General features: G+C 41.4%; 3 protein-coding genes across 4 annotated transcripts; 1 reads left to right on the top strand and 2 right to left on the bottom strand.

The window, feature by feature from the left end:
- Positions 1-2,647: 2,647 nt before the first annotated feature.
- Positions 2,648-45,601, bottom strand: GAS6 (growth arrest specific 6). The gene is made up of 15 exons (XM_074816921.1): positions 45,268-45,601; positions 44,669-44,835; positions 30,410-30,434; positions 29,543-29,605; positions 23,156-23,278; positions 21,511-21,630; positions 19,372-19,497; positions 18,134-18,255; positions 17,277-17,395; positions 16,690-16,879; positions 11,101-11,265; positions 9,401-9,569; positions 7,641-7,813; positions 6,627-6,855; positions 2,648-3,238 (listed from the first exon to the last, which is right to left on the bottom strand). Exons 1-15 carry the CDS (start codon positions 45,335-45,337, stop codon positions 3,087-3,089), a joined length of 2,013 nt encoding a protein of 670 aa, XP_074673022.1. The 5' UTR covers positions 45,338-45,601; the 3' UTR covers positions 2,648-3,086.
- A 57,245-nt stretch (positions 45,602-102,846) lies between these two features.
- Positions 102,847-237,959, bottom strand: RASA3 (RAS p21 protein activator 3). 2 transcript variants are annotated; one of them, XM_074815213.1, is made up of 24 exons: positions 237,687-237,959; positions 197,389-197,506; positions 185,817-185,920; positions 174,534-174,628; positions 161,611-161,687; positions 137,042-137,122; positions 134,236-134,308; positions 129,823-129,902; positions 125,774-125,878; positions 125,113-125,269; positions 124,139-124,287; positions 122,035-122,149; positions 121,059-121,133; positions 120,412-120,535; positions 119,139-119,245; positions 118,416-118,493; positions 117,415-117,492; positions 116,781-116,854; positions 112,894-113,000; positions 111,854-111,936; positions 108,174-108,385; positions 107,296-107,399; positions 105,296-105,479; positions 102,847-104,689 (listed from the first exon to the last, which is right to left on the bottom strand). In XM_074815213.1, exons 1-24 carry the CDS (start codon positions 237,739-237,741, stop codon positions 104,614-104,616), a joined length of 2,511 nt encoding a protein of 836 aa, XP_074671314.1. In that variant the 5' UTR covers positions 237,742-237,959; the 3' UTR covers positions 102,847-104,613. The 2 variants fall into 2 exon arrangements, with proteins under 2 accessions (XP_074671314.1, XP_074671315.1); XM_074815214.1 differs by lacking the exon at positions 237,687-237,959 and adding an exon at positions 237,101-237,330.
- Positions 237,960-254,119: 16,160 nt separating this feature from the next.
- On the top strand, positions 254,120-259,669 carry CFAP97D2 (CFAP97 domain containing 2). The gene is given in 5 exon segments (XM_074816685.1): positions 254,120-254,140; positions 254,939-255,019; positions 257,475-257,593; positions 259,473-259,515; positions 259,517-259,669. Coding segments are annotated over 5 exon segments (417 nt in total).
- The last annotated feature ends 20,541 nt before the right edge of the window (positions 259,670-280,210 follow it).

Here is a 280,210-nt window from a genome sequence, read left to right as displayed (position 1 = left end):
GTAAATCCATGTTTCTCTTCAGTTGAAGCACAGTGACTGAGGAAGAATGAAGGAAAGCTTCTCCCTTCTTTCCTCTTTTCAATTGTATATAGAAGCAGCTACCTCTTCCTCCAAGGTGGTACTGCTGTAGGATTAAAAACAATCCAGCTTGAGACAAAAGAACCCCGCTTTTCTGTCATTCTCCAGACTTACAAATTCTGGTTTTCTCTTCTAAACCACATTTTGGGTCAGGGTGCATTGTGGTCTAAGCAAAATATCTTCACATACATGCACACATATCCAAAGCCCTGGAGAAATTTTTCCTCTGAATTGGATTGGTTTAGAAAATGGAATTATAGTCTTGTTCACATAATATTAAGCTGAAACTGCAGAGTACCATACTGTACCACAGGATTCACGTTTCCAGGATCCAAAATAATTCTGGCCTCATAAATAGTACCACTTACATTAACACAAAGGTCAGACATGTTTGTGAGTCATTTATGCCACATGGTAGGTTTTTTTGGGAACTACCACAGAAATTATACAAAACGCCAGACACAAGACTATTTTGCTAATATGTTTCCATTGAAAAGAACAAAGTAAAACAGGGTTTGTTTCATCCACTTGGTTTAAAAAATAGTGTCTTCCAAGTCTGAGCTATTTTCATTAGAACTACTCCAACTTAAAAGGATGGGAGATGGTAAAGGTTTGGTAAAGGACTAAAGTAACCATGAAAAACACACAGGAAACAAAAACTACAGTGTGGAAGTGCCATTAACCACAGTATCCTCAGGATTCCCAGCTCTAACTGGAGATACTGAAGTTTCTTGAGTTTTCCATTATATCATAAGTTGATCCAGAGTCACCAACTCTAAGAGAAGGTACTCTCAGGAATAACATGGTTTCCCTTGCTCAATAAAAAAAGCAAAAATGTAGAGCTACTTCTGGGTTTTCCTATCCATGCACACCCTGCCAATAAGTTATTACTGTCTAGTGAGCAACTATCCTTTCAAACTTGCATCTGGTCACACCTGAGTGTAAAGTCTTTTAACAGGTCCTTCTGTAAGTGTAAATGAGTGTGTTAGTTGAAAATGATAAAGGTGTGGCCTTTTCTGCCCTACTGTGTTACTGCTGACTGATTTGGTCATGATACAGAGCTATGATGTCGTGCTGTCTAATAGATAATAGACTAACTTCCTCTTCTCTGCTAAAGAAAGCAGGGATCCTTACCAGGAAATATGTTTGGGATAGCCTTCCCCATCTTCCATCTTTTCCCCTTGTGGCAGGTGCATCTGCCTAATGAAAATGGAGCTTCTTGGCTGCTGAAGTGCAGCAGCTCCTGACTGTCTTTGTTCTCAGGGCTTCGCGGTAACTGGGGCCTTCGGCCAATGGGAGCCGCTATTGCCTACAGGTCAGATTCGGCCTGGGTATAAATGGAGTCCCCTGGGGGAGCCATTCTGAGCTTGTTCCCTGGAGCAGCACGTTGAGGTCGAGGACTCTCCCCTTGGGTTGGGAAGCTGCCCAAGGAAACTCCTCGAGGTGCCTTGGGTCAGGAAGCTGCCCTGAGCAGGTCCTCGAGGTTGAGAGCCCTCATTTCTTAGCTGAGTGATAGAGTGTTTTGGGTTGTTGTTAAACCCTAGGAAGTTGTTCTGTTCTCCTCTCACAGACATTTGAACCTGTAATTTATAGAGAGCTAGTTAATTGTGTTAATAATAAATTTTTAATTTTTGGTGGTTGGTTGTTTATTTGAAAGCCTCTGTAACACCTCTTGAACAGTTATATCTCCATAACTTGGTCGCAGATGTTGTCACATGTGTGGATTATTAGGCTAATCTTTCATCTCTGTATTTGATTAGGCAAAACATGATGTAGAATGACCAGGAACAATTCATAAAAGACCTTGTAGAATTGAACCTTTTCCACGTTAATCCTCTGAAGCACGGGGTAACCTTAGACACCCAGTATTTGGATTTCCACCACAGCATATACCTATCTTTCTCAGTTCATTAATCTGATGCAAGACAAGGATCAAATAAAGCAAGATTTAAGTGACTCAAAACAGGTTATGCAAAGCCCACCCCAACTTCACAAGGATAGCTTTAAAGTTGAATGCACTTTATGGCTCTACAACCTCTTCTGAGTAACCCCCCCACATATATTTTCACCACACTGCAATTCAGCCTGGCTAACTCTCACAGTTCCAAGCCTCTCTGCTCCCACTAGGATCACAGTGAATGAGCCAACCTGAAAATTAAGCAACAAAAATATGTCATTGCCAGATAATATTCCCCAATTCTTGACACCTCATCATTTGCTTCAGCAGTTATTGACACAAAAGCCATGTGGCTTTTAACTTATTGAGTCTTTTCTTCTGTTTCCTGCTGACCCGACTTTGTTTTCCATTTTTTGTTGACCAAGAGTTTTTCTAAAGGTCACAGCTGAGTCCTTCTATCTGTGGTACCAGAAAGAGAAACTCTAGCAATAAGAACAGCAGCAACCATTTGCTCTCCATCCCAGAAGATATAGAATACTGACATAAGCACATAAAACCCCCCACCTCCAAACAAAAAAAACAAACCAACAAAACTCACCCCTGTAGTGTAATCTTCACATCAGGCATAGCCTGAGTCATTATCTCCAAATAACAGAATACAGCATAATCTCATTACAGGTAAATTAAAAACTTGTATGTAAATATTTTATTCTCTCATATTTTGCAAATCAGAAAGCAGTGTTTGGTAATAAAAAATAATACAGAATTATTTTTCTTCCAGTCCACACATATATTACCAGATTTTCCACATTACAGATAAAACTGTCTCTTACAGTCTAAACATAACATTCACTTTCGGTATATTCCGTACTTTTGGCTTATTTAATATTAGTCTTCTGAACTATTTACAAATATATTACAACCTTTAAACCTCAAAGCAAAGGAGTATTTCAATAATCAATCTGACATAAGGATCAGTAGCTCCTACATAACTTCAGTGTTTAAGAGAAACTATACACGCAGTGCGGTAGGTCTGAATAATTTATATCTTTAAAAAAAAAGAAAAGCATTGAAAGTTTCTGAGTATAAAACTTTCGCATTGCAGTGGTACCTACTGACCCGCCTCAACTGGAGGACAGGAGTGTGAGGTGATGTCACTGTGCTTGTAGAGAGCCTCATCTAAGTCCAGTGGCTTGTTGCTCAGCTTGATGGTCATGCAGCCATGGTAGGACGCGGTGACTGGAGTGGAAGTGACAGGAATGTCTGTGTGAAAGAGGAGACAAACATCTCTGATTTCTGGTTTTGAATAAATACCTGCCCTACCTATGCTCAGATGACTATCACTTCAATGAATTAAAACTCTTCTCCACTCCTGGATTTCTATCTTCCCCCCTCTGCCTTACCAGAAGGCAAGAGCATAATCCCAGACATAGGGAAAATGCCATCTGCTCTTGTGCACAAAAGCCCTTCTCCCAGGCTGAACCCTTCCTCAGAAGCTCTGTGTCTCTTCAAGGCCTCCAGTCCTGATGAAACTATGTGCTGCACAGCAGCAAGGCTTCACTCCAGTTGCACACTGTGTTCATGCTGCTTTCTGTCTCAATGTTTCCCCCCTCCTCCACCTCTGGACCCTCTACTTTGTCATTAGTGGAGCTGTTATACCTTCCTCTAATGGTCTCTCTCTCTCTTCAAAATATCTGACAAAAGATTATAGGAAGAACTTAATGACAGGAAGGTTCCTTCTATACACAGCGTCTACCACTTGCTGGACTCATCTTTACCGTGATTATGCTATGTATCAGCACAAGGAGGTTGCTGGCATTCATCAGAAAGGTGCTGAAATACATCAGTTGAGTCAGTAAGACTAATGAAACTGTTTTCTGTGGAGATCCACTAGTGACATAGTTTTGTTAATCAGTCTACCAGAGGAGCAAACAAATAGCAAGGAAGTAGACACTAAATACAATCCAACAAACTAGAGGAAATAAGTCAATCTGATTACTAACTTCTGTAACATCATATAAACCCTGACCTTAAATAAACAAAAAACCCCACATAGTAACATGAAATTTACATGAACTGTGTCCTCAACCCTTCCCCAAAGGTTATTAGTTTATTTACAACCCAAAGCCAACCCAATCAAGCTGGTTGTGCAATGGAAAGCAATGAACATCTCAAAGACTATTTAACTTCACAGTGATGCAGGTAGCTAAGTAAACACCTTATCTTTACACTGAAGCAAGGATAATTTGAACAATAGGTTGTCCTGTTGACCTGAGATTATATGTAATTTAAAGGGTTCTGCCTGGAGACACACAGGGCCAAATTTGAAGCTGATGGGATCTGTAAGCCACAGAGAGATATTATAAATTTTTCAGCTTCCTGGCTGAAAAGTACCATTGCTTGGTAGTTGCTTAAACTAATCATTTTAGCTATTTTGTGTTTCTTCCCATTTACCAAATTTTATCTGAGAAGTCTGCTTAAGAGAAGGGGAATTCTGTGTTGTAGTACCTCACATGAATGTAAACTAAATTTTGACTTAGAAGAAGTTAAAACGTTGGTTTAATGGCTTGAACGCTTGTCTAAGGAATCATGCAGATTCCTGTTACATGTGCCACAGGACTGACTGAAAGACGGCATGGGCTTTCAGCTGGATTTGACACTACCAAAAATATTTTTTTTTAAAAAAAGATTGCGTTATAATTGCAAATCAGGTCAAATATTTAATTTTCTGCTATGACTAGAAATGGATCTGTCTGAAGTGTGGTCCTGTAAAGACTCAGAAGCCTTGTTTAAAGGCTCCTTCACCTGGTGGTATACATGTTGCCTGGAAAACCACCTATGCATCACATAAATTACATAATTTAGGATTTACCAGAACTGAAAATACCAAAGAAAAGGTAGTAAATACCTATATGTTCCCTCTTATCTCTTGAAACTCTAAATAATATTATTAGCTGTACTTAGGATAGGACATACTACATATTTTGACCCAGAATTCTTTCTTTATTTGTGGCAAATGGAATAAAGACATTACGTGTGACTGCTACATTTTATTTTTTCCACAGGGTATGGGAGCAGGGAAAAACCAAAAATGACGTAATGTTTTCAAAATTTGAATGAGCCAAACTAACTTAGATCTGAGCATTTGGTATAGTTATTTAACCCAGAGCGATGAATCCAACCAAAGTGCCAAATTCTTTATTCATTTGGCAAATGACAAGGTTTCTCAATGCAAGTGCTGGGTTCCTCTCAACGGCAAAAGCAGAAATTCCTGTTGCTGAGCAGAACAGATCAAAGGAGGAAAGTAGCTAAACCTACAAAAGCCAGCTGAGTCTAAATAGCCATAGCTATGACATCTCACACTTAGTTCTGGCTAATTAAAAACTGTGCTTCACCCAGTAAGGTTAGTCTAAGCAAACCACAGAGAACTCAGGACAGCGACAGAATGGGATTGTTTTCTGAGCTGTGAAAGTCTCTGCTGCGCATTTGAGGGCTACTTGAAAGAAAGCAGGTGACCTCTCTTGCTTGTGCAATGGCCAGCCTGGACAATTCAATCTGACACTGGAAAATGCCACATTTGAGGATTTGCCCTTGTTCCTGTCAGTGTGTGAACGTCCCAGAGTGTGTGGCCTCCCCATTTTAGGTGTGACCAGGAGCCATTTACATCACTGGCATAAATACTCTGTAAACTCTTGATCATGGTGGGAACAGTCATGCCATGTGTCCTAGCACAAATGGCACCTCATCCACCCTGTTTCAGCCTGACTGCTTCAGCGCCTACCAAAAGGCCAATACTGCTGCCTCTCCCTTGCTTGGGCAAGTAAGGGCAAGATTTTGCTTAGCTGCTGGCAACAAAATAAGATGTACTGCTGTGCATCAGAGACATAAGTGCTTCCTTAATTGCATTCCTCAGCAATAGGGACTGATAAACCAGTTCAGCCAGAACAAGAAAAAAAAAACCCAAACTTGGCCAAAATTCATGATTCAGATGAAAGTTTGATCAGATGAAAGTTTGATCGTCCAGGTTCAGAACAGAGGAGCAAACTGACCTCCCACAAGAAGCCCTGTTGTTGCTGAAAAGCCAGCAAAACTGTAATGGTGGTAGCCCCTTGGTTGTGCCCTACGTACCCTCTGAAGGGAGGAAATCTGTTAATTGTGGAGTGCTGTGATGAGTTCAAAGAGAACATCAGCCAGGGAGAATCACCACTCTGGGCTTCCCAAGCTTCAGTCAAAACAATGTGAGACCCTGGTACTCCCCTCAAGGAGTGCTCACACATGTTCATTACATTAATGATGCACTGCAGGAGGCTGTGGTCCAGCTCCTATGGATTTTACCAGGTTTAAGATTATGACCCTGCTTACATCTATCCCTCAGATTATTCATTCCTATTGCTGACCAAGCAAAACCTCCTCTTTCTGTTTTTGCCTGCAGCTGTCCTCAGAAGGACACAATCATTCAAGAAAAAAAATAATTGTCAAGCTCACCCTCACATCTGTTAAGATCACACGCCTGCACTGCAGACAAAGCCTGCTCAAGCAGAAACAGAGAAGGAGGCTCCCAGCTTGAATGAACGGAGGCAGTTTTCCTGACTGACAGCTCAGCAAGGTATGTTGGAAGTCTGTAGGCCAAGCTACAAAACTGGATGCTCACCTGGCAATCCTCCCATGTATGTCTTCACTGTTGACTGCAAAGAGCTCTCCAAGATGGACAGACTGTCCTCTAACTCAGAGATGCTTAGTTCACTCTCTCCCGTTATCCCATCTACTCTCAGGGATAAGTGATCTTCCTTGAGGAGGATGTCCACAGAGTGTTCCTTCTTATCACAGAGATTTATTGCCAGTCGGGACACAACTGTGTTCTCCAAGGCCACAATGACAAACTGGACAGCAGGGGAAAGAAGAAAAAATAGGCTGTGAGCAGAAATATACCTATCCACACTTATCAAAGACCAGGATGACCCCACTGTGGCCTTGTTTACAAAGATTTTGCAGAGCCACCAGAGAATTAGCCTTATTACTATTGCTGATTGTGTTCTGAGCTCATCTGCACAGATGAAAACCCAATAAACCAGTGGGACCAATTGTTAGTCTTAACCACGAGAGAATTCTTAGTGGGTCTTACAGAGATTGTTATATTACACTGGAACCAAATAGATGAGAGCTGCTGTACTAGAAATAAAAAGTTGGTTCATGGGTTTTAGTGAAATCATTCCAGATTTACATTCGTGTAATGCCAGAATCTAGCCCTTTATTATGAATACCATTAAATCAGTCAGCATTCCATCATAACTGGCCTTTCACAGCACCTGGAGAAACATCTAAACCCTGTCTCTTGACTACTTTGGGGCTGTTAGTGATGAGCTCTGGAGAATGGAAATTCTTTACTTATGGCATTAAACAGCTTCTGTGCCAGAAAAACATCACAAAATATGCCTGCATTCAAGAGACCAGCTCCATCTTTTACCTAGACCACATTTGCAAAGAGCTTCTTAGTGGCATCTGACATACACCCATAAGAGGCAGAACTTCGGTGTCAGCCAAGCACCTCAGTTCAGACCAAATAAAGCAGGCAGGCAGCAAAACTGACAACTGTTTTTTGAAAATGACTTTCAGTTCCCAGGAAATAGCAAGGAACCCTCTCTAGAAAAAATGCTTAAGTCTGTACCTGTTGTTTCAGTTTCTTTGTGGAGTGATAGTCAATTAGAGATAGTGATAAAGGCACAGATGCTTCTTCTGTAACTAGAGCGAACAGCACGCCAGTATCTGTTGCTGGTTGAATTGCAGCATTTACTTCTATTTCCCAGCTTGTCTTGGTTTCATTTCCAGAATAAGGTTGCACTGCAGAAAAAGAAATGCATAGCACGACAAACATAGGACTAACAGGTGGAACGGGTGGGTAGGCTGTGCAATTTCTGCCTGGAGAAGAGGATAGATGGAGGGACTACCACATTTCTATCACTAAAAAAAAAAAATTCCAAAGCACCTGAACATAGAGAAGAAAATGGCATCAGTTTTGTCTTGTTACCTTCTGCATTCTGCTGTCTTTGAGAATGTCAAAGGACAAGGTTAAGCTTTTTTATCACAAAGAAAGATTCAAATTCCCATGACTATCAATCTAACACATTCAAAGAACTGCTGCAAGATAGGGCACCCAATTTTAGAATGGCTCTTGACTGTCCAAAGATCACTGAGGAATCTAAGTCCAAATCTGACATACAGGAAACATTTCTATGAAAGCTTGTGTTAAACTGAAAAAGGATATAAGCATACTACACTGATCACTACCTAATCACTTCCTGATCACCAACCTCTCAGAAGTGTGGGATGTTTTATCTCACCTCCTAAACTCTGAATTAAACTCTCTGGAATCCTTCTTACTGCCTCAGTGCCCTTGTAATTTAAAAGGTGATACTGGCTACAAAGAAAGATTTCAATACTGCTTCTGCAACCTCCCTTCACAGAGGTATTAGCTTTGTTGGTTCACCACATCTTGAAATACAGTAAGTTCTTTATAAAGCTTTCCATTACAATGCTGGAAAAAAAAGGATGATTATTATTTGTAGAAAAAAAATAAAAATGCAGATGCTGAGGCCTAATGTCTGCTGAGTGCTGTCATCTGCACCTCAGATGCTGCCTTGTCTCCACTTTGCAGCTTTTGAATCCATGTGGTAAACAAGACGACAGACACCTGATACGCCCTAATTTACAATGGCACAGCAGAAAAATCCACATAATGATGCACAGAAGGCTTCTGCAGAGAAGCACTTACACACCAAACTAAAATAGATGGTTGGCATTTGTATGGGTTTAAAAATACTGACAGTTGATCACACATATAAACAAACAGAATAATCTAGAACAAAGAAAAGGTGCCTTTCTGAGTGTTACATTAGTATGGCCAAGTGTGGTTTGAAACTTGTTATTACTGTATCTAGGCCAATTTCATTCAGCTTGGATCAGGAATATGCTTAGTGTGTTTGTCCCAAGTGTAACTAATACCACTCAATAATTAAAAGTGAATCCAATCTTGGACATTTTGCTACAGACAATATTGATTTTCTGTCCATCATAAACTCAAGATATAGCAGTATGGCTTGCAGCTTTATTTAGCAGAAAACACTGGATAGGGCTGGAACCACCTACACTGCTGGAACCAGCCTGTATGTGAAATATATTACTGGAGCTACACAGAGAGAACCTAATCCGTGCTGGGCATATTCATAGTGGCTCTAACCATCACACATAGGCCTTCCTTCACTATGTACCACAAGTTTATTTATTCCCTCTCCATCCACAGCTGCCAGTCTTTTCTGCATTGATCAACACTGAGTCCAGCATACATGTAAGTTTTAAACTGTTTATTAACTGAGTATAGTTAATGGCAGGACAACAGGTCAGAAATAAAAAAAAAAATGAAGTACTTACCATAAGTAAGATTAAACACAGCAAAACCTCGGCCAGGATAGAAAGACCCTCGTCCTGCTACAGAAAAGCACTGCATCTTTTCATTCATCTTTATGGTTTCTTGGATAGAGGTGTCCTCCCCATTCAGCCAGTTCCATCCCCGCATGCAACCATCCAGCCGAGGGTTTATCTAGGAGGATAAAGCAGTATCTCATGCCTCAAACTACTTACTATTCCGTGAAGAATAACTGATTTTGGGTGCAGAGGAATACTGAGTTATATTATGATACTGAATAAGAGAAATCATTTTGATGTGTTATGCACACGCAAATCAATTGGCAGCAACCCCAATCCTGCAACCCCAAGCAAGTGGTCAGTATTCCCCAGGAAACACCCAAGTCAGCTTGTCTCCACAGGACAGAAGGGCACTAGGTAATGCAGGTGCTGTTTTGGCGGTATTGATTCTGTTAGCTCCTCTACATGCTGCACATCATTAGTGTGATTTACTTCTAAAGCTCTGTAGCCAAAGTTATGCAACTCCTGTAATTCTGCATTGCGAATGCTGGAGGCTAACCTGAAGTTAAAAAAACAATCCTTTGTGACATTGCAAACAGCCTTCATGACACACAAGATGTTGGACCAGATCATGGTATAAGCTGTTGGGTTCTGGTTTAAGGGAGGGGTGCCTGAGCCACAGGCACACCACTCTCTCCACACCTTGTTCCTTCCAGCTTCTAGTTATGTTAACCTGTACCAAATGTCAGCATTAAAATGTGAGACAGTATGTAAAGAGAAGGCTCCTTGCAAAGCATCTATATTTGCACCATCACTCCCAGTTAATTGAAGCAGTGAGAGAATTAAGTGCCTGAGCTAGGATAAAAACCTCAGGAGTTTTTGGCTCTCAGTCCTATATTCAGACCACACCCTGAGCTTAACGTTTCAGACAAGCAGTGGCCCTGAATGACTTCTTGTGAGGAACAGGAGCCTTCCTCAGCTGCTGCACTCCCAGTCACAGAGCCGTGAGCTTGTCACCTCATTTAGAAATAACGAGATGCCAATTTGGGTTTCAAGGTGCCAACTCTGCGTGTGCTGGACATCCAAAACAACCTGAGCAGCAGCTATTTCAGAAACACAGCAATCATCCAATTTCATCCAAGGAGTGCCTTAACTTTTATTCCGATGCCCTATCTACCTGAATTAGGAAGAAATAAAGAAAAATAAGCTTCTGTTTTTCCTTGGGTCTTAATAAACTGAAACAGCAAACGCAATCAGCAAAAACATGCTAGAATATATGTGAAGCACAAACTTCAGTCACAACACAAAAAGTTCCCCCAGTGTTGTTTCCAGACCTAGGGGGCACAGTGGTACCATCACACAGTGATGTGTCCACTGATGCCCAGGGCCACTCCTGGTCTCCAAGCCAGCATGACCACCATTAATTTTGTCATGTGCTCCAATTTTGCTGTGTCCTATTCTGTAGGCCAAGGGTGGGATACATCTCACCCAAACTTACCAATCAAAAAATCAGGAGTCTCACCTTTGCTACTGGCTTAGGCTCCCTCTATAGTCAATGGAGAGAAAGCTGTATCCAGAAAGTGATAGTTCCACCTGTTTCAGGGGAGGCTGAACTGCTCTCAGGAAGGACCTACATTACCCCAAAAGAAGATGAAAACAAGCCCTTCAGGCATGCAAAATAACACCAGCAAGCATGCTATACTTACGGGTAGAATAAGGTCCTTCGTTTTGAAAGGAATGCCTCCTACTGTCAAATTCAGCTGATACAGTCCTTTGTCTAGAGTAAACAGATCCCCTGAGACAGCTATTTTCATAACTGCATCCCTGTTGACCTTTATAATCAAACTTCTTTCGAGTTCTTCAACAGAGATCTGAAAAAGTAAAATTGCAAATAGAATAATTCAGTATAAAAATAACTCAATCTGCAGCCTCAACTAAAGGACAGATACCACCAGTGAAATCCCCAAGATGGAGAAATATTTCTGTCCCCAAGTCTCTTTGTCTATCTTTTAAGTTACATTCCACCTTGATATGTAAATCTTTACTTTAGAAAACAATCTGGGGTTGCCCTAATGGTGAAGACAGCCCAGCTACTTCAAAACAGCCACACAAAAATACAAGTGGATTAACAGGACATTTGTAGGTTGCTCTATGCAAAAGGTAAATGCAATAACTAGTTATTAATGAGAAACTTCCTATTGCAACTGCATGTGAAAGGAAAAGCTGGAAAGACAGATAAGATGTCCTTTGTTGGACCAGTGCAATATAATGCAGAAGCCTTCCAGCTGTAGTCTTTGAATACTGACCCCTGAAAAAAGAACAGAAGATGTCATTTTTGAGTACGTAATAAAAATGTGTAATAGGCAATAATTTTTCTCTCAAAAGGCCTCTGCAAGTTTTACCTCCATGTCTCCAAAGAGCTACTTCTAAGAAGATTCTATCACCACTGAAATTTAAAAAAAAAATTAATGATTTTAGTTATGACTAGGCTGCACAGAGAAGCACAATAAAGCAGCCAGCTCTACAGAGGGAGAGGAGAGGGCAAAGCACAAAGCTGACGTGCAGCAAGCTGCTGATCAGCAGCATGGATTCTGCTGCCTTGGGACCTGAGTCCTGCTACTGATGGGGCATTCTGTGGCTGCAGCAGAAGACAACCCCTTTCTTCCTGTAGAGGAGAAGAAAGGAGTGCACCTCCACTATTTAACAATCTTCAACACAGCACTCATTCTTCCCACTCTACAACAGATATCCCACCAACCCACCCTTCATACAGCTCTGTTCCCTGGGACACCCAGATGCTGCCTCCATCAGTGAGCCGCTCTATAGAACCAAATATCTATTTCAGTGACTGCTTAGACTTGCCCTCTCCCTGCTAGTAGGCCAGGTCATGAGCATCTTTCTCTTTGAACTTCAAGAGTAGCTGCCCCAAAATTGCTTCCATCAGCCATGCTGAGCTCTCACTCTGTGGCTGTAACATAAAGGACGACAGGGTTGAGCAGGTTTATACCTGGACACTCCCTTTGGATTGCAGTCTTCAGTAATGAAGACTGAGTGAATTTGATAGTTGAAAAGATTATTCACAGACTATCAAACTTTTTTTCTTCTCCTGTGGATTCCAGTACAGTCTGGTTTATATTGCTAAAACACTGTTTACACCCAGTGTGTTGCTCTGTGCAGTATTCTACAGGACATGAATTTACTTGTCTGAAGCTTGCTTGTTTAAAGTGGCATCTACACCTCCTGACTGCATTCCATGGAGACACACAAGCCAGTCTCCAACAGGCTTTTTTGGGCACTGGCAGGCTGTAAAGTCCACTCAGTTGGTGGCAACATAAGCCCACAGGTCCTGACAGCCACAGCCCAACTGGCTTGGCTACACTGGCTGTCTAGCTAAAAACTCACTCGGACGCCTCTGCTCTGCTCTGCCTCTGTTGCGGTCACCGCTGCCCTAATGCACGGGGGTATGGAGTACCACAGAGAGCTGGCACAGACCATCTCCCTGCTCCTAGCACAGATCGCAGGCAGCCATGGGGCAAACAGGAATGGGGGAAAGCAGCAATCCCCATATTGTGCTTCCTCTATGAAGAAATCCTGCAACTTGCAGGGCCACCAAAATTTGGGGCCTTCTAAAATTGTATTAGATTGTACAGAAAGTAACAACATAGAAATTTAAAAAAATTAGTCTGAGTTCTTAGCTGCTTCTGACCATTAATATAAACAAACCCAAATCAGTGGAAACTTCCATAGGAGAAGGGGTTAATCGCCGTGGAAGCTCTTAAATTCCAGTTTAGGAAATTACACTCTGCCTACTTCACGCAGCCCTCTGGCAGTTTCAGCTTCAGTTCCTTATATTCAAAGCTTAATTGCTGGTGCACCACAATCACCTACAAACCAAAAGGGGAAGCATTTCGGTAGTGACCAGACTGCCCTAATTCACTCCTCTTCTTGCAAGGAGAAGGTAGCTGCTGCCTGCCGCAGTGTGCTCAGGGACATTCAGGCAGGTAGCTCTCTAAGGATTCCCACACAGTTAGCCATAAGGGCAGTCAGCTTTGTGTTTTGGATTCATGCCCTGGATAACTCATAGCACACAGCCAGCCTGTCCACTCTTTGCTGAAAAGCAAGTGGACAGCACTGGAAAGGGACGGGACTACAGGCAGCTGCAGGGCTAAAGCCAAATACAAATCTGCTTTTGATTGCTTAACCTTCAGTTCTAACATTTAACAGTGCAGGTAAGTTACTATTTTTGCTAACCATACTGTCCTCAGAGCGGTACTAAACTGAACATTGAAAATAGAACGAAATGATGACTTTTTTTGGAAATGCAAAACAAACAGAAGGTGAGTGCGTTCTCTACTATCATCAGTTCATACATAGCACTTCATCCGGCTGGAATACACACACATAACTACATTAGAAGTTTTTCCTGAGGCTTTCTTGTTTGTGTTTTCAATGCTGGAAATGATAATTTAAAAACAGATTAGGAGGTATCAACACTAGAGAAAATACCTAGGTAGAAATATTGGCCTGAAGTTTTGAAAATGCCCTCATATTTCCATAAAGTATGCAACTTTTGCTCAAGAAACCAAAAGACATACACTGCTGGTGCTTTTTCTCATGTTTTGCTTTTAAATAGCCATCGTTTTTTCATCTGCCGAAAGTTAAATAGTAAAATTACTATTTTCTCACAACCCCTATAATGTTCTCCCAAGTATCCAAACTCCACTGTTCTAGGTCTAAGCAAAACTAAGAGCTTGATCCTGTGCATACTGAAGTCCAGACTAAAGCTCCCAAACTGCATTTGAGTCTGGACTGTGACCTCTGAAGGCTGTTGGGTTGTGCTTCACAGAAGGTGAGGTTGAAAAGTACACACAAGTCCATACTTGAAATGAAATGTGTGGCTACATGTTTTATAAAAGGAGACAGACAAAAAGGTATAACCCCTGCTTAACAGAACTTCCCAAATTAAAAACCATGCTGGACAGAGGAAAAAGGGGAAATGAAGGAGGGGATAAAACAAAGAGATTTATAGTTGTATTGCTCAGCCATATAGATTAAATGACATTTAGAGACAGGGGTGACACTGGACATTAAGCAGAAGAGAACAAAGTACCTGAGGGTAGAGACAAGGGATAAGAAAACAGAGCAGAGAAAAGAGAAATCAACAGAACCCCAGCAACACAAGCAGCACCCCAAGTCTCAGAGGTGAGTCAACCATGAAGTCAAGAGACTAAATGACCCTTCCTTCTGCTACTGTTCATCTATGGTTAAATCCTTCTGCCTTTGGCCAGTATCAGGTACTGCATTAACAGTTTTGCCTTGGGAGACAGTCACCAGAGTCACGGCCATCAATTTGCTCCAGAGCAGCACTCCTGTGCCAGCACTGCATGACGCTGTCTCCTCCACTCATGCCAGTTTATGTCTCTGGCAGCTGCCAGGCCCTGCTCAGCCCAGGCGTGGGGTGGCACTGTTGGCTGCAGGGGAACCTCTGCCCCCATTTTGGCGTGGGTCTTGTCCACCTGCACTGCACAGCACCCATGGCTCGGTCTGCACTGTCCCAAAAAGTCCTGGGGAAGGGTTTGCAGGGGATTTATACAATCTCTCAGAAAACACGCAAAGATTGCATTGCAACTCAGCCAGGCAGTTTCTTGGTTATGATGGTACCTGGGCATAAGAGCCCTGACACTGACGGTTGGCAGGAAGCCAATAATTCTTGCCTAAAAATTATACTTACTTTCATTATACTGCCTTCTCTTCCTGCAGAAAGCAAGCACAGCCGTTGTTTACCCTGTAACTCCTATGTGTTTGAGCATTTTTGTATTAATTGAAGAAAGAAAATACATTTCAGATGTCTCCCCCAAAACTAACATGGGAAAGTCTGTAATTACTTCATAATGAGGTCTGGCACTTAACAAGTATGTTGCACTCCCGTGTTAAATGATTTAGCCTGGTAATGACTGCTTTTTGTGACTCCCAAGTCACCGCAGTGGCATCAACTCCGCTTTTCACATCTTTCATCACCATCCTCTCTGTGCAGGCAATTACAGTTGCTGTATTTCAAATTAGCAGAACAAAATTTACAACAAATTTAGTAAGAACTGGCTTGAGGCTATTCCCACCTGTAAAGATTCAGCATGTCATACATTTTACCTCCAGCTTTGCTGAACCTCTACAGGTCTCCATTTGGAATCTAAAATTGTTTCACTGACAGTAAAGGAACTGAATTAAACATCACCTCATCTGCTGGAAACATTACCAGATATCAGTAGTTGACAGTGAATGAACTCAATGACTTCTTTATTTATTCATTAGAAACAAATTTTTTTCTTTAATTTATAATTCTGAATTTTTTATACTAAAAAATTTTAAACAGAGAATTATTCACAGTTACCAGTATCTGTATTTATTTCATATGCAAGTTAGCTGAGAACTTCCCACCCACTCCCCAAGAGATACATCACTTGAAAGTCAAAAGATCTAATTAAGTAAGAAAAAATAAAAGGACAGGAAAAGGCAGAAGTGAGAAGGCATATATAAACTGCTAATCTACTGTAGATCATACTACAGGATGCTTTTCATGATCCTGTCACAAAAGGTAACACCCATGATGATTCCAGGATCACCAGATGTTCTGCAAAAGCGTCAAGAACACGAAACCTTACAAGGTCCAAGATGCAGTGCATCATCTGGTGAGATTGCTGGGACTATGTGATTAGTAAACAGAGAGGTTCTAATAGACCCCAATATCTTTACAAGGGAAATAGTCTATTTTGTATATAAACAAGACTGAAGACTTTACAAAAAGGATACTGTAGCATAAGAGATCTGTCAAGAGCTCAGACAATCTGAGCCCTGTGACTAAACAAATAGACAAACAGATGAATAAACAAAAGCAACCCCCCCCACACCCCATATACCCAACACCCTTGGAAACTTCCTTAAAAGAAGAGCTACCGAGTTCCTTCCCTCTTACTCCCTTCCAACCCTCACCCAGAGGGCATCTTCTTGAACTAATGTGAAGTCAGCTTAGCACTGTTGCATCTCAAAGGCACTGTGTCTGCTCTGGTTGGGCAAATTAGTGATGCAGCTAGTTTACGATAGATATAAAGTATAATTCAATTTGTTAGGAAAAATACCCCATTCTCACCTGAGAATGTATAATGCACTAGGATGCACTGAATGGATAGATAGGTTGGAAAAGCATTTTCTCAAGAATACACAAAGTCTAGCTGCACTTGACAGAGCCCATCAGGAGCAAGCCAAGAAAGGGTAAGATCTCAGCAGTGGTCTGGACTCACCGTTTGCCACATGCCATGGTTGATAAGCGGTCCACTGCTGGTCACGCGGCCTATTCCGTTGTATTTCAGCTGCAGCTCTAGCCGTCCTTTGCGCAAAGCCAAGACTACCCATGTGCTGTCTTGATGGCCTCCAGCAAAGAAAAGGATACCTTCAGGATCAAAGGTTCTAAAGTCGAACTCAGCCACAAGTCTGACCGCACAGGTGCCAAGAAATAAATTAGTTATGCAGAGTTCAAAAACCACAGAGTACTTTCCATACAGATAGCATCAATTCTAGCAGTTATAAAGCTCTGCTAAAACATACTAGCTTTTAATGCATTCCTGAAAGACTTAAGCTCTGAAGATGGGTTTTTAAATTGCATCAAGAATAAAGAATACATTATTGTACATCAGTAATTATCCTAGGAGCTCTGCGGTCAAGGCTGCCTTTCTCAATTACTGGTTTGGATAATGTTTCGCCTTACAGGACTCCATAATCCAAACAAATAATGGTGATCACAAGACTAATTGTTATTGCAATGACTTAACTCCATTGAATGCATTAAAGCCAGACAGCGCATTCAACTGTCATTCTAAATTGTCCTCACCTTGTCAGTTGTCTCCTTTTGAAGCGCAGCCTGATAACAGGAGTGCCACTGAACATCCTCCCCAGGTACAAGGATTTAATACTTTTTCCAACAGCAAAAGGCACACATGGTATTATGTTCTATAATCAAAACACATTTTTGAGTGCTTATTCTCCTCACACAGTAGAAAGACAATCAGAGAGTATGCCTTCTCTTCTTTTCTCAAGTAGTTGCTATACATAAAGTAAGTTAGGGCACTTTAATGTTTATACTCTCAAATACAGTTGTTCTGGTACTGAGAACATTTCCTCTTTCCTCCCCTCCTCCCTCCTATCTGCCTTGGAGGAATTTTTCCTGTTGCAAGATGAAATCATAGTCACAAGGTACAGCATAACGTTTTCTACTGCAGCATCATGTCTGCAACAAAAAATGTGCTATGAATTTGCTGTTGGTTGGTTTCCGCACAGACAGACTGTGCCACTGAAGTCCATCCACCTCATATGCCTTGAGGACAAAAGTTTCAAGTGCAAGTGCTGGTCCATAACTTACACCATACGCCCTGAGACCTTTGCACCATCCTATGGGTCTAACTCAGAAAAGCTTGTGCAGTCAGATGTAACTTCTAGCCAAACAGGGGGCTGGCAGGGCTATCACTGGCATGGTCTTTTTTGGAATGGGGTCAGGAGAAGAGAGACTTTCAGGTGAAAGTTTCTTTCCAAGAGAGCTACTGTCCCCACCTCACAAGACTTTGCCAATATGATTCCCTCCTGCTGGTCGCTCAGCTCAAATGGCTTTGGTCCAGAGCTGTATCAGTTATTCTTAATTTCAACGTAAAATAAAGGTCTGTTCTGTAGTTACGGAAATGAAGACTAACATACCTCACATGTATTCATGTCCCGGGAAAGTTTTACTCCCCCTCTGCCATCACAATGACAGGTATAACTCCCCGGTGAGTTGACACAGGTCTGTTCACAGAGCTTTTCCTCACATTCATTTATATCTGCACAAAACCAGCAAAGAAGAGAGGAGAAAACAGCAACTGAGTTTGTTTAAACATGAATCATCTGGGGGAAAAAAGGTGTTTTCAGTGTTGCTTTGTAGCACCTTTCATTTGAGCATGCCCAAGTGCTCTGTAGCCAGTACTTACCCTATGACACATCTTTACAGGAGGGAAAAGTTAGAATTAGCATCTGCACAAATCTATTTTCACAGACAGATTCCAGCTGCCCAAAGAAACACAGCAAGTCAGTGATAAGGCTGGAAGCAGAGCTCAACTCCTTGTCTGCTGGTGCAGAGCCCTGGGCTTTAACTGCCTCCCTTCAGTCCCTTTCTGCTACGCCTGCGCTGACTGGCTCCTGCTCCCTCAACTCAGGGTCAACTCAGGACTGCTTGCTTCATTGCTACTCAGCAGCTGGATCCTCAACAGACAAGTAAAAGCTGAGTTTCTCATTCATTATTTTCTTTTTTTGACTTAGGCTTGTTTTTATCCACTTCGCAAACAAATGCAGGAAAACAAATTGCGGCGGCCCGCAGGGATCTCTTCAGGCAGAGATAAACACTTATTGCCCGGTAGGGCTGGTTGGCGTGTGATTCAAGTTATTATGTTAACTTAGACAAAAGGCAGGGAACAATGCTAGTTTTGGAATACTTTCAAAACTTACTCCATTGAGAAAGCTTGCAGGCGGTGTAGCCAGCAGAACTGTGCATGGTTCCAATGCACATTAAGATCCTAGTTCAGAGTAATACCACAAGACAGGTTTTGAAAGAACAACAGCTACTGCTCTGTAACTTTTCTTGTCCTACAGTGAGAGACAGCAACATGCACAGATGCTTCTGAGCTTCCACCAGATCTTGCACTTGTCATAAAGTCAAGAAATCTCAGTACTCTGGCTTGTACAGCTTGATTCAAGTAATCAAAGGTGACTGCAAACTCGAACTCAAAGATTACCACAAACTGCAAGCTCACAATTCAGGAAAGAGAACAGAAGTCCAGTGTGCAAGCAAGATTTAAGGACAAAAAAAAAGCTTTTACTGAAGCCTGAAATGAAATTTCTGGGGTTTTATAGCTTTTAAATCATGTAATAAATGCTAACATGATGTTATTTCATGAGCTTACCCTGACAAGTCTTTCTCATGTCATCATACTTGTAGCCTGCATCACAAAGACATTCATATGAGCTTATTAAATTTTTACAGTGAGCTTCTCCACAGATGTCTGCTGATGCTGTGCATTCATCTATGTCTGCAAAACAAGAAATTAAACAACACAACTTCAGACGAGCATAATAATTTCACTGTTTGCACACTGGAGTGGGCTCAGGGTCAAGAGATCCCTATATAATTTTGGTAACTGAAAAAACAGTATCTTTAAGAATCTGCCTTTAGGGTTAGCTAGCTATAAGAAGTGACTTCAGGCTTTCAAAACCAGCTGTTTTTTCTTTCTTTAAGACATTAACCAATGCAAAGTGAGCCAGGAGAAATACTGTAAAGCAAAACAACTCCCACAAAACCAAAAAGTTCCACTCAATTCCAGGGGCTGAAACTGCAGGTTAAAAAAGCACAAGCAGGAACTGAGGAACAGCAGTATGAATTTTACCAAAACATAGAAGAAACAGGCAGCCTGTGGAGCATCACAGATATCTCTTCTCCTTCCTCAGACGGGCAAACAATAATTTTTCATGCATTCACAAAATTAAGATCTAAATCTACTGCTCTGTAGCGGCAAAGGGGAATTGAAGCAGCCCAATCTGTCACAGAGAACAAGTCGTGTCTGAGGGATGGTGTGGGGTTTCACCTTGAAGGCAGGCAATGGACAGGAACTGGAGGTCCATAAAAACAAACACGTGTTTTTCTAACATGTTAACTAATACCCAGAAAAATCTTGGTGTTGACAAAACATTTGCAGCATACTGAGACTTTAATGTTTACTTTTGCTTTCTAGTACATGTTAAAACTGCAATTACATGTTACGCTTCGTGATTTTCCCACGTATGAGTGAACTGGCTGATGGTAGTCTATCTAGTATGCTATGTACACCTAGTCTACATATCAACAGACAAAACCTAACTTTTTAGTGTGTGCACATAATGTCAGGAATAAACGTGAAAGAAAACTGAAATGCAATGATAAATCTCAGCTAGCATTAGCCACAGCTGACAGTAACCTCAGCAACCAGAGGGTCACACATTGAAGCTACAGAATGCTTATACACTATGCTCTAATAGACAGTACTAGAGTATTATACAAATATACATACATACAAAAACAAACGTAATTGTGAGCCCACTCGCCATCCACCCGTCCATGCCAACTGGCACCAGAGGACAATTCAGCAGTGAAGCTGGCTCTTCTAAGCGGCTGCTCCCATTAGAAAGGGATACCATGTAATCTATAGAGTCATCACTTTTTGTAGTGGAAGTGACACAGAAATAAAATCCTGCTCTTTGTCTTTTTGCTGGTAGCATTTATATGTTGTTCAGATCCGGTATGCAAACTGTTTAGAAATATGTCATCACATCCATCTGTAAGATGTATATACACAGACTTGCCTGTTTTCTCATGAGATATACATAACTTTAACAGCCACCTGTGATCATTAATGAGTCTGTGTCTCAGCATGCAATCTCTTAACACTTTAAAAATCTCAGTTGCTTAAGTTTTGGTTATGTAAATTCATTCTGCAGTTTCAATCAGATACTTCAGATCCTCACTTTCTGTTCTTGGCTGCTATGTAGAAGAGCTGCCAACCTTCACTAGGGCCTTTCTACAGCTATTAATATTCAGTTGCAGTGAACTTATCCATCTGTATCTATCTGATTTCATGAGCTGCTGCACATATCCAAATTTAGAAAAATAAAATAAGAAACACACAAAAGAAAAACAAATGTCTCATATACTACACCATGAGACTGGACAGAATCACAGCTACGCATCTGGCCAGACCTTCCTCCTCTCAATGTCAGGATATGAAGGCTGATCAGCTAAAACAATTTAGCACAATCCAAGCCACAAATCCTCTGTGAATCACGCCTGTGTTATGATACTGGGAGAGTGTGACCGCTGACAAGCCCAGGCATGCAGTGCTGGCTGGAGCATCCAGTACGAGCCCAGCAGAGTGCAGCTAACAGGAGCTACCAGCACGCCTCTGCTGGGCCAGGGACTAGACTAGGGCTGCTCAGTGCAACCCAGTTCTCTGATACACTCTCAAGTCACTAAGCATCTGCTGAAGCAAACTGAGAGGCCCAGCAAAGCTTACCTTCACATGTTTTGCTGTCTTTAAGAGCGTAACCGCTGTAGCATGAGCAACGGTAGCTGCCTAGCTGGTTGAGGCACAGCTGGTTACAGCCACCATTCTGCACTCTGCATTCATCAATATCTACATCAAAAGAAAGTGTTATAGTCAGCTTTTCACCTCTGCAAATAATCTGGAGGGTGAGAGTGGGGTAGGTGTTGGGAAGGAGAAAGACAAAACAAGAAACACTGTTACAGCTGCAACACGATAACAAAAAGCACAAAGATTTCATTCAAACACTTCAAGTACATTAGCTCAAGTTCATTTAATAAAAAAAAAGACAGAGAAGGAACTGTAACTGAGTATCTCCTTCACAGCTCTGAGAATGCAGAAGAGTATCTTAGTCACTGTCGAGCTGAAGTTTGTTTGCAGAAGCAAACTAATTATAACTAATGTATTTTATATCATAACTAACTTTTAAAATTACACTATGGCTAGTAATTCAGGATGAAAGCTATAAATAAAACAAGACCAATATATCCTTACTACTACAGAACCCATGAGAATGCAAAAAGTTGTAAGTTCACAGCTATTGAGCATTGTGAGCTAAACTGAAGTTAGCAGTAAAAGCCTATTTAATCCAGCAAAACCTGGATTTTACCCTTGATCTGCCCTACCTGCTCATTATGTCCTGCTTGTATATAGGACTCTAGAGTTAGCTGATGGGTACAACAGCACATTTCATGGAATTTTATAAGAAAAAGAGGGGATACACTTCAGACTGATCAGTTGCTGAGCTCTCAAAGCTGATGGCATACTGATCAGGCAACTGTCTCAAATGCTTAAATAAGACGCTTGTGAGTGATCCTATAATCTCCCCACAATATTTACATCAGAAGGAAAGGCTCTGGATCTCCTGCTGGCTTGGTTGCCACAATTCTGGACTGGCTGAATGCAATTTCTGTCAATTACTGAATATTGGCAGGCAGAAAAGCAGTGGCCAACAGAAGGCCTTGCAGGCAGAAGAGAAACAAGAAACCAGAAAGCAAGAGGAGAGAAGATAACTTCAGTATTTCAAAAAGCAATAGAGAAAGCCCCCTGGGGGCCTGGAAATTCTTCTACAAATATTTTTTGCCTGAATATTCTCTTTGGAGGTGATGGAAACACATGGTGGAATTAAGCAGATGTGGAATAAGGTCCTACTGACAAGGAGGCTTTAACAGACTAATTTAATCAGTTTGTGCATTATCAGACACATACCCCAACCTGCCTGTCAAAAGTCCTGTTGCAGGGATGCTAGAAAGGAAAATGGGCCAGCTCCTCTGGCTCTGCAGTCTGTGATCTGTTACATCAGGATTCACAGTTCTGCTTGAAAAGCCACTACAACTCTATTTCTGCTACCCCTTTCAGAGGGGTGGGACAGAAAGTTGGAGTGTAACTTCTTAGATTACCTTGCCAAGACCAAGCTGAGATCCATTAAAGTCATATAAAAATGTTGATGTGAAAGAGTTACCTGATTCACAGAAGGGTGAAAACATGAGTGGTGTGTAATCCAGGTTCAGTTCTGTGACTTTTGAATTGTGCAGCACAGTATCAGTGACCATTCAGGAATATAGCAAAACCCAATACATCTTTGTTACAAGTATAAAAGATAATGAAACCCAATTACCTTTTTCACATGTTTTTCCCTGCCAGCCATGCTTGCATTGACAATAGAAGTCCCCTTTCAGATCTTCACATTTGATGGTCCCCTCTTTGTGACAAGGATCAGGAGAACACTGGTTTGGCAAATCTGATTTATATAAGGAATAAAAAAACCAAAACAAAACAGAACAATACATTGAAGTCACTGCAACCAGATGTTTCACTCTCATTAAAAATCAGGAAGCTTAAAAAGTAATGGGGAGTCACTATCAGAAATACTCACACCTGGCAAAACTGGAAGCTAGTTCTTAGTGCTCACATGCTGAACAAGCTGTGCCAGGAATTTTGCAGAGCACATGCAGTGGAATTAATTTCATTGCAAAAGGGAGTGAGCTACCACCCCCGTATCTGAAGGGCACATCCTGAAACAAACAACTCGAAGTAGCTTATTTTTAAGAAAGTTAATTCTACTGTCCCTGGTTTTGGAGAAAATGGAAAGCAAGTAGCAACTAAAGCACCCAAGGTGTGTGCTCTTCAATTACTTTTGGTAGTTCAACTGAGGATTTTATGAGGGCTGATAGATTTGTGGCTAGCAAAGGTTTATATCTGAAATTTTTGTCAGAGCTGTCCAACTTAGGATTTTCTATTATGTAGAATGAGAATAAAAAAGAAATACCAATCTGTTAACAGCATTAAGAACAGCAAACCACTAATCCAGTTTACAGACAGCACAATGTTCCTATGGGGCCAACACAGAGTAAAGTCTGCCACTGATTTTTAAGTTAAGTTCCAATAGCTGGCAATGGATTTTCTCCATAGAAAAGCAGCAAGAGAATAGTCACATTACTTTGGGGAGGATTGGAGGAACAAATATCAAACTATCATGTAACTGTTCAACAGATGGAAGTCACCTGTCCCAATTCACCTACACAGGGACAGTGCTTTGCAGCAATAACTAAAGGAAGGATGAGAGAATACCGCTGTCCCCACAAAAAATGAGTCCATAGCTGTCATGTGGTAGTAACCTGTTATACCAGTGTTCTAGATCAGTGATCTTCAAAAAACATAAATGTGTTAACTGTTTCCACAACCTTAGCCAGAAGGAGCAGTGCAGAAGCTCATTCAGGAGACTGCAAAGCCCACCTCGTCAAAGGGCCTTCTGTTTACACATCCCCTCCCAGCAGTGGGGTTCAGGAGAGACAGGGCACTTCTGCAGACCTTCTACACTTGGGTAAACTTTAGTCACAGTCCAGTCTGCCATGGATGAGACCTTCTGCAAAGAACATCTGAACCTGACCAGAGTCTTAGCAAACCTGAATGAATGTATATTCACAATGGGACTGACCACCTACACTGGAGCAGTTAAATGGTCAGTCCCACTGTCCTCTGGGCCCTCCAGCACATAGAATATATTGGAAAAGGAAGTTCTGTGACACAAATGCATGCCGTCCAGGCTTCTCTTCTAATGAACGTACATGGCAACTTCCTGGGCTTGACCACCTGTGCTCCCAGAGTTGGGGTGGCACAGCTACAGAGCAATGATTCTGCCCAATTCTTTTGGTGCATCATAGAGGAACTGCAGCTAGCAGTCTTTAAAGGAAGAACTACTGTCATTAACAATGCCTTCTGCTATCCTACAATCTTGGCAGCACATCCTTACAACTCAGCAGAAATCCCATTCAGTCCAGACAAAAGGAAGAATTTACAAAAAGTGGACCAGACATGTACATTTAAAGCACCTGATCAGCAACAGCCCTCTGCAGACCAAGTTTGGTATGTGATACTAGATTTGCAGTGCAAAAGGTGCTCAGTGGGTACACGTTAAGCGAGCAGCAGCAGCAAAGACCCCTTTTCATACACTGGTTCTGCTGAGACCAACATTGAGTAGACCAATGTTCAGTTCAGGCTCTTCCTGATATTCTGAAACAAACTCTTCATGATATTCTGGCAGGGGATAGCAGCCCCATCAGACTTCTCAAATTGAGAGAAGAACTGGATTAATTCCTACTTTTGACAGGATTATACTGCTTCTACACATCTCTTCTTAACTTCCTCTGTGTGACCCTGAAAGTCACCTTCACGACAGGCTGCTCTGAAAAAACATTAACATTTCTGTGAGTGCAGGCAGAAGCAACTCCCTCTGATGCTTACAAAGCACTGAACAGCATTTTTGTTTGCACAGACTGCCTTAGATTTGAATCTCAGTAATCACACACTGGTTGAGGTTGGCAGGCACCTCTGGAGTCCAACCCCACCCCCTGCTCAAGCAGGGCCACCAAAAGCCAGTTGCCCAGGACCATATCCAGACAGCCTTTGAATAGCTTCAAGGACAGAGACTCCACAGCCTCTCTGGGCAACCTGTGCCAGTGCTGGGTCACCCTCACAGTGAAAAAATGTTTCCTGATGTTCAGGTGGAACCTCCTGTGTTTGCCCCGCTGCCTTTTGGACTTGCCTTTTGGACAGCCATTAAGATTGGTGCTATGTTAGAGATAAAAATAAGGCAAAAGCATATGCTCAAATGTTGGATAGTATTTGTGTTTGCTATAGTTATCAAGAAAAAAGGTCAGATTCCTGGGCTGCACTGCACACTGAATTACCTGAAGACTGAAGTTAGATGTACACAGTGTTGCAGGTTATTCAGGTTACCATGGAGTAATAATTTCATATTTCTTTACATTTATCACATGGTACAATATAAAATTTTTTGCCACTCCTTTCTCTGTAGGGTATTTAATTGAGCTTTGGACATAAGACCTGCATAGTGCAAGTTCAAAAACTATGACAAGCATAACGGTCCACTATGCATATGTGTGTAATAAAGATTCCACTGTTCTTCTGAAGAGGGCTAATGGATGCCAGAAATCAGCAGATGATTGGCAATGGCTGTCATTAAATATAGTGGGCTGAATCAAGCAGGACAAAAAAATGAAGCAAAGAAAGGAGCTCTATAAAAGGTCATAACGGATCACAAATCTCCACAACTGAAAGAAATTCCATTTCAAGTTGTGATTTCATCCACCTCTACCAAAACATAGCCAAAACAGTGGTTCCATCCACTCTCTCACTTCAGGTTCTCCTTTGTAACGAGCATGGCTTCAACCTCTAGCTAGGGCTATGCCATTGAGAAGATAAGCAAGGTGTTCCATCATGAACAAGGGAGGAGGGAGCCAGAGGGCTGATTAGGAACAGAGTGTCACTTGGCCAAAGAAATTATGATTTTCAGTATTTCATATCATGCTCAGAAGCTAGTGCCTGAGAAAACTCTACAGGAAAAGCATGGGTACACAATCCTAAGAGCCTCACAGAAATAAACATCCACATGCTGCAAACAAGGCCTAATTATGTTTCCTCCTCGCCACTCCAGCTGTGCAGAGCTGGGGCAAAGCCAGGTAGAGGCCAGGTCACACAAAAGAAAATACAGCTACATGGGCTGTCTGAACACCTCCCGATAAGTCACTGCCCAGTCAACACACTGTTGGAGGTGGAAGAGTCAGGGAAAGAGTTGCCAGGTTAAGGTGGAGATAAGCCACGATGGAGCAGCTCTGATCAGCATGTTTCTTTTCCTAGATAGACCAGAATTAGTATACAGTAAACAGAATGGTTTAGTAAGCCAAGTCTGTTTTTCCGAAGCAGCACAATCTAAGCCTCCCAGACATGGCAGTGTTTTCAAAGCCACTTGATAAGCCAAATAAATCAACAAGGTTATGCGTGACTTCTCTGGTGTATCCTCAAGCTTCTGATTCTTTCTCTCAAACTGGATTCTGATGTGCCTTGAAGAGCCAGATGGAAATAACACTGCCCAGCAGAATATCACCATATCACAACCCTTGGTAAATGGCAGGAATAACCACGGACATTTCTATCACATCAACACTGTGTCAATAGTTTGCTCCTCTTATGAGAGTCTGAGAACATGAGACATAGTCTTATACTCTCCCGGTGGCTTCACAGCTGTGTAATTCTGCCAACTTTGTAGAAGGTTCTCCTGATTTAAATCACTGCAAGAGAACGTGGAGATTTTGTTTCCATTCATTTACATGACAGATTTTAGTAAAGCTTTTAAAAGAAGTGAAGAGCATGACCTTTCTGTGTGCTTTGAACTATGTCTGATAGCACACATATAGCTTCTAAGTGCAGAGAACAGAATTACCAGTTCCATTTTTGAAGTCTGTATGGAAACAAGACTTTACCTAACTACACTGACTGCTGCTTCCAGTTCATTACTCTGTACTGCGAATTTATTTTTTGATATTCACAAAATGGTGCAAATTAAAACTTCATTGGGAAAATGTTAGGTTGCGAAGATTATGACACTCACTATTAAAAAGGAGACACACACGACCTAACAAAAATCCCATTCTGTTTTTTAAGGCCACATGCAGCTTCACTTCCAAAAAATTCTGTAGAGTTTTCCAAACTCTTGCATAACCAAATCCCTAATTCCTATCTGACCTACAGGATCTCTTTCAGAAAAAGATACATATCTGCAGACCAAAGTAAAGGTATCTGTGTATAAGCTAAGCATCTATCTGCAAAGGAGTTTTCTTAAATTCTCATTGCAGTCAGTGGAGATCTGGTCAGTACAATAAACTGAGTCTGTAGAATGATTCAGCTCTCCCCAGAGCACACAGTTTGGTCAGTGGAACCCCTCTAGAACCACTGACTGCAGATTAACTCTCCACTGACTGGGAACACCGCTCATGTAGGCACCTCTGCTGGAAACACCTGCATTTACTTCTCTGAATCCGGAGCTGAATCCTGCCTATAACCCTGATCCAAAGATCTTACAAAACTGAGAATCCTCAAATACACTGCTAACCTGTCTAATCACTGTCACAGTTAAAATTTATACCTTATTTCTAGTTAAACTAGTCTAGTTAATCACCCTCCAGCCCTTAGATTGTGCAATGTCTTTGTATGTCAGATTAAAAGGGCCTTGCACTACCTTGTTTTGAGAGGAGAAAGACGGTTAAGAAACAAAATTTAAATGCATCTTACAGGCACAACGCCACAGAGCTACACAGCCTTTTGGCAGCATCTGTGAAAAATTAAGAGGCACACTGGAATTGGCCAAGTACAAAGCCTGTCATTCTTCCAAGTGCGTTTCAGGCTCCTTCTCTGTTACTTCTCCTGTGAATTGACAATAGCTAGCCAAAACTCAGCCATTTAAAAATATTTTAATATTTTAATGGGGGAAAATATTATAATTTTATTTCCAAACCACTCCATCTGCAATGGGCAAAAGTCCCTGAAACCAATCATCCAGCTTTTATTTTTTTCAGATTTTTTCATCACTACCCTTTAGACTTGCATTTCTAAAACACTGATTAGTTGTTTGGAACAAGGTTCCCAGTTGGTACCACCATTTTCAGCAGAAGCTCCTGCTTCTTTACTGTGCCACACATGTGAGCAAAAGGAAACATTCAGGCTCACGTCCCACTTTGAACCAGCTGGCATACCGCAGCCGACATGGGTACCACAGGTCCAAGAATTCCCAGTTCAGAGGACTCCAACATCCTTAAGTGATACTGCTGCATTACATGATGGCAAGTCTTCACATTCACTTATTAGCCTTGGAATTCACTCTTCAAAAAAGGTTGCTGTAATGCAGTTTATAGACATGAAAGGTCAACTAAATCCTGATCCTGCTTTGGTAGCACTGGTATGAACACATGACTTATCAAAACTTGATCACAATAAGAGACATACATGTGTTTTTCTCCCCATTTGAACTCATCTGCTCCCAGAACATATTTAGAATATTTCTGCAGCTTTATACCTTTAGCACTGCTAAGCTTCAAGAGGGAACTGGAAAGGTATAAGAAGAGTTCATTAAATTCTGACCTTGAGTGTTAGTGATGAACAAATGCCCCTTCTCCCTCTACACAGATATCAATCTGACTTCCAAACTGATTTGAATTTTTGAAGGTTGAAATATTTAAAGCACAGTCATGCAATGTGTGAAACTGATCCCCTTAATGTAAAGAAGTCTGACACAAGCCTGGGTTTGACTTTAAGCTTTTTTAAAGTTTTCTTAACAGGGGTGAGCCAAAGTTAGTGTTCAAGAGAAAAGAAGTGAAAGGCCAAGCATATGTACAACCTTATGGTAAATCCTACTTCTTGTCCCTCTTGCTTCTCAGATTATTCAGACCCTAGGAAACTGGTGGAAAAGAAACATCTTGCATCATAAAATACCAAAGCACTGAAATGTGACAGCCAGGTGGCAATAGGTTATAAAAGGGAAAAGGTCTTGTTTTGCTGCTCAGATGGGACAAGCAATAGGGACTCTCAAGCCTAGAGAATAAGACCAGTATTAAAATACTATCAAAAATGGAGATGGCTGAGCTGGTCCCACTCCTTTAGATAGAATGAGAGAACATTTAACTACAATATACGAAACAAAAATGCTTACTATGAACGCATGTAAGGAAATCTGGACTTCTTGTATACGGCGACCCATATTTCTGAATACAAGCTGAAGAACAGAAAATGAAATTGTTATTATTATAATGATGACACGGCAGCTGTTCAAAGTATGTAAAATGATACCTGGCCTACTTATTCATTAAGTAAGGCTTTGGAGGGTGGATGCAAAATCTATGTAATATTATAATCTCCCAGATGCCTTAAAATTCTTGAGTTCATTAACATTTTTTAGCTCTGATGTACAGTAGAGTTATAAGCCATCTGAAGAGGCTGATCACTTAACCAGATGCTACTATGATTCTAAAAGGATGTTAGTAGCTACTCAAATTTGACCTACTAAATCTCTTTTAAGAAATCTAAAAAGCACATGGAGTTTTCGCAAACTGTTGGCATTTGTGATCTTAAGTCCTACACATTAAACACAAATAGAAAACAATATGTCATGACTATGATACAGTCAATAGAATAAGCCAGTGGTTCAACTGGTAAAAGAAGTTATTTTTTTAAAAAAAATAAGGAGATTAGTTAATAGCGAACTTAATTAAAAAGGGAAAAGGTAGAAGACTTCAAATTATTTCCTAATGCTGCAAGCTACAGACATAAATTCAACATCAACATTTTAACATGCAGAAAACACATAAAGGATCTCTGTATGCAAATCTATACATAAGTAAAAAACACACCTCAAAATCACATAAGGAATGTACAGTTTGTCTTAAAAGTTAGCAATGCATATTTATTGCAATCAGATTTCCATCACTTTCCTTAGCAGAGACTTCAGCTGTGACAAGCTCCAGTGTTAGGCACCACATACCAGCACTGCCACAAAGTGAAAGTAAAAGCTGCAACTCACCCAAGTATTTCGGGTAAAAATATTCCTGTAGGAGGGAAAAAAAAAAAAAAAGCAAAGATTTATTGAATAATATTTGCTTCTATTGTCATAGTATTTAAGAGTTATTGTTAGTTTGGTGGTCTTGCATGGCTGTTGTTTAACATGATCCAAACACCAACATCCTAATTTCTTCTTATTCAGAGCCAGAAGAAGCACAGTATCATACATGCATTTTGTCTTTTGAAAAGGAAAGAAACATTAGTTCCAGTCTCAGGGTATTTTTTGACAACAGCTGACCTAGTGAGAGTGACTGAGCACGAAGCCACTTACCCAGTATCCAAGAGGAAAAGGTGCTGATGATGGCCTGAGGTAGGGGAAGAAAGAGGAATCTAGAGACAAAGCCCCAGCAGGAAGGTACAGAATCATTTAGTCACCCACCTTGAAGGCTCTTGGCTGATGCAGAACACGGGCGGTACCCTAACACCACAACCACTAAAATAAAGTGTATCTTTTGCTCTTACAATGAGCACCCCACCACTGTAACAGCACCCATTGCCATACCACTCACTCCATCACATCGTGGAGATGGTCTGCTCAAGGAAGGGAATAATGAAAAATTGCAAGTGAGGGGAAAGTGGACATTCATTAATCTAAAACCAGACCACAAAAGGCATTCCCACTCCTCTGGTGGTACACAGCCATGCGTTACTGTTCCCTACCTCATGTCAACAGTGTTGCCATACATTGAGAGGAGCAGATTGCTGATGTGATGTGGCTCTAACCTTGCAGGTTAAAAAAATATTCAGCCTGGTGAGGTCTTGCCAGTCACATGATTGCTTGCACCAACACAGAGGAACAGCAGGAAAGTGCAGCTGTGTGCAGGGAAGGGTGGGAGATTGGCCTAAGCTGATCATTAAACCACATTCTTAAAAAAATACCAGAATTCCTGGCCAGGAAAAAGCATTTCTTTCCAACTTCATACTGGATTTCATAACATATAAGTCACTAGTTCAAGTGCTGTTAAAATTGTAATTGGGGTGTGCAATGAGGGAAAACTTGTGGATTGAATCAGTGCTTAATTTTTTTTGTTAAAATAAAGCATTTCTCAGCTAATTATGAAAGCATATGCATAGTATAATTCTCTTTCATACAACATGAGCAATTTTCATATAACACTATCTGCCATGAGATCGGGACAGTAAATATCTTGTATTCTACAAAATTAATTTGGTCTATGCAATGTGGAAGATAAGAAACTTTTTTATTTTCTCCTCTTATTACAGATGTTTGGATAAGCTCATGCATATATACAGGCATGTACAAACAACAGAGACAGGCACACACAGTGATTCAATCTGACCTGGACAGTCTAATGCAATCAATTTCATTGTTGTCATTCACCACCAAAATCAATTGTTTTCTGGCAAATATGCTTCAGTTACTGAAATACACCATATAACTATTCAGCCTAAATCATGGGAGCATCAATAAAGAAGTAGAAGTAGTTTACACTGATTCTAGTTTTCAATTCTGACATGAGGGTAATAGGCTTGGCATCTTTTGGGGTTCAGCTTTGTAGTATCTCTTCGGGTTAATGAACCGAGTGAGGAGCTCAGAACTTACCATGGTCCCCTCTCCCTCTTATTTTTTATTAAGGTTTAGTTTTGGAAAAGAGAAGTGAGAAAAATACAGTCAAAATAAAAGTAAATCTAAGCAGTCTAAGTATTCAGATAAGTGCCCAGCTGTGCTATAACCACAAACTGAACTTCAGCCAGCACTCGAGGAGAAGATGATAGTGGCATGTGATGAAATATTCCAAACATGTTTTTCATTATTTCCCCTTTATTCAAAATACGTCACAAGAATGCGCAGATGTGTTTAACCACCAACAGGATAATCCAGACACTGGCAAGAACAACTTTTTCTGCACTCACAGGACAAGAAATAGGAGCTTTCACATTCATGGCCACCAGCCTAATTGCTCCAAGTCAGTGACGGCAAAGGCATAAAACTTCATTTTCTCCTTGACATCTGATGAATGAGTTGAGTGCTAGAAAAGTTGTATAAAGTTTACTTTTGAATGAAGAATTAAGGTAAGTTATTTTCATTGCACAAATAACCTTCCAAATGCAAACTGACTGTATATTGATTCAATGCCAGTTGAACAGTGGAAGAGTGAAACTCCAAGACACTGTACTACCACCAGCTTCATTTTACAAGGTATGTAACAGAGGTAAGTGATTTAAACAGGAGGCTATTAATAGAAATTTAATCCTTCTTTCCCTATCTTCTTCATTCGCTTATGTTATACAAAACTACTTGCCAATCAGTAGCACTTCACCAATTCTACAGGACCTGCAGATAATACCACTATAAAATAAAGCAATGTGATCACAGGTTCTAACATTACTCATTCTTGCATGATTAACTTTTCATTTTTCTCTGTAATCAATTTTCCTTACAACAGGCTTTCCATTTCCATTCAGCCAAATGATTATTCAAGAATGAAGGACAAATGATCTTCCACCTTGAGAAAAGGAACTTGCTTAAACTGAAAGTAGCAGTCCCTTTTTAAAAAACACTGAGGAGAAGTTTTCCCAGTTAAAAATTCAGGTTGTGCCTAACCTGCACAGAAAGTCAGCCAGACATGCATTATTCCTCGTGTGAGCGCTCAACTCCACAATGCCTTTTCAGTCTTTTGTGCTATATTAAGTCTTAATGACCCACAGATGTCAGGGTAGATGAAAACCCTATACAGGGTCAGGTCCCTGTTAAAAGTCTGAGACTCATCTTTCCTCCACCAGAAGTCTTCAAATGTATTTTCAGGATCCAACAAAAATGCCAAGAGAAATGCTTTGAGGTTTGATAAGAAGGAGTTAGCAAAGACTTTCTGTTACTACTTTGCTGATTTCTCGACTAGTCATCTTCAGTTTCAGGCTCAACAAACATCTCACCATCCAGAAAGCCACCCAGTATTCACCAGATCAAAATGCAGGAGGTGATTTAACTGTAACCACTGTGGTAGCAAAAGTCACCATAGAATTACAGCAAGTGTTAAATTTTCATTTTGAACTCTGCTAAAAGAAGTCGACATTTAAATGTTGTCAGCCCTTCTGCTTTGGAGTTGCTTTCCTAATTAGTGATGAAAATAAAAGCAGGAGCAATGGGCTTTTTTAATAAAAAGCTATAAACAGATACCTGTTGGACATAAACATCCTCTGGACAGGCTGTTGTGCCAATGCTGACCTCACCAAGCTTTCTGACCAATCTGTCCAGTAGGAAGGTCCCAGTGCATGCAGGAGGAAGACAATACCTTGCAGAGGCACCAACCTCCACAAGAGACCAACCTTCACAAATGTAGTTTCAACAGTTCCAACCTCTGTGCCTGCTCCTACCAAGAAAACCTTAATGTATTTCCACTCCTCCTTTCTGTGACCCCATACACCTTCTGTCTGTCTGCTTCCCACTATCAACCAGTATGACTGGGATGCCAGAAGCTTCAAGGGCCTGGCACCAGGACACCTGCAGCCTCAGACCAGCACGTAGGATGAGTTACACACCATGTGTCATGTGCCACCAGAAGTACAGCTCAGCAGACACCTCATGTAAAGAGGGAGAAATAGGAGAGACTGGGAAGTGCCTCACATCTACAATGAAGTGGAAAGTACGGCATGAGGCTGGTCCCTCTGGGTAGGTCCTAGCTTGCTTATTTCAGCTCAGTTCAAAAGACCTTTCCCTTGCTGTCCAAGAGACAGAGCTGTGCTTTAACAGAAAAGATTTAAGCTCTACAGCCCCCACCCCTTTCACATGAACACATGTACACGCTAGAAACAAATCTTTCAATGCATTAAACACAACTGTTGGTTTCCACAACAGTAGTGCAAGACCTAAGAGTGCATGTTTTTATTTCAGGGTAGAGTGACTCAAACACTTTTTCATGGGGTTAAGAAGTTCCTCTCCCACCTACATCCAGAGCTTATTCCTACCCTTATAACACAGCCACTATAACACTTAGTCTGGATATCTAAAATGAAAGGAGAGCATAAGTTTAAAAGTGTCCTCAAAAGAAAATCAACTCAAACACCCCCTTCAAAACTCAAGGTTGCTAATTTTTATATTTGTTTGTTCTTCCAAATGTTAATGGTTGCAGTGAAATAGTTAAGAATAGTTTCTGCGGAGCCACCCCTATAATACCTTGCATTGAAACAACGGAGGAGAACAGCAACGTGGAGGTAATAATGCATAGCAGGGCTGTGGAGTCAAAGGGGCAGAAGTACCTATGTCAGCTTCCCTGCCAAAGGAAACCCACAGTGTGACTGGGGTCACCATCTATTTTCAACTCTATGGCCAAACTCTCACATAGTGACAAAATCCAAAAGTTAGTGAAATTATACTGGGTATGCAGTAGTCCTGCTGCATTTTTAGAGAAGATGGAAGAACACCAAATCAGAACAGGCGTTAACATGAGTCACTGTATAAAAATAGCCCTTCTGAAAACATAACAATGACCCTGTCTACACCAGGAAAATGTTCTCACTGTTGCTTAAAGTAACTGGCAACACTGGAAATCTCAGCCAAAAGGGCCTGCCAGCTGCTTCTGTTTCTTTTGCTGGAGTACTAGGTCAGGTAAGCCTGATCAGCACTGAATCTAATCATGTTTGAGCTGCAGTGACAGCAGATAGAAGATGCAGTTTACAGAAGAACCATTCATGTTCCTGGCTAACTGGCTCTCGATGGCCCTGCTTGAGCAGAGGGGCTGGACCAGATGACCTCCAGAGGTGCCCTCCAACCTCAACCACCCTGTGATTCTGTGGTTGTGTGACTGCAGCACTGCTAACACTGGAGGATCTCACAGACTTGTGTTAGGAATGGTAATTTCTAAAAAGCATTTTCTTAGTTACCTAGCTACCCCTTACAGAGCAGCAACAACTCCCACATTATACCCTTTTCTCATTTCCATATAATGGTTCTCCCTTTTCCTCTTGTCTTCAGAACTGAATGTTTGTCTTGGGCATGGTCTGACCTCCTCATTTATAAATGCACTTCATGTTTCCACACAGCAGGCCTGCACTATCCTTGCAAAGAAATGGCTGCTACCAACCATAACTGGCTATAACTTAGTGTTTGACAGTTGTTTCACTGTTACAAGCTGAGAATGCAAATCTCATTAATGCTCAAGAGCTCTCTACATTTTTTAAAACTCAGCCCTAGGCTTTTGATGCATAGCAAATCTCAAGCCGAAGGATTAGGCCTCCCCCTTTCCAATGTAATTAAACAGTCCTGCAATTCAGAATTTTAAATATGTAGAACTTACAGAAGTTATCAAATTGTTGAGTGTTGCTTTCACAAGCTTTCCTTCTCATTGTGAAGAACCCTACACTCAGCCAGGTTAGTTTGCTTCCTATTTTGCTTTGGGGCGATCTACATTCTCCATGCAAGGGACAAAGAGAATTTCTCTCAATTTGGCAAGTGAGACTTTATAGAAGCAAGGAGGTCATGCTACAGTCCAAAAGCAGCCCCCACATCTCATGTCCTACCACCAAAGTTACAGCTGCTTAGGGTAGCTTTTACATCTCATGTCCATTTGCAAAGTATCCACTTCACATTGTCCAGCTATTCTGTTGCACAAAGACTGTGATTGCCCCTTCCACTGAGTTGTTGATCTTCCCGAACAAGAAACATTCAAGACCACCCCCGCCAGCATCACCCATTTGGTAGAGACTAGGCATCTTTGCAGAATCCCGAAGGCTGGAAACAAAAAACTTCTATTGTCATAGATGGGTTCTATGGTTTCTCTTCTGAGGGGCAGGACTATTTCCCAACAGCTTACTGAGGTGCCACTTCAGCAAAAAATGTTTTTCTGCAATGAGTAAAAACCCATCAATGATGAGAATACACGAGTATAGGAAAAAAAAGTAATGAAAGGAAAGAAAAGAAGAAAAAAAAAGTTCCTGTATGTCACAGCCAAGCAAAACACAGATATTTTACATTTGTGAAGATGTAAGGGGCACAGAGAGATGATTTCTATATGCAGTCTGAGACAGGGTTTGACTGGACAGTAACAGTGTGAAACGGATGTCACTAGTGCCAAGGGCCAAGTATTCCAAGAAAACTAAGTCATAGAGCGATTCCAATGAGTTTGTGCTTTTAAGTTACTCTTAATGCAATCCAGTCACAAATACCTTGAGGTTTCCTCCTCTGCTTCGGGACTGAAAGGCTACTTTCCCTCCAGCTGTATTGATATGCACTTTGAAAAGAGGATCTCAATTTGACAACAGATCTTCACTTGGTGTTGCTTGTTTGAATCCTTACTTGTTGCAACAGTTACAATATTTGTATGTGTGTATGTATTTGTAACGCTCACTTAGAAACTTCAGACAAACTAAGCAACCTGGGATCTAACAAAACACCTAGCATAAGTAAAAGGCTGTCTCCCCTCAACATCTTGTATTGTGTCATTACTCTGCAATTATTTAAGCCATATAGAACAGATTATATATGCCATCCAACATGATTTAAAAGTTTGTGATCTCTCTTATAGTCTCTGTAACATTTTATCCACTCAAGAAAAGAAATACTGTATTCTCCCCCTTCCTGTAATCTAATGATATTTTTTCTGAGGATTTTGCTTACCTGCAGAGGCTGCAACTCAGTGTTCAGCCACTTTAAAGCATCGCTGGATTTGGCCTCAGAGGGGACAGGCAAGCAAGGAATAGGGAAGTGACATCTGAGACAACACTAGGCCCTTGTGACAGAATCTGGTCTCATACTTCCCTGTTCATTATTTTAATAACTAAGTAACTTTTGATTTTCTGTTCCTGTCCTAAGTGTTTTCTGGACTTGAGCTACAACTTCCTGCTCCAGGAATTGGCCACATGTCTTAGCTCTCCAGATGCACATGATATGGTACAGTGCAAGAATGACCCATTCTCCTTTGACCTCCTCATTTATGCACCCTTCTGTTCTGGCAGGTGTGCAGAGTGAAGACAACACTTGTCCCCCTCCCTGGGTATCCTCCTTACTTTCCAACTGTGCTCTTCCTCTGGGTCCCACTGCTGATGCTCAAAGCAACAGGAAGAAAACCCAAAACAATAAATAAGGAAACTTCCTCACAGTCATGTGCATGTGTGAGCAGCCTCTAGAAAAGCCAGTCATAACAAAACAGTGATGAAGGTCCAGATACGGAAGGGAGACCTGCTGAAAAACTTCAGATTCTCCAAGTCTTGGTTGTTCATTCACTTCTTTGACAGCATGAGCTGTGACAACTCTTTCTGCTTCTCCTCTGGCACCTGGCCTTCCCATCCTAAACCACTGCTGTCCCTTCCACTGTGTTGGTGCAACCCTTTGTGAAGCTGTGTGGTAAACTGGACTGGGGAACTGATCCACCTGCAAAAATGATCATTTTTCTCTCCAGACTAATTTTCTTTATATCGGTTACTTAAATCGGTCCATGCAGTTGCACAAATTGCTGTGCAGGAAGGGTGAACAGAATAGGCATGGGGGTTGCTTACTCCAATTAGATCAGCTGAGCTTCCAGATATGAAACCAAAGCCTGAAAAGTGATGTGAGTGGAGGAGAATTAAACCTCCCTGCTATGTTCCTTCTCAGTTTCTTCTAAATCTCCAATGACGGTTGCATCCTTGTTCTTCATACTTATTGGAAAGTAATTGCTTGTAATTCACTAAACTCACTTAGAGTTTGGAGCACACATGAACCATAACTGCCAATTTATACAGATTCAGTGTTTCTTTTACCTGATTCTTATGCAGCTGCACTAACAAACTGTATTAATTCCTAATAAGCTGCTCCTTTTTTTTTTTTTTTTCAGTTTAAAAAGAAAATTAAATCAGCCCATGGCCACAAAATTGTTTTCTTCATTTTTTAATTGCCTTTTCCCCTTCTCACATTTTTATTAAAAGCTATTATATTCCTCTAAAAAACTGACTTACCCTAACTTTATCTGATTTTTCCATTATCTTCCTTCTTGACCCAAACCTTTATAATCCCCCTGCTTCAATTTACCGTTCTTAACATCCTTTTCCATCCTGTCTTCAAACAGCCCCTCAGTGTAATATTAGCCACTTTTGTCTTCTCTTGTTCCTTCCCTCCTGCTGCACAGGAGGTTTAGCGTGTAGTACTTTTGTGATGTAGTGTTTCAGTATTTACTATTCTGAACTTCTGGGCTAAACTCACACGAGTGGAAACAGATAAAGATCAGGTAGGCATGAGTCCAGCAGAGTTGACGGAGCTGTGTCTGCTTCCACCAACAGCAAACTTTGCTCACCCTTCTCAATAACTTTTGATAAAGCAGCATTTAGCTAAAAAGTGTATGACCTGCCTTCTAAGGCAGGCAGGAGTAGTTTTGTCACCCTCCTGCTACTGAACTCCACCACCACAAACAAATGGTGTGTCTGTACCTCCAAGTAGATAGATGCATCCTGCTCCACAGTCCCAACTTGTTTGCCTTGCAGATCACTTAGACCCACTGGATTTTGGTACAATGCTCTCCCCTCCTGTGTTTCCTTTACAAGAAGCTACAGGGAGAAGGAAGAAAGGGAAGGGAGAACACCTGGTGGACACCTAGATCTCATCCCAGCAGAGAGCTGGGATGCCACTGTGGCATATACCTGGGCACCCAAACTTTTCTACTTCCTTCTTCTCTCCTTCAATCCATTCCTGGACAAAATTCTAAATGTCCCCATATTTTCTTTCTCAAAATCTATTAAGCAGGTACTACTGTGCCTGGGAATCCATTCTTCCATATACTGAGTCCAAGTAGGTTAAACCATCAACACAGAGTTTTCCGGTAACTCTTTCCCTTGCTCATATGAATTCTGCACCAACAAGAAGAGATATGGAAGCTATAAATCTAGCCCTTCCTCCACACTCTGCCAAAATGCCATAATAAATCAGTATATTGAGAAGAATTTTCACAGCAAATAAAACCAGATTTTTGCCTGGATCTAGAAAGGAATATTCTATACAGGGCTGATGACATCTGTACTTAAAGATGGTATCAGTATTTTTCATGTCTAGACTACTCAACATTCACTAAATTACTCAAAGAAATTTAACACTGCTTAACTCCCCCAGTAACTCCTTTCTTCCCCCTACATGCCTTCATACTTTCCTGATTAGTATTTACAAATGTGTATCTACCTTGCTATTCTTAGGAATAAGACCTAATATTGTCTGTGAAGCACCCCTCCTAAAAGATCAGAGTAAAGTTGGGATGACTCTAGTCCATGCATGCAGCTCATCTGTGTTATCATGACCATGTCACGTAATGGAACAAATAAAGAAATAAAACCAATGAGCCAATAACACCTCGAAAACCAACCAAACTGACCATTATCACATCCTCCACATTGCTTCATCTGTATTTCAGCTTCTTGAGAATCCCAGCATAGCAGAAAGAATGCTGACATTGCTGGATGTTTTGTTAGGATCAGTAATTTTCAAGACATGACTGTAAAAAGTCCCGAAAAGCCTGTGATGGTCTCACTGCTGCCCTTGCCATGAGTGGGAGACTGGACTAGATGAGTGAGCCATAGACCTCTTCAGTCCCTGTCAGCCCAAGTTACCTTGATTCGCTGCCAGTCATTTGTGTATCTGACAAGCCATAGATTTTAATAGCAGTTTGGATACAAGTCCCTCAAAAAGTGGGAGAACTTTTCATGTGCCTGCCTGTGAATCAGCTGTTCATTCTGCACACATATGAGAACCAGCTGGCTTTCCAAGGTACTCTATTGAGGGACAAATCCATAAACAGTAAACACAGATGGCCAGGCTGACCTACATCAGCGTTTCTGGTGGGCCTAACACCTTTCAAAGTCTTCAGCACAGCGATTTCAATGGTGACCTGCAGGAAGACCAGTGGTTCTTCAACAGTAACAACAGCAAGCAAGATGTGCAGTGACAGATGCTGTACTGATAAACTATGGTACCAAATGATAAGAGGTTGCATTTGGACACCTTCCCTAAGCTGAGCCATTCAAAACAGAAAAACTCCTTGCCCAAGGATACTTTTTTGCTGTGTTTATTCTTTAACGAAATCCAACATTTCCAAGAACACCAGCAACTACACTCCCTTCTGCCCTTTGTTTTACATGCTTGGACGACCACATTTTTAGAGCAGATCAACCAAATTCCAGAGCAGTTTATCAGTCAGTTAACAAGCTGTAATACCTTGACTGCATACCAAGGTCAAATATTTCTGCAGTACTGCTTTTTATAAGGCCTCATCAACATTTTAAATAAGATAACATCCTTATCTCTATATCCAAGATATTTTGCAACTTCATTCCATCTATCAAACTTAGCACATCTTTTTAATGTTTTAATGTTTCATTTAGAAACAGTCCTCACACCTCCCATGAACATGTTTTCCATCCTTATTTTTTCCCACCATGTTATCTTTTCATTTTTCTGTTTGGTACCTCTAGCATAAATGAAATTATAAAACAGGAACCATCCCAGAATTCTGCAATAACATCTAAGGATGTTATGATCAGCTTCATGAAAAAGGTAGGCTGCAAGACTCCTTAATCCAGACTCACACTTGTTTTTACCATGTATAGTCATACAAATGGCACAGACTGAGTTTTGTTCTGCCTCCTAAAAAAAAACCCTAATCTAAAAATGTTTCAGTTGATCTTCCTTCCTCCAGTCTGGGTGAGCTGATATTTATATTTATATTTTCCGTAACATAAAAGACAAAAGCTGCACTGGCCTGCAAATGAATGGCTATTTAGCCCTGCCTAATACACTATTCTTAGCAGCTGATGTAAGTAATCACACATGTGGCAACACCCACATTCAGGTTTCAGAGAATGTGTATCTTCTGCTGACTGCCTGCAGATGTTGCTTTGGAAAGCTGATCACTGAAACAATGGAAGGCATGGAAAAAGGGTCCTCTGATACAGGTACACGAGGTTTCATTTCTGTTTACTGGTCTGTCCAGTAAATAGGTATCTTTCGGTGAAATGTTATTCTTGGCTAGATGTTGTAATTGGCTGGATCGAGTTATGGTTTTGCCTGGGAACCATCACGCAAGCTACGCTACAGCCTTGCTTCATCATACCTGAACCTCTGGAGCTGTCTGACTGAATCAGTTAATGCAATTTCCTATCACATCTTTAAGTCATAGGTCTTGAAATTAGGCCTTGAGATTCTCTTCACACAAGCATAGGAGAGTTAAAAGAATGCAAGGTCTGTAAGGAAGACTCAAACATTTCATTAGCTCGACTGATGGGCGGGACAGGGAAGAGAGACAACAGTTTTGTGCTCACATTGCAAGCCTTTCTTGAGGTTGAATGGGGAAGCTGCAAGCTATTAACTGATCTCAAACTAACCTTCAGTTGTCAAGGCTGTAAGACCATTGCTCCCATGGGACAGTAAACAGCCAAATGCCTACATTCATCCTCATCTGGTGCTTTGAAGCATAAAACCTGGGAGATGCAACAGCACAGATCAGCAGTGCATTGATGCATTCCTCATGGCTTGCCTACTACAAGGCTAGCTGTAGGGCTCAGCGCGGGGCAAAAAGCGCTGTAGCTGTTTCTTTCTGCTACGACCTGAGTAGTTAGTCCCTGTGACCAGGTTCAGTAGGCAGAGACAAAAATTTCAGCCTTCCTAAACTACAAGGAATCATCAGCTGCCAACACCAATCTGCATGTTTCCCTGGTCAATAAAAAGTCCTCACTTTGCCAGCGTGGATCAGCTGCAGCTTGCCAATACACTGAAGCGTGACTGCAGTTACTGCAATTCCTCAAACTGCTAGGCGTTGTTTATAAACAGTTTTCATCTTTCCTGAGTCAACTCTGTCTCAGTTAGCTTCCTTCTTCTGTCAGTCACCAGGACAGGATGTACAACGCAGCATCAGTGAAATGACAGCATGATAACTTCCTAGTGTTTAAGAAACACTTCCATTACCTCAGGTGCATATTAATACTCCGTCCATCAAATCCACAGATATTGCCGGAGGAGTAGTCACCTATGCCTTACAGAGCACTGAAGGCTTCCAGTGTGTAGAGTAATAACAGCCTGCATACATGACCTCTCCCACCATGCATTAGAAAACTGCTACTGAACAGCAGCTGCTGCCTTCACGTCACACGCTAATTGCAAAATGGATAGGAAGGGACATAAATCCCCCTGACAGGCAGTGACACACTTGCTTCACAGTCAAATTGAAACAAAGTAACAGCAAGGAGTAGGACATACAGCACCATAACAAGCAAGTTCACAGCTCTTGGGAGGTTTGTGTCTCAGAAAAGGTAGGACCTTATGTCACTGCAGACCTAAAAGTATTATAAAATACACTACTTTGCTGTAGAAGTGCATGCAAAATAAGCAAGGGGGCACAGACACTAGAAGCTCATCTAGCCTTAGTGCTATTTCTTCAGAGGTTTCAGAACTAGAGAGAGACCTAGCAGCGGTAACGAAGGAAATGCACCAAAAAGACCAAAATCATTTGCAGTGACAGAAAGTTTGCGTTGTCCTGCACAACACGCTTAAATGGCATGACTGGATCTTAGAGAATTTATATTACACATTGAGAAGATTTTAAACCAAAATGATTTCACTGTTTTCATTATAGTAGGAGAACTACGTATTTTTTCCAATAAACAAAGTAAGTACCGAATATTGTTAAAAACTGATACATCTACACAGTCGACCACCCTCTAAACTAATCTATCAATGCATAGCTTTTGGCTACCTTCTTGGAGAAGCCAGTCAGCAAAACTGGTGACCTCAGATCACCTTTTTTCCAGAACATTACAAAATCACATTTGGGATAATTTTCCTGCATTTGCTGCTATATGGTGAATATTTATACTGACCTTAAAGTCACGTTATTCAACTTGAATATGGAAATAGTTGTGCCAGCCACTCTCACCACATTACAGTTATCCATATTGTGTATTAGCTCAGTTTTCCAGGACAGAAGCAAACACTGCTGCATGCAGATGTGCCTACACGTGCACACAAAATGTGTACCGTTAAATGCTGCCTGGGCAAGTGCTCCATATTAAGCTCTAAATTAAACACTGTCAAAAAGAAAAGCCAGCATCACAATGTTTTTGCTGTGCTTACTACTGCCTTGTGTCAACAAGCTACTGCACTGTATATCCAGTGCTGAGCCTGCTAATGAAGCACACATGTCAAGACTTGCCTGACTGAAGCATAAAACATCTCCTCAGATGAGTCCCTCCCTTGCCTGTGGTGTGTCTGTGTACTCACACACACACACACACACACACACACACACACTCTCTCTCTCTCTCTCTCTCTCTCTCTCTCTCTCTCGCTCTCGCTCTCTCGCTCTCTCGCTCTCTCGCTCTCTCCCTCCCCTATCTTCTCCCTAGAGCATCATACCATTAACAGGAACACGCTGTGCAGTATCAAGCTTCAGTTTGAAGAAAATCCACTTCTCACTGCTAAATCAATGCCAGCTAATCTCTGAAATGAGAACAGCCTATCCAAAACAGCATAGAGAGGAGGTGTCAAGTAATTGGAAGAGTAAGCCAAGCTTAGTAAAGCAACGCAACCGCAGCCACATGCTGTCCAAAGTGAGAAGGCTGAAGTGACAGTCAGCCTTGAGAAGGCTGGAGAAGTCAGCCCCGCATGCGGTGTGCAGGCTGTAACTGTGTGAATCCACACTTCGCGTTGGAAGTACCACATTCCCATACACGTGCTCTCCTGCTGTTGTCATGACAGGTCCCAAACCTACCGATTCCAAAATGCTGACTAAGCTGAATATGGCCCAAAAGGATTCAAGGTGTTTATGACATACTTCTTCTGAGAAACCCCTATTCTGACATATGCCGCAACATTTTAAATACAGCTGGGATGGGAGGCTGAAGGGAAGAGGGATGCTAAGGTGTCCCGACGGGGGAGCCATAGCATTATGTCGCACTGGTCTTGCCTCATGGGTTCCCACCACCGGTGACCAGGGCCCTGCCGCTCTCTGGAGACGGCAGCCATGCCAGCAGGCGCCAGGACGGGCTGCTCACCCGGCCATCTTCACCGGGGCATTTCTAACGGGACAGCACGGCCACCGTGCATCCCGGCACCGGCATGGCCCCTGCGCAGGCTGCGCCGTAATTACGCCGTGTGGCTTCCAGTCGTTCACCTAATGGCTCTGGTTCCCCTTCCTCCTCTTCCTCCTCCCAGCGGCTTCCCCGGCTGTGCAGGGGTGGGTGGATGGTGGAGGGAGGGAGGGAGGGCAGAGCCTCACAACCCACCCAAATCTCCGCGGCGGCTCGGCGCCCTTACCGTCTCGGGGTCGTTCTCAAACACCTCCCGGGCCTCCTCCTTGCTGCAGTGCTCCTCCACGCACTCCCTCTCCAGGTGCCCTTGCTTGGTCTCCTCGAAGATCTGGTAGGCTCGCCGGTGCCGCTGCCGCAGGAACTGGGCAGCCTCCGGGGCGCGGAGCAGCACGGCTGGGCCGCCGGGCGCCGGGACGGCGGCGGGGGGCGAGGAGGAGGAGGAGGAGAGGAGCAGGAGGAAGGAGAGGCAGCCGTGAACAGCTGAGCCCGCCTGGCCGCCCACAACACACACACACACCCCCACCCCACGCACACCAAACCGCCCCGCCGTGGGGCATTAAGCCCCCCGCTCCCTGCCCGACGTCCCGCCCGTGGGTACCGCGGCCCCTCACGCCGGCGACCCAGCGGCCGCCGCACCGGCATCCCCCGCCGCAACCGCCGCCGTGAAGCCGCGCATCCCCCCCGCCCCCCGCCCCGAAACACCCCAGGGCCAGCACCTCCCGCACCCCCGCGCACATACGGGGCGGGGGGGGCGGGGGGGGATGCTGGGCGGCGTGTGCGGAGGGACGGACCCCCCCAAACATCCCCCCTTGCCGCAATACTCACTCTGCGAGGAGTCCGCCGCCAGCAGGACGAGCAGCAGGACGGCCCCGAGGGGCGCCGCGGGATGCGGCATGATGCGGCGGCGGCGGCTGGGGCCGGGCCGGGCGAGGAGCGGGCGCGGAGCGGAGCGGAGCGGAGCGGGGCGGGAGGCGGCGCGGAGCGGGGAGCGAGCGCGCTGCTGCTGCGGGAGCGCGGCGCCGGGGAGCCCAGCAGGGGAGCCGGGGAGCCGCTCGCCCGCCCTACCCAATCGCTCGCCAAGTCGCCGCCGAGCCGCGGCGCAGGGACACACCTCGCGGCGGGGCCAGCGGCCCGGCCCCGCGTTACCTGCCCGGGCGCTGGGGAACGGCCCTGCCCGGCCGCGGGGGGGATCTGGGGGCAGGCGGGCGGGGCCCGGGCGGCCGGCGGGGAGGCGGTGCGGTGCCGCGGGGGCTCGGCGCTACCGAGGGAGAAGCGGGCACCAAACCCAGCCCAGTCCTGCCTCAAATGAGAAACCTGCGTTCTCCCCATACCCCGGGACGTATTTTCTTCGCAACTAAATTTTCAGGTTATTCCAGTATTTTAGGATAAACTCCTCAGGAAACGGGATGGATGTGGCTTACAGCAATATGTTGCAAGCCGTCCTTTACTGCCCCTTGTCCGTCCGTAGTTACACAGGACACGTCCGACGTGGGAAACCCTGTTAGCCATAACGCAGAGCTGTGGGCTCAGAGCTCAGGGCTGCGCTTAGGCTGCCTATTGCCACCGCTTTAAAGCTACCCCTGTTACCTGTACGGCCCTGCAGACGGGTAAATGTGACAGCTAACTTGAGTCACACCAACTCTATACATTCTTCAAGACCACTTTAATGGCATAAGTCGTGTGAAAAAAAACACTTGTCTAGTGTAATTTTAATATTCAGGTATATCTAATACAGACTTCGTGTCTCCACAATAAATTACTGCAAATATAATGTAACAAATGTAAACAATGTACTTCTACTACATATAGTTGAAGTAAAGTACATGAAAACATAAGAGCCAGCCTATTTGTTCAAAGCAACCATCCCTAGGTTGGTATCTTCTGCCTGACAATGGCCAATAGTAGACATATAGGTAAGAGATATAAAAACATATAAACCACCATGGAGTGGTCTTTTCTTTCTGTTTTCAGCTTCTGAAGTACAGAGGAAGAGTTCTCTTAGGTAACAACTGTGTCCACTGTCATGCTAACAGCCACAAATGTACCTCTTCTTCATGAATTTGTCAAAAAGCTTTTTGATCCGTTGGTACTTCTGGCCTCCACAAGTGGCAGCAAGGCCCCAAATGTGCACAAAGGCTAGACAGGAACTTTTCCCCACCAGTTTTGAATCCAGCGCTTAATAATTTTATAGGGTACTTGAATTTTTGTCATCTAAGACACAGTGAATCATCATGCCCTATTTGTTTTCGCCATGCCATTTTATAGACCTCTCTCATATGCTTTTGAAACCATCCCTTTCCCTAAACTATGGAGCTTTGGTCTATTATTTGTTTCCAAACCCCTTTGAGCTGGCATCGCTCAAAGGAGCAGTCCCACCAGTCCCCATTGCTTGTTCCTGTCCTTTGGTCACATCTGCTTTTTGTGCTGGCATGCAGCAAACCCAATCAGAGTAACCCAACAAAAATGATTTATTTTAATTCAGATCGGTTCCCCCACTGAGTTGCTGCGCAGCAGCACAAACACCAAAAGGGAAAGGCTTTCATGAGTGGCAGGAAGTAGCCGCAAGCGAAGGGAGCATGGGCCTACTAATTTCAGCAGCAGAGCTGGCCAAAATGGCTTGTGAAGCTACAGCTGCAGGCAGAGGTTTCCTAGGACTGGTTGCCACTTTCCTCCCTATGTCGTGTGTCCCCCTGCCCGCGTCTGGAGATGTGGCTGTGCCGTTTCAGCTCGCTCACCTGGCAGGAAACTGTCACCCTTTTTTAGTTTTCTACCAGGTATGTTTTCTACCAGGTTACTGTGCTGAACCAGCTCAGTGACAGGGCGAAGAAGCGTGGAGTGGGATTGCAGCAGTAAGGCCACAGGCTTCTGTGGGATTGCGGCCTGTGGCCCTCATACAGAAGCCATTCCCCATCTTTGCTTTCATCCTTCTCTTTATCTTTTCTATTTATACTTCTTTTCAAATGAAGTGGACAAAACTACATGCAATAGTCAAGATGTGAGTTTACAGTGGCCCTGTCCTGCTTCTGTCTTACTTTTGTTTTTTCTTACTCTTTCTGATTATTACGTGGGTTCCTTTTTACTTCCTGACCTCTTCTGTTCAAAGAGCTATGAACAAAAGGTCTGAGATGTCTTTCCTGAATGGAGCTGCTATATTATCAGTGGATACATATCGTGAGGGTTGTCTTCCATGGGTGCATCACTTTGCATGTCCATGTATTAAATTTCAGTTGTCATTTATCACCTTGTCACATTAAAAGTGTTATCAAGCTGTATGGCCGAGCTAATCTATCAGCTTCTGGCTACCAAAACAGGCTGTCCCACTCTTCCTTCCCTCCATACTTCCACCCTATCCTTGGATGAACATTTCTCCCTCCCCAGTCCTTGTGTGATTTTGTCACTGATGTGACCACTCGGCAAATCAATTCAGCTCACTAAGCCAACAGAAAAGTATTTATTTTTTCTAAAAGTCTTCTGAAATTCTTGATTGCCAGTTTAAGATTTGATTGTTCAAACAAATTTTGTATTATCTACCAACTGTCCTCATGGCATTAAACTTCTCCATAAAATTTGTGAAGATGTTGAACAACAGAGATTTTTGTGGGTTCTGGAAACTGCTTTATATTGTGTAATCTAATGACGTTTCCTTTCTTTTAGAGGGTTTTTTTATCCTTTTCCTTTTATTCATACACTCTGAGATCCTATGGTGAAAGACCAGGTCACAAGCCTTTTGCAAATACAGGTATGTAATATTATTGGAACCATCCTTATCTACATAAAAATCACTCCTTGAATCTCTAACAGGTTTGGAAAACATGACATTCTACTTAATATGCAATGTTGATTCTTCTCCAACATGTCAGTCAGTTTACTAATTCTATTCTTTATTATAGTTTCCAGTAAATTGCCTGGCACAGACATCAAACACTGATTTGGGTGAGCCCAGGAGTCCTTTTAACAGTCACACTCTCCACCTTCCATTCTTCTAGCACTGTAGCACGTAAGGCAGATTTAAGCAACGAGTTGCATGAAGTAACAATTTTGTTTTCTTCAGAACTCATGGTTTATACCATCTGATCTCAGCTATCCCAATGAGGTCTTAGGGAACATAAAAAACATTAAAAAATGCAGAAAATATTAAAACAAAAATATACAAACTGCTTGTACTCTCAGCATGTCCCATTTTAGCTCCCTTTTGACATTAGAGTAATCCACGCACAGACATTTCCAAATGTAAATCAAAAAAGACCCGCAATATCGAAAATTGATTTGGTAACAGAACTTGAGTCAGTTATTCTGAATTCTTATGAGTATCACTTGGTTCATCTTCCTTACATAATCCCCAAACAAATGCTACCAAGGTATCATTTGCCTTTCAGTGCAAACCAGTGCACAGTATGTAGTCAAGCTGAAGAAGTGTGGTGGAAGAAGGTGTAGCTGAGCAAAGTTCCTTTAGGTTCTTGCAGCTAATTACATTTGTAGGTACCAAACCATAGAATGAAACTAAAATGTCCTAAAAAGAGTGAATAGGCCTCACAATTTCAGAGTCAAAGATACTGAGTTACGGAGAAGAGGAAGGGATTCCCCTCCCTCCCTTCCTCCCTCCCTCCCTTCCTTCCTTCTTTCCTCCCTTCCTTCCTTCCTTCCTTCCTTCCTTCCTTCCTTCCTTCCTTCCTTCCTTCCTTCCTTCCTTCCTTCCTTCCTTCCTTCCTTCCTTCCTTCCTTCCTTCCTTCCTTCCTTCCTCCCTTCCTTCCTTCCTCCCTTCCTTCCTCATTCCTCCAGCCAGGGGCATTATGGGGGGATGATTCTTGTTGACTTCTGAAGGACCAGCTTTTTCATGTGATGTACTTATTTGACCTTAAGAAAAAATTGATTAGACTTATGTCCTGTTGTCTGACACTGCCGGAGTATCTCAGATTTTAGGGACAAGTGACTGTTTCACATACTCATTCTATGTTAATTTCTTGTTCTTTCTCTGTCAAAAGTGCTCCAAAGATGACATTCCTATTTTTTTTCCTATTCTACAAGGAGGGAGGAGTAAAAGGATGAGAGATTACATCAGAATATTTAAAAAATTACATGATTGTGGAAGGCAGCATACTTAACCGGCAAATCCCTGTGAGAGTAAGCAAGCTGATTCCATGATCCTTGACCTGAATGCACTACAGGCTGGGCACATGCCAAATATGCTCAGCACATTAAGATCTGGAACTTGCTGCTTAGTTGTGTGAACTACAATTCTCAGCCTGATGCCAGGAAATAAACTGGAGGTTTCAAGGACAGGGAGCTCTGAACTGTCGTCATCCTCTCCACGCCTGTCTTGGTTCCAGGTCAATGGGATTTCCTTTCATTAGAGGTCAAAATTGTGACTGAAAATGGCTTTAGGCATCAGGAAAACCAAATTGCTCATCTGTGCAGTGGCAATCCCTCTGCGGCGAGCAAGGCAATGTGCAAACTCCTGGACAGAACATGCCATCGTCCTCCACGGGTGATCTCTCAGACTAAATGGCACTGAGCAAAAGCACCAGAACTCCTGCCTCAGCCAACAGTACATTGCAGCTCCCTGTTCATTAAATACCGCTGCAGGCCATAGAAGGGATGCAGTGGAGATGGGAGACCAGAGGGTCTGTTTTCTGTGCAGCCTGAGTCACCATGATGCAGTTAGCACTGAGTACCTGGGAGGTGGGAAGTCCAACAGGGCTGTTGTATTTGTCATGACAAGAAGAGGTTGCAGAGAAGAACCCGAAAGAGATCCTTACATAACTGACTCTGTTTGGTACTTCTTACTCCCTTTGAGAAGTATGGCTTTGAAAACAGTAGCTTTGCTTTCCTCCATTTTGGAAAAACCTCTGGATCCCTGGGATCCAAAGATTAGGTTGGGGAGGTAACTGCTTTGTTGAGGAAGCCCAGTTCCTCTACCACATGCCTGCCTTTGCATGTCTGTTATCCAGTTAAGGATATTATGTTAAGGTGTAATAGATGTCTTGTCTGAGGATAAAGCGCCCATCATACCATCACTAAATGCTTCTATCATATCTCCTTATGCTGTTATTTGTCATTAAAATGCCGTACAGGTTGAAAAGCATCTTGATTTTCACCCACATGTGAGAAGTTAGAAAAGGGAGCTCGCAAACTGTAACCAGTGTAGGCAGACAGACTATAAATAGCTCTAGGACATCCCTGACAGGTAGTTTACATTAAAAAAAGCATCACCCCGAATATCCTACTGTCTTCACACACACAGATTTTGATTGTATGTAAAAATCACACACAAAATCCTTACTGAAACGGTGTCATTTTGAAGACCTGAGGATTTGCATTTCTGCTTCACCCAAAGATGAAAGAGCTCCTGTAGCATTGTGTGGAGCTTCCCTAGATGGACCTCGGGTAATAAGAAAAAGTATGGGTTCCCAGTCTAAAAGTTTATGATTTCTTCTCATCAGCAGGAATTGAACCCAGAGTGCAAGACAGGAACCTTTCATGGTACCAGCACAACCGCTGCTGCTTGGGAAACCCAGGTGGTGGATCAGGCTGGACCTTCTCCTAAAGTGCCGCTGACGCAGATGAGCTGGGCCTTTTTGCACAGCCTGCACTTTCCTTTTTAAAAACAACAGAGTTTGAAACATGGCAGTTTCACTTAATGTCTGACTGTAAAATGAATCTAAACAAATCAAAACTGTAAAGTGTTTGTATTAATGAGAAGAGAAACCTGGAAGGGTAAAAAAAAAAAAAAAAAAAAGGATGCAAGCCTCCTAAGATTATTTCAAGGCACTCAGCGTAACGATGGATGGTCATGCTACTCTGCTGAAAGAGGTTACTAATGCATATGTGAAACCTTATTCAAAGATACAGATTGATGTAGGATGAGAATGGTGATGAAAAGTATCTGTCAGAAAGATGAGAAACTGCAACTAAAAACAAATAGAAGCCATGCTTTGAATCAGGCTATTTTCAGATCCCTGGATAAATATGAAAAATTACTGTCCCGTCCCCTCTTCCAAATATAAATCCTTCCTGGAGACACACAAACATGTGCCTTTGTTTAGATCAAGCCAATGTTTTGTGGGAGGATGTGAAATTTCATCAAGAGGTCTCAAATAATGTTAATGGCATAAAATTCCTCTTATCTAGTCTCTTCAATTTAAACATTTTCTAATAAAAACAAACACAGAAAAGATCCCATTATACTGTTTAACTCTTTTGAGCGATTAGCATATATTGACTCAAGAAGAAAAGGGTTAGCTTTCAAAATATGCTTAATTTTAGTGGAGGAAGAAATGGATGAGAAGAATAAGCAAATGTGGATTAGAGAGAGAAAAAGCAGCTTGGATCAAGAAATGGAGCTAGATGCATGGAGAGAGATGTAGAAGAAAGGTTATTTGTTTTTCACACATGATTTATTCAAAAAGAAATTTTGTAAAAGACTCCCTAAGTAGTATCTCTCTTCAATAAGGGATGCAAAACCCGTTTTCTGACAGTGGTGCATTATGCTGGAGGGAGAAAAAGAGAAAGGGTCCCTTTCCTGCAGGTGCTAGTCATGCCCATGTCCATATGCTGGACTGAATGACCAGAGGAATAACCTTTGCAAGGGATCAATTTCTTTTCAGGGCCAACAGTTTGCCTGCTGAATGCTCCTCTGCAGCCAAGACAACTGAATCTTGCTCTGATGCATTGCACCAACACGGAAGGGTCTGTTTCTTCTTTGCTGTCCTCATCCCACTGGAAGTGTGCTGAGTTAAAACACGGGGCATCCTGGTGATGAAGAAACTACGGCAACCTGTCCAATTGCTGGGAAAGACTCAAGAGAAAAGGTGGTGTCAACATATGGAGCCCATTTCCAACTTAGGCCGAGGACAAGAGTTCAATAAGCCTAAATCCCAAACCAGACTCTCTGAATATGAATGAACTTTTGAGTGATGTAAGGTATTTCATAAATATTGTTAGTGGATGTGATTTGTGTTTTATTAGGCCAGCTGCATATTAATATACTATGTATGAGGTAATCACGGTTTCTATTCCTATGCATTCCACATGTGCTTCTTTTCTAGGGGATTTTTAGTTGCTTGAATAAAGCCTAAAATAAATATAAATAAACTCAAGAGTGACATGAGGAGTAAAAGAACAGTGCAGAAAAACAGTAAGAACAGTTATAAGCCCATACAGTGTGTTATGCCCTACAAAACTGCACCAGGGATAACAAAAACACTGAGTTGGCAAGTGGACTTGCTGAGATATTACATGAGTGTAAGCCATCTCTCAGAGGCAGGAGGGAGTGTACTGGCACTCATGACTGCCTCTGAAATGGGCTTCTTAGTGGAAGAGCATGATGTATTCTTTATTGTGCTCGTTAAAGCAATAAACACATAACTTAAAGATTACTCGTATATAGAAAAAAAGATGGCTTATTGGAAGTCAGTGGCTAAACTCCCAGCTATATAACACAATATAACGGGACAGTGAGAGATGAAACCATAGTTTTCTTGAGTTGTAGCTCTTGCAAATGCTCTGAGCTCTTAGAGGGGACCCCACACTGAAACAGCCTCCACGCATCGATCTGGGTTTGGAAGAAGGGAGAAGAGCTCTCATTGCAGAGCAGCTCCCAAACCCTGGTCCCCGGGGCAGCTGCTGGTGGTTGGGGAAAGTTGCCTGGTAACAAGGAGCTGACTTCTTCTCATTTCCAGCTGTTAAACTGCATTGAAAGGAGCTGAATAATACCAGAATAGAAACCTAGCTTATCATTTGTCAAGTTTAATGTAACAAAATAGGAGCCATTTAATGGCATCTCTAAATTCTTTACCAGGATAGCACAGTTCCTCACTGGCAAAGTAAGCAAAACGGTTTCAAGGTTTTGCCACAAGGACCATTTCTACTGTGGATGCATTTTATTTTAAGCAGGTGGAAAAGCTGATAAGTCATCAGTAAGCGCTTGTGCTGATCAGCGCAGCAACACTTTGGTTTTGTCACTCACCTTTTTCCTATTAGCAGCAGGAAACACTGACCTCCTTGCTGAAGCCAAATGCAACTGCTCTTTTATTGTCCCTAATCAAAAGGCAAACAAAAGGGGTAGCATACATAAACATTCCACAAGTGTGAAGAGCCTTAAACAGAAGCCAGTCACTATTTCCATATGATGTGCACACACACCCCTGGCCTCCTGTTTGTGTGTATATATAGACATATCTATTCAGTGGCTGAAAATACTTTTACTAAATATGGTGAAGACGACATTTTGCCCTCTGAACTACATCTTCATTATTTTGTATTCAAAGGAGATGTGTCTTTGCAACAGAGTTCTAGCAGGTACATGTTGCAAAATGAAAACATAGCTTTCTGTAATTTTTTATTGATTAGCTCCTTGTTCCAGCAAGGTTTGTCAGTGGGATGTTGTAACCTCTGGCATGTGTGAAGGATGGGGAAAGGTAATAGCAGAGAGGATTGTATCAGAGCAAGACAAGAAATAGACATAACTGAGAAACTAAAAAGCCACTTTTGGAAAGTGCATGCGAAGCTATGTATTAAAATATCAAAGTTTAGATTTACTTTTTGAATGGAAAATAGAATATCTGATGTGCTGCTTTCTCCATCCAAATGGAAATGTGCATATTTATATTTTGTTAATAATAATATTAAAAGCAAGAGTTCTGAGTTTAATTCTAAAACAGGTGTTCTGTTTTCATATTGGGTTTGGGGGTTTTTTGTGTTGTTTTTTTTTTTTCCTGGAAGGGAGATTCTAGCCATACAGTTTGGGAGGGAGTGAGAAGTGAATGAGGGCTGTTAACATCTTTGTGGGAGACAAAGAAAAATGGAAGTGGTGTTCAGGCCAGAGCAGATGGTCATAAGCCTGCCATCATTAAAGGAAGGAGTTGCCAGATGTCATGTTGAGCAGCCTGTGATTGACTGCCATGAAATTTCTATCTCCCAAAGCTGGAGGAAAGGAAAATGTCTGCAAAAACCCAAAGCAACAAACCAAAAGGAGGTGTGAGGTATGGAGGACGGCTCACAAGTCCTGAGAACAAAAAGGTGGCATTGATGTGGGTTTCGGTGGAGGAGGCAGCCCAACAAAGAGCTGCTCATGGATCCTGTGTCCGCTCTTTCAGAAGGTGCTGGCAATGGAAAGAAGATCCATTTTGGTTTAAATTTAAAAAATCATAGTTCAGCAACTTGCTATTTTAACCACAAAAATGAGGGAGGGAGAAGAATATATAGGTGAAGTATTGCTTCCCTTTTTCAATTATAGATTGCTCTGAAAGATATGGTAATGTGACAGTGCATTGCTAGTGAGAGCTAGTTGTGAGCCTGTGTTGTGCTACTTTTATCAAATACCAAAACTTTCTAACATTGGTACTTAAAACGGGCAAGAAGCATATGTCAGGAACACACGTTTCATTCATGTACAAACTGGTCTTCAGGTAAATGTACTGATCCTCTCTTCTTTGTAATAAACCTTTGTGTTTTAGGAAGTTAGTGATACTGTGAAAATTAAAAACAGGAGGCATACAAAAATAAAAACGGTCTGTACCTCCATCTGTAGATGCATACAAATATGCACATATATGTATCTCCATATCCACATACATATTGCCACGTCCCAGCATTCTACAAACACGAATCCATTAAGCTTCTTACAACACTGCTCTGAGACAGGAAGGTATTATTCCTGTTTACAGACTAGAAAGCTGAAGTTTCAAGGTGAGGAAGTTCAAATGTAAAACCCAGGAAGTGCTGGAATTGACTTGATTTTTTTAAGCCCAAGGGGGTTTTTTTATGTCCAAGGTTTACAGTCCATCTTTTCTTTCCAATGTTTGACTTGATTTCAAAATTTCTATGGCAAAGAGAGAAAAATCATGCAATAGAATAGCATTCCAATGAAAGGAAAGAATTATTGTTTCTTTTTAAGTTGAGAGAGAGAAAATCTTTTCCCCATCTTAGCTTGTATCAGAACAGTAATATAAAAATGAAGGTCTGATTCTTCAAAAGCAATTGATGCCAACTTGGTCTGCAAGGTCTACCACAGGAAGAGGTGAATAAGCAGTTGAGAAAACCTCTGAATGAATTACACTCAAACCACAATAATTAAAGTCCTTCTTGGATCTTAAGGACTAGAACTAGAAAAACGCTGGTCCAAAAGACCCAATTCACCACCACTGCATTTTGGCATGGGCAGACCAGTGTGCCATAAAAAACACAGCAGCAACACCCCTTTAAAAGAAAGAAACAGGTCAAAGCAAGTTTGGAGGGGCAGCAACCCTTTTTACGGATTGATGCAAGGGGCGGATTAATCCATCCCCACCGCAGGACACGGACTGAAGCTTTCTTCAGCCTGTGGTGCCGACCCCTTGTCTCTGAGGAGCATGCCCTCACTTCCTGTAAGCAACACTATGAAGCAGTGGAGGTGATGGAGAAGGGAACTGTGATACTGCAGCGCATGGGAAGGACACTCAGCAGGGAATAGGGTATCTCCTAAGTTAGCCTCTTTCAGTATTTTGTCCAGTGACTGTATATTGTATACAGTACCCAGCCTAACACTGGGTACTGGGGTCTGCTGAAGATTCTTTGCTAGATTTACTCATAAATGACTTGTACTGACTCTCTCCAAAGGAAACCTGGTCACCCAGTAGTTGCCCTTTGTCTACAATCACTTTGCTTTCCTCTATGGTTTGGCAGCAGCTGCACCAGGAAAAGGCACATAATTACAGTTTGCTTCTAAGTTATTTAACCAGAAATTCAAATTGTAAGTCCCAGAAATTACACATTGGTTATAACTAAGGAAAAAATTCAAGTATCCCTTTAAGGAGCCAGTGTTAAGCAGGATACTCCTGAGTAAGTCAAACCTATCACAAGAAAAACACCTTAATATCTCAAAAAACCCCATTCAGTCGTTATCTGGCTAGAAAATTAAGTTCAGCTGTTCTCTTACTAAAGTTTTCCAGTTCTTATTTTTATTAAGTGTGCATTGTTTATACATTGTGCTCTAGAAATATTTTATTACATAAATGTTTGTATTGAGGGAGGGAGGAAAGGGTGGGAAAAAAAACAACAAATAAATCCAGCCTATTTAAGGCTTTTAGTCTGTACATATGCTGCAATGAAGATCCTCACAGCATGGCTCACTATATGCCAGATGCATTTGCTGCCTGGCAGTGTAGCTCAGCTTTCCATAGCACTGTCAACTCTGTCAAAACTGTAAATCTTGGATATGTCCATCGCTTGCACAGACACCAGCTCTTAGGGCAGGTGCAGTAAATGCATAGCCAATGTATGTTTTGGGGGTGAAGCCCACTAAATCCCACATGCAGTATCCTGAGAGCAGGGGACTCGCTGTGTGAAGGCTGTACAAGCTTCACATTGTCAGCAGAGGAGCTGCCCTTGCTGTGCAGTGTGGTGGGGTTGTAGCAAGGCCAGCCAGAGCTTTTCAAGGTGTGTGGTGGGAGATGAAGGGGAAAGATGCTGTACCTGTTGCACTGCTGCTGCTCCTCATCTCCCATGGGCAGTGCCACACTCTCATCTTCAGACAGAAAAGGGCTCATGAGGTCAAAGCTTTGTGTTAGGTCAAAACGTAAAGTTAAGAGGCTGTGGCAATGCCACTGGTGTGACTCCTGCACATCAGTTAACCCATAACACACATGAGTTCATGTATGGTCCCATGTGCATACACACTGCATAGCTATATATGTTCATTGCACATGGTGAAGATAACTGCCCTCTGTGATGCTTCAGGTTTCTCGACTCAAGTGCTCAGCTGCAGCCACATTCAGAGCACCATGAAGGGAGTGATAAAACCTGACACCAGAACCACCCCAAGCACCGACACACGCTTACCTGGGGCGGGCAGAGGCATCCAAAGTCCAGCAGCCCTCTCCTTGCCTCTCTCCCCGTGTGCAGAGGTATATCCTGAGTCACCCCCGCAGCCTGATACCTACCAACAGGAGCCACAGAGAAGCTGCAGCACAAGCTGATCCCTGCACACCGATCCTCTCTCCCCGTCCCTTGTGCCAGGAGAGCAGTGCCTCCGTCCCACTCCCGGGGAGGGCATGGGGGGCTCCCATGATGCCCACCACTTGTCAGGGGGGATGCTCAGCTCCTTCTGCTGCGCCTGGGAATGCTGCCACCACCACAAAAGATCTCCCTCCAGGCGCACTCCCTTTCTTCTCCCCTGTGCTCAACTTTAAATATATAATGCTATAGCATTGTGCAGCTTCCAATAGGGGCTGATAAGCAGATTGTAAAGGCTCATTTTTTCTGAAAAGGCAGAAAACTAATGCAAATTACATTCACTGTGGTTTTTGATATGTGCAGCTTGATGCTTATCAGCCCAATTGTACACCAGGGAAAGAAATGTCAGGATTGTTCTCCTTGTCCTACATGAAGTTTAACAAGAAAAACTGTGAAACTCTTTGTGTTACAGTCAAGCGTAACTGGGGCCTTCACATTTCCAGAAGTAAAGCGTGTTCTCTGGCCAAATTAACGAAAGTGGAGAATTGCCAAAGAAAACATTTTTGTCCAGCTTAGCTTATCTGATGTTACCAGCATGTAGTGATACTTTATCATAGAGAGTTATTTCCTCTGTTAAACATAGAAGCAAGAGCAAGTACGTATAAACAATGCATGCGACCAAACCCCAAACGTTTAACTGTTTTAGCTTACTGTAATGGGAAGCAGGGACAGAGGGGGAAGAGATAAAATTAAGCATTCTTCAAAGAGCTCAACTACTACTTTCTGTGCTGGAATTGTCTCAATGAGAAGAAAGCCTGAAACACAGAGCGAGTGGCTGCCTGGCAGCCAAAAGCTCTTTCAGAGCCCAGGTCTGTTGTGAAAGATGGGCACTCTGCGTGGGGTTGGTATGGGTGACTTGGGGAAGACACATCTCAGATCTCGTGGCTTGGCAAATGCACAGGAGGTAGCAAATGTATCACCTGCCTTTAGAAATGTCTGGAGCAGATGTTTGTGCCTGATCCACTCACCCCAGACTTTCCTCATGGCAAACAGAGGGATGTAGACACCTTTAAGGGCACAGTTCATCTGAGCTATTTCAAGTGTCTGCTTTGGGATTAAGTGATTCACACCCTGAATACATACTTATTGGTTAAAAAGAGATTACTCTATAGTGGATGTCTATGTTATAAATATCAATATTTCATCAAAAGAGCCCATAAGTCAGCACAAGAATTCATCATGGCAGTTGCCATCACCATCATATTTGGCCACTGGGAGCTGTACAGCTTTGCCCACCCAAGTGGCAAAGAGAAGAATGGGAAACCAGAAACCTTCCTTCCTGTGAATGAGATCCTAACCCTCCAAAGCAAATGTGTAAAGCTGCACTGTGCCAAGGAGGAATGGCAAGGATTATCTCCCCAGATGATGCAGTTTCAGTTAGTTATCCCTCCATCCTTGAATCCTACAGTTGAAGTATTTAGAAAATTCCTGTGCATCCCAGGCCAGGAGCCTCTGAGCAATATAGCAGTTACAGAAAAATTTAGAAAAGAAAGTATATAGTACAGTAAGTGTTACTTATTACCACTATAAACCAGTCTCTAACGCAGCAGTTTTGCTGCAGAGCTGTTTGTTAGGAGCATAAAATGAAGGGCTGAAATAGGTTTGTGTGGCTGAGACAGGGTTTTTGTGCAGTAGAGCCCCAGTATCTCTATGGCTGGAAGCTGTGGAGCAGATCCAAGTGCCCTTAACACGTAAGGATATCCGGAGGTGATGAACACTGAGGGGCAAGGAGGTAGGGCAGAGTGTGATTCTCCCTACCAGGGATTTACAATTGTTTGAAACTCTTGTTGGTTAATTATGATTTAGTGTGATAGTTCATGGTGAATTATGTGGGGTTATGGAAGGAAAGCTTTGGTTGAATGTCTGGAACAAGGACTGGGTTGTGAGACCTCTGTGTGGTGGAGCAATGAGGGCTCAGCTGGCCTTCAGGGCTGGCTCAGGTAAGGCTGTGTCAGCACCCTTACCACCCATCCCATTGCCTGGAGAGTAAGTCGTGACCTGGGACATAATTTCTTTACTGATAACCCCTATGCCCATGGGCATTTTTTGCACGTAAAAATGTACTTTGACATGTTAAGTTCCAGCTTCTGCCTGTGCCTTTTCAGTTAAGTTGGGCAGGGTGAGACACAGCCTCTTCCAATAGCATATACTGATTCATAAGCTAGGATGTTCGTTGGCAGAACAGCAAAAAATGTGTTTGCTAACCCTTATGCACATCAAACAGGTGCTGATGGCAAAAACATGTTCTGCAGGAGGTCCCAAGGAATGTCAAGGCTAAACAGAGTGCTGTAGAGTCATCTTATTCCCTGCCAGCAATCCTTGGACATCATCCAAAATTACCTGTGGCTTCTTCAGTTTAGTTCAGTTGGAACTGAGAATTAGCGAGAGAAGCATGTGTAAACATCTACGTATGTAGAGGAAGAAAAAACAACATATAGAAGACTATCTTGGTAGCCTACATATAAGTCTAAGGGGACACTATAAAGAATATATGTATTTAAGCATTTATATGTTTTCCAGTAGATACTTAAGAGCCACAGTTTAAATTCATGATGCTGAAAGTCTTGACTGAGAATGAGATCAATCACAGCTGAGTCTCTGGCAGGTGCCGGTGCTTTGCATTTCATTACATTGTCACACAGTGGTGTTGAGCTATATCGTATCAGGCTTTCTGAACTAGGCCCAGTCCAGAGAAGCTCCCTAGTGTGTGTTACTTCAGGTGTACAAAAAGTCCTTTGAATGTCTGTGATTTGAGCTGTGCTTATTATGTTCTTCCTTGGTGTGGAGTTGTACTTCTAGATTCATGAGTAGGATCCAGATCCTAAGCAAGAATTGAGAACATCAATGCCTTTGTGAAATTAAACGTCTCTGACAAGTCCTGGGTATTTTCCTCCAGACAATCCTCAAAACTTAATATTAAAAAGAAAGAAACCAAACAAATCATGAATCTAGATGCAGTCTAATGAGATTTGAGTCTACAACAAACACTCTTCTTTGATCAAGAAATGTAGAGTAGGGTGAAATCTTCAGAAAGTACCTATAATCCTAAATTTCTTAAAACTCATTCATAAATAAACTCAGCAACATAAAAGTCTAGTCTAAACCATCTCTGGTTCACTTTTGGGGAATTTCTTTAACTACTTTATAGAAATTAAGTTCGAATAAGCCCCTGCAGTATAAAAGGCTCCAAATCTCACCAGAATTTGTTAGTGGTTTGCAGTAGGCTGTGATGGGACTTGTCAGAATAGGACAAAGTAGGATAACCAGTACACAGATATACAACTGCATAATCATTTTCCTAGTGTTCTTGCAGGCGTGTCCATATAACATCTAAAACTGAGTCTTGTGAACACCAGCAATTCTGTGGGTGTGAGCAGAAGAGAAATAAAACTAAACCAAACAATCCAACAGACAGATTGCATTGTACAGGAGAGGCAATCCACCGTTTCTGTGGGAACACAGCAGTTGCACCCACACTGAAACAGCTCATACCCATGTACCACACTCCACCTGCCAGGTACGGTGTCCTGAGTGGCACATCAGTTCAGAACATCAGTTCAGAGCTCATGTGGAGTTAGGAGAGGGGCATGGAAAATCCTCTGCTTTAAATGTATTTTGACATTGGCACAACCAAATTTAATAGGTTATTTTATGGATCCAGTTGCAATACGTGCAGGAAATCCCAGGACCAGGGCACCTGGGCTTGGTCAGCCAGCATTGCTGTACCCAGCAGCTTGACTGTTCTGATCCCTTGGCCTAACAGTGACACAGGCAGTGACAGTAGAAAAACCAAATTAGGGAAGTCTTTGCTTTTGGTTCTTCATCTGTGGGAAGTGTACAGAGAACTGTGATTGGATTCAAATAGTTTACAGTAAGGAAAATAAAAAAGCCCATGGGACGCTGACTGGTTTGAAAGACTTGAAGCTTGTTTACATCCACTTCTTTTTCCTTTTTCCTCATTATCTGGGACTTTGGGAGTACTGTAGCATAGAAACATCTTAAAGTGGAAAGGCTAAGACACTCATGGAAACATATATGCTGAACAAGGTTCCAGCATCAAATAACGGTCTTGTTACAACCAACAATAGTAGCATGCTCAGGGTTACTTTCATGTGTGGGCTTCAGACTTATACAGCCTATCTTGATTCAAAGGACCTTATGGCTCCCTGCAATTACATGTGGGACCAGCTGAACTTTTAGGCAGCCCTGTTTATATTTACACATTTTTGTCTGGTTAGAAATATTTGTTTCTTTGTTTTTGTGGGTCCTTTGTGTTTTGTCTCTCTGACTGCATCATATTTGAAAAAAACCCTGAAATGTCAACTATATCAAGAGGAAACAACAGTGACTGTCTGGGATTACTCTAAGCACTTTCTTTCCTACAAAAGAAGAATGATAAATTTATATCTTCTTTTATATATGTGTAGGGGAATTTCTTAAGTCTTCCAGGAATTCTCTACTGTTTAGACAATTTTTGTTGTCATTGGGGGAAACAGCAAAATTTGGTACATTGCTATGTATTTGCTAAGAGGTGCTTGTGTCTTCAGAGTCTTCTGAAGACTCATATACAGTAACTGATCTCTCAGGTCCTCATTCCATCACAGCCATGTGCACCTTCACTACAAGGCTTTAATTTGGTATGGAAGTCACATGTCAGTGCAATGGTCATGCAGTGAATGTTTGAGGGCACTCTATTTTTCAGAGAGGATATCACAACTCACCCTCTTCTATTGCCTCTGTGGCAGAGACCAGAGATATCTGGCACATCTTAGAGCAGTCACAAAGTTTAGATCTACCTCTTCATTTTGAATAGGTGGGCTTCTTATTTTTTTAGTCTACTTGCTTTGAAGTTGATTTACTTTAAAAAAAAGTGTGACAGAAATGTGTACTTCTCCCATTATAAAAGCATGGTCTCCCATAATAAAAAACATGTCTTAAAGAGATGAATGTGTTTCTGCTAAATCTATGTTAATTAGTGGCACCAGCAAAATTGAAATAACTTCTTCAAGCATTGGGGTTTCCTCTCTCTGACAGCCTTTCCACTGTTATTCCACCAAAGTCCATAGAAATAATCTGGCACAGAGCACACTACTTGAGAGTTTTCTGACATCTCCACAATGCAAGTGAAGATTTAAAAGTGAAACATTTTTCGATCCTTTGTTGAAAAACCTATGTTACCACAAATCTTTCTGCTTCTGTCTTTTTTATGGGAACACTATTTCCATCCTTGCTTAATTCTCTCTTGAAACTTGTTTTACTGTGTTCTCTTCCCTCTTCCCCCCCCACATCTACAATATACAAAAAGCACTTTCACTTACCCTTCTGCCTCTATTTTATTTTATCTTCTCTCACAATGGGTCTCCAGTGACTCAAGAAAAAAGGAGTCTCATCTGTTGTGCAGAAGAGATATGCGTAGCCCAGCATACTCTGCTGTTTTTTATAGCAGCTTGACAATATTGAGTCATTGCATCCTATAAGCCACTGAAAGTTGCAAACCTAACTGTGATACTTCACATTCCTCTTACTGAATTATTTTTTCAAATTATAATGCTCATTTATCAAGATCTTTTGAATTTCAATTCTGTTCACCAAAGTGATTGCTACCCTTCCCAATGTAGGGGTCTATAAAATGAGAAGTACTAAGCATACTCTTTAATGCATTATTGAAGTTATTAATGAAAGTATTGAATAGCAAAAGACTTAGGCCCTTGTAAATGTCCATTGCACACATCCTTCTATTCTGATCACACATCACCAATAATAACTTTCTGAATACAGTTTTCCAACCACTTTTTTAGTTCTCTTGATTTACTGTATAGATGTAACGTGCATGAGGATATCATGTGAGCTCATTGCAAGACCTTGCTAAAATGAAGAGATACTGCACCTCCCCTATCTACAAATAATATATTGGAATGAATAAATAAATCCATTTCCTTCTCTTGGAAGGACATTGCCTTATTTTGACATGACCTGTCCTTGAAAAATTTGTACTAACTTATACTTTTGATCTTGTTTTTTTCCTGAGACTTAGAAATTGCTGGTTTGTGTCTGGCTGTAAAGCCTTTCATGAGTAAACAAAATGGCCAATTCAAAGTCAGTCAGAAATAAATAGAAAGTTTTTCAACAGTTGAATTGAGCAAATTGTACAAAATAAGCAAGAAGGTCTCAATCCACTTTCCAGTAGGCAGGTGTACAACGATGTACAATGGGGATGAAGAAGCAGAGGAAGTGCTGATGCCAGTAGGCATCCCTTCATCCGTACGTTCTCACTGTGTATAATTATTTAGTATTTACCAAAACACCTAAATTCCTAACGGTTAGATGTTATTTGATTATATTTGGCTTTCAAATTGCAGCCTGTGGTAGGAAGACTTAGAGGGTACACCATATGGGAAGGATTTCAAAGTCCTGCAGTATTTGCATTCCTCTGCTCTGGTAAAATCAGTGGCAAAACTCTTGCTGACTTTGGTCAAAGCAGTGATGATCTTTCAGTGTGCTTGAAAGCTGTTTTCTATTTGATCCACTCAGTTAATTGGCTGAAAAATGCATACATTAAATACATACATTAAGTAAGAACCTACTACTGGACAGCTCTTCCCTCTCACACACCAAAGCTTGTCTGCTGCTGCTCGTCTTGCACCCTCCTGTGCAAAGGATGGCAGCAGATGTGGGAAGTGCTGTGGTCCCTGTCCCAGCTCACCCTGCCCCTCCTGCCCGCCGTTCCATTCCCACCAGGGCCCTGGGGTCTGCAGGGCTGCTCCCGGAGGGAGCGCTGGAAAATACAGAGCACTCTCATCCCAAGTTGAGGTTAACTTTTAGAGAAGAAAGGTTTAAAAATGCAAAGAGTGTGGCTGCTTGTCCTTAAACCACCCCGTCAACTGCAACTTCATGATTTACTGTCCTCTCCAAACCACGCCTGTCACAGCTACTGTCTCAGCAGGCGATACTCAGGGGCACTGTGGCAAGTTGTAGCCAGTATAATATGTATTTTGTACCCCTGAAAAGGGACATAGCCTGCTCATGTGCATCAGAGTTGGCAGAATTATGGCACTTTATTGCACATCAAAGTGCTCTGTTCTGCAGGTCACTTCAAGCTTATTTCTGCTTTTAATGGGACTAATGGTAGTACTAAATACTCCCTGTGGTAGCAAGTGAGTGTAGCCCATTCATTTGACTTAACGAAAGTAAAATAAACATAATATTTTCCTTCTGAAAATTAATGGAAATAATACCTTAAAAAATGAACCTAAAATAGATATTTAAGTCATGAAAAAGACCTTTCCTTTTTGTTATTTCAAACCATAATAATTTGTATTCATTTTGACTCCTTCAACAGCAGCTAGTGGCTGAAAAAGAGCATAAATCACTGAATCAGAGCTTAGTAAGTCATGTAGTATTGTGACCTACATATTCCTATTAGGTGACTTATTACACTTGCATGGTTCCAAGTTGAAAAGAATGTGCATTTCTTTAGGAACATATAGCTGGGTGGTTGGAAAAAAAGCGTATAGAGGATAATAACAAAAAAGTGTGCAGCTGAACACAGAAAGACAAGGCTGTGAGTTACTGCTGTTTTATTTTTCCTTAAAATCCAGCTGTTTATCATAAATTTTCGTGTCTGTGCAAGCATGTTAAGAGATATTCAGTGATGCGGTAGTTATTGGAATCATTACAAAAACAACAAACCTGAGGAGAAAGACAGTTTTTCAGCATTTTATTTGCTATACAGGACAAGCAATGAAACACACTTGTAAAAATTTGAAACTTCACAATTACACTGAGCAAGCACTCAGTAAGAAAAGCCCAGTTTTGCAGCAGGTTTCAATTACATCTATAGTGGATTTCAGGGCAGTTACATCAGCTCCTATATGATGGGCAAATTGGGAAGGCTGATTAGTGAGGATGAATTATGTAAATAGACAGCTTGTGGTTCTTTCGGTTATTTCACCTCCATTTTCTTCTGCTAACACACAGGTTTCTTGAGAAGCAGTCAGTGTTTTCAAAATAGCCCTGTAATGAACTGTAGTCAGGATTTTGCCTGTTCAGAGATCAGGCTGATGATGAAATTGCCTTTCCTGAGAACCCAGGAGTCTATGAACATGGCTGTATATTTGGGTTGTCTGTTCAGATTTATTTTAAAATCTTACTTTACGCAGGCACAATTTCTATTTGACTATTCAACAGAAAAAGTAAAATATTAGCAACATGAACATTTTCCCAGTTTTATCATTAGGAAGCAGATTGTGGTGTCTGGAGAATAGGTTTTAAATGGAAGGAGGGGGAGACTTCACAAAAGATTAAATAATTTGTTAATTGGTGATGTTTTAAAAGCAAACTGAGTGTTGGAAAAAAACAGCTGTAGGCTAATTATGGCCTCTGTGAGCTTCTTAAAAACTCCAGTACAGAGTCCTGCCAGGTCTTTAGGAAGACAACTGTAAGATCAGCAAGACAAACACCATAATCAATTACTTGTCTAGACATAGTCCTCCCACCTCCTTTCCAGTCCTTGTCTCTCTCCACAGCCATTCCTGAAATACCACGGCAGCGACTGCTTGTGCATCCTTGCAGACAAACAAGGAATCCCCCTGTGGTGGTCCAAACATCCCAGCGATTTTTTTCTTCCTGTCATTTGACTCAAGGGATGAGTCTCTGAAGAGAGACAAGGGGAAAGTGAGGAGGAAGCATATAGGTCTGAAATGATGTGCTGCTGGTAGGAAAAGGCGATTGCAGGGCAGGAGATGTTTTATGCAGACCCAAGGGGCTGGTGTGCATGTGGCTGTAGTGGGGGGTGCCTGTGAAGATGGTGAGCTTGCCAAGCTGTCCAAGGAGGGAATCACTGCTGCCTCCACCAGTGCTTCCAGGTGCAGCAATGGGGCCTCATGTGGGTGCAGGAGCTGCGAAATGCCTGCTAGGAGAAGATGCAAGCACCCATAGGAGGACTCATTGGCTCTACCCCCTTTTTCTGGCCTTCCCTTTCTGCTCTCAGCAAACTTGGAGGTGAGGAAAAGACTGCAGAAGTTGTAACCCAGTGGTATAGCTGAGATGGGGACAGATGGGGTGGCTCGTCCCACACACAGGAGTGTCTGACTATGGCCATGGGCCACATAGGCTCTGGTGTTCACAGTGGCAGCAGCAGATCCCAGCTGTTAGAAAGGGTGGGTGGGAGGAGGGCTGGTTCCCCAAAGGGTCCCAGGAGCTGGTGGAGGTACAGGGCTCTTGGTGGTCCAGGAGGCTGTGAAAAGAGGTTTGCTGGGAGCTGGGGTGGAGGGCCAGCTTTGCTGGAGTGCAGGAATAGGGATGTTTAACCCACAGAGCCATCAAAGGGGAATGTGCTGAAAGCATTTCAGTCAGTTGAGGCCTGCAGAAAAGCAGGACAAATTCCCATCCTGTCCTTGCATGGTTGGCCAATGACTTAAGAAGACATTCAGTGCAATTGCTTTTCAAAAGAAGATATTGTTTTGAAGTAGGCCTGTACCTTTCACAAACGTGCCAATATACTGGCTGACACAGCTCCTATTCCAGAAAAATATATTATTTCTTCTTGATAGGAGGTCAAATAAAGAAGAGAATGGACTGAAATCACATTCCAGTGTATTTGTTATTTCCAAACTCCTAATTGAGAAGAACAGAATTGCACAACGTTTTTTGCGATTTCATCCATGATTGTTCTCTGAGGATCAAACATTGCAAGAGCCACTCATGTGGACAGCCTGGGCAAATATCTCCTTAAAAATTCCAGCAGTATGAAGAACAAGGTTTTCTGGAAGTCACTCTGTACAAAACGCTATCCAAATTCCATTTGAATGAAAAGGCGTGTCCACAAATGAAACACACGGGGAGCTTTCAGGCTTCAGTGGCAAGTCCTGTTTAGCTCAACTTCTGCTGTCAGGTAGGATGACTCCCATATTCTTAAAAACACTGTAAGTACCAACACCTCTTTTTCTTTTTTTCCTGACAAGATCTTGTGGGTTTAGCTTCTCACCTTTGGAGTCTCCACCATGAGATGTTATGGGAATAACATCTATTCTGATCAAGAGAAAAGGGTTGGGAAGTCAGCTAGAGCCCTGGACATCTGCCTGCATGCATGCTTCATGTTTAGCTGTGTTTTGGACTGCTCTGGACAGCTCTCTGCAGCATAAGCCTGACCTAGAAGAGCCCTAAGCAGCGCAAATGTGACATGAGCCCTTCAGTGCTCCTTGGCCTTGGTACATGATCCTTGTTAGTTTAGCTGTGAAGGACTATCCTCCAAGTCCTGCTTCTCTGGAAGAGCTGAGCATCCACACACTCCACAGCAATTGTTTTCATGGCATATTCATGGCATTTAGGGATCCAAATCACTTAATTTCCTTTTATCTGGCTTTTGAAAGAAAACGGTGAGCTCTGCCATGTGTGTGGAGAATGTTGGATTAATGGCTGTGTTTTCTTCTCATCCTGCAGTTCAGCACCCTGCTGAAACATACAGTATTTAAGTTTTGGGAATCCAAGATAGTTCACTACTCTATATTTCAGTATTTGGCAATACAGTGTTTTGCCTGTGATGCCTGTGTGCCATGCATGTGTCTGAAGGACTGGGTGGCTAATTTCATGATTGTCTGCTGTATAAGGCACAGGAAGAGGAGCACACACATGCCTAGCCAGAGGGAAAGAAGTTAAACCACTGATCCCAGACAAACAGGCTTCAGGATGACTTAACTGGTTATGTCAGCAGAAATCACCTTCAGTCCTGGCTACAATGCTACAATAGCAGAGGAATTTATAAAAGGAAGCTGTTTCATGCCTCCAAAAGAGTGGGATCTGCAACACATATTTTGGCTGAAACTAGCACCATAAAATTAATATTGTGAGACTATCCTTCAACATAATGTTAGGACAGCAATACAGATTAGAAAGACCAGCCAGGCTCTCCTTCTGCCCATCTTCCAGGCTATCACAGGGTATTGTTCTACTTTCAATTTCTTCAGCTGTAGGGTTGTTGCGACAGTATCCCACCACCTGAAGGACTGTGCTGGGAGGAGTTTCACCCAACCCCTCTGGATCTACGTGTCAGACTCCATTTCAGAGGCACAGTTGTATCTCATTATCAGTCAGGAAACATAAAAAGTCATTGCTTTTCTTCATGAGCATTTGCAGTGTCTAAACAGCAGGTGTTCCTCCCTCTGTTGCCATTTAACCATGCTGCTTATTATGATAATGATCTTGCACCAAAAGTCATGCTGGTGATCCCTACCACCACAGGGAGTGACTCGTCTTAGCCACTTTCTCAGTCAGCCCAGTCTAATCATGAAATGCCTTAACTGGGCCTGTTGCTGCAGAGTCATTCCACAGAGGAGGGGAGCTACATCCCAATTCTTGGATGAGTATGTTCGAGGAACACCAGTGCCTGGCTTGCATTTCTGCTCCTGCAGCACTTTAAAATCTTGTATCCAAGTCACTTGTTTCTGCACTGTGTCTAGGTGCCCCTTGGCTTTGCTGCTTTCCAAGACCTCATTGCCCTCTACAGCTCCCTGAGGAGGCAAAGTGGAGAGGGAGGTGCTGAGCTCTTCTCCCTGGGATTCAGTGACAGGAAGCGTGGAAACGGTTCACAGCTGCACCGGGGGAGGTTCAGACTGGACATGAGGAAGCATTTCTTCCTAAGGAAGATGGTGGTCAAACCCTGGAACAGGCTTCCTAGAGAGGTGATCGATGCCCCAAGCCTGTCAGTGCTTAAGATGCATCTGGACAATGCCCTTAACAACATGCTTTCACTTGGTCAGCCCTGAATTGGTCAGGCTGTTGGACTAGATGATTGTTGTAGGTCCCTTCCAACTGAAATATTCTATTCTATTCTATTCTATTCTATTCTATTCTATTCTATTCTATTCTATTCTATTCTATTCTATTCTATTCTATTCTATTCTATTCTATTATTTCTTTCAGGGCTCATGCTTCTGGGATTTCTCTTTGTGTTAACTTTCAGTTTATAGGCTGAGTGTTTTTTCATCTCACAACCTGATCCTGTTGCACAGATTTCATGGCAGCTAAAGGGGAGATCTTTTCTCTCAGTCTGAATCTGTCTTGGCAGTGTATCCACAGCACAGAGTCTGATACTTTCACTCTTTACTTCTCTGTAAAGAAAATAAATAGGTCATGGCCTCTCACCAGTCACTATTCTCCAGCTCAGATTGGACCACATTCACTCTGCAGGGACCACACAATTTAGATGGAAGTAGACGTGGTTTGAATTGGCTTGTTGCATTTTCTGCTTGTGGTGTCAGATGTATAACCCTGTACCAAAGAGTTCTAAGGAGAAATCTGCCTTCTTTGAGTAAACCTGCAGCAGTCCAACTCTGCATGTATCCTATAGTTCAGACCTTAATGATGAGAAGTTTACAGATGAAGGATCATTGCTCATTCAATACACAGTCATTCTGCAGCTAACACACTCCTGCATGCTTGAGGAAATCCAGAAAAGTATAGTAAGTGGAGGAGTCAAACAAGGGGAAGAAAAATCTGCAATGCTATAATTAAAGCAGCCAAAGAAAACAGAGTTCTGGAACAGCAGTTATTTCAAGAAAAAAGCTCTTATACACACAAAAAATAAACTACATATTAGCCTGATTTTCAAATGCAATGTGACCTGTGCAGTCATAGTGCCTATCTCTGTCTTTAACCTCCTTTCAAACAAATTTTGACACACATGTCCCCCTGCCATTTTGGGTAGGCAAGACTGCAGGTAGCAATTTCAAAGATACCATTTGTTTACAAAATCAGCAGCCATGTAGGGGAGGAAAATTAAAATAAAAGGTATTGTGAAAGGGAAACCAGAGAGAGCTCCATCCTTACCAGACCCATGTTAAGGCAGCCAGGGTGTGCATGGTGTCAGGCAGCACAGCTGTCAGGGTGACACGAGCAGATACAGACGATATGGGAAGGAACTGGGAAGACGTTGGCAGTATTGGGAAAGACACAGAGATATTCCTTTGGCTATTTTAATTTTAGAGTTACAGTTCTCTTTCCTCTTCTCGGGCTTTGTGATTTTCTTTTTTGGAAATAATGCCATATTAATTAAATTGTATATGGGATAGGCAATGAGCATAGCCATAAAATTAAAATAAAATCAAAGAAAAGTGAGTGCAGAGGCCAGGACAGTGGCTGGGGTTATTTCAGCAGGATGCAGAAGGTCACCAAACAGAAAAAAAAAACTACAAGAAGCCAGACTTTGTTGGTTCTTCTGCTCCCAGAACCATCTTGGGTTCTTTCTGGGACTTTTTTCCCTCTTATTGCTTTCCAGGCTGGCTAAATTTCTCAGTAACTCCTCAAATTCAAAAGCAAACTGTGACTACAGGAGCATGTCTGTCTCAGCAATCACAGAATCGCATTCTTGTTTTCCCTTCCACAGCCACCATCACAAAGTTTAGGTCACTGTTTGAATTTTTTGCACAGTTCAGCCTATGCAAGCCTGGGGCTTTGTGACATGAGGATATCAGCTGCAGAAAAGTACCAAAACCAGAACAGCTTGAGGCATCATTGTTTTGCATTGTGGGTAGTCATGTGCATCCCACAAAGCGAGGGTAAAAATGTTACCAAACCAGAATATCACCCCTATGCCCCAGGTGATGGGGAAGCTGGCAGCCCCCCAGGATGTGAGGCAGCAGAGAAGCAACCTCCAGAGAGGCTGGGGCAGAACCTACACCTCTTTTGAGCAGCAGTCTTCTACTGTTGCCATCAGCTGTCCTGAACGCACCTACTTTTAAAACTACTGTAAAAATTACCCTTAACTGACAGCCTTCATGGGGCAGTGTTTATAGGGACCATTCACAAAAGTTTTAGAGAAGCACTACACAAAGGAAGATTTAGGTTTGCTCATCCTCCTGGGTGGTAGCTGCCAGCTATGCACAGCTGAACGTGCGAGTTCAGCTCCACTCTACTTTCTCCTGAGATTCTCAACCCTTACCTTTTAGCGACCCAGTAAAAAGCATGCTTAGCTTTACCTCAGGCAACCTCATTGCATAATCTCAAACATCTTTATTCCCTTAGGCACAGACCATTGCAGCAGACCCACTTTACAGGAACTTATGTGCTGGAGACTGCATCATGCTGGATGTCTGGTCCCCAAGTTTCTGCCCTTGCTAACTGATATTTCTGTTTATGCAGTGCTGCTGGTGGGGGGAAGCCTATCCCAGGTGTGCCCCTGTTGATCTGTAGCTACAGCAGCTGGGCTCCCACTCCCCATTTCTCTGTGTCACACCAGCATCAAGTTTGTCTCATCTAAGCAAGCAGGAGGAACAGTTATTTTTCTCCAGGACATACACTGAATGACTCTTCCTAATTCACAGTTTGCCTCAATAAAGGGAAAAGATTGAAAAATTACAATATTATGCATTTCATCTCAGGGCAACTTCATCCTTGCCTTCTCCTGGGAGAGGGCAGGCCTGCATGAGAGAGACACGGCATGCCTGAAGAAGCATCAGAGGAGGTGAGGGCCCATCCTGACCAATTGCTGCTTCAGTAGCTGTCTCTCCCTGTAGATGTAGATGTAGCCTCATTTACCAGAACAAGAATCAACACTGTAAATGTTTACTGTGCAATAAAGCCTAATGAGCCCTTCTGTTCTCAGCATTTTCACGTTTTCAGGGTGATCAGTAGGCAAAAGGCAATGCTGCCCAGCCACTCCTATCTGTCAGACTGCTCTCAGATATGCAAAAGTCAGTGATTTCTGCTTCTTTGCAGCAAAAAGAATGATTATTGTTTCTGACTCAGCTCAGAAGATTTTGTCATGTCTGATTTTGCTGGAGGCTCCAGCCCTTCATGCCAAATCATGGTATCACACAGCAAGAACAGCTAAACAGCCCCAGATGGCCTGGTTGGTTTGCGTTAGCCTCCTAGGTTTTTAGCAGTACTGTCATATACCCTGTTACTCTTGGACAGTGTAGAGGTTGCTTTTCTGAGCCAGGTTTGTCAACAGTCTAGGTGGATTCTCCAGGGCTCCGTTCTGGGACTCGACGCGCTTTGGCTTGGCATGTGTTTAAAGTACACTCCAGTTTTGAATAAATCATATCCCCACGTACTACCATAAAGGAATGTGGATGATACTCTTGCGGTTATCCACAACATCTTTGTGGAGATTTTGGGAAGAAAAACAAATAGCACCCTTCCAGATATTTTGAAATGCTACCTCTGACTGTGAGGGAGAAAAAGTTTAAAGAGAAATTAAGCTGTCATGAGTTGTTTGGACTAATAACCACCGGTAGTAGAATAAGTTACTTCTAAAAATACTGTTCAGCTGAAACCTCTGTGGCTGATTTTGTTTTTACTGACCCATGCAGTAGTGCACACACTATAAAGAAAGGCTAAATATTCAGTGACTTGATAGGTAGCTAGTGAACAATAAAATACGGTTTCATTGCACAGATGTTGGCCTGCATAAACTGAAGGACATGGCAAAGCTTGTACTGAGTGTTGTGGATAAGCATCATCATCCATCATCTTTTAAGGTGGCTCATTTTATTGGTAGCAAACCCAGCTGTGGTCTCAGCCAAGATATTCTACCTGCAAAGTCTGAACTAAAAGGATCTGCAGAAACTTCTCAGTGAGGTATAGTATAACAAATATGCTGGATTTATTGAAGTGTTAGGTTTGGGATTTGCTATTCAAGCATTCCTTCATTAGGGTGCAACAGATACTTTGACAACTTTGTTCAAAAAAAAATCTGGTCTCCATTAGGTGCAAGTGCTATGTCATACTAGGCTGAAATAGGAAGACATTCTTTCAGCTCAGCTTGGGTCATTATGACTGTATCCTGCCATTGATCTATATCTGGGTCTCCAAGCTATGTCCGTTAAGGGGCCTGAAAAAGCATCAATGGCAGGATATAGCCCTTTGTTCTTTCACCTTACAATCACAAGGAATTAGAGCAGGATCTGGCTCCCAGGACTCTGAGCTGGCCTGCAGCTATTAGCTTTATGAGAATGGCTTGCATCCCTCAATGAGAAAAGCCTTTGGAAAAACAGGCTGTCATCCAATAGCTTCCAAGCTCTGATATTGCCAAGTAGCAACTACTTTCTCATCATACGAGCATACCAGCCATTGCAGAGCTTTGGTGGTGGTTTGTATTTAATAACAATGTGTTCTCAGGTCCTTCTGGCAACATTTCTTGACATACCTCTGTTTATTATGTTTTGATCCCTCGTCAAACAGACGTTTGATTTCCCCAAATGCTCTTGCACACTGCATTAGCTCTGTACATGTACGTTTGGCTGGAGAGCAGCAGAGAGGAGGGAAGAGAGAGCTCAGACCATGTCCCTCTTTGAGTGTCCAAAGCTGCCTGGCTGCTAAGGGCTCCTCAGCATCCTTAAATCCCCAATATCCTTGCCACAGACCCCATAACCTTGCATCTTCTGTGGTTATGCACTGTGCAAAGAACAGTCATGGACATGCTCTTGGTGGTCCCAAGGAAAGCTCTTTCTCTCCAATGTCCAGACTCTTACAATGCCAGGACAGGGTAGGGCTAGAAACACTTCAAACCCCAAATGTGAAATATGTTTGTTATAGCTAGATGGCATAGTGTCAGCCCAGTAAAGCAAGATTTGATCTGCTGTCATAAATGTCTCTGTAGAAGTAAATCTTGCCAATAATGAGCCAAAGAAAGGCAGTAACTTTGCAGTCAATGATCAAAACCCGTTTCACTCACTTTGATTCAAATCCCACTTGATGTTTCGCATTTAATGCCAACCAGAAACCCATCAAAGCTCTTAAAGTACTTGAATAGGATTACTATTTTGGCATTTAAGCCAAGTAGCTCAGACCAATTAATTGTCTAAATATTTTCCTTGCAGAAATTTTTTTTCATCAACAACACTCTTGTGAAAATTATTTAGACATTGTATCTGTTCTGAAAAAAAATCTCCTCTACAATTTTGCAGTGTTGGGGTGTAATTTAATATTGAATACTATTAATAGACTAGGGTAAAAAAAATGCCCTTTTAAAAACTAACTCTTGCCACTAATGGAAGGAATTTAAATGAAATGTTTTATTCATACAGGATACATGCAGAAACTCAAAACTGTATGTTTATGAATATTATTTTATTAAATGGCTCCTTCTGAGCCATTCCAGAGGTCAGTTTTAAAATGAGATACTTGTTAGTGAAAGGAGGATAATTCTGATGATGAGTTTATGGACAAATATTTTCTGATCACAGAAAAATGGCAGCTTACTTATTTCTGAATTGTAAATTGAAAAGTCTTTTTTCCATATATGTATGACATTAACAGCTGTGACGAACAATGCAGTAAAGAAGTATCCAGAGGAAAAGGTCTTTAAGCATAACATTATGGGATGCTCCAATTGATTTATAGGAGAAGACTATCATTGTACTGCTCTACTGATTTCTCACATGGACTTGGATTCCAGAGGATGTACAACTGACCAGCCTACCAACTCCCAATTAACCAACACTAATGTATAGGTCACGTCCAACTGCTAATGTACGTATTTTTAAACATTTTGTAGTTTAAAACAACATTAAAGGGGAAAGATCTTGGTGTAACCCTTTAAAAATAAAGTCTGTTTCACTATCAGTCACAACACTTGCATATTACAGTCACCTTCACTGTCAGGGTGACAGCAGTGCTGTGCTGTCTAGAACACGTAGGAAGACATTTCAAAGCTGTCTGCTTTGTCAGGTGCGAGGCCCAAAATCACTGGGAAAGGCAATGAGAAGGGCACACCTGGAGCTCAGGTGGGTTCACCACGTGCCCTGTCTCTCGACTCTTTTACATTCGTTTCTGCCAGCCCCAGATCTCTGGTTACTGTACAGTTCATGGGATTTCCTGTTGCTCTTTCTTTCAATCAGTTTGGAAGGAAGAACATGCTGTCCCCAAGAGCTGAAGGCAGTGAGGCCTGAGCAGCACAGGCGCAGGGCTGTAGGTTGGCTGGGAGCTTTGCAAGCTGTAAGGCTCATCAGAGAGCCCATGGCACGTCCTTCACCTCGCACCCCTTTCAAACCTTTCCCTTCTGGCTCATTGAAGCCAGAAGGCTCTGAGGAAGAGCAGGAACACTTTGAAATTTGAACGCGAAGAGGCAATTGAGGGGTTCAGGAGAGGACATGAGCTTGATCAGTAAAACACCATCACACTGAGCTTCTTCCCCTTGCAAATCCCCTCAAGTAAGTGAAGATGCAAAACAATGTCTCCTGCTGGCTCCAGCCGTCCCTGTGTAGGAGCACAGCTCTGAATTCAGTTTCCACAAGGGAGATTTCTTTTTCTTTTACTTGGATAGTGGTTAAACACAATATTTGGATTTTATGTTTCTGTCCTGCCTGAAGCAACACCTCCCCTGCATGTCTCAGACTGCTGCTGCTGTATGACGGAGAGGCAGAACACAGGCTTTTGTTTTGGAATACTTATGGGTTTGGAGGCATTTCATGCCTCATCATAGCTGATGCTGGGACTCAAAGCTCTCCTATGTTGTGCACGCTGTTAACCAGCCAGCAATTTTGAAAATATTTTTATTGCTGCTAATTACCCTTCAGAGAGACTGTAAAACAGAGTCTTTATGGGAATCTCTGGGCTGTCTATGCCTGGAGGAAAAATATCAGAGCGATTAGCCATGTTTGCTAACCAGAGCATCACAGCAATTTCTTCTGTGTCCCTGTGCCCAGACTGTGCCAGGCTGCTTGGGGGATGTTTACAGCTTGTCTTCTTACAGCTATTCCAAACACTGATACTTGCCCGGCAGGGAAAAGAGTTATAATTTGTTAAATATCTTCCTGTTTCTGAAATTAGCACTTCATCCAACCTTCCACCAGTGGATTGCAGATGTCCCAGTTTAAAGTAGCTACACTTCAATGGCTTGGTCTAAGGCAGGAGAGGGTACCACCATCTCATCCATGACATCCATGGGAGTGGGGTGCTAGGGAAGGAGCTCCTGTGGCTATCTGGGACACTGCAGAGCTGTACCTCTCTCCTGACCTGTGCTGCCCTGCCAGGGCTGCCTCAGGCCAGCCTAAGTCCACACGCAGCCTGAAAACAGCCCCCTACATGCTCCTTTACCTCTGGCCATATGGGATTTTTCACTTTCTTTAGTGCCAGCACCAATGCTTCTAACACTACAGCTGGCATGTGGCAGGAGATGAGTAAAAGAAGGGTATTCAAATGGCTGGGGACTAGAGAGGGCATTAAAGTGCCTCCTTTGGTCACCATATAGATTCTGCACATATATATATATGCACAGAGAGAGAGGTTATAGCTTATGTGCATCATGAAGCCACACCAGGGTGTCCTTGAGCTACACACCTGGCTCTACATCTGCAGAATAGATGCTGTCACCTGCCCCTTGGGGTTTGTGTGACACCACACTGAAGTGTAGCAAAAAGCCAGCCCTGAATGCTGCTGCAGCAAAGAGGGGGTTTATTTGTGTTTGAGAGGAGAGGAAAGGAGGATAAAAGAAAGAATTTACACTCAAAAAGAAAAAAAAAAAAAGGAAAGAGAAGTTGATAAAGACATTAGCACAATTCCTCCTAAGGTACTGAGAAAAGAAGAGGTGAAAAGTAAAGCTAATGGGAGAAAGTAATCTTCTCCCAACAGCCATGCAAATCCATGGAGAGCCTCGCAGGGGCAGGGCTGCCCAATATTGCTGAAAAGAAGTTGGTGAGCAGCACAAGGCTGGGGAACACGCCACGCTGCCATCCCTGCCACTCTGAGTAGGCTGCCCAGTTCCGCGCTGCCCACAGCGTCTCTCAAACGGAGATGCAACCGCAGATGGCTCCCTTCATGCTCCACCTTGGCCTCTGCACAAAGGCTGAAGACACAAAATGCTGGTCTCTGCCTCCACCCATGGAAACCTGGATCTGCTTCTGGCTCTGGCCCAGAAGAGTCACACCGAGCTGGTGGTGTGAATAGCACCTCATTTTGTGGATTTGAACATTGCAGGGCAAATTAAGGATAAAACATTTTCTTTAAGCTTAAAATGACATGATTTTGCTGGATTTGAGTCACACTTGAGCTATTTTAAAACTCTCTTAGAATGCTTTATTTTATTTTTCAAGAGCAATAAGTAAAGAAGGGCCAGATTAAAATCTGTGGCCCAGTGTTGAGCTTGGGTGGGGGTCAATAGAAACTACATCACAATTTTCCAGTTTGGCTCATCCTGTTGTAGGAGACTTTTGGAAACTATCTTGTACTCGAATGCTCTTTGTGCTCGAGGTTTTCCTTCCACAAGTTCACTTCTTTTGCAACTCATCAAAGTGCAGTTTGAATGAGTATTATTTGCTTGACTGTGGAGAGCTCAGTTTTTAAAGGAACAAGGCTCAAAAGGATGAAGATCTGGCAGATGTCTGCCAGGCTGAAGTGAAGTGAAAAACAACAGTTTTGATTTGAAGTCCCATGTTCAAAAACCTTTCTATCCTAGGGGGAGCTTGAACCCAACCAGCTTTCTCTTTGAAGGAGCCAAAAATTTCAGTATGAAACCCCTCCTGGAAAGACTTGCACGCTTGAACTGCTGTGATCATGTGAAGAAACTTTGTCCGTAACCACAGAAACTGAAAATCAGAATACATTTGCTGAGCCTGAGGTTTTTTTCTGTCAGGAAACATCCTCTTCTGCTAGGTCTGGATGCCTGCTCCTTCTCAACCTGTGCCGTGCTTGATCTGTCTGGCAAGTGCCTGGTATTGTCCACGTCAATTAGGGACCGATGCCCACCTGGTTTTTACATTACCCTCTCCCCTTGATGTCTGGTGCTTATTGGGATCAGGGGCAGCAGTCTCTGAGGTCCCAAGCAGTGAGCAGCAGTGTTTCCAAATTAAAAAGTCAAACTACTTACATCCCTAAAGTGCACCCGGTCATGGGGGTGAGCGGCAATGTCTCCCACGTGTCCTGACACTGCTGCCAGTTAGAAGCGGGTGAGAGGCGTTGGGTTGGTGGCGTGCCTCCAAGGTGTGCGCGCTCCTGGGCTGGCCACTGAAACCAGCTGCCAGGAGGCAGGGCAGCGGGGTGTGCAAGTGGGGCTGGTGCAGTTGCAGTGCTGGAGGCAGGGCTGGCCACGCAGAGACAAAAAGAGTGCAAACTAAAGGTCTTGCTGAGGTTGGAAGGACACCTGCACACAAACAAACACACACACACATCTCCTGCTGCCCACACCACACTGAAAGGCACTGAACCATCAGAGGTGCAGTAGCTCCAGGAGACTTTGTGGGCCAGAGACAGAAGAGCTGGGGCTCAACACAGCCTGATGTCCTTGGCATAGTCACTTCAACCCATGTTCCTAAGTGCCCTTCTCACAGAGTAGGAGTCTCATAAATAACCCATTCAGAGGGTTTTCTTTCTCTTGGTAGCCTCCCTGGACTTAGCTTTGAAACCACAAAATGCTTCTAAGCAGTGTCAAACACAAGGGAAGCAGGTATCTGTTGCTGGCACTTGCCTTTTCGTGACAAGCTTTCCTGACACACAGAGGTAATGTCGGGTGTGAAGTTGCTGAAGGCGGCACCTTCTTCTGTTCACATGCCTTTTTCTGGACTCTGTAAAGAGCAATGACAGAAGTGTTAAAAGAAATTAATGTAAATGGTTGCCAGGAGGCAATTGCAGGCAAGCCTCGTTCATGACGAGTCTCAACTTAGATTATTGATTTATTGTTTGCGCAGTACACACCTTCACATTTCAAAGGCCAGGAAAGTTTTTGCAGCAATGCCAAAATATGAGCAAATAACACAAAAATTAAATATCCACAAGCAGAAGTACTGTATGGGAGATTCACAGGCTCAGGAGGTGCTCTGCTTTTGGGTCGTGCCCAGCACAGGCCACTAGCCAAGGGTGCCCTGTGGGATAACCTCATTCAGATAAAATGATGGATTGCTACACAGTCTTTCCAAGGAGGTTACACACTTGCTAGGAGCCTTTTTCAAAGTGAAATTCCCCTGAATTGTCCCACTGAGGTTTTTGGATCAGGCTCTTCAATGTCAGAGGTTGAAGGAGCATGGATGAGATAATTTTCCGCAAGAGCACAAGAGAGAAGTAAATGTCTGCATCTCGTTTTCCATGTGTTGTGGTTTAAACCCAGCCGGCAGCCAAACACCACGCACCCACTCGCTCACCCTCCCCCACCCCCAAGGAATGGGGGAAAAAATTGGAGGGCTAAGGGTAAGGAGACTCATAGGTTGAGATAAAAACAATTTAATAATTGAAATAAAATACAATTCAAATAATAATGATAATAATAATAGTAATAATAGAAAATAGAGATGCGTAATGCACAATGTGATTGCTCACCACCTGCTGATCATTGCCCAGCCCATTCCTGGCTAGTGATCCCAGAGAAGATAGAATCCAAACCCACAATCCCGGAAGCCAGAGTGAGCTTCCCGATCAACCCTTATCTATATACTGAGCATGAGGTTATGTGATATGGAATATTCCATTGGCCAGTTTGGGTCCATTGCTTTGGCTGAGCTCCCTCCCAGCTTCTTGTATACCTGCTCACTAGCAGGACATGGGAAGTTGAAAAGTCCTTGATTTCTAGCAACAACTAAAAACATCAGTACATTATCAACATTCTTCTCATATTAAATCCCATACTGAATCCAAAACACAGCACTATTCTAACTACTAAGAAGGAAAAAAAAAAAAAGCTCTATGCCAGGCAAAACCAGGACAATATCCACCCCCTATTCCATACCATTTACATTATGCTCAGGTTCTATGTTTTCCAACATATTCTAACTAATCAAGATCTTTTTTCCTGTTTTTTGATATATACACATATAGATATATATGTTTATGGGCCATCCCTCCAAAATGTGTAGTGAGTTCATTTAGTCCATAACTTTGTCATGACAGTCTTTTAAGGCAGGAGGAGTGATGCGGACTTGGCTCAGTCAGTGGACTGGATGACCTTGGTCGCAGCAGGGAAATGGCATGTAGTCTCTGCTACATTTGAAGCTCATAGCTGATGTATCTGGCGTGGTCCATGCTCACAGTCTGCGAGCTGAAGATGTCAATCTTGAGGAAGTTGCTGGTCACCAGTTGCTGAAACTAGCCCTGACTTCATCAAAGTTCCTTTTTCATTAACCGGGGTGATTCTTAATATGGTGCCATCGGTATAATATGTATCAACCATAGTGACAATGATACACAATAACAGGGTTATTTAGCAATTACCATCATACAATTCAATTCATCGGCTATTTTCACCCAAAATCAAATTCCCTTGAGGCATACATCGGACTTCCCCATCCTTCTACATTACCCACCAAGTGCACCCAGGTCCTTGGGAAAAAGTAATCCCACAAATGGGTTTACCTTGACTCGAGGCAGGAATAACCCAGACTGTCTTCCTCAGCATATATTTAATGTGCACTACAGGGACTTTAACCCCATCTACAGTACATAGAAGGTTTGACTGGGCAGGGACAGCTTGATTGGCAGATCCCCTAATGTTGACTAACCAGGTGACTTTTGCTAAATGCGTATCCCAAGGTTTGAAAGTTCCACCACCCATTGCTCTCAGTGTAGTTTTCAGCAACCCATTGTACTGCTCGATTTTCCCCGAGGCTAGTGCATGATCAGGGGTGTGATATAACCACTCAATGCCATGGTCTTTGGTCTAAGTGTCTGTGAGATTATTTCGGAAATGAGTCCCATTATCTGGCTCAATTCTTTCTGGGGTGACATGCTGCCACAAGACTTGCTTTTCAAGACCAAGAAGCGTTCCAGGTGGTGGCATGGGGCACGGCATATGTTTCCAGCCATCTGGTGGTTTCTTCCACCATTGTGAGTATGTAGTTTTTGCCATGCTTGGTTTGTGGGAGCACAATATAATCAATCTGCCGGGTCTCCCCATATTTATATTTTAACCATCATCCTCCATAACAAAGAGGTTTTAACTGTTTGGCTTGCTTCATTGCAGCACATTTCACATTCATGGATAACCTGTGCAATAGACTCCACTGTTAAGCCCACCCCTTGATCATGAGCTCATCTATGTGTTGCATCCCTTCCTTGATGGCCTGAGGAGCCATAGGCGCAGTGAGCCATAAATTTTTCATCCTTATGTTGCCAGTACAGATCCACTTAAGCCATGTTAATCTTAGCAGTTTGATCCACCTGTTGACTGTTTTGATGTTCTTCAGTGGCCCAACTCTTGGGTACACAAGCATCTTTCACAACCAGTTTCTCTACCCGAGCAGCAATATCTTGCCATAATTCAGCAGCCCAGATGCGTTTGCCTCCGCACTGCCAGTTGCTCTGTTTCCACTGCTGTCACTACCCCCACAATGCATTTGCCACCATTCATGAATCGGTATAGAGATAGAGCACTGGTCACCTTTCTCACTCAGTGATATTCAAGGCCAGCTGGAGGGCTTTCACCTCTGCAAACTGACTCAATTCACCTTCTTCTTCAGCAGCTTCTGTGACTCATTGTGTGGGACTCCACACAGCAGCCTTCCACCTTCGATGTTTTCCTATAATATGACAGAATCCATCAATAAACAGTGTGTATTGCTTCTCATTATCTGATAGTTTATTATATGGTGGGGCCTCTTCAGCAAGCATCACCTCTTCCTCTGGTGCCATTCTGGAATCTTTGCCTTCTGGCCGATTTGTGATCACTTCCAGTATTCCTGGGTGACCAGGGTGTCCTGTGTGACCCCATTGTGTGGTCAGTGTGACCCACTTACGCCATGTGGCATCAGTTGGATGGTGTGTAGAGGGGACTCTGCCTTTGAACATCCAGCCCAGCACTGCCAGGCAAGGTGCCAAGAAGAGCTGTGCTTCAGTACCAACCACTTCCAAAGCAGCTCAAACTCCTTCATACGCTGCCAATATCTCTTTTCCAGTTGGAGTATAGCAGGCCTCAGATCCTCTATATCCCCAATTCCAAAACCCCCAGGGTTGAGCTTGGGTCCCCCCTGGTACTTTTTGCCAAAGACTCCAGGTAGGGCCATCCTCCCCGGCTGCAGTGTAGAGCACTTTCTAACATCTTGTCCTGCCCAGACTGGCCGAAGGGTTACTGCCTGAACAATTTCCCCTTTAATTCTAAATCTATCCCAGCTGAAACCAGGACACCATGATATTTTTCTCTATAGGAATTAGAAGTCCTGGGCATGAGCCCTCCCAAGTCATTATGTTTAATTTCTGAAAAACAGCGAAGACGAGAAAAATGCCAAACTTCAAAGTCAGATCACAAACCAGTGGGGTACCTTCCCCATGAGCAGCATCTTGCCCATGTGGTTCCCACTTTGATATCAGCCAGTGGGGTGAGCTGGTTATGCACAAATCTCTGCTTTCCATGTTATTTGAGTAGACAAGGTCCAGGCTGGTAGAATCTTTAACAGTAAGACTTGAACTGTGATTTGTGATCGTTCTTCCCATCCTCAGTGCTAAAAACATGGCTGAAATCCTGACTTTACAGTAATGGATGGCAAGAAGTCCCTGTATGCAAGAGATGCCAGGTTGTAATTTTAAAAGCCTAGCAGTGCAGTAATAAACAGAATAGGAGATACGATTGCTGACATTCCGGCACAGAGTAATAAACTATTTATGGACATGGTAAATTCAATCCCAGAATGATGCAATAATTTAGACAATAATTCACAACAGCCAGCTAAATCAGACAAAGTTCCCATTGACTTCAGCGAGGGAAGGATCAGTCCCGGAGGACACTGGCTTGCTTTGGCCAAGAGCTTACAGTATTTAACCTCATGTTTTCCAGTGAAGTGAGCCATGCAAGCCATCTCTTACCTCACTGTGTCTCAGCGCTCTGAGGCTGCTGTAAGAAAACATCTGCTGAAGAAAGCACAGGAGGAAAGGATGGGACCCAGTGAGCCTGATTTAGGTACTGAGCCTGCACATGTGCTTCAGGTGCCAACTAAAGCCATTCTCTAGCAGTAAGGGCCAGAAGTGCCCTGTATGGCTAAAGGTGACTTTGCAGGTGGGTCCACACAGAGGATCAGCCAGCCGAGAAGTATGGGTGTATGAAGTGAAGCCACGGGTGTTGACCTTAACCTGCAGCTGCAGTGATGGCTGGGCATCACCTGGTCTTGGGCATGGACAGTCCCCCATTCCTAAATAATCTCTTTTGCATGCTGCAGCCCCTCTGCACCAGCCCTGAAGCAGGTACATGCACCCTCCTTCCATCCAGATGGTAGCAAGCTGAGCTTCATTAACATAACTGTCAGTATAATGAATTAGGGGACAAAGAGAAACAAAAGCAATAGCTGAGGGTTTAAACAGGGGAGCAGTCTGGCCCCAGAGCAGCCACCAGACCTCTTTTTCTTTTTCCTTTCTTCTGGGGCTGTGTGGAGGCAGCAGCTGACAGGCATCTCTGTGGGCCCCTGGTTCAGCATTGAGGCCGGCAGTTAGAGGAGAGGGTGAAGATATGCAGTTCCCCAGGCACTCCTGGGGTGAAATTCTGGCCATAGCGAAGCCGGCAGGAACGCTGCCATTGCCTTCCACCGAGCCATGATTTCACCCCATAGGTATTAGTTTTTCTTCCCCTCCCAAGACCAGTACAGATATTAGAAAACCACAGCTATTGGGGTTCTGCAAATAAATACTTCATGCCACAAACCTGGTTTCTTTGTCAAGAGGGACAAAATGAACCTAAGAGGACAGGCCAGAGAGCAGCGAGGATGCAACACAACAAAGCACGATTAACACAAGGTGGAAGAGACAAAAAAAAAAAAAGCAGATTCTGTCCTTAGTAGGAATAATATTGTGTTCTGCAAAAATAATCAGCTGACACATGCAGCTTAAAGCAGGCTATGAACTTTGTTTTCCTATGGTTATAAACAGCATCTTTCAGCATTACACTGCGCACAGCCTTCGGTTGCCTTTCTGCCCAAAAAGCACACAAATCAGATGAGATGATTTATGAGCAGCATGACAAGCAGAAAGGCCTTTCCTGACAAAAGATCATTTTTTTGCTGAACTAAGTCTAAACTCAAACCAAGAACTCCTTTTATCACTGCAGAGTGATCAAAGGAGTGAGATGCCGGTGTGTGGCATGGTACTGGGGAGACGGAGATGCTCCTCTTACCTTTGGGCTTTCTCCAGCCTAGACCAGAAGATGCACCAGGTCCAGTTTTCATATAGAGAGAAGGAGAACAACTACATTGATTAAAACTTCTTTTTTCTGTTTTTTACATCCATGCAGCACCAATTCATCTGGTCACCAAGAGGGACTGAGTGATGGTGCCACATACATGACACACATGGTCATGAAGGCTCTTTCCATGGGTGGTCTTTGCAGGCTGCTCCCTTGGGTTTTATCTGAGAATTAACCAAGTGTTTTAAGGTGGGTTAATTACCAATGTCTGGTGCTGAGGAAGTGCTCTGTAGTTAACATGGCTGCTTTCTAAAAGCACCTCATCGTAATCTGGACTGCTGCCTGTTTTTGTTGAACGTGATAAGAAGAAAAGCTGCTATAATGTAAAAATGAGACTAAATAGGACAGCAAAACTGATGGTAACATCAGAAATATGGATTTGGAAGGATGGGTTTTTTTAGACACTTCTCTTATTGTAGCCTGCAGGAAATCAGCTGTGTTACTTTTTTTTTTTTTTTTTAAAAAGGGTTCAGATTTGAAACCTGCTAAATGACCCAAAAGCCATGCAGATGAGGGGAACACAGTCCACCTCAGCTGCCAACCCACAGATATGGAGGGAATTTTGCTCAGTATTGCATCTGGTGACTGAACTGGGGAAAGAAAAACAAAATTTTTCACAGAAGACAGCTTGCTCCTGATAAAATCTGCTGAAGATTAATGACCTTTCTCAAGACAATTGCTGAAGATATACATTCATTTACATGCTGCAGTCAAACATGTCCTTATTTTCAGAGTTTCTTTCATAGTTGATGCGTATATGAAAACACGCAGCTACATGGAGGGCTCCAGTCCAACCAAGCTTCAGGAGCTCGCACAGACAAAAGCCCAGCATTGAGCCACTGACAGGGCTGCAGCTTCCTTCACTGACCCTGAAGGAGACCAGCCAAGCCAGTCAGTGGGATGTGGACAGTGTGGAGTCCTTGCTCCTGTGACCACTGTCTTGCTAATACAGAGGGGAGTTCCTCTACATGGAAACTATTAGGATCTTTGAACTGGTTTGAATCTGCATTTTCCACTGAGGTATTATCTCTGCTGGGCACAAGGTGATCTGATGGAAAGCCCTAGGAAGCCTTGCTTCTCTCCCTCTGTAGAACAGGGAGCTTGAAAAGGAGGAAGAATCATCTCAGCTTTGATCAAGTGGCTTAAATTTCAGTGGCCACCAGCACTGAAGCCAGGGCAGCAGCCTGCACCCAATGGAGGGAAACCATTTTCCCAGCTGCTTTCACAAAAGCGGCTGGAGTTGAGAAATCAGCTCTGCTAGGAGGGTGTCCAGAGGTGTCCAGAAGATTTCCAAAAGAAATCAGGAAAAGTACTTAAAAGCTATTTTCTTTCTTCTCTGGAGGTTTTTGGTACATATTAAAGCTGGAACATTCTTGAAAGTTGGGATTTCCAGCTGCCACGGGTGAGACCTTTATTCTGCAGCATTGCAGCCTGGGTCGCACTGCGCCGTGGCTCTTGTCACAACAGGTCCCTTCTGGAGGGTGATGGTTTTCAGAAGATGAAAGGGTTTAAAGGGTCTTTAAAGGGTCACTGAAAGACAGCTAAGAAAAGGCAGATAACTGTTCATGGAAGTAAATAAATGCAGGGAACCCACACTGCCACAGGGAAATATGCTTAGAAGTCAGAGACATGAAACACTGGCAAGCAGTGCCAGAGAACATGCGGTTTGTATTTCTGGCTGCTTATGCTGTGTGGTTTATCCTGTGGGCTTTTTTCTTTTTTTTTTTTTTTTTTTTGCATGCAATACCACACCTAGTTTGTTTTGACTTTCACTTTGTGTAGATATGCAACTGGCAGACAGTGGGATACTGTCTCACAGTTTGACACTGTCCCATGTGACATCCTTGTCTCTAAATTGGAGAGACATAGATTTGGCAGATGGACCACTTGGTGGATAAGGAATTGTCTGGATGGTCACAGTCAAAGAGGTGCGGTCAATGGCTCAATGTTCGAGTGGAGAGCAGTGATGAGAGGTGTTCCTTAGGGGTCAGTGTTGGGACTGGTGCTGTTTAACAGCTTTGTTGATGACACGGACAGTGGCACTGAGTGCACCCTCAGCAAGTTCGCTGATGACACCAAGCTGTGTGGTGCGGTCGACACACTGAAGGGAAGGGATGCCATCCAGAGGGACCTGGACAGGCTTGAGAGGTGGGACTGTGCAAACCTCATGAAGTTCAACAAGGCCAAGTGCAAGGTCCTGCACATAGCTCGAAGCAATCCCATGCACAAATACAGGCTGGGTGATGGGTGGATTGAGAGAAGCCCTGAGGAGAAGGATTTGGGAATAGTAGTGGATGGACAACTGACTATGACCCAGCAGTGTGTGCTCAGATCCCAGAAAGCCAACCATATGCTGGACTTCATGAAGAAAAGTATGGTCAGCAGGTCAAGGGAGGTGATTCTCCCCCTCTACTCCACTCTCGTGAGACCCACCTGGAGTACAGTGTCCAGCTCTGGGGCCCCCAACATAAGAAAGACATGGACCTGCTCAAGTGGGTCCAGAGGAGGGCCACAAAGATGATCAGGGGGTTGGAGCACCTCCATTATGAGGACAGGCTGAGAGAGTTGGGGCTGTTCAGCCTGGAGAAGAGAAGGCTTCAGGGAAACCCTATAGCGGCCTTTCAGTACTTAAAGGGGGCCTACAGGAAAGATGGGGAGGGACTCTTTATCGGGGTAGTGACAAGATGAGGGTAAGAGTTTTAAACTGAAGGAGGATAGATTGAGATTAGATATAGGAAGAAATTCTTCACTGTGAGGGTGGTGAGACACTGGCACAGGTTGCCCAGAGAAGCCGTGGCTGTCCCCTCCCTGGAAGTGTTCAAGGCCAGGTTGGACGGGGCTTTGAGCAACCTGGTCTAGTGGAAGGTGTCCCTGCCCATGGCAGGGGGGTTGGAACTAGATGATTTTAAGGTCCTTTCCAACACAAACAGTTCTATGATTCTTTGATTCTATGATACAGAGTGATTTTTGCACATCCAAACAACTTGCTTTCACATGGAGTCATGGTAAATGCTCTCTGTGTGCATTCTTCAGTCATGGGGTCCTTGGAGACCCAGATTTATTACAAAGTGCAGTGATAATGGAGAAATGTCATAACTGCCAGTTGATCTACACTCGCTTCTACAGTTAATCAGTTTTATTGTTCCCTGTTCTCCCCATTGTTTCAGTAGCTATGAGCACATAAAAGCAGATAAATGGGAGAAAACAGGAAAGCCCTGTTCTCAGCTTTAATATCTTGAGTATTTTTTTTATACCAAGAGCAACTGGATCATATTTTGCAGTCTAAACTTTAATGGTTTATTTTCTTAATCTGAGGCTGCCAGAATGTTGCACTTGTGCAAAAGCAGTACAATTACCACATCTCTCTGCATCAACACCACAAGAAAAGATGTCAAGCTAACATTAAACTCATCCTCTCATAAGACTGAAACTTTCTACACCACATGTCAACTGAGAGCTCCCACATGAGCAATACCAACCCTCTTCCATGGGGCTTTCTAGTGACTTAAACTTGTCAGTTTAAATTTATATTTCTGAATGCTTTTTGAGAGAACAACATGCCAAAAAAGTACTTTGGCTGAGCTCCTCCATCCCACTGGCTGTGTGGATATGCAGAGCCAGCACCTCTCCTGCCAGGCGGCTTGGTGCCTCTCACACGAGCTCGCAGGATTCTTGGAAACCCTGTGTCTCCATAGCCAGGAAGCAAGCAGTGCTGGGACATTGTGTAAATCTTCCTGTCAGTCACTGAATGCTTCTTCGAGGTCCCAAAACAGGGAGGGAAGGAGCCTTCCTCAGCCAAATAAACCTTCATTCACGTTCAGCTGAGAGGCGACCCTTCCTTAGTCTTCACAGATCCTCCCTTCCAATGACACTGCTCCAGCAACCCCTTGCTTGGGGAAAACATCTCCAGGGCTGTCTGCTGCTTCTGGGATAACACCATGAAGCTCTTGTCAAACAGAAGCGCTCGCTTACCAATTGCCAAAAGCGACAAATTTCAAAGAGTTGGCACCTTGTCCCCAGGCCTGTTTTCATTCATAACATCTCCTTCTCCGTGCTTCTGCAGGGAGGCATGCTCAGGAAGGCAGAGTGCTCTGAGCGCTGGTGACAGCCCCAAACTACCTCATATTTTAACACAGTTAGAAGACTGATCGATAGAAAAATCAGAGTCCATCAGAGGAGGACGGTTCTCCAGCTCCGCGCTGAGGATGGTGGTAGTGCCAACACACAGTTGTGGCTCCCCCATGCTGGTAAATGAAACCTTATGAAAAATAAAGTTTCAAACACTTTGTTATAGATACTCAGCTCTGGCCCTCAGTAGGATTACACTCTAGGTCAGCTCAGCTAATGGGGGTGTGTTTCCAGAGGAAAGCAGCAGAAAGACACCAGTTACAGAGGATTGGTCTCAACACAACCTTCCCCCAAACGGTGACTATTTTTCTCTCATAAATACCTGATGTGTCTCTGTCACTGAGACCCTAAAATCCTGCTGCATCTTACCAGGTCCACTATGGTGTATATGGGACTCATTTTGCAATATGCTGCTCTACTTTTTTACAGAACTGCTGGAGAAGCTCCTGGCAAACAAAAGTTATCTCTTGTGCACGAACTGGACAACTATCACCCTGTCTGCCACCCTCCAGAGAAGCTTCCTTGACAGGGGTCTCACAACAGTTAATTTGATGAAGGAGAGATGACTGCCATTCCCAGAGGAGCTGCAGCAAGCCTCAGTTGGTGGGGAACCACATCAGGCTTTGCTCTGCAGACTTTGACTCTCCAGCTGTCACAGGCTTTGCATCTCTTTGTAGCAACTGCAGTTAGCTCTCAAAAGCATTGAATGGGGGAACACGCTCCCACCTTCAGTGTCTGTCTATAAAGCGTGCAGGTGGGGGGCTGCACTGCAGGGCCTCATGTTATTTCTGACCCTTTGCACCAAAAGAAGACAGCAAACCACAAATATGTCATTGGGTCAAATAGGTACCACCTGTGGTTCAGAGGAGACCCAGGGTGGGTGTGATACAGTGTGAAAGCAACTGTTGTGGCTTCAATCTGCCTAACCTGGGGCAGGTAAGAGGCAGTGGCCTCACGATGGGTGCCCAGTCCTCTTTTATTTAGCAGCATAGAAATACTCTGCAGAGGGGCTGGAAACAAGCTGGTGAATGGGAATGAGAGGTTTCCAGGCCAGGTCAATTTTCCAAATCACGAGTCTCTTCTAGTGTGTTTTGATGCTTGATCTTTTTCCAGGTAGTATTGAAGGGAAGAGAAGACAGCTGACATCCAATAGGGGAAGAACAAAATAATCAGGCATCTACTGGCAACTTATTGAGAGGCCCTGAGGAGTTTCTTTATGACTTGTCCTTTAGCTTTGTCTTCCCTAAGATACGGCACGGTGTTTGTAGGGGCCAGCTGCAATGCCAGCCAGCTGTGGTGGCTGCACCACTGTGGCCTTTCCTGCAGGGAGCTGGGCAACAGAGTTCAGAAGTGGTCCCTGTCCCAAGGAGCTCCTTGTCTGAGACAGGTAGGACACTGTGCCAGGTAACAGGAGTAGGACAAACAGAGACTTTATATTCAACAAAAGTACTTCACGAACCTTGCACCTTTTAAGTCTCCCCTCTCCCCTCTCAAAAAAAAGTCCCAGTGTATACAGCTGGATACCTTGGATGTACTTGGAATATTTGTCTAGCAGTAAGAGACTCCCATAGCATGAGTCTCACATCAGTGGTAAAAGAAAACCTGTCCGTCACTTGCAGGACAAATAAAAAATTAAAAAAAGAAATAGGAGGGCAAAGTAGTCTTCTCTGGCCTTGAGGTAGCAACACCGAGCTATTCACAGCAAAACTCAAAGCTAATCTGCCTCAATTTTAGAAGTAGCACTTCTGGAGGCACAAGCCGCCTGTCATTTTACAAGAGATTAGGTTAACCACTGTGCTAATTTAGTTTAGGTGATGTGTCAGGCCATGCCTACCTCTCTTGGCCATCTTTCCTCCCCTACGATCTTTCCAATTTCTTACATGAAAATCAGCATTTTATTGACTGTGTTCATGTCATGCCCTTTACCAGGGTGTCTTTGGGCCCCTGGTGAGTGCTGGTGAATGCTGACTCTACCATGCCCTGAGCAGACCAGTGCTACCTACAGCCAGGCTCACCACACTGCTCCTCGAGGGACAGGGGTGAATAGAGGAAGCTGGAGAGGCTCAGAGGGTGACAAAGTGGAAAGCAAGGGCTCTAAAAAAATATTTACAGGTTTGAGTGGGGAACTGAATTTGAGATCCTAGTTTCAGGCTGTAGCCAAAAGGGTTAATTTTTTTTCATTCAGTTCAGGAAGAAATAGAACAGGGAAAAACTGGCAAATCTGTTCTTGGACAACCAGGTCTGATTATATTATTCACCTCTTGAAGATGCTGAGGAATTAAAGAAGAGTGCAGTTTGCTGCCAGACAGAGACATTGTCTGGAAAACATCAGATCATGGCCTACAGGACATCCACTTTCCTCCACAGCAGCTCTCCGTGTTGTTTTTGCATGCTGTTGCCAAGCAAATCAGTTGATCAGAACGGGGGGAGTAAATCCAGCTTGCAGAGACGCCTTGCTGGCCCCCTGCAAACCCATTGCTGTAAATGACATGTTTCCTCCAGTAAAAATTATCTCAGGGAAAAGAGTAGAAAAAGAAAGACTGTCTGATGAAAAGCTATTTCCATCTGCAGCTGCAAGGTTGATGAGACCTACTCAAAGGCCATTAAAGCGACACTACCCTTAGTGTTTCAAGAAGGCTGCATGAACATCAGATGAAGTTCTTCAGCCCTGGAAGACATTTACGTCAGGAGAAGGAAACACTCTCCAGAGCTTCTAGGGACACAGGGTGTTCTGAAATCTGATGAGATTTACTTCCCTGTGCAACACTGCCAGGGGCACTATAAGCATTACACAATATTTGCTGATGACATATCTGACATAAATTATTTTTTTTGCAGTGACTGATTTGGTTGCAGCAAGAGATAGTGTTGTGCTTTTGAGGAATACAGCAGGACTTTCCATGAGCATGGGAAGCTGGTGGTGGATGTACGCTGATAACTTGGAAGAAAACCTGTCAGTCCCATTGATGGAGGCAGGGCAGAGAGGGGAAAATGTTACTAGAGAACCATGTGGGAAACAGGGGATTTTACAAAGCCTACCTACTATTCAGCAGCAAGCTCCATACTTTATAAGATGGAAAATGACCTGTAGCTCCAACAAACATCATAGGGCTGCTGATGTGGAGGCAAGCCCTATGGGAAGGAAAGCTATGGTGACCTTGGAATATTTTTTGGATGCCTCAGTCTGAGCTGGAGCAGCTGTGCTGCAGACAGCCCTACACCACTGAGGGCTAAGTGGCAGACCTCAGGGGTCAGCACTGCTCAGGCTCTTCAGCCCTCTGGCAGCCCGTCTGCGTGAAGGTTTGCTGGGACGTTTTGGAGAAAGGCAGCTTTCTTATTTCTTTCATAAACCTTATACTCAACAGATATAGTGTCTTCAGACCCCCCTCACTGAAGGGCCACCTGACAGACAAAAATCTCACACTCTAGTTCCTTCTAATCCTCTGAATATCTCAGTGAAAAACAGTCCTCTAGTTAAAATACTGCAATAACTCCATTCAGTGCTGTTGATAGCTACCAAGTGCAGACAGTGGTGGCAGTGAGCTAGCATTACTAAATGCACACGTGTGATAATACATGTCCCGCATCATGCAATTCTCCTGCATCTGTCTCTACTGAATTTAGGCTAACAGTGGCAGCAATGGAGTCTGTGGCTATTTTTTCACCTTCCGAATCAGAGGTTTACAGATACAAGCTCATATTGCCCAGAGGGTTTGTAGGACCAGTGGCCCTCAACAAGAAATGGAGTAGGCAACAGAAGTTTGGGAACTCCCGTCCCATGCTGAGCAGGGTTTTGGGGTGTTATTTTTCAGACTAAGACGCCAACTCTTAGTTTTGGTAGGATTTGAAAGGGTCTAAGACCATACAGGCCTTCCTCTCATCAGGGAAAGCTGAGGCAGAATGCTCAGCTCCCTCTCCGGTTCAAGGGAACTGAATGATGAGCAGCTCCAGTGACCTACCTCGCCTGACTCTTTGGGTCATTGGGACAGCTGAAGTCATACCCCTTGGACTTGCTCCAGAAGCAGCTCCTTGAGGTCAGGAGCTGTACAGGCAATGACAGATCACCTCTGCTTCTCCACTTCCACAGGAGAAATGCCCCATGCTCAGAAGAGAGTGCTTGGGGTTTGCTCAGTGCTCAACCAGGGAGTCACAACCAGCAGCCCTCAAGGATGGTGTGAGGTGGGATCTTTTGTATCTGGTGGAGAGGGTGTAGGTACACTCCCCTCATGCCTCCCAAAGCCTTCAGGCAGGAGAGTGGATTAGTGGAGACAAGGAGATGGGATGCTAGAGGGATTACTTGGGGCGAAGCATAATCCACCAAGCCCTCACAACTGAATCTGGGTCTCATTTTGTTTGTGGATGGTTCAAAGCCCTGAGGGTAAAGCTTTTAAAACTCATTTAAAAAGAGAAAGTGTGTGTGACTCTTGGGCTGATGTAGGTGTTTCATACATTCATTGTATCAAAGACCTTCCAGATCCCTACTCCTGAGTGAGGTGGAAAAAGTCCTCTGTAAGTGAGTCCTAGACTACCAGACACCTTAGCTATTGTAGAGCGGTCTAAAGTATACCTGGATGGTGAGTGTTTGGGTGTGGGGCTCTCACTGCCTGAGGAAGAGGTGGTTTACCTAGTGTGTTATGCTGAGTGTTTAAAGCAAAAATTGATCCTCTCCTAGAGCACACAACTCCACTCTCACTCACCCACGAAGGCAGCACACTCTGGAGAGTGGCAAAGGTGAAGATTAAACCTCCAGCAGGTTTCTCAGAGCTGGATTTGCTCCCATCCTTTTCACCTTTTTCGGTTGCCAATCTCAGAAAACTTCTCATTCATGGAAAATTTTTCTGCAAAGTTTTAGTCCAGTGGTGCCTTCCCCAGTCTGAAAACATTCATGGAAACAGACAGCTCTCATTAGTGGGAAATGGCCTCTTTACCTTCCGTGGAGTGGAAATCTTCCAGCGTCATCTCACCTGTCAGGTGACAGAAGAAAGGATATTGTATTTAACACTGGTTTCTTCTTCTCTCATAGGCCTTTGCATTTGAAACAGAGGTATTTTGAGAAGAGCCGTCTGAGCACACACCTACTTCACTGGTGCAAGATGAACTTACTTTCTGCATTGACCCCAGTCTTTCCCACCAACACTGTTGCTTTGTATTATAAAAACAATGACCCTGATGAAAGACCAAGGTAAAATTTAGGCCACAGAAAATGGGTGAGCCAGACCAGCAGCAGGAACAGTAGTAGATAGGGGTGAGAGCAGATTATCTACCTAAACACAAAGTTATACAATGAAGGAGAAGGAGAGTGGCTTCAGTGTAGTCTGTTAGAAATAAGCATTACAGACACCAACCACAGCATCATATAATGATAATGACAAGGCAACCAGAACATTATGAACAAATGAGGCTGAGGTGACCTGGACATGTGAACAAACCAGGCTGAAGCTCTGCTTTTCTGGTTTAATAAGCATCTGCTACTCAGCTGGTCCTTGTCAGCCCTCACAAACAAGGGAGAGATGCTCCAGCATCTGGAGACAAACATCTCAGCTAGCCAGTGCATAAAACATTCAGTCACCGGCAATGTAGCTGAAAGCAGCCAGTGCCACAAACATGCAGCTCCTGCCAGCCCTGTCCCTGCGTCTGCCCAGGCGAAAGGCACAAAGTGCTGCGATTTAGCGGTGTTGCAGAGGAGGAGCTGGCTGAGAAGTGCTCTACTCCCAGATCCCAGCGTTGGCTTGAAACTCAAGCAAACATTTCTTAAGAAAGAATATCTGCAGATCAAGCATCACGTGTCTTCCAGGGAAAAACACACAGTACAAACAAAAAGAAATCAGCTGATCTGCGCAGTGTAGGGGGGAAAAGCCACACAGCCAGCGTGATTTATGCTGCCTCTTCCAGGATAAGCCCTGGAGAGGTGCTCCATGGCCGCACGTTACAGCCTTGCCGGGGGCAGCCGGGCACATCTTTCTTTGGCTAACTCCCTGGGCTCTCAAAGTCCTGCCAGAGGTGACTGGTAGCCTGTGGGGAGCAGGATCTGCTCCCAGGAGAGCTGCCATCAGCCACTGCAATGCCACGGGAGGATGGTGACAGCAGAAGGGGCTGGGGGAGGTCAGGTTTGGGTTAACGTGTGCCAGGGAAGAGGTCTGAACACGTGGGGCCAGGGAGGGGACATGAAGGCTGGTGAAGAAAGTTTCTCCCCCATCCAGCTGAGGTCCAGATCCCTCCCCACACCAGGTCTGGGCAGCTCCTGAGACATGGTTGCCTGTTCAGCACAGCTCCTCTCTCTCCTGCTTCTCCTGCCTCACCCAGCCTGGGAGGCAGCCCAGCTCCTCTGGGGTCTGGACGCCAGGAAAGAGGCAGAGATGGTTTGGCAGCAGCTCTCTGCTAAAGACTCTGCACCCCTGATAACCCCATCTGACCCCTGGAAACGAAACAGTAGTGCGCAAAGGATGCTTACTCTGTCTTAAGGAGGTGTTGGAGCATTGTTCTTGGTCAGACAGCTGAGGGGCTCTAAAGAAGTCTTCACCTGACTATATTTCACAAGACTGATCAAATACAGTATTATTCTTGTTTTGCTAGTGCTTGCAAAAACAACAGAAGGCTATCCCCATTCCTAAATTTAAGAATGCCAATATCCTTCACATTCTTTTAGAAATATTTTTTTCAGACCTATTTTCAGAATATAAATGCTTTGGGCCAGCTCTAACATGGGTGCAATGGTTACTGTACCAATGCAGTAAGGCCCTGTGGCCTTGGACTTCCTTCCCAGCCATCCCAGAAATGACCAGGGGGCCAGCTCTAGGTCTGTGGTTTGCAAGTGTGATCCACACCACAGGAATCACTCGTGGCACAGGAGAGTTGAAGATACAGTTGTTTTCCAGTGTGAGTTTAACAATAAGGATGTGCAGCTCACCGGGTTGGAAAAGAGGACGGAACAGGCAAATCAGGGGAGCAGAGATTCTTAAATTAAGATCAGTATCACATCTATGCAATACAACAGTAAGTATAAAGTAAACTGAAAGCAATCACCAGGAAATTAGTTGCTGCTCGGGAGCCCTAGATCTAAGTGATAGTAGCATGAAAATTGCCACCCTCTGCGTTTTGATCCGTTTGACAGTGCTGAGGCAACGAGGGATGTACCTTTCTCATCTCTGGCTGTCCTCTGCCAAACAGCAATATCCTTTTTTTTTTTTCTGGTATCAAGTACCCAGTTAAAACCACTGCGGACACACCACGCAAGGCTCAAACTTATCTGTTCAGACCGACTCTGCCAGTTCCAGCTTGACTGGGAGGGGGCACTTGGTCCTGGCAGCTCTCACGGTGCATCGAGGTGTTTTCAGAGCAGCCCCAGTTTTGTACCTGACCAGGCGTGGCCCCAGGCAGAAGAAAACAGCCAGTTCAGGCCTGCGGAGCATGTCCTGGCGAGCTGAGGGGGAACCCCCCGTGGTCAGTGGCGTGGCCCCGGCTGGGTCAGCAACGCGCGGAGCCAGCGCTGGTGCGCAGGGAAAAACTCGCGTGGGCTCCTGCGCGTTGGGAGGAGCGTTGCAAAAAGAGCCGAGCGGGGCTGCGGGAGGGATCCCGCGGGAGAGCACCCCCATCTAGCGGCCTGCGCCCTCCCTGCGGCACCGGGGGGCGGAGGGGGGCACACTCGGGGACCCTGCGAGAGGAGAGCCAGGGCTGACCAGGAAAGGACGGCGGCACAACGAGGGTGAGTCGAGGAGACACCCTAGGCAAGCTTCACCCCACCGGCTCGAGGTGGCTTTACTGGAAGTGATCATGCCAGGTACCTTGCGGTCCATGGAAGGGAACTGGAAATGTTTAGGGTTTGATTAATTTCATCCTAAGGTAGACATCTAAAATTGTGAGTCACACGCTGGAGGGGTCTCTCTCTTTCCCCTGACTATTAGTGGTTGAGTGACTAACTGAAATGTCATCATCTACGCGGTGGACATCTACATTTGGAGAGACAGATCGCCTCTTCTTTGTCTGATGGCTGTTCTTGAATTAATTTGGAATACAGATCTTGTTTCCCAGGGCTGTCAACAAGGCATCAAAAATTGTCTGGTTAAGTAACACTCTAACAGTGCTGTCAGAGTTGTATATGAACATATTCAGCGGAACATCATTCCCCATCTCCTGCAAAAGAAAACCCACTTCTGATTAACGCAGCTTCAAAGCCTCTTAGTCTCCAGCTTTGAACACTCAGCCCCTGCTACATACAAATATTCAGATGAGTGAGATTTTACAACAAGGATGCTGACATGGTTGCCGATGGCATGGAAATACTTCTCTTTGCACCCCATCAGCTCCAAGCAGCACTGAGGTTACTATATTTGTAAGGGAAGAAAAAAATAAAAGTACTCCACAGGGAGCTCACTAGCTCCCCTCCTCCTCCACTGCAACGCGGTATCACTGCCCAAGTGGCCTCCTTGATGGAGCGAAGACAGCAGTGCTGCCTCACAGGCAGAGGGACTGTCAGGAGCAGTCGAAAGATTCGTCTGATCTGAGAGGGAGGTGAGATGAGGTGCACCCCAGAGGTCCCTTCTACACTGAGTCTTTTGGTGATTCTCTAATTAGTGGTGGCAACCAGGATCAGGGAAGTGGTGAACGAGAGGTCTGAGCCATGGGAAGGAGCAACAGGCTTGGCCTGGCAAGAGGACAAGAGGAAGGCACTGGGAAGCAAGGGCTGTCCCCATCTCTTCTCCCCAGGAATGAGGTAGGAAGAAGAGATGGGGATAGTTTTGGAAGGGCAGGGTCAACCCTGTATATTTAGAAGAAGGCAGGAAGGCAGGATGGGCAGAAGTTGTGCCAGGCAGAGCAACCTTTTCTGCAGAGCCTGGAGGGACTCCCAGCAGCCCGGTCCTGCAGCACCCACCTGCAGGGAGCCGGGGACAGGTGTCCCACTCTCCTCCTTGCTGGCCCCAGGCAGGCAGACAGCCACTGCAGCTGCAGGTGGTCTGTGCACACACAGCTGCGGGGTGACTCGTAGGGTTTTCACTCAGGTGTGGCTCTGAGGAACACAAAAGAAACCAGCAGCTCTCCCTCACAGCATGAAATGCTTAAGCAGGAGAAACAGGCAGAGAAAACAAATTACTGAACAGCTTGACTAAGGGAGCATCGTTCAACTTCGGCTTTGAGAGCCTGGTGGGCAAAACCATCTCCAATTCTTCTGCTTGAGCAGAAACTTGCTCAAGGCCTCTTGGCTCTTACTTTACGTTGACAGATCCCACCCTAAGAGCTGAGCAGGCTAGCAAACACCAGGGCACTTGGCCCCTTCCAGCCCAGGAAGATGGGTCCTGCCTTTCCCCAGCCCCCATGAGGATTTCCATGCCTTCCTCCTCTTAATGCGACTGGCTGATACTTACTACCTGCCCGGGCCTGCCAGTTTCTTCATCCCCTCTCTTCTGCACTCGCAACTTCTAAATAAAATGAAAGCATCGGCCCTCTGTTTCTGACATCAGAATAACTTGAGTACCAGCTCTGCTGAGAACCAGTGCCAAGTCCCATCAAAGGGTTCTCCAAACTGCTCTGTACAAGGGCTTTTTGCTTACCATTCCCCCCTCCTGGTACCTTTGAGAGAAATTATGCCAAGGGGACTTCTCTGGAGTGAAAAAGGATGACATTTTTTTGGACAAATGAGGTTCAGGCCCAGGTCTCCAGTGGGAAACCTGCCTTGGAGCTTGTGCTGGTTTTCACTGGGCAAATTCAAGGCAGCAAAGGGCTGGTGGGGAGGTTCTGAAGCACCTACCTCAGGTCCAGCTCCTTGGTAAACCCTGAGGGAACATGGTACTGTGCCAGCAGGAAGAGCCACATCTCAGAGCTGAATTTCTCCCTGGTTTTGCCTGCTTCTCATGCCAGAACAGCAGGACCCTTGGGCAGCCACCAGGCTGCACACATAGGCAATGCAAAAGACAAAGATGGAGATGGGCGTCACCTAAACAACAGTGCATTTTGAGGGGGGAGGGGACATATATGCAGGCAATACTGGCTTCAGAAGAAGGTCGTATCACAGACAACGCTGTGAATTGGTGATTCTAATAGGGAGCATGAGGTGGGATGGTGCTAGAATCAAAGGGATATGGAGCATAGCTGGGAGATGCATTTGCTCTGGTGACAAAGCTCTCTGGGGTGGCTTGTCCCCACCTCACCAGGTGTGCTGATGCAAGTGTTTGAGAAACTGCTGTAAACCTAGTCAGGTAGGTGATCCAGCTTTTTCCAAAATCTCCTCTTTTAACAAGTCCCAATTATTTCACTGATTCAATTGCATCAGTGCTATCAATGGGATGCTGAACCACAGCCAGGGCAGGGGAGCAGGAATCTCTTTAAGGGAGCTTTACTGCAAGAGAAAACATACCATGAAGCTGTCCTCACAACACCGTGGCTCAGCAGGAGGCGAAGCATTTGCATCTCCAGACATCACAGATGAGCCTTTCTATTTTTAAAGTTGCTTTTCTCAGCTGTGAGCCTCTCCAATCATTTCCATCACAGACATAGGATGTCATGGCTGCCAGAGGATGGCTTCTGGAGAGGATGAGAAGTAGGAATTATAGCTGAGCTGTAGCACAGAAAAACTCGCTAAAGAAAGCAAAACACAAGGTGTTTCAGGGTGGCCTTTTTTTGTGCACAGTTTCTGTTCTCATCAAGTATTTCCCTTTTTCTTCCCCTATAATTCATAAAATTCACTTCCTTTATTCCTGTCAGCAGATTTCTCTACACAGTTTCCACCCCCAGAGAAATACATGGCTACACTTATCCAAAGTGCCTTTCTTAATCACATAAACTTATTTATTCACGCCTCTGGTACTTGATGGCAACTCTGTGCACCACTGTCACCTCTATCAAGACTTACTTGTTTTCATATAAGAGTCCATATCTAGGCAGTACATTTGTTGTGGACTCAAGTGAATAATAAAAAACGTATTTCCTTTTGACAGTTTTAGGGCAGAACAGTGGAACTGCAACAGAGGTTAAAGATGTCAAGTGAATTTAGTAAAGTTAGTCAGACATCATACAGGCCCCACACCTGTGGAGAGAATTTGCCCTCAACATTAACCAGAAATGTGTACAACTGGGGTATGTTTTTGGTAAGATTTGGCATAGCAATGCTTTCAAACTAGTAAAAAGCCAATTTCCCTTTTTATCATTTAAACATTCTTTACATTTAGCCCAGGCTGCTGATAAGCCTTTTGTTTAATCCACTTTTACTTTGCAGGCAAACCTGCTAACACCAGGCAACTTTGTGGTTAAAAGTAATAGCTCTGCACAAACTTGATAAACCCAAGGAATTGAACCTTTCAGGTAAATCAGAGTGACTCAAATGAAGTAGCAGATAAAAAATGGGAATTGAAACAGAAAGGTATGTGTGATTTGTTTAGAAGTTAGGAGGGCTGGTTTCTATCCTCAGGATGAATCTCCTAGGATCCTATTTTATTTTAGGTTATTTTAGGAACCCAGAACAATTATTTGCTCCGTGGAGGCTCCTTCCAGCCCTTTCTTACACAGCGCAGACCTAGAATCTTACACACATAGGAATACAGCGCTTCTGTCTTAAAACCTTGTCTTTTCCTCGATACCCACTTGAGTCTTGGAAAATTTATTTACTGTTTAATGACAGTAGCTCCGAGCCAGAAAGAAATGTCTTCTCCAGTCAGCCCACTAGCCTTTGTCTCTGGCTGTAATGAATACAGAAGGTGGCTTGTGGGAAGATGCTGCTCTTCATCTTCAAGCACCACCCAGCATCAGTCCCAGCCTCCAGGAGTGCCCTAGGCCACAGTCCTCCTGCAGTGTCCATTTCCTGGAGCTACTAAGGGGGAATGGCAGGGTTCACATGTTCTCCTGCTATCCAGGTCAGCTTCTCACACAGCCCTTTATAAGCATGCTTACAGGATTACAAGTTGAAACGACCTCCCTGAAACTGCGTGGAGTATTGCAGAGAAAGGGTGGAGACAGGAATCACATCAGCGTTCAAGTGCGTTGCACAGCCAGCCACCTCAACCTCCAAATCAGCTTCTCTTGTAGACAGAAGCTCTCGCTGATTTCTCACAGCTGCTCAGACAGCAGTCGCTGACTCCCACGAGCCTTGTAAGGGTGTGGTGGGCCCTGGGTGCCCTTTGCACTAACTGCACACCATGCCCATGGCACATCATGCTTTCCTCTTTTTTCCATTTGGCGATTTTTACATGGAAACATTTCCAGACAAGAACTATGTTCTTCAAACCCTCTCATCCATACACAGACCTCATCAAAATCTTACTGGGTGAAGAACCAAGTGCTACTGGTGCCAACAGAGCTTTGAGACATCATTGGCACGTGCAAGGCTCGTCACTCCTGCTGCCCAACCGATTGCACCCCAGCACAGCTTCAGACACAACAGCCACAGCATGAAAAGGTCTTAATAGTGATTTGTCATCACTGCAGCAGCTGCGCTCCATCTCTACTCCATCCACCTAGAAAACATGCACACACAAGTGACAAGATTTTATCTGTCAACTAAACTCTCATCCATTGCCTTAGAAAACTCTAAGGGGAATCTTGACTTCGGGTGTGCAGTTTCACAGTCGAATCTCACAGTCTGCATTCTCTACTTCTGAAATGCACAAAGACATTTGCCTGGCCAAAGACACGACCTCCTTTTGAACTGGAATGGACACAGACCGCGGCCACTTGGGTCCTGTCGCCAGGTCAGCCCTGCTCCAGTGTGCTGGTTCAGCAAGGGAAAATACAGGCATGAGGATCATCTTTGGCGTCAGGAGTCTCAGGAGAGAACAGCTTGGCTTCTAAATTTTTTTCTGTCAAAAATAATTTTTTTTGCCTTTCAGGTTGGGGTAGAGGAGAGAAGGAAAGAAAACTGACCTGACATGCTTACTTATGGCTATGCTTTTTTTTTTTAATGCTATTTTCTTCATTCCAGATATAAGGGATGCTGTCCCAAGTGTCCCTGTCAAGTCATCTGTCTTGTGGGCAGGATTTGCTGAGTATTTCAGAAGACATCATCAGAAACATGCTGCAGACAGACAGGAGACAGAGGCTAAGCAAGCATTGGAAGCCTGGTTTTAACACAACCCGCACACCAACCCTGTTAATGAAATTATACTGTAAGAAAAAGCAGTTTTCAATGATTTCCTATCGACTTAAGCTAAGACATGTTAGCAGGAGAACAAAATGATTGTATACACTGGAGGAGACTGAGTAGAAAAGAGACAGACCGGGGAATGGCATTACATTTAACTCTACTCTTTTCTTACAAATCATATGTCAGTTTACTACCTTAAAACCTTGTTTGTTTCTAAAACAAGTTTTACAATTCCTCAACAAAAATACACACTTGCGTAATTGTAGTCGAGTTCCCCTTCACCAAGACACAGGAGATGTGTCTGCCACCATCGGTTTGGTTTTCTTTCCTGACTGTGGTCTACCTGTTAAACCACTACTGTCGCTCAGCTAGAGTGTGCCTGCAGAAGCTCTTCTCCAGAAGTTTCTCAGAAACGCACACCTGTGCTTTGGCGACAGAGATGCGCAATACAGCAGTGGGAGTTACCCCGAACACAAGCTAGACTAACACACCTGAATGAACTGGTCAAGAGCTTTCTATCCCAGAGGGGCTGCTGCCCGGCTTTCCTGCAAACACTCCCCAACAGAACCAGTGAGTGCAGCTCGTCACACAACATCTTGGAGCCAAAGCTTAATCCACACGAGTATCCAGAGGGGACTGGTAAGCTCCAGAAGACTGACTTGCACAAACCTCAGCATGCCCAAGGTTTTGCCACAGAACAGGTCCTATTCAGAAGGTGGTAGTTCCGTAGGTCCCTGAGCCCATATGCATGCATGGTACTGTGCTCTCAACTCTTTCCTCCTGTCCTTTCAGCATGGTCTCACCCCTCCCTTGCAGCAGCAGCAGCTGTGTAATAACACAGGGAACCAGTTCAAGATGCTGATCTAGCTGAGCGATAACTGCTTTCTTTGAGAGTAGCTTACGGCTGGCTCAGGTGCCCGATCTGGTTCACTGCAGAGTCCCACGGGTGCAATGCTGACCCAAGGCAAGCGGTGGGGATGGGCAGAGGAGTGAGGATGAGAGTCAGCAGCCCCAGCAAGGGTTGGTTTACACTCACAAGGATCTCCATCCACGGTCCAACTCTGAACAGCAGATGCTGTGCCAACAAGCACACCCATGGCCACAGTGAATCTAAACAGACTCCAAATGTGCACACAATTTTCAGAAATAAAACATTCCTTTTAATTGGCAAGTACAACACACATTACAGATCATTAGTATTTTATAAACCATATTAAGTTACAAATACATGTTAAAAATTGCAGTTCATGGCAGCTAAAAGCTTGGAGTCCAAAATGCATCTCTGCAATGCTTCGTTACTTCCCTTTCCCCAGGCTGCTGGGTGAAGATGAATAAAAGACCATTTATCATCTACTAGGAGGTGGTCTACTACATACTCAAACAAAAAGAAAACCTCATTCCTAAGAGCATCACTAACAAACAGAGGCATTCAAAGTACTTCAGCCATCTTAAATCATGTCAGATGCAATGAGGACACAGTTAAGAATTACTCTGTAACACTTTAAGCAAAGATATAGATATCTTTACATTAAACTGATAGTTCAATGCTTTCTGTTCCAATTCAGCTTAAAACAAGAACACTAGCTTCTACCCCACAGAAGCTTAAGGTCCATCATGCAGGCTTTCATGACATCAAAGCTAGATGTTTGTAAATCAGACCCTTATACAGAGGAAAGTTATGGTGTACAACTAAACAGCATACATAAATATGTATCTTATATTTATCAGATCTTTATTCCCCTCCTTAATGACTTTTGTTGGTATTAGTGAGATACACAGCTCATTCCATTTTCACTACACTCAGAATATTAACAAGTTATGTGTGTTAATACATTAAATATCCTTTAAAAAGTCTCTTTAAAAAAGTATTTAAAAATATTTTTGGAAAAGTAGAAATCTATTTTCCAGAAAAGCAAGTGGTACTAGGATAGCATGGACTCCAGTGCTTAAACATCCTTTCAGAGAAAACCCATCTTGACGGCTTTTGTGCCTGGGATTCAGTGTGTGTCAGCTGCCAGACTCACAGTCTATTCGTCCTTCTCGCTGTGGTGGTAAAAGGTCATCAAAAATCAGCTTACCTTGCCTTTCAGTTGGCAGACTTTCAAAGATTACTATTCACTGGACTGTATAAGAGAGACATGTAGCTTTGACATAAGTTCATTTCTTTCTTACTCATGAGAGTCAGTTTTATTATACCGCTGAGATTGCATCTTCAAAACTAAAGTCTGCTGAATGTGTCTGGAGAAATGACTTTGTATCTCAAAAATATCAAGAGTACCATTCGAATCTGAATTCCTATTAAAAACTGTGCACATTTAGCAAAAATTATGCTGCTGTAAAAACAAAAGGCCTGCTCCTTGGCCTGCTCAGAATACAAGCTACAATGCAAGAGATTACACCAGAGGGTTCTTCTCTGCTTCTTTTCTAAATGCAGGCATTAAAAGTAAAGTGTTACTAAGCTTTTCCTAAGAGAGCACGCAGGGGTGTGGCAATATACGTTTAACAAGAACAAAAAACAGTAACAGCCTTCTAGAAAATGCTGCATATTAGCAGCATGCTTGGTTTCCAAAACATAAGGAATTGCATGGGAGTTGTCAAGATGTAGTCCACACACCTCGATCATTGAACTGATCACTAGATTCCAAGAAACCAAAGCAAGTTTAAAAATACATGACAACAACTGCCTAGAAGGCAGAGTTTTATCATCTGTCAATAACCAGATGAATAAAGTGCATAGCAACTATTATAACAGTTTCTTGAAAAGAGAATATGTTTAGCAAGTCTCAAAGTTTGTACGCTTGACGCTTATCCATACATTTTGCTACATGTGTGGCTTCCCTTTTGTTTTGCTGTTTAGCTTCACTGATCGACCCTTCAGCACTGTCCTGTGATTTCCTTTACACTTCATATGGAATGTGCTGAGATCTCCGACTGCTGCCTGATGTACGTCTGGAAGCTCTTGTCACCAATGGGATGTTCTCTAAAAGAAAAGAAAAAAAGGAAAAAGTACTATACATAGAATTTTCTGTCAGGACATCAAAATGGCAGAACAGGAAGTGAAAAAACAAAACCTTTTCCCTAAGTTTGATTTTCAAAGTTGCAATTGTAATGCTCATACTGCGTCTTACTTGAACTAGAAGAACCGACTGACTGAATGTATCCTCTTTTTTGTCAGTCATGTGCAGAATGCTCCTTTATTTATGTGTACACAAAATACAGTCATGTGGCTGTATGAGCCACTCTTCCCATTTTTAAACCAACTCTCTAAAATAAGCTGGTAAGTACATGTATCTTCTGGTACTTACTGCTCATTCCACAAGCACAGGTTCAAAATTTAAAAAAACCCCAAACCAACAAAACAAACCCCACGCTTATTTTTATGAATGAAACTGCATTAAAAAATAAGCATTTAAATATTCCTTACAGTTCTTTAAAATATTGTGGTATCAGTCCTACATCACAATCCTACTTTGTATGTATTTGCAGGATCTTTTTTGAATATGACTACGGTGAAAGCCAGAACATAAGCAGGGGAAACACTATTTCTCAGGACTGTTCCCCTGTTTGGACAACCCATTATACTCACTGGCTTCCATATTTTGTCTTCTTAAATTTATCCCTCTTATACTGAGCATGCTCCTGCTCTAAAGTTCCAACACCTTCAATAATCAGCTTTAGTGTTTTATATGTTTCCTTAGGGTCATCAATGATGAATGTAGAATATTCTTCCTCTTCAGGTCCATCATACACAGATTTGCTGCCACAGGCCTCTGGGGAAAAAAAAACAAAGTATGAGAATAGTGCCAGATAGGCAGGGGAAAAAAAAGTGAGACAAGCAGACTAAAAATACTCAGTCTAGGGTTCATACAGTTCCTTGGTTTGCTTCCGTATGACCACCACAGAACTGTGGCTGACAGCAACAGCAACAGCAGAAGGAGCAGTTCCCTGTCCTTTTGCTGGGCTGTGGTAGGAACAGAGGCTGTCCCGTGACCGCTCCCTCCTCCTCGTCTTGTAAGGAAACAGCAGCCAGCCTGGCAGCTGCTCCTGGCTTAGTGTGAAGCTGTCCTTTGCTGCACAGGCAATGCTTTCATCTCAGCTACCACTAGCACGGTGCCCATGCACACACTTTGGGAACTCTGACACAAGCCTAACTGCCACTGTGCTGAAGGGTTGGCCCACATGAAGTCAAGAGTTATTTTGTCAGAAGGACAGGGCCCATCCCTAAGCAGCAGCTAAGCAGCACATATGGCACTGCAAAACAGACTGAATTCAAAACAATTACAGGTTGAAGTAGTCACAGAAGCTGTTTTACCACATTACCCCTAAAAGATTCATACAACAAGCATAAGCAGAATAGGTCATGACTACTGCCTGGCTGCCTGCTTAAGGACATGTCCTAAGGAGGGGCAAGTCATACTACCTTCTTATCCTACCAGGGAGCCTTCCTGGCTAAGAGATCAGGACACTGATTACACATGAACATTTGCAACACATTCACCATCTGATCTCCTTCCGCATCATAGCCGAGCGTATTAGAAGGGGAGAGAGAATATTTTACTCTGTCTCTATTTTTCCCTAGCTGTCTAGCTTTACTGCTGCCTCAGTCTCTGCTTTTGAGTTACCTTCCTCTTGCTGCACTGTCTGCACCAGACCTGTGTCCTTTTCCCGGACACTGAAACTTGATGCTGGCTCTGGCAGTGAGGAATCGGAACAGGGGAAAGCTGGGCATTGGTTCAGACAGCTCGGAAGTGGTGGGTATCTTAAGTTTGCAACTGCATGGCGGCCAGCAATGGATTAAAGTGCTTTCCAATCTGTGTGTTTGACACCACTGGCTTATCTCATATTAAAAAATAAAGTCCTATTTAAAGATCAGTGCCACAGTGAAGGCTTCCCTGCCACTCCCTGCGCTAAGTTGGGATTTCAAGTCTGGCACTGTGTATACCGGATACTTTTCTTGGCACGCCTACCAGTACCAACTTCCTCTGCTGTCTCTTCTTTCTTTTATTCTTCATGTCGCATCTCTGCTTCCCTCAGCTCCTGAGGATTCCCTAGTGCAAACTTCACTTTTCAACATTTCATAGATATCCACAGATCATCTTTCGCTGATAATTCTGAAAAAACCTTCCTGAGGAAAGCAGTTGCATCCAGCCTGTTCTTGGGATCTGAATCAGGGAATGTGCACATGACTTCTGGTAACACAAAACCATGTTCCACTGAAACCTCAACTTTGCTGGTGCTTCTTTTCAGGATCAGTAAACTTCTGGTTTACTGCACATTCTGATTCGTCAATTCGGAGCATTCAAGCAATGCTCTGTGCTTACGCTATTTTAGGATGCTGTGGTTAAGACTGTATTTCAAACAACTGTTTATTATGCAAAGAACTTTGTACAGACTGTGAGGCTGCACACTGCACCAAAAATAATTCACACAACTGGCTCAAGACAGCAGAAGGGGAAACAAGTTAAAAAATGACCACTGTGTTCTAGGATGTGATTCGCAAGGCTGGTCTAGCTAGAACATACAATTTTTCACAAGTATTTCTGCCTTGCTAAGTGTATTAAAGATGGAACGATCTTTCATCCTCACCTTGCATTTTCTCCAATTTTGGCATATACAAGTTGAAAAGAGAGTAGATGCGCTCAGTTTCTCTATCTCCATCTATATCCAGTTGTATATTTGCTGGAAGGCCTCTGTAAGCCATCAGGAAGAGAGGAAGAAGTTATATGCTAAACAGTATGTTATGGCACAAAAAGCACTTAACGAGGATGAAAGTAAAATCGAGTACTCATGAAAGCCAACAGATTGTATGTAAAAGAGCTCAAAACTTCCTATTTTTTCCCAAAAGAAAAGGCAGACAAGTTCAAACTTCTTTATGCCTAGATTTATCCAGCATGCTTTCACTCTGACTTGAAAGAGAGGGCTGTATCAGTATCCAGACATTTCGGTGAATTAGTCTTCTATAACCAGATGGAGGAGCCAAAGCACTGAAGTCCCAACCATCCAGGTCTTATATTCTGAGACTATCTACCACTACAGACCTGTTGCTGCTCTCATTTTAGATGAAAATAGTTTCCTACGAACCAGACAGTACCTTTTCATTTAACAGAGAGCATGAGTGGGCCCCTTAGAAACACATCAGTTTAGAATTAAATCTAGAAGCAGGAATTTACAAACAGGATGTTGAAGGGATTTGTGACATTTTTACTAATGACAGATGATCGGAACCAAAGAATCTTATCCCACAGTCAGCTACTGATGTCTTGAACTCTAAAAATTTCATCATTTTGACCAAGATATAAAGATACTGACAGTATCAGAAATGACAATAAAGATGGCCTCTGAAAACACCACAACGGCTGTGCACCTGGCAGATCTTCTTAGTAACTGCATACCTGCAAGTCACACTGCAGAGACGCACCTATCCCTGGCAACAGCTAGACCAACACCATGTTACCAGTCCTTACCCTGTGCAGGGCGTGCAGCCAGGAGTATTATCTGCAGTAGCTTTACAGCAAAGCCAGTGGCCATTAAGATAGGCAGAGGGATGGTAGACTGTGAGACGCTTCTTGTTGCATTGGCTAACTTTGGTGAGGATATCAATCCAGTCCTTGGCCTCTACACAATTATTTGCTTGGATATAGAGGACTCTTCTTTCAGGCTGGATCACCTGGAACATCTGCAAATAAGGAAATAAGCCACAGAATAAACCACCAGAATGAGATGGTGAACATAAGACTGGGCTCAGACTGATGATTTATTCAAGGAAAAACACAGCATACTAAAAGAATGCACCAATAAATACCTTTCAACACAAAACCAAGCAGCAAATGTGCCCTTAAAACAACAAAGACCTTGCACCTGGTACAAGGAGTAAGATACTGTTCCTGTAGGAGATGATTTACAAACAGCTAATATCAACTCGCTGGTTGGGCCTCAACAAGATTTGTTGTCAGCCTCAGGGATGCAACTTCAGCAATGCTGCAGCTCCAAGTTTTGGAAGGCTGACAGAGGGACCCAACGTAGGGCTGAAAGGAAATGTTAGTCAGCAGGGGGCAGAAAAGAGAAAAACCAAAGTTTGGATCCAGCCTTAGTGACAGCTTTGCTTTGATACTGCTTTATCTCCAGTCTTTTTAACATGTATTTCAGCATGATTCTTTGCTTTTAGTAACTTCCACGCTTCTGCACCCAACAATAGCTGCTATTAGAAAATCACAGCAATACATTTTCTCTTTAATCGCCATCAGGTGGTTCAAATAATTACACATTAATTCTGCATTATGGCTTGGGCACTGAAAATCTAAACTAGAGCTCTCCTGGCTGTTCAAAACAGCTTGCAACCTGCACAAATGCAAATGCACAATTGCATTTATTTTGTCCTCTTGAAGGAGCAAGTTTCTGATGCATAGGCTTATTGCTTGATTATACTGATCAAACACCGAAGATCACTAACCTGAGCTTAGTTAACTGCAAATTTTGAAAAGCCAAGTGTCAACCATCTTCATTTCCTCTAGCTTCTGCAAATACTTAATTTTAATAGGGTTTTTTCTCTCTCTCAGGTATTCCTTGCCCCCTCTACTTCATTTGATTATTCAGATCATGAGACATTACACTGCCCTTATGTGGAATATTATTTTCCAAACAGCTGGTTTCTCCGTGCTACTTTAAAAAAAAAAAAACACAAAGAGGCACACCTTAAAAAAACCCACACCAAAAAAAACCCTCAAAACCCCACCAAAATTGAAATTAATTTTTGTCTATTACAAAGACCTGAAGCCTTGGCCTGAATTCTGCACCTAGCTGGTCAGGAGAATGTTGCAGACTGGCACCAGGCAATCTTTTCTTCCCTTGGGACACTTTTAAGTGCACATCCTTCAATGTAGCTTGCAAATATACTTGTTAATTTGTGAATGAACAGGTTTTTTAACTACAATGCCTCTTCTAACAGGAAGGGAAAAGCTCTAACAGTCATTTCCCTGGATTTAGTATCGTTATAGATGTAAGACAATAATTAGACAAGCGCAACACAAAACAGCAGTGTAGGAGCTGCTAGTGTGATCCGTCCAGCACTGCCAAAATACACACCAAAGCGAGAGTCCTCTTAATGATAAAACTTTCCAGGATATAACTGGCAATTTGAGTCTGAGGAATAGGGAAGGAAGGAACAAGGAAGACAGGAGCCTGCAGCTCAACCCTCTGTTAAGACAGAACTACAGGGAAAAGAATTTTAATGTCCTCTGGGATAAATGGAGCCTTCTGCATTACAACAAAGGAACAGATTTAAGGAGTATGGCTTTGTGTAAGGGGATACCAACCTAAGTGAACTAACATATGGCAACTGTTACTGAGAAGCCTGCAACTAGGCCAAGAATTCCAAGTGGCTGCAAGACCTTTACACTACCAAAACCACCAGTTGCTTCTCAAACAACACAGAAGACCTGAACAGTACTTAAAGCCACCCACACACCCCCCAAACTGTGCTTAAGGAAGATGAAGGCTACTGGCTTTACTGCCAGAAAGGCAGATTTATCAGGACTGAGGAAGACATACATGATGCAATTCAGAGTACAGATACGTAGAGAATATTTATAGAAAATGTGGATCTTTAATCACACTTAGCACCCATGATGGAATATCCATTGCAAATACATCTGCTGTGGTGTTTTGAGAATTATGTTCTTGCTGCAGTATTCTACTGATGTATAGCAAGATAAATGGGAATATATTAGCATGGGAAGCTGATAATGGTATTTTCTACTGCTTATGGAAAGACTCTGAACCTTACTTTCCAGAATAGATGTAGTCACCTTCATTTCCTAGGTTAATACTGAATTTAAGCAACCAAAATAGTGCACAGTTTCTGATGTTAAGAATAAAGGGGTATTTTTCCTATAATAAATCTTCACAATAAAGGGATATTTTGGATACATTCTAGCCCAGAAGACTCAGCATAAGTTAAGACTGCTGTCACTGAAGAGTTGATCAGAATTATAGCTCAGTTCCTCTCCACACACAGTAAATTTTACCTCAACTGTGTGGTTACTTTTAGTTCAATCAAGTTATTTTGTGAAGTACAGTTGGCAACAGTTCATCACATTACAGCTGCCTTCTGATAGCTTGAGAATTATTTTGCAGCTTGGTTGCTTTTGCCTATGTAATTAACATGAGTTATGAACACCAGAGCCAGCTACAGTACAATGAAGATGTGCTCTAAAAGTAAGTGAATTGAAACTTATGCCATCTTTTAACAGAGAGATATGCTACCAAAATAATACCTGAAACAGAGAAAATACTGAGTAGTCAAGCATTGTACTTCACTTCAGGTTTGAGCACTGCCCTGCATGGTGTCCACAAGCAGTGTAGATGGCAGGAAAGGCTTCAAGGCAGAAAATCTAAAAGTCACAACCATTTATGTGTATAAAGAAGTCTGTAGTAGATGCACGTCTAGAACTGGAAAACACTGAGCTATTTTTTTGTTTATTTTAAAATAAAACTTTGTAAGGACTGTACTCAGCTTTAGAGGCAGAGGAGTATGAAGAAGGCTCCCAACATCACCTAAACTGATCATGTCTAAGAACTGTTCTTACACAATGGATGGTATGTCTTGCATACAGAAGTTGGCAGTAGTGTTCCATGCATGAGAAATACAGCTGTATTTTATTCCCTAATGTGGCAATCAAAATGCTAAACCATGCTAGCACAGCACAGATGTTGTTTTGGCACATGACCTAACCCAAATATATATGGACTTTCATTAACCAGTAAAGAAACCCTGATAGTCAAGAAAGAAGATGTGATCCTTCACAATTGTAAGCAGCCAGTTTCTTCCCAACAGAGAGGTCTGACAGAAAGGGCAGGGACTTGATCATCTTACCTGTGTCTGACATTATGGAGCCCAGACAGCTGATCAGCAGTGGTCAGTACTGAGTGTGCTGCAGATCACGAAATCCAAAGACTGCTGACTGGGCTGTTAAGAATCTGAATGGGCTGTACTTTTGGAAACTCCTGCTACTATATACAGAACAAGCAGCTGTGGTTGTACGTCTTTCAATAGAAACCCAATCCAGGTTACAAAAGGGAAAAAGGTGATTAGGCTGGTGGATCTAGACCAGCCTAACAAGTGCATTAATGAAGATGACCTACTTACATTTTTCATTTTAAAGGATTCCTCCTCCAGTCTTTCCACTGCCAGAATGTTTTCAATTGGAATGCTACAGAGAGGGTGATCACCTGCGGAACACACACACACACAGATACTGAGCAACTTATTCACAACTCAACTTCACCCTCTGCCCTTAATTTAAGGGGTGATTCAGTTCCTTTGAAAATCCTTTTGACTGCACAAGAAAAAAAAAAAATCTTCCACTCAGCAGGGATTTACTAGCATGGTCCTTAGTGTTACCATAAGTTCATTTCTGTTTTCAGCTGCATTATGTTATGCTAGCAAACCTCTCAGAAACTGACTACTGCAGCAGGATGCAGTATATTTCCTGAGAAGGTAAAAATGAAAGAAATCATTCCTGTCAGCTCAACTGAACTAGGTTGATTGGTGGTGATGTAAGATCTCAAAGTTGAGTGTGAGATGATGACTGCCATGACCTGAACATGTTTCTTTATCTTTCTCACCCCCTATGTATTTATATGATGCAAGGAACTGGTATTTGTTGGGTACTACTGAACAGACAGGAACAATTTGCGAAAAGCAAAATCCCTGATATAAGGCAATATTAGGTGAACGCATTTCTGCAAGTTCAAAGCTTGCAGGCGAATCCCTGCCTACTGCAGCCAGTTGTGTCAATGCTACCAAATTTCTGAGAACAAGCTGAGATGCATCTGAGAATGTTCAATACAAACCCAAATCCTGGTGTAATGTATTTGTATCCTGAGATTTGTTTCCTTGGACAATCTACTAGGTAACTGTGAGACCTAGAGATGATATTGGTAACTGACACTAGACAAATACTATCAAATATTCTGCTAATTTATAGGGTACTGTGCTATCCAAGAACCTTCTCTAACAGTACAGACATACTAAAAAAAGGGGCAAGTACATACAGGCTGACCGACCTGCCAGCACTGTGCAGTTACAGTTACAAGATCTAGATCTCAGTCTTCTGTTCTTACCCAATCCTTATGTTTAATCTTTGCTTTAATGTATCAAAAAAACCACTGGCAAACCTTTGTTACCTTTGCTTTTCTGATAGGTAAACTCATGGTTTGTCAGGCGAAACCATCTCTTCTTGAAGTTTTTCATACCAAATCGTTTTCTTCCTTGTGCTCTCTTGATCATGAACCTAGTAAACAGGACAAGAGTTGTTACAATACACCAGATTTTATATATACATGCATATATATATATATGCATACATATAAAATATGTATTTATGTATATAGATTTATACATATATACATATATACACACATATGTGATGGCACTTGTGAAGCTTTAGGAGGGGACACATAGTGGTTTTTAATTATTGAGGTCTCGTCTTGACAAGGAAAGTCACATTTTGATAGGTTTAATGCATCTGTTAGTTAGGCCTGTCCTTTTTTTCCAGATCTAGATAAGGGGCAAGACAGGCAGCTTGACTTGTAGTCTATATAGGGGCTCTAGTTAGTTAGCTGAACTGTAGTTTGTGCCCTTTCCTGTTACAAATCCAGCTAAATGGTTTCCTACTACAGCAGAAAAAGGGCAGAACACGGTTAGTACTGCTCTGCTAAGCTCGACCTGTTAACTCTACAAGCTTTTTTAATTATATTTTTTTAAAGCTATGAGAAAGCTCAAAAGGTTTAGAGTATGTTTAATAATTAAAAGGCAGGTGTAAGGCCTATGGGACTGTACCCTTACATGCTTTAGTCACTCTCAAGCTCTAGAAACAAAATCAGAATGTTCCACAGCTCCACTTGCAATTGCATATTGATGGTGCAAGTTGGAAACGCTTTTCAATAACATACAAAGAAATCTGACAGCTGAAAGCTAGAACTCCCCCATTCCCCTTTTTTTTTGGCAGAGGAGGGGCATTCATTTAGTGAGTTGTCAGTTTTAATTAATTTCAAACTTGAATTAGCTTACAAGAAACTGTGATGCATCCACCACCTTCCTAACCACCAAATCATCCAAAAGCTTCAAGGTGACTTTGGAAAGCCTAATGACTTCATACTGCTCAGCATCACTTTTGGTGGACAAAAAACATGTATGCGTATGCAGTAGAGAGTTGATAACAGCTACTCTACGCATTACATTAACTATTGTGCCAAATACAGAATTGTATAATGGAATGAGTAAAAACTACTTACAGAGTAGTTTTTATCAAGTAGGAAGGCACTATACAGCACAAAGAGCACACGGAGAGAATAGTGAATGATTTCGTTGAAGATTTTCAACAGTAGAGCTAAAATGCTTAGAACAGCTAACATGTTTCTTGCTTCTGGTATCTTCAGTCAGAAACAACTACATTGCATGCTACTGAACCGCAGGTCTGTTTAAAGCTCAAGCAGAAACCTAAGTCCCTTCAGACTTTAACTGTTTGTAACCAGCTGGGCTGGTTCTTGCTGCCCATTCCAAGTTGTCTGGGTAAAAGCTGACAAGGACTGGATACAGCAACAGATTTTTTTTAAACCAGTTCTAGTTACACACCTCTCATTCTTAAAATGGTCAGACAGTTACTGTCTCGGTCCTTATTCTTGGATTTCTTAAGAAATATTTAATAAAACCATATGATTCAGGTCATCACCAAGCCCACTGGTGGTAGTCTTCATATTTCAAGGTTAAGACAAATTTCAAAGGAAGAGCAGATAACCTTGGGCTGGACAATATGCTCTTCAACTTAGTTTCTCTTCCTTCTCATGCCAACACTTAAAAGGTGACTTAAAACTGCAAACTCCTACAGAGCCTCCCTCTTCGAAAAATGCAAACTCCATACTGCAGAGCTAAGAGCACATTTTTATTAAATTCTTCATAGCTGACATAGCCAAGAGAAGAATGTGCTTTTATTTTCCAGATAGGTGACAAGCATTCAAAGCCACAGAAGTTATAAGGTCAATTTAAAGGATTTCTTTGTTTCTAACATTCACAGAATGTGTGAGAAGTCAGAGCAAATAGTCAGAAGCACAAAGGGGAAAAAAAGTCTAAGATGAATCCCATTTCAGTGCTGGGTGGCTGGAGATACCGTTTCTTCTAATGTTTATGGTAGACCTGAGTTTGGATCTGCCTTAGCCTTTCTTGGAAGCATCAGCATGCGCCTTTCACCTACAAGAGTGGCAGGACTAGTTCTCCTTTTAATTCTCTTCCTTTTGCAAAGAACTATACAGACAGCTGTTAAGCAGCGATGGCATGATCAATGCCAAAAACCCCAAGTGACAGCGACTAATCTTTGGTACTGTACGTTCATTCAAAAGTACATACGCTATAGCTTTCCATCTAGATATTCTTAATAGAAGCAAAGATAGGTTAAAAAAACAAAAGCAAACAAAAACATTGCAAAGGCAAACAGAAACCCCACTAACCAGCCAATCAATCTGGAGAAGAATCAAATCAAAGGCTGTGAAAATTCCCACCCACTCTCCATGATATAACATGGCAATAATGCAAAATGTCAGGAAAAATAGACAGCTGAAGGCCATTCCTTAACCTTGAGTACAATTTACATGAATGCTACTTAAGAAGTGCCTAGAAAGTGTATGGCCACTTCTTAATCACTTTCAGTGAGTTCATTTCGATCTATATACTGAATATTAAGCAAATCTCAGTGCTTCTTGGAGCCTCTGCCTACAGATAAACGTCCTTTATTCTCTATTTACAGCAGGTTTTTGTTTTAAGGAAGGAGAAAGAAGGAAAAAAGAAAAAGAGTTGGTCAACATCAAGAAATAGATAACAAAATGTTCTCTGCTGGGTTTACACAGGCATTTCAGGATTGTTAAAGAGAGTACTTCCTCCCCGAAGTTAAGTCAGACAAGTCTATTTCTGTGAAGCAAGGGCACACTGTCAGCCGGTAGCTACAGCTAAGCACCAACTGCCTCTACCATCTTACCTGCATGAACTATTACCATCAACTTTCTTTACTGTTAGTTTAAGAGTCCTTACAACAGCAGCCACAGGCCAAGCAAGAAAAGACAGAAAAAAATCAGACAGAAGCAAAAGAAAGACAGAGGCAGAAAAAATAACGTTTTAGAGTTAGAGGGAAAATGTTACAAACTATACATTTACTTTCAAAAACAAAAGAATGATAAATGTACAGAATTAAAATAGACAAACTTGCTTCTAGGGACAGACACTCATCAGAGAAGTGAAGTGAACTGCAGAGGTTAACTGGAAAGGGTAGTTAGTCACTGAAAACCTGATTTCTAAGCATGACTTTGAGCTACCATGAAGGCTTAATTTCAAGCAGCAGTTCAGCTTACTGAGCTCTGACAGGAAGAATTTGGATTTTTTACTTTTTTCTTCCCAGCTCAAAGAAGCTGTTTTCACAGTGTACTTAGATGATCTTAACAACTCAGGCTTTTTTAACACAGAAAATGTCAATAATTAGTATCTAAAACTAATAGGGCATATGAAACATGCTTGCAAAAAAAGGAAAGGTACTAAAACTAGAAACTGTTCCAAGTGCATCACAAATTTTCCTCGAAATGGCCATGATAATGATTAGCATATGGATCTTACAGGGCAGCAAAAGCAAGCTCCATTTGCAGGCTTTGCCCTCACCAAGATACTCCATATCTGCCTTCACAGTGGAATTTTACAGCTTTTGTTCACTGGAGTTCAGAAAAAAAAATCAACTTGATTTTAACACAATGCTGATTTAAGTTTATTTTGCCTTAGCTGTGCTAATTAAGTTCTATAGGCTTCTTTTCCCTCTACTTATTTCAAAACATACTTAAATTAAGACATTTAAATCAAATGAGAGGATGTTAAAATCAGCTATAGCAGTCACAGAGAGCAGAAATAGCAACACGAGACTCTTCCTACATTCTTCTCTGAATGCATAGATGGAATAGGGGTGGCGGGAAAAGAGATAGCTGCCTTAGAATGGTAGCAAGCACACAAGTATAGGGTTTTGTTGCACGTGCATGCTTACCCTTCTTTAAGCAATATAGGTTGCTCTATGCTCTTGTGATCTCTCCTTCCCGAAGATGAAATTAAATCTAGAAACTAAAAGGTGAACAAAAAGCAGAGATAAAAATGACAGGACTGCACTACCCAAAGTAAAATCTTTAACATTTGTATAGCACAGAGCTACAAAAAAATATTGTAAAAGTTGTTAAACAGAAGCTAATGGCAGAGGTTTGAGGAATTTGGGAGGTTTCCTGGGTTGTAAACTAAAAATAGCACAAATGCTCATAAGCAGAAAAACTGCAATGACCAACACTTCTTGTGCTTCTCCTTTGTTATATGTATCTTTCACTTCCTTTTGGACTAGGCAATTTTCATTACAGATCTGCAGCACCCTATGAAGCATGCACATGTCTCAAGCTCTAAGCAGCAGCTTGTTAATCTAACCTAGTTATTAAGCAGAAGTAGATCCAAAGAGGTTCTATTATTGACATGCAGATAATTTGATAAAAGTTTCTTGAATATTACAGTTATCAAGAGTTTGCTTCTTCCAGCACACGCTTCCTGGTTTACAAAGAGCATGTACTACATTCTAGGATTTTGAGCATCAGCTTCAACAACACAGCAGGGTTTTCAGAACATTCACATGCATTACTTACATTTTTTACTGCATCTGCATATTTCTGCTCATTAAAATAATCATAAAAAGTAGCCATGTAGGATTCCTTGAAATTGGCCTGAAATACAAAGCCATGCATATCATAATACAGTTTATACAGAAAATATTATTGTTAACAGCAGTAGACCATGAGGCAAGCCATTGCAGATACGAAGGTTTTTTTCTGGCCAGAGGTAAAATAAGCAAAGCACTACTTTCATGTTGTACAGCACACAATCAGTAGTACCAACTTTTTGTTTCAAAAAGGTAGCAGAATGCATTTCAAATGCTCAGTTACTACAGTTAATAATGCATTCTTCAAAAGCTTCAAACTTCTGTTTTGGCTTTTATCTTGGTTCTAAGAGCAGCTGACAAAAAGTATGACAGAAGGAATTCTATTGTCTCAAAGGATTTGTAGTTGAGGTACAGATTCATCTACAGTTGCCTAACTAGAATCCTAACTAGACCACCTGCAACCACAAATTATCACCAGATACAGCAGTGTGGTGCCTTAGGTACACAAATATTATTCCAGTCAAACATCCAGAGCATGGGCATCTAGATCTCATCTCACCACTGACTGGCAGAAAATTGAACTGGTATGAAAAGAAAAGCATAGCCCTTCTCCTTACTGGGCGATTTAAAATGCTGAAATAATCTGTAAAGCCCTGTAGAGCTGCTGTCATGTACCGGACGCAAGTAGAGAACTTCACGGGTTTTCTTGATCACAGTCTTTCTTCCAGAAGGAAGGAATGGAAAGCCCTGGAACAGACTTCTAGGTTGGTCACACAATTTTGCTTTACTGAAATCTAGTTCAGATTAAGACAGATTTAGTTTTTCTGTGAGCATGAGAAGCTTATAATTAGAGCAAACATAGCCAGTTTTGCATAAGCCTAGTGCAACTCAAGCATTTTAAAGGCTTAATTACAATGAATGATAAAAGATTAAAAAAAGAAAATCACTTTCTCAAATTAAGCCTTTAAATGAAAAAGGCATACTTACAGATTTAGATTTTGATAGGCTGCCTAGCGTTTGAATTGTTTTAGAGATAAGTGTCAAAGTTCGAGAAGTCTGAGGATCCTAGGAAAGAGAACAATATTATATGGACTAGCTATTTAAAATATGGAATAGAGGAACATAAACTGTATCTTTTTTATTTCACTTGTAGAAAAGTAACATAAAATTAGAAAAGACCCAATATAGCACTATAGGAAAAAAGTTGCTTTTTGAAAAGGCTTTTGACTCAAGCCACCGTGCTTCATAGCTACCCTATTGCTCTTCAGAGAACCAAAGGCAATCACTTGCAAAACAAAACTAGAGATTTATGTCTTGAAGAGTGTCCAAGTACTCCCCACTCCCAATAAGAACAACTACTAGAAGTCTTGGGTAAGTTGCTTAACGTCCAAAGCATTTCCAACATTGCTGACAACCAATCCAGCTTTAATGTAATGCAGCAAGAATGAAGCAGTGACCATCTTTTCCACAGCAGCTTAGACCATCTACCTTGTTTGTCCTTAAATTTCACTGTGCCTCCCATACCTCCCAAGTTCTTTACACACACTCATCCAATATATGCTTCATATCCAAGACAGACATAGCAGATCTTTGAATTAACAAAGGTACTTCTCCTAAAGGCTATTAAAAGAACTGAAGAAAGAATCTTGATAGACAGACTATAGTGACAGAACCATATACATAGCTAGAAAAAATTGATACCGTACTTACTGGATGGTGTGGTGTAAGCTGAAAAAGGTTTGGAGAAAGAATGGCAGGAGCAAAGAATCTCAGGAAAATAAAGCTGCTGACAGCTGTATACCTCACATCTGGGTCACCTATTAAAAAAAACAACAAAAAAAACCTCTACTCAGCATTTCAATAATTCTTCCTTAAAAACGTTCTGAAATGATCAGAATGCCTTCAGAGATCTAACTCAAACATGTGCTGGAAATGTACATATTCGTGAGTTACAAGATTAACTGATGATGGAGGATTTGGAGCCAGAGATTGGGTAGCATAAACCAAGGAAATGTCAATGTCAGCCTTTTGAAAAGAAGTGAGTTCATGACACAGACTACAAGGAGAACACCATTCCCTTTTCCACCACACAGGGAAATTTCATACAAACATCTGCTATTCCATCTATGCAACTGAAGTATGACGAATAATTTACATAGTTTATGAAACATTCAGCGCAGAGGCCAACTCTCAGTTACCTAGTTATAGCCCTGAGCACAAGCGCTGTACAGACTCCTAATGCATCTATTCCAGTTGGTAGTTACAGAAAAGACTATTTATTTATTTATTTTTACATAAAATAAATAGCACAACAGCACAGTCAATGGCTTTCTGCTTTGCCTCTGTCTCTACTATGAAGTGACTGTTTAAAAGCAGAACTCATTATTCTCTCTAAAATTTCCTTATTGTAATCTGTTTCCCTTCATGAAAATACATAGGTTGGTTGTTTTGCTCAATTCCGGTTTTATATTGTCCGCTCATTCTCACAGACCCAAAACAACTAGAAGAGAGTGGAAAGAATTCTGACAGCCAGAAAACTTCTGCAGCACATGGGCATCCTAGGGCAATGAGCTTGCAATACCTCCAACAATTTATAGATAGGCCTTTATTACAGATTGGGGTATGAGTGGAAAATAATTCAGCTGGATGGAGTTTGTGGTATAAGCCAGTACAAAAACCTGCACATTTGAAAACTGAGCATAATTTGCAAATATTGAAACCATAAATACATATCATCATAATGCTCTTTTTAAATGCTGTTTTCCTTTGAAAGGTGTTTAAGGTAAACTCATACAATCATTAAAAGTCACATTCTTTGTGGAATGAATAATCAAGGAAAAAACAGCATTAATGCACACTCCAAATGGGATTTTGTATAAGCTGGTGTTCAATTACTAAATCTATCATGGATCACGCAGACTGCTAGACTACACCTACATGTAAAAGCTATCAGTGATGTAAAAATAAACCAATATAAACTCACCTTGAAAACGTTTGGCAGCTGATTCTCTCAGTGAAAAGAAAATATCGCACATCACTGTAGGGCAGCTTACACCAGATTTTGTAATTACAGTAAAAATGCGATCAACATATTGCCTCAGATTTTCCTGAAAAATGCAATTATTATGACAAAATTGGTATCATTTTCTGCTGTGGAAAGTAGTACTATTCCTGGTTTTATTCATAATGGTATCATTAAAAGATTCTCACTTTCAACATTATGTACTTGCAAAACAATCTCACACTCAATGATTGTCTCTTCGGTAAATGCACATATTCAAGTACAAGAGTAAAAATATTATTCCTATCAAAACCAAACATCAAGTGATATGGCTGTATAGCACATCATTCCTTTTCATAGCACCATTTTATACATCATCAGTAGAGTCAGAGGCTAAAAGCTATCCTTGTCCTCAAGGGCAGGGGGAGAAGTTATTAACATTTTACAGATATTGTATTTATAGCATAATGTAAAGCCACTGTGAAATAATTATAACTGTTTGTGGTGTTAAGAAAGCTTCCAGCGTATTCTAAGGAATGACAAAATTATTTGCAACATCAAATGTCTGAGGACCTCAGTTAAACCTGATAACGTAAACAGAGATTGTATCTTCAAAATCTAATGCATACCCTGTTATTTTCCAGGTTTTCACCATCTTTTAATTTCACAGGATCAATTTCACAAGGTTTATGGACCTGGCAGATCTAGGAAAAAAATATAGTGAACAATTACTATATTAGTTTACCTTCAAGTAGAAAAAGTTTTATAAAAAGCATAATCTGTTAGTTTTTTGAGGAAAAAGCCAAAAGCCAATTGTATACATTGTATTTTTTTTCTTTTGAGAAAACATCAAAGATAAATTAAATGTGATCTTTATTTTTTTCCGAAAAGTAACATTAATTTGTTCTACCCTTTCCTTCAACTGAAATGAAGAATTGTTCTTTAGACTCTCTCAAGCAAGGTTGTTAAAAAAAAGTCCTATTTTGCCAAAACAGTCAGCTTTGAAAGTATATTTATATTCTTCAAAAACTTGACATCTTCTGATGAAACACTGAAACAGCAGCTGAAGAAATTGTCAAATCATTTAAAGGAAGTCTGTGGTCTGAAAGGGTGGCCCAATTACTGCACCAAAATACCCATACCCACCATTCTGGACTGGATAGATAATAAACCATTGTTATAATAAATGCTTCACATACACAGTTATCTAAGAATAATTTTATTCCTTTATACCCACTGGATGAAATATATTACTTATAGCTTCCCAGCAGCTTTCTGCTGTATATATTCTTTATTCATCTAAGTTATTACTTTATTAATTTCTCAGAAACCATGAATGTTAGATTTTATATAACAGAGTAATTTAGTTAAATAAATGGAAACTTTCCTCTTCCTTTAATACAATCCAACTGTTTCTGAATTGGATGACTCAGCTGTTGCTAAACTAACACACAGGATTTTACTGTAGAAACCTCTTTAACATAGAAAGCTCTTGAGCATTATTCCTACAAAGTCATCTTAAAACGGGAAGGAATAACAGTAGCTGCTCCCTGGAGGCCTTTTACAGTGACATTTTATCAAATAAACAGTCTAAACTGCTCTTACCTCATCTATAATTGGCTTTAGTGTAACTTGCAGATAATGCATCCCTGCCAGTTTCATTGTCTCGTCAATGCACTTGGAAGTTAATGAGTTTCCTCTGAAAATGGTGTTTGGATCTCTGGAAGTGAACAATTTTCTGTAATTTAGTCTCTTTGTAACAAACTGCTAATATATGGAAATAAAAGAAGCGGTGAAAGGTGATGGAAATTTGGGTTTGAATGCACATGCAAAAACTCCCTTTGACACCAGCCCGCCATTAAACGCAGTCACATAGCATTTAGTGCACTTCCAGGTTATGACAGAAAAGCAGTAGTCACAGCAGGTCCAGAGGGACTACAGATTTCCTTCTTTGTATTAGCGCAGTGTGCTCAGTGCACCATCCAAACACATAGTAACACGCGGGCTCAAATGAAAGGGGTTTACAATAAAAACGGGGAAAATGCACCTGTTTTCACGTGCCACTGAACAGTATTAATTTGCGTAAGAGAAGGAGGCAGTGATTTCAGTCTCACAACAACACTGGACATTACACATGACCTACTACCTTCTCCTACAAAATAAGTACTTGTAAGCTGTGAGGGAGATGAAAACTCCAGCTCCAATGAATTAACCATCTTTTCTAAGTCACTTACAGCACTGTCCTGTAATAACATTACTAAACACAGTGCAGATCCCAATTCTGCCCTGAGAACTGTGTAGGTAACTGTTGCCATGCAGACTCTCATGTTTTTCTGAAGAGCCACTTGCACAGAATTCTTCTTGTACTAGATATACGGCCACTGTGATTTATTAAGCTTTAGCTAGCTGCACTATCACGTGTACTTTTTAAAAAATATTACTTGTATTTTGAGAATGCAAGTAATTTCATATTAATTTTGTACTTGCAATTCCTTGTATAGAAATTTACGTTATGTGGATAGGTACATAATCAATGATCTCGTCTACAACCCATATGATCAAAACCTGCATCTGCTGACAGCATATCAGATTTGGATATGAAGTTATTTGCTTGTTCTTGTACACACGCTGATGTCTTTTCTGTAGTTTATAGCTTACTACAGTTGTACCCATTTGCAAGCAGTGAGTAACAGGATGAATTTGCTGGATTCATCATTTTGTTTCATAAAAAAGTAAGCTCACTGTCTGTTACAAATGTCAGAAAGCCCTGAAAACAAACACCATCTTTGCTGTTTTATCACAGGAACATGACTGCCTAGGGAGCAGCAAATTTCCTCATACTGCAGCAACCAAGCTGTTTCAGCCAACCTGCTGCACAGAAAAAATACACCTACCTACGGGAAGGAAAACACTCTATCCCTCAGACACGCTGAAATAAGCCAACCCACACAAAGACTTTATTTCGTACTGAGGAAGCTGTTACTTTAGAGTCAGTATCTGTCATTCCCCTTGACTCCCAATTGTCTCTTCTACTGTCAGTCAAGAGCATGACTACACAGGTATGAAGCTGGTGGCAACAAATGGTCTTCAGGACCTGCCTGGTGTGAATACTGGACTTTACACTACTAAACTGTCAGCCCACCAGTAAGTCAAACAAGGGACTTATAAGAAGTGACCAGAAAAAATGTTTTGTTTTCTGCTATCCACTGCCAGATCCAATGCCATCTTTGCTCCTCAGCCCTCTAATTGGAAAGATTAGACACACAGCTTGCCTTAAATATTCATGATTAGGAAGAAACTTGCTTTTTGTTTTGAACAAATTCAACAAATGCTTTTACTCAGTACTAGAAGATGATTTATTAGCACACTATAAAGCTGAAACTATTTCATATGAACAGCTGAAGGTAATGTGGGATTTCACAGTTATCATCAAATAAACTAAGACTGAGAAGAACGCAAATTCCTGCTCTCAGACCTTACAATAGTCTTGCAAGTAGATTTTGCAAAACACGATGGGAATTCCTCCTAAAATCAAACTCACCAGATCTTCAGTGCAGTGAATACATTTATAAAGAACTCTGCCACTCAGCTGGGAGGAACATGAACAACTCCAACATTTTCTTTTGAAATTACTTGTAATTCTAGAAACTGAGTGGATGATCCTATCACTAGTAAATGCAGAGTAGGCAATTTGGTTTTAGATACTTACTGAGTTCTTTTCACTTCAGCATTTGCAATGGCACTTATGAAAGGCACAATTCTGCCATAGTGTAAGAAAAGCCTGACAAGAGGTATGGCTGCTTCCTGTTTTTCTCTGCAAACTTCACCCAAGATGTGTGCAGCTGATGCTGAAACAGGCTGAACAGTGGAAAGAAATAAAAACTTTGAGAGATCTTTCCAAAACAAGCATCCTTTCTTTCTTTTCCCATTAGCTCCTCAATGCAGAACACCACACAACAGTTGCAATGGCCAGTTACCCAAACGTGCCTGTATATAACATGGGTGGGTGTTACATTCCAGCTTTTGTTGGCTGTAAGTTCTGATCGCAAGAGGGCAGCAATTAAAAAACTATCACAGTACAGTCTCTTCCCCCCCCCCATTTTTAATAGCCTTCTTTTCACTGAACGTCACTGCTGCCTGGGAACCAAGTGAAGAAGAACAACTCGAATCCTTCACAATTTCAAGCCACAGATAGTACACAACCCCGTTCTTGTCCTAAAAAAATAAAAGCACTGTTACAACTGCCAGAAGTATACATAAGGGGACACATGGTTCAACCCTCTGACATGTCAGGATTAGTTCTTGGTTTGGGTTTGGTTTTTTTTCATTATGCAAGTAAACCTGTTCCTCTCTGAAAAAGGAAAACGAATTGATCAAACTGAAGTTTACTTTGCATTTTCACATGTAAAGTTAGAAAGCCACGGAGAATATGCTGCTGCTAAAACCACTGCTGTTCCTGGGTGTGCCATCACCCACCATACTGCATGCAGATAAAGATCTTCTCTGCAAGGAGTGAAAACAAAGGGATATGCAGAGCTTAACAAGGCCCTCAGGTATGAAAAGGAAGAAGCTGAAGTCTCTGGTAATTACACAACTATGGTTCCAGCAAGATAGTGACAAACAGTCAAGAGACCCCTGTCAGGATGATCTGCAGGTAAACAACAAGCAGTGCAAGCAAATTACCTCGACATCTGCAGATTTTAGCAGGAGGTCTCTAAGTGGACTGTAATAGTCTGAGGAAAAAACATGGTCCTCAGTGTAAACGACATTTAACCTTAAGGAACCGAGGTCATCAGGTTTCAATGACTTGTTACCATTATCTCTGGGCTGCAGGAAATACCTGATATGCAAACAATAAGACAGAAAGTTTGTGCTGAAACACAAGATTATCTCAGGCTATACATGAACATATATAAAATGTACAGATACACAGAATATTTATATATGTATGAAATTCTTGAGAGTTCTGAATCAGACTTTTTAATTAAGTTTGTGAGTCTAATTTGCACCAACTGCAACATGGAAAGTTCTGATCACAAAGATTTATGCAGATATGATTAAAAACCCACACACTAAAACTATGGCACTACTGATGAACTGCAGTAAATAATATCATAAAGCCAAAGTATCAGAACTCCCACATGCAATACAGAGGCAGACTGAAATCTCTAATCACATTATCAAAACTTCGTGTTCTTACATTTGCTAAGATTACTTTGGCTTGCTTACAAAAAAAGATACAAATTAAATCTGTTTAAACTTTATCACATAGCAGTAATTACTCTTAAGTCTTCATAGCAGACATATGTTTCTACTTATTCTCCAAAAGAAAAATGTCAAATACCATGCTTCGTAAGAACTAGACTGTCGGAGAAATTTCAAAGGGAGTCTCAGTTCTCCTAGAAACTCGTCTCCAAACTTCAAGTTACTGGCATTCCAAAGATCAACCCTGTAATAAAAACAAATTAATGAATAAAAAAATTAAAAACAAATAATCCCAATCTTGTTTTCAATTTTGTTTTTTTTCCCCTCGAGCCTATGAGTTAGAAAGTCTCAAAACTGCATAACAAGGGTTTCCAAACAGTAAAGAGACAACCTTACCTTAGATTTCTGGAGCCCTGCAATTCACCTCCATGAAACATCAGTGAAAAAATATCATCTAGTCTACCTTTCCCTCATCTGTACTGTTTCCATTATCTATATTGATAAAGATTCAGGGGGCTGTTTGGCTATCCCAGATAATGGAAAAATACAGGTAAAAGGGACACCAGGGGAAAAAAGTACAGAGATATTTAAGGACTCTATAATGTCAGCCCCAGTCTAATTCAGGATTACTAGCAGCTAAGTGACAGCTTTACAGAGTTAGGCTGAATGTCTGCACACTCCTTCCCAGTGCTCTAGCTCCTGGGGAGATTCACTGTGTGAAGCTTACAAATTTGTTGCACCTAAACTAGTTCTGTACAGATACTCAAAACCTTAGGAGAGTTCTACCACTCTACATAATCTGTGTATTGACTGAAGCCTACACAATCTTTGGCACTCAGTTCCTCACATTTGGGAAGTTCTGGTATGTATCTCTAGATGATACTTTTTTCCCTTTCACATGCTCTTTAACATTAGGATGTAAAACAACTGCACGGAGATTCAAAGCAGATGTACTGGTGTGTAACCTGGCATTTGTAAATAAATGCTACAATACCCATCTTGAAGCAAGGGTTTCAAACTCCAGTGTAGCTGTTTCTGTATATATTTTAAGGTTTCCTCCAAGAGGCATTTTTATTTTAAAACAAGTTCAGATGAGAATTTTGCAGCTAAGTGACAGTCTGAATGTGCCTTAAACTTTGGGGGAGAAAAGATACATGGCAAAAAATACAGGTTTTCAAATAATGAAAATTTTTAGAAAAGCAACTTTAATTTGGATAAGGTGCAAAGTCATCCAGTTATGGACCTATTTACACAACCTTCCTTGTCTCAAGGAAGTCACAGTAGGCTTGTCAAAGAATGGATGTTGATAGTCCTGCCAAAGGTTTATGCTACCTTATGCAAGTGAAGAGGCAGTCACTTTTAAATCCTCTGAGCCTCATGTCTCTCAACAGTGTCTTGTGCATCAAGTTTCACATACACTAGACATACCATCAGCTCACACTGCATGACTGCTGGGTAAAGTTCTTCAAATTGATATTTTGACAGTATTTCTGCAGGGCAAGAATTCCCCGAGAGGAAAAAACTTCTTTGAAAATTCAACCTCCTCTCCCCTTTCTCCACATCTGGTTGGTTACTATCTTGCTAATTCAGACAGCTAAAAGCAACTTCAGGAAGAAAGGAATCTTTTGAGTTTATTTACACATAGTCAGACGTAACACTTTACCAAGTATTTACAGGCTACCGGTTTCTAGTTTATCCAAATTCTTTCAAGATGCCCACTAGGAATAACACTTTCAAACATACACAGCCAAAGGGTATTCCCCCACAGCAACTTAAGTTATAGAAAAAAATCAGTGCAAAGGATCTGTAGGAGAGGAACTAACAGCTCAACGTAGATCCCACACTACACAGTAAACAAAGCAGGCATGCAAATTCTGAAATTGTTTTGTGCACTTGGAGTACAAAGCACAAGCAGCATTTCAAAAATCATAATACAAAGATGTCAGAGTCTAAAAGACTAATGTTTCTCAAGGTTTTTAAGAGGCAAAATTATGGCAAGCGTTATTCTGAAACTGGTCAGACTGTAGTCACAGAAAGAAAGAAACAGCAGAGAGGGGGAGGAGAAACAATGAATACACCAGAACATCTGGTCCCTAAGTGTTGATATGGCCTTCCTGCAACTTCCTACACCCACTCAAAAAAAGAAACTTTCATAGCTTTAGAGAGAAACCATGAGAGACTAAGTCTCCTCTTTACCCTGTGGAATGGTATTTTTCTCAGAAGAGAAAAAGAAAATAAACCCCCAAACCCATAAATTGTCTGATCCATCCAGAGGGCATGGGGGCAATCTCACTCTGACTAAACAGACTGGAGGAAGTGAGCGGGGGTGGAAGGGGAACCTGAGATGGAAACAAAAACACTCTGTCCTATAGGGGACAAAACCTCCAAGCAAAGAGTTTGCCCAACCAAGACTAACACTTTATCTGCTTTTGTCTATTATTTAAGTGCTTAATCTTTTCCCAAATATTTTGTAAGCCTCCTCATAAACTATTCATCTTTACCACACTGTGATATGTTGGTTTTAAGGAATGAAAGACTTTTCTGAAGCTCAGCTCCACATACATTATCATTGCAGACAGTCATTTGTCCAGAAAATATATTTAGTAAGTAAAACAACTGTATAATTCTGTTTAGTCCAATAGTACAAAATAAGAACCAACTGAAATATTAAGCAATGTGTAATCACTGTCCACCAATGTCTAGGGTTGCCTTCCAGAGTCACAGAGCTATCAGAAAAACCTAGCTTTCATTTAAAATCAGTGCATGACTAGCTGTCATGGTTACAAAGACTAGACTGGGACTCCCAAGACACCGTTCAGTTGCCCATTCCATCACATTCCCATGGAATATGGAACATGTTACTTCATATCTGCCTACACCATGCAAAGCTTTGCAGAAAAATAGTCTGGTGCAAGGACTAGGTCATCTGCTGTGCTGCAACATGGACACCACCAAAGCAGCATGGCACCAAACCCAGGCCTTTGCTTTCTCTCCTATGAATTAGCTGTAGATGTTTTCAGAGGAACAGAGTACAGATCTTGTCTCTCTCACATATGAGCAGTTTCTCTTTCCTGTCTTACAGAGCCATGGCAAACACAAATCCATTAATGGTCTTGTAGTGCACTAACAGGCTACATGAACCAGCAGCTGACCATCAAATTAGAACAGCCATCATCCATTCACTGATGAATATAAATGCATCTTACTTGCTGGGAGTAAGTATTGTTCCCCCTTCCTGGTCTCCCCTCCTTTCCTTACAGTTGTGCTTCTGAAGGGACTAGGGAATGTTTTGGGAGACATGCACTCACTGCCTCTCTAGTGGGAAAACCTGGGGAGGAAGGGGGTGCCACCATTTTCCCTCAACCTTTGTTCCTCCAAATCCTAGCATAAAGGAGAGGAGAATTTCTCACCACCTGATGCAGATACAGCAGCTTCCAGATCACAAGATGGTCTAGTCTCCAAGTTTCGATGTATGTGATGGCATGACGCATATGATACCTTTAGGTTTTGCACCTCGTATTGTTTCCTTTCCACTCTTTCTATTCACCTAACCCCACAGACACTGTCAACAGGCCTCAGCAGGTTTTAAAATAGTACCAAGTGGGTGGCAGGGGGTGGGGTGGGGTTGTTTTGTTTTTGAAATCAGAGTTGCTTCTTTCCTGTGCAATGGATTTCACATGTATCATATCCAGCCTTGCAAGAGGGGGTTAAAGTCTGGCAGGCAAAAGAGAAGAGAAACTGCCTCTGCTGCAGAGAAACTCTGAGTTCAGGAGTTTCCCCTCAGGGAAGAAGGACCTTATATGGGTTGCTAAAATTAAGTGATATAGGAAAACACACTCTTTGAGAGCATCGAAGAGCTGCTGAGCTCTCTTGGGAAACGGATGGAGGGAGGAAAGGGGAGCCCAGACATAAAAGGCTGCACTTAATGACAACCGCACATTAGTATACACACAGTGTATATAGGATACCAAAGAAAATAACTAGGAGCTCTCCCACTGCAGAACCATCACACATATTCTGATACGATCTGCAGGATGGGGGAGATAAATGAACATACACATACAGTGACAAAGACTCATCTTGATCTATCAACAGCAAAACCATGCTTGTCACTTTGAAAACTGAGTCTACTACAAAGTTACACAAATCTGGAAGACAACTTTATTAGTATAAAGTGCTTTATATTACCTAATCTCCATTTTGTCAACTTCATCAACATCTTCAATATCAAAATGGGATTTCTTGTTGTAGCTACTGGGTCTTGTAACCTAATAAAAAGGAGGAAACTTTAAAAACTTTATCTGATACAAAAGCATTCCAATGTTACTTGTACAAAGCTCTGGAAGATCACAGCCTTTTACTATCAGCAGTGACTTCAGTCCTGATTCTGAAAACATTCATGCATGTGAATAAATATGTTGACTAAACAGATTCTTGACTATCTAAAAGTGGTAATTACACAATCATATCCAAGAGTAACTAGATACTCCGTATTTTCCTTACAGAGAAAGCACATCTTTAATAGTACTACAGTACTTAGAGTTTACATTGACAAAAGAAAAAAAAAATCATGGAAAGGAGTACCACTTTTGTAATCCAACTACGGAAATAAAAAGGCAATCAATAATTGGGTTTTAAATACAGCTGTTCAACAGATGCCCTGAGGCACTCTTCAGAGGGGGAAAAAAACCCCAAAACCACCCTTAAAAACATTTTACAGTGGATCCAATTAAAACAGGGAAGTTCTGCCTGTCCTGATATTCTGGAATTCAATTTATCATGCCCATACAAAAAATACCAAGCAGATCAATTGTCCAAGAGATGCTAGCCTGTGTTATGCATATGAGAATATAGAACCAGGTGCACAGTTCACCAACCATATTTGCAAGACTGATAAACAGCAAAGCACAGGCAGAAAGTAACAGCAAGATAGCTGTAAGTGTAGAGCATTAGCAAAAAAAAGGTTTTGTACAAACATTTCTTAAAATTTATTTTCTAGCATGATTATAAAAAGACTTTGATGGGTGTACTTTGGTACAGTGTGTCAGAAACTTGAAAAAAAGGCTACCCCACCCAGTTGAAACCACAGCAGGAACTGATCAAATGCAAGTGTGTATGATGTGTGGGTTCAGCTCTTGGTTGCACACAGAAGGTTGTTGTAGGTTTGAATACGCTTGTGGCTTAATACTTCCCACTAACAAAAACTGGCTTTTATTGTAAACTCAACTTCTTGGGTTTTATATCGTACATCAGATGCAGATGGTACAAACAAGGGAGGCAAAGATATAGCTGCGCAAGTGGAGAGGAATCAGAAAATAATCTTTAGCATGGGACACTCAACAGAGTCTTTTTTGTGTGTGTATGTGTGGGACAGGCACCATTTTCAAGGTGATACATAAAAACTAAAAGGTACTAGTAGCACTAGAGACCAAACCCTCTAGACTAATTGAATGAAATGCACCTGTAAGCCAAAGAGCACAGAGGATTTAAATACACCCTACGAGTTCAGCAGCTCAGCACAAATTTTCTCACCCTACCCTTGCAACTGTCTTCACTGTGGCTTCAAGAAATTATCCTACATAGCTGCAAATGGTATTTTCCACTACCATTGTGAAGCTAATGGTGTAATTTTTAATAAGGAAGTGAACTTTTAAGTCTTTCAATCTGTAACCATGAATTGTGAAAAAAAGTTATAGCATAGGTGTGACTTACGGCACGTCCCTCTTAAGTAGACACTTTTCTGAGAAGTTTTGCTGGAGTCTGCAAGTACGAGGTCTCTCTGTTGTTCACCTGTATGACTGCTTAGTGTGCAGATTAATACAGCTCAAGAATGGCATTCCTAAAAAGATAGTTGTATGAAGTCCACCCATTCGAAGAACTGAACTGGAGATGAGGGAACTCCCAGTCCACAGTGCTGAACTAGCTGCCATGTACCATTTTACAAAAAAGGGGGCACGGCTCTGCTGCGCCAGTCCCTTTCTTTAGGCAAAGCTGGCAAGCCATTTATCAGTTGCTCATCTTTTTTCAGCACATGCAGGTTTGCAAACAAGTCCCCAGCACCACCTTCCTCAGTTCCTGTAAGAGGGCCATTTTCCTGTAGCTGCATATAGAACTCTGAGGCCCCCACACCGCACTGCAGCTGGAGCAGTGGTGAAAATGGCTCCTAACCATCAGGTGCAAGTTTCGCTCATAGCACCCCTTAATAAGCCCTTCGATTTCCCAAACCAGTTATAAGCTATTTTCCATTTAGAAAATTCAATCTGTGAGACTTTTTAGTTGTAGAAAGGGAAGCACCTTTTCACTGCCTTTTACAGAACAGTTTCTTCCTTGGAGGCATGGCCAATCACAGTGCTAGCAGACTGCAGGAAAGCTGATGAAGCTGTTTGGAAGCACTAAGTGACACTGCTGCCAACAGCGTGAATCCGTGCAGCTCCACAGGAATCAGAGCACTCCGTTAGCATGCACCAGCCACAGGTCTGCCCATGCCTCATTAGTGAATGTATTTCCCACTCATAGCAGTTCTACTGAACCTTGTTCCTTGGAGACATTTAGCCTGATATGTACTAACTACTCACAAAATGACATAAATCTATGATGGCTCTGTCTGCACTAAGGGTATGTTTATGTTTCAGAGTTCTGGCTGATTCAGACATTTCCCAAGCTCTGCTCTTACCCACACAAAAAACATTTTGCTCTGAGTTGCAGAACAACTGGGGCATGGGCTTTTTGCTTCTGTCGATACTTGCACGTAACCCAGCTCTCAGCAGAAAAGCAAGCTAAGCAAGCCTGCAGCCCCCTCCACAATTCCAACTGGAAGATGTTTTCTGTTTCTTTCCTTTCTCTCTCAATATGGCACCACCTGCCTAGGTCAGTGTTTAAATATCAAACGTTTGCTGTTTGTGCAGTGCACAGAAGGCTGAGGAATCAGACAGGTGAAGTTTCATGGTTTACAGTCTGAATTCCTGGATTACATTCTCATTAAAAAACTCTTGCTGACAGACTCCTCTGGAATGGCCTATGTTAAGAATAAGGAAGCCCATTTTAGTTTTACATATAGCATCACCCTTGTGTCACTGACAAAGGCCACAGTTCGAGGCCGGGTGACAGACTGAAATCCTGGGCAGTCCTGAGTAAACACAGAGACATCTCAGTGAAATTTCAGTGCTGAGTACCATGGGTTCTCTCCCTCACCAACCCTACCCATGCAGCACCTCCACAGAGTCTCATGGAGTCAGGCAAGCAGGCACAATGGTCACTGCTAGTTAAAGCTAAGTTTGTAGGGAAGTTATATCCTAGGAACAGATGTGCTGGGTTAGCAGAGGAAAAATTACCTTAGATAGTTATCCTGGCCAACCCTCAGGGCTTCTACCCCTTTGGACAGTGAGAAAGTGCTCCTGTCAATAAAGAACTTGCTGTATCTTTTCCTCAAATCCAAATACATTACATTAACAAGAGCACATTTCTGCTGCTATGACAGACTTCAGATTAGTCAGTATAACTGTCAGCTACTGGTTTGTAGAAGGAGAGGGAAGACAGCAATAAGCCCCTCACACTGGCACTGCCAAGAATGATACACGCACTTCAGATCTGCACAGTTCAACAGCACTTGCAGGGCTCCTCTCTCCCCAGCTCTCCTTCCTGATGTGGCTGTCTGTGCTGCTGAACCGATTCAAGAAACCACATCCCTAGGTGTCACCCATATGCCAGCAACAATTTCTAATGCAAATGTGACCTGAATGATGCAAGCCATATGGGCAGAAAGGGCTTTTCAATGATATGCCAACTGTATTATACTACTCCGGTTTTTCATCAACTCTGTTATGCCAGATATGTTCTTGAGGTGTCTACTGAAATAGAACAGTTAAGTGTAGACCGGGACTAAGATGCCCAAGAGCAAAAGAAAAGAGAAAGATAACACATACTTTAGAAGACAGAATGAAAAGTTTCAAAAGGTATCCAAATCATAAACACATGCACATATATGTATGGGCACACCATAATTACAGCTACTCATGCCAGAAAGAACCAAAATGAGCACTTTCATAAAAGTTATACTTTGTCTTAACTGGACTTGTTGAAAATGCTCTGTATTAAATAAAGCTGTAGAGGTTTCACCCACTTGGAGGAAAGGCACTGGTATTGCAGCAGACTGGTAGACAGCCAGAACATCTAGTTTAAGTGTATTTTTCCTCTAGAGTTTTCAGTATTCCTAGGCGATAACCTTCCCATTGACTAGGAAGGACAGGGTGGAGGGAGAAGCTATAAAAACACAGGCTAAAAAAACTTTTTTTTTTTTTTTTTGTTTAAATCCCATTTGTAACTGTCCCTTTCCAAAACTCTTCTGGGGTGAGTCGTGATGGAGTGTGAAGCCTGCTACTCAGAAGTGCCCACCTTGAAGCTTTTCCTACAGAGCACCTGCGCTGAAGCAATATACTGCTCCCTCAGCAGATGGCTGGTCTCATCCCGGGTACTTCTTTCCCCTGCACCATGCTTTGAAACAGTCTTCAAAGAAGACAGCTGGCACAACATGGAGCAGGATGCTGTGCCAACTATCTACAGTATAGTATTTCAGCTTATCACCCGTTCCTTTGAAATACCAACCTCAAAATAAAACACTTCATCAAAATGTGGATTGTTGGTCTTCTTTTTAACTTTAGTCTTTTTGGCTTCTGATCTGAATTAAGGAAAGAAAAAAAAAAGGGTAAGAAACAACATTAGCAGAAGTGTGATCCTAGAACAGAGCCACTGAGGAACAGACAGTCATCCACTTGATTTATCTGATAAAACTGGAATGCCATGCGGCTCCAGCACAGCAAGGCATATACACTTGCACACATTTAAGAGAGGGATTCACTACATGCCTATTTCTCTAAAGTGGCAGTAATCACAGTTATCCTCTCAAACACGAGTCCTTGAACCCTCATTCTGTAACTCGCTTGATCCAGTGGAATCTTTTATCTGTACAAAGCAACTGGCAAGAATGGGGCTCTGAGCAGCAACATTTGGGGGACGGTCTCAGTCTTGACATGACTCAAAAATTCCTCATATCCTAAAAGCATAGGAGACAGGAAGACTGACATAGCTATTTCTGTGGTTTTTATTTTATAATCCTGGGCTGAGGAATCAATGAATGCTTTTCAGTGGTGTTAAATAATCAAGAAAACCAGAATGATTTCCTCAGTAAGAATATTTTTATTGCTGTATTACTACCCTGCAGCCCCAACAGCACTTAGTTAATGTTATGTTGTTGAATTCTTATGAGCAGCGCTGAGCAGAAGTCTCTTAATTTCTGCCGCTCTGTAGGAACAAGACATGGCAGACCTCCTTCAAACCACTCACCGGGCAACAGGCCTGACCAAGCTCAGCACTGCCCATTCATCCCCTATGGGCAGTGCCATCCGCCTGCGCCTGCCTTTTAGAATGCAGACATCTAACTGCTTGGTATTGGACTAGAGCCAGCCAACACATTTCTCACAGGCCAGCCAACAGCTGTTTGATGATTGCCAAATGTTATGAACCTATGCTTGATTTGTTCTCGTTACCTACAAGTGAAAAGCTCTCTGTTGTCCTGTGTCACCAATCTTCCCCTACAGCTCTGCAGGCATAGATAAAACACAGATGGAGAGGCACATCAGCCACGTGGAAAACTGACCTACTAATCATTTCATCCCAGAATCTATCCCTCATTTCTCATGCGGCAAAGCTGCTTACATTGCTTGCAACTGCTTATATTAACCGAACAACTCTATGTATTCTTTTACAGAGGTCAAGTAAAGCTGGGTCTAATTCCCAGTGCTGCTACAGGCTTCCTGTGTGAGTTGAATGGGCCAGTCCACCAGCACACAATATTTTCCCATCTATAATACAGGCATCTAAACAGTTTTGGTCAGGAAGTCTGATGGCTCTGTAAGTACAAATCACACAATAAACAGCAGCACATGTTGACATTTTTATGTTTGGCATTGCATAAATGCAGCAAAATAAAGCAGCTTTCCTACTCTAAAAGGAGAAGCATTGCAAAATTCAGAGGGGAGAATGATATACAGATTAAGAATATCCCACTATTCCTAGGAGGAGCTGAGAGATAAAAGAGACTAATCGCCTCCAGGACGAAGGACAGATTGCCTATCCCATCTCATCAGTCACACTTGCCAATCAACCTCTTTACTGATAAACCCATCTGGGAGGGGACTGGGAAGCAGGATGTAGAGCGGAAGGTGATTAAGGCAAGCACATTTATTGGGCAATTACAAAGCAGTGGATGGGAGTAAGCTGCATGCCGCTTGCTGGAGATAGGAGGCAAGCCTTCTCCCCCCACCAAAAAACAGATAGGAATACGATGAGGCTATGCTCCTTATTCTGAAGGGAAATACGTTATCAGTTGTCATATATTATCCAGACTGGGGGACTGAGGGAAGCAGATAAAGGTAAGTTTGGACATTCAAGGATACAAGGGTTAGTAAAAAAAAAATCTTATAGTTTCAGTAATAGCCACCCACTACCATCTGAAACAAGTTACAGGCCTAAAATACCAAAGCGTACAATTCAAATACATAGCTCATTAATGGAGATAGGGCATAACACACTTAGACCAGTCTTAAAGACTCCTCCTACATGCAAGGTAAGTATTTGTCAAAAATACCTCTTATTTATAGTATTTTCAATAAATTGTTGTAAAACATTATGAATAACCCATGCTACCAAATCTGATTCTTGGAGGTCACAGCAGGACTGTTTTGTTTCTAACATGGCACAGACATAAAGAGCATTCTAGATAATCAGAAACAAAACAGTGACATCCACCTGCACGGGAAATTTTTATAACAGAGCAGGAAAAATTAATTCCAAATTTAAACTAAAGAGTATTATGCAGAATCTCATTACTAAAACCTCATTCCAAATTTTATCCATGCTATTATGTCCACATACATCAAATGATAGGGCTGAGCCACCTAGGGTTTTTGACATACACATTAATTTGCCACACCTTGAAAGCAAAAAGACTCTAAATATTCACACAGAAACGTGCATACTCTGCAAGATGTTGATGTATTCAGCTTTCTCTTCTGCCCCTGCCCAAAATTAGGCAATAAATTTGCTCAAAAACTGGCCTCCAACTGTGAGGTGAGAAGATGCACAAATTAAGCCTAACCACAAATTACATACTCTAGGATATTCAAATTATTCAGGGATTGTTCAGACTTTACATAAAATCAAAACTGAAACAAGACTCCAATTATTTACTCTAGTATAATTAGTAGTTCATACATGCACACACCAACACCTAACATATTCTAGTGGTGTCTAAATACTCCCATCTGTCCATCTGAGAATGCAGATTTCTAATAGACAAAGGAAACATAAACCACCCTTATAAAATGCGAGCTCGTGTATGTGCAATACTTGCCTGGAAGGTCCTGCTAAGGTAACAGTGGCGTAGGGATCACATTGCCCATTCACAATGGGCAGCCCTTGGCACTCTAAAACTCTAGAAAAGAAGAAAATGCAGACAAACAAATCAATGAAATGGGAAGAGACTGGAGTGAAAATAAAAGCAATGCATTTTCATCCTGATTTCTTTTCATAATACTTTACACTTGGGAATTGAAATGTCACTAAGCACAAGCCTTTAATTTATAACTAAACTTGAGAACACATTTTGGTCTTAAATACTAACTTTAACAGGGTCAAAAATACTGTTAAATTACAGAGAAACCTTAACCCAAAGGATTCTCATTATGCAAGTAAAACAACCTAAGGTTCATGAAATAAGAGTCTGTTGTCAAGATGGGAGCTGTCAGCACTTTAAAATTCTGTAACAACTTATTCACCAAAAAAAAACCCCCAGAATTTACTTCTGTAACAAAAGATTAAAAGAACCCACACAGACAGATCCCAGCAGTAGTCAAGTAATTTCTCAGAATCACATTCATGAAGGCCTCAGTGCTTTTGACAAAATTTGGCATGGGCTTATTTGCAAAGGTGAGTGAGACAGCATGACACAGACGTCTTTCTCCATAAAACTTTTTAAACAGCAAAACTGGAGAAGTCAAAGAGACACTGGAGGGACAAAATGGAACAAACTGGGTTTTACTGCAAGCCATGGTAAGAAATCTGCACTTCCGCACTCTCATTTCAACATCTCTTTGGCAAAAAAGAAAAAAACAAACAACACAACCCCAAAATCAGTGAAAAAATGTTTCATGTTTCACAAGTTAAAACCTACTGAGGAATGCAGCACCAACTGGAAACAAAGGCAGACAAGCCAGTTGCCAGGACTCTCCCTCCTGAAACAAGTTATGCTTCCAACAGGTAAACCTGTTGGGCTGATGTATTTACACAATCCTAATTGGGAAATTTCAGTGAAGACAAACTCTAAAGCTCTTTGGACAGGTGAGTAGTACTATACTTGCAGAGTGAAGTATCTTGAAAACTTCTGGGTGCTATAAAATCAGCAAGAAAAGTAATATCCATTCTACTGCTTTCAGTGACAGCAACTTTGATACAAAAAAAAAAAAACCCTTACAAAAATCAATAGAGAAAAATTCAGTTAATAGATAGCGCTCCACAATTTTATCCACAAAGCAAGTTATTTGGTAACATACGATGCGGACTTCAAATACAGTTTAACTACAGACCTATTACTTACTCTGCATGAAGGGAGCAAAAAATCTAATAATCTGCACCAATACAGGAATTGGTTTTGTACCAGAGGAGGTACTAGATACGTTCACACAGTCCTAGAAGTACACAGAGATTGAAGATCACTCTAAGGGGGCACACACAGGCAGCTGAAGTGATACATTACATTCATAGCTGGATTCTCACACCTATGATCCTGCAGAATAAAGGCCAAGTAATTGGCTTAATACAGACAGCCCCCAATAATGCACTCACTCACAAGCTTCTCATTTGCATAGCGCCTAAAAGCATCCTGTTATTAACCTAGATAACTCTTCTCCTCATTGCTGATTCACTAACACTAATGCAAGAGAGAATTATGTTCTGTATTCTGGATACTCAAGTGAAATCCGAGATCAAAACCATAAAGAAAGTTAGTAAAAATTTGGATTGCACAGGCACTGTGCTGTTTTTATTTCTGGACTTCTGTTATTTCACAAGTATACCTTCCACACAGACAGACTTTAGAAGCCTCCCAGATGCCTAGTTTAGCAGGTATCTGATATTGCAGAGTGCTACCACACAAACAGCAAAATTCAAGCCACAAATTCTATCCCAGCACCAGCTAGAAATGGAAGGTACAAGCACTCCGGTAACCCTCAACATCAAGCAACACACAGTATATGTGATTTGGTTGTCTAAATGCATGCATCCAGTGCCATCTGAGATGACTTAACAGTTTCTTTCCCGGTCCCTTGCTGCTGGCTCAAGAAAGGCAGGAGGTATCCATGGAACACACATATTTGACAGCTCCACACCTCTCAGAGGCCTCATAAATAGACTAGATACCTGTTTTCAAGCAACGAAGTCCTACTCCAAATTCACCCAGCCTACCTTACAGAGAAGGTGCAGAATAGGTTTTTTTGCATGTATTCAAAATTGCAATGAAAATACTAGGTTTTAAATTTAAAAACTGCAGATGTGAATAGAAAGAACACTTATGGGGAACTTTACATTGTAGCCTTCCGGCAGAATAGCTAGAAGGGCAAGAGGAAAAACCTCTAATTACCAGCAGAAAGCCTTTATGAAGAGGCAGGTCCAGCTTGATTTTCTTACGAGTAAAGAATGGACCACTTTCCATCTAGTTGTCTTAACACAAATATGACTACATTGACAGCAGAAACACTTTGCCAGTGAGCTACAGCATGACTGCTGGTAATTCTTCTAGGATAGCAGACGTGGCTTGAACACATTCCTCTTTGAACAGAACAGTTGTACACCAAGTGTTAGTCTCAAAGCCCCCACCCCTTCTACTGCTTCCTCAAGGCAGCCTAAGTTCCTTAAAATGAAATAGTAACTCAATGGCTTGATAGCAGTCAGTCAATTTTCTACTGTTTATGGATGGCTTCTAGGCCAGCTCTCACCCATACAGGAAGAAATATGTGAAATTTAAACACAGAGAAAGCATGTTCAGAGAACGTATGATTTCTGTTTTAATAAAAGCAGTCCTTTCAAGAATACGCAGACAATAGAAAGTGAGCCCAGACAGCACGATCTACACTTGAGAACATGCAGAGTTGATAAATCACTACACAATAAAATCACAGGTGAATTTGAATGATAGAAAGTGTGACATTACCCACACAAAAAAATATGCATCCCCTAACTATACACATATACAGTGATAGGATCTATTCTAATATTGCCACATAGAAGAATTTTTTATGCTTTTTGTGGATAGCCCTCTGTCATTATCACATCAAACATCAGCAATGGTTAAAAAGACAAACAGTATAATTAGCTGGTTGGAGAGAATACAGCAACGTAAATAACTGGGTACTTGCATCTTGAATTGTGCATGCTCTACAAAACATACGGAGAACAACAGGACAACTTCTAATTGCTCATGGCTCTCCCAGGCTTGTATTCTCCAGCTCCAAAAACAGAAGTTATCCATTCATGAACAGCTTACAAAATCATGAATGGTGTGAAGAACATTTCCTCACAAAATAAGAATTAAGGGGCACATAATGAAATTACCAGGCAGCGGGTTTAAAATAAACAAAAGGAAGTACTTTTTCCACACAATGTGTAATGAAATTGCAAAACTTATTGCCATGGGATGTCATGAGAGCCAAAAGAATACATGGATTCAAACCAGGACTACATGAACTCATAGAGTTTAGGTCTGTAGGCAGCTATTAAAGCTTAATGGTCCAGAAGCCTCCTCCAGCTCAGGAAAGCCCAAACTGCTGATCGAGAAGGGTGTGACACTGGAGCAATCATACCATATTTGAAAGTATCACTCATTAGCAAATATCAGAAACAGTACTAGGCTAGACTAGAGGGGCATTTAACACAGTAGGGTAGTTTTTATGTTCTCTGGGGAAAAAACAAAACCAAACCAAACCAAACAAAACAAAAAACCAAAATACACAGATGTTCTCACACAGTCATGGTGACTTCAGAGTAAGACATTTCTTTGTGTGCAGTTGGAATAAGAAAAGCAAAAACAACCTTGAAAGAAACAAAATGTGGGAAAACAGGAAACAGGCGCCGACATAAACTGCATCCCAAGCCTTCCAGGTAATTTAAAAGTGGTTATTGTTTAAGGATGTTGGGGAAAGCAGGCAAAACACTGAAGACTTGGGATTTTGAGGAAGGAAGGCTATGTCTGGAGAGAGGCTCATTCTGCTTCTTGTATCTTACTAAGCATTGTGGGGAGAGACAAAAAAATTCAACAAAGCACAGGTTTGGTCGACTCATGTTATTATACCCTCATTAGCTGCAGGAAACTGTAATCCTAGAGCTGCTTTCGTTATGGCCATTTTCTTCAATCATGGGAAAGTTGTTAGGTAAATTAACATTCCTACTCTCCCAACCTGGTACCAAAATACTGTCTTTAATTGGCAAGCAGGAAAAGAACTAGAACAAAATGACAGCTACTCAGAGATACAATAAAATGGAGCCTCAATTCTGCCACATGGGTATCACATTAAGACTGACAATTCATATCTAGATTAGATGAAAAAACATACAAAAATAAAGGGGGGGGGGGGGGCATGCTGGGAAGCAGCAAATAAATCCAGTAAAAATGAAATGCCTTTGCTCTAATCATCTGCACAATTAATTTAACATACATGTACTAGGATAATGAAAAAAATCCCAGGCAATCAAGATTATTCAAGAATTACAAATCAACTCATCAGGCCCCAGAGGAAAAATGTCTGGTGGCTGCTAGAATCTTTTCTGTCCAACTGGTAGTTTCTGATCATTAGCTGTCTCGCACCCAGCTGGGACAGGGCGAGTCATCCCTCACAGCTAGCCTGGCTGGGCTGGGCTAAGGTTAGTGCTGGGTCATATGGGAAAACTCTCAATGCAGCTGCCTCACTATATTTTGCTTGTGGTTTCAAGGAACAAGACATTTCAGTTTTCAATGTGGTTCATGACCAAACCTTCACAAGAGTAAATAAGCTATGGAAAATTCCCAGAGGGCAAATGAAAACCTCAAACCCAAACACACCATGAGCATGCCCTCTTGCCTTTAAATTGCATGATTACAGAAGTGGAGAGGGAGGCAAGAGGAAAAGGTTTTGGAAAAAGATTTATCAACAAAGACAGCTCACATCTGTCAGTACAGCCATTCCCTCTGCCTCTGGGTTGCCAACCAAGAGCTGTTGGCTGAGACAGCCCCTACACAATCATACTCAAAACCAGGCTTAACGCAGGCAAGCAACATCAGGATGATCCAAGCCTGTGGGCGTTCCACGCCCCTTCTCTGGAATCACAAAAATTTTTTTAAAATTATAGGTTTTCTGATGAGTTCAGGATGTACATGTGTCATCAGCATCCTTGTGCACCAGAACAGACAACCAATGCAAAAACAGACACAGAGAAAAGAATCCAGAAGAGACATAGCCATTCTTAAAACACGTATCTGTATTTACTGTTCTTCCAGACTAAATCACTTCCAGTGTGCCTAGTCAGGTTCAGTTCTTCCCCCAGTTTCAACCCAGGGTAGGGAAGAGCACACCGTTCCTGTTCCCTCTTCTCAAATCAGATTGTTTTCTCACTGTGATTCCTCAACAGAAAATAAGTATTTTTTTTTCTACACAATCTTGCTTTCTATCACTGTACATAGTCCATGTATTTTTAATTGCTTTCACATACATACTCAGTTCCTGGAATCAATCTTAACACTTGGCAAGCTTACTGATGTATCTTATTAATCTTCTATTTCCAGCCTCCACTGGTTCCACCTCTCTTTCACTTCTTTATCTTGAGGCTTTGTCCCATCTTATACGCATATTTTTTGGCCGTACTCAGGTTCTTCTCTGTGTCATTTCAAAGACAAGAGACTTCCTCCTCCTTGCTTGCTCTAGTGATCTAATTATTACTTGAACACTCAGTACTTTGTGTGGTAAGCCTGACCAGACAGAGAAGTATCAACTTAAAAGCAAACTTTGTGGCAGATTTGTCAGAACTGTCATCAAAACAATGCATCTTTGGCTTATGCTAAGTACTTGTTTGGTAAGGTACACTCCCCAGTGCTGGGTATGTGACTTACCTTCTTAAGTCTCTCTGGATCTCTTTTTTTTCACCTCCCTTTTCTTTTTTTCTACTGACTACAGGGTCATCTTGTAACATATGTACCATCCTGAGTACCTTGTCTTCCAGGGGTAACAGAGCATCTCTGAATTCCCTTTGTGAATGGGCTTCTCAGAGCACATAAAATAGGCTATTAATCTTTAACTTCATAATAAAAGTAGTCCAGTCTTTTCATCTAGTCTGACAGTAAAGAAGTGGTGTTTCTCCTTTCCTTGCCACATTCAGTTTATTCTTGAATATCCTCTTCTTGCAGTGCAGCCTTGAATCATGATCCGAGCTCCTTACTCATTCCCAGTAGTTTAAGAGGAACTTTGAGGTAATGCTGCATGACAGACTTTCATATGTACCTTGGCCAACCTCACATCTGTGCTGGCACACGGTAGCTGCTCTCAGACCAGTGAACTGACTTCAGTCTTCCACTGCAAGCAGGAGCTGTTCTCAGGCCTCCTCCTTAATTCCATTGGTCTGCATGTGACCAGGACCTTGCTAAACCACTCATATTCATGTTATTTTAGAGGGGCTTTGCCTGGATATATCTGCATCCACCACTACTAAGCACAAAGGTGCTATGTCTAGCTCAGAAATTCCCTGAATCATAGATTTCTGGAGGCCAGGAGAGTGTATCACCATATGACTACTCTCATAATTTTTCATCTCCTACTGGACACACTCAGAGACAGTGTCCTGGGTTTTGGTCTGTTACATTTGAACTGCTGTTAGTGCACCTTCAGACAAACCCTGCACTTCCCTCTTCACTTCCTCAAAGTAGTCTACTGGATCTTCACTCAGGATTTAACATAAAAACACAACTCTCTTTTGCCAAGAGGCTAAGTAGCCTGTTTCCTCCCAAATAAGGCAAAATTTTTCACAATTTACTCAATCCTGGCTTTAAATTACACTCTGCCTCCACCAGCAAAAATACTGAGATGATTATGTACCAACCTCCTCAAAATTTCTTTATCAATCCATACTCTTGACTCTGCCTTGCCCCAGTCCCCAGGGAACAAGGAGGCTAGCAATACTGCATCCATGTATTGTTGAGTCAAGCACTTGTCCTCTGGATGAACATCTGAAGCCGACGGATCATGTCCACTCCCAGCGAGTGAACTCTAGTAAATAAGATTTCAAAAGTACCTATTCTTTGACTTTTGGAAGTGATCTACTTGTACCAAAACAAAATTTCCTACTATTCTTCTCACCTGCATGCTTTTTGTACTGGGAACAGACCAGTTTCCTGTGAAAGCAGTTCTAAAATACTGGGAATTGCCCACAGTGATGTGCCCTGCTTCACCTTGACCTTATGTCCCACTCAGACACAAAAGATTACAGCACTGCATAGTGTCTGGCGACCACTGACCATGCCTAGCAGAATGAATCAGGGAAAGGAAAGGATGGAACAGTGTCCAAGTAGATATAGCCATACTGCACAAAATAGATTAACACTTGCTTTATCATCACACTTTTTCAAGCCATTTCCCCACTATATTTCTCCAGGAAACCTGAAACCAGTCTTTATTCAATCCTCAGCCACACTGCTGCTCTCCAATCTATCCTTCCATCTCTTTTACTGCCCCTCCAGGAAAACCACTCTCCTTTAGGAACTCCAGCAGTACCCTATCCTCTCTGGATGATACCCTCCTCCTTTTGGGGTTGGTTTCTCTTTTTTTTTTGGTGAACAAACATTTTTCTGGCTTACAATGAAGAAAAACCTTGCATCCCCCTAACCTCTGAGAGGATTAATGCTGAACTGGAGCTACTGTTCCCCCTTCACATGACAATTCACTTTGCCACAAAGATCTGTGGCACTAAATTAAATCCTGCCCCATTCAAACAAATGCCACAACTTTACCTGGGACCAGCATTTCACTTAATGTGTATTCCCTTAAAATAAAGGCTGTACAGTATTTGATGCATTGGCTCTGAAAATTTATATACAAGGTACATCATACACTCAAAACCATCCGCATTTCAGATTCTGAAATCTGGATAGAGCTTATGCAGATCAGAGGAACAGACTGTGCAGGCAGTCATTTTGATTTTTCTCTTCAAAATACCCTCCAAAGTCTCCACACTAAAAGCACAACAGAAACCCTGAAACTCTGAGATTACAGCTGCAGCCCCAGATAAGTACTGCCTTTTCTTCCCCATTCCCAATTGAGTTCAGAATAGTTGCAGTCCAGCAAAACATTTAAACATGTTCTTAAACTCGTGTTATCCTGAACATAGGCTCCTTCCTAAGCTGACCTGCAACAGTTTTTGCAGCCTCATGCAGCACCCAGAGTAGCTTTTGGTCTTAACTGGAAAGCTCTGTACATTGCAACATTTCTGTCATGCCTGCACACCCTTGTTAAGGCTGTTAATGGTGATTTCCTTTGGACAGAGCAGAGGAAGAGGAATTGGCTGTTCATGTTTGGGTTCAAGCAACAATTTCTTTCCCAGGTATTTACTGAAGATATTTTATAGCAAAACAGGAACAAATATACATACAAAGCCAACCAATAATATATAGAAAGCAAATGAAAGCTAATGAGCACAACCCCTACTTCCCCAAACTAAACCAAATAATACTAGAGATATTACAGTAAAACTACAGACAATGCAAAAAACTGTTTCATTACATAAGGAAGAAATACTGTCAATACATATGCATCCCTAAAACCACTATCACTTCAAATACACTGCAAAACTTTCTCCTGTCAGTAGACATCTAAACATTCCTTAAGTTTAAAAATCACATGGACTGTTCTGCTATTAATATGGGAGCTGTCCTCCATGCCACAGTTCAAAACATCCAATTTGCTTCCCAATATCAGCTCTAGAAAGACTTTTAAAACCACACATTTACAGGGTACCATCTGTACTCTGTACTAAATAAAGAGAACAGACTAAAAAGTGGGTGTCAGCCATCCTGTTCTCACAGGACAAGGAGTTAATCTATTACCAGTTAAGTCAGTTTATGAGTCAATTACCAAAGAGTTGCAAGCTTCCTAAAAGCCACTTCAGAAAAGTTTTTAGTTATGTTAATGTAAAAAATGGTTAAATTATTTTCTGTGATAGGGGCCTGGGGCCTTGAACAAACACACAAGCTTGCTGAAATTCTGAACTGCACAGATTTAGTGACTATTACTAGCACTGACATCATCATTTCCTCCTGCCTTGTCTCAGACTTGCAATCCCAGTTATTAACAGGGAGCAACTGCTGAATGACAGGAGAGTAAAGAGAAAGGGTGAGTAAGGAGAAGGAGTTATTTTTAGCACACACTGAGTTTCAGGGGAAACAGAAGACTCAAATACAAGTTGCAGCAAAGCAAGAAGTATGTAAAAAGTATAAGAGAATTGCAACACAAAAGAGGAGGTACAATCAGGGAAGGATAAGTTTGTTTAATGACAGTACTATATTGATGTAGAGAAAGAAAAGAAATTTGTATTTGATGTAGTACAGCAGGAAGTCAAGGAATGGGTCAACATATCAAGGCAGTTGCAGAAGCATTTGTATTAAAGCAGCTTGGTGAGGAATGCAAGAGGAGTGAAGCAAGAAACGACAATTACAATATGCAGCAAACGATTAGAGCCTAGACAACAGCTTTAGCTGAGCTGACTGTGGCCTATGGCAATATTAAATGAAAGCAATGAGATATTGTCTGTACCAGCAGATAAGGAAAGAAAGAAGACCAAAGACCAAAAGGCAGCATGAGAGTTGGACACAGAAAGGCTGTTATGGCTACATAATAAAGCTAACCAGTAACACAAAAATCTCCCATGATGTCTTCTTTGCTTGGAAATGTGGGTTGGTCTCAAGAAGATGTAGTGTGCTATATGGGATATACAGGGATTATGGAAAGCAAATTGCAACAATCTCTGACTTGAGGCTTGTCCAAGTTTAACCTGTGTGCACACAGCACAATCCCTCCATTCAGGCAGGGCCTGCGTGTCACTATATACATGTATGAACACGCAAGCAAACAAGATACGCTGCATGAGCATGTCCTGACTTTTCCTCTCTGCCAGCTAGCAAGGGCCACAAGCATCTATAACTATTAGACAGATTGATAATCGTATGAAAAGAAGGAAGACAAAATGAAGCTAGTTTTGCAATGACTGAAATTCATCCCAAAGAACAGAGTGTGATACTTGGCAGGGCAAAAGTTACCAAGAAATCACCCAAAGAAAAAGCTTTTGAGCCTACTGGCAGGTATCTGATTATGAAGTAAGTAAAAAGGTAGGAGAGGAAGAGACTAAAACCAGAAGCTTTAAAGAACTTATGGCAGAGAGAAGGAAATAAAGCACCCCAGGTGGGGCAGGTATTCAACTATAAGAAACAAATCAGCAAAACAGAACCAGCATGTTCTTAACTTACCTAGGGGTTTCCTGCGTAGCTGGTGAGTAAGGGTTTCCTCCAAAGTGCTGAGTATAGCCAAGCCAAACAACTATCCAGGTTGGCCATAGATAGTAATATTTTAAATAAAAATTTGGACACACTGGTAAGTGACCTGAACAGATAGACATCTGTAACAACTGGGAGAGCATGAAGTACAGCAGATTGGAGGAAAGCATCTAAATCTCATGCCACAACACACTTGAACCACAGGGTACAATAACCCAGAACTCTTGGGCCAAAGGAATGCATCAGCTGAGAGTCTGGGTCAAATCTCAACAACTTCTGGGTGATGGGGGGTGCACACAGGAAGGGAAGGCAAGGGAATGAGATGGTTTAACGAGAGCTGTGGCACCAACAGGATGAAAACCCAGTCAGCTTCTTCTCATCCCTGCCCCGTCCAAGTATAGTGATTTCTCTACTAAATAAATCCTTGAAGGCTCTTTCACATAAGATTCTCATATCATATATTTAATTAGATGTATTATAGTAGCAAATACACCTTTGTAAATGAAAAAAAAAGAAAGAAAAAATAGCTCACAGTTTAAAAAGAAAACAAGTCATTATTTGTGGACCTAGAAAACAAAGGTGACTTCAAACACTACATGGAGGCTACAGCCTTCTGTATTAGGCATGCCTTGGCACACCTAAGGTAGGTAGAACTTTTAATGCTTTAAAAACATAACTTGAAACAACTCAACAACTTTTGATTACATTTATGTGAATAATCAGGCTATCTGGGATCTTGATTAATGATATGTATTATTAAAGGACAGTGATCTTTCCTACACATGCAATACTTTCATTAAGGAATTCAAATTAAGTTGATTCATCACCACTACTGAAACCTGACAGCAGTTAAGTTGCCAACTGAGTCCCAAAGTAATGCTGATGCATTAATTTGATAAGAGAACTGGGCTAAGGTTATACAAATTATGTCACAGTTAACATGAAAATGCTCTCCAACTAAAATTCAAGAAGTAATATTAATAACTCGATGCTGTCTGGATATGCATAACTCAAAAGACGTCAACATATCTCACTAAGATTACAGACATGTTATTTTTACAAAAATAAAATTATTACAAAAATGAAAATCACACAGTATCAGGTATTTAACAGTAAAATCAAGGCATTATAACCTCAAAAACCAAGCTTTATTAAAAAACAAAGTACAAAAATATTCAATCAAAATCAGCATTCAGATACACCAAGTCTGTGAAAGGCAGGAAGCAGAACTGTAGTCTTTTTTTAGTTACCCAAACAGCAACATAAAGATCAGGCTTTTTAAGTTTCATTTACCTACATTTTTTACACTAACATAGATAGAGCTAGTCATTCCAAGAAGCACAAGCATCACAGGCATCAAAAAGCACATTCTGTAATACAATTTTCCATTAAATTAATTGAAAAATCCTCCTCAATGACTTGGCAACAAGAGAAATCAAATAGGATTCATAAACCATTCATTTAAAAAACACCTGTCACAGGATGGTGACTTGTCTACTTTGAATTGTTCCTCTGGTCCTACAAGGCCACTTACTTCATTGTGACACTTGATAATGCTAAAATCACTTAAGTGTGATCTTGCATCTCACATGTAAGGCAACACACGTGCAGCTTTTCAGAGCTAGTGTAACTCTTTCACTGACCAGTTGCTGTCCTTTCTTCTTATCAGTACCGAGTATATTGTTATGACTGTTGATGCCCTTAGCTCCTGCTATGGCCTCTCCCTTGAAAGTTTCAGCAGAGAAAGGGACCATCTCTCCTGGAGATATGCTAGTGTTCTGTGCCTAGAGGATCATACTGTGAATATAATACAGAAACTGCAGAACAGATATTTTGGGGCCATTCTGTGGAAACACCAAAGAAAGTGGGTCCTGCAGACAAAACCTTCTGTTAGCAGTGAAACCTTCTTAATAAAGCATCGTCCTCTGCAACACTGCCAACTGTAAAGCATCGGACTCCTAAGACTCTCCACAAGTTTTAAGATGTTAGGAAAATACCCACCTGGAATGATCCTGCCTGATGCTTTCTTCTCTAAAAACATGCAGACATTCCATCTTATAACTAATGTTTCAGAAAAACAAAACCAAACATTAGATGATTTAGACTTTTCTGAGTGATGGCCTACTACTGAGTCATCAACAGAGCAATACCCTGAAGGTGCCTGGAGAGGAAAGCATAGACTTTTAATGGAAGACAAAATACCTCGACCAGTTGGATGGGATAAAGCACCAGGTGAGATTTCCTGCACAATGAGAGCACATCAGAATGGTAAACCTGGTACCCTACCAGGAGCAAAGCATTACACATATTGTGAACAGTTTCTGCTGGCACACTGTTCCATTTTCCTTTCTACCCTGAAAGGTCAGTCATGTCCTAGGATCAGCTAAGACCTTATGATATCCCACCCAAAGAAGGCTCTGCTTCACCAAGTGGTGGTTATACTGTTGTTTGCACAGCACTAAGATCTCTGGTGATGAAAACCAATGCAAAGTAAGCGCTCTTCACAAAAGTGCTTAGTGTCTTGTCACTTTAGATCTTCTTAGGGAAAAACAAGATGCAAATTAGGGCATGGTCAGGTAGGCATTCTAGTATAACCAGCTGTAATTAGTAGCCCACATCAGCTTTATAATTCCAGTTATTGCACAAACAGTTCATATTTGCATTAAGTTTCTCCTTGTATTTTGGGACCAAAAGGGATCATTGGAATCACATAGTCTGGCCTCTTTCAAGACAGTGATGAAAGCTCTCACCTAGTCAAGTTGTGCAATGAGTTCATGATGTCTACTGCATCTCCAGAGCACCTTCTTAAAAGAAATCGAGGCTTAACTACTCAAAGGACTTGCAATGATTACAATATCCTTACAATGTTCTACAGGAAACCATTCACTGATTAATGATCATGACTCAAAAAAGTGTTTTACTACTTGTTTCCCACTAGATTAGTTTTCAGCTTCCAACCACTGGGTATCACTGTGGTAAGAGTAAGTAACCATACGATCAGAAGGACTCTCCTCTGAATATCACGCACACTCTGGTTTCACCACTTTGAAGTTTTTCTTGCATAAATCAAACACTCACTGTGAGACACATTTACCAGATCTTCAATTCTTCCTGTAGCTCTTCTATGAACCCTTCTGAGTTTAACAGCATCCTTTTTAGCCTGGTCTCCTAAAGATATAGCTTAATGACAAAATGCTTTCTATTTGCATTTGGCCATCAATCTCCCACGGATGATTTTTTTGTATCAGTTGATTTCCACAAAATTTGAAAAAGTGGTAGAGATCTCAAAAGATACTCCAGTTCTATGAATTTTGTTAAATCCAATGGCTGTGTAGAGAAGAGACCACCGCTGGATGTCCCCAAGGAGGACAGGGCTACACATGGCAGTACAGCGGTTCTCTGTAGCCTTTGACTCAACAGTACATAAATAGTGAGATTTGGCCATTTCACTGTGCCACCTCTTACCAACGCGATGTCTGGGCTCACAGGGCAGGAAACTGGACAATACAGCAGTGACTGTCAAACTAAAAGGGTTGTTGCACTATGTGCAGCCAGTACACCTGCAGCTGCATAAAGTTTAGCTGAATTCTTGCTTCTGTTTGAAGCTTGTACAAAATTATTACAAAACCATCAGCTTGGAAGTAAGTCAACTGTAAAATGAGTTAAAATTAATTGCAGACACTACTGCCTCCAGAAGTACAGCCTCCTTGCCAATTTCTGTGCTTGTTACAATGGTTTCTTGCATTTTCTTTCAAAATATTTCCCTTTTTTTATTTGAGAGAGGAAAATGATTAAAGGAGGAACTAGCAAACTACCTTGTACAGTGGGAAGGAAAAGAATGGGACAGTGAAAATGACTGATCTCAAAGTGCTGTTAAAATAAATGTATATTAAAAGACTTCTAATTCTTCCCACTCACAAGTGCTTTGTATGTTACAAATACATAATTAGCAACACAGATGAAATATTTCACAATGCCAGAAAATGGCATCCAAGGTAAAGGTTTACACCAAGAAGGGGGTGGGGTGGGGGTGGCTGGATTACAGTAGACACCAGGTGATTTTAGCACAGCGGACTCTGGGAAGAACTAAAAGAACTTGGTCATAGCACATAACCAGTTGAGCTCCCAGTACAATAATATACCCAGAAACATGAACATAATTTCTAGCTGATCCGGATGGAGCAGGGAAAGAGATACTTTCTCATTATTGTCACATATACTGTCAGACTTCATGCAATAACTTCCTCTCAACAAAGAGTTCTGTGAATGACAGAGTTAATGAAAGGCATTTCCTATGTGTTATGTACCATGTCTTTACTCTCTTTGCAAAAAAACCCAACTTCAACACCTGGGGTCCTGCGACTTCCCCTTTACCCTCCACCTTCCCCTTTTCCTATCACACCTTGCTGTCCCCAGTTCCCTGTTCTGCTACCTAAATATTACCTTGGCAAGTGTTGCTCTTGCATCAATAGATAAAAAACTTGCAGAGAAAACTGCAATTTGTAAGTTGTGTCCCATCACATTGCTCCTTTAGAAGCTTCACCAGCATTGGTTTTGGATGGCGCCTGCCACAGAAGCAGTAGGAATTCCAAGTCATTCAGAATGAAACATCGTATTTGTATTATGCTAAATACCATGTACTTCAAAGAGCCTTTTGATACAGGTCATGTTGCAAGACAGCTAACTACTTTTTCCTGGGGCCCTACCTCAAACATAACAGCACTGCTCCAGCTGATCACCATTAAAATAAAAACTTCAGATGTTTGGGGTACTGTCAGCATATTCAAGGTGCTAACAATTCACAGTTCTCAAAATCCATGCATCTCTTACAAATATGGATACTACAGAAACGTTCTCTAATGCTCCCAACACTGTGACCTCAAGCACATTTACACGTCATTTATCAAAAGGATTTATGCTTGAATAATTTGCCTCCATTTATAACCCCAGACTACAGTTGTGTAAAATAGGAAGAACCCTCATGTTATTTAAAGTGGCACTTACTGTTGAAACAGATTGACTTAGAAGAGTTACATTCCAGTCTTGAATTGCAAACTCAGTTTTATACATATTCCAGAAAGTCATGTGATGGTGATTCAAACTCAAAATGGCAAGCACTTTAAAACATGTTCTGCTGGAAGTGGACTACTGCCAAAGGATCTAATCAAGAATTTGCTCTTGATTAGGTCTACAGGTAAGAAGATACTTGTTTGTGATTTGAGTAACCAAGAAATTCATGAACAGAGGAGAAGCACTGTAGAAATACTGAATACAAAACCAAAGAACAGTGAAACTAAAACTTCATCTAGTGGGAAACCTGGCAGCTAGAGGACATAGTATTTATAGATATGGGGAGGTTTGATGGAGAGTGAGCAATATAAGCTTGATTTAGGCTACAAAACAGTCAAGAGAAGTTTTGATGGGGATAGAGAAGCAAAGGGGAGAGAACTACTTAGATGGCACGCAGTGTAACCGCAATGCTACCAGAGCTGGAAGGAAAAAAACCTGATGTATATGCTAAAGCCTTGGACAGAGATACATATCCACTACTCTCTCTTCCCCTGTCTACTCCCCAAAACCCACAGTATTGCAGCGCTAGATGATAAAAATACCAGATACTATGTGATTTAATCTCTGAGCAATTTTCCGGCACCAGTTTGTTATGAAACACGTACAAGATTAAAAGCATGACCAAGATGCAATCCTGCAGGAAAAGGCACAGCTTGATGCAGGGTATGCTCTCTAGAGAAAGGAGATTGTGACACATTTTAATGGATGCATGAGTTTATTGAAAATGAAGCCTTGAAACCACTTTGTGCCCTCATTAGCATTCCCTACCATCAACAAACAGAAGTCGAAATTTTTCAAAATACTGTGAGGTGACCTGATTGATGCATATATTAAACTGGCCAGCTTATAGTCAGCAATACTTTTTTTTTCCTAACTGATAGAGCTCATATTTCAGGCAGGAAAATAAGCTTAATTTGACCCTGAAGCGAGTTCAAAGCTGGTTGTATGCTGCATGTCTCTTCAATGGAGTAGAATTTTCTCTAAAGCAACACAAACTCTGTTCTCTAAACCTGGAAGCAGCAAACTCAAGAGGCAGGGTGGCTCAGGGACCCATTCTGAACATAGCCAAAGAGCACCAAGAGCTGTAACATCACATGAAGAGCACCCACTCTCAGCTCTGGTCTCAGGCTGCTTCCAGACTCAACAGGAGCTGCAGTCGTGCACCAGACCAATATACCATAAAGAGCCTGAGACTGAGCGCTGCTGCCTCGCATAGTAACAAGAGTGTCATGGGCACACTGCCTCCAAGAGGGAGCACCTCCTGGTTCCTGTTGACTTTTTTGCAGAACACCACCTCTAATTTGAAAAAGGAAAATACAGTATGGCGCACCACACTCAAGAGAGGAGCAAACCCTGATCTACACCACTGACAAGTAACCAGAGTCCACCCAACACCACCACCACCTATTAAAGAAAACTGGAATACTATGAGAGATTAAAGAAATTGCATCAAGCTAATGGGTCCCTGTGTTTTCTACATTAAAATGGAATTCAGAAAAACACACATCACAAAACAGCACAGAAAAGCATTATCTAAAACTTTGCTGGCTACTCTTCCTGCGCTCCTGCTTTCTACTCATTATCAGAGATAGAGCCACAACAGAAAGCGAACAAAATTTGGTTTTCAGCATCATAGATACAATATAGCCATGTATTTCCAAGTTTTCTCTTTAATCCAACCCTTTAGACAGTTTCTTTACCTATTCCTGGGATCTGATGAAGACAGTTATCTACAGGAAAGTAAACCAAATGAAAAAAAGCAGGAAATAAACTAGTTAGTAAAGGAAAATTCTCAGATGACTCAAGGATGATGCCTGTATGTTTTAATTTTACACAAAAGCATTTAAATATATTCCATAATTGAAGGACTAGCTGCACCCCTGTGGTTTTTCAAGGTGTCTCCAAATGCAGTCGCAGATGACAACAGCAAACCTTCACCAGACAAGGCAGGATGATGTTTTCCTCTTACTCTTAGATAAGGATGCAAACTGTTGATCCACAAAAGCAGGAACAGCCATTATCTCAGCCCTTCTGACTAGACTTGATATACGTGGCTTTGCCCTTCAGGAGCTGTGACCCACAAAACACAGAGGCTAACCCTCTAAAATTTTCAGAATGGAGCATCATTTACCTTAACCTTAGAAACATCACATTGCATAAGAGAATTTTAAAGAGTTACATAAAGTCAGACTGATTTAGGGCAATGGTTAACAAAGTGCGAGCACTGTGCTGCCCACGCCACTTTGCTGGAAAGCTCACGGATAAGGAAATTCAAATCTATGATGTGAGCAATCAGAGAGAAAGGTCAGATACTGCCCACTTCATGCTCTGTGCTCTATTCACATGTCAGACAAGGCTGGGGAGCCATCACCGAATCCCAGCACTCCCACCCATGGGCAGACCTTCTGCTTTAACCACACTTGACAAATGACACCTTCTTCCTTACCTCCCTCTCCCAAAGAGCTTTTAAAGCTCTGAAATGCCCATGGCTCACTGTTCTCTTAATGACCCCTGAAGTGTTTATCTTAGGGATGTCCTATTTACTTATTGTTTCCTTTTCTGCTTGTTCTTGCAAACAGCCCATTTAACTTTGTCCCACATGGTCAAAATACATCTTGTAGAGCTCTCAAGAGAGTTGCATGGCATTTAATTCATAAACTAATGCAGAGCAACCACGTCTTCCACACCAGAGCTACAAATGCTTTATTTATCAAATACAATTTCAGCATTGCTAAGGTATTTGTAGACTTATGAATTGCTTATTGGAAAACTGTATTACTATATATGAAAGACAGGAGCGGCTACTAAAACACATACGTTATTATTTAGCTATAGAGATTTACTTGGGAGGGAGAATAAAAGGACTGGGGGGAGGGGGGGAGCTCTCCAAAGCAGATGTTTCCAAGCTTTTTTAAACCTGAGAGACAAGACATAAGACAACACTTCAAGGAGCAGCTGGGGACGCTGAATAAATACAGACATTTAAATGTGACTAATTACATACACATGGTGGAATTCTCAAAGGAAGACCAGGGAGCCAGGCTCCCAGCTCATGCTGACTTTGAACAGGAGTTCAGTGGCCTGTTCCTTCAGGCATGCGGGAAGGCAGATGTCATCTTGCTAAATACAGACCACTGCTTCTAAATGTTGCCTCTGGGAGCTTAACCGCAGGGAAGCCTACGGACTGCTACAGAGGGCTCTGTGGGAGCCCTCCTCTTTATTAAACAAATACGAAAATGCATGTATCCGCTGATCCTAGCCCGTGGTACAGGTTACATATGTTATGTTACATGCTACATGCTATGTGTAACATGCCAGCATGTTACATGTTGCACATTACATGTTATGTTACACAGTGCATGTTACATGCTACACACTATGTTACACACTACATGAAACCTTACATGCTACATGCTACACATTAGTATATGTTACATGTTACACACTATGCTACACTACATGTTACACATTACATGCTACATGCAGTGTTATACATAACATTACACATTTCACTCTACACGCTGCACGTTATGTTACACATTATATGCTACACACTACATGCTACACATTACATACCACATGTAACATTACACACTATGTGCTACATTACATGTTACATACTACATGATACATGCTATATGTTACATGTTACATGCTACTATACATCATGTTACATGCTACGTGTTACACATTACACACTATGTTACACACTGTAATGTTACACATTTTTACATGTTGTAACATTACGTGTTACACGCTACATGTTACATGCTACATGTAAATGCTGCACACTATATATTGTTACATGCTGTGTGTTACACATTACACACTACATACTATGTCACACACTGTAATGTTACATGTTGTAACATTACACACTACATGCTACACATGTTACATGCTACATGCTACTTTGCACATTATATGTGACCACATGCTACATTACATGTTACATGCTACACATTACATACTACACACTATGTTACAGGTTACACACTACATATTACATGCTACACACTGTTAGACATAACATTACATGTTACACATGTGTTAAATGCTACACATTATATGGTACATACTACATTACACATTATGTTACACACTACATGCCACGTTACATGCTACATGCTATGTGTATATGGTACATGTTACATGGTACACATTACATGCTACACCTTATGTTCATAGATGAAAGGTATCTGGAGCCTTAAAGCCTCTGGGGAACGACCTTTCTGTGCTAAACAAAAATGTGCTGCTCACAATCTGCTCTAATGATGGTGGCGAAAGGTCTAGGGCTCCTTTCTGCATATTTCTGTTGCGAAGCAGGAAGGATATCTGTATATGGAAAGTGGTGGCTCAGAAAAAGCATGTACCATTGTTTTTCAGATGTATTTATGGAATATGGGTACACCCACTCCATCCATAACTTAGTACAAACACTTCAACCTGGCATGGCTGCAGAAAAAGCATCCTTCCCTGGTCCCTGCTGCTCATTTTCCTTCCTCTGCAGTACAGAAAAAGAACAGTGCAGTTTCTAGGATGCACAGGATTAAGGTCTGATTCAGCTTAAAAACATGAGGGGGAAAAAAATAAAAATACACCTTTGATCAAGCAACTGCCAGGAGCCGTGTGTCAGCAGCAAGGGGTAGGTATGGACATAAGCAGAAGGAAGCATGGGAAAGTCTTGACCACTTCTTTCCATGGCCTTAGTACCTTAAAATGTTCATAAAATTATGGACCCTTGACAACTTGACAAACAAAGAGATGGCCTTCACTTTACAGCCAATGGAAAGTAAGGCCAGATGTTGGCAGCCACCACAAGCAGCAGCTGACCATGCAGAGGGCCTGGAAGGCTGTGGCTGTAAAGAGCATGGAGGAAGACAACAGGAGATCTTTTGCAAGTGAAGGACAGAGAGGGTAGAAGCCAGAACCTACTGAATAAGACTTACTTTTTCCTAGCACTCAAGATGACTCACTACATGGCACAACAGTAGTTAGTACAAATGCAGTTACACGAAGGTACCAGGCTGCAAAGTCTATACATGTTGTCTTTTATCTGACAAGCACTTGGGCAGAGGTCTTTGCTCAGCAGGCTGTAGGTCTGAACATGCGTATGTTCATACATGCATCTGAACATGTTGTATGTTCACAATGACACACCAAGAGCCTGCATCCTGAGTCCTGTAACAGGGACATGAGAGACTTATGGAGACCCAGCTGACAACTGTGTCCAAGCCAGTCACCAGGACCATCAGGTTTCACAGCAGTTCCACAGAGGGAGCTCCCAAGTAGCAAAGTGTTCCCAGAAGGAGCATGTAGAAGTGAGAGTTGTGGTTCTTACAGAGGATGACAGCAGGAGCCACCGGGGGACACAAGAAGTCTGAGTGTGGTACCTGCATCTGTACTGTCAGTGTAACTTTTAAATCCACTAAAGCTGCTTCTTATAATCTCTTTTGGAGAGATTCAGTCCATGAGATTGTGCTGTAGCAGCTGGCAGAGACCAGGGCCTCTGAAGAGCCCTGATGAAGCACAACTGCTTAGTGGTTTAGGGCTAAATGAAAGTATTGAATGCTTCCTAAGGAGAAGCTATTAGGTAACAGTTTTTAAACTGATTTTTTTTGCTTCCTCTGCAGAGGCTAAGGAAGTTCACATGCCTTTTGTATTTTAGATTAATCTACTACTAAATGTTCAAGAGCCCAGCACTTAACAATTTTAATTTGCCCTCCCATTCAGATTAATTTTCCTATCCACCCATCCAGCTGACTGTTCACGGTGTGCTCCACAGGACTGCAGGCTGGCTCAGCAAGACCCCAGCTGCTTTCGAGGCTTTCTGGAATGCAGAGGTGTCAGCAATGTGAACAGGCTCAGAAGGCACATTGGTGGAGACCTATGGTAGGCTCTGGATAGGTAAAAAAGTTTCCTAATTAGGCCTAGTCTTCATTCAGCCTGCATATGTGTCTTTGAAAACAAGCACTATTCTGGGGCTTAAAAAAGCATGCATTTCTATATTTTTAAACAGCTGCCCACTGGAAGCAGCTTTTGTTCTCCTTGCAAATCTGAATTGTTTAACCACTTATACCTATGAGGTCATTTGCAGGGTAGTGCTTATCTTTGCAGCGAAGAGCTCCATTTAAAAAAAAAAAATTAAAAATTCTTTTAAACTTAAAAAAAAAGGAAGTCAAGGAAGTTCACAAGACAAGCATTAGATTCATCAGAACAGTCTGTTTTTAAGATGAAATGATTCTAGGTTCTTGCTCATGGTTTTACAGCCTTGCCTTACTCGTTCACTATAACGAATTCATGAGCTGTCCACAGGAAAATCAGTTATCTTCACAAAACTCAATCAGAAGCTGTGCTCCCTTAATACACCCAGTCTCTGCTTTTCACTCATAAACTACCTATAACAAAGGTTCTGCCTCCCCTACCTTTGCTGCTCTTCCCACTGGCAAATTCTGGCGACACAGACATTTAGTTGAGCATTGCTTAATTACTGCACTCTTTTCTTACATGCTTAAGCACTAGAACCAAACTGTCTATGAACAAACCTGAACTAGATCTCAGATCATGTGGAAAAGTGTTAAGAGCTGCAGTTTGCTGTATACCTTCCTAAAGCAAACTGTGTGGCACAAAGTAAACTCTCAACTACATTCTGAAGCGCTTCCCCCCCTCCGCGATGTAATCATTCCCATTTCTTTTTCGTTACATTCCCTTTTTTCCTCACTCATAAGACAAATTGCCATGAAAACCTGCACCAATGGAACTACATACTCTAGACATATTTTTATTTCCTAATTCCCCTATCTAAACTGAGCTCTATTCTCACTTACCACTCAAAAAACAAATAGCCGTGGAAACTAGCCAGAACCAAACAGAGTGCCCAGGTCAGTTACAGAAGAGAAGATGACAATGGGAAAAGATGGCTTCAGCAGACAAAAGTCTGCCTGGATTCTGATTTTCGAGTTTTGTTTCTAAGAGCCCAGGGCTGGATTTAAATCAAGATAAACTCTGAACATTATGATTCAGTGGTTAAAACCTCAGGATTTTTCTACTCATTTCAGCTAATACATTGTATTTACTGAATAATACCTTGCAATTCACGGTTACAGAATGCTTTGCAAGCATTTTCTCTAAGTATTTTCTCTGCATGGTAGACGAAATAATCTTCAAATCAAGGCTACATAGGCAAAAATTTGAATAAAGATTTAAAACCTGTCTGGTCAAATGAATAGCAAGGTACAAAAAAATGCTGCACGCTGCCATACTGCTAAAAAGTTGTCATTGCCTTATTGCTTTTCATGAAGCAAGAACTGCATGTGTTACATGTTAAGAAGGACCTTTTCAGACACCTACTTCTAGCATTTCAGGAATTTCACTTAAAAATCCATTGGTACTATAATGTTGCCAGGTCTCATTTAACTGCCAACAAAACCTTTAGAAAAAAGCTGGCTGTGGCATGACATACTCTCTCAGAACAAAACAAAGTGACATAAACACCTCTGAAGGTCCTTCAGTATATCACCTAACTATTCAAAACAGACTATGGTGAGAGCGGAAGGGTATTCCAGTTAATCTATGTTTGCAGAGTCCCAGACATCACAGGGTCTGAACCCACAATTAGGGTTCAAAGGATATGGACAGAGGCCTTTGTGGCTCTATCACACCACTAAGGAATGCACTACACACCTCCAGAAAGCCCAAGGCAAAATAAATCTGGTACTCAGGACAGCTGTGCTCCTTTTCCCTCTCTAAGCACAGTATCCTCCAGGCCTGCTCTGAGGACAGTCCAAGCTTAGTGACAAGCCCACTGTCCTGTTTGTCTCACACACATATACCCTCTCACACAGCAAAGATAAAGTGGGGTAGAAAAACAAGAAACTGCCTTTTCCCACATTCTGTTTCCCCTTCTCCTGCAAAGTCCTAGGACCTACAGCAATACAAGTAACACTTCAGCAAAAGATGTCAGCCTAGGACTTGGTAGATGCAGGTTTGAACCCTGGTTTCTCAGAATATGTGTGACCATCACCGCTTGGACATATTCAAATTGCACAAATTGCACAGTGGAAAATTACATAATTAGAGTCCTCAGGTAGTAGAGTTTAAGGAAGGCTGGGCCCTCCAGGTGATACACAGCTATACTGACATACCAACTTTTGTTCTGAAAGAGGTGCAGCTGTGTTCCAGTGGCATTGTGCCCCAACTAATAAATTCACTGGAGCTCAGAGCCTACAAAGTAACTTGCACCAGACTGTCCCTGTTACTCACTCTGCCTCATCACAGCAGACTGCAGTGAGAACGATTTCGAGTGTACTGACTCGCAGAGCTCTGGTAGGACCTGGATGGCTAGAGGGTATATGCACAGGCACTCAAGATCGCATACCGCAGCACATCCTCACAGCACATCCTCACAGCACATCCTCGTATCAACAGTGTGCCTAGAAGGATGGAGGTCAACCACATGGCTCACCTGCATTTGGTAACAGGTCCTAAAGGTAAAGACTACCATGACAGCTTAGTAACAAAGCCTTAGCAAAGGCAGTCACAAAATGATGTCAAATAATGGTCTGAAAATAGGGTGGGTCAGAACTTTCCTAGCAGAGCATTTTTTTCTATTGACACAATTGACAAATAGCTAGAAGTGTATGATGCCAACATTCCCATTTTGACGACTCTTCTACCAGAGAATGCAAAGCATATTCCTGACAGAAGCCAACCAGCTCTACCACTGCTTCTGAAGTAGCCACCTGAAAGGCTTTGATGTGGTCAGAGAGCAACGGCCTTCCAGACTCCTCCTCAGAGGAAGGCGAAATCTTGACTCCCATCTGAGTTCTGCAGCTTCTAGGTTTCAATTCATTTGAGTGAGATTGGATGGCTGATTCTGAGACTCCTTTAATAAACTGATAGCAACTTTTGTTTGTTAAATCAGCTCTGTAACACTCTGTCACCACGCAAGTTATGCTACAAATTTGCTTAGCTGGTAAGGTCCTTAATGCAAATCAGAAGGACATTAATATTATCCTTTGATGTCTTTTTAGTATTTATGCCATGACTAAATTGGCTCAGTGCTTTATTAATATTTAAGACTATTAGGAAGAAAATTATGTAGATTATGTGGAGAGAAGAGAAAATGAAAAAAAAAATCTCACATCCTATAAACTCATAAGGATATCACTGATTAAGAACATTCAATGTCCTATTAATGTTTTGACTCCTCCAGCTATTTTTGAATGAAACATTGCACTCTATCTGTAATCACTGTGTTTCTCATAACTGTGCAGTTACATTTCAAATCCTACCGTGTTGCAAGCTTATGGCAGACGACACCAGTGTCTGTTATGACTTCACTCAGTCTCAGCTCGAGGTGGACCTTCCCCTGAAACACACCAAAACCACCATATGAAAAGTTACTTTTATGCATAGCCAGCCACACCATTCCAATTTAAAACAAAGCAAGTCAGTTAATTCAAGTAATTCCAGGAGGAGTTTAAAGATTAAGTAATAGCTGTGTAGCTAAAGTATTTCAACTGCCAGAGAATTCAAATTAATAGCCATTTCAGTAAATTTCAGTGCATAATTCCCACCATTATCTTCTCTTTGTATGTTTTACTAATTGAGGGATATGGAGTGTCTGTGGTCAGACACAAAAATGCTGTGTTTGAGTTTTATCTATATTTAGCATTTTAAATATTAAGCAAAGATCTGCAACATAATCATTGAAAAGATCACAGCAGTGTGTTATAAATGAACACCTACATGTTTTAAACATTAGAAAAATAAAAACTGTGAAATAATATAAACTGTGAGACAAGTATCAGTAAAACTACATTGGGCAACTAAAAAAAAAAATAGAGTCCAATCATGTTGCTAGCATTTGTAGCATCTACTATTACAGTCTTCAACTCCTTACCATCACATTAACTTTATTATGCCTTGGGCAAAGATGTTATGCTCAAATATGCTAAGAAAATAAAGACAATCATGAATATAAACTGCTTTCCTCTTATTAACTATATTACATTTCAAGACATGAGCATCCACTCCCACTGGTAAAAACTCAGCACCACTCTTACAGCGTATATATAGTGAAATGCAAAATACATTTTGTTATTGACTTATTCTGACATGCCAGCACTGCCCAATCATCTTCTGCAAATCATCATGGCCAAAATTGAGTCATTCACCTTGACAACCACCTCCCCTCCACCCTTTTTACCAAAGAACGCAAAAATCCACCCTGCTAGTTAGTCAGAGCTCTAATGTGGGTGTCATCTTTGACTCAGATCTACCTCAACTCATACAAAAGTCTGCCGCCACCACTTTCATAAGATCTTCCAGATTCAACCTTTTCTCTTTTTGCACATGACCAAAACTCTTGCTAGGGACTTCCTTGTCTCTTCAGTGCTCTTACAGCACTCTCCTGCTCTATGAGGATGTCTATCCTGCATAAGAGGAGAGTGAAGATCAAACCCTGGCCTCAAATTGCACCTACACTGGTAAGATCCACTTTCTCTACAGCAGATTTGTCTGGATGAAAGCTGGTGAAAGCAGTCCAAAGCAGAGCAGGGAGTGCATAAGAATTAAATAGTATGGACATGCAAAAGTTCAGTTCAAGGTCATTCCCTGGTCCTCTTCCATTTAGCAGTATAAACAATCACTAAAGTCAGTGCCTGAATACTTGTCCTGAAGAAGCCTATGAGAGATTCTGTTTCTTACTGCTACAGTCATTCACTCCCCTTCCTTGTATACCCCTTTGTCAGTACCGTTCTTTCTGTGCTATCTTGAATGCACGCTTCATGCTTTCCTGAACTTCATGCTTTTGCTCCCCAAACCGCTATCAACTACTTATATCTTCAGTATTCTGACTCGGTAACGTTTTTTCCTGTCCAAGGGCTGAAACACAGGCCGTTCAAGTACACGTGGCAGATGATACTGGTGTTCATCCAGAAAACAATAAAGAAGACCTTCCCAAGCTGTATAAAAGCCCATGTTGCAGAGGCATTGCAGCAGCTCGCTGGCATTTTGAACAGGGAAGGATGCAAACATGTGGGGGGGAGTTTAAAAAGATGTCTCCTGCCAGATGTCTTTTGCACCATTTTAAAGAACAATGCAAAAACCAAACATGTTGCATTTGGCTGTCAGGCTCCTGATTCTTCATGTCTGTTTCAGCAAGACATGTATCCTCCTTCACCCTGTCAGTGTACGCAAATGTCAACATCTGTCATTTTCTTCCAAACTGAAGCCTGTCCTCATGAATAAGAGAAGGATTTCTCTGCACAAATGCATAAAGCCACTTCTAGAGCCACCTCTTTAAGACTCAGTACCACTGCAGTGCCCATCATACCCATGCAGGACAAGGGTTAGGCACACAACCAGCTAACAATTCCGGTTAAGCAGGATGGTTTTCTGGCTTTAGTTTTGCTATGTTTCCCCTTGCTCATCACTGTTCTCTCTTCCACTGGTCACATATTTTACCACAGGAGCTAAAACACTAGTCTTTGTAGAACAAATTTGTATTATGAACCTGTAAAAAACACTGCTACCATCTTTGTTGATATCCTGCATATTACCTTTATTAGAGAAATAACTCTAATACAAGGTTTGAAGAAATTAACAGACAGGAACAGAGACTTTAGAAACTCTAGAGAAAAAAAATCTCTTTGTAGACAAATGCCAATAAGGTAAGATAATGTTTTTATAGAAATATTTCTGCTGATCTTAAACAAAGGCAAGACAGCTTTCCCAGGGAAGAAAGAATGCTTCAATGCACTTAGTGAACCTGAATGCAAACTTACTCACAGTGCCATTTGCTCTATCTCACACAGACTGAGCAAGATGGAAGCTCCCTATTTTAGAAATTAAGCTGCAAAACCCCTTTTTAAATCAGCAGTGTTTCACACATTTTCCCAGCTACATTAAGCACAAAAATATAGTGCTGTCTCTTTTGGGCTGAGAGCCATTTTTTCTTGTAGCCCTTGTTTTTGTCTTGTGAAGACTTTGAAAATGGTCAGATGCTCAGCAAGTGACTCAAGGCTTTGGACAGCAAAACAGAGTTCATGGGATCACAACAACCAGCAGCCCTACGACACCTCCTTACTTCCAGTTAAAAACTCAAATACATAAATACATTAAAATAAGGCTACAGTAACATACTTGCAGGCTTAATTCACAGAAAAATATAACTCCTACATAAACAGAATGCTTTTTCCCAAATCGATTATACCGTTAGGCAAAACATAAAGATTCATCTGAATAAATTCACTCCTGAGCAATTGCATTATTTGTGTTTATAAAACACCAGATAATCCATTTTTCAAACGGAAGACAGAAAGCTATGCAATAAAGCAGTATCATAAAATCAACAGTTAATCTAACCAACAGAAGGTCAACCTATACTGGATTAAATATACCACAGAAACCTTTGTTTACTGAGAACTTATAACAAAGAAATTCTTATTTTTATTATCAAAAGAACTACTGTGATAATAACAAGAGCTTCCAATTGTACTAGGTGTGCACAGTTATTGACAGCATTTATAAGTAGGAAAGATCAGATAACGCAGCAGGATAAAAAGTATATTGTCCCTGTTTTACAGCTGACACAGTGGGTCCTGCTCAGAGAGGATCCCTGTTGCAGAGCCAGAGACTGAGTCTAGGATCAGTCCCAGGCCTGTGTCCTAGCCATAAAGCTCTTTTCCTTCAGCACGGAGAAAAAACTCAGAGAAGAAGCTGGAGGTTTGACAATTTTGAAGTAGAATGCATTAATTACTAAAAACATTTCCATAAAAAAAATATTTCAGGATGTTCCTAGAAGCAGCTCTGCTCATTAGCATACCCTTCACATTTGGAAGGGTAGGACTTTTTCAAGGAACAAGCTGAAGGAGTGCCAACTCAACTGCTGAACACTTCCTTTTCCATAAACTCCGGGTGATATGGATGGGTGGGTTCATAGGTCGTACGTCCTTCCTAATCACATCTAACATCGCATAATGGGGCCAGCCGGCTTACCATTTTTCAGTTCTTGATTAAAGAAGCCATCAGTAGACTTCTTGTAGGGAAGTAGACAGTATTCAAAAGGAAATGAGTAACAAGCAAAACTTTTAAAGGGCTTTACTGAGGGAAAAAAAATTATACTATGCTTGTTAAATATCCCCTTTACGGAAAAGTAATAGAATTAAGTTCCATAACACTGACAGGTATCAGGGACAACTACACCCACAGTTATCTGAAAAACAAACTGAAACTGATCATAAGCTTGCAAAGAAAAGAAAAAGCAGACTCAAAGTCCTGGTTTTATAGATACAGGAAAAGCCTGTCTCCAACCACCTCATTTCTCCTTGGAATGCAGCTGTGAGTTACTGTGGATTGAAACACTGGAAAACAGTTTTAAAGCAAGTCAAAGTACATAAATGCTACCTACCTGTACAGTGCTTCCGGTAGCTGCAAATTTACGGTTTAGACACAGTTATGTTGAAGGAGAAAATAAAACACATGACCATAGATTATCCTAAAGTTATTCTTATGACAGAATTCTGCCCTCCTGGCACGAAGCACTTTTAGCATCTTGCACAAGTGGTGGGCCTCAGAAGCAGCGCTTGCAAAGTTACCAGGACACCGCTGGGAGCCATTTCTGAGTGCAGTTACGCGCACACATTTTGGCCTGGAATCTGACACACACCACATGATCCAGTGACTGTAAATTCAGATGCAACATCTGATCTAACTCAGAACAGATGCAATCTGTTTTTTCAGGGAAAGATTTATGAAAAAACACTGACAAACACTAGGAACCTCTGTGCTCTATATCTGAGGCTCTAGTAAATGCACAAAAGATTGACAGTCTGCATAAGTTCGAAAGACAGGAGCCAAATCTACCCAAATCTCTTAAATCATATCTTTAAGGAAATATCAATCAGATATCCATCCTTTCTGTTACTGTGATGCAGTTTTTAGAAATCTTTCACTTTTTAAAACCATCAAAAGAAAAGGACAAGCCTTCACTGTTAATTTTAAACAAAACCAGAAAACAGACAATCCACTTGCTTGAAAATTAAATAGCAAGTCAAATATCTTCATATACAGGGCTCACAGCACTATAATTCTCTCTTCTACAAAAGAACAGTAGCTGATATCGCAAAGACTCCTAAAAAAGATATTTGTCTACTATTAAACCTGCTGGACAAGAGGTTTGTGATCACTCACCATTCTACTTCTCACTAGCCTACCCAATTTTGCTAAGGACTTTCCCCTCCAAGGTGGGAGCGCATCTGCATGTAAGTTTTCCAGGTATTTATCCCACGTGGGGACCCTTATGTCAGCACAGTTCCCCAAACTCATCAGCTCCACAGCTGAGCTCAACTCTGCTCATTGCTCAGGAGTGAGGAAAGAGGGAGTGGGACCCACCTTTGGCTCTTTACTCTTCCTCCTGCTGGTAGAGTGACTGCAGGCAGTCTCACCCCAGCTCTTGGAGATGGAGGAGGGAAGAGAAGTAACAGGGACGGGTTGTAGGAGAGGACTAGGCTAAGCAGGTGACATGAAGCACAGCCCATGACTAATACCAACACCTCATTGTTGTGGAATCTCAAATTTAGGATTTTCATACCCCCTGGTGTATTTGTTTACTTTCCCTTGCTGCACGTTGTCTGGAGAAATGAGCATTGGAAGAACTCAGCCCTGCTACAGACCATTCCAAGCTATGGGATAACCTCTGCTGTTGCTTTCTCTGTCTTTCCAAATTTTATTTCAGGATATAGCAAGTGTTATTAGACAGATCCTGTCTATTTTGAAACCCTCTTAGGCAACTTTGAGATGTCACTTTCTGGCACTGGTAAAGCTTAAAAACAAACAATAAAACCAACCCAAAGTTTAAGGACTCATTAAATGCTGTCCATGAGGGAGTGGGAGACGAAAGACAAAGGGTACAGCTACTACTTTAGGTAAATCCAGCCCTGCAGTATTACCAGCAGCCCCACATAAGGTCGCAGCCTAACAGCAGGTTCAAGAGCAGGAGGAAGAGTTTGTTTGCTGTCTACATTTGCTGCTGTAACAGCTACTCCTTCCTTTAGCAGAGGACAGCAGGTGGCTGGGAAAGGTCTAAGGATCATGCTCCAGATCGCAGCCTGCCTGCTGGACAACAGTGTGGCACACAAGAATCTGGAACAAAATCCAGTCTATTGCTGAGGAAAGTGCAACAGCTCTAATGAAGACTGCATGGATTCATAAACGCTAGGCAAAGCAGAACTGATGTCTGCTTGGTCTCCGTATGTGCAAGCACGTCAGAATTGCTCAGTAACCGGCAACATCTTCAAATGGCACAATGTTAGCCGCCTTCCTGTTTCTCTAAAGGATGAATACCTCCATATGGTCAAAATCCTTATAATTAGTCATGTTTTCCTCTCAAATACTTTGATGTGACACAAGATGTAGATATTGCAAATGAAAGCCACCTGGCTCTCATTTCCCCAGACAAATTGTGTTCTGCAGATACAGAATCCAGGTATGTTATTTTGAAATAATGTAAATTTATTATTCAGCAGTAGGCGCTCCTTACCACATGCCATGTGACAGACTAGCTTTTTAAAAGTAACAGACCAAACCCGATAGACTGTCTTACCCCTTTGTGCCAATAAGTCTGAATACTGTGCTCTTACATTCACACAGGGACGAAGTCTTGCCACAAAGCAGGATCTGGTCAATAACAGGACTTTTAGTTTATCACAGACACCATTTACCATGTTGATGCATGATTCAGTTCTGCAATAATTTTGTCAGTAGGCATGTAGCCTTGAGAACCTTCCCACCCTATCAAAACAGAGATTTCATCTCTTTGCAAAACAGCTAGAAGAGAGAAATCTAAAAGCCACTGTTCATAAAATAGAGGGTAACACCCATTGATTTCCTGTGTGTGGCAGAAAGCTGATACCAAACCTGGAAGCAGCTTCTTCTTTTTACAATTTGCATATACCCATCCTTACAGTAGGTTATACAAAATGTGTCAAGTACTCATCTTTACACTAGAAGCATTTAAAAACAAAGATTGTTAATGTCAGTGTTGGACAGTGGGCATGCAGTGCTCTGAACTGTTTAATAGACTAGATAATTCTGTCAATCATGGGAGCGAAACAGCCCTATACAGTTGCTCCTAAAGCCTATTTACTCAACCTAGCTTATCTTCAAACCCATATTCTTAAGAAAAGTAACAATTAGCACCAGAACCATTCCACTTCAACACAATTTGCTCTACGTATTTATATTGATTTATACAGAACAGGAAGCAGGCAGATATGGGAGAGACCACGGCAATTTCCACAATATTATGAAGGTAGGCTGAAAGAAAACAGAGTAACACACTTCCAGCTTCCTCTGCAGATCTGGGATAACTTCTCTGTCACCCAGGACTGAATGGAGAAGAGCTAATTCAAAAGCTTGTGGTTAAACCTTGGCTGTGCTGAAGTCATGGCAAAACTCCCACCCTGGCAAGGCCAGGATTTCATTCATGAAGCCTGACATTAGGAATACAGATTCTGCATTCAATGGGAAGGTGCTGACACAGGAGGAGAGGTTTTCTGAGCAGTGCAGAATGCCCTGGATATACTCTTCCATCTAATATACAGGAAGCATTACAGAGCCAGCAGTGATTTCCAGCATAACAAAAGAATTTTAGGTGTACTCTCCAAACATACCTATAGATAATGTTTTTTACTGACGATGCATAGTCCACCATCCAACACTCATATTGGTCCATACTCAAGAAAAGGCACGTTTAATCAACAATAATCAAAGGCCTGTGTAGGCAAAATGCTAATGTGGTGGAAGGAGGAGGAAGGGCTTTTGGTGTCTGAAGAAAGTATTTCTTAACATCAGTAAATCTTTTGCACAAAGCTTTGAGTACAGAAGGTTAAAATGTGAGACAATTTGTTTCCTCAGTGTTGGTTATCTGCCCTTTACATGTCTTTTTCCTTTTTTTTTTTAAGTTGATAGCCAGATAGATATGTTTCAGACACATCAAAGTTCTTATGAGAAGGAAAGGGAAATGAGCAATTTTCAAATTTTTGTCAGGTCTTTTCACCCCCAACAATGAGTTTTACATAAGACCTTGAGCATGACTGGCTTTGGAAAAGCACTCTGTCATTTAATACTGAGAGCTCAGTTGTGAGAGAACATGACCATTTCACATTTGTCAGTGCTGTGGAGGAAGTAACTCAAAGCACACTTGAAAAGGGGAACTTTTAAAAGCAAAAGCCTGCACAGGAAAACATGTCAGAATGATCTAACTCTCCTTGCATTTCTCCCCCGCTTTGGCATATACACACTAGATGGTTTGGAGTACGCTGATGTATTTTGATATTAATCAGAATGTCTCTGGATCTTTAACCACTTCACTGATTACATGCTCACAAAGGGTATTTGGGTTGCAAAGCTCTAACTTCACAAAACAGACTTGAACTAAGCAGGGCCAAAGTTACTGTGAAAAAAAATGAAGGGGAAAACTACTCAAAACCAGGAAGGGCCTTTTAAAGATTGCATGTGCATTTGGGCTTTAATTCCCCTGAGAACACACGGACCACCAAGAGCACCTGTCATCTACAGCCCCAGGCAAATATCTGAATCAGTTACTGCTGGGTAAATTTCTGCACGTGAAGGAAAGGCAAACATTCATGGATCAAGAGAGATGTAAACACAATAACACTGCAATTTTTGCTTCCAGTTCTCAAAAAGCATGAGAATGAGAATATAGCAGGTCCTGAAAGACAAGTGACTAGTAGAAAAAAAGAGACACATCCTGTGGAAAGTGTGCAACATCATGCTTTTACCGACTCCAAACAGCTTAGAAAGTTGTGTCTTCTGTTGCTAGCCCCTCCCTTCCACCTGAGGCTGCCTGATGGTTCATAGTCTACTTTGATGCAAAAGTCAAACCATTTTCAGTAATGGCTCAATTCCTGTTTTACTTTCCACTGAAATGTTTGAGCATTTGTACTGTCAGACATTGGGTATTTAGCTCTGGGCATGGTAACATCCCACTGAGGAGTAGGCAGGCTCCATCAGAAGATGGGAACTTAAAATTCCTTCAACAAAACCTGCACAAACCCACCTGCTTACAGTTCCAGACTTTCAGAACAAGTTTTCCAGTCTGGACAGACAAGCCACGAATTATGCATTTAACAGCTGCTGTCAAGTTTCATTATGCACTCTGTATAATAAATCTTCCTGACAGCATTTAACATGTTTTAGCATATTTAAAATAGAAATACTCGTAAATCATGTCACTTCATATCTGTATACCAAACACAAATACAGTTTTGCTGAAGTTCACTAATTTGCTCTCCACAGAGGAGCTTGAACTTAAACCACTTACAGCACAATAGTTTCATCACCCACATTATATCTAAACAGCATTCAGGGTACATAGTGAGAGGACTATATGCAATATGTTATTTTCAAACTAGTAAGAGCAAAACCAGCCAGTAAGATCTGGGGGCATTGATTTACCAACAGAGTAAGAGTCTGTTGACCCCACGGGGCAATTACAGTCTGTTGCTGAATGACACAGTACTGTGTTTTGATGGCTACTGTTACCCAGCCACTCAGATGAAGGGAAATTCAGGTGCACCTGATTATCTCAACTAGCTAGTTTGCTAGACCAAATGATAAACCACAAAGGGCATGTGGGTGGGTAATGCCCAATCCATATCTGTGGGCTGAACAGCTGTGCAGCACCTGGACTGCTTCATGTGGGACCGTGCACCACACTGAACAGAATCAGTGGTGGTGAGATTACAGGCCTCTTAGCAGCTCTTTGCCTAGATGGACAATGCCCTAATTTTTTCTTTAAAATAAGCAATCATGCCAGACTCTGGTACATCTTGCTGTCAAGCAATAAATAGACGTGGCATTAAAGCATCTGACAATAATGCTCATATCTGTGTAGGCTGACAACATACTCCTGCTGTCAGTAACATCCTCATCTGCAATAAAGTTCACCCAGTCATAACCTCACCTTGTACGCCTGACAATACAAAACATCTTCATAGGACAGTAAGATTAGCAGTGTTGGAAAACCATAAAACTGAAGGGAAAGGCTCAAGCGAAACACCTTGGCAACTATGTTTGATGGAGTTATACCACATTACCGCTTATATTTTGACTTTTTTTTTAATCACAGAATCATTTAGGTTGGAAAAGACCTTGAAGATCATCCAGTCCAACCATTGACCTAACACTGACAGTTCCCAACTACAGCATCATATATAGGCTTATTTATTTTGTACAGCATCATGTATATATTATATATATCATTATATTGTATATTATGTATATTATATATTATAGCTTCTGAATAGAATTTGAGAAAACAGCACAAAAGTATTAATGGAATTTGAGTGGATTTTTTAACAGGAGAATTTTATTTGGTTGTTATATTATTTTGCATTTACAAAAAGAGAGAGGAATCTCCACAACACATATTATTCCCTCTCTGTGTATGAAGACAGAAAACAGTATTGCTATTTGAAAATTTGTACCATTTCTGGAACTCATACAAGTGAGGTCCAAACCATGTCAAGAACAAAATTCTGAATTTTACTCATTAAACTTCAGATAGACAGTTCAAAATACCAGTTCTTACATGACAAATGTTATTATCTGTAATTTCAAATCAATCCTTCTGTTCTGAAAAATGAGGCCAAACGTGTCCCAGAACAGGGCATCTGAGAACCATGGCACCCAAGATCATTAATATTTCAATAATCCACTGATTTTAAGCTTTTTTTCAGTTTCTCACTGTGCTGATTGGTCTGCTTAAAACCTGGATATTTTCAGGCTTTGCACACAGTAAAGAAAAGTCTTATACAAGCTCATTACTGTCACCCAGTTTCTTTCATATCACAGCCTAATGAATTAGAAAGAATTAGAAACCTGGTCTCTTTGATACAAAAAAAAAAAAAAAAAAAAAAAGGTAAATTCCTCACTCTGATTTACAGGATCTCAAGTAAGTCACATTCTTTCTAACACTTACTCTCACTGTATTCAATGTGAGGGAGTGACAGTAGCTTACCTCAATACAATGTTGTGATGCATATTTAAATAGCCATGAAGTGCTCTACAACATGGAAAATAGTATTAAGACCACTGGCTGACAATACTAGAAGTAAGATACAAGAGTTCCCTGGCACACAGCCCAGTGTTTAATCCACTAGGTTATGTGGCCAATGGGGACAACTGCTAGAATGATAAAACTAATAGTTGGTAAAACTGCTTGTTGACTTCTAGTATTTGCATGATTCACAGTAAATGTCAGCTACTTAAAATTTCTTACTTTCCTTAAAATTGGAGAAAAGCTAAGTAACATTGCATAAATACTTATCATTAACATAAATACTCTTTTTTCTCTTATACATGAAAAATTGTTTAGAAAAAGATACAAATGAGATACCACAAAAGTAAAAAAATACAAACACAAAAATACTCCATTTGGCTATTTTCACTTGCATAAGAATCTGTACAAAGTATTCACAAATCTGCTCCCACTATTATTGAAAACAAAGCCCTCTGCAGACTCCTTAACATAAAGACTGTGGAACATCTAAGTAAACGGATAAAATCAGAGTGCTGTTCATATTTACACTAGTTGTAATAAATGTTATCATGGAGCCCAGAAACAACTTTTAACAGTTGGGCTCTTGTAAAGATACAAACAGCGGAAGTGATAAACTGTACAAACAATTACAAACAGAGGACAAGCTTTCCAGCAAATATTGTGCTCCTCATCTCTCCAAAAGCTAGAGCTGCCTATAAACCTTTTTGTTATTAGTTCACAGCTTACATTACCAGTGCTGTCCTAAAAGCACCCTGGTCTAAAAAGCCTTCAGAAGCTCACTCCGTGTAAGTATTGTAACAAAATAAACAATGCAGAAGCTTATCCAAATATTGGCCTTCTTCAACTGATAAATTACAAAGGGAAAGTTTTCATATCCTCCAGGAAATAAACACTAAATCTATTGTTTTAAAGTCACTGTCATAAGAGGCTTTGGTGTAAGAAGAAAGGGATACCAGGATAAACAGAATAGGCCTCAAAGTTAAAAGGCTGTTAAAAGCCTTTTCATCACCATTGGCACTGAAATGTGGCATTAAAGAGGATCAATATTTTACAAGAGAATGTTACAGACTGAACAGGCTGTCATAAGGCTTTCTTTCCCATCACGTGTACAACAACGTATTATTTGTCTCTCCAAATAAACAGAAAACCTAACCTTGAATGCATTTTCACATATGCGTCACCACACAACCACACTAACATGTTGGAATGAGTGTGCATTGTAGGTGTCATTTTCTGACCTGGTATACGCAGGCCTGCACGCAGACTGAAAAGGCAAGAGTTTATGTCCAACCCTACCACACAGCACTTCCCCTTGCATTCACTGGAGACTCTTGCACAGGTCAGACATTCATGTCTGTGGCTTCCTAAGTAAATATTGTGGTTCTAAAGTGACCTGTAATACATACTTACAGGAAAAAAAGAAAAAAAAGTACCTCATTTATATTGACTTGATATCCTGCTACATCATTTTAATGTCTTGCTTTGTTATAATGACTGTTTTCACAATTAATACTGTGCAAATTAATTACTATTAATATTGTAATAGAAAATAGGATCTGCTTTAAAAGAGGGTAAGTACAAAGAAAAGAGGAGTCTCACTGTGTACCAAAGTCTGCAAAGTACCAAACCCTAAATGGAGCTGAAGTGATACAATTATCCGCATTCCCATGGTTTGGAGCAGGGCCTAGAAATCTGGCAAGGAGTAGTTTTTTTGCCCAAGATGTACTTGTTGCCATTCTTGTGACAACCTGCCTACATAATTATTTAAAACAGTACCTGCTGGTACTATTTTCAAGCTAGCTCCACTCCCTGAGGAATCAACAGTTATTTATAGGGTTTTCAAGTTATTTGATACTTGAGATAACCACACCCCTCCTTGTATCAGTGACCCCGATAATTCACATAGTTTTAATTATTTCTGTAGGCAGAATCCTGGCCCCACTTATTTATGCACACTCGTAATTCACCCTACAGACACACAAGTTGAAAATGTCACTGAAACCTAAACCATACTAATAAGCAATGCTTCCTTTTTTATAGGGAAGCAACACACTTGTCCTAGAGCCACAGAACCCGTAAAGCTGCCATGGCCCTGTCAAAAATACTCCTTTGCCAAAATAATCTCACCTGTACTTCTGAATCAGCATCAACATGCTGGAGTTGAAACCAGGTATCTCTGTTATGATACTTCTGCAGATCTTCTTTCTGTATAGCTACTTTTCCTGGAAATAAAACAAACCAGAAGCACAGTTTAAGACATGCTATAGCTCCCCCAAAGTAAATTTCCATCAAAACCAAGTTTTAAAACAATGATTTAAGGACCATCCTATTCAAGAAAGGCTTCAGAGAAAGGAAAGATTACTTCAGGGCATACTACTTTACACAATACAAATTCTGATGAGCAGCTTTTTCCACTTCATATTGTGAAAGACTTTAAAATTCCTATCATCATACTCACCTAACAGACTGAAGCACTGGGCTCTGTGGATAAGCTTGTAGATATGCTTATAGTAAAAATATCATTATTACTTCTTTGACATGACAAGTTGGAGATTTTTGAGGCAGATGTCTGTAACAGTCCAAAAGGAAGTTCCATACATAGGGTTATTGCTAACAAAATTTTAGGATGAGGCTTTTCACTATCTTGTTTTGTAGAAGGGCAGCAACTAGAGATGTCAAGTCACAGCAGACTCCCAGATCTGTATTTTGAGGCCCTGTTGGCCTCCCTCCCTCCCTCCAATCTTGCAGAGTTTGCATTCCACAACCCAGAGCCACCCAAGTACTACCCCTGACTGTACAGAGAAAACAACACCCACAGTAGAGCTTCCCCCCATCCCCTCACTTTTTTAACCCCCTCTTACCCCTATCAAATGAGCTGGTTTAGTAGTTATGGCAACAGCAGCCAGTTCCATGCTGTGAACTAACGTACGTGCATGCTAAAGGCTTATATATAATGTAAAGCTGAAACTTTTTATCTTGCCCAGACTCTCTCAAGCATTAGGTAAAGCACTCTGAGGGGCAATGAAACTTTGTCCAAGAGTCTTCCTTTGTATATACAAAGCAGAGCATGGCATGCCTGAGGAGCACATGATCCTCAGAAAGCAGCTTTGGGCTGGGTGGTTCCCCAGCACTGAGCAAAGCAGCACATTCAAAACAAAAGAATCCAGAAAAGTCAGAGATGCTCACGAGGCTAGAGAAAGCTGGTTTTGGCAACGTGGTTTGGTAGCAGACTTTCTCTGCTAGAGCAAGTTGCTCACATACAGTTTGCAACCACTGCTTTGCTACAGAAACAGACTTTCTTTAACCAAATCCTGCTAGATAAAATACACCAATGGACACAGTCTTAGTGGGAGAAAGATTTCCAAGGCTTCCCAAAACCATGCAGTTTGGCCAGAGGTCAGTAATACATTACCCCAGCAAATGTTAACAGAACATATTTACAGAAAAGAAAATGAAAAATAAATCCCCATGATAGAAGACTACAAAAATGGCAAAGGATTGTCCCTTCTGAAATCTAAAAGCTTACAAAAGTCCCAACAGTAAGTTACTGACAGAACAAACATTGGGGTGTCAATTTTGGCCCTTTCCTTTAGCTGTTGTTGGATGGCTCCACCCAGCCCTCCTGTTTGCTGGGCTGCTAGATGTACCCTACTGCAGCTGCTGCGGCATTCTGTCACCCTCGCACTGCTTCTGGTGACAGTTTCCAGATTTCCAATCCCAGTTTCTAAAACTACTCTGCCAACCTTCCACAGCTGCCCTTCATAGTATCTGCCAGAGTTACTGCTCTAGCTTCCACAGAGCTGCTGACCCATTACTCCCAAGTCTTGATCATTTTGCCCTCAGCACTCTCCTCCCCCTGCTTGTCCTTTAGAAGTTACCAGATCTATCTCCTGACAAACATTAAACTAGAGATTACAAGGCAGATTCATTACCAGTCTCTTTATTGGCTATGCAGAGCAAGCAACTTGAAACTTCTTAGAAAAGTGGTAATTAAATTACACAAACCTACAAAATAATATGGCAGAAAGGGTAAATAAGACATCTGAACGGCGCTGAACAGAGGACACCAAGTTACACTGCTGAGAATCTCTGTAATGATGGCTGTGTATTTTCAAAGCTTCTACTTTTATTCTTCAGCCACAGCAGTTTGTGGGCAACCTAGCTTCTCTAAAACATTTTGAGAGATGAATACATTTAAACACATGAACTTCCAGTAATTGCTTTGGACCTCACTTGAAATTGTTTACTTTCACTGCTTGCTATCCTCACTGTACCCTTTAATCTCTTGCAGAAATCCTCCACCTGACTGCAGCATAGCATGCACTTCCCAGACACCCTTGCCCATAATCAGGCTCGTTCACAGTCACTTCCCATGCAGGGAACATCCTTCAGGAAAACTCAAGGATGATTTCACCAACATCTGCACCTGGACGTAGCATAAATGGCATTATCACTGCCCGCCCTCTCAGCAGGGAGTTCCACTGCTCTCTATATCAAGGATGGCAAGACAACCCAGGCAGGTCTGACCTCACAGTCAATACGTAATTGTAGCACAAAGTGTTTGGAGGCAATAGTACGTGTCTCCAGCTCCAAGAGGGTTAACATGGTGGTGCCACTGTTTTGATTAGGAAACTGTTTGAACAGCACTGTTTGCTCTGCACACAAGCAAGTCTTATTAATGAGTGAAACTTATTTACTGGGCTGGCTAGAATCCAGGGTTTTTCACTGCATACCAAATGGTCTACAAAGGTGAAAAATCTACTAGGAAAAAAAAAAATGGGCAGAGGACTTAGAAAAAAATAGGGCCTATAGTGTAGCTAGTTTAAACATATACAAAGGTGTATTACTGGTAGGGCAGATTGTTTGATATGCCCTATTAAACAATTCTCTGTGTACAGGAATGCCCTGCACAATTTCTGTTTATAACTCCACCTGCACTGGCCATGTCCATATGCTCACCCAACCCACACTCCTCCTCCTCACCAGGCCTGCGTAAGCCACAGTGTGGGTGCTGAGCATGGTCAGGTCCTGCCTTCCTTTATACAGTCACCACTCTGCCACCAGCTGACCTACGTCTGACCTGGCTCAAACAACTTCTAGCATCACCAGAACTAGGTTAAATCTAGGCCAATAATCACAAACTGTTGGCACCTTTCACTTGACCTGACACTACACGGGTCTGCAATTCTGCTTGAAGATAAACCTGATGCAAGAGGTCAAACTACCACTAGTTTACAGGATATTTTCCTCTTTGTGGTTCTTCAGCGAGCTCCCAAACTCAAGCCTATTGCCCCATGCTCTTTCTCAAGACTTGGGTGGCTGCCAGGCAGTGGTGAGAGACTCCAAAGCTTGCACCTGAGGCACCCAGCCACTCCTGCTGCTTTCCTCAGAGCCACCCCAGGCTGCAGAGACTGTAGGTCTGTTTAAGCATTGTATGGGAGAAGGCAGAAGACAGCAGAGGCACGCTGAGCAGTGTAAGATGTAATTTCAAAACTTAGTTAAGTTACATTTTTAAAAGTTAGATTCTCAGCAATAAGACCAGCAATGATGCAGTAAAAGCATTCTTCTCATCTGAACTAATTTCTTTCCAAAGTCTGACATTCACCAGGACCTCAGGCTGGAGAGGGTAGGGAAACCCCCCACGCTCCTGCATGCTTTTCATCCATATGGCAGCAATTTCCCTGTGTCCCCCCAGTTCAGACTGAACAGACCTTCACTGGCACATTTAAATCCTAAACCCCGTGTTCAAAACAAAGATGCAACACAGCCACACACCTGACCCCTTCCTTTTTGTAAATCTCTCTTTAGGGAAAATAACAGTCTACCAACAATCTATTACTTCAAACACGCAGCCAGCTCACGGATGAATGAAATTACTACCTAGGGCCTGGATTGTCCTAAGGGTACAAATTCCACTTTACAATCCCTGGTGCAAACTGATTTAAGGGCCTCCTACTTTCCTCACCCCTGCACCCCTGTTCTTGCAGCAGGCTGTACTGAAACTGTTGAGGAAACCGATCCAAACTAAAGAACACCGAACAATGAAAACAAACATCCTGGGGGAAGAGAAGGGAAGAAGAAATAAGTTTCAGGGGTCATGTGTGGGTGTTGCTGGCATTTTTAACACACAGATCTTCAACTGACCTGTTTTATGGCTTCCCCACTCAAGAGTCAAATTAAAACAGCTAGAAGGTAACAGACAACAGAAGGTCAATATTTTGGGCACAGAGGCAGAAATATACAACAGAAATAGGTAGGGATGTCTGGCTTCACCACTTGGGAAAAAAGTGTTTGTGGAAGCACCACACCCTCAGTGCCCATCCCTCACTGAGTTTCAAAAGCTCTTCCTAGCCAAGTCAATGCAGCCCATTAGCTTGTCCCTGGACTTGCCTGGGCTTGTTAATTCAGGGTCTAACATTTCCATACAAAGACTAACAGAGTTGATAATTTGGCTCATTCTCCATCCAGTCACAACTACCTTTTGCCTGGATTACCTGTTGGCAACAAAAGGATTAGGCACTAGTTTGAAGACTACATCGCACCTTTTAGTACCCATCTGTCAGTTTGCAGTGTTTACCTCACAGCTGAGATACATGAATATTTATGTCATATGCCAGATTAGTAGAAGATATATTCCTTTACCAAAAAGGAAATCAAGAAAGCAACAGGACAAGAGTTTGTTATTTTAAAAGGGCATGAGGCTCTACCTGAAAAATGATCCAACAGTTATTTTACAGAACCATAAAACCAGAACATTTCAGGGGGTCTTCTATCTTCTCTTTAGGTTTCTTTATCTTGGAATACTTGCACAGTGAAAACCACAGAAATTTGCATATTGCTGCCAAGTGAGCTGAAAGCAATATAATGTAATATTCTTAATACAACAGCCTCCATTAACACTGACTGCAGTATAGTTAATTTATAGCAAAGGGTTAGGTCTGAGTCACATGTTAAAAGGCCCCAAATGCCTAATTAATTCAGTCTTCTCTCAACTCCAAGCAGAAACTACTTTGCCTCCTGTGTGCTGCAGTATTAGGCAGTAAGAGGCCCTGGAAGCTTGTTCATTAGTTGTTTCATGCTAGTATATTAAGTGCATAGACATACTATATCAGTGAATTCATTTAAAATAATTGATATGAAGGTGCACAAGGAGAGTCACTTTGAATAGCTGGAAAGACTAAGGACAAATCAGAATCGATTTTAATCAACCTTTTAGACTGTGAAAGCCTTATGAAACTTTAATTACTTTGAAATCTCCAACCAAGAAGCACTGCTGCTATTCCAGACTACCTGGGATTTTATAATTATCTGTATATGAAAAGTTATTTGTCATCAAATAAAAGTACAGAAACTTTGCAAGATAAAAAGAGCTGGATGCCCACCTTGTTCAAGAACAGCACAAATTCACTCCCGTAACACAGAAAAAGACTGAAACAAGCGATCTCCCTACTTGAGGATTAGAAAGATAAGGATGAGAATTAGGGGCAACATAAGGCTTCAGAGCATTTGAAGGAGCAGAATGGCTCCCTTCTGGCTTCTGTGCAGTGCACCATGAAGCACAAGCACTACTAGACCATCTGTTATCATGGGTAAGAATTAGTGCTGATAATGGCAGAACATTTCCAGCACAGCAGCGGTGCATCCTACACAGAGTACTGAGGTGTACTATATTCATGACCCCAGTTCTGTTTGGTTTTTGAATCACTACTCCAAATATAATATCACTTATGAAACCCATTTTTCCCCCTCACAGGATTTATTTTGGATAATAAGGCAGAGAAAAGTAAGCTGTCGATAAGACATAGCTTCTATCCTTAAAAGAAGCAAGCTACAGCATTGCATAGACTATCTGCTATCAGGGTAGTTTTGCTGGCCACAATCCTAAAGATCTCACCTGGCTTACATAGCAATTTCTACCCTCCTTTCCTGTTAAAAAAAAAAAAAAAAAAATCTCTGTCAGATGCTCTCTGGGCCCTTAAAATGTCCATACATTTGAGAAAGGTGGTATAGCCTGTGGCTGGTTGCAATGGGAGAGCAGTCCTAAAATCTAGATTTGCAGTCACTGTTGTCTGCCTTACAACAGGCCTAGGCATGCTGCCTGCACTGAACAACTTTCTCCTTCACCCCCTCCATCACCAGCCCCTTCCAAGCACTGCCACAAGAAGCCACTGCTACTGCACCTTCTTCACAGTCACAGTCTTTGCTTAGTTCAAGCGAGGCGTAAACCAGACAGAAACTGCTTAATGTTAAGTGCTGACATAAATCAAGTACTGCAGAAAATACAGAAAGCCCAGCTCAGACTATAGCAGTCAGGGGTAAGCTGGGAGGATGGATCTATGGTAATATTCCAAATACAGATAGTATTAACACTCATTTGGTAAGGAGGAGGGTTGCATAAGAAGACAGTCAAAGTTCTAGCACATTATGCTCAGTAGTTTTGTTTATAATATGTGTACTCGTATGAGGAAAAAGGAAAAAATATGTATTTTTGAAAGCTCAACTTTGTTTTCCTGCTTTTGTGACCATCTGTTATGTTAAAAGATAATGTGAGTGCATCCTAACAATTTATTCTGTGCAGAAAGTATTTATTTTAGGCTTTCTATGCAACTGTAGAGAATCTTCTCAGGATAATTCTAGTTTATAGCTTCTCGAGACTTGTCATTGTGGGACAGAGTCATCTGTTTCCTTTATTTCATTAGTAGCTATATTTATACCATACTGAGTAGCTATTATTCCCATGTCATCCAACAGTACATCACGGAAACAGTAAACCCAAGTTGTGACTGCTGCCTAAGCCATGGTTGGGGTGGAGGAAACAGAGGAAAACAATTTTCTATTAAAATCTTGATCTCTGCTTTGCGCTCTATTGGAAGATCTTTCCTCCACTTAGCTAGCAAGATGCATAGTTTAGCAGGTATGGTGCTTTTTTTCAATTTTTCTTTTAAACCAATAAAATAATCAAAAGGTGATGCTTCAGCTACATTGCACAACAGTTACTTAATAACGGTAGATGGTTTGCTTGGACGCTGCAAATAAGTGTGGGAACTCTACAGACCTCCTCAGCTTTGGAAGTAGTCATTAACAAAAGCACAGTCACCTCAAACAATTTTCAATTCCAGGGTGTTTTTATTCTGTGAGAGTGTCCATGAGCTATGATTTCATTTCATCTGCTTTAGACCAGAGCAGCTAAGTTTAACTACCTCCAAAAGCAAATTTGTTTTATTGCCTTACTTCACTTCAACTCATCTAGTATTAGTAAGCAGGAAGACAGTTACAACCTGCCAGGATACAATGGCCACAAGAGTTTCAATTTGTTGTAGAACACACCTAACAACCCCTATGAAGGTGACTTACAGCAGATCAGTTATAGCAAATGTAATTAACAGAATCACTTGCTAGTCTTCTCCCTGCTGGCTGGCTGCTCCTTCATGGAAGAGCTTGGGCATTTCACATCTGTGCTTTATTCAGAACCATTCCATCCCCATCACAGCACAGCAACCAAATCTGCCCCTCACTCAGGAATACCACAACCTTACAGAGGAAAGTTCTTACTCCCCAGTGCAGTACAGGGGCCAAGACTGGATACAGTGAATTTACTTTTTCCCCCTCAGACCTTCACAGGGGGTGCATTTTGTTCTGTTCAGGTTCCTGCTTAACACAGATGTTAGTAAAGCAGTTACATGCATCTGTCACCAAAACAAATGAAGTGCTGGGGTGAAAAAACCCGAAGGTGATTTGTGATTTAAGCAGAGGATAAATAATTGTGTACTTCTCACCTGAAGGGCATATGATATTAACTATTCTCTCAACCAAGTGTTAAATGACTTGGTGTGGCACATTTCCTGTTTTTTAACTGATCTGTATGTTGAGGTCACGGCCTGAACTGTTCATTACACACCTAGGAGAACCAGCTCAGGGCATATCATGGAGATGATTTCTTCACTAAATCTAGCTCAATTATTAAAGGGTGAGAAAAGCCTTCTGTCCCACTGTATTGACACAGCCTGCGTCATTCAACATTTCTAAAAAGCTGAAAACTAAATATCAAAACATAATCATTAAAGAACATATATTTACATTTGCCTTATTTAGCAGCACTGCTATCCTAATATTCCTTCTACTGCATTCAGCCAGAGGTATCTTTTTTCCCATTACTACTGGAGGGGTATTAACTGACAGCTTTTCAAGTTAACCCCATCTCCTGAATGTTTTCCTCACTGTAACAACTAGATGGAAATAGCTATCCTATATATTATACAGACACATCTTCCATCAAATTGGCCTACTACTCCTATTTGATCACTTGGAAACAAATCTAATTTTAAATAGAATTTACCATTACTTTCAGTAGTACACTTCCTACTCAAAGCATCTCAACATACTATATAAATCAGTATATAAACTCTAGCCAGTAACAGTCAAGACACATAATATCGATTAAACAACTTAAGACTAGATTACTTCCACAGTAACTGCATATTTGCTACATTTTACTTAAAAAAGACAAATCTTATTTCAGATCCACTGAGCTCTTCATTTTCCTCATTATATTTGCATTTCAACTGGCATCCAAGATTCTGCCAAGACACAGTTGTTCAAGAGTTGTATCTGTTTAGCTAACAAAAACCTAGATGACTTAGCAAATTATGATTAGGAAAATGCAAATGTAATAAACAAACATGCACACTCAAAGATATCTTTATCTGCACAATCCTCTCATCCTGTATGCCAAAATACTACAGTATGTTCCAAAACGTATCTGCTACACATGTGTTCCAGTTTCTGAATTTGTTTTGGTTCTCCTCGGAAGCTTTTGTCAAAGGTTTCGGGGGGTTCTTGTTTTTCATTTTCTTGCCCCCACTCCTTCCGCTTTTCGTGGCTTCAGTGTTCTCGTCTGTCACCCACTGAGTTGCATTTTGGATGTTAAAGAATTTACCATCACAAACTTGTATTTTATATTTGAATAAATAAAAGCATGCCTACCCCGAGCTCCAGTCACCCTGGAAATAAGTACTATAACACCAAGAGAAAGTTCTGGCAATACTAAATAGTGATTCAAAAGGAACTCTGTTAGCCAACCATCTTCAAAAAATATCCACTTGTCAAATTCTCACTATTTTGACACACATGCACCCTGTTCTCTCTCTGTCTCAAAACCCCCTCAAAACCAGTCAAACAAACAATGCAAACAGATGTCTTAAACATACCAGATCACACAGGAAACACAGGCAAATTCACAAGCTCAGTAACATCTGAACTTAAAATTAGTCTCCCTGGATGGAAAACAACCCCCAACTGGCTTCTCTGAGAAAGTTCATTGCTGGGGTTCATGAGCACGGGTAACCACATTTTCTTCAGCAGAAGTGTCTCATGATGACATAATATAACAAGCAATCTCTGTAATGCAAACAATGGGCCCCTATTTGCAGAATTCGGCAGTTCAGCGGAAAAGAGCTTATTCTAGCACTACTCTGACCAATCTTTTTCAGTAGGGACCTCTTCCAAACTTCCCTTACTCAAGCCTCTTCAAGAAAAGGCCTCAAGACTGAGCTAAAGATACACATAGAGCAGCTATTTCATTTAAATATTACAGACTTTGTTCCAAAGAAAGAGTTCTATTTCTCAAAAAAACCCCCCACTATTTAGCTTTGATGCTGCTGACTCCTGTTCAATAGGAACTACTGAAAATAACCACATGCAGTTACTCCAGAGCACTGTTTCTCTTTCCAGAACATTTTCCTATTACAAGCATAACTTAGAGAGTTAGTATCAAAGTGTCCGTAACTCTGATTTCCTTTCTTCTCTCCGTTGCTATTTATCACACTTCCACATCTTTGAAATGTTCTTCAAAATATGCCTGTGATAAGGAGGGAGAGGAACAGGAGGAGGAAGAGGTAACAAAGAATAGAAACCTGATCAATCATTTGAGCAACAAAACAAGTCTCTGTATCTTCTGCAAGTCCTTTTCATGAACTGCTCACTCCCAGTACCTTTAAGACAAGATTATTCTAGCAGCTCCTGAAGAATTCCCCTACAATGTCAGAGCTTGATTATTAAAACAGGAACTTAGGAAACATGGAGAAAAGGAGACAATTTTCACTCCTCTATCTGCAATTTCATGGGTCTGGCTTGTGTTAAGTGTTCAGAGACCCTTGTTCCAAAAGAGGGAGCAAAGCCCTGAGCAAGAAAAACCCCAGTCCATGGCCTGTTCATGGGTCACTGCAGCTGCAGAAAAACGGTGACACACAGGAGAGCAGATGAGGCAATTTCAACAATGAAAACTCATCAGTTGAAAGAAAGGAGGTATTACTTTCATGTTACAAGGGGAAACTAGAGATTAGAGAGACCAAAAGGCTCACTAAAAAATCAGAAACTGACCCCCTCCTTCCCAGGATGCTAGATGCTGTACACCCATGAGTTAGGGACATAAAGAGAATGATGACCCAGTTTCATAGCTCATATTTAAAAAGTAAAACAATAATTTAAAAGCTAGTGACTGCATGATAAACTAGTGTAATGTAAAGATATATACAAAGAGGTCTGCACCACCACCCCATGCACTTAAACGTTTACAGCATTATACAAACTGGTGCTCAACATTAGACAACTTCCTCACTACAAGCTCTGCCAAGACATACATACCTCATTGATATCTATAGTCATGTTACACTGGAATTAGAAAACTGGTAGTCATACACAACTTATTTCAAAAGTAAGAGATGAAAAACTGAAAAAAGTCAAAACCGTTAAAATGACTTAAAGTGGAAACTGTTCCCCTCAATAACAACTAGGCTTTTACAAGACTTGTATCCCTGAAGAGATAAATGGAGTGTCATGCAGTTTGCTGCAGGTGAAATGCATAGGAAATAGCATCTGGAAAAGCAGAGATCTTGCCCACGTCAAACAGGCACTGGAAGTCTTACCAAGTTATTCTGTAGACAAAAGCTTGCTCTGATACTCTCTATGAAATTCTGTTATGATTGTACTGTGGTTGCCTATGACCAGTAGCTATTACTCTGCATGTCATTAATGTAGTCATAGTTTAACAATACTGCATGCAGGAAAGTGTAATGAGCCCTAGAAAACTGCAAGACTAAAGGCCTTGCATTTAGAAAGAAAAAATGAAGAAATTATTTTGCCAACCTTTAAACAATGCTTTATTGCCTATTTCAGTTAAACTGCAATCTGCATTTACTATCGTAACAGACAGCATTTATCTCCCAGCCTTTTTTATAATATGTAATATTGAAGACATTTTTGTTACTTGACAAAAAAGGACAATACTGAGCAGTATTTACCACTATCATTGCCAGTCCTATCAAGACCCCAACTCATATGACTACATATGATCTACAGTTAAAATCCAAGAGAAGTAAGTGGTAAAGAATGTAATAATTTATGAACACATACCTATGATGGAATCCCTTCGAAAAACATCTCTGTCAAAAATATAAAATGACAGATGGCGAAAGGTCCGAGGAATTTCACAGTAAAAGTCTTCTCCATAGAAGGGGCTGGGTAAACAAAAACAACATACACATAAACACACACAAAAAAAAAGAAATTAGTGTTGGTATCCTCAAGGAGCCAGCGTGTTTATACTTCAAAACCAGAACATCACTCTGGACTGTGAAGGTCTTTCCCACCCATGAATGTGCACTTTCAAGCACTGTTCCAACTTTGACTCTTCCCACCTATCTTAAATGCCCACAGAACAGGATTTCTTAATGTACAAAAAAGAACAGATACTTTTTTTTAATCTGGAAAACAAATGTCCCTAATCAAAGTGGGCAGAGACCATATTATTTGTTAACATACAGTGCCATGAAGGGTGGAGAGAATGCTGCCACACTATGCTTACAATAGACCATGACAATAGAGATCACAAAAGTATACACATGAACAGGATGAGCAAAATACAGTGTGGTTCCTGGCTGCCTTTTTTTTTTTTTTTTGCCAACAGCCATTGCTTCTTTTCCCTGCAAAGTTTCTTATTTAAAGTCAGATTTAGTCAACTGATGGTAACTAAGCCTTGGAGCTGGCACGATGCTTGTTACTTGATAGCACTGCATCTCTGTCTATTTTTGCTTACTGGAATTGTATAGAATAAGTTCTTTTACAGTAAGACCAGATTGGAGAAAAAAAAAAAATACTATGTCAGCATGAAAAGCTCTTTAGAGACTTAAGGGGCTTTCTTTGGATCCTATCAATTTAAATGGGGAAAAAAAAAAATCTCAGACACCCAATAGAAACCCTTCCAGATTCTCTCTATCCAATTATATGGTTAAGGATTTACTCCTAAGAACTATAAGCATATATCAACATTATTTATTCATTGACAGTCTACCATTTTATCCAGACTTTTCATTCCAAGTCACTCATGCTTCAGTAGATCTAAATGAGTGGATGCAATTTGAGTCATATGGACAAATCCACCAAGCACTGGCGATATAGACTTAAAAATAAATCTAATTCCAACAGACTGAAAGCCAGCAGGTTTTTTTCTTCCCCTTTTAAACACAGGCTTCCTCATTGTCTTGGCTAAGCACAAAAATGGGAGAGAGAATTGTGCTATAGCTTTTACCATTATCAAAGGCTTTTTATGTTAGAAAATTAGATATCCAAAAATTATTAACAGTTCTTTGCACTAACTTTAAATTTTTCAGCATTTTGTCAGGTGAGGTTATTCCTTTGGCTTCTTTCAGGATATTTTACATCACCATACACTTCTGCTTGTATTTCTGCCTATAGTAAAAATACACTCCCCCAGAACTGCCACATTCCCTCAAGAGCTAGCTGACAAATCTCACTCAAAACACACAGGCACTGCAAATTAGCTAGCCACTCGGTGTTTGAAGGGAGTACGCCACATTAATTTAATGAAGTCCAGAGACATCACTCAATATTCAGTAAGAGATTATTTAAGTCACTACTCCACCAGCCACGTGGAAGAACACATATTGGATAAACAACAAAGCCCAAGGCATACCCACAGGTTAAACTTCCACCACTGAAACAGTTTCCCATTCCTTGGAATAAATGCACCCAGCCGTAAGTTATGGCAACTAACATGAGCCCCGCTCAGTCATCCCTACTGTGAAGGCAGGGGAGAAAAATCTAACAGCTGGAAATGGCAGCTGATTTGACTGTTTGTCCCCACTGCCCGCTCTGATTCAGCGCTCTTGGTTATGTCCTCTTTACCCATTCTGCTCTGAAAGGTATTATCTGGAATCAAGAATTCAGCAGCCACCACTTGCTTCAGGCACAAAATACATAAGTTCTTTGGTACAAGCAGCTTCTACCAAACTGGGAGCTATCTGACTGTCCCAGCAGCCATGCCTCTGCTGGCAGCCCTGAGGGCCTCATTCTGTGTACATCACTTGGTGCAAGTTTTCACGCACAGGCTTAACCCAAGGGGGCTACACAAATGCATAAACATTGCCCAAATATCTAGTGCACTATACATGCAAAACACATGCACCGTTCCGAGCCCTAATGCTCTGTTCAGCCATAAAATTGTCCTTTCTGCTGGAAGAACACGACAGATGAATTTACTCACTAATGACCTTAGAATGAAATGATACTTAATGAACTGTGGATTATATACCCAATCCTCTACCAAGATTACAAGGGAAGCTTCAGTAATACTGGAAGTCTAAAGTCAACATAAATACAAGCGAGACTTACACTGAGCATACTTTAATTCAGTTCAGCTGATTTTGGGGGAAAGAACAGGGAGGAGCCAACAACTGGCGCCCTTTGGCAAGTCCCCTATTAATGTTTGTCACTGGTGGTAGTCAGGTGCAGAAGATAACCAAGACCACACACCACAGCAAAACAAACATGAGATTCAGAAAAGCAGAGTGAACAACAGGAAGCATCTAGTCCAATACATGGTATCAGACAAAGACTGGTTAACAGAAGAAATGCTATGAAGGCTGACTTAGCCATCCAGGGACCGCATCTGGTCACTACTTTTAGGCACAAGGCTTCTTAGCCAGAGCAGTGCTTGCTGGCTGGTACTCTTCCCAGGCTACATCATTAGCAGCCACTATCAACAGAAGAGAAGCTTTGTTCTGCTCTTGGCTTTCCCCCTCCAAGATCTTGCACCCCTTGTAGATTCACCACCACTCATCACTCAGGTAACACCCCTGAGGTGCATTGCCACCTTAATATAAACAAGCAGATTTCCAACACAAGTGCACTCAATCCACACCTGAGAATTAGCCAACAAAGTTAATTGTATGGATACACATCAAGATAAATCTGATAGCCCGCCCCCCCCCCCCCCATCTTGTGTAGCTCTGAAGAAGCAGTATCTTCTTTCTGAAGGAATCAAAAGTAACCACACAAATGTTTCCAGCTTCCACTTAAATGTGTGCTTTTCCTCCATGTATCTCTTCAGAACAGTGCTTGCTTTGTCTCCCATCCAGACCTGAAGAGCAAGAGGATGCAGCAGTCAAACCCCATGATTTACTTCCCAAGTTAACTTATCTTGAGCATGAGCCTCAGGGCTCCAGAATGTTGGGGTTTTTGTTTTGGGTTTTTTTTTTTTTTTTTTCAAACGAACAGCTAAATCCCTCCCTCAGTGTCCTCTCTCTCCCAAAAGCTGGAATTAGTCTGATGAGGCTTCAGCAAGTACTTTTATTTTGACATAGCAATTGATAAAAAGCAGCAGCATCTGCCTACACAGCCCTCAGGAGTCTGACAAAATCCTCCAAAACAAATACTAGAACTAGCCCAGCTGAAAACTCAAGAATCTTTCAGAACAAGTGAGTTCAGATTCAACTTCCAGGTTTTGAGTTAAGCTTTCTTTGTAGATTAACCAACCCTACACTCAGGAGAAATTTGAATCATTCAAAGAGGAGGAGAAATAATGAGGGGCCCCTCCCCAACCTTGCAGCATAGGCTACACATCAATAGGGCCACAAGGGAAGAGCACAGACGAGACCAGTGTAGTCATTATTTCAGTTTCTTCTGGACTTCAAACAAGTGATGGGATATAACTGCTGAGAGCAGGATCTTGCAAGGACAGAAACACTGGACATCTGCTGTAAATGCAGTTCAGTTCCTTCCAAGCTGAATATAAAAGCATTTTCAAACCTGGCTTCTTCAACAAAGACTACTAAGTTTAGAACAGTTTTACTAATTTCTGTTTAGTTTTGCTGTCACAGAGATGAGCGGAGTAGCATTGCAGGCATCAACTACTCTTTAGTTATGAAGTGGGACTTGTTCTGAAGTCTCTGTCTCTTGTTTTCCTGATGGAAGAAAGGAAGACCTGTACCAATTTTTAAATCTTTGCTCCAAGCTTTCAGGCACACAAGGACCTGACTCTGTAGCCTTCTACTCCACATACCCTTGCACTTCACAGCCCTTTCACACCTCTTTTCCAGGACATACCCATCACCTTGCTATGCTCTGCAGAGGGAAGCTCTACCTCAGCAGTCCTTTTCTCAGGAAGCACTGGCCTCTTACTGCACAACTTTCATATGGCCCCTACCACGGACACATACACTGATCAATCCCTCCTCAGGACACTCCCTAGGATGCTTCCACAGCTCTCCTGACAGAAAAGACACACATATACACACAAAAAAAAAAAGGTTAAGTAAAAGCATAGGAATGGTGCAATGGATTTGAATCTCCAGGCATGCTCTCCCCTCACCAACAATTTGCTTGTTCTGAATGCTCATAGGAGCAGGAATACCAAGAAATCAAACCCCAAAAGTTCCCTCTAGGTATTGTTTCACTCACATAGAGCTATCCAGCTTAGAGCCCTTCCAATCTGAATTTCTGAATCTCTTCTATGTGTTTTGGCAATTGATATTTTCAGGAGGAGACAGGGAATGAGAAGAGTAACAAATTACTGTGTAGATTAAGTGGAATGAAAGCAAATAAGAAAGAGAATCCTCATGTCAAACATGATGAATGGGAACTTCTTCCCCTAGAAAACAAACTTGTTCATTTTTACACGTTTTACTAAATTCCAGAAGCATACTTGCAACTTTAATTCCATACCTTCAGATACCTACTGAAATCATCAAAATAATATCAACAGAGAGGAACAAACTTCGTAAAACAAGACTCAGCAGAGAAACATTTCTTTAGTTTCAGTCTGTGTTGCAAAACCTCGTGCTTGTTTCTCAATACTTCGGATTTGCTAAAGCAGTTTTGTTTTTGTTTTGGCACCAGTACTTCAGTGGATGAAGTGAAAGAGTTGCATCATGAATAATAATGAAACCCCTCAAACCAGAATTCTTTGTGTATGGACTTTTTTTTTAAAACTGCTTTTGTGATTGAAAGTAAGGACTATTAACATGCCACAGACAACTCCACATCCTCTATTTTAAAACGTTTAGAAATACTGGATTCATCCTGCTCTATGAACTCAAGACCACAGTTCACACTGCCATGTGAGTGGGAAACAAAATCAGTCTGTACAAAGGAGTACACTTGTTTGTTTCTACTACTAAGCTTTTTCTACTTCTTGGCTAATACGCTTTATACTATGCTTTGCAGCATATGTAAAGGGAGTAGAGAAGAGAAGGTTTATTCAAAGCAGATACAGCAAGCCAAATAAAATCTGAATACACTTCAGTCTCCTACTAGACATAGAGCTACAAGACAACAGGCAAGTAAGACAGGCTCTGTAAGAGCCAAAGTTGGCAGATGTCATGTAGCTTTCTTACACCATTTATTAAAAATACCTAGTATTATATTTGAAGCACAGATTTGGCAGAGAGCATGCAGCAGGAAGTATATGGCACAAAAGGCAACATCTAAATCCAAACACACCACTTATGCCCGCTGTTAAGCCTGCACTCGATAACAGACATCCACCAAGCCTAACCAAGTTTTTCGTCGTGTCACTGTGCAGAGACACGCAGATGGACAGTGCTGTGCTATGGCCACAACCACTGCTACCACACAGAGAAAAAATAAAGCAGCGTGTATTTTATCAACCCTATGCTCGGAAGAGACAGACAGACACATGAGCTACAGTTATCATCCTCGCTTGACAGTTGCTGGTTTGGCTCAATGAGGCTTACAGGGATTATGATAACTTTAAGCAGCAGCCGTTTGGCCCCTAGTCACCTCCCAAAATATTCTGTAAAACGACACACACAAACAACAGAAGTCACATTACAGCTGCATTTACTTTTTTTTTTTTTTTAATCACTCAAAGCAGCCTACAACACCAACAATTGTTATTCACATGGGTGGCTTTTGTGGGGATAAACGCTCTCATTCATAAACCCTGCTTTGGGTCTCAAGGCTCACTTCATTCTCCTCCTTCCATTAAGTCTTGCTTCCCTTCCTGGCACCCTTCCCAGCTGTATTACTTCCCTACACAACCATACAGTCTTTGCCTTCAATAATATCCCTGACCCAGCTCAAGTTGTACCCATACCCATCTTACCTCCTTCCCTTAAAGGCTTGGGGTGTTTCAGAATTTAAGTCTATTGATGTTAGGAATTCAAGCCACAGTTAGATGTAGTCAAGTGCAGAAGATGGCAGTCCCTGGGGCAGACAGCACACTGAGGAGTGAGCTGGGAGCATGCAGGAGAGAAGCTGCAGAACACGCTGCAGCATCAAGCTCAAGGCCTCTTTACTTAAGGCCTCTGGACTGGGGGAGCTGTTATTTCAAGGAGGTGAGCTGGCAATGTAAGAATATGAAAGTAGCTAATGGAACTAACTCAGATACAACAGCTAATTTTGGTGACGCTCCAACTAAGGGAAACAACTTTGTGTTTAAAATTTGAGAAATGGCCTGCATCCAAGATGTTATCGGAACACGAGAGTTTAGCTATGCAGCCATGAACTTTAAGCATAGGAAAATAAAGGGTTTAAGCAAGTCTAGAATTAAAAAATAACAACATTAAATATGGCAGCAGAATTACTTAAAGTTCTGAGAGCTACTGATTGAATTTGTTACCTGATCTAATACTAAAACAAAGAGACAGCAACCTCTTGAGAACAGCCTTAACCATGAACTCACAGCACATTTCACTATAGACTCACAAGCATACTGTAGACTTACAGTTCTCACAGTTACCTTCACTGGAGACTAGCAAAAATGGGGTGAGGAAAGTGCCTCTGGCTTCATTTGCCGTTTCATTCAGGCTTTGATCACTATGTTTAGCACGTGAAAAATTCCTCAGTGAAATAGTGGAGAACTAAATAATCACAGACTCAAGACACTTGGCTCATGTCTCTCTAAAGCACACGCTGTCAGCCATTTGATTCTTAACATACGACAGTTTTTGCCTTTATTCATATCCTTGAAACAAATTTAGAGATGTCACATTCCTTCCATTCTTCACCTATGATTTGAGAAGCTGCCTTGATTTCCTGTTGCAGCTGACACTGCCCTTTAAGTGAATGGAAACATTTGATGCAAACAGCAAAGGCAAAGTCAGTCTTAATGCCACCAAGCCAAGAAAGTTTATCCTCGGGGAAGATCTGTAGCTAGGAACAAGTCCTGGATGGTGGAGCCTCAAGTTTGAAGCTACTTATGGAGGAAGCTAAGTAGTTGGTTCAGCAAAGGAAATTAATAGGCAAAATTCTTGTCAGGCTGTCTACTTGCAGCTCAGAGCTAAAGAAAAGTTGTAGATCTGTACATTTAAAAAAATAGGAATTTTCACACATTCTTCAGTACTTAAAATACATGAGTCCCTTCACATACATCTCTGCTAGGTTATATGGAATGGATCCAATTCTATTCAGTGCCTTTGCGGACGTTGGAGATATATATATATATATATTTAACAACAAATACAAAACAGAGAAGCATATTAAATCCTGGCTTTAACTGACCTCTCCCTCATATCTTATGACTTGCATGTGACCTTCTTAGAATTTACTTGTGCCAAGGAGTTTATGAAAACAGTGGTGCTTGAAGAGTTCAAGATTCTCTTCCTGGGAACCTGGAGAGCTTGCTCTGACCAACCCACGCATTCACTGTGCTTGTCCAAAGATCCCCAGAGAAGTTGGAAGACTCTGAACTGCCCCACATAAACAGTACTTTCACACTGCTCTGTGGTTTCATAGAAAGGCCTGCCCATGTTGTAACCCTTGACATGTTTCAGTCAGATGCTACCAAGTTATCCTCACAGCAGCCCTCAAAATCTTCCAGCACAAGGCAGCAGTACCACCACCCAGTTTAACAGAAACTAATAGAGGCTGGATGGCAGGAATGACTTAAGTTCCTGATTGTAATTTATGAGTCCCACCTGACTGCTAAACAGAGAAGTTAAGGTTCACCATGCTGGCTGCTCTCAGTTTTTGAGATGCAAACTTAGATAAAGGGCATCAGACTCACAGAGATTCTCTTCAGAGCACTGGTACAGGCACTGGACTGGGCAACAAGATGTGCTGGTTCAGTTCTTAAGAGTTCTGAATGACTCAGGCTTTGTTGATTTAAGAGGTTACTGCTCTCGGCTGTCTTCTCATGCCTCTACCGCAGCCTAATAAAATAAAAATCTGTTGCCAAAGATTAGGACGGAGCTCAGGGAAGCAACTTCTTACACTGTCCCAGTATAAAACACAGGAGATCATGAGTCAGAGTCTGAAGGCTCTGCCACAGATATCCTAAGCAAGCCAGAATTCGACATTCATCCAAGTCCCTCTGGGAAGGAGAGATAACTGCTTCCTTTCTTCCATTTGCCAGTTCTATTTAAGCTTTACATCAGGAGAAGGCCTGCCTAGAAAAATACACATTTCTGCAGTGCTTAGTGGAAGCTTAATGAAGTTCAATTGAGTGAAAAGAAAAAGAAGGAAAAAAAAAAAAACAAGCCCTCCTTGAATTCCCCAAGCACACAAGATAATGTTTCAGCATGACTTTAATTATAAGCCTTTTCATACAGATAAAAGCCAATTAATACAGATATGTTGGAAAAGATATGTTTCTCCAGGACAACTCTGATGAGAAGACATTGTTTCAGAGTCAGTAGTGCTAGGGCTGCATATGAAACACCGTTCAATTCAAATATTCACACAAAGCATTTTATTTTTCATAGACTACATGAAAATCATTTTCTGAGCTTACTGGAAGATGGGGGAGTTACCAGTGTGAATGAAAATACAGGCAATTCTTAAAGCTTCCTTTACAGTAAGCCAGCCCTGTGTCAGCCATGAAGTGATAGGAAGTAGAAAACAGGCATGAGCAACAGAGCAGAGCCAGTGTTCTCCCCTTCAAACTATAGTCAAAGGCTGTGTCACCCACGCAGACGTTCAGGCAGGATTTGATTATTTTAGTCATGCGCTGGCCCAGCTTCACATCCCTGCTCCCATCTAACATTGCATATCGCAGCAGCAATACTCCAGAAAAAGGGACCCAACACACGCTTCACTAGTAGGTCGGCAAGCACCTGTCAGAGAAACACTGTACATGAAAGCAGGTATTTCTCTGCTGCATACAAATTACACGGGCCTTAGGGCACATAAAGCTCGCCTGCCCAGTAATTCACGGTTACTCAATGGGTTGAATCAATTTACAAACAAGCATTAAAGAATGTAACAGCATGACTGGCTCCTCAGCTATGTGCTCATCTCAGAGTCTTACAAAAAACAATAGGCAACTGCAGTATGACCTGAAATCATTTGAAAAACATCTTCCTCTGGAAGTCTATGCACTTGTTTTAATAGATGTAAACACAGTCATAAAAGATTAAGTACCTGTTTGAGCGTGCCTCACTAAATAAGAGCAATTCCTACTCACAGATTGGGAAGACATCCCAGTTTTACCATTCATGTATTTGGGATTTTTGTCAGCTTTTCTTTTATACAATAGAAGAACAAGAAGAGAGAAACAACTATATGGATAAATGTAAAATTCAGTTGATATCAATGTCTGTAAGTGAATATTCATGGACTGTGAAGAAGTTTTTCAAAAACAGTACTTGCAAATAGAATCTTACAGAGGGAACAGGCAGACTACCATTGAAGACAGGAATTCACTGGGAGAAGAAACAACAGAGATCATCTTTAGTCAACCCTCAGATCAAAGAAAATAGGACTGTAAAGGGATTTTGAGAGGTCATGTGGAAGATCCCCCTATTTTGGTCAGGACTGATAATATAGAACTTATTAAAAGCCTTCAGCAATAAATATGGAAAAGCCAAGGCAATCTACTCCAGTGCTTCAGAATCTTTAACAACAGGAAGATTTTTCTTCACAATAAACCTTAACCTAAATAGCAGTGGGGAAGGAAGTTTAAGTTCATTATTACTTGCAGTATCCATACCGGACATACAGAGAAATTCCCTCCCTCTTAATTTTTTTTTTTTTTTTTGGGGGGGGGGGGGGGGGTGTGTTTGGAGTTTTTTTGTTTTTTAATATATTTATAGAGATATATCTACTCTCATCCCTCTTCTCTAGGCTAAACAATTCCAATCTCTTAACCTTTCCTCATTGGTTATGTTCTCCAGACCTCTGATCATTGAGTTGCTCTCTGAATTCACCTCAATCAATGAAAACAACTTAGCTCCACAGAAAACCAGAAACCTTCCAGTTCTGCACAGCATCAGCGTACCTCTTCAGCTTTATAATGATACCTAAAGACAGATGAAATTTTTCCCACTGAAGGAATTACACTTGTTGCTTATCTTACTACTAAGAGTTTGTTTTCTCAATAGAAAAATACTCAGATTAGTTCAAGTAAATTATATCATCTTCTCATACATCCCCACTCCCCACCTTCCACTTCCCTGCAATGCGCTAATGATCATCCTGTGCAATTTCTAGTTGTAAGCAGGAGGGCTACAGTTGGTTGACCCAACAATTTATTTAAATAAGTTACAAAGTTACTTCTAAAGAAACAACTGGTTCAGGGACAACTAGTTTAGGGACACTGCATGTCAGTTATCATTAAAAAAAAAAAAAAAAGGCATACAGATCAGTCTTTGCGATCAGTCTTTGCTTTTTTCTTTTTTTAAATACAGTACACTACAAACAGGAAACCGTTAGCATCATCATTCTAAAGCACTCTAATTATGTTTAGCCAATTGAAATGCCTCAAGAAACAAAAGTCTCCATTGTGGACACCAGTATACCATATGAGAATATGGCAAAATGATGACAAAAAATTATGCCGGATAACTACTAAAGTGACTTAAGGGAATAAGTCCCAGTTCAAGCTACTCAGTCTTGCATCCTCAAATGCATTAGGTACTTCTGAGGGGTTGAGGGTGAGGTCTAGAGCTATTTCCCAAAAGAAATTATTTGCTGTAACAAGACAAATAGCAAATTCCTAACTGTATTACCCAACTCTCACTCTTTTCCCACTTTATATTTTTAAAGTTATAAACTTAACCATTCCTTGTTGCTACTTTTCCTCCGCTCCAAAAAATGCCTCACTTGCCAGAGTACACATATATGCCCAGCCTTATTCCCTTTATTTTTTTACATTTGGGAACGTCCAGGAGAACACGTTTTAACTTTTGCTACATGCTCCTCGTTCTGTTTCGTTCTGCATTTGGCTTCCACAGTCTCACAGGAAGTGTCCAAGATAATCAGACAGGCATCTTATGTTCAAACGTCTCCTTTCAGTTGCAGCCTCATGACAGGAGAAAAAAAAAAAAGACACCCTAACTCCACTCATCAGGGTAGCTAGACCAATGCAAAATTCTAAGCATAGACAGACACGAAATGGAGTTCAGTGCTCCCTTCTAAGCTGAGATCTAAAAAGCTTAGGGAAGTTCAAAACAAATATTGCAGAAAGAAAAGAACACTAGCTATACAGTCTTAGGAAAAGAGTCAATATGTCTTGCCTCGGTGAAGACATTTTCCCACATATACAGGTAGAAATCATGACATTAATAGTTCTGCCACTGGTGTTCTTAAACTGGAAGAAGGATCATATACATCACCCCTTCACCCCCACCCCTACCCCCCCCCCAAAAAGTATCTTTGGAACATCAAAAAAACATAATAAGCAGAGACTGAGAAGAGTTAACAGAACATGTATCTATATATTTGTTACCATAATGACTTCTCCACTATTTTGGTCCTGAAAACCTCCTCCTGGTCCAGGTTTACAGTACAGTAGCAATCCCTCATCTTGTTTGGCCCCGGATACGTAGGAAGATTTTTGGCTTCACCTAAAGACAAGAAAGAAAAAATCCAGAAGGATTACATATTAAAACATTATCCATAAATTAGTCATCTGTCAACTAATGCAGTGTCAGCAACACGGCTAAAGCGAAGTATTACGTTATATTTTTCTTCCCAAATGTGAAGTGTCTATTAAACTTAGCAGTAGTAATCTGTTCCCAAGGTAGCAGGTCCTGATAGTCACCAAGTTTAGACCTCAGCAGTAGCCTGCAACAGCTCAACAGTTTGTTGTGGCCGATTTATTTGCATATATTTGGGTGCATACTGCTTCCTTCCAAATTTGTGTTTCGGTTTTGATCAGTCCTCCCATAAGATACCAGGAACACAATACAAGATGGTAATAAAGCGTTCCAATACAGCCCACGGATTTTATCCTAAAGGCATTACCAAAACACAGCCAATAAGGATCGATCCTCCACCACTCTCCACAGATGTGGAGATGGAAAAGAGTCACTTTACTTAACAGTCAACAACTTTACCCACATGTTGGACTTCAAAGCACTTTGTTGAGGCAATTAGCACTTGTGAAGCTGCCTAAAGGTCCTTGCACAAAGGTACCGTGCATGTCATGAATATTCTTCACAATAAACATTTGTTTCAAAAATGCAACAAGATACATGTATGTATCCTATATTAAATAAACAAAAAAAAAGGCCAGATTGAGGAACTAAGGATAACCAAGAGACAACAAAACACAAGAGTACAAAACGAGAATAAAACCACAGCTTTCCCCCTCTACATATCCATTAATAACTAAAGCTGAGCAGTAAATTTCCTTGGCAGACTGACAAAATCAAAAACCTCAGACAGGAAACTGGGTAATGCTCCTCATGGCTTTGCTAAAGCACCTTAGCACTATGTGGATGAGTGACTTAATTCTAAAGACAGAATTTAGAAGTCTCAAAAAAATGACTAAATGTAAGCCTACAATGCATGTGGTCTTATGTACCTTCACTCTTTCAGTACCTGAAGATTATTACATAGCATGGGAACTAGATCCTTCTCTCCTGGTAAAAATACAAAGAATAAAAATAACAATACAAGGAATAAAACTAAAAATGCACAAACCAAATGAACACAGGTTTGTTTGCCAGTAGAGAAGGGAACTCATTAAATGACAGTACCAAATATAACTTTTTATCATATGTCTGCAGCTCAGCTTAAGTGCATTTTACTAGACACATGCTTTCGCAGTCTCCAGCTCCCAAACAGCTTTATACTATTAAGAGAATCATCTTGTTTCTTTCAACCCTACCTTCTGTAAAGACGTACGTTTTCCTTTCTGCAGATTTGTTCAACTGCACTCTGATGCATGTGCATGTAAATACTGAAGAACTATAGCAAGGAAAGATTAAGCCAACCTGCATCCTCAGCTTTAAAGGAAAAGCATAAAGTAACAAAGGACTCCATGTCTTCCTGCCTGTGACCTCTTTCAGGCACGTTGTTCGCATGCTTTTGCTAACTGACTCATGACATGCCCTTGGAAAGGCCACACATCCACACTTCTCACAAACGGCCTGTATATGGGTGATCGTACATGCATACGTTTCCTAAAGCTAACTGTAAGAACATATAAAGAGGCATTGAAAGGGGACATGAAAACATGGTTTCAGATATTTAGAAGAACTCTGAAGTGAGGCATTACTAAGTTTGCTCTCTGTGCTCAGATGATGTAACTTAGCATTCTTCCCACTTCTCTCAGAGTTGTGAGACATTATATAAAAAAAAAAAGGTCGTCTCCGCTATAATTCGAAGGTGTGACTGTAACATCTGCTGGCATGCCCAATGTGGCTTTAAATTAGGCTGAAGTGTTAGCAATAGTTCAACTGCAGCAGCTCTAGTCAAAAACATATTGAGGATTACTGATGGCTTGCTCAGCCTGCACTGAAGTCTATTCTGCCATAGTAACCCATCAACTCTTACTCTTGTTAGTCCAAGTTCAGACAAGTTACAAATCAAACATACTAGCCTCACACAGACTGAGGTCTCTGCATTTGTCTCCTCTCCCCAAGTTCCGAGCACCCAAATTTCTCTTATCTGTTCTCACATTAAAGTCCCGTGAAATCAGCCTCTTTTCTGGATGACCGGGTAAGGTTCCCCAGAGTGAGAGTGTTCGTGTCAACAGGAAGAGTTTCAGCAGCAGAATGATAAGAAGTTTTCTTCTGGGGCTGGCACACTATTCTCACGGTTCTTCCACGAGAACAGGACAAAACCTTTTAAGCTCAAAGTTAAACCAAAAAAATAGGCAATTTCCCTTTTTCCACACTTTTCCACTTCCTACTTCAACATGAACGCACATACACGAAACCAATTCCGGATCTTCATTTCCAGTTTTCTGATGTGCACAATATTCACTGAAGCACTTAAAGTTAATACTTAGTCATGTCAGAGCACTCTTAAGAACTGTATTTTGAAAACTCAGTTCTCCCCTTTGTTAAAAGATTTACAGTAGAAAAGTCTAAAATGTTAAAACCTAAATGCAATGCAAAGGAAGACACTGCTTAGCATTGCTAGAAGATGACTGTCTGCACAGTCTGTAGAACAAATTAAAGCTCACCAGCATCACAGTATTAGAAAGTGGGGCACAGAGGGAAGATAGAGGGAGAAGACATTTTACAGTAATTTCTTTCTTCGAACTGGAAAAAGGCCCTGAAAAACCACTGAGACTAGAACAAGGGATTAATTGACCAACCTAATATATTAATCATGTTACTGACTTGAGTAGGAGCTTACAAAAAAAAAAAAAAAAAAAAAATACGGTTTCTTCCCAACACTGCCAGCAGCCAATGGCTGTTTAGATTCCTCCAGCACTGAGCAGTCGAGAAAGAAAAATTTGTCAAGCTTTCAAGCATAGCTGAAGACTCTGCTCTCTAGTCAGACATTTTATGTCAACAAATGCACTCTGTTAGAGCTTCAGTTGCTCTTTAGATTCCTCCAAGACAAAAATGTTCCCTCTGTGGCACTGTTTTGCCATCTACAATGAAGCTGAACAATTTGTTCAGTATTTTTTTGATTCTGCTACTACTGAAATGAAAAAAAGAAAGCCCAGAATACTTGATACAGTCATGCACCATTTCCATATTCTCAACAACCAGAGCCAATGAGATCATTTAATTTGGGCAAGAATTTCATCATTTAACCTATCTGTATAGAAAAGGCATCTTCACCAATAGCATTTTCAAGAGGCAGCTCCACTTCCCCCCCCCCCGCCCTTGAATTTGTGAAGTGCCTGTATGCTAGAAAATTTGGAGAGGCTTTGCAGACAAATGGTCAATACGCTCACCTTTAAAACCTTCAGTTTTCCACTTACACTAAGAAGAACCAGAATGTTTCCTAAGATGTCTAAGACCTTGACAATTTAAAATACCCAAGGCACTTTGCTTTGGAGCATAAGGCTTCCATTTGGAGTCACAGTGGCACAGTAATTAATTGATTCAAGTTTGCAATAGCTTTGCTCTCCTATCCCTGCACTTCCAATGTACATGGGTCTTAATTTAACTGTGTGATGCACTCAACTTAGCACTAAGTACTTAAACCTAGCAAAGCTGATTTCAGCTGTGGAAAAGTTATCATTAGACATTTTGGACAAGTCTTAAAAATAGACCATACAATTCTGAATACCTCACTGGCTTGCTATCTTCTCCTCAGGAATACTGGGTGACTACAGTTTAAAAATGGACTACCATGGCAGCACAGATAGCTTAGCTTGAGCTAGGCACAGGGAATGCAACAGGCTGGAAAAGGAGGAAGGAAAAACCCCAAACCATATTCACCTTCCTTGTTGCTTCCAGTATCATACATTCCCATCCTGCTAAGACACTGGCAATAAAAGGGAAGCAAGAAAAAAGGGCTCTCCTATATGGCAGAGAAGAGCATTGTTTAGATGTTTGAGACCATAATGGGTAAAAACAAGAAAATCCTTCAAAATATTTCTAGGAATAAACAAATATATATGTACATGTATACCCTATCTTAAGGTTTTGCCACCTTAAATTTTTTGAAGCACCTAGTATTTTGAATTGAATTTAGATACTTGGCTTTGTGTCATCTTGGCTTTTGACATATTTCCCCAGGTGCAACTTTCTGAAAAGCAGAGAATGCACAACAGCCCAGCATTATTTCTGCCTTCTGGAACAAAATTTACTGCTCCTGTGCTTCTAGGTATTGGGTCACCAGCACACATCAGCCAATCTGACTGCATTAAGGAAGACTTTGCAATGTGTCAACAAATTTAGCTTGCTGTCTTCTAGTGGCAACATATTTGATTTTATCAAGGTGGCATGGGAGAATCAATTCCCAATCTATTTCAGAAAACAAACAAGTGAACAAAAACCTACCTCCAAAAAATAAACCCAATAGAAGCAGCTGAGCTTTCAATGCTGCAGCATTTGACTTCAGGGAGCATGCTGAAAGACTTGAGTAGAGAAACAAAATACCTAAAATCTGAAAAGGGCAACACATCCAAAACAACAACAATCCACTTCGTTTCTGCCATATTCAGGAAAACACTCTCCAAAGAAGCTCGCAGGCAAGCATGTCAAGAACAAAAACAGAGCAGTAATGTATGTCAAGAATTAAAAGCTTCTCCTGTTCTCCCTTAAGCTCTCTATGCCGATAGAGATATTGTAATCTGGAAAGAAAAAAAAAAAAATTATCTCAAGCACTCCTTTCAAGTTCTCTTTCTTCCCAAAGGGCATTATTCCTTCCAATATCCACAGATCAAGCAAAAACAGAAAAAGGAAGATGTGTACACACACAGAGCTCCAATTCTCTTTCACAATTTATGCTTAAAAAGCTCCTCATGCACAAAACCCAGTGTACATGTAAAATATCAACATGCCAGCAAGTTTATAATCAACACTTAAAGCAAATTTAATTAAAGCAGAAATATAATACAACTCAATGTTGATTAAAACATGAAGAAATATCTAGAGGCACGTTAACTTTTGTGTCTATGTGTGGATTTAAACTGAATGGAAACAGTTCCATTACTGTTGAATGTTGAGAAAGCAGTTAATTTTTTTGCAAGGTGGCTTTCTGGGGGTGAGGTGGGGATAAGGGGAGGGGTATGACTGTGATACCTCAAGAGGGATATACTGAAAAAAATAATCCCTTTTAATATTAAAATGGTTGTAGTTAGAAACCTTCTATCCACATGAGAAACTAATTGTTACTAAACAGCCAGTGTGATAATTATGTGCAAGTAACATAGTGTCTGAAAGCAGAATACACAGTTACATTTGTATATAATTCCTATATGTCAATATACTGTGTGTACTCTTCGAACGGAAAGTCTCAATTTATGCCTCTCCAAGTAGGAAAAAGCAATAAAAATAAAAAATAAATTAAAAAACTAAGTTCCAAGAACCCATGTACCCAGTGTGCGGCTATAGAGTTATGTAAGCAGCTTTGTATTCTTGTGTACTTTTGTAGTAACCTAAAAACAATAAACACTTTTCAGGTAATACATGTCTAGTGTTAAAAATGTTCTCTCCCCTCCACCTACGTATAGAGGTCACAGCACCTCAAAATAAGAAAAACACATGAAATTCATAAATATCTAATAAAGACAATTGATATATTTAAAAATGAGATTTCTTTTAAAACGGATGTGGCTAGAAACACTATTTGTCCAGCAATCTCTTTTTTGCTTTAACCATAGGTATTTATGTGCGCGCGCACACACACACACACTTTGCTCCCATGGAGAGACAGATTGCATTAGATTTCTAAACCAGGTCAAAAATAGCCATCTGTGAACAGATTTTGATGATCTAGAAAATGAGATTTTTAGATGACCTGTTCTTAATCTAAACCCTTGTCTGCCAGCCTCTTTCCATGTAAAATAATCATCGCATTAGAAGACTCAGGGAAAGCACTTCCTCAACAGAACAATACTGATGACCTGGGCCTTAACGAAAACCCCAGAGCAACTCGATACCACGGCTAGCGCTGCTTCAGCAAGTAACCAGCAAGGAAACAAAGCACACTACATTAATTACAACTTTTTAGCCAAGAGCATCACGTGGAAACCCTCTTGGCTTAGGGGTAATCAGCAGCATCAACCCCAAATCCTTTGGCACTAAACTGAAGACCACCACCAGCTGATACCTCTGTGACAAAACCTGCTTGTACCTACTCGGACCTAGTACTTCTAGTGGAGTTTTACTGCCTTCACAGCCTAGTGATGGGAACATTTGGCATCCGTCAGAATCTCTTCTGCACAATCCACTTCACCAGTACACACGGTACTGTACTACTACACTACCACCCTTTCCCCTCACATGATTAAACTTATTCTATACTAGGAACCTTCACAAGATCTTCCTCTGAGCTGAAACCTGTTCTGACACAGCAAATGACAGACTTTTCTATCAGCTGTAACAATAGCTAAGCCTTAACAGCTACAGCCCACATGGTAGACAGACCTATCACTCAGAATGGCTAGTAGCCAAATTCCCTTTCCTACACACATGTGATCAGACATTCCAGTTCTCCTTTTGCAGCCCTGAAGGTCCAATAAACTGTCCAAATATCTGGGTATAACAGAAGTGGCTGAGGATATTTTCATTGGAGAGCAGTAAGAAGCTGCAGGCTGACAGCCTTACTTTTTTTGTAAGATGCAAGGAACACTGAGGAGGTGTCACCAACGATTCTGTGATCCCCTCAGGTTAAATTAAGGTGAAACAACACCAAACGACCAGTTAAAATGTTTTAGTTGTGGTAGAAAAGAATTTAAACTTGGAAAAGGACAATAAGCAATGTGGTCTCTTGAAAAATCTATAAGAAAGAAAAGAAAGGAAAGGAAAGAAAAAGAAAGGAGAGAAAGAGAGGCAAAGAAATCCGGATCACCACCCCTGGATCCAGCGTTGTCTCAGGTCCGGTACTCTTGGGTGGTGGGTGCACACACAGTACCGTTCCTGTCGCCTTTTAGATTCATCTTATCAACTGATTAACATACTAGATGAGGAGGAGCAGGTATTCCACAAACTCATTTCCATGAGAGACGAGGAAAAAGGTGGAGCATGGGTTCTGCACATGCATTGAGGGGGAAATGGGGTGCACCTCCCCCTGTCCAATTGAGTCGGTGGTCATACTCACCCTGTCCACATTTGTTTTTTCCTCTGTTCCCACAGATTTTTGCTGACTTCATGCTTCTTGAGCAGTCATCCCGCTCTTGGGGCAGAAATGATCACCTCTCACCAGTTCTTGTCAACTCTTCAATGGCGAAGGCCCAAGTCATTAGCAAGGCAAGCATGGTGTTTGGTTTACACAACAGAGCCACAAAGTATCCGGCTTACACAATAGCGCCGGTGATTAGCGGTACTTGTGCTTGATGGCAAACATTTGGTTTCACTCAGTCGTTTCCCCCTTTGAGGCTTATCTAAGGAGTTTGTCAATGCAACTGCAAAGGACTGGGGGGTGCATCCTTCGATACACTCCCGCTTCCTTGGGTGACATTCCTTAGACTAATCCAAAGGCCACAGCTCGTCCTTGAGGTTTTCTGTGTCGATGAATGTTTGAGGCATTCCGTCCTTCAGTTCCTTACAGGAGGCTCAGAAGATCTTGTCATGATCTTAAGTACTTAAGTGCTCCCAGCACAAGGGCTGTTAATCAAATGCCAGGGCTGAAAGAGGTCTATACAGAAAGTTCCATGAAAGCTGCTTGCAAAATTAAGATTTTAGTTTATACAAGAGGAGAAGCATAATTCTCCACAACTCATTAATGTAACTGGTTGCATGCTACTTGCCAATATCATGGTCTAACAGCAGGAATCGGGGTTCTCTAAAGATTCCCTTAGGATGGTAACTTAATCCCACAAAATAAAAAACGTACAGTCCAGCTGCTTTTTAACAAGACCGAAGCTATTTTGTGTAAAAGCACACTTTGAAGAGATCATTTTAAAGTAGGATACTGCAGGAAAATGATGTTCTCAAGGAGTTTTCATTCGAATTCAGATTTCCTGTGGCACTCTGGGGTTAGCGTGCCAAGTTTCTTTGATGCAACTTTCTTGTATTTCTCCAGAAAAATGCATGAATTAACAAAACTGTATTTATCTGTGTTGATACAGTGTTAGACTCAGCTTTCCATGTACTGTTTTTCCATCCAGCTTGTATTTTGAAAATGATACTTTGCATCAAGACACATCCCTCATGCAACTTCCCATCTGCATTTGATAGAGGCTCTTGAGGTTTTCTCTACCAGTTTCAGTATGTAGGGACTGGCTACAGGTTGTTCTGCGCCTCTGAATTGTGACCTTCATTTAGATTGGTGGATTGTGCAGTTTTTTTGTAGTTTTTTTGTTGTTGCTTGAGGTGGGATTGTGTGTGTGTGTGTTTGGTTTGGGTTTTGGTTGTGTGTGTTTGCTACTGTTTTTTAAAAAAGAAAATCAGCTTCCTAAAGTTATAAAAGGCATTCTCTCAGCAGAGTTTAAGTCACTGAACATCTGTTGTGGGAGGCTATGAGAGAGAGGATTCAGGCTGCAGGAGGGGCAGAGTAGCTGAGAGGAAGTAACTTTAAACAGGCTATTCCATCATGGAGCTGCACTGGGCAAACAGCGACCAATTTCAGCTATTTTTAGGAGAACAGTATGAGACAGGAAATACAAGCAAATGATTTACAACATCAAACAAGACGTGACCAAAATCCAACAACAATTCAACTGCTCCCTTTTGAGAGTTTTTGCACTTTAGGATAATTTAAGATAGTTACTCTATACTAAGAAGCCTAGTTAGTCATTGCTAAAGAACAAAAGTAATGTTCCCAAAAACATCAGCATAAGCAAGAAGAAGTTTCTGTGAAAATAAGTATCTACTTTAACCTGCCTTCATTTGTATTATTCACAGACAAAACCAAAAGCCAGGTGACCAAAAAAAAAGGACAATTTTTATCTATGCACATCCCCCCCCCCCTTTTTTTTTAGTGTAGATTAAAAAGCTGTAGCTGAGTGAAGAAAAACCACAAGCAATGAAAAACGAATTATACCCTCTCCCAAGACATGAATCACTTCTATCACAAGTGACACTAAAAACTTTTACAGTAACATGAAAAATACAAATCTGCCAAACGTTGTGTTTTGCTTACATTAAAAACTAGTAACAAAAGGAGTGATTGATGAAGAGTTGAAGCTTTACCAGCAATGTTAAGAAACCATGACGATTTCCTCTAATAATTCTGTTGTCCACAACTGTTCTTGCTTTAGAATTACTTATTTAGAAACATCTTCACTAACCAGAGTTTCACAGGATCAAGTTAGACCAAGTTCAGTGTGGCCCTTTGGCCCCACAGTGTTCAAAAGCAAAATAAAACCTAGCTATTGAGAAACAGGGTGACTCAGAGCCCAGCAGTTCAAGGCAATGTTGAAAACCACCTCAGATTTAGGAATTAACTGAGCAAAGAGTGTCTTCCTCCATATCCAGAACACTCTATTACAAAATAAATCATCATAAGGGAGAGAAAAAGGTTTCAAAATCTCCCCAATTTGCTTTACTTTAGCCTTTCTTCAAAAACAGTGACAATAGGTACGTTCCTACAAGATCATCAAATTCATTTTTCCATGTAAAAGATCCAAACTCAGAAATATCCTCCTCCAAACTTGCAGTAATTAGCAGCTTCCCTCAAACCCAGTAACAGGCAAGACGACAACTACTTCAAACTTGACACGATCTTGATACTTCATTAGTCCACATATTCCTAGTGTGTTCCTTCATATACAAAGAGCATCGTATGTACTAAGGAACAATGTAATAAGGAAATACTTTAAGAAAAGCATGATCATAATCAGTTCTCAGACTATGTGTTTATAGATGGCTTTTGAATTAAAACATTAGTTTAAGGAAAATCATAACTTTCTAGTTGCACTCTTAGGCAGCTGACAAATGCTGTGTTGTAAACACACCTCTGTACTGAACAGAATGCACAGATTAGGACATTATCAAAATCATCCACAGAATTTGTTTTGTTTTAGTTACTGGATCTTTGTTTACAAAGCACTTTTTCAAGTGGAGCAAAACAAAAATAAATCTCATTTGGTCATTCCTAAGGTTGGTGCCTTATATGATCTATAGGTGACTTTTCCATGCTGGTGGACTTCAAAAATATTTTAAATTATCTCAAAAAAAGATTCACTGTTGAATAGCCTGTATTGCACAGAGGTATGCTGACAATGCACAAGATTTTACATAGACGCTGCTAATTCTTGTTGCTCACTTGCAGTCCCATTAATGAAACAAAACAAAGAGCATCTCTCCTTAGGACATTTCAAGATGCTTAGAAGTATTTGAGCTTGACTAACAAATCAATCACTTGCCAGTTTGCAGTGTTGTGCAATTAAACTCTTAAGACTACAAATGAGCAAGGATACGCTGCAACTGATCTACAGACCTGTTTATTTCTTTGTGGAAAGAAAGAGGACAGCATACCTCTACTCTGAAGCCCAGGCTGCCTTAACTATTGCCACCACACAGTTTGCCCCAAGAATTTCTAGAAGCAGCTAGTTACAGAACATCCTCACATTGACTCAACTGGACCATCACCATCCAAGATTCTAAATGCTCAAATTGCCACATCAGCAGGTTTATTAAAGAATTGTTTATTTTTTTAAAAACACATCAGCACAGGATTCCTGACTTACTGCTGAAATAAAAATTCTAATTAGAAAATATAGTTGAAGACAAACTGACCTAGGTATAGGGAGGAAAGGACAATGCCAGCTACCACTGTCTTCTGTGTTTGCTCTTTGCAGACTTCTGAACACTCTGACATGTGGCACTGTCACCTCTACTTGGTCACTGTGAGCCACCAGCACAGTTCCACTAGGTCTAATGGGGCTCAGCAGAGACACATGCTTACAAGTCCTTCTGCCTGGACTGCATTAAGATAAAAATATACTGACATAAACTGAGGCAATAACTTATCTCCAAAGCGGAAGCATTTCTACGTAACTCTACCTGTTCAGTTTCTCAGTTTTTTCTTGTTTTCAAAGAACAGAAGTTACTTTCCCACTCAAATATGAAGTATTCTTCAAGAAAAAATGGTATGACTTTATGAAAGTACCTTTTCTTCATAAATCAGAAGCAGTTATAAGATCTCTCTAAAAACAAACTATGCCATCCCACCTTATACGAACAATACATACAACATTCAGCTAACCTCTTCGTATTTTCAGATTCCAATTTGTCATTATTATTACTATTATTATATAGACATTATTTATTTATTTAAACAATCAGTGTTCTCCCCAGGTTATTGTAAGGAATATTCCTTCCCCCCCTCCAGTTAGTGCTTGTTCAACACCCTCCCAAGTCACCTTTGCCAAGACAAAAGGCAAGCAAAGATTTCTTCACAAGGAGAAAAAGATGATGATGATGTTAGAGGCACACACTGATGGCCAAAAACAGCGTTTAGCAAGAGAAACTTTAATATTTTCAGACCTGTTGACAGAATAACAAAGGAACAGTTAGCTAGTACATGTGACCAGGAAGGTAAAGAAGTACTGAAGAAGTGAAGAACCAATTTTGGATTCAAATAGGCCACTTAATTCTGGAGAGGAAAAAACAGAAATCAAAAATGTTAAAATTGTTTCTTTCAGTTTCATACAAATTGAAAAGTATTAAGCTTCTTTGCTTATGAGTTACAGTGTAATAGTAACTGTAATGTTTTCCCTTTCCCAACGGTGTCTATTCTTCACAGTGCTAAAGTCCACACAAGTCTCAAATATGTCCATATGAATAGACTTAAGATTAAATCTCTGAAAGTTTCCCAGTTGCAAGCTGACAGTGTACCAGATTATTTTTAAATACAAGCTGTAAAGTTCTACCCACAAATCTAAGGCAGTATATGGGGCTGCCTGACCAGTGTTGAGCAGAACAAACTGTAAAAACCAAACAAGAAATCCCCCACCCAAGTCCCAGTCTCCTGAATGGTGGTGGCTGGGAGAAGAATCTTTCAAGTAAAGGAAGCTCACATGCACAAAGTATTCACTTGTTCTTGCCTGACCTGAAGTTACAGGGTCAGGTGCCCACCTCACAGTATACAAGTCGATTCACTTCAGCTACAGATTTAACACAACATACTCATCTCTGCACCAAAGGAGTAGCTGCCAATATACAGGGTTATGTTGTCTTCCAGAGGGAGCCAATGCAGTAGGGACAAATGAACTTCAAAGAAACACAGGTCTGTTTTATTTCAGTGGTTATTCTTCTAGAAATGGAGCAAGATTCAAAAATAAATTTTGTTTGTAGGTAGTCACCCAGAGGAGGAGCATTTTTCAAAACTGTCAATGATTTTTGAAAGCTGGACATTCCCTACAAGCTGCTCATCCACACCCGCGAAGTTCATCCAAAGCTGAATTTTTAATATGTCTGTTTAGACACTACATGCATCTGTCTCACACAGAATGAAAGGAAAACTAACAATCTGAACTAAGACTTGTAACGGTTGTGAGTGTCTGACAGTTGAAAATTGGAGGCAGAACAAGACCACCACAAGAAGCTTCACAAAAAAACCAACCCACTGTTTGAACTTTCTACAGACAGTCTTGTTTTCTACCCCACTGGTCTGCACCTTCACTTACTTCATGAGCATTTTCCTATCAAAACACTGTTAATAACTTACAAGATGGAAAATAACACTGTTCAAAAGAGCCAGAATTAAAGTTTAATGGGGAATATGAACTCATCTTTCCTTCTACTCAGGCTTTCACCTATGAACTATGACAGTGTTTATAACCATTTATTCCAGCCACTTCCAATCCTCTGCCCCTTTATAACCCTGACTTGCTCTCAAGGTACAAACCAGACCTTGCTCCCAGGGATATTCATACAATTCAGCATTCTGCACAATTTAGTGCCTGCATTAGCATTTACTATTCACGCAGACTCTGTGTAAGGGGATTCGGGGCACGAACATAACTGGTTTTCTGAATCATAATTTGAAGGAGTACCTCTCATTGTCCATTGACTAGATAGGGAGCCTAGCCAGCTAACATTGGTGTCCAGGTTAAGTGTTTATAACCACACAGTACATGTTTTCCCCTCTCTCTTCCTACTTGTGATCCAGCCACCTCCCATTTTCTGCATGGCTAGTCTTTCAAACTGTTATTTCCCACAATGAATCATCACTCCTGAAATCTTAGTACCAAGATAAAGAACTTCAAGAGCCTTCTTAACAACATATCACACAATAGGAACTGGAAACTCTGTCATTGTCCTAACGTTGTTTGAAACCTCCATCAGATCTTGACTCCACACATTTCCAAATACAGATAATTCTGCAAGGAGAGTTTCTGTCCCAAATACTTAAGTCTGCTTCAAGTAGCATAACAAGAGACCATCCATGCTAACAATTCTTGTTATTACCACTGTTTTTTTAAATTTATGTTTCACAAAGTTGAAGCTACTACCGCAACTGCAATGTAGTTCATGTTCTTAACAGCATAATGAAAGAAGCCTAAGTTTAAGCTAGATGTACTTCAGCACACTGAACTACTTCATAGTTCACTGCCTTACAGACAATTCCTTGCTAGTACCAAGTCCTGAATTGAATATGCTAACTTCAGTGAGACTCAAATAATATATCAGTTACCATGACTATAAAACATTTTTCAATATAATGATGCTGATGAACTTAAACAGCAAGTGCGGGAAGGAGGGGGCAAAAGCATGTAACTGGTAAGCAAGGCATCAACCTGTGGTGCAATTTATTTTTTAAACAAGATTTCAAACAGTGACTAATCTGATCACCCTGAGAGGGGGAACATCACATGAATCTTGGCCTGAGGAACAAACCTAACTAAGAAAGAATGACTCATTGTGCAGGCAATGTGATGAGAACCAAATGTAGATTATCCAACTTCAGTAACTCCAGAAAGAAAAAAAAAAAAAAAAACCCCACACATTTACTACTTCACTCCTCAGCACCGAGTATAGATAACACAGGCACAACAGTGCAGAAAAACAAGCAAGAGGTTGAGCATAGCCATTTATTTATAAGCAGCGATCAAAACCACAGAGTTCAGAAGTTAAGAGTAGCTGTGTACACCTAAAACATGTCACTGGTATAAGCAGCTGAGATTTTGAAGAAACAGCCAAGTCAAATCCAATACTCCCCTGTAATTTCTATAAATGCTCATGTGATTAAAATCCATATTTACAGGGAAATGTATAACTTTCCATGAAATGTCTGCAATCCAGCTGTTGGTTTTATAAAGCAAGGTATTAAAAATCAGAAGTGACCTACTTTCCTTTTCTAAACTATGCAAAGTGTTAATATAATGAAACTCAAGTGATGTTAGTTTTCTTTTATTCTTCTAGTTTCAGTTTACAAGTTAGTCATATCAGCTGCAGAAAAGGGGGTGAGCAGGACATATTGCCTGTAAAGCATTCTGGGAATGTTAAGTATTTTGCATACTTACTACTAGTGACAAAGCAGAATTCATTTACCTATGCAGAAGTGAGGGAATTCAAAAACAAGAGGAACAACTGGCAATCACTCTGAAATACATTCGCAAAGTTTTATTTTTATACGCACGTTCAGTTCCACAAATCTAACACAGCATAAACATGCTCTGACTTTGCTTCAGTAGCAGAGGTCCAACTGGAGTGAGAGCTGTACCAACACAGAAGACATCCTCTTTCTCAAAATGCTTAAGCCTACATAAACATTCATACATGATAAGGGAGGATTAAGCTTTAAAAAGGGAAGGGCAGGTGAAGGATATTTGACAGGATGGAGGTATAAAGGCACAGCATTCCCAAACATAACACAGTACAAAATATATAGAGAACTGTGATGTTAACCTCAATTAAGAAGTCTTATACTGAAAACTTTCCCAAACCAAACCAAGGTCCAACTTCACAGTCTTAGGGCCGACACAGCTAGTTAGTGACAATGGTTTGCTTTAATGACACACAGGCAGAGCAAGCACTGCAATGACCTCAGCCCAATGACCAGTAAGGACAACACACCCAAGTAAAATTTAAACTCACCGCTTTGAATCCACAGTTATGTGCTGCAACTGCTCAGTCACCAAAAGCCCAAAATACACAAAACCTTGGTCAATCCCGTCCTCGGCAGTTTACAGAACACATCAAACAGGCAAACAGTGATAACTTACCCACATGCATATCAACCAATAGTTCATTTTTCAGAGCCCAACAGAAGTGATATAATACACACCATATTTTTCTTGCAGATACAGCATGTACCGGTTTTATCACAAATTTAAAAATAAAAAGCAACAAGTCCTTTCATATTTATTCAGAAGGTCAAGTGAAGGTATGGTATCACAGTCAATCAGTGTCAGTAAGTATCTATAGGCCAAGTTATACTTGTGCAATATCCACTTGTCTTCAAACAATCTCCTGAAAGCCCTGTGCAAATTCATGACTTGCAAAAGAACAGCAGACTGGAGTCAGGGAACGCTTCTGATAATCATGTGTAAAATGAAGTTGATTTCTGGATTATATCACACACTTTCACTGACTGCAAGGAAGTTCCTCACTGACATTTACAATAAGCAGCTGAAAAACTTAAAGCATGTAAATAGACATGCCTATCCAAAGACTATTTGTTGGCTAAAAAGATGTCTATTTTTACCTTTTACGGTAGAACACAAGTTACATACAGTAGATGCACGCAAAGCCGTGTGCATGCTGTAGTCATTATTTTTAATGCTGGTGGATGAGGATGAATACACCAGACATTTGGCTACCAAAAAAGACCAATGCTTCTTTACAAAGGTCACCCAAGAATGGAAAGCCATTCAGCTTCAATTAACCCCTTACTCATTCCATGTAGTTTCAAAAATGGTCCATTTGTTTTTACAAAGCAATACCACACAGCAGAGCTATTCCGTGCAAGAAGTTTGTATTCCCATGCAAGAAGTTAGCTCTTTTGGTTGAAGATCTGGATTCCATCCCAGTTCTGCAGACTCCATCTGTGACTGTGCATAACAAGTCAGACAGCTAACTTCCATAGTTGAACTACCTCCCCCTCTAGCACTTCATATCAAAAAAGCAACTTCAGATCCCTCAGATGAAAGACCACATTGGAGTATTGCATTACACTATTTACTAATGCAGCTGCATGAGTTGTTGCAGAAACTGCATTTGAGGGCTAGCTACAAAGAGGCCAGCAAAGCCAGCTCAGCCTGACCAACGTGCCTTACACCACAGGGCTCTCGTGTGCAGCAAGTAAAGATCAACACACTCTTGGTCTGGGAAGCCTCTTGCCTACTTATGTAACAGCACAAGTCAGAGGGAATCAAACACAAACCAGGATTTACCAACACAGAGTAGGAGAAGACAAAGCATCTGGTCCTTCTAACAAAAAGGTAAGGCAGACAAACAGCTCCCAGTAACCATGACAGGAAATACCTTATTGTTAGCAGTGTACACTTCCAGCAGTGCTGTCACATACATGAAGAGAGAGAAAAAATGGCTCCCACAGGCTTTGTTGTGGAAAGAACACCAATTCAGGCATGAAAAAGGTGTTATAACAGCTGCAAAGTATTCAAAAATGCTTCATGACAGAAATTACTTTGATAGGAAAGACTCTTCCTGGGAAGCTGCCTGAGGTACACTGTACCAAAACAGAGGGGCAGAGGAACTGCAAGTGGTAAGCAAGTAGGCACATGGAACAGAAGCACAGAGTAACACCGACAGAAGCCAAGAACAGTTCTCAGCGAGGCATAAATTCACCTCTACATACCCCAGCACTATTACATCCCAAATAACCATACCATAATCACCACTCTGCTGCCAACTATAGATTTATGAGATCTGAAAGACCTTCCCAGAAGACGAACCATTTGTGAATATGAGTGTTAAAAATCTTCAGCACAGGAAAGCATGTGTTCTGAGTTTTGCACATCTTTTGAAACGCTTGACTAGTGGAGGCTTCTGCAAAAGAAACTACTCATTTCTTATCTCCAGGTCTAACTTGTTCAGAAATTAAAGTACTCACATTGTAAATTCAGAAGTGAAGCAGTGGATACACCTGCAAGTGGAAAAACAAGTCCAAGTGTACTATTCAACCAAAGAAATTGCCTACAGAGATAAGCAAAAATATTGCTCTTTAAAAGAAACATCTATGTAGGTGACAACATTCTGGGTTACTGTTATTTGCTTATTTCTTGAGTTTTTATAGTCATTAATCAGAGCTTCTCTCCTTTGCAAGCCACTTATAACAGAAGAGGTTTCTATAGTAATATGTTCTTAGCACATGTAGGATATTCCTCCAGAGAAAGACAGCAAACACTATTTAATAGCATAAAATTAGTAGGAAAGCTCGAAGGCAAGTATTACAACTAATTTTTAATATTAACTGAATTGCAAGTTAGTGTCTCTTACTTTCTTGAATTCCAACACACTCATTCTGCTCCAAAAGACAAAAAAGTTAAGAGGGGCTTTTTGAGCAGGGAGCAGTGATTTTCTCACCTGTTTCAATAACACTGTAGCTTCGCAGCCATTTGAAGCCACCACAGGCCAGCTGACTGCTCCTTGCCCATCTTCCCCCACATGGTGCAACGACACATGTTCATGCTACACGAATCCATTTTTCAGAGCAGATCACATCAGGCCAGAATGGACCTTGTGCAGCCACCAGCTCTGGCACAGTAGAGGTTCCTAACAGATTCACACCGCAGACATTTGCCTTGTTGCAAGAGATGGGGCAGCAGTGAGAGTGAACAGGACAGAGCTCATACAACCGCATGGTATTAAGACATGTATTTCAAACAGGTTTATGGGATGCATGCTCTTGGAAGATTTAAGGCTGCAGTCTCACAGTTACTTGGACTACAGGCTCACTTTCCAAGGCTATTCTTACTAGTGGTGTTCTGTAACACCATCATTTAAAGACTCACTCAAAAGCAGCAAAGCCTCTGACAAAAAGAAGCCACTCTACTTACAAAAGGATCCAATTCAATCAGTCATCATTCTTTCTTCAACTCTGCATTCCCTGACCACCACTTAATGCTCTCTGCCAGTTAGTCTCCTCCACCCACTTTACTGTTGAGTCCTTTTACCTCAAATAACTATTCATCCAGGAAAGTTTTCTAGACCTAATAAGACATGTCCCTTTGATTTAGATAGAAAGTAGTCAAGGAAGCTGATCTATGTAAAACCATACTAAATCTTGTCCATTCTGCAATGCTCAAGCTCAGATAAACCAATTTAAACTTGTTTTTTCAAGATGCTCTTTCACAGTCAACTTGTCTGCTTTCACTTACCATTCCCTTTAATTCAGCTGAATCACCACTGTGATTAAAGCTTACATTGTACATAACCTCTTTCATGAGGTCCCTCACTCATTAACAAAGTGAATTCTAAAATACAATCAGAAACCCACAAGGTAATCATCCGCTGGCTGCATCAAGTGCATTCATACCCTACTCACTCTCAGTAGCATTTATTGTTCATCTAAGAATCAAGTATTTTCCCCAGAATTATATTTCCTGGAAGTTTCTTGCTGCACATGTTGCATCTAATTCTGTTTCACTACATACTGTCAACAGAAGAGGCTGTGTCACTGGCTCTCCATCTCCAATGCTTTCCCTGAGGTCAAATATAGCCAGCTATTGCCTCTACTTGATCAGCAAACTGAAGTTTGGCATGGTGGGGCCATGAACTAGTTTTTACATTATGTCACCAGGTTCAGCCAACTCCCCAGCTGTCTGCCAACCACAGAAGGCAGAAGCAGTGGAGAACAGCCCCTCTACAAGACAATACAGTTACAGCAAGTGAAGTGTGCCCCATTAACACAGCTCTCTCCAGCCATATTCAAATCCAGCTATTGGAGGAGACATACCAGAATCACGGTATTACCACACAAACTCATTACAGTTCCTACCATAAAACCACATTTCCCTCCTAAACAGTGCATTTATTCACTCTGATACACATGCAAGCTGAAGGTAAGCAGACCTATTAGACTTTATTAAAAATACCGTCTTGAGATTATTCACAACAGCTGTTTCCTCTTCAAGCTAGAGGAAAACAGATGGCAACATAACAAGAGCTAGATAATTTTTAAAAATTAACTCTAAAACATGACACTTGTACAGGATGTCTTCCACTTATGCATCTCCAAATGGGATAGTAAAAAAAAAAAATTATGCCAAATGTTATTTTGCTAGTAGAATATATAACAGCTTGATAGCATAATTAACATAGTAAAAAAAGGGCAGAACAAAGAATACATCAAATTGCATAGAAAAACTGCAGGTTGCATAGAACCCTAGATCACAAAGCTGTTGCTGTAGCTTCCCCACAAAAACAATCAGAGCATAGTTTATCTCCTCTCTCAAACACCTATAAAGCCTAACAGCATCAAGATAGTGCAATTACAGGTGCAGAGAATAGGGGTGTATCCTTTTTAATATTCATTAGCCACTTCAATCAGTATTTACAGGGATAGAAAACACCAAGAAAAATATTTAGTCATACTAATAATCCAGTGAACATAATGAGGGGATTTTATTTGTGTTGGTCTGGCATCAACTGCAGCCTATCAACTGCATTTCACACACATTCCATACACTTAAGAGCAGAATTTAAGCAACTATAAATACATCACTATAACATTCTAAACATAGGTTGAGAGAGACCACGTATTATTAAGCTACCACATGTTGAAACAACTGTTTAAAAGGTTCCAAAAATTCCTACCAAAACAGCAGTATTTTCAGACAGACAGCAATGAATACTCAATTGTTGTTCCTTCTACAAGACCAATTTAGAGCAGAAGGAAAAATTTTGGACAGAAATGAAAGCTATGCTTCTGACCACCTACTTTAAGGAAACACAAAGCTTCAGGTAAGTGAAGAGTTTACCTTTTGTGATATGCTTAGGGCTGGAATCCAATATGCAGCAGACTCCTGAGCTACCACCCCAAGTTTTAGGATCTACTAATATCTATTAGACTCACATTTAGAGTAGTGAAGAAAATGCTACACTTCACCATTTTTCTGGGCAGACTCTTTCCTCAAAGGAACTACTCAGTTTGGTATATACGGAAGAACTTACAACATGCATCTTCTTTTTCCAGGCAGTAGTAGTTATTTATTTTAAAAAACATGAAGTAGTCTCTGCTGATCCAAACATCTTCCCAAACCCCACTGAAGATCCACAGAGAAATACTCCTATTCTTCTACTACATTAACATGCCAGGTATGAGACTCTACCACCTATTCTATCAACAGTTCTAAATAACTAGAAATTAAATAACCAGAACAGTTAGACACCAGCTTTACAGCAACAGCAAAACTGGTCCAAAAAAACCTTACATTATATGTGTATCTATTCATATACCCTCTCACCAAAAAAATAACAACCAAAAAATGAAACAGACACATAAGTTGTGCCAGATGGCTAGCACATTTAGAAACAGAGATGGTCCTAAACTCATCTCTGGATAAACGCAACCATATGATTGACAGCATAACCCAAGCTATGGTCCCTGTGATTCTTCCACCTATAATGTTTAATTACATTAATTTGTAGCCAACGTGCCTCAAAACTGCAAAGCTTGTGATCAGTATATACACACACTGAAATACTGTTCTCCACAGTAATATATAGCAAATATATATAGCATATAATAATAAAATATACTACACATGTAACATTATTATCTCTATAATGCAATAATTATGTAATTATAATAATATTTTATCTTATATGTTCTATAGAGATATATGAAAACCCTACACTAAAGCAACTTTTAACTTTGAAACTCTGTTCAGCTGACATTTTAAAAACTTTAATTTCATTTCTGAAAGTACTTATTCTGTTGTTTTTTGATACAGCTTTATCTGAGTTGCAGAATTGAGGGCTTTTTCTTCTCCTAGCCAATCAAATATCATAGGATTCTAACCTTTAACTAGATCATAAGTATACCTGAAGTGTCTGGAATAGTGAAACTGTTTGGAGTATTAAAAACCCAAGCTGTGAAGAGAACAATTACAGAAAAAAGGATGTGTCCTTCCATGCCATTTTGTCTTTCTGACCTTCATTCTAAGGGTAGAAGATGACTGGATTTTGCAACTTGACCTCCACGTTATTCACTGTATTTGTGATCCCAAGCAGGACAGTGAAGTCTCAGACATGCTCATGTACTCTCTAGCTGTGACTGTATGAATCAACTTCCTCTATTTATGGAAAGCAGGTATTAAATTAACTCTTGCCTTGGCATTTATCATCTACAAGCTTCATTCTCAAATTCATGGGATATCCTCTGTCCAGCACAGTCTGTCATTCCAACTAAGTTGTGTAACTCCTGTAAGCATGGCTAACCAAAGTTGACACATGTCCACACTGTGGAGGAGAAAATAAACCCCACAAATCATTATTCTCTTGTGAATGATAAAATTCAAATACATGGTGTTGAGATCACCATTCCCCATTATTAGACCCACACCCAAACCTGTTTAAATGGTACCTCTTCCATTAGTTTGCTTCCTTTTGTAAAAGCAAAGTAGATGTAAATATATATATCCAAAATTTGTCTTGTAGATTAGAAGCTGTATTTAAGGACAGACCCTGCCTTGTTTTCTTCAGGAATCGGAGATAATAAATGCTGTCAGTCAAGCTTACATTCAAAAGGAAAAAGATGGGGCATATGTACAGTTGAGAACAGCAAAATAACCATGTAAAATAAATCTGCCAAAGAATCCAATTATATCATTGAGCTTTAACCAGTTACAGTGTACTTGTAGGAAGGAGAAGGACACCCATTTAACAACAAGCTTCCTTCCTCATCCCTTTGCTCTCTTGACAGATCCCCATTAAAAATGCTTTATGACAATCACCTATATCATGTAGGTTATCTAAAATAAAGTTCTCTCACTTGTTATCATTAAGAGGTGCAAATTCCCAACAGCTCACACCCAGCGGAAGATGTAGTACAGCTCCGTGGTCTTCCCAGCAGGGAGGAAAAAGCCACTTAACCAGATAAGCACGTCCTTTCAACTTCTCTCCACTTTTACCTCCTTGATGTACCCTTCAGCTCAAAGGAATACCTTGCTTAACCTAGACAGTGTCAGAATCAACACTGCACTAAAGTAGAAGAGCTCACACAAAACTCCAGTACTAACAGTAAAGCCACACTATAAAGGAACATTCAATAACTTATTGTACACTTCTCAGGAGTTTTCTCTACTTCTTGGTTCAGGGAAATCCTCTACCACTTTCTCTACATGACAGTTGTGAAAACCTTTCTTCCACCCTACCCTGCAACTGCTGTCTCCTTACATCTTTGCTTAACTTGATTCCCTGTCATCTCCCTGCTCTTAACACAAGCAAGATATCCTTAAACATACAGGAATGCTTGTTGTCCTGCAGCAAGGAATTACTAAACTCACACAGTGCATACTTCATGTGCATCTTAAGTGAAGATAAAAAAATCTCTGAGCAATTTGACAAGCCTCAGATACATTTAATAGGATTCTCTAGTATTTTCTGAAGTGACTCTTCCCTGATACACAGACTACAATTCAAAATATTTTGCATGAGTTATCATTCAGCTTTCTGAAAAAAGATGAACACTGATAACTTCTAGTTCTTTTAACCAGAGAGAATTAAAGAGGAAGACTGAGGCACCACATGCCTATCTATAAAACACTGGTCATTACTGTCCCTTCTGTGGAAACAGCCCATTGCAAGCACTGCTGTTATGAGACACCACCGGCTTTCAAAGCAGCAAGAAACTCGAATACAAACAGAACCTTTTCATCTCAAGTCCAGGTCTGCAGGGAGAACCACTGGTTGAGCTCAGAAGCTAATTTTTACACAACTCTTCTGTCTGTTGCAAAAATTCCTTTAATACAGCTCCCACAGAAATAGCACAGAGAAGTCTAAAAAAAAAAATCCTTCTGGGGAAGGGGGGAAGAAAAGAGACAGGAAACAAAGGGACATTACACTAATAGTTCTCTTCTACTAATCAGCAGAATAGTGCTGACATGATGTAAGAGCAGGCTTGCCACAGCCTGGAGAGAAGTAAGAACATGCACCAGAAACATCACAAAAATCGAACAGGGGTTTTCAAACCACAGAAAAAAGGAAGAAGAATAAACCACTAAATGTCATAGAATGAGAGCAAGATATTAGCCAAAATGCATGGATGAATAAAGGGACAAAACACAGCTGCAAAAGGTTAAAGAGGCTTCAAAAAAGTTTACTTTCTTTCCATCCCAACAGTCCAATTAGCAATCATTGTTACATACTGTAGCAATAGCTGCCTAATACCTAGTGCCTCCCACACACTCCTTATCCACAGAGAGCTGTGGAAATACTTGCTTTCCAATGTTAAGTCACAGTGACTTCAAGAATCACAACGGGGGACTGGCTCCCCTAGCATACAGGATGTATTTTATTGCCACAGTTAGTGTTACAAAACACACAGCCCTATTTTCTGTTATTGCATCTGCACTTCCTCTTTTCACCCTTCAGGATTCCCACCATGGCTACCCCAGGATCAGGAACCGCAGAAGGTTTTAAGAGATAAAGGCTAGCCCAGACAAGATCTTACCGAAACATCGGTGGTGCCAGGGCCCTGAGCACAATCTCTCCCCTATCCCTCAGAGGTCTGAATGCCTCAGCTCAAGGCCAGCTGTGACATGGCACAGCTGTGTAAGCTCAGAAGACAGCTCTGTGAGAAAGCACTGGAGGAAGCCTCACTAGGCACCTTTCTCCATTTCGGAGCTGCATTCCGGCTCCAACACTTGCCCTTGGACCTTGCCTGGGCTGTGTAGCAGGTTTGTCCCTGCCTGGCCATTTACCTTACCGATCCTGACCATGAACTGCTCACTTAATTTCCTGGTGTTACCTTGGACCTACCCATCACTACAGACTTGTCTGGTGATCATCAGGCTCTTGGTTCACCCTGGTTGACAATCATGGACCTGCTCTGTTCTTGTTTGGCTACACAGGACTCCCCATTTTGTTGGCAAGATCATTGCCCTGCCTGCTTTGCTATCACACTCAGCTTCCAAGCCTGCTGTTCTTTACCAAGTAATCCACTTTGTGCTCCATGACAAGTGGGCCACAATGGTCTCACAGCTTAACAGAGCCACATTAAATTAATCTTTAGTTCATTCAGTTCTGCTCTAAATATTAGTAAAACACCCCCTACACCAGTAGGACACTGGGAGTTCTATTACTAAGGTCACAAGGACCACTGGAGTATTTAAGTAATCACTGCTATCTAAAACAGGGCTACACTTGTCAATGCTAAGCAAAAGGTTATATTTGAAACGTGACCAGCAGCTCTTCAGAAAGGTAAGCAACTAGAATACAAAACGGGATTTATTATTAAGGCTTTAGCAGACTTCTCTACATTGTTTAGACTCCAGGCAACTAGGGACAGAAGTTACTTGCACAAAACAGTGCTCTACACCAGGACTGGGACCTTTATGTGGTAGTGCAATGCTAAAAATCCCATTACTGCCCGTTCACAGAAAGGCAAAAACTGCTGTTAAACCCTCCAGAAGAACAGGAAGGGTCTGAACAAGCTCTGCTGGGAGGGGCAGGGGGAGGAGAGGTACATGGGGAAGAAAAGCAAAAGCAACAATTTAGTACCAGTTTCTTAATAATAGCTTCCTCCTTAGTTTCTATTCTCCAGACCCAAATAGTCACTAGAACTGTTCTCTGCTAAACTCTTTCTACTCCCCTCAAATGCTTCAGATGAAACAGCTAACATCAACTCAGGAGAAGTCAGCCTGTCCTGCAGATGTCCAGATGTCAAAATTAAGCACTACTACTTTAGAATGGGAACTTAAACAATTAAAGTCCATTAAAATCCCACAAAACAGAAATCAACATCTTTTCCAATCCTTGTGAGAGCTATTTGCCCTGGTAATGAATTTCACTTCCCCACTACTGGATATGCCACACAGGACTTCACTGCAAGAGCCCTACCATGTCCAGGAGGACACAGAAGGCATTTGACTCAAAGTGCAGATTGACAAGAACAGGATCTTGAAGGGAAGGAAACAAGACTTGGCTAGGCAGAGAAACACAATCCTGCTTGTCCTTCCCTGTCCCTTCCCCTAGCAGGGCTCTCTCACCACCCCTGGGCACTGCTTAACCAAAGCCAGTCAGTTCTGTCTCTACATACAGCTGGGAGAGCGAGGCACCTGCCCGGTATGTCTCAGCAGGAGGAAGACACATGGTGAATGAAGTAAGCAGGAAGAAAGACTGCCCCAGTGGAACAACAGTGCCCAATATGCTATTCAGATGTGAGATCCTTGCTGCTTCTACAAAATTACCTTCTAGAAAAATGTATAATTAGACTCAAACTGACACCGTGACTGGTAGATACAGTTTTCCTACCCTGTCCCCCACTTAAAAGACTCAGCCCTGGCTCAGAAAAGGCTGGAAGATAACTCAAAGAATTCCATTGTATGGTAAGGAACACAGTGAAAGAGCTCATTAACAGTGCTAGAGCAGGTTTTGAACTGAATGTATATATGTGCAGGAAGCCACGTATTCTACTACAGGGAGAGAATACAGAATAACTGCTCATTAGACAAGTACCACCCATCCCACAGACTGAAAGCAGCACAATGTTTTCCTTTTATAAGTAAGTATATATTCCTGTAGTGGCAGGAATTGTGTGTCCACAAAGGGATCAGATCAAGGTTACAATGGACAACCCTCATGACAGTAACCCTCAATTTCAAGTGTTTGACTCTGGAAGCTCACTGGATGCAGGGGTAGACAATGCAAGCCTTCCACATACTGGTTCCGCCTGCCAGGAATGTGAATGAAGACATAGTCTGATACCATAACGTCACAGTGAGACAAATACCGAGGCTGTCTTACAGGCAAAACAACAGCTATGCATTTCAGTGACTTTCCTAGATCAGGTTGTCTTTCAAATAATTAGTATAAAAACTCATTTATCATTAAGGTTAATTAGGCAATTAATGAACTGAAAAAAATTACACCTGAGAAGACTGTAAATTGAACTAAGTGGGCCAGGCCAAACTTAGTGTCTCATGTCTTTAAAGTTTGGGGCTGAACCATCCAATCTGGATTATCACAAGAGTACAAACCAACAGCAACATGATTACACTATCTACAGCTAAACTGTAGCTGCTGATATGATTCTGGAGCCTGGGCATAACAAAAGACTTTTTAGAGGCACTACTAATGCCACAGAAGACTTAAGAGCAGCATCCTCTTGAGTTAGTTTTAATTCACAAAAGCCTCAACCTCCTTCCCTTTCTCCCCAAAAGCTCTCAATCACAGCCCTACAATAGAACTCACTTTACTCCCCAGTCAACAGTCAAGTAAGTGCTCTACTCCTCAAAGAACTACTTAAGCACACTTTGGACAATAAGCTATTTTGGTTCCAGAATTTCACTTTAATATCTGTTAAAAAACATTTTAAATCCTGATTAAATTAAAGCCAACCCATTGGCTCAAAATGATGTTTTGAAGCTTTATATTGTCATCACCTTCATCCCATGCTGGCCTATTTTAGTGTTAATCCCATGTTCTCCAAAGAAAGCTATCACTCAACAGAGAGCACTGCAAAGCAAAAAAATCTAGCACACACTGGCTGGGCTATGGATCATCCTTCCCACACCCTGCTCCCCCTGCAGCTGTGAGGGCTCAGCCCTCCAGCACTGCTGGTCTCAGGTGTACCAGAGGGACAGAGAAGCAACAAACACCTTGTCAGGGGCTACTGCCCAACACCAACAGACTGGTTCTCCTCTTAAAGGATGTCTGCAGCAGGTGAGCTGCACAGACCCCACATGTGGTTCTCTAGATGTGTTCACCATAAGACACTCTTTTGTCCCTGTCACGCCCAGCCTCATTCACGGTACAAATTCTAAGTCTGGGGAAAAATTATCCAGAGGGTAAGACATCAAATAAAGAAGCGTGAATCCATGTCCAGAACAATGACAAAAAGTAATATCAAATACATGCATGACACCTGCACTAGACCAAAATGCTCCATTGTGCTTTGCTGATGTCCAAACCCAACTGCCCCAAGACAAATATCCCCAACTCTATCTCCCACAGCCCAATACCCTAAAAGATATGTACACTGCAAAATACATCAGCATTTTCATCATGACACCAAAGACTACCAAATGCTTTACCTAGGATACAACAAAAGCACCCACACATCACCAACACTGCCTCCTCCAAGAGCACAAAGGGAACTAAAGCATAGCTACAAGGTCCTGCTTTGCAACTGACTCCATACTCTTAAGGGAGTGGGTGGCAGCTCCTGTCCCCATCTTGCATGCTAGGGTTCTGGAAAGCAGCAAGGGATCAGACCTAGCCAGGTACCCAGTATTTTCTCCAGACACATTCTTCAGATCACATTCTGAAGCACCTAGTTAACCTCTCACAGTACAAGAGGAGTTATGGCATACCTGCAGCCTGGCACTAATTCACAGACATGTAAGCTCTTATTTGGTTCTAAGCTCTTCTTGGGCGAGATACTCATGCACGATCCCATTTCATTCTGCTACTACGCATGGTCTGTTAAGCACAGTATTTGCTTCTACATGGTTCCCAACACAGTGTGCATGGTACTGCTGAAGTAGGGACCCCACCTTACAAGCATTTGGTACTTCTAGTTATTGCCAAAATCAAGCAGCCACCGCACACAAAAACAAAAACAAACAAACAAACGACATGGAGTTTAACATGGTACAACTATACTCGAGTAAGATTTCATAGGACTAGGAGAAAACACACTTCCAATTCCAGAGATTCACTTTGCACAAGAAAGTAAATCCCATATTCAAAAGCATGAAGTACAAGTTACCCACAGGACTAGATTACCAGTTCCCATTACCAGAAGCAGGGCATCAGCATAACAAAAATGCGCAGGTATTATCAGGAAACTGTAATAATGACAACATATACAACATTTCCCGCTAGACTATTACAGTCTAACGGTTACATCTAATACTGGAGCTGACTTTAAAAGTCATGCAGTTAATATTTTTTTACTTTCAAATCCACAACTTTCTGGAACACAGTCACAGAAGCAGGTGTCAAAACACACTAATTATCAGCCTGTTAGAGCTTCACTTTTACTGAAGATATTTAGCTCTATTGCAACATCCCAAATTCCCCCAGGCACTTTTTATTGCCTGTCAAAAACTTCTGCCTCACCCTCAAAAACAGACAGTCGGGAGTATTGGTCTGAATAAAAATTAGCTCTCTTTTTTTTTTTTCCCCTTTCTACCTCAGTTTTGCTTAGTAGGCCTAAAAAAGCCACAGGGAAGTAGGGAGAGAATAAGTATACCACTTACACTATCTCGAAATCTAGTTCCTTCCAACCCTAACATGCAAGACCGATTTCCTGAAGTCCACTACAGGCACCACCCCAGAGTATACTCTATACTCTGGCTGGCTCTGTACTTCAGTATGAGAGGGAAAAGGCTTAACAGTTCCCCTAGCTTTAGTCAAGGGCAAATTTATGACCACTGACCACAACCTCCTTTCTCCATCATCATCTCTGAAGCACTAATAGCCTAAGTCTATTCTGCAGCAACTACCCAGAGCTCCTGTCTTAAAGTATTGTACACTGTTAGTGGGAACTCTAGTGTTCGCACTGGTCAAGCAGAATCACCCAGGGGCTGGTGACTGACAGTGTGCAGCAAAATTAACAACATGGAGCAATCTACAAACACAGGGTAAGATAACACAGAAATAAGAGTGATATTGGTCAACTCCTACCTTACATTTGGGGCAAGAAATGTTACCAGAGCACAAATACGGTTCTTTGGGTATCTTAAAACTTGACATTTGAATATTATGCAACATCAGCCAATGCCCCAAACATCACATATCTACACTACAAAATTCAACTCCAAATGTCCATGGAGGTATGGATCACAGATCATTTGCAGGAATAGCTGATGGGTCCCTCCTGCTTATCTGCTGAGGAATACTTTACACAAAAGTCCAAACTTAACCATTATGTTCATGGTGGCAAAATGCAACTCCTCCTGATCTCAAGAAGTGAACTAGGTTAGAGTTCATGTCCCAGTGCTGCAGGGAAACATGGGCTGAAGGAGGTCTCTAGGACCAGACTTAGTCTAAGCTACTGAGAATTTGCATAGATCAAGAGAAGGACTTTACTGACAGTCAGTGCAAGGCACAAAATTTATGCGAGCACAGCTCCTCTCTGATTTGAGCAGAGCAGGTGCAAGTTTTATAGAACCTTTACTACCTCCCTGAAAGAGAGCACAAGACAGCCTTAAAATAACAATAATCACCTACAGAGCAACATAACTCATTTTACCAAATTCTCAGCCACACTGAGCAGTACTGTTACTTTTATATAACTGCAGAGGACCCGAGAACCTTGGGAAAAAAAATTTAAAAAAAAAAAAAAAAATGTGTGCTATCTTGTACTGCACCCACGTGATCTGCTGAAAGATTTCAGACAACTGCTGGAGTTTCACAGTACTGCCACTATTTTTGCATACTTTGTGGGAAACAAGTAGCACTTCCCCTGGTTTCCTTGTAATGCATGGAACAAATATAAGGTGCAACTACCTATATGCACAATCCTTTTAGAGTAATCAATTATACAGTTTCTGTTAGGGACACCTGAAGAACAAAAAACTCAAAAGACGACAAGCAACTGGAGTCAGCAGATCTGAAAATCTGATCTGTAAAGAAGTGACAAGTCATTCCTTGCTTCTCCTCTGCTAAATTGCATTAAAAGAGGCAGCTAAAAATGAGATATTTCCCCCAATATTAATTTCCCCATGAGAGCAAATGCTGCCATTTCAGAGATATTCCACAATTCAAAAAATGAAGGGAAAACAGCTACTGCATTTATAAAAAAAGGAAACAATGCTTATAATGCAAGGTTCATCTTAATAGCAGGTGTTTTGAGGAGAAGCTTTTGAACATGTACTGAACCACTACAGATCTTCTATGACTACAGAAGGCATGTAGAGAGCAAAGCTACTTTCTCAGAAACAGCACTCACAGTTGGCAAATGACAACAGAAGAGCCAGCCACTGGACTATGAGAACTTCGAGTTGTTCTGGAAAACTTGGGCCAGCCACTCAGATACGTAAGCATTCATAAAAGCACAACTTTTTCAGATGTTTTGTTCTTAGAACAAAACAGAAGCTTGCAAAAAATAAAAGCAATTCCATTAGATCACTGCATCCCTTCTCTTTTTTAGTGACTATCAGGGATCTGCAACAATGCAATCCCAACCAGTAAATCTAACATAAACATTGCTGGTTTGGAGGGGATGGATTGGTTTTGTTTTAGACACACACAACTCTCACATTGTGTCATACTGTCAGAGCTCAATTTTCCAAGGTTGTGTTCAGATGGTCTGTGTAGCAGTCACCAGCTTTTCAAACCAGAATCTAAAAGCAACGGTAGGATGTCACACCCTGTGTGTCCTGCAAAATAGATCTAATTTTCCATTACAAACTGGTGATTGTTCCTGGGCAGGGGGAGGAGGGAGAGAGAATGGGAGACTAAGAAAGGGAGCTTTTATACTATCTACCAGATTTTTCTTCTCTTTCTACCATCCTCCTTCCTACAATTCTACAAGTTGAATGACCGCCAGAAAAATCAACGAAACTATTTTTCATTGAAATATCAAAACAAGACACATGAGAAGCTTCATGATACAGTTCAGTTACACCGTTAAACACCAGGAACATATAACCACCTTTAAGGACTGACTAAATGCTACAAAACACACATCTTAGAAGAAGATACCAAGAGAAACAGCTTTCAGAATGCCACAGTGTAGTACTGAATGGAACAGGAAATGAGGAACAAAGAAAGGAATTTCATAGATTCCAGATGTACTCTAACACCAGCTGGGAAATACAAGCAAGAATCAACTAAAGCCTTGTAAAAGGCTACCACTAACTGTTTTCCTCTAGAGTTCTTGAACAAAAGTAAGTAGCTGTAAACAATCTGTAAACAGAAATATTTTTAGAAGAAATTGGAAACAGTAGTAAAAATAAACTTCTTCCCCTCTCTCTTATTTTTAAGGCATTTAAAACCCAGCCATCAATGCATCTGTGTTTTGGAGTTGCTTTTTTAATTATAAGAACTCTGTATAAGCAGCCATAACAGAAGCACAACTGTAAATAAAGTTGTCAGTTTTTCAATACTTGGAATAGTAAACCTGAATGAAACTTGAAAGCAAGGAAAACCAAAACCAGTAAAGTTGGTTTATAGTATATGACTCCTGTGTAACTAGAATTGAATGGGAATTTAAATTTGTAAATTGCTAAAAACCAAGTTATCAGTCACTCAAAAGCTTTGTTCCTACAGCTATAAATTAACGAATTTACCACTCTAGGTTAAAAACCCTGGAAACGGAACTCCTCCATAAGTTCAAGCACCCTTCTGCTCCCTGTGTAACCCAATGTCTCCAGCATTTTAATGTTCCTTTTCTGAAACACAAACTCAGGCCTTTCAACGCAAACTTCTTTTAAATGGATTTTGAAATCTCCAAGTAACAAGTACAGTGACAGATAGACAAGTATATTTCCTCCTACGGTCACTATAAAAGATGAAAAGAAAGCTTAAAGCATGCATCTTATGGAACACAGACCTGCATTAGTAGAAAATTACCCCTCCTCCCATAATTGCAGAAATAGGCGTTCTTCCCAACTTCGAGGCTTTTCATGAATTTGTTGCATGTGGCAGAATTGAGACATTTCATCTAATGTTCATCCACCTACTACCAGCTTATAAAAGTAATGTACATTAGTATTTATGCAAATTAAACACTGCATCAAATGCTACCTGTTCAAACCTACCAGTCATTCATAAAAAAAGTGAAACACTCTTCCTCTTACCATCACACCATACTAATCTATTTTAGCTAATGGTGATGGAGTCACACAGCTACACACCCCAGCAGGTAGGGAACGGTAAGAGATTCAGATGTTGGGCTAATGAAGGAATCTTTCTTTTGCCCCTGTGCTCCCCGAGAAGTAATAAGAAGCAAACACAGCAGTCTCTAGTCAGGTAGGAAAAAGATAAGACTTCTGAGGTCTGGAATGAAAACTGAAGAGCAGAACTCTTAATCTACCTCAGAAGTCAGGCAAGTCAGACCAGGCTGTAAGTCTTCAATATCTGTGTTCTTTCCTCAACAGACCTCAAAAATACAGATACACTACATTTTTTCCCTTTCAGACAGAAAAGGGGAAAAAACCCCAAACAAAGCCCTCCAACTTTCCACTGAATCTTTAAAGTGTTTTACACTTGGCAATGATCCATGAAAAATTTTGAGAAACAAAAATAGGGGAAAAAAAAAAAAATCCAGTTCATAATTTTGAAGCTCACATCTCATTTTGCAAAACTTTCACCCAGAAAGTCTTCTATAGGAGGAAAACAACATGTGAAGTTTCAGGGAAGTTGCTTTCCCTTGGTAGAGGTTAGGATGGGAGAGGAAGGAAGTTAGATTTGTTTTGTTTTTATTCCAAAACAAAGCTTTTAGTTGGATCCTAAATTCAGTCACCAGTCCACTACGCTGAAGAAAACAGGCACTGCCAAAGAACAGATACTTTTTAAGGTTTAATACACGATGATAAAATCAGAAGGTAGGAGAGCTATTCAGAATGTGCAAGTCTGTTAAACTGAAAAGCTGTTCATAAAATACAACCTGTTATTAACTCAAGCGTCTCCTTGATTTAACCACAAAATAGATAAACCTCTGGTACTAGAAGGTTTTAAAACACAACCTTAAGATACACTAGTGCATGTTTTAACCACTGACATATGCCTTAGGCGACTTGCTCTCCAGATGCATTAACAGTCCACTGGCACACACGTTCATTTTCCTTCTACATAATTTGGCTTAACATTTGTTGGTCTGAAATCATTATGAGTAATACAACTGTCTGATATTTACATCTTTTATAGTATTCACCAAACACTACAATCCTCTCTCGTTATTCTAGGGTTCTTGCTCTCACACAGGGAAACTGTAATATTTATTCTCCAAAGACACCAGTTTGTAGAGGGTTTTCTCACAAGTGAATTGTCGTAACATGAGATATTAAGTAACCCCAAGTGGATTTTGCCTCGTCCTTTCCCCCACTCCCTCCAAGACAAAAACTGCTACATGAGCTACTCAAAGACTTAATTCAGCTCTCACAATAGCGTAACTATTGGCTTCAACAGAATTATTCACAATTTACACTCCTGTAATGGCGATCAGTCAACCCTTTATCAGTCAGAGCCTAAGAAAGGATAGAGGGAATACCTGAAGTTCTATTTGCAGTCTATAGTGTTTGTCTGCTCTAAGAATTTTAACCTGATGTATACTTTAAAAGGTATTTTAAAAGTTTTTTTTAAATTGTATTTTCTAATCTTGCTGCATGCAACACCCTTCAGTGTTTGCATAAGGTCTTCCTTAAATGGGCGCATCAGTGCAGTAAATGGCTTTGTATGATAACAGAGTGTTTGACAGCATATCTGCTATTAGAAATCTTGCTGTGATGCAAAGAAAGGCGAGGGGGGGTTCTGTTTAAGCATGAACATGATAATCACCATGAGGTGCCTCAGCTTTAGAAGACGTGTGTGATGGAGAAGCAAGGCAGTGTGTGTGAGTATTAATCAACTAATACCAACTAAAACACCTAAACTTTCATAAGCAGCTAAGGCTCCTGAACTGCGTGTGAGATGCAAGTAGTTCTCAGATGGAAGGTCAGATACAGATACAGTTTGACAGATTATCCTCTTGGTCATCTCACTGGAGTTTTAACATTTGTTTTCCAGAGCAGCTGACCAAGCCAGTATGTATCGAAGGCTAACAAATACAGCATCATCAAGAAAACGTGTACTATAGGAGTGGATTGAAGACTGCAGAAAGATTCAAGCAGTCTCATGAGACTGCCAGTACACAGACATGAAAGCAGGGGATGCACCTGCTCTTCCCCCCTTGTCTGATTTCCCGTACACACATGCTCCCAGTCAAGCTCTTGATACTTGTCCAGAGACAAGTCTCACGTTCACTTGAGTGCACAGATTCAGCTCACTAAAATGGAAGAAAACTAAACCTGACAAGAAAAGTAAGTTGCATTCTTTGGGCCTGCTTTGCAAATTGAACTGGATTTTTTTTTTTGTTAGCAGAGGAGCATCAAGTCAACAGACACCAATCAGGTGTTTGAGGTGAGGCGTGCGAAGAGTATTTCATAGCTGGGAGCAAGATGAGTAGGGAAGAGGAAAAGCAAGACCTGCCTTTTCAGCAGCAACAAGCTATTAATTTGGGTTAGCATATCATGATGCTATGCCTTGGACTGCACCTACAAGCACAGAATCACAAACCAACACGTGAAACATGGAGGAGAACAGCATCAGGCAGAACAGAGACATAAGAACACTGGAAGAGAAGCTAATATTGGCATCTACCTAACCGAGTAATTTCAGAAAGAGAAATTTCTTTTCAACCAATAATAATAAAATGAAAAATAAAAAAAAAAACACACAAAAAACCACCAATTAGTTTAAAGAGTAATTCAGTGCAATGAAAAGTTTTCAAAAGCATTTTCTGGAAAACTGTGGAGTTAAGATATGCAGCACTTGCATAACGTCCTCACGTAAGAGCATTTGGTACTTTGACCAGCAGATAATCACCTCAATGAGAAGACAAAAAAACCACTATTAGTTTTCATGAGAGAGATTAGAGAACATTTGATTCAAATGTACTAATTCCAAAAGAGGACAAAAAAAAACTAGAAAGATTGCTTCCTGTCATCAGAGGCTCAGAGCAGACCTGCTTAATGGTTTCAAGTCCTGTGAATTTACCTTACACACTCTAAAAGCCAAGTCACATTGTCTTCCATTCTCATATATGAATCATGTTTTACTTAAAAGAAAGCTAAGTTATGGATACTTTGATGTCAGGCTGGCAGGCCCAAACACAAGCATCTCCCACATCTTCAAAACTAAGTTCAGTGAAGTATTTTCCACTGCTACCTCTGTTTCCTTCTCTGACTTGCAGAAACTGTACTTTGGTCTCCATTTTTGTTACAGCCATGGCTGTTCCTGACAGCCCACAAACAGTCACAGCACTCCTCCTCAAGAAACAGCACTGGTCCCAGATCTTTTCCATTCAACACACTGAACACAAGCCGGTCAGAACACAACCACCACCAAATTTAGCAGAGTTTGAAATACTGAACCAGCGGTGAAAAATCTGCATAAGCTATTCTGCACCCTCCACAACCTGCCAGACTTAAGCCTTAAATAGCATTGCAGTCAATAAATAACAACATAAGTTGCCACTTTATTTTACCTACGCAACATCAGTTTAAACTGTACTTGTCAACTTTTTAATGTGCAGAAATGATCTTGAGAAGTCTTCAATATATTCAGTGTGAGATGTGAATAACTTTTCTCCCTTTACTTGTTTGTTCACTAACTTTGAAACACTAGAAAAATCATTGTTATCTTTATAAGAAAGATTTTACACTTCCTAAATAATAATTTTCTATTTTTTATATATATATCTATATATAGATATATGGGTACCTGGGAAAAATACTCTCATTCTAAAAATATCTATTCAACAGCCATATGCCCAATTTAAATGGGGATAAATCCTTTTACAGTATTATGCAGTTAGCATACTTAGTCATACTTACTTCTACAAGTAACCACTTAAGACAAGGCACTAAATCCCAACAGACAACATTAAAAAGGACACCTTCTCAAGGCAAACTGGATTTCCCTGATCAATTTTAGGTTTATTAGACTTCAGGGAGGCCTTAAGTTTGTCAGAGACAAGATAGTTCCTCTTTAACCTTACAGAAATGCAGAGAGGCATCTCTCAAACATTTATTCCATATCAAGTTTAATGGTGGAAGGGCAGTAAATATCTTCTCCTGGCAATTGGCCTGCTTAAACACTAGTATACTAGCACTTAAATGAACACTCTGCCTGACTTCACCCAAGACTCTCTGTTTCCCAAGGAAAAGTTCAGTTGCTTTTGCAGCGTCTTAAACTATGTATCTGTGTGAATTAATAAAGAAGGCAAAGCAAAATCAAGACTCAGAGAGACGGCACAGTCTACAGACCAACAATCCTTATCTAGTCAACTGGACCAACACAATGTAAATGAGGTTTTTTGACTTCTGAGAAAATGGTGGGTTTACCCTTTGAACGGGGTAAGCTGTGAGCGGAGCACCAATCCACATCAGGTAGTAGCAAACCTTTATCATGAAGATTCAACAGCTTCATGCTTCTGATCACACTGCTAAGGAGAGACTACGTTGCCAGAAGTCCCCCATTTTACACTATGACCTCAACACCTGTAATCACAAAAGGTCCACCCCTGGCCCTTTCTAAAGATGATAAAAGAGCTTTAGAAGTTTACGAATGCCTTAAATTGCAACAAGCCCTCACAGTGTACAAGTGGACCGTTATGATCTCTGAGGTCAACAGAAGGATGAGCAAAAGGTCCTCTTCATTATATTATGGCCCCTGGCAGTCTCTTGATGTGCAGTATCCTCCTATCCCAATTATATTCCAAAACTATGAGGCAGTTTAACCTCTACAACAAGCCCTGCTACTGCTAGGAAAATACAGTTTTAGAGCACAGCCTAATACTCACAGATACAAGAGTACTAGATTTCAGAGACAGGGAAAGCTTGTTACTTTACATTGAGAATCCACAAATGAGCTGTTTCTTTAGGTTTTTCAAGTATAAATAATTTCACAAAGTAAAATCTGGCAGAAAGTTATCCACTAACCAGTCCATAGCCCTCCACAGCAGAAATGCAGGCTTTTATTTTTTCAACTGAAAGTTTAATAGTTGATACCATTTAAGGAGGAAAAAAACCAGCTATTAAATACAGTATATTTATCAAATATTATTAACAGTACAACACAAGTCATGTTGTCAAGCAGAAGGACTCTCTTTGTAGTTTTTCCAGCCAATCATCAGCCATAAAGCCTTATGTTGTTTCCTTTCAGGTTTTGAAACACTGACTCATGGAAATATCAGCACAGCACACTTCCTCAAAGTGGCAATCTTATAGGAAGTGTTTGTTTAGTCTTATATGACACATTGTTTTGTTTATGTATAAGGGATTCCGGTAAAAATAATTTTCAATTAAGGAAAAAAAGACAAGAGGACAACAGTTTCAGTTATGGGAAGCCAAAATAAATCAATTTCAAATAGACATTTGAACAGTGCATTCATTAGCACAGATACTACTTTTTTCCTTTTTACTGTATAGTAATTCATTGCAACAGACATGAGCAGAAGCAACCAGGCACTGCTTCTTTCAATTCAACAAACCACAAAAGAAACCAGAAACTGGACAAGAAGCAGCACAGTAACAATTCCTCTTAACACTGCTACCCACAGTGACAGAGTTCATATCATTGCTGCATAACTCCAGTATCTCAACAAGACTTTTTTTGGAATTGACACATTATTGGCAGTGCAACCGAATGAGGGAAACACAGGTTCCTAAGATTCTCAAGGGTTCACATTTTCAATAGGGGAAACAGATGGCTCAAACCAAATCCAAACATGACTAGAAACAACACTACTAACACTACGCAGAATGGGGAAGCACTTAGGAGACCTGGGATATAATTACCCATCTGGCTAAATATGGCTGATTGTATGCAACCCATCAGTCTCAAAAGAACAAGTTACACCATCAGTAGAAAACACCTTCATCTACCTTCAGCTTCTTTGAAATAGAGGACAAGACCCTGCCATACAAAACATTACATTAGAGCATTCAAACATCTCTAGCTACAGATGTTCTGCATGGCCTGAAGCCTCTGAACTGCATTAGCCTCTCTATTACAAAAGGCCACCATGGGTGCCCCACCTTGATCTCAGTGTGTATGCACAGATTCTTCAAAGCACCAGTTCTACATTTCATCAGATTTACACAGAGGCATACTTGTATATCAGTGTCCCCATTCATGATTTGTCAGCAAGTGTGCTACAGAGAAGGAAACATCTTACCAGATCAAGCACATTGTATCTGAAGGTCAGAGATCAGTCAGAGCTTGGCCATGAAGCAAGCTCTCAAGGAATAGAACTGCCCACTTCTAGAGCATGATAAATCAAAGCAAATCAAGATGGGAAATGACTTATCCCTTCGTCCTCAAATAACTCATCCCTTAAGCCATCAAAAGATTCAAAGGCTCCTGTCACTAGAGGTGAGAGACACCTACAAGATACTAGTGAATGGGAACTGCTAAGACAAATCTGCTCTTGCGAATAACTGACAAAAGTAGTGTCCCTCCAATGTTCACCATCTCCTTTCAAATCCACTCACAGGACTTTTTGCAGGGAGTCTACAAGCCTCCATACACAATTTTTTCAAAATTAGGATTGCTTTACAAGGCCTGTTAAGAAATACTCCCTCAACCCATCAAAGCAATCCTGCCACTTCCATTTTTCTGACAAATTTCACAAAAGATAGCTACAAAAAAGTATTTAACTTTCAAAAACAAATCCCAGAAACTTGTGTTCCTGCCACGAAAGCTGACGAATATGCCTTCAGATACTTTCTAGTGAACAGAAGGAAAGAGCTCGCTTTTGTGCGTACTTATTATCGCCCTCTGCTGTATTACAGTAGAAAACCTGGGCACAACGGCACTCCAGAAAGCGCCTAGCATTATTCTTGCGGTTCATTAAGTAAAGACCTTCTGCTTTAGAAGGCAGAAGCAGAGCACCAGTGTACCAGTGATGCATGCAGTTTTTCCTGCTTACTATCCACGCTAAAAAGCAGCAAGAATCCTTACTGCAATACCGCACATTAATCAAACGCTTAGCTCTGATGAGGACTCCGACAACTGAAGTCAGCAGTTGGATTAACTTTAGTCCGTGGTTTAATGAGATTAATCTCAAGTCTTTTGGTGCTGTTATTATCTTCGATCTCTTCTACCACTTGAAGAAATTCCCACACTCTAGTGACATCAATCATTTAGGTATGATATCACTGTTTTCTTCTCAAAAACAAACTCACCCAAGAGTCATCATCCTCTATGTGAGATTTTTTTTTTCACTCTCTTCTTCAAAAAGAGCCAGAAAACAAGTCTCTGACCATACTTCATAATCTTACTGAATCTATTTTCTGGATGTATAAAAGAACACAGAACCAACACATAATGTTTAGTTTATGCCACAAATTTTTTTTAAAAAAACCTGCTGCCACTGAATTACCTGCTAACAATTAACAAGGAAACGATCCTAGCAATGGTGTCTTTGAAATGCTAATGCCACTGTCCAATAATGAGACTTCCTAGGCAAACTCACTTTTCAGTTTTACCTAACATGACAATTGGTGGTTGCGTTTTTACGCAAGGATGTGCAAAAGGAGATTTTTCAAGAGCGTTAATCGGAAGCAACAAGCCCAACTCCCCGAGTACCCACCACCACTGCGAGTCCGGCGCTAAACTTTCCCACTTCCCTCACGCTGCCAGCCCCGCCGCCCCATCTAAGCCAGGCAAGCCGCTCCCCCTGCGCACCGGTTTGATTCTGTTGCGGAAACGAGGGATTTCCCTCCCAGCCGGCACACTCGCAACCCTACCAGGGAGAGTTTAATCTGCACGCTGACATCTGTCGCTTACTTTCTAATAATGCGGTTTGGAACTCGATCAGCAGCAAGAAGAGCGAATCTCCAAACGCGAGTCGTAGGACGCCGTGAAGAAGCAGCAGGCTCAGCCCGTCCCGCTCACCGAGGCGAGGGGCAGAGGCACCGGCTCCTTCCCACAGCCGCTTTTTGGCCGGTTTCGCACCAGCTTTGCCAATGACACACAGTACCGACACTCGATGACCGCCTTCAAACTTTTTAGCGCGTAGCTTAGCAACGAAAAGTGGAAAAAAAAATTAAAAATCGCGAAATCCGCCTCATATCCTGCGCCGCCCGCACTCCCGCCGGCGCCGCTCGCCTGTCACCGAGGCACCCGGCCGCCCCTCAGGGCGCCACTCCCCGCCCCCGGCCCCGCACCGCCGGCCTGAGGCGCCGCGGAGCCCCGCCGGGCCGTGGGCACCGCCCGCCCCGCCCCGCCGTCCCCAGCCGCTGCCCCAGCGGGACGCGGGACGCAGGGGGAGCGCATAGGAGCGGCCGGCGTCGGGTGCCTCGCCGCAGCGGCGCTGCCCGCTCCAGCGGGGGCTCCCTGCCCGCTGTCAGCCGCCCCCACCCCGCGCCCTCACCGATTTTAATCCTGACGCTCTGGAAGACCCGCAGCCCCTCTTCCTCCACCGCCATGGTGGTGGTGGTGGTGGTGGTGCCGCCGCCGCGCCTGGCGCTCAGCAGTGCTCGAGCCTCGCCGCCGCGGAGACGCGCGGGCCGGGCCGGGAAGGAGGAGGAGGAGGCTGAAGATGAGGAGGAGGCCGAGGAGGAGACAGGCGAGCAGCTCCGCCGCGGCGGGAAGGAGGGCGAGCGGACGGCTCGGAGCGCGCCGCAACCGGGCTGCCGCGAGCCAGCAGCCGAGCGGAGCGCAGCGCCCGCCTCTCCCCCCGCCTCACGCCGGCAGCTCCCGCCTCCGCCCCGCTGCCGCCCCCTCATTGGCCAGCGGGGCAGCGGCCGCGGCGCTCATTGGGCCGCTGCCCGTCAGGGGTGGGAGGGGGAGCGGGGCGCCGGGGTAGGGGTTGGGGGGTGCCGCGGCGCTTCGCAACAGCTGGAACGGGGCGCGCGCCCGCCCCCTCAGCCGCCGCCGGGCCGCAACTCCCGCCCGCGGGCCCGTCCCACCGCCGTGCCCGGCCGCGGCGCGGGGGGCAGGCGGCAGCCGTGAGGGGAGGCTCCGTTCCTGCCGGCCGCGGCAGAGCCCCCTCCCCGCCCGCCCCGCCGGGACTCCCGAGGGGGCAGCGGGGGGCGGGGGAAAGCTGACTAACTCTATGGCCCGTCTCCAGTGCCGGCCCGGACCAACCGTCGGGAAGCAGCCGTTGGCCCCGGCGGCGGGGCCCGCGTGTCAATGGCGAAAGGGAGGGAGGGAGGGATGTTCAAGTCCTCTTTCCCACAGAGCCATAAAGAAAGGGCACTTGCGACGTCCCCAGGTTGAAACCCATTCATTAGTGGGGAAAAGAAGTCCCTCGTTAAATAAGCAAACCCGTCTGGGCGTTGGGAGCGGGCCGGTCTGTCTCCTGGCTCCATTTGATCAGCGGCACAGCTCGCTCTACCTGATCGCACGGGAAGAGCAGGGAATTCAGATTTCAGACTTGCATGATTACACATTAAACAGCAAGAAACAGGACCCGTGTCAGTATTCAGTGCCAAACTTTGGGTCTTGTAAAGTCAGTAGTTGAAATACTCCTTCCCTAAAGGTCTGGCAAAAGCAGCCCGCAAAGTTCAATAGAGGTCATGGGATTACATTATCTCAGAAAGTAAAAAGTCAAATTACCTTTGGTGCAGACAGTCACAACCCCCCTGAGGAGGCACAGAACATCCCTACGCAGGACAGCCTGAGCACATCACAGTTCAGCATGTCCGAGAAGCACAACAAAATGCCCTTTCTCAAGCCTGCAGCAAAAAGAAAGAAAAAAAAAAAAAAAAAAAGGAAAAAAACCACCATCAAATGCTAGCTATAATTTCAGAAGTGACAGAAAGTCAAACAGACTAAGGACAATCTATACATACATTGAGAAGCTAGTACTGAAAGAACGAAACTGTTAAAGGACAGCAAGAAATCAGAAGGCAAATCCTAAGTCAGTCACATGCAGTATGAAGTCTGTAGAGAAGTTGTCCAGGCAAGCTAGAAGAATACAGTTGGGTAGTCCATCATTGCTTGAACAATGTCAGGTACAATACGTAATGAATTCCCTTCATTAAAAAAAAAAAAAGTGAGCTATTGAAATATATAAGAGCAAATGAAAACTTGGGAAGGAGCTGCAATGGCAGTGGAAGCCAGTGTGTAGGAAAGCCTGGGGCATCTGGGTTTTCCAACACAGGTATGGGCCTAACTCTGAAGGAAAGTGGCAAGCTCACGGCCAAAAAAGGAAGCAGTGAGTTATCTTAAGGAGCTGCCTGACTTACTGTGTCCTCCTTGTCTGCATAGCCAAGTGACATATGTAATTTGATAAAAATACTTTTATAGCACAAGACACTGAAGGGATTTTGTAAAGCACAGGCTTCCATTTAGCAACATCCATGCTGTAATTCCCTCCCTCCTTGCTGCAGTATGCCCAGTGTCCTCTGTAACCTCATTACATTATCCCTATTCCACCTACCAAGTGTTGTCTCTTCTCCATAATGCTCCCAGCTCACTGCAATACTTCAGCTCCTCTGCCTGCTGGTCCTTTGCATCCCCCATGATACCTTCAGTGCTCCCTGTCCTAATAACCTCTAGCATTTTCTTCACCATAGCCCCCATGTTACCTGTCACAATACTTCTGATTCCCCTGTTTTTGTCTGACCTTCCAGCTGGACAAGAGACAACACCAGCAGCAGCCTGAACAGAAGCTACAAGAATGCTGATCAGATACCTCACATTTTAAGAAGGACATTGACTCAGACTGGCCAACCTGTTGTTGCCTTTCAGATGCTGGATGTGGCAAACAGTTTTAGAGTATGCATGTTGTACAGGTCTGTTTTAACACTCTGTACATGCTCACAGATAAAAGGGAATATACAACAGCTGTTGCTTTTGCTCCTTCGCCACACATGCACACACCTTGAACATATTTGCACACAATAAATATAAGCCCACTGAGTCATCTCACTGAAGAAGAATGGCAAACAACTGTTACACACAATGCTGTACACAAGCAGAAACAAGGACTTCCAGCTATAAGCAAGTGGATAAAGTTTAGCTATAAGCAAAGGAAAATGGATCTTATTGTCAGGATCTGTGTAAGTTGGTCCCAAACAAGCTCACAAATTGAGCTTATAGATCTCTTTAAAAACATGTTATCTTTGTACTTGTGGTGATTCGGTAACCAAAGAAACTTCTTTTATGCGCTGATACTGAGAACTGATAAATCTTCCCCAACAGTGTCAGGGAGAAATCTGCTTCCATGCACTAAATACTACAGACATCTCAGATAAAATGTTTTACTCCTCTGTGTTTTCTGTGTTTGCCTTTGGTACCTAAAGACTTCAGTTGACCTCATTTCCCCGTTTGAAGCTTTTCTCATCTGCAGAAAGTCGACCCCAAAATAATAATTAAAAAAAATCAATTTATCAATTCTCTTCCCAGCATTTGCTTCTGCAAGAGTTACTCTCAGCAGATACCCAACAGACTATCTTTCCCAATTTGCAGTTGTGTTGTTTCCAGACAGTCATGGCACTTCTATCTCCTTTGTGTCCAGGAAACAAAAGAAGATATCTACCTATAACCCACTTATTATATGTTCACAAAACCAGGCTATACATAAATTCCCCACCCCCTTTTGCGCACCCCAATTTGCAGTCAGAGCCCACCACTCTTAAATCTGATTTTGTTTGACCAAGCATAAATTCACCCTGTTATCTAATGTGATGGTTGTCTCCCACCTCCTAACCTCCAGTGTTGCTTGCAACCTCTCCCTGTGTGAGTAACTGGTGCTCATGAGGGTGTGTGGTATACCACATTTGCTGGTTAAAAAAAAATCAAAATATACTGTCATGACTCCCATTTGTATATTATGAAAAACAAGAGGCCCGTAAGCCATGACACTTTGAAATGCTTTGCCCAGGATCATAAGCAGAAAGCATCCCAATCCAGAGGGGTGGCTGGGGTACAGTGGCATGCTGGGCAGCTTCAGGAGTGTGTGCTTACCCATGGCTACACTTCCAGGCTGTTTTTCAGGATGGCCTAGCTTTACCAAGAGCATGGATATGTCCAGGAAGGCTGTGGCAAAACTCAACCATAAACCCAGCCTTTTCTTTAAAACATAGTCAAGTACCACCAACTTCTGCACTTAAGTATAAAAGAAACTACCAAGATGCCTACAGAATCAATTAGCAACAATCAAAACAGATCAACATTAAAAACAAAACACCAAACCAGCAAAAAAACCCCTAGTATTTAAAAAAAAATTTAGAGCAAGGAAAAAAAAAAAAAAGGGAAAAAAACTGTCACCTTCTTACACTCTTCATCATGGAATAAATTGAGCTTCCTCACATAAGAATCTACAAATTATTACTTGCAGATCGCTGTGCTATTCAGCTACTCTTCTGGTTTCCCATCAGCCCTTTTCTGCTGAAGCTCTTTGACAGTGCTTTCTTATATCAGTGTGCTAGTTTATTTTCTGTTGTGTCTTGTTTTCTTGACATAAGGCTAAAAGATTTTTGCTTCCTCTGTAATAAATATCGTCTCCAAATCTGCATGCCATACAGTCCAACAACGTAAATGAAAGCAATGTTTCAAAACTCACATGAATATGTATTTTTAAAGATGTTAAATGCATTATAAGAAACTGCCAAAGAATGTGCATTGCTTTTTCAATATCTCCATTGTTGAAATGAAACCTCAGCAGCAGCATATCACATGTGTGTGTGTGTATTACAGATAACATGTGCAGGCAACATGAGGTTTGCAGCTGCTAGCAGTCTGATCAAAAAATCTAGGCAAAGTGAAATGCTGCTTTTTAAGATGTGGATGAGTCTGTTAATGACAATATCTTTTCCAACTTTTCTCCATCCAAGCCATATGGGTTTATATTATCAGCTCTTCAGAGGATTCTTGGGTCTAAATTAGACTACAAAGAAGGTCATTTTCTGTGACTCATTTGTGCCAAGCAAGGAAATCATTTCCTCTCTTGATCTACATGATAGCTTTCTCTCGGGAGGAAACAGAATATAAGAAGCTTTCTAATCTCCTTTTGCATTATGCAAGAAACCAACAAAATATGAACCTAGTGTCCCCTGGGTATGACAAAGCTGCTACCTCTATTTATGTGAAAGAATATCGCATTTAAGACAAATCTAAGGAAATATCACTGTAACAAAAAGATTATGATCTGATGACTGAGCAAGATACTGTGATTGAATTTTAGGAAGGCATGGATAGTTTCAGCTACTAATATCTACACCAGGCCTAAAGGCAGCTAGTATCCATACAGAAATGCCTCATGGTATGACTTCTGTGACTTGGGTGACGCAGTAAATATTTATCCCTGGCAAAGTGAGTGGAGAAGCAAAGATGTCTTTGGTTGTGCCTCTAAATGTTACTCCTTCACTGAGTGGTAAATTTATCCCTCGCGGTGATAACTTTCACAGTAAGATAGTAAAAGTAGCCATTTTTTTTTGCTCCTGAAGTCCTAGAACCAACCAACTGGTCAGGAAAAGTCTGCAGTCCTTAGTCTCCATGAATAACAAACTTAGTCCCTAGTCTCCATGCATAATGAAAGTATGGCAGAAATACAATGAACCTATGTAAGTAGGAAGTTAAGAATGAGCCTGTGATTACCTGTGTCTCCAAAGGCTAAGAGTTTGCATCTGACATAGCTACAGAGGAATGAAGAAACAGTAATGAAATTGCTTGTATGATTAGCCTGGCAGAGAAACACTTTGGCCATTACACTAAATTAAAAAATGAAAGGAAGAGAATGATGACAAGGAGAAGGTTTTAATTAGCAAAATGTCAGAAACAGTGACAAGAAAGCATAGATTTCACAAAAAAAACCCAGAAATGACAAAGTTTAATTGAAGGAGAAACATGGGAAAGAGTGGACATTACCGAGATGGTTGTAAACGAACAGGGGCGGGGGGGTGCGTGTGTACCAGTACATACATGTATGATGCACTCACACATTGGATAAAAATAGATCTGTGCATCAGAAGCAGGAAAACTGGGGATTGCACTGCAGTTACTACACATAAAGAAAGCAAAGATCTCCACTGTGACCCCTGAGTACAGGAAGAAAAGCATGTCTACCTGTTGTTCTTACTACTTACTTTTTCTTGCTGGAACACTGGGCCAGGAAGAGGCCAGAAGGGGGAAAAGAAAAATGGCTTTAATTACAGGAAAAAGGGGCCAGTGAGAACTGGTTGTTACAATAGCTGACATAATACAACTAATTTTCGTGTTGTATGTTTTTTTAATTTTTATTTGTTTTTTAAAAAGAACACTTTGCTCCTTTAATTCTTGCTCATCACTTCTAAAAATCTGTCAGTCTAGTGTCCTCCTAAAAAATGTAACTATGCTAAAATCTAAGTCATTTCAGCAGCAAGCACAGAACGTTCAGGATTCTGATGAAGTTTACCAACATGAAATACCTTCTGGTTAAACTAGTAGAAGCATTGTGTTCTGGGTCATATCTGCTTTACTTGAGCCTATAAAATTTCCTTTCCTATTAAGGAACAAATCCCTTTGTCCTTCCATAAAAGATTATAATGTAATAAAACTGTATTAAGATCTTACAAAAAAACCCCACAGTGATTATGTACAAGAATGAAATGTGGTGAATTTTACTGCAGTTTAATAAGTATGCATCCATTCTCATCTCTCCCACATTAGCCTTCTGTGGAACTGCTGTAACTAAGTGAAAACAGCAAATGATCTTGAGAAAGAAAAACTGAGCAGCAATGGGACTTTCTACTTTTTTTAAAATACTGGGTACTGCTGTTTACAATAAATATGTGGTTATGCAAGCAGGCATATAAACACCCGTATTTCACAAGTCACTGCATATTGGCAGCCATAATCATCACTTTCATATCTTCTTTTCTTTTATGTCATCAGCTCATCTGCAGTCTTCTGTGTTCTTTATGAGAATTAATTTCACAACACAGGATTCCATCCTTACTCTCCAACTCCCAGGCAAAGCTTCAAACTCCCTCAGTTTAGCAGCACCACTAGTATCTCTTCTAAGGGGACTCTCAGGAGAGCTTGTACTCCATCTTCTCCCACGTATCCACCCCAGGAGACTGTATAATCCCCCAGAGGGAAGCCACTGGGATTATACTACCAATATCTACCAAAAAACACCCATAAAACAAACACCTCTGCCTCCCAGATATGTCCCAGTTTTGCGCCATAAGCAAGATATATATACGACAGATGCTGTAAAGTTTACAATTACTTTGAGAAGCTTTGCATAATTCATCCACAACCAGCACTGTGAGTGACACAGCTATCCCACATGCAGCTATAAACCTTGAATAGACTTTTCCATGTAGTCACACATTTACTATGGGTCAGATCCTGTGGGCTTCCATTTGCTCAAAAATCCCATTGAAGCCAATGCTGGAGGGTCAGCTTGCAAATGTCACCCTCTCTCTGCGTGGTGAATAGCTCCCATTGAACCCACTGGGATTACTCATGTGTGTGAGTAACTACTAATGAGAGCAAAAGGAGCCAAATCCAGTCCTCATTAGGGACTGCTAATCTGAACATCCCCCCCCCCAGTAAGTAGTACCACTCAGGCAGAGCAACTGTGCCAGAGAGGTGCTACCTAGGAAAGGCAATACGGTGCAATTCAGCACCATTTTTTTAGCATGTAATTCTTTAAAGTATTAGCTAATTATCCAGGCATGACTGCATGGAGGAACTCTCTCCCATCACAGTACACGAGCAAAGATAATCTTATACCATGAAACACAATTAGCCAGATGGTTATTTGGAGGTTTTTGGAATAGAAGCAATTTCTCTGATCTGGGAGATAAAAAAATCAAAGCTGAATTAAAAAAATCATACCACACTTGATTCCCAAGTATTTAATTACATATTATCATGGGTAACTACTAATCGGCTCCAATTATGCAATCTTATTTTATTGCTGTTGGAAACACATTTATAGCCACTATATAATGTGTATATTTAAGTCAATATCTGAATAAATAGTCTGGAAAACACATCATTTGTACCCATATTTGGTTACTAGCATGATTATCATCTGCCACCTGCTGGAAATAGCTGTGATCTCTCAACTAAGTACCACAGATGGAAGGTCTGGTCACTCATCGAACAAGCACAGATGTCAAAGAGCAAAATATGCTCCTTGTACCCAGGAGCATATTCCTTTTGCACCCAGTGGGAGCGTTTAATTTGCACATGGGAGTATTTACATGCATTCGCAGAGAAGCCATAACACGACATTGTTTAAAATTTATTTTGCTATTGAGAATAATGTTATCTGCCTGTGTCTGACCAGAAGACAAGATATATAACCTGAAACTAATGCACCCAGCTAATCCCATCTCAAACTGGCATAGCGCTCTTGCCACTTGGCTGGTAACAGCACAACTGCAGGTCCCCCTGCGCCATCCTTGTAAAGTATTCCTTCCTCTACCCAATGTAGCATTGTCTTTGAGCTTCATTTGATGAGATTGACCATTCTGGCTTTATGGTGGCCCACAAAACCCTCAGGGAGAACAAAACCTGCCTGTCCAAAACATCTGCTCTCACTCAAAAAAAAAAAAAAAAAAAAAGCAAGAGTGTTTGGATGAGGTATTCCTCAGAGTGCCAGAACCTTGTAACTTGCTGCCTCTTTGCCAGCAAACCAGAGTAAGTAATCCAAGTAAGCCAGAGGGTAAATCCAAAGGCAGCACTGCAAGACTCACTTTCCTCTCTTGCTTGTGTGGCACAGGCTGAATAGTAGCAGGACACACAGGTAAGACTAGCAGTTCTTGTCAGTCTGTTGGCTTACTGTGTCTGACTGGCTGATGACAGGACTAATTAATTGTATTGGTGTAATTTTGCAGTTGGCAGGTCTCCCCAAGCCAGTGGGGAGAGAGAGAGGTACAAATAGATTGGGGTTTCAGACCTTTCTTTTCACAAACATCATACCCAGGCCCTTAAGCAGCCAACTTCTGTGTGCCCAACTGGTTTAGAAGAACAGCCCGGGGTTCATGTTTAGATAGTGCTTGCATTCAGGAAAACAGTGCCGTTCTCTGGGTACCTTTCAATTATTTCTGAGGTCAAAGAAGGAGAATAAAAAATGAAGATGGGGACACAAGTGATTTTTGAAGGTTATCCAGGTCTGTGAGATGCAGCAGAGAAAGAAAGTGAAGAAGGGAATACACATCCAAGGACCTAATACAATTATAACTAATTCCTCATCTTCTCCACTGACTTCTTGTAGCCATTATAAGCGATCAGATGTTTATAGCAGTAAGAAGTCATATAAGCCCTGAAAGCAATATAACAAATCTAAACCACAGAGCAACGCATTAGCAAGAATTAACCTTGGCATCTGCTGTCACATGCCTTCTGCGGAGCAGAAGGGCCAGGCCTGCCAGAGGTGTGCACCCCTGAGCAGAAGCACGTAGGTCCTACTGCAGGGTACAGCATTCACACAGGGAATACCAACCACAGCTTGTTCCTGTAACACATGTGCACCACCATGCACCCTCTTAAAAACGCACAGAACAATGTTTCTGTTGGCATTTGCTTTCAGCCAAAAGCTTTTGCCACTTCACAGTGCCTTTTCTGTTCTTAAGAGGTTGCTATGCTTCAGGCCTCTCCAAATTTTCTCCTCTGTGCCACTCTTAGGAGGCTACCACCTCTCCTCCCACAACGTGGGCCTTGCCTGCACTGGCAAGTTGCCCTCATTCCAGCCGCAAATTTAGCTATGCCTCGTGCTGACAAGTAGGCTGAGGTTTGCCCTTGTAAAGCCTGACAAGGGTTCGATGCAAAGAAAAGACCCACAAATTAAAAAACTGCCAGACAAAGAATCAGCAACACCCCCAGCCTGCACACAGCAGAAATCTTCTCATCCTTGCAGCAGCTGTTGTTGCTGTGGTGACATTTGTGTCCAGGGAGCAGACGGCTGACTGCAGACTCTGGCCTTGGAGCGGATGGGCCTGCTGGGCCAATTCACCCAATTCTGTCCCAGGACGTGCTGGCCTCTGGCTACGGACCAGCTTTTCAGCAGCAACAGCCTGTGCCCAGCTACCTTCTGGGGTTACCCAGAAAGTGCTCCCCTCCTCAGGCAAAGGTGGGGGACGGGACCGTGGCCTCATCTCTGCGTGCGTACTCCATAGCACTCACACCATAAGACCAGCCTTCCTCAGAAAGCTAAGGACTACTGCACAAGCAAGCTGACCTCGATGAAGAAGCCCAGTCAATCATTCAGCAGTCCTCTCCTCTCTTCTCCCTCTGTGCCCTCCTCCCATGTTAAAACCGCTGAGGAAAATCAGTTATCAGCACTAGCCTACTTCACATTTTTGCTGTAGATAAGGAAATCCTGGGTCTTACCAAACATTGCCCAAAAGATTTAAAATCGTGTATGCAGATGTAAACATATGTATATATAAATAAAACTCCATATAATCATGGCAGTGTTTTTCCCTTCCTCTTCCTCTCTTCTCACCCCCTTTCCCTTCTCTCAATTTCTCAGACAATAAGTGGGAAACAACCTTTTTTTTTTCCCAGCCAAAAATTCATTCCTGCTCAAAGCTTTCATAAAGGGTCAAGACTAAAGGAAGCATCTGGTAAATCTGCTTTTGTGTTGCAGTGGGAGCGATAGCCCTCACGTCCCCTTCCTTTTGTACCACTCAGCACAGCAAGAGCTCGTGCCACACTGGGAAGGGTTTGCTCTGCTGCACACGTATGCACGAAGACATGCTCTGGGTAACTGCAGGCAGCCCTTAGATGGAAGCGGCTAGGTATGTTGCATGCACAGACAGAGCGGGTCCCACTCACCCCCGCAGGTTTTCCAGTTGCTTTTTTTATCCCCCTGACTACAGATGGACTCTTCAGCTACTTGGACGGGTGGTTTGCTTGTGAGTTATATGATAAGGGTGTGTGCTTGCAGGGTCAAAGTCACAGCATTGGATCCTATCATGTAACACACCGAACTAACCAAAAAAAAAAAAATTGGCTTCTCTCAACATCTCCATCCAGGGGAAGGCAATGAATGAAGGGAGACTGGACCTGATCCTCAAGCACACCCACAAGTGACTCCAATCCTGCAGTTCAGTCTGTGAATCTGCTCAAAGTTGGTCAGAATAAAGTGAAGAATCATCATGACTTTAAAATAACCAGGAAAGCTGTCACCAAAAAAAAATCAGGACTTATTTTCCTCTTCACACATACAGAAAACCTTTAAAGCTTTAGAAAATATATACTCAGCCTCTGAGATTTTCTTACTATTTATACAAAGTTCACAGCAAAATCAAACAGCAGGAAAGACACTTCTGGTCACAGTAGGCAAGAGTACCTCCAAAAACATGATCTATATTGGGTGTGCAGTGGGAGATGAAGCATCTTCTTTAACTTACTCTGTAACTGGGCCATAAGCATAAGCAGCTGCTATAGCCGCCAGCTAAGCCAGCCTGAGTTCTTCTGGCAAAGGCAGTGGGAGAGGAAAGGGCAGCAACTCACTAACCTTGCAACATAGTTCAAGGGGGAAGTAACTCAAGATTCAAATTCCCAGCAGCAATACCACCTGCAGAGCTTATAGCCCTGTATATTATATGAACAGGTTTGCTTAAAAATCAGACTAAAGTAAAAAAGAAACTAAAAAGCAAACCCAGAAACCTATGAGAGCTGTAGGGTGCTGAGATCTCATAAAAGAAGCTCAGCACACTCCAAGATTGCCACTTAAAAAAGTAGACTGGTCTTGACCAGCTTGCTTTTATGCTGCAGAAAACACAGTGTTCTGTGCTTTGTGTGTCTTGATATATAGTGGAAAATGCATTTTTTGCAGGTATCTTCTTACATTCATTATATACTCATTTCTCATCTGTTCTTCAGCAAGTACCTTTTGCTATTAAGAAACTATATGCAAGTCTTTCTGCACATAACATGGAAATTCCCATGACTGTCACTTCATAAAATTGTATACAGAATAAACATTTCATAAATATCTGTTTTATCTTGCAGAGGTACTAGGTCCAGTCCCCTAGTTTGTTAAGGATACTTCACAAGACTGCTTTGACTAAGCAGTGAAATGCTACTCTAAAGAATCCCCTGTTGAAGCTGTAAGTTTAGACTGTGAAATTAGAAAGAGAGGTAGGACCCGCTGTTCCTGTCTTCCAGCACCATCTTCTGACAGAAGGGACCTGCTGGACCTTAGGTAGCTCAACACAAAGACAGACAGTTTTGAAATTGTTGAGTTTTGCTTTCCTTACTCCAAAACAAAACAAAAAACAGCAACAACAAAACCCCACCCAAAACCCTGTTTAGAATGAATGCATATATGGTCCATGGTTTCTGAGGGTAGAGAGAGAATAGGCAACCACAGAGGAAGTTAAAAGCCACTTCCCTTCTGACACAAATTTTAATTCAGAAGCAGCTGGGAAACTATTTGAAGTTATTTCAATTTCTTATTGGGCCATGTTTCCATCAGTGTAAAAGTTTTCCTTATATTTTAAGGGCTTCATCAAAATCAATGAAACATAATGATAATGGTGCCCTTCGGATCTGTCCGTAATAGATCATTACACATGTAGCATTTAAAAGACTGAGGCCAAGACCCTGCAAATGAGGGCCTAAGCATTTCTATTTGTTCAAGAACAAAATATAATTGTATTATGTGCAGTCAGATTTATATATTTGAAGAAATGTGTTTTAGCTCTGTACTCTTTATTATTTTTACTGACATTCTCCACATCTCCCTGTTACATTAACAGGAAAATAAGAACCGCAGCAGCTGAAAAAACCCACTCTTCAATTCCTTCCATCAGTTGTCTGAAAATAAGAGTATTTGCCTTACAGCTCAAAATTAGTATGTATCAAGGTTTTAATTTTATGTCTGCTTCTGTTTAAACACCACTTCACATCAACTATAATAAAAATCACAACCCCCTATATCCAACCTTATTTCACTATTGAAATGCAAAAGTTAGTCAAGATACAGATTCAAGAGAGTACTGGCCCTGATTCTGTGTTAGGTAGCTGTGTAATAGATGTATTGCTCTTCCCCTGTGCACACGTGAGACTCTGTGTAAGAATAAACTGCACAAGCAGCCTTGTGCTAAAATGGAATATCCCCTGGTTACCTGTACAGACCCGTTCTGGTTAGTCAATTTTGTTATTGTCAGCCATAGGTTCCCTCCTTACATCCCAGTGCTTTTATATAATGTGTGTTATCCTACCTGTTTTAAAAGATCCATGACAGCCGCAAGTTGTAATTCAAATCTTCTCCTCAGGAACTATGGGCCTTATCAAGAAAATGCATGAGCCAAAAGCAAAGTCCTTCAGCAGCCTGATGGACCAAGCTTCAGGGTGCTCCACACCACAAGGACAGAAACATCAGATGAACCATGTCAGCTCAAGCCCAGCTCTGGAGGAGGCCAAGCTGAGCTTGAATGAGCAGAAGAACCTTTTCCATTTTGGGTAGGCCTGAGAAAACATCTTTGCCCATTCATCTGTCTGCCAAACATTGCCTACAAAGAATGACAGCCAAGGTGGCCTTACATGAGAACCAGTGGTCAACTTGGTAAATAACTGGCTTTTGGAAGTCTGTTTGAGCTTTCTGTAATTCATTAGCGATCAGATAGCATGCAGATAAAGAAAGGTGAAAAGGCTATTAAAAACCAGAACCATTTCATAGTGAACACATTTGCTGTGGCTTTTGCAAAGTGCATACTTATCGATGAGAAAAAATGTTTTAAGCAAGTTATTGCAGTGCAAAATATGACACCTCCCACTGTGGGTTTTCTCGGAGCATTACTGAAGCATGCCATTCAATTCAAGGCTCAGCAAATATAGCCCATTATACAGTCCTTTGCATATTTATGGTAGTGTGTGAAGCATTATTAATAGCTTACACCACTGTCTTTCCTTCACCAGTGGGACGTAAGTCTAGTTAGTGAAGTATAATTGGTAATCTATTTTATAGATTAATAAAATACTCTTTGGAATTCTTTGCTATAATATTCAGTTCTTGTTTGCTATTCGTTAAATGTATTGTTTGAAATGCTACCACCAGCTATTCATTCTTTTTTGGAGCAGCGATGCCATGACAACCACCACGTGACCAGCTACAAACATACCACAAGTCTCCAGGGCTTTGCTTTAGGAAAGGCTCAGACTGGTATTACTCATACTTTTTTTTTTTTTTTAAAAAAAAAGCCCAGATTCAGACATGTTTTATTTTGTGTAAGATGCATCGAGCCTACCAGCCAATTTTACAATGTGGCAACAAATATCTTCAGCTAAAATGGGACAGAGCAAAATATGAACAACACAAGAAAAGGGTAGGTAAAACTGTCTGATAAAGAGCAGAGGCCTTCATGAAATAATCAGCTTACCCAAAAAGGCTACAGCATCTCTACTCATTTGTAATACTGTTGTGAAAGCTACTGATCAGCAGTAAGGTACAAGAGACATGTTTTAAGAATATCCAGCAAATATAGGTAGAGCTTTTGTGTCCATTTAGAGCTATCATAATGATGTTCACCAAATTTAGAAATGAAAAAGATTTGGACAGTCATCTGCTCCAAATCAGTAATAATGCAGGACTGTTCCCTCTTGAAAATCTCTAAGTAGTGAATACCATCAGCTATGATTCAACTGTATCGCTGCCTTAGGAAGATTGTATCACAGTATAATTAGCTTTAATATGAAGGAATAGTTCTTCATTATTTCCAGACTGGATCTGTTTCATTAACTGTATAAAAATATCTTCCTTCCTTCCTTCCTTCCTTCCATTGTTCCCATAATTTGACTTGCAGGTGGAAAAAAGTTAAAGATGAGGTAGAGAATTGAATTTGACATATTTTTCTAACCAAATTGACAATATTGAAATAAATAAATAAATTTCCTTCTGTGTGAATTAACCTCGAGAGGCTTACTATTGTATATAAGCATGGCTATTTAAACAGTGGCTCTTTTAAAGCAGGGAACTGATATTAGCGTAGCTGAAATACTCTTGGCATCCGCTGTGCGTACAGAACTCTCCTTTGTTCAGCATACAGAGCACTTCATATATGCACTAAGGCATTCAGAGGCCAAGAATAGAGGTTAGATATCATCATGATATATAGTGAAGAAATGTATTTATAGAGAACAAAACATTTCCCACGACTCAACTGCTTTTGGATTAAACACAAGTGTTAATTTCTGAGCAGTGCAGGATAAGAGAAAGAGTAATGATCATGTTTGACAAAGGATGCCTTAGAAGGTACAGAATTTTGTTCCTTATTACAGGGTTCACACACGGCTCAAATAGTGACTAACAAGGTCTCCAATGGTCAAAGAGCGGCCTTTTCAAGTGTCCCCGTGTTGTCATGCTGGTGCGCTTCTAAATTCCCACACTAGTTGCCCGGAAATTTCACTGTGCCTTCTGCTGGCATGAATTCAGGCTTGCTGCAGTGAATGCCAGCTACCAGAGCAGCGGTACCTGTGGGCTGGGGTACCTGAAGGCGCCAGGGAAATTTGGCAGGGTGTCCTGAATGACACAGCCCCCTGTAGCACAGGTTTTTGCTCTGCCAGGAGAGACAGGCATTACTCTGAAAAAATGTTAGGGCCTCTGCTTGGTGATGTGCAGGCTTTGCATTGAAGGAGCTCACAAACCAAACCAAACCAAACCAAACCAAACCAAACCAAACCAAACCAAACCAAACCACCAAAAAAACAGAGCAAGAGGAAAGATATGGAGCAAGGAAGAAAAAAAGGTAACATACCAAAAAACCAAAAAAGGTACACTTTTTGGAGAAGACCACTAAAAAGATGGCAATGGTTAAGGATAATTTTCTCCATGCCAGCACGTTTTTATGTACACAAAAGCAAATGCTTCCAGTCCAAATAATTTTGTTATTTTCTTAATGGAAGAGACAAATGGGAAAAAAACAGAGTTACTCTCTGCACCATTCTGCATAGAATTATATATAAAATGACTCCAAAACCACCATGGCTCTGGAAAGTGCCACAAAAGAGATTAGGATGGACTTAAAAAATACCAGGTTTTATCTTTTACAGTTGTGCATAGAAGGACAAGACAGAAACGAATTGTAACTCTTTCCAGAAAATGAAATTATATTGATATTAATTCCACAGAAGAAATCTTGTTTCTAAAACCACCTTTTGTTTGGAACAGTTTGCACAGTTATAAATTAAAACCAGAGTTTACATAAATATCACATTTAATTCTTCACACCAGTGATTTCTACTGACTGATACAATAACAATCCTCTTACAAATTGCAGGCCATCTTAAAGTTATTTTTAAAATAACTTAATAGCATGATAATTTAAAGCACCTGAAGAAGCACAGGAGATAGCAGAAGCCAAAACCACCAAAACCCTCAGAAATTACCAAGTTTAGTTCTGCTATCCAGTAAAAATCAGCTACTTAAACATGATGGGATCTAGAAAGGATTAAAATGAGCGCTCTCATCTACCCCTGAAATCAGCAGGAGTTGAGAGCAGTTAGCCCCTTCTGGGATCCCACCTCCTCAGAGATGACTCCTACAAAAAAGCAGCTGAATGTTTTCACAAGAAGCCAAGCAGTCCAAGTGAATTTCAGACAAAGCTAGAAGCTGCTAAGCACTGTCCCAGTCAATGCTGTAAATTATTCACCATGTTACAAAAGCAAGGAACCTGTCCTGGTAGTATGTATGACTGGTCTGCTATCAGGGATTCAAGCCTGGTCCTCGGCTTATCACAAAGCTGCTATAGAAAGAGATGTGGAAGACTTCTGCTGGACTCAGTGCTTTGGTTGTGCCCTGCTGCATAGGTTCTGCATTGGTGCTATGCCTGCTGCTCTTACTTGGCAGCCTCTTTTTTTAAAAATAGAAAGTATTTCTCTCTTCTTTCTATATCACTGAGTCTGCCAGAGATGGAATGGTTCAGGTATGAGGTATGACAGAGGGAGAATGTTTATCACATATATTTTATGACAAAAATCATGGTATTGTTTTAACCAATCCAGTCTCACTCCCTGCAGGATACCAGTCTGAGAGAGAGTAGTCTCCCCTCTAAATCCTGTCTCACTCAACTCCCCATTACCAGCTTTCCTTCCATGCAGTTTATTCAGTCCAAGACAGCTCACGGATTATTCTTCTTACTCATATATTGCAAGGCATTTAGGTCAGGATGGAGATAAATATTACTGTGCCACTGAACTACCAGCTCTATTAGAATAATTAGAACCACAACGTGCTTTTGATGATCATTCTGAAGTGGTAATAAGAAGAGGCCTGGGAATACTCTCAACAGGAGAAGTTCTTACTTCATTCTGGCAGCATCCTAAGTGTGCATCCCTTTGGAAGACCTGGCACAGCTTAGTAGCACCTAGGGCTTTGTTACACTAGTCTTTTTATTTCTGCTGGATGCCTAATAAAAGCTGCCTGCCTTCTCTTAGTTTTTCCTGTATCATAACATCAACACCACTGTAACCAGACTGTATGTATTTTTTGCATTTCTCTAACATAAAGAGCACTTTGCATCTCCAGCAGACTTTAGAACAACTGTCTTTAAGATTTGCATTTCCCACTATTCTTCTGGGCAAGTCTGGCTTTGCCGATATAATGAATCATATGTTTAATAGTGTTACAGCTGGCTAACAAAACAGAACATGGGAATTAAAAGGTTTCCCATAATGATATGCAACGATATTTCCAACAAAAATGGATGAATATTTGCATTTTTGTGGCAGATCCAGGCAGCAAAACCATTAGTGGACACAAGTGCTCCTCCAGTATACAGCCACCTTCATCTGAAGTTAGGGAAGCTGAAGGTATGTATGGTATTGGTTATTTCACTGAGCTGAGCACTAACATGTCTCCTCTCAAAGAAAACAAAGAGACTACCAGATTGTCACAATTTCAGGGCCTTTTTTTTTCCTCAGTGCAGTAATTGTTGCAACAGGACTATCAGGATCCGTGGATAGCATGCTCCCAGCTGCATTAAATAACTTATTTTATCTTTATGATTATTGATGAAATCAGAGAGCTTCAGATTAACAAGTGCTAAAGTGTTCAAATAGCCTCCTAAAAGGTACTTCTGCACAACCATGAAAAAAACATTGCAGATAACAATAGCACAATCATCAAGATACACACAGAGCAATGAACTGAATAATAGGATGTTAGCATATTCAAAGCACAAGAAATAACAATGGGTAGCCTTGACTGGCAGTTATCCTTCAGAATCTTACTGCTCCCAAGAGGCAAATTTTTATTAAAAGATGAGAGTGGAAAATAAATTGCTATCTCATTAACTCTGCTCGCTAAAAGGAAACAACAACAATTAAAAAAACCCAAATGTGAGCACAGTAGAAAATACGTGCAGCTAAATCCTGTCGAAGACTTAATTTCCAACACAGTGCCCCTCAGGCAATGGGAGCATAGCCCATGTAAGGACTTCATAATTAATTTCCTTAAAATTGTTTATCATCTCACTGTGCGACTTAATAATCTCCAGGCACCTTAAAATCATTTCATTAGCAAAACAATTCATTTATCCTCCATGCATAAAATCATATGCTATATTGGGACATGGATTCAATTGATGTTGTTAATTTTTTCCTATTACTGTAAAAATAACAGTGTTAAAGTTCCTTTGAAAATGAAACATTGCATAACCCCCCCACACACAGAGGTTAACAAAAGAAGACACTAACAGGAACCTGCTACTCTTAGGCATGTTCCTTTGAACTACAGGTCCTGATTCCTAGAAGTGAGACTATGGTCCTAAGTCTTTCTCATCTTCCTCCTTTCCAAACTGCTACAGAAAGAGAACAAACAAACAAACAAACCTCTAATTTTGCAATCTTCTATTAACCAGTTCTTCTTTACAATCATTCTCCTCAAGGTGATTCAGAGCCTGATGGGATTACTGAATGCACCAGTTTTAGGTACCTTTATACTACAGTGTGAACAGCATCTGAGCTGCTTTGGTTATAGACTCAGCAAATAAGGCAGATGCACTAGATTCCCTACAGAAAGCTGCTACTCTAACATTAGCCACTCAGAACTATAAGAGCAGGATGAGCAGGATTTCCTATTCGTTTTATACAGGACTTGCAATATCTTTGGCATGCCTGGAATCAAATATGGAAAAAAAAGGGAGAGAAGGGAGAAGAGTGAATTAATATGCTCAAAACAAGAGTATTGCTTCAGTGATTCTGTTCTGAGAGGCTTCTGAGAATGAGATGTTAAAGTCCAGCTATGAAAAGAGTGCTTTCCCTGCTTTCCTCCATCCAGCCTCTCTCTGGTTACCTCCAACCAGCCCAGCTGGAGAAGGCATTCTTGGGACTCAGATAATCTTGAAATAAGTTTTTCTCTTCATCTTTCCCCCATTCCTTCCCAGTCCCCACAAACACACTTTTAGCATGGATTGGTATTCTTCAAAAAACAATATGGTAACATTTTTTACAAATTAGACAATGCCCAGGGTATCTAAAGGGGTTCTCTCTCCTCCACTGGACTGTTTCAATTTTCATCCCACTTTTGACACAGTTAACTCCAGAGATTGAGATTATGAATATCTTCCATTTTAAAATCAAATTCAAAGAGTCTTAAAATCATGCTAAGGATGAACAGAACTAGTTTATACTGCCTCATACATCTCTCTCCATTTGTTACACCCAGTTGTTGCTTCTCTTCTTACGCTAGCCTGCATCCCCTCCAGGACAAAAATGGCCTGCAACTGGACCTAATCCAAGTCTCACTGAAGTCAATGGAAAAATTACCATTTGATCCAAAGCCCACTGAAGAAACAGGAAGACTCCCATTGACTTCAGAGCAGACTGGGCGAGTCCCATCATGTGTTTGTACTGTGTCCATCACAACAAACCTAGATTTTGATGAGAGTCTATGAAGGCTGCTAGAGACACAAATGGTAATGATGATCCTGGAAAATACGTTGACAAATATTTATAGAAATTCTGCTTATACTGATGAAATGCATTTGCTAATCACAGGCTGTTGCTGTGGCTGCAGGAAAGTATTTCAGGGTCAAATTCACAGCATTGCAAAGGGCTTTCTCTCATTGCACCACCATTAAAATGGTGAAACAAAGGGTTCTCTCAACACTAGCACAGAGCTTTACCTGATCAGTGTCTGTCACACCCTGTGTAGAGAAGGGGACAGCAATTTTGAACACCCTGTTAGGTATCCATGGTACATCACTGCTGCTTGCTATGGCCTTGTAAAAACAGAAACATTTCTTTATCCTTTCTGTATGCAAAGTTGGAGGAAGACAGACTTTCCATCATCGAAAGAGACAACCATTTGCTGCTGGAGAAGGTGTCCAGCATCATGAGAACAAAGGGACAAATCGACAACAAAAATGACTATAAGGCCAAAAGGTAACATCAGCAGCACTATTTCTATGTAGTTATCAGGTTACCTTCCCAGTGACAAACATAGCTAAGGATAAACTGCTCTGTGAGGACATGTATTTTAAAAGGCAGCCTAAGGTATAATCAGCACTTCAGAAAGCCATTTGCTTGCCCTGTCACATGAAATCCAATGCCGGGTCATTTTCCTCCTACCCTCTGTTGAAGAGAAGATGACTTTAAATTAGTTTTTCAGTTTAATAACTGAGGGAATGAAAAAAAACAAAGGGGGGGGGGGGGAAGAAAGAGAACATTGCCCTACTTTAAGGGAAATAAATGAAGTAAACCTATTCCGTCTCAGCAAAGCTGTTGTTCCGGCTAAGTGAGTCATTGCTGCTGACTTTGCCAGTTGTTCCTACAGACACCACCGGAAAGAGGGAGATCCAAAGCTTAGAGATGAAATAAAAACAGAGCAAAAAATAGAACTAAAATTAAAAGAAAAGTGGAGCAGGAAACAGGCAGAAATCAAAATATAATTTACTGCTCAAAGGAGACTAAGCAAAATATGCCTTGAAGATTTATCAGTAGAGAGAACCACCTTACATACTTTTGATTCAGGAGGAAATTCACACCCCAAATAGGGCACAGAAAACCAGTCAATGGCAGGGGCAGGCTTTGAAGTGAAGAGAATGGTTTGTGTAACTCAGGTGGCAGCTGTTACCTCCTGTGATTCATTTACAGACAGACTACTTCATGACAGACTGACTGCTCATCAGACCCTAAAGTGACTCCAGACATCAAAATGAAGCTCAGGTGCAAGTGACCTAGGTAGAACTCATTACATGACACCATCACAAATATCCTGACATTTGCACAGTTCCTTGGGAAGGCAGAAATTATTCGAAAACAGAGTTGGTCATGTCCACATCATGCAAATCCTCGTCATAGCACATATGGCTCGTCAGTAGTGAATAATACCCAGATCAGTGCAGGCATCGACAAGCATCAGTTAACTTCACTGCTGAAGGTGTGATTCCACAAAGTATGGAAGGAAAAGAGCATCTTCCCCCTTTTCATTCCCTCTCTCCCTTCCTGATTCAAGTGGTAAACTCTTGTTGTTCTCTTTGTACAAGCTCTGGTTTTCATCAAACCTTTCCATTAGCTAATTAAACTTGAGACAGCAGCAGAAAACTAACCCAACAAAACCAAACAAACCTGGATAGTTTTCCTGCCACTTTCTGCAAAGTGATGAATTCCAGGGCTGGTGCAAGGGGTGGAGAAGACCACACAGCTGGGAGCAGTGGGGAGATGAGCAGGGAAAGGAAAAGAGCAAGTCTTTCCCTTTTTTGGTGGGAGGCTGCTACAAGATCAGCTCAGCTGCCTGGAAAATTACAGTTTAAGAAATCAAAGAAAGTTTCCAAGGCATTTGAGGCAGTAGGCTTATCTCCATTATCTTCATGCTTCCCAACTTGGTTCATCAGGTTTGGACACAAAATAAATATATAAACCAAAGTAACTGAAATTGATTGTTAAGCATCTCAGACGCCAGCCATGCTCTCACCTACAGTACTGCACTGCAGCAATTCCAAGACTGGAGGGTTGGCATTAATCCAAGATAAAACTAGCATTTTTCCTCTTGTAAAGTGTACCAAAACTCCACACAGGCAGGGCTGCATTCGAAAGATACTGAACAAAAACTATTCTCTTAAGAAGGACAAAAGGATTGGGTTGTAAGGGCCAGTTAATGCAGATCAACAAGCAGCATGTCCCTGTAGGAGAGGTATAAAACCTTAGGCAAGTTTTTCCATGACACACGGTGGACAGATATTTCACATTCTAGGTTCCCAGGCATGGGAACACAAACAAGCATGAAGAAGTTTGATTCTGCTTATATGGTTTTCCTCTCCAGTTTAAATGGAGAAAAACGAAAGCAGGAGCTGCGGAGAGTGAACCAGGAGAACCGCGCCATTCTGGATAGAATTACAAAATCCCAGTCTCAGTATCAAGTTCAGCGATGGCATGAGGATTGGCAACAAACTGAAAAATACATGGCCAACGTTGCAAGATATCCTTGTGGGCGGTCTAAATCACAGAGCTGAAAGGTAGCCCTGAGCTTCTGTTCTTTCCTTCCCAGTTATTTCTAGATCGGAACTGCCCATAGAGCGCTTTTGCATTGGGGATTAACTGCACGTGGCAGCCAGCCGCACAATTAACAGCCTTTCATTTATACTGCCACTCTATCAAATGAATCCCAGAGCACTCTTCAGACTTTATTAGGTGATTTGTAACTGCTGTAGTTTCTACAATCAGACTGTCCACCACAGAGAGGAGGCGCTCTCAGAAATAAATCTAAAAATAATTTTTAAAAAAAGAAGCAATGGCTTACCAGTTCCCTGAGAGAACAGCCAAACACTGCAGCAACATTTAAGGTGACCAAATGGGCATGTGCACTGAGGGCTTCAAAACCTACACTGGCCATTCTGTGCAAAGAAACCACCTTCTTATCTTCATTAGTAATAGAGGTAAAGAAAACAACAACAAAAGAGCTATATGAGGTATTAGCAAGCTTTCCCAAAGAAAGAAAATTGACTGTCTTTAGCCTTTCCATGTCCAGACTCCCTGGCTTTGAGCCTGCTAACTCAGAAACTCCCAGCTTTCCTCCCAAACCAGAGGGAAGCTGCAGCACTGCCCACTAGGCAGAGAGTTGGTATCATCTTGGACTGCTGGGCCTCCAAGGTCATGTGTCCCGATTTGGGAGGTATGTCCTCTGTCATGTGAGTCTGATTCAATATATATGGGTGTGGTTCATGTTCACTATATATATAGTCATGATATTTACTACTTTACTCATTACTTCTAGTCTGACGCCACCAAAATAAGCCTTTTTAAAACCAGTAGTTTCTGAACATATGTAAAAAGATTTTCAAAGGTGTAGCTCATCCAAATCTGTCTGAGTCTTTGGAGGACAGTAAGTGGTATTTTTTTTATCCTGGGACTATGCTTTTGCCAAATCTTTGGTTCCAGTCGTAACTCCAGAGGATTTGCTCGGGAAAGCAAAGCACTCAAAAGAAAAAGCAATACAAACTGTGGCACTGTAAACAAGAAGCAACCTCTCCCCAACTTCTGTCTGGAGACAGTTCTTGAATACAGCTATATCATTTTCACTAAAGCTTCCTAAAACTCTTCAGTCTGAGGCAGAAAACAAGTATAGAAAGCTTCAACCTAGACAGTTAAGACTTGACAAAGAAACATGCAACTAAAAGAGAGGCTTCTACAATAGAAAATATTAGGCAGCTTTAATTGCTGTGGAGCTATCATTACAAACCAAGGAATGATATTAAAAATAATAAGGTTTAAAATCCAGGTGCTTCATAGTCAGCAAGTACCAAAATTATGGCTCAGTAAACATACCCTGCAACTGTCCCCACATCAACTCTTAAGTCTGTGTTCTGTAATTAATAGGTACTAGAATATCTGTAAAGAGTAGTCACTAGAAAACACCTTTTTCCAGTTTCCATTTCAGAATGGTTGAGCCATTTTGAAGGATGTTTAACAGACAAATAAGCAAACCTGATGCAGATACCTGCCACAGACTTCTTCAGGTGAACAGAGGAAATCCAGTGAAGTTACAGCTGAAAATAGGATCAGTGGAAGTATTTGGCAAGATCTGCTATAACTTGTGCTACTGGGTGATCCCTCTTATGCTTTTACAGTTCACCTGACACCAGTCCGTGGTCAACCTTGAATTAATGGTAAGTCATGCTTCTTCTCATCAAGCATTCTGCTCTCCTTCTGTTGCAATTTAAAGCTTTTTACTCATCACAGGTATGCTATAACAGCAGGAGAAAGTGAGAATCTTTTATATATAAGGACATTCTTCACTTATCCCAACTGAAGAAATAGTTTATCTGAACCAGCCTACCCACTGGCCTGACTAATGGAAATTGCTCTGACTCTGGTGGCAGTTTTAATGAATGAAAGAAAACAAGAATTCCCTTCCTTTGCTCTGGAAGGGGACAGCAGTAGTATCACCAGCAAGCACTGGTCACCTTTCTTTGCTAACACAGCTTGGGTGCCATGGGAATAATCCTGAAAATAAATCATAGAAGGTTAGCAAATCAAGGTTCTTTATTTTACATATATTCATAATGATTTCTCTTTTTTGGCAGGAAGAACAATTTAAAAAACAAACATCTAAACAAGGCAGAAAAAGGGAAAAGCAACTGAAACAAGAAGGTGTGAAAAGATGACGGGAAAAAAAAGAGATCATGTCCACCATGGAAAGGGAAAGAACAACTAGAACAAGACAGAGTTCCAGAAATAGCGTTATTCTAGTAGTCTCCTGTGAAAGCAATTTAGGAAGTAGCAAAGAGCTCTTACTCCCTCTTGAGTAACGATGACATCTGGAAATTATAGTGTCCTCAGCCTTCTGCTTTGCCTTTATTCTGGAAGTCACTCCTTTCCTGGCATGGTGGACCAGCAGAACAGGGGGTTGCAAGTGCATTTTGTGATTGCAACCCCATGCATCAGCACACTTTCATTTCTGTAGTTTAAATTAAAATATTGCTGTTCCTATGCAGATGATAACTCCCATCATCAGAAAAGCCTGGATATGAGGGTGGTAACCTTTTCAATTACATAGCTAAACTCAGCAAAAATTGTAAGCATAACTCCAGAATGAGTTGGGGTGCCTGGGAGAATCAGGTGGAAGGACTCATACAGTTTAGGATACTACGTGTTTAAGTATTCTGTAAGAATTAAACACACCATGTCTTCAGTATAGTGAAAAAAAATATAAAGCAAAATGGCATAAAAGCCATTTCCCTTATAATTACCAACAAAATTCCTTTGAGTTTATAACAGCTAGCAAAGAAGGAGCCTAACTGCGAAAGGACAGTAAGTGAGCAACTGCAGCATAACTAATTGATCTGATTAAGATTTGGGCTTTTTTCCCATGTGACAATTTTCATCTCAGTATCCAAGTGAGGACCCAGTTGGCCAACAGTAAATACTTCAGAGTGAGGGTTTTAGAAAGTCTTCTGAGGCTCTCTGAAGCCTCTGAGCCACTTACTACAAATGAGGGAGAGAACTTGGTGGACCAATGCCTTCCCACCACAGTGACACTTCCTTCTTTAATCATGATTTTATGCATTTTTTGTGTCAGTCACAGTAATTGCATTCACAGAGCAAAAATACTGAAAATACACAAGATTTGTTTCTAGCTTCCCTTTTGATGGGATTTAGCAGCTTGGAACAAGGAGAAACAGCATCATGTCACCCATCAGCTCTCTGCATGTTATAATCTACCACTCTTTTCGAGCACCATCAATCTACAATTCAGGGGACAGACATTTCTGTTCTGAAAAACATATTTTGTATTTCTTATTTTTCAATTACACTTCTTCAAAAGAAAATGTGTATTAAAATCACAAACTGATCTTAGCATAGCCAAGTGGGGTAGAGGCAGTTCTCTCAGAAGAGGTATCGATCAAAACCAAGCATTGAACCAGTATCAGCTCTTGCTTCTTCTGAAGTAGAATTTGACCTGAAATCATTCTGGAGGCTGCCAGCTTTCCAAGCAGACATTCCAGCAATAACTATTTACTTCCTGGCATTGGGAATGCTTTCTAAGACATTTTCTCCTTTCTCATTTACAGTATGGATCAATGAATAATGTTTGAAGTCCTAATGATGAAAAGTTATTTTCTGAAGCATAGAAACTCTGTCTTTACAGTACTGAACTGAGAGTAGAAATAACAGCTACCATAACCAGCAGCCCTCTGGTACTTCAGTGACTACTGTGAACTCCTGGCTTCAGAAAATTCATAGCTTCCCAGGGCAGGATCCCCAAATCCACCTTGTTAGAGAGAAAAGCTTCACCATACCTAAGTGCCTGGGTCAAGAAGGAAAAGGGATTATTGTTTGCCCAAAGCAATAGTGGGACTGGTCCGATGTGCTGTGGCAAAACACATCCTAGAGTGCATTGAGTATGCTCCGACCCAGCGTAGAGGGGCTGACCCCCATGCAGTGGTCAGCCACAGGGCTCCATGGCTGGATGGAGGCCATCTCAAGCCACCAGCCATGACAGGATAGTGCCAGGACAGACAAACTTAGCCTTTGTTGTGCACCTCTGTTATAGCAATCACATCGGGCAGGCACATGTCATCTGTTCCCTCCAACAGTAGTTCATTTCTAAAAGAAAGGCTATGCACCTTTTAAACAAGAGCCAAAAAGATGGTAATTTAATGAACCAAAACTTCTGTCACTATCAGAAGGAAGATGTCATTTTGGCTTTAACAGCAATTCTATTTTTTAATGAAAATGTTCTATGACCTTATAGCTGAAGTCAAATACCCTTGAAGTCCTCTGCTTCACATGGTTCCAGGTTGGATCATCAGGGCGCTCTGTAAGGGGCCTGCTATTCTTAACAAGTTACATCACTGAACCAAACAAAATTTTTGTTTCCTTTTCTTCTTTAAAAGCTTCAGATTCAGATGATAATCACCTAAAATGTTTGACCAAATGCCATGTGCCTTATAATTAAGTAGAAATGTTACTCTCTTCAAATCCCTGGCTCCAAAGTTAAAACACTGTGTACTGAAACACTAGTATGATTACAAGCTACATACTTGAAACAAAAGAGGACTAAAGTAACACTATAAAAAAAAGTGTTAAGAGTTAAAGGAAATGTTAATCTGAGGGTCAAACTCTGCTTCCATTTCCACTATTGTAAATCCAGGCTAGAAGCCTTGTCTTTACTGCAATTGCTGTGGCTATAATAAATTTACATTAAGAAACCATGTCAAAAGAAAACTCTGATGAAGTTTTAAAGATGGCTTGGCTGAGCTTAACTATCAGCTCACTGCCATGGGGAACAAGAGATCACTCTCCCCCTTTTACCCTGCTCCTTGCACCCCTCTTCCAGTCTGTCTTACACCAATACTTGTGCTCTTTAAACCCTAAGCAAGGTCAGCTCCAGGACAAAAGTCACAAAGGAAAACTTTATTTTCTTTTTAAAAAGGAGAATAGATTTCCAGTGGGTTAATGAGTTGAATCAGTTCATTGAAGATGAATTTAAGACTAAGGCCAGAGCTGATGCAAGGAAGAAGTAAAGCCACATATTCCTTTGGTAAAATGGAAAAATGGTTACTCACTGCCTAGCAGAATTTAACATCAAAATAGCTCTTCTAAGGGTCAACAGAAACACATGGAGCCCAGCAAAATGGTCACAACTCAATAATCCATGTTGGTTACCATGGAAAAAATATGAATATAGACACAATCAGGGTTCGTCCAAGTTAGGAATGACTAATCTGGTATTCACCACCACCCCCTTTTAACTGAACAAACACCAAGTACGAGTGTATTCATTTTATTATTTCTTTATATTTACCACAATAGAAGGAATATTACTTAAATATTCCTGAATTATTTGTTTGGTTTGTTGGGAGTTTTTTTAACATTGATTTTTTATGATTTCAGGAGAAAATTATTCACCTGGACTTCCAGGCCCTGAGTTTAAGCAAGAACAATGAGTGGAAACCATATTGACTGCAGTTTAAAAAAATAAATCAGTCCTTTCAAAAATGTTGCACTTGTATTATTGCATTAAAAATTGTAAAACTGAAATCTGAATTGTGAATCTTTTTATTTGCTTTGTAGTTACAGAACACACGGGGTTCACGTTTTCAAATTTTCCTTTGTTGTTATGAAGTTAAGAAACCTTTTCAAAGGTTTTCACTTGATGCTCCAGCAGGAACTTGAATTTTAAAAATAAATAAATAAAAGAGAGATACCACAAGAGCTGTAATAAAACTATAACAGTGAGGATCTTTGTTCCTTCCCAACACTCATGTTTGACTCTCCTCACTAACCTCACTTAAATCAGCTTAATTTCTCTATGTTTTAAATGTGTTTCTAAAAATAAATGGTAAGGTTTATTTAAGAAGGGATGTAGTAGGTGTATTAACACACTGAATTTGTATGTGTTTCAAAACTAAATCAGCACAAAAGAAGTACAAAGAAAGCAGCAGCATCATGCAGCAACAACTAGAGGTTACCAGGCAGAGTACAGCATGGTGGTTTGTTTAAATCTGTGGTTTACGCTGTTGATTTGTTCCTTCAGTGTTAAAATGGCTTCATCCCTCCATACACCCTTACTGTGAAGGATGGAAACGCTACCTCCACCACAGATATGAGGAACTCTGGCATAAAGGCTACTGCCACATTAGTCAGAGGGTCATATCTGCACCTGACTCCAAACTCACCATTCACATTTCAGGACAGGTCAACTAGATCACCAAGCAAAGCGGCTCACATACAAGGAGAATTTGAACTCTACTCTTAAACATAATATAAATTCAACTGTTCCCAGCCACTTCTGCAAATTCAAGCACATGTACTTAAGTCTGTACACAGATAACCACAGAGTTAGAGGTCCAGGTTCACAAGTCAGTAAGAGGTTGGTGCTCAAAATACCATGTGTGGATGTCATTTCCTTGCCAACAAAAGGTCCAGTTATTCTTTTGCTTTTCTACAGATGGAGAGCCAGAGTCTGAACAAACATATGAACCACAATGTGTGGAAGCAACTAGAGTTTGTTGAGCTACAGGAAAACACTGCGTAATTTGTCATCCTGAAATACTGTTACAGCTCTCCAATTTACAAGCTAATTTCTGCTGGGACTTTGCAAACAGTATCTATAAAACCATACATGGAGGAAGACACAGGACATCAGGAGAAAGAATATCCCTACAGTGGGAAAGAAGGAGCCTACAGGAAGGAAGATGGAGGTACGGTGGTTGCTGTGCTACTGTGTCAGAGGGGCAGGTAATGAAAAACTTCCATGACTGCTGTTGTTCCAGCCCTCATGCATCGTTTCTAGTTGGAGCAGCCAAAGAAAAGTTAAATGAGGAAGGAAAGCTGGAATGGAACATCCTGGTCACCTCCACATCCGGCATTGTCCTCTGTTTCCTTATTAGCCAAATATAACCCAGATTTATTTCACTGTGGTATTTTCTTTTGAATCAGCAGATTCTTTATTTTTTTAATTAAAGCAACTCTTGCCAAAGCTGTAGGAAAGCATATAAGCTCAAGAACAAGGGTAATGATTACTGCCATTATACACGTATGTAGAAGTGATATATTACCACCTCCTAGCAATTCACCTGTCCGAAAAAAAAAACGGAAAGGGGGCAATATTACCAAAACCATGGGGAAATAATAATTTTCTTATAAATATATTTTTAAATAATGATGAAATCATTCTTCAGCCTACCGAAGCCTGACATTTACATACATTGTTAAAGGAATAGAATAAAAAAACCTTCTTCAATAAAAACAGAGATGCAACCTGTGAAGTGAATCACAGCTACCTTTCTACAGTGTTTTCTTGTAACATTTTTTGAGACCGTTAAGAATCTGATAAAAGGAATCCAAAAAAAGATGAGACAGATTTTTTGCTCTTCCTTACCTATTTCTTTGATGCCCATGACCAACAGAAAATTAATTTTACATTCTGCATCAACCAGCAAATTTCGAGTCTCATCTCAGTTGTAAAACTCGTAGTATTCTTCATGAATTAAATATGGCACCTAGTAATACAATCACTATGGTAAGGCTGGAATTTTAGTTCAAATAATACATTGATTAAACTCTGCCCTCAAGAGTTTCAGTTTTCAGTATGACAAAGATTGCTTTGATTATCTCACATCTGCATTATCTGTGTATTAGGGTTTAAGTACAGTGCCGTGATGTGGAAGGCATGTGGAATCATGCCTGTCACATATAATCTATACACATACGCACAAATTAAAGCCCATTGAGCTGGATTCCCTGGTGCCTCCCTGGAACTCAGCTGGCATAGCTGCACTGAAAAATTGGTCCCATTATCAGGAGACAGACAATCACTTCTTGCCTCTGCCTTCCCCACCCCCCCAGTTGTCCTTCACAGGGCCTCTTGCTGCATTGTTTGTGCACTGCCAGTGCTTTGTTGTGGGGACTGCGGCCTTTGAATTGCTCCTGCCACTTTGCTAACACCGTTGGAAACAAAAGCGTTTGCGGAACAGCATATTATTGATAATTGGTTTAATTTGGTCTCTCCATCTCTGCCAGGCTTCCAACAGAAGCATGTAAAGCAAACCTGGCTGAGCTCTTTCAACAGTCTACATAGCACAAGCCTCATTTCACTTTTAGACTTATTAGCTTGAAGCTTAGCACAAATTAGAATGTACACTGACAGGTTACAGTGCAAGAAAGTGTGGTCTCAACCAGGCATAGCTCGCATCCTCCAGAGGACAACACACTGTGGATTTTAGGCCAGCTGCTACACAGCAAACGGGGTGCAGGTGTAGCTTGGACACACTTACATAAATACTTGTGAAAACACTTGTGAAAGACAAGCAAGGAGGGTATAAACCCTCAGGAAATACTGGTTACCCACTAGTCAGAGTTCCTGCAGCTTTTCTGCTTTATGTCTTTGCAGCAGTTCAATCTCCTTTTTGCTAAGCATGTTCATACAGCCTTGAAAGCAAGCTTCTTGTGTGAAGTTAAAGTTCAAATTATTTCATCTTTACTACTGTTTTAACCTGAGTTCGTTATCTTTGGTTGACTGATTTGAGTTAAAGCTAAGACTTCTTGACTGTGTTTTGCAGTACTGATACATCCTATATCACACCTCTAGAATATATTAGCAGCTCTTAGCTAAAGCATTTCAATATCACAGCTACATCCTAGGCTAGACAAAACGTGACTGATAGATCAAACAACATGAAAAGACACACAGGTTGGCAGACACATGATAAAGACACAGACTACCCGACTGGTTCAAATTCATCATTGCTGAAGATATACATGGAGGCAGCTCTCTGTCCATCAGATTATGTTGGAACATCAGCTGAAATAAGCCTTACCTCAACTGTGAAAAATCAAAGTGATATTTGCAAACCTGTGATGGCATCATCTAAAAAAATGTACAAATACAGATCACATTATAATGCTAGTCATGAAAACCTGTGAAAGTTTGCAAATCTTCAGATATGGGTAAAAAAAAAAAAATTAATATTCACCTTTGCTGGAAAACATCAGACAAACAAAATTCCAGCAAACGGGTACAAGTGCATAGAGCTAGTCTGGATTTGAATCATGATTGATTTCAAGTACATTAGAGATCCAATCTGAATGTTTTGCACAACTCGTGTCAGGCTTTGATTTTGTGAGCTGAAGGCAAGAGCCCATTTCCTGTATGCTGAGTGCAACTAATAACAGCTGTAAATCGGTGCTGGCTGCCTGACAGGGCATAATACCTTTATCCTCTGGCCTTTCTGAGAAAAGGACCAGGGTTGGCATAGATGCACACTGGCACATTTTTTCCATCATATAACATATTATCTTGATGCAACTAATTATTACACTGTAAACATGATTTTATATTTATGTTTATCATTTCTCAGAATGATACACTTTCTGCTACCGAGTTTATAAATATATACATTTAAAAAAAAGTCTTGTTTGTAATTTGGTCTTCTTACAAGAAGATTTTGCATGCTATGTTACCTCTAATACCACAGGTAGACATTACTTGGTCTGCGTGTTCTGTGCAATGAACATTCTCACTACAAGATACATGGCCTACATGCCAAACCCACCTGGAAGTTGGGGGAAAAAAAATATTGGAGTTGGAATTTTAAATTAGGTGCCCAAATAAAATATCCTGTTTTCAAAGGCACCCAGTATTTTTAGATGGAAAACAAACCAAAAAAATCAAGCCTTCTTTTGTTGGCTGTCTAAATATGGTTCTCTATCTTAATTAGATAATCAAATTTGAGTTAAGATGTTTGCCTCCACTTTACAAATGTTGTCCATCTGACCACACTTGTAATGGCAAACAAGCCACTAAAATCAAAGGGTAGGCTAATTGTATTAGGTCACAGCATGCAAAGGACTTGACTTTACAAGCCCTTCATATACAAAACTCCCACTGCCTACAGAATCAAGGCCTTACATGGAGATCTAACACCTTTCTAGCTCTTTCAGTTATTTTTTTCATGCTGGAAGAGTTAGGTTGCCATCTGGCACCAGCTTGCAGCAGCTGCACAAAATAAACTCAAGCACATATTGGCACAATACTGGCACAGGTGTGATTAACAATTAGAGGGAGAAAGTACTGCCTATTAATTTATCTAAACAAAAGCTTGTGGGGAGTCTGCACCTCTGAGTACATGTTTTGTCCCACTTTTTCACCTCTATAATTTATTCTTCAACCATAGCGATCCGGAGAAGGCTTCATTCAAATCACTGCTCCCAAGCATATCTTGGGTTAAATGGTCAAAATATATATATCACTAAAAAAATCTCTTTTGATAAGTTCAGTAAAATGCTTGGATTTTTTCTCATTTACTTGAATTTACCAGCATTTTTAAAGCTGCCCCCGCCAACAAGCGTTCTGTTTAACTTGAAGTACAATTTGGCTCAATTATGCAACTGAGGAAATAAACTTACTTGCACAGAAGAAAGCAATAAACAGTTCACTAGCTGGAAAAGGTATTTTAATGGCCTTAGAAAGACTGGGATCTTTGTAGATCTTTCCACATATCTCTTGGAACATGTGTTGAGCAAATCTCTCAAATAGAGTCACAGAACCATTTAGGTTGGAAAGGACCTTTAAGATCATTGAGTCCAACCGTTAACACTGCCAAATGCACCACTAAACCATGTTCCTAAGTGCCACATCGACACATCTTTTAAATACCTGCAGGGATGGTGACTCCACCACTTCCCTAGGCAGCCTTTTCCAATGCCTGACAACTCTTTTGGTAAAGAAATATTTCCTAATATTCAATCTAAACCTCCCCTGCCACAACTTGAGGCCATTTCCTCTCATCCTATCACTTGTTAACTTGGGAGAAGAGACCAACACCCACCTTGCTACAACCTTCTTTCAGGCAGTTGTAGAGAGCAATAAGGTCTCCCCTCAGCCTCCTTTTCTCCAGGTTAAACAACCCCAGTTCCATCAGCTGTTCCTCATAAGATTTGTCCTCTAGACCCTTCACCAGCTTTGTTACCCTTCTTTGGACACACTCCAGCACCTCAATGTCTTTCTTGTAGTGAGGGGCCCAAAACTGAACCCCGTGTTAGAGGTGTGGCCTCACCAGTGCCGAGTACAGGGGGACGATCACTCCCCTAGTCCTGCTGGCCACCCCATTTCTGATACAAGCCAGGACACCATTGGCCTTCTTGACCACTCAGACACACTGCTGGCTCACATTCAGCCGGCTGTCGACCAACACCTCCAGGTCCTTTTCTGCCCGGCAGCTTTCCAGCCACTCTTCCCCAAGCCTGTAGTGTTGCATGGGGTTGTTGTGACCCAGGTGCAGGACCCAGCATTTGGCCTTGTTGAATCTCATACAATTGGCCTTAGCCCATCGATCCAGCCTGCCCAGATTCCTCTATAGAACCTTCCTACTGTCAAGCAGATCAACACTCCCGCCCAGCTTGCTGTCATCTGCAAACTTACTGAGGGTGCACTTGATGCAATCATTGATTAAAATATTAAAGATATCTTTATCAGTGAAGGAAAAGACAGTTTTCTTTTTACATCACAGAGGTATGTTCCTTCTAAGCTCTAGATGAGGAATTTTTACCCCATGAAAGTGAAATGCACAGCTCTTTTAAAGCCCAGCTACTTGTGACTTGCTTGTAGAGAATGACCACGTTAATTTGACTGTGGCAAACATGAGAAGTTCTACGAAGTGGTTTTCAAATCCTCAGCTTCTGCAGGGCCAAACAACTCAACTTAGTTGAGTCCGTTAAGACTGAAAGCCCAGACACCAGACTGAGTTCATTCAGAAGAGATCACAGGCTGTTTAGATTTGAGAGATTGGACGGGAAAATAGAGAAAGCTGTCCCACGTGCGTGGTTTTGTGTTTAGACAGGGCCACCAACTCTACTCCTTCATCTCTCACCCTGCTGCTTTGGGGATTAAATTACCATAACTGCACACATGCAGTGACCATTACCTGTGATTCTTGTGCAGAGCAACCCTGCTGTGTATGCACAATGAAACCATTATCCCAGGCACACCAGACTCACATGTGGTAACTGACACATTTTCGACACTCAGAGTTACTGTGCTTATTCAGAGCAAATATACATCCTTGAGCAGTAAGCCTGGAGTACCCTGAACATGCAAGAGGCCAAATGTCCATCCACAATCAACATCACAAGTGCAATTAGTCTCACAATTTCCTACTGCACTGTTGAACAGAAACATAAGCAAGCATGTTAGATGGGTCTGCGTCCTGAGTGTCCAAGTAATTTACACTGCCTGTAGAAAATGCAGCCAGAGGTGCTGTGGGTCAAGGTCTCCCTCCCAGCAATGAGCACAAGAAAATGAGGCATCTCTGAGCAGGTCCTCCCTCCCAGATCTTTGGGTCAGATTGTGATAATCCCAATTCATGAGAGAGTAACTTACAGTTTGGACCAATGAGCCACAGAAAGCTCAGTGAGAACCCCTTTTCTCAGCCTCAGTCCTTTCCTATCAGCCACTGCCAGGCAGGAGGAATGGAAACAGAACAGCATGCTGAAACTGGCTCTATGGCAGCTGGGAGCTTTCCTCCTCCAGGGGAATTCCTTACTGGTCATTTGCAAGCACAATTCAATCCTCTGCATCAACTGAAAAATGAAGTCTGATAAACTAGAGAAAGTTGGTGATGAGAGACAGAACCTGGAACCTCTCCGCAAGTCAATCCTCAGCTGCATAGGCCCTCCCTCCAGCCATAACCTTCTGGATCTATAAAATCTCCAAGCAGGTTTTGATCAAGGTCCAGGTAGATATGAAGATTTCTACGTGCCATGAGGTCAGTTGAATGATGTCCAATCAAGAAGTCAACAGGTATTTGCTTTGCCAGAACCAATGGGAGGCACAACGCATGCCAAAGGTGAGTCAGCTAGCAAAAATCATAACATACATAACAGTAACACACACCGAGGCTGGTTTGCAGTGCTACCAAAAGACTGCATTAATCTAGAGGCTAGAACAATCAAGCCCAGCAGTTGAAAAAAAAAGTACCTCTTAAGACTCATGCCAAACCAACAGAAGTATGCCACTTACATTCTTACAGCTAGCATCCAAATAACTGATCACATTTCATCACGAAGAAACATGTTGCTATTGCCTGAGGCAAGCATAGAATCTACTAAAGAACCATATGGGAACAAATGAGATATTAAGCCTGAACTTGACTAGCAACATTCCAGTTCCTGCCGTATTTTTTGGTGAGGTGTGTATTAGGAAGGCAGATTATTCTGTGGCATTTGTTACTTTTCTGTGAAATTTATCTAACTGTAGCAAAGTGCAACCCAGAAGATCAGGACAGGATTTATCTGTCTGGCCTTTGAAGGACAGGTAGGGTGGTCTAGGTTAATATAGTGAGGAATACAGCTCAGGGTCTCTCTTGACTTTATTTATTTTGGTAGAGAGGGGTGAGCTGGTATGTATACACACATACATATCTCCTTGCAAGTATTGGGAGCTAGGATAAATTGAGAAATACCACAGGGAGAAATGAAACATCAATTTTAAAAGCATGTGAACACAATCATCATGAGGCCTGCTTTGAAATAATATGTTGTACAAGAACATGGTACCTATTCTTAGCCTGGAAAAATTTTGCCTGTGGTACAAGCTCTTTTGTTATCAATATGAGTAGTGAAGTATGCTGACATCTTCTTCACCAGCTCACAGGTAGACTCTAATAAAACAACCTAAATAATTCCGACAGTAAAGGCAGCCAGTCACAACAGCTACAATTGTTCTCTGTTTTCTAAAAGCAGTGAAAAAGTATCCTCAGCTTCTGTGAGTGCCGTGAATTGAATTGCTAAGGGATTACAGACTAGCAGCATTTCTAGGACCAAATTCATCACACATACCTCTGTTCACTCTAGAAGGTCCCTGGGCAACTCTTCCATCTCCTTCCTATCTATAGTGAGAGCTCAGTGTATTTCTCCCTCCCCCTTGTCAAGTTTATTTCTCTCAACAGTGTTGTTTCCTGTCTGAAGATAAGTAATTCACAGTTTACCACATAAAATTCTGAGCACAGTTGAGTTAAGGGTCCTATAAGCCATCCATCAAAACCAGGTTTTTCCTCTGCAGACATTTGTGGAAGTGGTTGAAGCTGTGATTGCCTCTCGTTTCCAGTCTCTAATGCCCAAACCATTACAGTTCTGCCCACTGATGCCTAAAACATTCCCTAAAATTGATTAGACACAGCTTTTAAAAACTGATACATCCAAGCTGACAGATAGATGATAATAACTGTGTGGCCTTACAACCTTGACCAGCAAACAAAATAGAGGCATCATAGCAAAGCCTTGCTATAACTAGTTTGCCACAGTTTCAGCCTTTGCCATAGCAAAAATCATAGATGGCACACACTTTGGGACAGGGCTCCTTTTTTTGCCTGTGTATTTAATTTTCAGTTTGAAGATCTCTAAAATCAGAAAAAAACCAGTCAGAGGTTCTGCACTCAAGGTTGCAAAATGCCAGGACCACCTGAAGCTTCCCAGATCAGCCATCCTTTCACCTTCCCCAGTGCTGAACAGGAATGGAAGAGACAGGAGGAAAACATTGCTTAGGAGCCACTTGCCTGACATGTGCAGCAGGCACATACTCCTGCATTTTGTAAGCAGACCTGTCAAGTCTCGTGCAGAAAACTCATTCTAGCTGACTCTGTCTCAATTTATCACAGTGGCACCGGCAACATGCCTACTCCAGACCAGTAGTCCTGGAGCAGAAGAGAGGTGGTTGCACCGTAAAGCAGCAAAGGCTGTGCCTCCCACTAGGTCTCTTCCCTCCCTTCCCCCCAATACACAAGCAAAAAGGACTCATGCTGGAAAAGACACTTTCTAGGGTTGCAGCCTTCCCCAGCAGTACATCTTGATCGCATAATATGATATTGCTGAGGAAAGACATATAACCCAAAGAGGTGTGCCCTCACAGTACAAGCCAGTGACTGCAGCTTCACCCACTGAACAAGATGAAAATAATAAAGGCAGTAGAAAACTTTCTAATTTCCCATGCAACTCAGGACAAAGACTTGAGGTTGGTGCAACTCTCATTAATCTAAAAAACAAGAAGATATTATTTTCAAACTTAAAATATGTGTGAAGAATTAATTAATCACTGTTAAAAAAGAAAATACCCAAGGAATAGGGCTCTGGCTGCTTAGCCATGCTGAAGAGGAGCTAAAGGTACTGGTTCTGCAAGAGGCACCCTCAGCCCCTGCTGACTACTGTGATTCTGGCACTTCAGGTACTGTGCAGCAGTTGCTGTTTCATTCTATGAATCTAGACTGACACAGGGCATTTATCTCAGTTTGCTCATCACAGAAAGACTAACACTACTTGTAAGATCATTGCATGGTGTGACAAATGAGTACAGAAGTGGGCAAAACACAAGTTAGGACTTTGTAAAGATTGCTCACAAATCAGAAGATAGATTTCCGCCCCCCCCCCCCCAGTTAAATCTTGGTATTCGTTTGTCTTCCTTCCAGATGAAATAAAATAGCCAGAGAAAGAAAACACGGCCAAGTCTTGGAATGATCAATATATTGATGCGAGGAATACAGGTTCAGTTTGCAAATAAACTGCCCAGAGACTCATAATCCCGTTTAACAGTGACCCCTAGTGTTGTTCGGCAGCATCTTTGCTTTTTCTTGGGTGTTAGACAAAGAATATCAAATAAACCAGACTAAAATGAACCTGCCTTTATTCTGCAGGACTGTATCAATGCTTAGCCTCTGTCATGGATGAGTCGAATTCACCTCAGTCAAAAGAGAGAAGCAGCAATATGTTTTATTGAGGTAAAATAATAATTTGACAGAGTTCAATAAATTCAATGGAATTTAACAAAGTTTAACAGCTGTTTAACAAGGTTCAGTAAGTTTGATGGCAAGGTTCGATTTACTAATTACTGTATGGAAGAAACATACAAAGGAAAATTGAGTTAGAATAGAGTTAGAATGATTCACACAGAGACCAGAGACATAAAAGTGTAAGTAAGACCCTCCCGTTGAGTCATGAGGTTCAGAGTGGACCACCTTGATTTCTAAACTCCTTATGGAGCCTAGGTGCAGCTAGGTCCAATCTTAGTCTCAGACTTGGACAATGGTTTATGCCTAATGGAATTATCTATACAAAGTTTATAATAATATTGAGTAGCTACATGGATTAGTAATGTTTTGTTAGTATTAATTCAGGGTGCTATCAGTCACTTACCGAGTATCTGTCATAAGTAAGGCATCTCTCTGCCTTGGGTAAGGAAGGATCTCTTAGTATCAGGTAAGGAATATCAAACCCTGAGAGGCATCCCTGCTCAAGGGGGGAGTCACCTGGTGTGCAATCCAGCTGCAATTCAGTGAGAGCTCAAATTGGGCTCATCCTGATGGTAATATTTATAGAGGAAAGTAGTTGGCTGCTAGTCAATAGTATAGACAAGATGTCTTTGTTTTAGCTTTGGTATCTTGTTCTGTACTTTGGTTACCTTGCATTTTTGAGCTTCAAAACCACTTTTCAATACATTTTTCTGAGGCATCTTCACTCCCTTGTACATGAGCCAGGGTCTTTCCAGCTCACAGGTTCACCACAGGGCATCAGGCCTGTTGCTCCTTAGTCAGCCTGAACCAAAGTATGTCTAGGGGTCAGGTGTATCCACCACAACCTCGCAAGGGTCCATAAAAATCCAAGTGAGAGAACAACACTCTGTTGCTCTGTATTGGTTAGCCATTTCTCTTTAGCCTTAGTATTGTAAAGACCAGGTTTCCAATGTCTGGCTGAGGATTGGAGGATTATTTCACAGTTTATCAAAAATAAAACTCAAGAAAAAAACATCCACAAAAACTTCCATTGGTACATATTATGGAGATCTAGATGACAAATTTGTTGACGACGATTTATTTTAACAACATCTCACTAAGGAATTCTCTTCTTTTTGCAGTCAAGCCTGTTGTTACAAATGTGATTAATATTTGGTCTTGATATGTTTACATTATTTACATAGTGCAAAATGGCATTCTATTCTATCTATTTTGGCAGTAGTCAGTATCTACATTTGGGGATTTCAAAGGATATTAAATTCTGGCTAGGTATTTCTGATGAAAGCCATTTAGGACCACCAAAAAAGGAGGGACTGAGCTGTATCTGAAGACTGGAGCAGAAGAGTAAAAGGCATGGAGACAGGAATCTGGTAATAAGTAGAAGAGAAAATCCAGATCCTAGGGATAATGGCTGCATGAGTAAACATACTCAGAAAAACAAAGCTAGAGAAGACAGTGAACTATATGACATTTTTGTGATCTGTGACAAAAATTAAAGACAGAATGGGTACAGGTCTGCAATCACTACAACTACTTCTGCAAATGCAGACTAAGCCATATATATAGCCATGACATATGAAGTGTCTAGTTTGACTTGAATTTAACCAGGTATTTCTATCAGCAAACCCTAAGTAAATAAATAAAGTAATGGGAAAATGAAGAAAAGAAAAGAAAAGAAAAGAAAAGAAAAGAAAAGAAAAGAAAAGAAAAGAAAAGAAAAGAAAAGAAAAGAAAAGAAAAGAAAAGAAAAGAAAAGAAAAGAAAAGAAAAGAAAAGAAAAGAAAAGAAAAGAAAAGAAAAGAAAAGAAAAGAAAAGAAAAGAAAAGAAAAGAAAAGAAAAGAAAAGAAAAGAAAAGAAAAGAAAAGAAAAGAAAAGAAAAGAAAAGAAAAGAAAAGAGAAGAAAAGAAAATAAGAAAAGACGCAATAATGGTTATGAAAAAGAAAAGCGTTTTAACTCTTCAGGTAACTACTGAAAGTTCAAAACACGTCTTAATCTCCCAGTGTCATTTTCCACTTAGACTAAGGATCAATTTGTAAGTTTTCAGTTTTCCAAAAGACAGCAGAAATTCACACATACACAAACTCATCAGCTAATTTGAGACTCGTACAGTAACACTAGAGGGCAGGAGAGCATCTTTTAAAACAAAGTCTTGCAACTTCAACAGTTAATCTTCATCTGGCTAAAGGTGTGCTGAGGAACTCCTCTTTTGTAAGGGAACAAAATGGAAATAAGGTATTTCTATTCTTATAGACTACTTATATCTGCTAAAAGTATCATGACTTTTATTCCCGTGTACTAGCACAAGCAAAGCAGAGCTGAAGAAATTAGTTTGCAATGAAATATCCTTTCACTAACACTCTTCATTTTTAAGCATAAGCCAGCAACTCTCCAGACATCTATTTCATGTATGCAATCTTTACTGGCAGATTTAGTTAATGTTTTGTTAGGCTTCTCCTCTTCCTGAAAAGCAATTTTGTAATTGTGAAGAGTTCTTCAGATTCACTGGGATTCCTTCCCCCTCTATGTGCTGGGTTCTGCTCTCACAACTAATTTTCTTGATACAGATAGTCAAGATGAACAGCCTCTCCTGGGTAAAAAGCATCTCTAATCGTTGTACAAGGAAGATGTGATCTTATTTAGCCTCAGGGGGAATTAGCGTTTTTGACAGAGCTTAGTATTTCATGGAATCACAGACTGGCTGAGGTCGGCAGGCACCTCTGGAGGTCATTTGGACCAACCCCCTGCCCAAGGACGGCCACCAAGAGCTGGTTGCCCAGGACCATGTCCAGACAGCTGTGGAGTATCTCCAGAGATGGACACTCCACAACCTCCATGGGCAACCTGTGCCGGTGCTCAGTTATTCTCACAGAGAAAAAGTGTTTCCTGATGTTCAGACGGACCCTCCTGTGTTTCACGTTGTGCCCATTGACTCTGGTCCTGTCACTGGGCACCAGTGACTGCAATATTTATTTATAAGATGCAGAGATGTGAATAATTTGCCACATCAGATAATTTTTTAATCTGCAAGTTGGCACTAAAACAAAGAAATTAAAACCGGTTTGGAACCTTAGGTTAGGAACTTCTGCAGTAGCCAGTGGTAGCTTAAAATGGGAGTGCATAGGGCCCCCCTGAACAAATCACAGGCTTAATAGTCAGTCACAAGAAAAAGCATGCTCAGTTCTCACTCCTACACAAATGTCTAGGGATGCAAAATGAAGAGGGGATTCACACCATGAGCACAAATCTGTCAAAATGCAAATGTGATTATGCAAAATACCAAACACACCTGCAAGAACAGTTGTTGCAATCTATCTAATATTTAGATAACATGTGAGTTTTTGCCTACTTGTTGGGGGAACACTTTTTTTTTTTTTTGCTAAAAAGTTTCCATGAAATGGTGAAGTGCTTCTCTGACATGCTGATGCATGGTTCAGTACACAAGGTTTGGTATGAGAACTGCTAAGTGATTAAAGCAGCTTTTTATTTTCAAGGATAAATAAATGAATAAAAACAAGTCCTGGCAAGAGATCCAAAGGATTAAGTTTAGCATCTCAGTAAAGTGGATGATTAGTCAAAAATACTGTTTTCATCCTCCGAAATGCAATTAGAACCATAGAATCACAGATTCATAGAATGGTTTGGGTTGGAAGGGACCTGAAAGACCATCCAGTTCCAACTCCCCTGCCATGAGCAGGGACACCTTCCACTAGACCAGGTTGCTCAAAGCCCCGTCCAACCTGGCCTTGAACACTGACAGGGAGGGGGCAGCCACAGCTTCTCTGGGCAACCTGTTCCAGTGTCTCACCACCCTCACAGTGAAGAATTTCTTCCTTATATCTAATCTAAATCTGCTCTCTTTCAGTTTAAATCTATTACCCCTCGTCCTATCACTACACTCCCTGATAAAAAGTCCCTCCCCACCTTTCCTGTAGGCCTCCTTTAAGTACTGGAAGGCCACTATAAGGTCTCCCCAGGACCTTCTCTTCTCCAGGCTGAACAACCCCAACTCTCTCAGCCTGTCCTCACAGATGAGGTGCTTCTGGCCCCCTGATAATCCTCATGATCCTCCAACATATTCATGTCCTTCTTGTGTTGGGGGCCCCAGAGCCAAACACAGCTGGGGTCTCACAAGAGCAGAGTAGAGGGGGAGAATCACCTCCCTCGACCTGCTGGCCACACTTCTCTTGATGTAGCCCAGGATGCAGTTGGCTTTCTGGGCTGCAAATGCACATTGATGGGTCATGTTGAGCCTCTCATCAACCAACACCCCCAAGTCCTTCTCCGCAGGGCTGCTCTCAATTCATTCTCCACCCAGCCTGTATTCATGCTTGGGATTGAGAAACACCACATGTCACTGCTCTCCATTTGGACATCGAGCCATTGACCACAACTCTTTGAGCATAAGCATCCAGCCAATTCCTTATCCACCAAGTGTTCCATTCATGAAATCCATGTCTCCAATTTAGGACAAGGATGTCGTGTGGGACAGTGTCAAATGCTTTGCACAAGTCCAGGTAGATGATGTCAGTTGCTCTTCCCTTATCCACCCTCGCTCTAACCCTGTCGTAGAAGGCCACCAGATTTGTCAGGCACAATTTGCCCTTAGTGAAGCCATGTTTGCTGTCACCAATTTTACATGTGCCCTAGCACAGTTTCCAAGAGGATCTGCTCCGTGATCTTGCCAGGCATCGGGATGAGACTAACCGGTCTGTAGCTCCCCGGGTCTTCCCTTTTTCCCTTTTTAGAAATGGGGGTTGTGTTTCCCCTTTTCCAGT

Source organism: Strix aluco, chromosome 2 (assembly GCF_031877795.1).
Source record: "Strix aluco isolate bStrAlu1 chromosome 2, bStrAlu1.hap1, whole genome shotgun sequence".
Classification (NCBI taxonomy): domain Eukaryota; kingdom Metazoa; phylum Chordata; class Aves; order Strigiformes; family Strigidae; genus Strix; species Strix aluco.
This window is presented reverse-complemented; position numbering and strand designations above follow the sequence as displayed.

Coding starts and splice junctions, on each gene's coding strand:
- GAS6 (XM_074816921.1), bottom strand. CDS start 45,337: ATGCCGCATCCCGCGGCGCCCCTCGGGGCCGTCCTGCTGCTCGTCCTG. Junction 23,279..29,542: donor TTTCCTTACATGCGTTCATA/GTAAGCATTTTT, acceptor TATATAAATCAG/ATTTGCCAAACCAGTGTTCT. Junction 7,814..9,400: donor TGTGTTTAATCTTACTTATG/GTAAGTACTTCA, acceptor CTTTTTCTGCAG/TGCAACCTTATTCTGGAAAT.
- RASA3 (XM_074815213.1), bottom strand. CDS start 237,741: ATGGCGGTGGAGGAAGAGGGGCTGCGGGTCTTCCAGAGCGTCAGGATT. Junction 137,123..161,610: donor TGCCATAAGCTTGCAACACG/GTAGGATTTGAA, acceptor CTTCTTTTCTAG/AGTTTTAGAGTGCCAAGGGC. Junction 119,246..120,411: donor AGCTGCCAAACGTTTTCAAG/GTGAGTTTATAT, acceptor TTTTTTTAATAG/GTGACCCAGATGTGAGGTAT.